Raw genomic sequence first — 222402 nt, 5'->3', positions numbered from 1 at the left:
TCATCAGTACCCCTCTTGAATAATCTGTGTCTTGGCAAAATCTATTCTTCACCAATGACCTAATTCCCTGTTTTGGCAGAATTTCTTGGTGATATCCCCAGAAGCTTATATTTTTTCTTTATTCCTAGAAAGGGTTTCATGAGCTCTTGATAACATTCTCTATCCTGTGTGCATCCAACCCCTGCAGCAGACACTGCATTTAGAGATCACCATGGGAGCTAGAAGTTCTTCACAACGGAATATTCACTTTGGAAGAGAGGGAAAAGAAGTCAAAGAGAAAAAAAGAGCTTTCAATCACAGCAAGGGTAGACTTAGAGTATCCTTTGGGTTCAGTTTCCCAAAGCACCAGCAATGGTTTGATGGAAAGAGCCTGTCACTAGAATAAAAACACTCAGTAGTTCTGCTGCTTTCTACAGGGGGAGATTGTGCAAGTTACTTAATGCTCAAAGACTCACTTTTCTCATCTTTAAATAATAATATCTACAAGTATGAGCAAATGAAATATTTTTTGTGCTTTAAAAGAATATATTTTACAAAAAAAAATACAATCATTATACACAAGCCACTGCATGCTGTCATGAGGACATATACATAGTTTTAGGTAATTATAAAAGAAAGAGTTTACTCGGAAAACCTGATAGATCTGCCTGCACTGTTGAGAACCAGTGTGTCAATGAGCATTAGGAGACATTCTCAGAGATTTGCTGCCCAAGAAAGCACATAGACACATTCAGGAAGAAAAGCTTTCTGGTAATACATTATCAATCTTCTCGTAGAGTTTTGATGTTTTCAGAAACAGTATTGCCTTTTGATCTTTATGAAGAAAAAGGAAAAAAGTGCATTTTGAGTTCTATGTCCCCAAACTCACCATACTTACATAATAAAACAGTTCTCATTTGTAAAAAGCAAAAGGAAACACCTTCTTTGAGCTTAGAAGATATTACTTGTTTTTCCCTAGTTATTTAATGTTAGATATTCTTACATAAACTCTTTTCAGAAAAAAAAAACAGATTGGGTCATTCAAATGTGATATTTAGAATTTTTATAAAATATGTATCAGGGTCTTTGCTTAAACTTGAATACAAACTTTATTTCTAAACTTTACTGATGAAAAACTCAGGACAAATGAAAAATCAAAAGAAATCATAAAATCTAAATCCCAAACAACAGAATTCTAATCTACCATGACTAAATGTCAAAGTGAAAAAATATATATTATTATTGTGTTTTCCTCCATGTTCAGAAGTTCATGAAGGGATATTTTAGTTGAGGTCAGAGAAAGTTTGAAAACTGTGACCTGACCACAGAAAGCCTGTCTTTTCAGTTTCCTGAAATGTGTCAATGGAGCTGATGACTACATAGGGACTGGTCCTCGTTGCTTAGGTACATATGGATGGAAGGAGGGACTTCAGCATAACAAGAGCATCACTCACTTTGAGCAGACCACTATCAACAAAGTCAAAATATAAAATCAGGGTTCATGTTGTTGCAGTAATTGATATTTAGGAGTTGAAGATGTGCTCAAGATTCATAACTGAAACAAAAAAAATTCTTTGGATCACATATACACAATCTTATGGAATCAAGATGATTCAAGGAGATATGAACAGACTGCATTCTTTAAAAACAACGCCTGTTTCATTACAGTTTTACAGAAATGACCCAAATTACTCTGGATGGCAGTTGGAACAGTTGTTACCAACATGGATTATGCATGTAAAAATGTTATAATGGGCTTCCTAAGATATTTTCTTATTCCAAAATTCCCAGGTTCCTTGATTAACAGAAGCTAAAAATGCTAGTCAAAATAATCTAAATTTTCCATTCCCAAAATATATATAATAAACTCTTTTATGTTGCATGAGCGGGGGATAGCTACTAAAAGATGACAAGTTATACAGGTAGAGTAAACGATGATGATGATAGATGATTGATAGATAGATAGAGAGATAGATAAACAGGTATATATCACTCATGAAGTTAAATTTTTTTAAATATATAAACATATCAAGAATCATGTGATGGGATAAGGACATTCATCTTGTTTTTACTGGAAACTTAACTGTTTTAGTTTTTTTCCTATCTACTGCATTAAAAAAATAGAATACAATTATTTCCCCTCACTTTCTGATAGAGTTGGAAGATTTTGCCCTTTTTGACCTCTAGTTTTCATTTGCTAATAATTCAAGCTTAATGGGTCTTCAGTATCTACTAAGAAAAAATAAAAAAAGAATGGAATGATTGTAGTGATGGGGAATTGGGGAAAGAAATAGAGTGATCAAGAAGATGTAAGGAAAAGAATCTGAAAGGAAAAGGAGTAAGTTTGGGGGCTTACTCAATGGGGCACCATAAATCACAGAACTTATCCCAAAGAAGTTGCCTAAAAAGGAAGAAGGCCCACTACCAGAGAAGAGTCTAGTGCACCAAGAAACAGTCACTTACTTCAATTGCTCAGTCCTTACTGACTTTGTACATGACAAGACAGGCTTAAAAAAATGGTGGAATTTGAATTGGGCCTTGAAGAATAGACAGTACCTGAGAAGGTAGAGAGAAGATTATTAACGATTAGGAAATGGAAAGAATAAGGTTGTCTCATCATGAATGTGTATTGCATACACTGGAAAACATCTCTAAATAAAGACTTTGAGTTGTAAGCCAAGTTGTGCATCAGGTGACTTCAAATGATTCTCATGAACTAATTATGAGTCATAATTGATGATCTACTGTGGATAGACATCATAAAGGCCCCTAATTTTTTCCAAGTACTATGTTCATCACTCAGGATTTAACTGTAAGAAAAATAACCATGTTTCCACCTCTGGCATTTAGGGTAACAGACTTTAATCAAAGATACTCTGATTCATATGAGACCAAGAAAAATTAACAACCTGTCATACCATTAGTGAACAGAACAGAGAGCATATTAATTCAGTACTGGGTAACCCAAAGCTCATGTTTACAGTGGAAAAGTGATCATACTTAATGTGGCAGAAGAGGAAAGATTGGTTCCAAGGACTTAAGTAATAGAGACACAAATTTTAGTCCAATAGTTTCTGTAACAATTACAAATGTCCCAAATTAGACAGGCCTGCTTTTCAGGTAAAATTTAAGCAAAGGCTGAATTACTGCCTGCCTCGAGTATTGTAAAGAGAATTCTTGCACTGGATGACCTCTAAATTCCTTTTAACTTTAAGAATCAATTAAATCTTGATTTTCTTCTATACGTAATATGATTACTTAACTAACAATAAATATTGATGATCCCTGCACAAAGATATGTGCAATAAAATAATTCCAAAAGATAACAGATAATATGACCTCTACTCTATAATGATTGGATGTTCAACTAATATTGTTTGTCTTTTCATTGATCACATTATTCCTAAAGTCTTCCTACCAGTTCTTACCTGAAAAGTCCTTTGTTGATTATTTCACGTCGACATTATCAAATCAAGGGGCTATTTGAAACATTTGGCTTTCTTAAACATCTTATAAATGCTCAACATAGTCTATATCAAATTAGTATTCACATCATTTCTTCAAAACCTTACATTAAGACTTGATTTTAATTACGCCTCAGTTACATCTTGCACCACTTTTGTGAATTAGCATTTTTAAAGGAAGGGAAGCTGCTAGGAAGAATTAGATTTTAAAGTGCAATATGACAAGTTTAGACTTAACTTCTGTTGCAGTTATGAAATAATTCTCCAAAACAAGATGCTTTCATATAATTTTTTTAAATTATATACCCCTCACTTGTTGTCTCAGATTTCCACATGTATCTATGTCTTTTTCAAAAACAATATACAGAAAACAATAAAGAAGCACTGGCTGTCAGATATAAGCACTAGAACTAGACAAAGTATGAAGCACAAGGATCTCTGCATTATTTTTTATGCAGAGTTGTGAAGACTGTGAAATATTTCCTAAAAGATTCATATTAACCACTTAGAATGTTATAAATTTATAATTTGGTCACCTCCTTCTTAACTGACTTCAAAAGTTTTCCTAGTGAACAGAGGTTCCTATAAATATTTAAACTTATTTTTAATGAAACAAGCATGCATAACAATAGTGAAAATAACAATGATGATGAGATAAGAGCTACATTTATCAAATACTGATTATGTTCAGGTACAGTTATAAGTACATTATATGTATTAGGTAATTTAATCCCCACAACAATTGTATGACAAAGACTTTTTTTTTTTTTTTTTTTTTTGCGTTACGCGGGCCTGTCACTGTTGTGGCCTCTCCCGTTGTGGAGCACAGGCTCCGGACGCGCAGGCTCAGCGACCATGGCTCACGGGCCTAGCCGCTCCGCGGCCTGTGGGATCTTCCCAGACCGGGGCATGAACCCGTGTCCCCTGAGTTGGCAGGCGGACTCTCAACCACTGTGCCACCAGGGAAGCCCGAGAAAGATTTAAAAAAAAAAAAAATTTTATAGATGAGGAAACTGAGGCACATAGATTTCATAACCAGTGAGAAATAGGACCCCATTTCTAATCCTACTAGTGAGGTCCCAAAACTTACATTAAAGCCATTATGCTAATTATAACATTATTAATTTCTGCTTCTGTCTTAGAAGCAAAAAGATGACTCCCTCACATTAATTCTCCAACCTTGAACAAAGAGGACTAACTGCTTTAAAATACGACACCATGCATTACAGCAATGGATTAATAAATGCAGACAACTAATCATGGTGTCGTATTTATAGAAAATAAAGAAGAGATTTAGATAAGCAAGATCTATAGTGAAAATGAGACTTCTAATTTTAAAATAGTGCTGACCACTTCTCATCTCAGAAATTATCCAAAACAAGGAGGAAGAAAAACCTGAAAAACAACCCCTTATGTCTTAAAGTAGGAGATAACTAGGAGCTAACAGGAACAGAGCACACAGGCTAGCTGTGGGAGCATCTCCAAAATGGCTTGTCCTCAAACAGAAGCTGGCAGCAGAGATGGATGAGGAATCACGCAAGCAGACTGCATTGTCAGGAAGCAGTCTGTTGGTGAGACAGTTTGAAAGAAAGAGACTGAATCATTGATAGCCCTGGAGCTGCCAATCTTAGATGACTGGGAGGAAGTAAACCCTATAAATACCTCACTCACACACATGCTAATGTTATAACGAGAACTTCTACCAGCTTGGAAGACTACCTTGACCTTTTTCTCAAGGAAAACATGTAGTCCAGGTAGAACACACCTCGTCAAAGAAAATGAGTAATAGTATGCAAGGATTTTGTACAAGTCTTTACTAACATATCAAAAGACAATAAAAGGAGTGAAAAAACAGGAGAAATTAGTAACTCACTAGAAAAATATTGATAAAGAAGCATATAAATTTAAATGGTGTATAATCTATAAAAGTATTGAATCACTGTGTTGTGCACCTGAAACTAATATAATATTGTAAAACAAATATACCTCAATAAAAAAGAAGCAAATGAAAATTGTGAACATCAATGTCACCATGAATTTTTTAAATGTAATGAATAAATTTCTCCAAAAAAAATAAAATATCAAAACAAAGAAACATGAGCTCTGGAGAAAAATAGTAGGAAAACAGAATAAGGTAAAACATGGCATGGTTGAACTTAGAAAAGAAGTGGGGGAAAAAATCATGGTGCCATCATAGAAATGATGTCCATGTGGGAAGCAGACTTAGAAAGTAATTATTGCTGAAAACACAGTAAAGGATATGGAAGGCAGGATTGGGAAAAGGAAGAAAATAAGATAAAAATGAGCAAGTTGATTAGAGAAAATCATACATATGGAGGAGAAATGAGATTCCATTATATGCAAAATTGATGTTGATAAAAAAAATCCAACATAGTGTTAGAGAAAAATAAAAAGCTTTGGTTTAATAAAATTATCTCAAAATTTTAAAATACTAAATCTATGGATTCACATGACACATGATATCTCAGGGGAAAAATGCAGACAAAACTTCTGACACCAAGGTATTTCTGAGTTAAGCTCCTATTTTCATATCTCTTGTATCTGGGGTAAGGGAAAGAGGAGTCATTTAAAGCTGATACTTGAAGTCTGAAAATAATAAAAAGGATAAGTGTAAAAACTAAGAAACGTGTTTCTATTAATGAAGATCAGGTACAGAAAGGAAAGATCTAAGGTGATAAAACATTGAAATATAATCATTTTATTATTAAAGACAGTAACTAGTCAATAGACTTTCCATTTAAAAATAAAGAACTAAGTTCTTATATAAATTTACAGTTAGAAATATAATTATTAAGAAAAAATCAAAATAATTACAAATTAGTTATAAACTACACAAAACAAGAAAGCAGCAAAACAAATTCAAACTACATTGTGTTTCAAAAACAAACAGAAATATAAAAATGTAAAAACAAAAAAATTGCAGTAATATGATAAAATACAAAACACCAAACATGTCTTTTATACTAGTGGGCTAAATTCAACCTATTAGCTTGACCATGGAGACTTCTAAAGCAAATCAAAAAGGTAAAAATAAAAGGATGGACATATATATATAAGGCAAATGAAAACAGAAAGGAAACAGATGCCATAACCATTTTTAATTGAAGTACACACATTAAGAAGGATGAACTGGGCTTCCCTGGTGGCACAGTGGTTAGGAATCCGCCTGCCAATGCAGGGGACGCGGGCTCGTGCCCCGGTCTGGGAAGATCCCACATGCCGCAGAGCAGCTGGGCCCGTGAGCCATGGCCGCTGAGCCTGCACGTCCAGAGCCTGTGCTCTGCAACGGGAGAGGCCACAACAGTGAGAGGCCTGCGTACCGCAAAAAAAAAAAAAGAAAGAAAGAAAATGTGTATAATCCGAAATACAGAATTACAATTATGATCAAATAACTTAGCAGTAAAATTCACAAAATTAATGTACTTTGCTACATTTTTTTTTTTAAAGAATGCATTTTTTTTTTTTTTAGATGTTGGGGGTAGGAGTTTATTAATTAATTTATTTTTGCTGTGTTGGGTCTTCATTTCTGTGCGAGGGCTTTCTCTAGTTGTGGCAAGCGGGGGCCACTCTTCATCGTGGTGCACGGGCCTCTCACTATCGCAGCTTCTCTTGTTGCGGAGCATAAGCTCCAGACGCGCAGGTTCAGTAGTTGTGGTTCATGGGCCTAGTTGCTCCGCGGCATGTGGGATCCTCCCAGACCAGGGCTCGAACCCATGTCCCCTGCATTAGCAGGCAGATTCTCAATCACTGCGCCACCAGGGAAGCCCTGTACTTTGCTACATTTTATTGTGCTACATTTTTTACAAATTGAAGGTTTTTGGTAACTGCGTAGACCAAGTTTATCAGTGCCAATTTTCCAACAGCATTTGCTCACTTCCTGTCTCTGTGTCACATTTTGGCAACTCTCACAAGATTTCAAACTTTTTCATTATTATTATTAATATATTTGTAATCTGTGATCAGTGATCTTTGATGTTACTCTTGCAATTGTTTTGGTGTGCCATGAACTGCCCTCATATAAGACAGTAAATTTAATTGATAAATGTTATGTGCATTCTGACTGCTCCACTGACCAGCTGTTCTCCATCTCTTTCCCTCTCCTCAGACCTCCCTATTCCCTGAGATGCAACGATATTGAAATTAGGGCAGTTAATAACCATACAATGGCCTTTAAAAGTTTAAGTGAAAGAAAGAGGCTCTCACTTTGTCAAAAACTATGAATGATTAAGCTTAGTGAGGAAGACATGTCTAAAGCTGAGAAAAGCTGAAAGCTAGGCCTTTTGGACAAAACAGTTAGCCAAGTAGTGAATGTAAAGAAAAAGTTATTGAAGGAAATTAAAAGCGCTACTCCAGTGAACATGCAAATGATAAGAAAGCATAACAGGCTTATTGCTGATATGGAGAAAGTTTTAGTGGTCTGGATAGAAGATCAAATCAGCCACAACATTCCCTTAAACCAAGGCCTAATCCAGAGCGAGGCCCTAACTCTCTTCCATTCTGTGAAGGCTGAGAGAGGTGAGGAAGCAGCGTAAGAAAAGTTGGAAGCTAACAGAGGTTGGTTCATGAGGTTTAAGGAAGAAGCTGTCTTCACAATATAAAAGTGCAAGGTGAAACGTTAAGTGCTAATGCAGAAACGTCAGCAAGCTATCTAGAAGCTCTAGCTAAGATAATTAATGAAGGTGGCTACATAAAACAATAGATTTTCAATGTAGATAAAACAACCGTATATTGTAAGAAGATACCACCTAGGACTTTGTTAGCTAGAGAGAAGTCAATGCTTGGCTTCAGAGCTTCAAAGGACAGGCTGACTTGTTAGGGGCTAATGCAGCTGGTGACTTTAAGTTGAAGCCAGTGCTCATGTACTATTCCAAAAATCCTACAGTCCTTCAGAATTATGTTAAATCTACTCTGCCTGGGCTCTATAAATTGAACAACAAATTATGGTTTACTGAATATTGTAAGCCCACTATTGAGACCTAGTGCTCAGAAAAAAAGATTCTTTTCAAAGTATTACTGCTCATTGATAGTGTGCCTGGTCACCCAAGAACTCTGATGGAGATAACAATGAGATTAATGTTGTTTTTATGCCTGTTAGCACAACATCCATTCTGCAGCCCATGGATTAAGGAGGAATTATGACTTATTATTTAAGAAATATATTTTATAAGGCTACAGCTACCATAGATAGTGATTCCTCTGATGGATCTGGGCAAAGTAAATTGAAAAGCTTCTGGAAATGATTCACCATTCTAAATGCCATTAAGAGCATTTGTGATTCATGAGAGAAATTCAAAATATCAATGTTAACATGAGTTTGGAAGAAGCGGATTCCAAACCTCATGAATGATTTTGAGGGGCTCAAGATTTCAGTGGAGGAAATAACTACAGATGTGGTGGAAACAGCAAGATAGATAGAAGTGGAGCCTAAAGATATGACTGAATTGCTACAATCTCATAATAAAATGTTAATGGATGAGGAGTTATTTCTTATGGATGAGCAAAGAAAGTGGTTTCTTGAGATGGAACCTACTACTGGTGAGGATGCTGTGAAGATTGCTGAAATGACAACACAGGATTTAGAATATTATATAAACTCTATTGATAAAACAGAGGCAGGGTGTAAGAGGATTGACTCCTGTTTTGAAAGAAGTTCTACTGTGGGTAAAATGCTATCAAACAGCATTGCATGCTACAGAGAAACCATTCATGAAAGGAAGAGTTTTTCGATACAGCAAGCTTTACTGTCGTCTTGTTTTAAGAAATTGCCACAGTCACCCCACCCTTCAGCAACCACCACCCTGATCAGTCAGCAGTCATCAGCATCAGGCAAGACACTCCACCAGCAAAATGTCTACTTGCTGAAAGTTCAGAGGATGGTTAGAATTTTTTAGCAATAATGTGTTATTTAATTAAGGTATATACAATTTTTAGATATAATGCTAGTGCACACCTAATAAGATACAGTATAGTATAAACATAACCTTTTTATGGACTGGGGAACCAAAAGATTCGTCTGACTCTATATTGAGATATGCACTTTATTGTGGTGGTCTAGAAATGAACCCACAATATCTTCGAGGTATGCCTATATAGGATATACAAGGAGAAACAGCCAAATGCATTAGTAGTAAGGAATATTAATTTACCTCTCTCATCCCTGACATATCAAGTAGAGAAATAATAAGTAAAAATGTAGGAATCCTAAAGAGCATAATTAATAATGTGGCATGTAATCACTGTGCTTTGAACCCTTACATCACAAAAAGAAAAACTATACCTATTTCTTACATGTCCATGGAACATTAACAAAATTTGTCCACTTAGTAGGCAAAAAGAACTCAACCAAATTCCAAAAAGTAGAAACAATGAGGGCAACATACTTTGGATCACAAAACAATAAAACTAGAAATTAATAACAAAATGAAAAACGAAAAACATACCACCTGGTTTAAAAAAAACTGTTGATTCAAAATGGAAATAAAAAAATCTACGAAAAGACATCCGGAAAATAATAAGAAAACTAATTTGTGTTGGAAGCAATGTGATAAAGTTGTGCTGAGAGGAGCAGTCACAACCTCAAATATTGATACTTACATTTGAAAAAAGAAAACAAAAATAAATAAGCATCCAATTCAAGAAGCTGAAAAAAATAAAGAAAACCAATACAATGATAGCAGAAAAAATAACTGATAAAAATTAAAATATAAATTAATGAAAATGATTGCAAGAAATAATTTTTTGAAAAAAAAGGTTTTAGCAGACAGGTCATTAGATAAACTAATCAAGGGTAAAGGAGAAAAGAAAAGGAGCACACAAAAGCACAAAATGAGGAGTCATTAATTGGAAAAGACTAAAAGACAAGATTAGAGGTTACTTCCCTCATATGTATTCAAAAGCCTGTATGAAATAGATGATGTTCTAGGACAACATAAATTAAGGAAACTCAGCTCAGTGTGTTACCCTCAGGATATTGGCAGTTGAATCCATTCAACACCAAGTCACTAACATGCTTAACTTTAAAAAAATCCAAAAAGTTACTACAACACATTTTGCAAAGGCCCCATCCTGGAAATTTAGAAAGTAACCAGTCCCCAAGCCCTAGGCAATTATCTCAGGCAGAATATGTCCAATATACAGTCATTACTTTTGCCAAAGGCCATAGCAGACACAGCAGCATGCCAGTCAGTTTAAGCCAATCATACAGAATCTAAGGACTGTGAACTTAAATTCAATTGGAAAAAGCTCTCAGCAGAAGTTTAATTTAGACTTTAAATATTTACCATGCTATATTTACTATGCATCCTGTCACTTTTCTCAAAGACTAGTATTTGAAACATTGACATCTTCTCACAGCATTTTAGAGTATTTACAGTGGTGGCAGAGTCCGTCAACTGCTCTTATTTGAAGTTCCTTTCTTTCACATCCAGTATATCCAAAACTTTATAAATTCTATTGCTCCTGGCAATAGAATTGTCAGGCACTGACTGTTAAAACCTACAATCTCACTAGTGCTTCGGTGGGGTATGAAAAACTCAGCTGCCTTATAGGTTTCCCGTTGAGCATTTGTTATTTTTCCTTTGCTGTCGTCTGCATGTGCCTTCCTGAACATTAGCAGAAATGTAGGGAGCTTACACTATGGCAACCTGAATGACTGAAGAGTAAAGACTAAACGTTTCTGTTCTTAACAAGGAAACAAAACGACACCCTTCAGTCACTTCTACCTACCTACTCAATCTCCAGCATTCTACCAATTGCTTGCCATTTCTCATCTCTTTTTCTTCCCAGCTCTCTCTTACTCCTAAATTCCTAAAGAGGTTTTTAATTGTGAGGTGTGTTCAGGGAACAAAGTTAACACTGGAAAGAAGGGATCCACGGGGAAAGGAAAGAATGTAAGCTTCAGGAAGGTAGAGATTGTTGTCTGTTTTGTTTGCTGAATTGTCACAATGCCTAGAACATATCCAGTATATAGCAGGACTTCGGTAAATATTTATCAAATTAAAGAGTAAAGATTGGGGACATCAGAAAGGGGTAGATGGCAGAAATAAGGCTGAAATTAAGGTGATTTCCAGTTATAATCAAGCTGCTCCCTAAATCCAAAATCCTCAATGATTATCTCTTGCTAAGACTGTAAAATCTAAATGATTTCTTCCACCCTGATCAGGCTTCAGCTTCCATTTTCGATGTTATCTTGCAATCCTTTATGTTGTCTGTGCCTGCAGCAAACTGGTTCACCATCCTACATCATGCCCACGTTACCTCAACTGTCTAAGTCCTATCAATATTTAAGATGCATCTTGAATTTTTTCCTCTTTTCCTTTCCTAAAGCTCTTCTGGATTCTCTCTACTCTCCCATTACTCAACACAATGTCATTGCTTTTTTATAAGAATTTCCATTTTCCTCTGTTCTTACATCACTCCTGACCCCTGAAACATTTAGCCTTAAATTATACCCATCTATGGTTTTGTCTTCTCTCATTGTCACAGTGGGTTATCACCATTTTATTCCTTAGCAATTATAAAGAGATGATGTTCACATGTGCAATACTATGTCATTGGGCTCTGTCATTCTATTTCTTTCTCTCCCACTCAAGAAAACAAATTGAGATCAGGGAAAAAAGGTAGAGAATTGAATGGAATTAAGTTTAATTTACCCTGATATTTTAAGTAATTTGAGATTTCATTAGTCTAAGTAATATCAATCACAAGCCACTGGTAAATTATCTCACAACTTGATAGTTGACATCCGATACTCTTTAGGATATTTAAAGGCATTTTTATATTCTTATATTTTTTTCTGTATCACCTAACATAGTACCATAAATAGATAAGCCAGTGAACCTCACTTTTTAGGAGACATATCAGAATCACTGGAGTAGGTGTCGCATACCTATAACTCAGGCAATAGGCCCCTTATCTTTGCCCATAACAAGTCCTGTAACCCTCTCTGGTGGAAAGAAAGAACATCAGTTAGCTTTCTTCAATCAAGGGGTCTCAGGTAATGGGTGAATATTGGATCTCTTCCTCTCCTGGTACTGTAGAGGTCTAAGTTGTCTGACATTATGGGTTTCAACTTAAGTGGGGAAAGTAGTCTGATACAAAGTACATAACTTGATATATGCTCCTATCTCTTCCCATTGAGTACTAATGAAATAATTTTTATTAATGGAAATGGACAGTATACTTCAAGAATGATAAGAAAGGGAAAAAGGTTGAGAACCAACATGCAGGTACCCAAAATAAATTACTTAAATTAAATTAAATTAAGTTAAATTAGGAAGACATTTCTGGTTATAAGAGCTGCCTGAAGATGAAACTATTATACAGTGAAGTGGCCTCTCCATCACCAGAAGCATGGGTATTAGGTAACTTTCTAAATGCTATCATAATACCCTAAAACTAATGTTATCATTGTTCTCTGCACATTTTATTATATATGCAAGTATATCCGTCCTCCCACTTGACTGTAAACCCGTTGAGGACCAGATCATATCTTAACTGGTTCACAAGTGCCTGGGTCAGAAGAGGTATTTAATAAATATTTTTGAATGACTATATGAATTAAAGTGAACATTTGAAGAGGATTTATATATTTGATGACTAGCACAGTAGTACTTCTGCATCCGATTCTAAAAATTTATGTATCTGTGATTTCCTATGAAGATTATTATAGAGTTATTTTGCCTCTGATGAATCTCTGAAGGAAAATAAGACCAAAACTATGAAGGATGGTAACTAGAGTTTAGGGGGTGATCACTTTGTAGTGTATGCAGATATCAAATTATAATGCTTTACACCTGAAACTTACACAATAAAAAAAGACCAAAACTAATCTTTAGAGGTAAAGTGACAGATCAAAAGTAAGAAAAATATTACAACCACAATGTGAAAAAAATACACACTCAATGTTCTCCATTAACAAAATAGAGCAACTTGCTTTTTTAAATTCATAATGGGAAACAACAAATTTCTCCACTACAAATTAATCAAACAGGGAAAGGAAAGGAAATCAAAGATTTTACATTCTAGATGTGCTATTATTAAAGATGTTTACATTTACTGTATAATTCTTTGGTTTGATATTTCACAGTGTCCTTGTAAGATTAGCAGAGAAAATTCAGGAAATATCCCACAGTAACCATTGTAACAAAAATATATTTAGAAGTTATTGAAAATTTGTCTTCACATTTTATGAAAATTCACCTTTAATCCCCTTGTAAATAACCACAATTATTGATGACCATATACATTCCTTTAACTTACTCTTTATTTTCCGCTCAAGAAAATATTCTTTTTCTGTTTCTCCATGGTGAAGATAAATCAAGAAGGAAATCAACATTGGTAACAACATAACTATATTCTGCTTATATAGTTTTTCTTGAGTTTTTAATAGAATATAGCATCTTCATAGTTTCTTCTTTAGCACAATGTTGAGCATTTAAAACACATCAGCTAATATGTTACTGACTATAATTTCAGTCTTTCATTCATTGTCTTTGATTACTACCAGGGAAAATTTTGTTGAGCTTATATATGAGTTTAATTTTTCTAGCCATCTTCATAGGCAACTTTAAAAAAAACTTATTAAACATCTTGCTAGCTATATACACATTTAGATATAGAAATGATTTATCTTGATAAATATTAGATGGAGTCTTGATAGAAAAGTTCCATTGTTCCATATTAATTTTAGTTGTGAATTAACTTCTTTTTATGTACCTTTTCAGGATTGACTTAGAATTTTTTATTTTTTAATGAAGATTTAAACCTTGAGCACAAACCCACCAAAATCTACAACATAAGAAATGTCCCGCTCTTTTTTTTCTTTTTCCCACAGCATCCCCTCTGGTATCCATACATTTTTTCTCTACGTCTGTGTCTCTGTTTCTGATTTGTAAATAAGATCGTCTATACTAATTTTTTCAGATTCCACATATATGCGTTAATATACAATATTTGTTTTTCCCTTTCTTACTTACTTCATTCAGTATGACAGTCTCTGGGTCCATCCATGTCTCTACAAATGACCCAATTTCATTCCTTTTTATGGCTGAGTAATTCCATTGTATATATGTACCACATCTTGTTTATCCATTCCTCTGTTGATGAACATTTATGTTGCTTCCATGTCCTGGCTACTGTAAATAGTGCTGCAGTGAACATTAGGATGCATGTGTCTTTTTGAACTATGGTTTTCTCTGAGTATATGCCCAGTAGTGGGATTGCTGGGTCATATGGTAGTTCTATTTTTAGTTTTTTAAGGAACCTCCATTCTGTTCTCCATAGTGGCTGTATCAATTTTCATTACCACCAACAATGCATAAGGGTTCCTTTTTCTCCACACCCTCTCCAGCATTTATTGTTTGTAGATATTTTTTCACACACACACACACAGACACACACACACACATTGTATTTTATTTTTACAAGAGATAAATAAACTGACACCAAGTATTGTAAATGGATGACCACAACACAACAAAAGCAACAATGATTGCAATTACAAAACACGAAACACACTCATACTATGTCATAATACTGACAGTCAGTCCAGTAATCCTCCACTGTAACAGCTCCTTTACTTTGCAGTGAAAATTGATTTGTATATTTTTTGCTTCTGAGTCTTTGTGGGATTTATTTATTTATTTATTTATTTTTATTCAAACAGAAAGTCACAAAAATTATAATCATCCTCATCAGTTGACTCAGTACCATGTAATTATTTTTTTTTTCATTTTGATCTTTTGTTAGCACTTTTATGAATTCATCAGTTTCCCATTAGAGTTCTGAAAATGCTTATTCATTCAGTTCAGCAGTATAGTCAGTTACCAGAAACCTGTACTTGTCAGAGTCTTTTCCATGAATTCCTTGAAGATGAAACCCTTTTATAGGAACGTTTTTGCAAAAGCATCAGAGTACACCAAGAACTGTCTGTAAATGACAAAAGACTTAAAAATGACCACAAAGATTTGATGGAAGTTCATAATAATGCAATTAACAAGGAAATTTAGCTATTTCTGAGATATACATTTTAAAGTAATAACTAGAATTATGACTTATAACATTATACCAGAATATATAATATTTTTAGAAATTTCATGTAATGTCTGAAACATTTATATTAACATATTTCCACACAAATAACCCAAAGAAAGTTTAGTATCAGTTGCTTTTTTTGTTTCTTTGTTTGTCTTTTTATACTGCAGGTTCTTATTAGTCATCAATTTATGCACATCAGTGTATACATGTCAATCCTAATCGCCCAATTCAGCACACCACCATCCACACCCCACCGTGGTTTTCCCCCCTTGGTGTCCATACGTTTGTTCTCTACATCTGTGTCTCAACTTCTGCCCTGCAAACCGGTTCAACTGTACCATTTTTCTAGGTTCCACATACATGTGTTAATACACAATATTTATTTCTCACTTTCTGACTTACTTCACTCTATATGGCACTCTCTATATCCATCCACATCTCAACAAATGACTCAATTTCGTTCCTTTTTATGGCTGAGTGATACTCCACTGTATATATGTACCCCATCTTCTTTATCCATTCGTCTGTTGATGGACATTTAGCTGGCTTCCATGACCTGTCTATTGTAAATAGTGCTGCAATGAACATTGCGGTGCATGTGTCTTTTTGAATTATGGTTTCCTCTAGGTATATGCCCAATAGTGGGATTGCTGGATCATATGGTAATTCTATTTTTAGTTTTTTAAGGAACCACCATACTGTTCTCCATAGTGGCTGTATCAATTTACATTCCCACCAACAATGCATCAGTGTTCCCTTTTCTCCACACCCTCTCCAGCACTTGTTGTTTGTAGATTTTCTGATGATGCGTAGTCTAACTGGTGTGAGGTGATACCTCATTGTAGTTTTGATTTGCATTTCTCTAATAATTAGTGATGTTGAGCAGCTTTTCATATGATTCTTGGCCATGAGTCTGTCTTCTTTGGAGAAATGTCTGTTTAGGCCTTCTGCCCATTTTTGGATTGGGTTTTTTGTTTTTGTGATATTGAGCTGCATGAGCTGTTTATATATTTTGGAGATTAATCCTTTGTCCGTTGATTTGTTTGTGAATATTTTCTCCCATTCTGAGGGTTTTCTTTTCATCTTGTTTATGGTTTCCTTTGCTGTGCAAAAGCTTTGAAGTTTCATTAGGTCCCATTTGTTTATTTTTGTTTTTATTTCCATTACTCTAGGAGGTGGATCAAAAAAGATCTTGCTGTGATTTATGTCAAAGAGTGTTCTTCCTATGTTTTCCTCTGAGAGTTTTATAGTGTCTGGTCTTACATTTAGGTCTTGAATTCATTTTGAGTTTATTTTTGTGTACGGTGTTAGGGAGTGCTCTAATTTCATTCTTTTACATGTAGCTGTCCAGTTTTCCCAACACAACTTATTGAAGAGACTGTCCTTTCTCCATTGTATATCTTTGCCTCCTTTGTCATAGATTAGTTGACCATAGGTGCGTGGGTTTATCTCTGCCCTTTCTATCTTGTTCCATTGATCTATGTTTCTGTTTTTGTGCCAGTACCATATTGTCTTGATTACTGTAGCTTTGTAGCACAGTCTGAAGTCAGGGAGTCTGATTCCTCCAGCTCCGTTTTTTTTTGCCTCAAGACTGCTTTGGCTATTTGGGGTCTTTTGTGTCTCCATACAAATTTTAAGATAGTTTGTTCTACTTCTGTAAAAAATGCCATTGGTTATTTGATAGGGGTTGCATTGAATCTGTAGATTGCTTTGGGTAGTATAGTCATTTTCACAATATTGAGTCTTCCAATCCAAGAACATGGTATATCTCTCCATCTGTTGGTATCATCTTTAATTTCTTTCATCAGTGTCTTATAGTTTTCTGCATGCAGGTCTTTTGTTTACCTAGGTAGGCTTATTCCTAGGTATTTTATTCTTTTTGTTGCAATGGTAAATGGGAGTGTTTCCATAATTTCCCTTTCAGATTTTTCATCATTAGTGTATAGGAATGCAAGAGATTTCTGTGCATTAGTTTTGTATCCTGCAACTTTACCAAATTCATTGATTAGCTCTAGTAGTTTTCTGGTGGCATTTTTAGGATTCTCTATGTATAGTATCATGTCATCTGCAAACAGTGAGGGTTTTACTTCTTTTCCAATTTTTGTTCCTTTTATTTCTTCTTCTTCTCTGATTGCCGTGGCTAGGACTTCCAAAACTATATTGAATAATAATGGTGAGAGTGGACATCCTTGCCTCACTCCTGATCTTAGGGGAAATGCTTTCAGTTTTTCACCATTGAGAAAGATGTTTGCTGTGGGTTTGTCATATATGGCCTTTATTATGTTGAGGTAGGTTCCCTCTATGCCCACTTTCTGGAGAGTTTTTATCATAAATTGGTGTTGAATTTTGTCAAATGCTTTTTCTGCATCTATTGAGATGATCATATGGTTTTTATTCTTCAATTTGTTAATATGGTATCACATTGATTGATTTGCATATATTGAAGAATCCTTGCATCTCGGGGATAAATCCCACTTGATCATGGTGTATGATCCTTTTAATGTGTTGTTGGACTCTGTTTGCTAGTATTTTGTTGAGGATTTTTGCTTCTATATTCATCAGTGATATTGGTCTGTAATTTTCTTTTTTTGTAGTATCTTTGTCTGATTTTGGTATCAGGGTGATGGTGGCCTCATAGAATGAGTTTGGGAGTGTTCTTTCCTCTGCAAATTTTTGGAAGAGTTTGAGAAGGATGGGTGTTAGCTCTTCTCTAAATGTTTGGTAGAATTCACATGTGAAGCCATCTGGTCCTAGACTTTTCTTTGTTGGAAAATTTTTAATCACAGTTTCAATTTCATTACTTGTGATTGGTCTGTTCATATTTTCTGTTTCTTCCTGGTTCAGTCTTGGAAGCTTATACCTTTCTAAGAATTTGTCCATTTCTTCCAGATTGTCCATTTTATTGGCATAGAGTTGCTTGTAGTAGTCTCTTAGGATGCTTTGTATTTCTGCGGTGTCTGTTTTAACTTCTCCTTTTTCATTTCTAATTTTATTGATTTGAGTCCTCTTCCTCTTTTTCTTGATGAGTCTGGTTAATGGTTTATCAATTTTGTTTATCTTCTCAAAGAACCAGCTTTTAGGTTTTTTGACCTTTGCTATTTTCTTTCTTTCTATTTCATTTATTTCTCCTCTGATCTTTATGATTTCTTTCCTTCTGCTAACTTTGGGTTTTGTTTGTTCTTCTTCTCTAGTTCCTTTAGGTGTAAGGTTAGGTTGTTAACTTGAGATTTTTCTTGTTTCTTGAGGTAGGCTTGTATAGCTATAAACTTCCTTCTTAGAACTGCTTTTGCTGTATCCCATAGTTTTTGGATCGTCGTGTTTTCATTGTCATTTTTCTCTAGGTATTTTTTGATTTTCTCTTTGATTTCTTCAGTGATCTCTTGGTTATTTAGTAACATATCATTTAGCCTCCATGTGTTTGTGTTTTTTACGGTTTTTTCCCTGTAATTCATTTCTAACCTCATAGCATTTTGGTCAGGAAAGATGCTTGATATGATTTCAATTTTCTTAAATTTACTGAGGCTTGATTTGTGACCCAAGATATGATCTATCCTGGAGAATGCTCTGTGCACACTTGAGAAGAAAGTGTAATCTGCTGTTTGGGGAGGAATGTCCTATAAATATCAACTAAATCTATCTGATCTATTGTGTCATTTAAAGTTTCTGTTTCCTTATTTATTTTCATTTTTGATGATCTGTCCATTGGTGTAAGTGAGGTGTTAAATTTCCCGCTATTATTGTGTCACTGTCGATTTCCTCTTTTATAGCTGTTAGCAGTTGCCTTATATATTGAAGTGCTCCTATGTTGGGTTCATATATGTTTATAATTGTTATATCTTCTTCTTGGATTGATCCCTTGACCATTATATAGTGTTTTCCTTGTTGCTTGTAACATCCTTTATTTTAAAGTCTATTTTATCTGATATGAGTATTGCTACTCCAATTTTCTTTTGATTTCCATTTGCATGGAATATCTTTTTCCATACCCTCACTTTCAGTCTGTATGTTTCCCTAGGTCTGAAGTGGGTCTCTTGTAGACAGCATATAGATGGGTCTTGTTTTTGTATCCATTCAGTCAACCTGTGTCTTTTGGTTGGAGCATTTAATCCTTTCACCTTTAAGGTAATTATCAATATGTATGTTTCTATGACCATTTTCTTAATTATTTTGGGTTTGTTTTTGTAGATCCTTTTCTTCTCTTGTGTTTCCCACTTAGAGAAGTTCCTTTAGCATTTGTTGTATAGCTGGTTTGGTGGTGCTGAATTCTCTTAGCTTTTGCTTTTCTGTAAAGCTTTTGATTTCTCCATTGAATTTGAATTAGATCCTTTCTGGGTAGAGTAATCTTGGTTGTAGGTTCTTCCCTTTCATCTCTTTAAGTATATCATGCCACTCCTTTCTGGCTTGTAGAGTTTCTGTTGAGAAATCAGCGTTAACCTTATGGGAGTTCCCTTGTATGTTATTTTTCATTTTTCCCTTCCTGCTTTCAATAACTTTTCTTTGTGTTTAATTTTTACCAATTTGATTACTATGTGTCTCAGTGTGTTTCTCCTTGGGTTTATCTTGTATGGGACTCACTGTGCTTCCTGGACTTGGGTGGCTATTTCCTTTCCCATGTTTGGGAAGTTTTCGACTATAATCTCTTCAAATATTTTTTCTTGTCCTTTCTCTCTCTCCTCTCCTTCTGGGACCCCTATAATGCAAATTTTGTTGCATTTAATATTGTCCCAGAGGTCTCTTAGGCTGTCTTCATTTCTTTTCATTCTTTATTCTGTATTCTGTTCCTCAGCAGTGAATTCCACCATTCTGTCTTCCAGGTCACTTATCTGTTCTTCTGCCCCAGTTATTCTGCTATTGATTCCTTCCAGTGTAGTTTTAATTTCAGTTATTGTATTGTTCATCTCTGTTTGTTTGTTCTTTATTGTTCTAGGTCTTTGTTAAACATTTCTTGTATCTTCTCAATCTTTGCCTCTATTGTTTTTCCACGGTCCTGGATCATCTTCACTATCATTATTCTGAATTATTTTTCTAAAAAGTTGCCTATATCCGCTTCACTTACTTGTTTTTCTGGGGTTTTATCTTGTTTCTTCATCTGGTACATAGCCCTCTACCTTTTCATCTTCTCTATCTTTATGTGAATGTGTTTTTTGTTCCACAGGCTGCAGGACTGTAGTTCTTCTTGCTTTGCTCTCTGCCCTCTGGTAGATGAGGCTATCTAAGAGGCTTGATGGAAGGGGCTGGTGGTGGGTAGAGCTGACTGTTGCTCTGGTAGGCAGAGCTCAGTAAAACTTTAATCCACTTGACTGTTGATGGGTGGGACTGGGTTCTCTCCCTGTTAGTTGTTTGGCCTCAGGCAACCCAACACTGGAGCCTACCTGGGCTCTTTGGTGGGGCTAATAGTCTCTGGGAGGGCTAACACCAGGGAGTATTTCCCAGAACTTCTGCTGTCAGTGTCTTTGCCCCCACGGTGAGCCACAGACCCCCCCCTCCTGCCTCTGCAGAAGACCCTCCAACACTAGCTGGTAGGTCTGGTTCAGTCTCCCCTGGGGTCACTACTCCTATCCTTGGGTACTGATGCGCACACTACTTTGTGTGTGCCCTCCAAGAGTGGAGTCTCTGTTTCCCCCAGTCCTGTTGAAGTCCTGCAGTCAATTCCCACTAGACTTCAATGTCTGATTCTCTAGGAATTCCGACTCCCATTGCCGGACCCCCAGGTTGGGAAGCCTGACGTGGGGCTCAGAACCTTCACTCCAGTGGGTGGACTTCTGTGGTATAAGTGTTCTCCAGTCTGTGAATCACCAACCCACTAGTTATGGGATTAGATTTTATTGTAATTGCTCCCCTCCTACCGTCTCATTGTGGCTTCTCCTTTGTCTTTGGATGTGGGGTTATCTTTTTTGGTGAGTTGCAGTGTCTTCCTTTCAATGATTGTCCAGAAGCTAGTTGTGATTCTGGTGTTCTCACAAGAGGGAGTGAGAACACATCCTTCTACTCTGTCATCTTGGTTCCCCCTTCCTGTTCTTTTTTAATGGACTTGGGAACTGTATGGTTTTTGTCATTTAGGAAAAGAAAAAGAAATTCCTCTTGTTAATATTTGTCCTCATCTCCTTTCTAAAAACTTAACACAGAATATTTACTTACACTTACATAATGCTCTATGAATGATAGAATTAAAATGTTTCTTTAATTTTAAAACATCAAACGTCTTGAACATGTAAAGTCCATGATTTCTTTACCAACATAATAAAGGTTGTTTTCATTTTTTTTGGTTTTTCTTTTTCCTAATATTTTTATTTTTTATTTAACATCTTTATTGGAGAATAATTGCTTTATCATGGTGTGTTAGTTTTTGCTTTATAACAAAGAGAATCAGCTATACATATACATATATCCCCTCCCTCTTGCATCTCCCTAGTCCACCTCTCTAGGTGGTCACAAAGTGCCAAGCTGATCTCCCTGTGCTATGCAGTCCTTTTCTTTCATTACATACCTTTTCTCAAACTAAGTTTACTAAGTTATAGTTGCATCAAACTAAGGCAGAAACATTTGATTTTTGTGATTGCCATTATAATAAAACACATGAGGAACAATAGAAAATTTAAAAGGCCACCAGTGTTCTTATACCTGGTAATGCTCATTCATCTCAAAAAGCTGAAATCTAACCCACAGCATAAACATTTTTCCTTAAAATAAATGTTCAATTAAAATATCTTTAATTGCTATTAATTTTCTATTTTTTCAGTATCCTTTATTTCCAAATTTTCTACAATGAATGTGTATTATTTTAATGAAGAAAAGTTGTAAAATAAATAAAATTAATGCTACATGATTCATCTAATATGAATTAAAATAGATGTTGTTAAATGTAACTAAGCATTAAATTAAAGTGGTTTTACAATTTTAATTTCATGTGAAATAAAATGAAAAATAAGATAATTGGGATTAACTAAAAGGTTTCAAATGGTTGCTAAGTTCTTCTCAAACAATTATTTAGAAACTAAAATTTCTTCCTCAAAGGATGTGATAAAACAATTCATCTTTAAAGTGCCTATGCTTACAAATTTGGTTTGCAATATCTTCAAGATTTGGCCTTTGTAAATATCATAAATTTTAGAAAATGCTCATATAGTTTGGTAAGTAGTCTTAAAGTGTCTGAAATTGGGAAAACAAACAAACATTTCTAGAAACAAAACAAGTAATGAATAGAGGTTTAGAAAAGCTTTTGCACACACAAACTGATTTATATCCAAATAAGAAAAAAATATTGTACAACACAGTCTCTGAAAATCAGACTCTTGTGATTATTTCTAATTTTTCATCAATAGGCACATAAGGAGAAAATATTTTTGTAACTTCTTTGTATTGCTGTAAGTATATAAATTATGGAAGGACTTAGAAAAAAGGTAGAACCAAAATTCTCAAACTGAATCTACTTTTGCACAGACAAAACTGAAGAGATATGCAAGAGATTTTTTTAAACAATCTAACTAGAAGTAAATCTTGAGCTGAATTATTTTAGAAAAGTTCTTCAAATTGGATCTTTTCCTTTATAGAAATAAATAGACCTTCACAGTGATGTTACAATATAATCCTGACATGCAAAATAACTGCCTATTTAACATGTAGTTAAAATATATACTTGCAAAAAACAGTGTACTAGAGCTAAATAAATATTTCCTGATTTTTAATAGATTATGATATAAAATATACAGCAGTATATTATTGAAGTGATCAATACTTTAGAAATATACACAGCAAATAATATTCAATTAACCCCTGGTGAAAAATATCTCATATAGAAATATTCTTCCAATCACAAGAAACCAGCAAACCAGAAATCCAAGCTTTCCAAAACTGTAACAATCAGAAGGAAACATATTATTATAACACCCTATAATACTACATAGCTAGGATGTTAATAAATTAGATAAAATTAAGAGAAGATCTACTAAGACCTTCAAGTCAATAATAAAAATTACTCCATAAAAATTATGTTTCCCCAAAGAATGAGTACTTTGAATTTGGACAAATGGAGACCAAAAAGTTAATTTTAATAATTAAAGATTTTTAAAAGTGTGATCAAAATCTGTAAAATCATAAAGAGAGTAGGTAGGGTAATTGTTAACTTTTTCACCAAATTCTGATGTACTCCAGCCTCAGTAAATTCTGCTCCACCAACCTCCACTGCAAGACTGAAAGAAAAAGCTTTTAAAAAATTGTTAATCAAGTGTCATATTGATGAACCCATTTCCACCAAAATTTGATCTAAAATTTGATCAACATGAATCTAAAGGCCAAATCTTAGCGGATGTTAAGCAGAATGAAGAGTATCTGGAGCAAAATTCTTACCTTCCTACTGAAAAAAGCAAAATCCTCTCAACAAAGTGTCTTTGGTGACAAATATCTCTCTCCTTTCAACAATATATTTTCTCCTTTTCTAAGTCAGACTTTATCAAAGATGAAATCAAAATATATCACTAGCCACTGAATAACCTTATCCAGGACTGTTAAGTAGGTTCATAATTTAGAAAATATCATTTAAAATAAACATTTCAAACAGAAGTATTTAAAGGTTAGGGAGCATTTACAAAGAGCTGAAGTTTGATTACAAAAGATCTTACAAACCCAGAGTTTCATTTCCCTATCCAAAACATCTAGACTCAAAATAATTTCTGCACAACATTTATATATTATAAATTATTCTAAGTCAGTATTTTAAAATATCTTTTATCTGGGGCTCAAAATATTTTTATGTAAGTCTATCTCTTTTTTAGTGTGCTAAAAGAGAAATCTGATTCTGTTTACTTGAATTCTCTTAGAATCTGTCTTTCAAGAAGGGTATCCCTACACAAAATAATTTTTTCCCATCATCAAAGGTAAGTAGGCAAAGTATTATAATATTTACTTCCTGTTTATGCATACACAGTTTTTTCTAATCAACCACTGGCAGCAGGGTGTAGGTACAATACATTATAGATCATTTTTGTTTCCACATGATCCTCTTAACAAATGGAGCTCCTACTATTTAAAAGTCCCTTATTAATCCATGCTGGGGTTTATTTTGTTTGTTTGTTTGTTTTTTTTTTGTGGTACGTGGGCCTCTCACTGTTGTGGCCTCTCGCGTTGCGGAGCACAGGCTCCGGATGCGCAGGCTCAGCGGCCATGGCTCACGGGCGCAGCCGCTCCGCGGCATGTGGGATCTTCCCGGACTGGGGCACGAACCTGTGTCCCCTGCATCGGCAGGCGGACTCTCAACTACTGCGCCACCAGGGAAGCCCTAATCCATGCTCTTTTATCTGAGCTAATGTGTCTCTAGAACAAATAAATTCAACTTTGGTTTGAAGAGTTAAATCCAGATTTTTCCTGCTGTTTCTAAAAACTAAACAACTAAAGATTATTGTCATTTTCACTCACAACTTTTCAACCATGGAATTTCTGTGCCAATCATGAAAAGGCTGAACTCTTTTTTTTTAAGATAATATTTACTAATGGTAATCTCTAGAAAAAGATAGCAATTCACAAATTCTACTTCTTGGGACTCCTCTGACAATGAATAGAGCTAGTGTTCCTTCCATCTATTATCCTCTCATTACTACTTTAACCATTAGTGAATCCACTCTAAAAATAGTGCTTTTTAATTTAATTAGAATTTAAAACTTCTTTCTTTCCTCCATTTATTTTTTTCTCTTTCCTATATCTTTTTTTCTTCCCTGTTCCCTCACTGACCTTCTTTGCAATATGACATATTGGTACGAAGTGATCAAGGCAAATTGCAAAAGGCCACAGACTTTGGTTTATGGAGGAGTTAATCATCACCCTTTTCCTCTCTCTTCTTCTCTGAAATTCACCTACATAATCACACACAAACAATATATCAGTCAGGTTCCACAGATGACACATTCAGAGAGTATAAATAGACCTCAAAGGGACTGTTTGCCAGAGTGTAGGCAAGGTTAAGGGAACCCAGGGACCAGCAACAGAAGAAAGGCATTATCTGCAGAGTCCTGAAGGGGCAAAAGGAGAATTCGGGTTATTTGAACTTGGTGAGATCTATCGCCATAGGAATGGAGCTTAACAAGAGTGGTGTCCATAGGTAAAGGAAGAGAGGCCCTGACAAACAGAGACTCTGCAAGAAGAGAACGGGGTGGGGAGAACATCAATACTTCAACCTCGTTCTCACCCGCTCTTCCATCTCCTGCCAGTAGGTGACCACTGGTTGAACCAAATAAAAGCTAAAGGGCAAAGGAGGTCAGGCAATGTGGTGCTTAGAGTTCAGTCTACAAGGATTGCAGGTCCAACAGAGAAGAGCAGAAAATCACAGGGGAGAGGGGAAAGGCCAAATGGAGAAATACTAATGTTCACAGACACACATAAACTCACACACTCCTTCCTAGTCATACAGTTCATACATTCAATTCATAAATTACCACAGATTGGTGGATGCACTGAAATGGCTGGGTATTTTAGGAAGAGAAAAGAAAGAAAGTTCCAGTTGTAGTTTCAATAGCATGCTCTCATCAAATTCCATTTCCATTGTTCATAATCCAGAGATGTGACATATCTTCCTTTTTGCACACAGAGATTACCTGCTTTTCGAAAAGATTTCCTTTGCTTAGCAGTGTTCTGTTTTGTTTTTTCTTAGACAAAGTGTATTAATTTTACAACTTAACTGAGGTATGATTGAACTACAGTGAAGTGCACATATGTAAATTGTACAGTTTTATCATTTTGACAAATGTATACACCCATGAAACTATCACCATAATCAAGTTCACAATTATTTCTCTCTCTCTAAATTTTCTTCCATCTCTTTTGTAATCCAGCTCTCCCTCTACCCAGGTCCAATTAGCAGTTTTTAACAAATGATTCCATACTGATGCATCCCAACGTCCAGGAAAATGGCAAAACTTTACCAGTTATTCTTTATATCATTCATATCACATCATTGCTGTGTTAATAACCATGGTTTATTGACTCTCTTCTTCCCTAACAACATATTTGTAAATTTGTATGTGTTAACTGATACAGCATTTAAAACAGCCTCCTGAGAGAGAGAGAGAGAGTAAGAATTTTTAGGACACTTTTTTTTAGGAAAAGAATTTTTAGGAAAGAATTAACATTCAGAGGTTAAGTAACTCTTTCAATCTCACTCTGCTAGTAATGGTGCAGCAGGGGATTCAAACTCCATTCTTTCCAATACCAAAGCCTGTTAGTTTCTTACTATATTATACTGCCGTTCCTTGGATACCAAGTTATCTTCTCAGTTTATGTCTTGAGTTCAGAGAACTTGCACCTAAGCAACATTCAAAGCACTCTCTTAATATTGAAGCTCTTGTTCAGAGTAATCTCAATTTATACATTTTTACATGTATATACCAACTTGCACAGAAAGTCATTCATTCTAAACCCCTCATTAGTATATTAGCATAACAGTATTTAACTTATTTTTACTAAAGCTATAATTTATACAAGTCAGTTCACATTATTAATGTTATATATTTTTATCATATTATTGAAAGTCCTATTAATAGTTATGATAATCATCTACTGATATTAATGGCAAATGACAAATGGTATCTATGATGGAGAGAAGAAACTAATATGTTGGTAAGAAAGACCATCTGGAAGTTTATTTCAAAGGCCTGTGTAGGAGAGATACTGGTAATAGCAATAGAAAGGAAAGAATGGAGATGAACAGGGTTGGGGGGTCTCAGTGATAAATGAAAATGTGGGGTCACGTGTCCAAAAAAGCAGGGGAAAAGTGTCATTAAAGGTACTGAAACATAAACCTTTTTCTTTCTTCCATAGTTTCTCTCCTGGTCTGTCATGGTGGTTTTATTTGCTATGTGCCATCACTTCACATGCATTTAACCCTCCAATAACTCCACAAGTTAGGTAAACTATTATTATTCCAAGTTTATATCTGGCATACTTTACCTTTTGCAAAAGAAAACTGACTGAAACTTTCATCTGATGCAGAAGTCAATACTGTTTGCAGCAACCGCTTCCAGTAGCCATATGGAAACTCTTGCCTTTTTTCAGGAAAATTCTCTTTTAAAATATATTTCCTTTATTTAGTATTGCTATCTTAGTATTGCTATCTTTAGAAGGATAGATATATTCAAAGAAAGATAGATAGGTAAGGCAGGGCTTGCATACATATGGGTTTTAAATACAAACTTGGTACATTTTACTTTTCTTACAAAGTACTTCTTAATAAATGAGAATTCCACAAGTGTGTCTCATGAGCGAAATGAATTAGAAGAAATCCACACTTCACAGTTGAAGAAATCAGCTTATCTAACTGCACACTCCAGTGAAGCTGATTTGAGTGGGGAGTTGTTTTGAAGTTCATGGAAATATTCAGGGCAGCATGCCAAGTATAAAATCTGTCCTCAGTTTAGTCATTGCAGTCTAGACAATCAAACTGAAAATACTGGTAATTAATTACTTATTTATAAAGTACTATTAAGCTTTCTATATCCATGATTACAGATCTTGAGCCCAATTTCCCAAACCATTGGTAAAGAGTCGATTTGGGTTTTTTTTTATGGCATATGGATTGAGGCAGCCGTGGGTTTGGGATAAAAGTGTTTCCCTCTCATGCAGTGATTTTCTAAAACTTCTTCAATGAATACAGTAAAAATAATTGAGCAGGGAGAGGTTCATAGCAACAACTGTAATGTTTCTGCCCAGATGTTTTCCCAGTTACACAGCTCTAAGATCACCTCCAATCAACATCAGTTGCAACCTAAGCCGTTCTAAAAGCTGGATAAAACCAAAAGGATATAGACAGAATGCTGGAAGACTTATCATCACCTTTAGTTTATATTTTTATTTTTCTAATAATAATAGTGATGATGATGATAAAAGTGATCATTTACTTAGCACCTATTAGGTGCTGAAGACCAAGCTAGGTGTTTTATTGTCTCATTTAATTTACATAACAATCTTAAAATATGTTATCATTCTGCAATGAAGATAGGGACACTGAGTCTTAGAAAGATTAAGTAAAATTTCCCAAAGTTACGAAATGGAAGAGAAAGAAGGAAGAGAGTCACCAAAGTAAATCTTTGCAAACTGGGAGCCATATTGACAAATTCTGGTCCCCTCTTTCTAGCTGCTGGAATTTTATACTGGCTGATCCCTTGGCCTAAAATATTCTCCAGCAAGCTTTTCCCACAGATGCATCTTTCTCATTATTGAGAACTGTCTTTTCAGAGAGAGTTTTTTCTTGGCCTATGTTGTCCTCTCCTATTGTATCTCATCACCTTGCTTATTGCCTACAATGTACTTACCAGTGTCTGTGAGTATCTTAAGGTTTTTTTACTTGTTAAATGTCTATATCTCCCTCTTGAATGAAAGCTCCATGAAGATTGGGACCTCACCTTTCTTTTTCTCTATTGTATTTCCAAAACTGAGCCTACTTCTTCATACATATGAAAAGTGTCTAAGAGTATGGATGGCCCTTAAGGCCAAGACAATGAGACCCCATATCCAGGATATCAACTCATGGGGTATTCAAACACAAGTTCAAACACACAAAGTAAATAGGATGGCTGAACAAAAAGCTAGGTTTTCTTGAGCTACCTGACTGATGAGCTTGATATTTATGGAAGTCAGTCTCCTCTTTGTGGGACTATCCAACCACAAAACATGAGATGAGCAGCCCTTGAAGTTTCATACCACAAGGAAGACTTGCTCATTGCATGAGCACATAGTCTCCAAAATCTTGCCCCAGTGTCAGGATGCATAGAAGTTGACCAGCCGAGTAGATAAGGAGCAGAAATTCTCTTGCTCTCTTAGGCCCACTCCTGTCCATGTGTGGTCTTCCAATTATAAACCTCACATACTCATAAAACTTGTTTGAGCCATAACCCCTGTGGTTCAATTCAGGGTCAATATTACATTTAAAGAAGTACAGTCCAAAGATGCAAATAATAACATTACTAATATCAATAATTAATAAAGCAGAATTTCAGTCTCCCTCGTGTCTCTCCAAAGGCATTAAAGGAACACAGGTCATGTGGCTCACTAATCCTTTTTGTTCCAACATTTTTCACCCTCCCCACACACGCTCCAGAGACTCCTGTTTGTCAATTCCTCTCTCTCCCAAACACTTCCCTACTCTGTCTTCTACCTAGACTCCCTATGTTTACAAATATCTTCTCCCTATCCTGGTACTGACAATTTCAGGGTCAGCAAAGCTAATAAACTATGATCGGTACAACATCAACAAATTTTAGCCTATCACACTCACAAAAGTACAATTTTCCCTCCAAGAACAATAGTGGGAAGATCTATTTATAGATAACTATTATTCATACAAGTATTCTATCATCTTTTTTTGTGACTCTCTTTCTAAATCCATTAGGAAATAATATTTTCTCTGGGAAATAAAATATATTTAACTTCCATATGTTGATAGCTTTGACAAGTGTAAATTATTAAATATTTGTAAATTATTAAATATTTAAATAATGGTCAGTGGCAGGAAAATAGTATTTTTTTCTACAAAAGGAACTTTATTATCCCCCAAGTATCAGCAGTTCTGTATGTTACCATGAAAGTTCTTGAGGTATGTGTCATACTTGGAAAACCATCATTGGTACAAGCAAAGAAGAATCATATGCCTGTAAGTAACACTAGTAAGTTATTTCAATGTTCTGATCCCAAAGTTATAGTCTCTCCCCAAAGCAAAAGGAATAGTTTTAAAAATGATTTGCATTCATCATACTTTGCTTTCAAAACTAAAACTCTTTCAAGCCAAAATATTTCCCTGAGGTGAGTGTTTGTCAGAGTACAGCCACACCATTTTATTCATTTGAAGAATTCTTTCAATGGCCCAAATATCATGTTCTCTCCTACAGGACAGTCTAATGAATAATTACTCAAACTACTGTTCTTGGTAAAATCAGAACTGTATTATGCATAGATGAGTTACATACTCAAATCACCAGATGAATAAAATACCCGGGAGGATTTTTTTTAATTAATGCAATCTAAAATAATTGGTGAAAGCAAAGGAATTAAAAGCTGTGGAAATTGTTATGTATTAGATTGTCGTTAGACTCCTGGCACCATTTCTACCCACCTGCCCCACGCTCTCCTTGGTGTTGCAAAGCTAGAAGCCCGGAAGCTACATTTCTCAAAATTCCTGTGAGCAGGATCACAAGCTAGAGAGTGCCAGCCAGGATCACTTGCATAAAATTTGAGAGGCAAAAGAAAAGCAGAAACCATGTTATTGTTTATCCACTGGAGGCAAACAAAGCCGCAGAGCTTCAGTAGATGGGATACTTTACATCTGCCTTTGGGTGTTTTCCTGGGAATCACCGAGTCAGCTGTGGAAGCAGCTGTGAATATAACCTGTAGTTTCCTGTAATTCCAGAGGTTTTCTGAAAACTACAACACCTGGGAGTAAATGGTCCTATTCTGGCTTTCACTCTTCCAGCTCTGCTAATGGTTTTGTAAGCATCTAATTACCTTCATTATCTAGCCTAATCTATTAAATTAAATTTATCTAATTTAATTCAATTTATCATCTGATTTGTTGAATCTTTTTCTGATTGAGATATCTTGAGTGGTTTTTGTTTTCATGACCAAACTTTGGACAACGTATGCTATACTTTTCTGAGATGACATATGGCTTGTTAGCAGATTTTATAAGTTCAAAAAAGAATTAATGGAAATGTGTCCTTAGCCTTATATCATTCATATCACATTTGGTTATGTCACAAAGCTTTGGTACTGAGCTTGTGGGTGGTGTTATGTGTTCTTCTGCTGCTTTGATTAAAGTACCACTTAAATACATATGTATTGACACTTGCTATGTTTGTTGGGCTCTTCTTTTTCTGCCAAATAACAGAAAAATGAGAAAATGCTGAGGCCCTTGCCCTCCAGATGCACAAAACCTAGTAGGGGAAGTAATAGTAGTATTCATTAAAAATATTGATCAAAACAAGACAGAACATTCAGAGAATGTCAAGGAAAAGATAGAATGTCTTTTTACTCATCCATACCATTTCATCCCATCCCATCATATCAACAAATTAACTAGATGGCAGTCTCAAAGGTAAGCCTTTAATGGCATAGCAGATTTTTTAAAGGCAAAGAGGAACAAGACAAAGCACAAGGAACAGAGTAAGAAAGTGGACTGGGAAAAAGGTCACAGGGAGAGATACTGTGGGCAGAGACACATTTCCTAATTGATAATCTTGCTTGGAGGAAAAGTCAGATGTGGGAATTGAAATGCTTATCCCTGAAGTCTAAGAAAGCCCAAAAATTGCAAAACATCAGAAATGGCATTAAACAGGTTCTCTGGAAGCCTGGATTTTGATCTCATTTCTCACTAAATCTGACTTTTTACCTCTTCAACTCATTATCACTAAAATTATGGCCTGGACTGGATTATTCCTAGAGTCAATTCCAGCTCTCACATTTAAGCATTGGAACAACAGTTTATCCAGGGTGTGTGGGATCTTCCAGTATTTACCAGGTAGTCACAGAATTCCCCTGGGCACCAGGCAATATTCTATTCACTCTATGTGGATATTTTAAAAATAGATATGTCAAATTTCAAAATTCAGATAGTCAATATTTGAAGCATTATGTGCAATCAAAAGGAATAAGAGAATAAATTATTTTTGTGCATTTAAGGCCAAAGCATCATGATCCATTCCATTTGACTCAGGAGAAAAACTCCCTCACTGACCCTCACTACCTTTAAATGTACAGAAAGCAAGAAAGACATATTCCATAGCTCTCCCAGAGCTCCACCATGGGGAAAAGGATTAACTATTCCCTTTATAAGAAATGTAAACATACCTTATCTTTAAATACAGCCATCTAAATTCAGAGACATTTTCTCATGAATATTTAATTAATCAATAATAGTGGTAATCATTCTCATTTTATAATTAAAGTAGATGAGTCTTATTTTTAATTTAGGTTAGTGTTTTTTCCCTCACTGTTAGGCAATCACAGTAATTCTTGATGAACGTGTGCTTTATCTGGTAAGAAATGTCTACCAAAATAAAAAGTCACTCTGCTTTGGGAAAAAAAAAAAATTAGTGGATTAAATCATGTGAAATCTTTTGGCTATAATTAAGATGATGTATAATTTTTAAAATTTCCTACTATGGATATACAATCCAAAATACGTAACATTAGTATACACACCTGCAAGAATTCAATTCAGTGCAAAATAGAACTGTGAAATTACCTTGCATTCATGAAGGAACCCCATTCCTTAATCTAAGTCCACTTTCACTTTAACTACATTTCCCACTCACTCCAAAGCCTATTCTTGGGCACTATTCCTTCAAATTAAACATTTAAATGAAGATACACAGTTTTTATATGACTTCACCCTGACCTGCAAGAAGGAGAAAAGACTTACATTAATTTCTCTTTTCCTTTAAAAGTAGTTGGGTAAGTTCTCTTTTCCTTAAAAAGTAGTAGTAAAAGCATTAGCAATTATTTAATTTTTTTCTGTGCTTGGAACACTTTGTTCCCAACCAATTGTTCTAAAACAAGGCAATGGCCTCTAGGGTAGACTGTACTTTATACTTGGAAGCAGGTGATTGGTAGAGGTAATATCAGTCCTTCCTACTCCTTGATTCTGTGTCTGTTGACTTGGCATCAAGTGGATACTTCTTCCAGCATAATCCGAGTGTGAAGAGCATCCTTTAATATAAAGTCCCATCATAAAGTCTTCTACTCAGCACTTGTCACACTTTATTTTACCTGTTGAATACCTGGCACTTCCACAAGGTGTTACGCTCCTTGAGGATAGACACCATGCCTAACACATGTTCTTCTCCTAAGCACTTGTATAACTCTTTGCATATAGTAGTGTTCCAGAATGAATAACTCTTCATCAACATAAAGATTGCCTAAAACTTGGCTCAAAATAAACCTCCCCATCTGTCACTGCTTTTTCTCTGCTTCCCTGAATTTCTCAGACATTGAAGCATTTGTCAAGTTTTCTAGGCACATAACGTGAATTATTTTTGTTAACCATCTCCCTGTCATTCACAGCTATTGGATGGCATGGAATATTTATGTTGCAGGGATCAGGGAGACATATGTGAAAAGGCAAATTGGGGTTAATACAAGTTAAAAATAACAATAAAGCCAAATACCACTTTCTCTTTTTATAGTAGTTTCCTTGAAATATGTTGTGAGGTTTTTTGTTCAATTATTTTACCAGTTTATTTGGTATCATAAATATACTCTGAATGAGAAGTAAAGTGACATTATATAAAGGTCATGGATTTCAGAATCCAAAATGCCTTGGATCAACTCAAACTCAGCCTCTTTCATCCATCCACTAAATATACCTCCTCTGAGTATCTGCTCAGAGGTTGGCCCCGGGCTAATCATCAGGCACACATTGATCATTAGCACATGATTTCTGTTCTCAAAATGTTTGAAATACAGAGATAGTGAAAGAGGCATAAAAGTGTAAATGCAATACATTTGTGGAAACATAGAGGAAGTGAGCTTAAACATGTGGGGATCCAATGTTATCATATATGGAATATGCTTTGTAAACTAAAAGCCCTGTATAAAGATGAGTCATTTTATTTCTGTCCTTAGTTTAATGACATAGAACATGGTTGAAAGTAGGAGTGGCCAGAAGAATCAAGAGATAGTGCAAATATCTTCCTTTGAAGAAGAGATTAGTTGCATCCAAATAATTTTAAACAGTATTTGAAAAGCTCTTCCACTTCTTTGTATTGAAAATCTGCCAGTGCTTACTTACCAAGGAAATCTCCAACTACTTTATTGTAAAAACTGTAAGAGTACTAAAAAAGTTATAAATATTATATAAGTATAAATTATTGAATAACTGGTTTGACTTACCCATTTTAATGACCCAAATGAAACATTTTAAGGCAGTAATTGACACTAATGTCTTCATTCATTTTCTAACCATTAAATATCTTGTGGAAGGAAACAAATTATAAAACCCATATCAAATAAAATATTCTTCCTGAGAAAATGTGTGTAGAGCAATTAGGAGTCAGGTCAGAAAACCAGAAGCCAGTCTAAAGTAGTTCATGCAGAAATAAATTTAATAAAATGAGGTTTACAAAACAATTAGAGGGTTGGGGCAGTGCAGGTCAGGAAAAGCCTCTGCTGATTTTCAGGAGATGAGGAAGTGCAGACTTACCACCACCAGTGAGCTCAACTGCCCACAACCTCAAAGTGGGTGATTCACAGGAGGATGCTGGGAAGCGGCTGGCAGGGTTTCACATATGTCCCTCTGCTGAAGCCCATGAACTTGCCTGCAGGAGCATTAATGGCTTCTGCTGCTCTTCTACCTTCCAAATCTTGCACAAGATCCTCTCATCAGTGGAATCTAATCCAGAACCCTGTTGGCATAGATTTGGGAAAATGTTATTACCAAGAATTCAGGAGAAAGCGTAGGAGGGGAAGAATGGTGTTGAGTTTCCATCAGACCATCTGGCACACATTTCTTAAATGTCAACACTCTTGCTTATTAAGAATAATTTTCCCAAGTTCATATTTTTAGAAATTTATAAAACTAGCCTTTATCCTATTTCTCATTCTGTGCCACCCTAGGAAGCTTATCCACATGAGAGTTACTCCCTTCTTTTCTCTCATTCTGGACTTACTGGAAAAAAAAGAATAATCAAGTTAAAAATGAATATTCTTTCCTAATGAATGCACCAGAAAGGAAACAATATTTAACTTCTCTAACAACCTGACCTAGATGAATTAATAAATGCTCAGTAAATTTTCCCTCTCCCATAATTTAATCCATAAACTCCTAATAAAACTTTCAATAATATTAAAGTTCATTTAAGTAAACAATTTATTATCATGTTTAGAGTAGTAGTAAATTTTAAAAGTTAATAGCATACTATAGTGTATAGTAATTTTCAACATCCTTCAGTAAGCATAAAAAAATAAAAATACAATGTGAGCTTAAACGTGGGTGAGTGTCAGCTTCTGAAGCCACGTTATCTAGATTCAGACCAGTTCTGATGCTACTAGTTGTGTGAGTTTGTCAAGTTACCTGGCCTCTCCCTGCCTCAGTTTTCTCATCTGCAAATATAGAGAGGATGAAATGAGTTAAAATACTTAGAGTTTTTAGAATAATGTCCGGCTCATAGAAAGTATTTGATCAGTGTTTACTGTGTGACTCAGAAGAAAATTTGCCAAGTCTTTCCTAAGATCCTCTCATTTAACAAGTGTATATTGAGCATCTTTGATATGCCAGACACTTCTACACCTGGTGATAAATGGTATTGAAGTTAAAGACTCTGCCATTCTAGCAGAAAAAGTAGAAAACAAATGAACAATGATGTGATGTCAAGAGTGATAAGTACTAGGAGGAAAAAATAAAACAGTAAAGGGTAAGAAGGGGATAAAAAATGATGGAGGCTGATATTTCATCTAGGATCATCAGGAAGCCTGTTCAGAGAGGGTGACATTTGACCAGAGATTTAATGAAGTGAGGAATTAGGCCATTCCAATATCTAGATGAAGAATGTTCCAGAGCTATGAAACAATAGCAAGTACAAAGGCATTAAAGCAGGATTGTGCCTGGCATGCTCAAGAATCAACAGATTGGCCAGTGTGGCTGGAGTGGAGTGAGCACAAGGGAAAGACACAGAAGATGAGGCTGGAGACACAGTCTGGCAAGCCAGGTCTGGGATAAGGCTAGTGAGGTATCAGGTGCAGGAACCTAACACTGAGTGACTCCTTAAATTATACTCCCTTTGAAGTTCAAGTTCAAAGCCCTTACCAGACCTACAATTTACTGCTTGATCTGGATACTCCTCCAAATGTATCTCCTACCGCTCTCCTTCACTCACTCTATTCCAGTAACCCTGGCCTCCTTCGGCACCTTCAAACACACCAAGCACACTCCTACCCACACTTGCTATTCCTCCTTCTTGTCGAGAGCTGCAGACTTCACTCCGTCACTTCACTCAGGTATCAATTCAAATGTTACCTTCAGAGGAGTCTTCTGCTATGCCATCTAAACTAGCGGCCTCCTACTCTACCCTCATCCCCATCCTCTGATCTGCTCTATTTCTCTTCATGACAGTTACCACTATTGGATATTACATTGTATTTTTAATTTATTGCCTGACTTCCCCAACAATGCCCCACATAACTACTTAAATGTTGACACTTGGTCTGTTTTGTTCCCTGCAATATCCCCAGTGTCCAGTGACTCCCTGGCACTCAGCAAGTGCAGAATATTTGTTCAATGAATGAATGTGAAAGAGATAAGTGACTATTTTGAAGCATTAAAAACTAACCAAACTGGCTAGAGTCACAAGAAGACATATTTGTTAGGATTAGAGACATAGCCATGATTTGTTGAGGTACCAAATCTATTCAATTGACAACAGATTATAGGTTTCAAGTAAGAATTAATCTCAGACTTTCAGGATAAGTATAGAAAATGTCACTCTACAAAGCTAAAGTCAATAATGAACAAATACTGGGCACATATCTACATACTAGACTATACATATACATATGTTAGACATATATAGAAGCAAGGCATGGCCCCACCTCACCCTTACCCACTCCCTAAAATGGCGTGTGCAGGCCTTGCTCTTTGTACTGGAAAACAAAAACATACTGGAGAGGCCAATCTTTGCAGTTGAAAGTTCTAGATTAGAACTTGCACTCTGCCATTTCCTACTTGTGTGGTCTGCTGGGAGAGCCTCCCTTCCTTCCTCCTTTCCTTTCTGTCCCTTCCCTTTCCTCATTTGACTGTATTTATGGAATGCTTTCTTTGAACCAGGAGTTTGCCTGGGAGCAGGAGGAGAGTGCACAGAGTGGGGAAGGGAAGGTCATAAAGCAGAGGGTTTGAAGAGAAAGGCAGTCCAGTCTGAGAGAGGATAAGCAATATCAGGAAGGCGAGAAAGAGTGGACCCTGTGAGAAGTATAACTACCAGATCTCTATATCTATCCAGACAGCTAGTAGTTGAGGAGAATATGTTCAAATCCAAGAGGAGAGTATGAAAAGTGTGAAAAGAATGCAAACAGTTAAGGTGAAGGAATAGCAAGGGACACAAATAAGCAGCACTCAGAGAGCTCTGAGGACAAGTAGATCCTGGCCTAAAGAAGTAAGCAATTAGAGGGAAAAAACATAAAGAGTGCAAATATACCCAGTAACGATTAGGCTGAAAAATACACACCAGACAAGGCAACTAAGAACTGCAGGAGAATAAAGGAAGCAGAAATCAGATTGCACTAGGTGAGGAGGGAGAAAGACACAAGATTTCCCTGAGCAACAGTTAGTCATCTATTAAATGCTGGAAAAGAATACTTACCAAATAGGGACACTGTGCCACCTAAAGTTGAAATAAAGATGATAGATGATAGAGAGAGAGATGATAGATTAATAGATAGATAGATGATAGATAGATAGATAGGTAGATAGATAGATAGATGATAGATAGATAGATATGATGGAAGGGAGGGAAGAAGGAAGGAAGGAAGGGAGGGAGGAAGAAACTTTGCAGAGATGTACAGGCTTGGCACAGATACCTAATACATGGAAATGATGACAAAAGTATTATCCCTTCTATAGAGAGTGAAATTCCCTTAAATATGCCATTGTTCTGACTCTATGCCCTCAAAGTAATTTATTTTAAGCCTTAGTTTATTTACACATCTGTCTGAACAATGTCCCTTTTCATTCATTTGTGTATTTATTGCCTTTCTCAATCCTATTTCCCTAACTTCGCGTAAGTATCCAATCTAATATGCTTAATTAATGCATACATTTTTATTTGTATGTGTAAAATATAAAATGTCCCTTCTTTTTTCTCTGACAATTAGTTTTCCTATTCCTAGATCTCTATTCTTCCACATAAATTTTAGAATTAGTTTATCATGTTCCTCAAAAAAAACTAGATGAATTTTTATTATGATTGTATTGAATTTATACTTTAATGAGAAAATACATGCCTTTTTAATGTTAAGCCACCCTATTAAGGATACGGAAATCTTTCTTTTTATTCTGATCTTTTTCACATACTTTTAAAGAACATTTAAGTTTCCTTCTTAGATGTCTTGTGTATTCTTTGATATATTTATTTCAATAAGCTTCATGAATTTTGTTGCTATTGTGAATATTTTATCTCTGATTGTATTTTCTAGATACAGTGTAGAGGAATGTCATTGATTGTTAAATATTGATTTTGTGTCTGACAATGTTGCTGAAATTTTATATTCATTCTAAATTCATGTTTTGATTCTGTTGGATTTTTTATTCTATTCAGATGTACTGAATTAGTGTTCTCAAAAAATTCATATTCACTTAGAACGTCAGAATGTGACCTCATTTAGAAATAATGTCAGTGCATATGTAATTAGTTGAGATGAGGTCATACTGAATTAAAGTGTGCCCAAAATCCAATGATTCTTGTCCTTCTATAAAAGCCATGTGAAGACACACAGATGAAGAAAAGGTCATGTGATGATGGAGGCAGATTTTGGAGCAATGCAGCTATAAGCCGAGGGATGTCAAGGCAACCAACAGAAGCTTGGAGAGGGGCATGGAACAGATTCACCATTAAAATGTCCAGAGAGAATCAACCCTGCTGATTCTGGACCTTGATTTTGGACTTCTGGCCTGCTGAACTGTGAAAGAATAAGTTTTTGTTGCTTTAAGCCAACCAGCTTGTGTTGATTTGTAATGCCAGCTCCAGGAAAATAATATAATAGATAATCATATATCTGTAATATATAATATATATGACATGAATTTCTCTCCTACCAATGCTTACAACTCATTCCTTTTTTTTTTCTTTATTTATGGTATTGGTCAGAACATCAAATATTGTGTAAAACAGTGACAGTGAGAGGAGAAATTCTCATCTTATTCCTGATCTTCAAAAGAATATGTTTATTTTTTCCATCAGGTGTGCTTGCAATAAGAATTTATATATAACCTCTCCAAATTAAGGACTTTCTCTTCTATTCCTTGTTTCCTAAGGGTATTATAATATATAGAATTTATCAAATGTATCTTTCTGCAATTTTAAGATAACTATGATTTTTTACCTTTGGTCAATTAATGGATAAATTAAATTCTTAGATGTTTTAATATATTCAGACATCCATGCATTTCTAGATAAAATCTGTTTCATAATGTATTATTTTTATACACTTTTGAGTTGAGTTGGCTAATGCTTTTTTATTAAGGAATTTCACATCTGTGTTAGTAAGTAAAGTGGGCATCTTTTCTTGTGCTATCATTCCCAGTTTTAGAATCAAGCTTAAGCTAACTATATAAAATAGGCTTGGCATCTTTTTCTACTTTTTATGTTTTGGAAAACTTTTATAAGTTTGGAATTAACAGCTTCTTGAAAGTTTGGTAGAATTTTGGCCCAGATTTCAGAAAGAGGAGTCTTTGATTACCATTTCAATTTATTTACATGTTTATTAGTCTATTCGATTTTCCATTTCTTCCAATTTTGTGCCCTTTTATATTTTTTCGAGTATGTATATATTTCACATTGAATTTTAAAGTAGCTAGAGTATAGTTGTTTTAATTTTCTTTTAGTTTCAATCTCTGTGTGATTATAAATTTTCCCTTTTTCATTCTGTATTTTGTCTATTTGCATGTCATTTTCTTTTTTCTTTTTTTCTTTATCAATCTTGCCAGAGATCTCCATATCTTATTAATCATTTCAAAGATCCATTTTGAAAGCTTCTTTATTGTTTTTTCTGGTGTTATTTTTGTACTGTACTTCACGGATGTCTGCCCCTTATTACTTCTTTCCTTCTTGCTTATTTGGGTTTGCTCTATTGCTCTATTTCTAACTTCATGAGCTGAATGCTTAGCTGGTTTGTTTTCAAGCTTTCTCATTTTCTGATAAAATTTTTAAAGTTATAAATCACCCACTCCCTAGAGCTGCTTTAACTATTTAACATAGGGGGAAGAATGGTATAATGTGACTCCATGTGGAGCTTGCCTCTGGTTAGAGAATGTGCCAGTCAGGGGCTGAAATTGCAGGATACCCAGACAGCTCATCATTAACAGTCAAATATCATTAATGTAAGGTATGGAAAAACATGAAGTAGAGAATGGAAAAGCATGAACTGCTTAGGTTAACCCATCCATGTTGGTGGCTAAGTGGGGAGAGAAGCAAGCTGGAGGCAAGATAGATTCTGACTTTGAGATATTATTAGAATTTTGGTGAGTAGGGCCACTAGCTTTCATAGGATAGTTCTTCTTACAATAGGCTCAATAAAATATTTCACTGGTCTATCTACTTTCTTTTCCTTCCATTCTTACCAAGTGTCTTCTGATCCCCAATGAGATTCAATGAGCCCTTACTATATGCCAGACACCATGCTAAGAACTGGGGAAATAATAGTGTAAAGGATCAGCAGAGTCCTTGCTCTCTAAGTGTTAAATCCATAACATCTTAGCAAAAGCACCAGCTATCTTTTCTTAAATATCTTATTTCTAAGAAAACTTTTGAATTCTTGTTAATTTTCCTGTATTCACCAAATATGCTCTTAGTTCATATAAATATCCCCATAATGTTTTGAAGCTACATTGATTCTGTCTCTCATAACCACAGTGAATAGACAGATGTTTTTCTGGGGTGAGAAATGGTAATCTTCTGACTTGGGCAGTAGGTAGAGGAGGGTTCCAGTCCCTCCAATAGAAAATATATAGAAGGAGTAATTTGGGGAAAGAAAACTAGTTCAAGTTTTTATGATTGAGTTTGTGTTTTCTTTATGAAATCCAAATAGAGATATGTAAGAGTAGATAAGTAGATATATAGGTCTAGACCTCAAGAAAATGACTTAAACTGGGGGAAAAGGTTTAAGTCTGGAAGTTAAGTGTGGAAGTTCAGAAAGAAAGAGAGGTCAACTATATTTCAATTAAGAAAATGAAAAAAAGCATTTCACCATCTACTTATGGTATATCGTTTGCCTAAACTAGTTCTAGTTCACGAACTAGTTCTAGTTCATGAATGGTATGAACTACTTACTTGTCAACAACTCCATATGATTATATAGACTCAAGATTAAACAACTTTCAAAATCTGATCTTTATTCTTTTGTCCTTACACAATCTTTTTGAGTCTAAATTTCTCTAGAATTATTAATATCTCCAGATTCCCAAAAGGCAGAAAGATACACAGTGGGTATGTTTCAGAGTCTTGCCTAAGAACAAGTCGGTGACAAGGGTCCTTGGGGTTCTTTTCCTTAAATCTGTATGAGTGGTGAAGAAAACTGTATTCCATTATATATTATTACCATCTTCATTCTTTAACCTGAAAGTTGAGCACACTTTATTTTCTAGTATATCTTGCATATAAGCAACATATAATTAACCCCTGAAACTTTTCTTTCTCCACACATTTTAATTCTCTGTTTGTGTAAACAAAGTCTAATAATCAAAGTTCAAGGTAACTAGGACCTGTTTTAGTAAGTTTTCATTTCATTGTAAATTGTTCAACATTAAGGAATTTAATTAATTTGTTAAATTCATACAATTATTACAACATTGGAAATAAGGTTGTAGTGTAATATTTACTGACACAATGATGTTCATGATATATTATTACTAAATAAAAAAGTATAAAGTATGTACTATACAATCCCAAATATTACATCTATTTATCAATTGATATGTTTATTCATATCTACCCATATGAAGAGAGATCGATAACTAAGATTTTTATAGGAATTAGCTCTGATGAGTAGAAGCCTGAGTTAGTTATAGCCCTTTCTACTTGCTTGTGTTTCTAATATTCACATGTATTTAAGCACTAAACATGCTTTCGAATTCACTTTAAATGCTATTTATTTAAGAAGACATATTGCAAAGCTGCCTGCTTTATACATTGTAAAAAACTCTCAAATTTTTGTGTTAATTTAGTTCCAAAATACAGCAATGAAATGGAATTAAAAGTATATTATTGGCCTTTTGCTAAAATCTCAAAAAGACCTGCTTTCCTGTAACCTTGTAATTATACAACAGACAAGCTTCACAGACAACTTTCAAGAGAACCAGTTGAATGCACTAGTGTAACATTACACATTAAGGTAAGCAAATAATATCCAAGTAGGGTCCCAGTTGATGCACAGATAAGTTTCCATCCAAATGTTTCAAAAAGATAATGATTTGGGCTAAAATAAAGCTGCCTAACTCTTTAATAATGTAATTACAATAAATCCACATTGTTTTCAATTTTTGAATTTCATATGTAAACGATCACCTGATTGTTTTGTTTTGTTTTGTTTTGTTTTGCCTCTCTCTCGCTTTGTCACAGCTTACCCTTTCCCCTCCCCATATCCTCAAGTCCATTCTCTAGTAGTAGAGAATGGACTACTTTAATTTTTTTTAATTTTACCTATTCCCAGTTCCACCCTTTGACAACCAAGTACCACCTATAACTAGCTAATGTGATTTTTATAGTGACAAGCTTTAAATATTCACGATGAAAGAACTGGAGTCAGTGTCAATGCAGAATAAAAAAGTATTGGTGAAGTGCAGACAACGAGAGAGCATTAAGGAATACATCTCTTTGATAATGTGGCACATTTTAGCTACCCAGGGAGCTACAGGTTACTAAAGGTCGATGCAAACAACGGGTCTCCTATTTTCATTCTCTACAGAAAGAAAAATACATTATTTTTCTTTCTTTGATGTGTAAGAGCCCTGAGGCTTACAGGACCCTGTCCACAAAATGGATATGTATTTTTCCCCCAGTAACAGCTGACTCTAAATATAAAAATATCTGAAGAGAAAAGTAAATTAACAAGGATTTTCCAGTCAATTTGAGAAAATTAAATCTAGTAAATATTATATGGGTTACCTTTCAGCACAAATATTATCCTAAAGATGTTGAAAGACATAGTAAAGTTCAGAAGGATACATTTTTCATCAATGCATGACTTACAGGTCAAATTTGCCCAGAAATGTTACAGAATTTCAATGAGCAAGACATTTGGTAACACAAAAGGGGAAAAATGATTGCATGAAAATTAAAGAGGCATTTAAGATCTAGAAGCTTTCATGTGGATGAACTTGAATTTTCCTATGCTCAATATTCCAACTTTTTAGTGCTTTGACTTTACTGTAGCCACAGACCACTTGAGAATCTGCCCAGAAAAAAATATGAGGTAAGCAATCCAACAGCTCTACACTAAGCTGAATCCACATCCCTGTTTTACTTCAGCCAAATTAATTTGATGAGGTTTTTATCTCTGGCCTTAGACCCTGAACCACTCTGTGGGACTAGTAACTGACTCTACCTGATGGCATTGATGGCAGTGCAAATATTAAATGTAAGAAGCCCATCCAAAAAGCCATGGAGATTCTGGAAAAGTGAGACCTATGACTCCAAGAGAGTAGGGGAAATTGTTATTGCTGTGTTGAGAATGAATGTTGAAAGAAAATTATTTTCACAAACTGGCTCTGAAGACATAGGCTTGATCTGCCATCCTGAAGTCTTCTCCAGTCTTCCCTATTCCTATCTCTGCAGAGTGCAAGAACTCTCATCTTCTAAACATAACACTAAACTTATAATCTCAACTCCACTGTCATCTCCTTTCTTTCAGGATAGAAGAGTGAAAAAGCAAAGGGTAGGAAAAACCTAGAATTTAATGAAATAATTACCATATTTCATTAACCTTAATGCACACACATTTTGTTCATATTTTAACATTCTGAAAGTGAGTTACATCATTTTTAAATCACTCTAGGCCAGAAATCATAAACATAATTGTGCATATTGTTATTGTTTCAAATGAATTATGTGCACTATTAGTACTACGAGTGAAATTTAAAACGTCTTAGACTGGGGCTCATGGAAGACTCCCAGAAGGCTCACACCAAGAAGTACTTCCCAGAACTTCTGCTGTCAGTGTCCCTGTACCCACAGTGAGCCACAGCCACCTCCCACCTCTGCAGGAGATCCTCCAGCACTAGCAGCTGTATGGCTCATGGGGTCTTGCTGCTCTGGCTGGCTGTCAAGCCTGAGCCTCGCAGGTGGGAGAGCTGAGTTCAGGACATTGGGCCACCAGAGACCTCCCAGAACCACATAATACCAATCAGCAAGAGCTGTTCCAGAGATCTCCGTCTCACTCAGATGCAGCTCCATGCAATGACCATCAAGCTCCAGTACTGGACACCCTATGCCAAACAACTAACAAGACAGGAACACAACCCAAAGCATTAGCAGAGAGGCTGCATAAAATAATGCTAAGTTCAAAGACACCCCAAAACACATCACTGGACACAATCCTGCCCACCAGAAAGACAACATTCAGCCTCATCCACAAGAACAGAGGCACCAGTACCATCCAACAGGAAACCTACACAGCCCATTGAACCAACCTTACCCACTGGGGGCAGACACCAAAAACAATGGGAAGTACAAACTTGCCGCCTGCAAAAAGGAGACCCCAAACACAGTAAGTTAAGCAAAATGAGAAGACAGAGAAATATGCAGTGGATGAAGGAGCAAGGTAAAAACACACCAGACCAAACAAATAAAAATGAAATAGGCAGTCTACCTGAAAAAGAATTCAGAGTAATGATAGTAAACATGATAAAAAATCTTGGAAATAGAATGGAGAAAATAGAAGAAACATTTAAAAAGAACCTAGAAGAACTAAAGACTAAACAAACAATCATGAACAACACAATAAATGAAATTAAAAATTCTGTAGAAGGAATCAATAGCAGAATAATTGACGCAGAAGAACAGAGAAGTAACCTGGAAGATAAAGTACTACAAATAACTACCACAGAGCAGAATAAAGAAAAAAGAATGAAAAGAATTGAGGACAGTCTAAGAGACATCTAGGACAATATTAAATGCAACAACACTCAAATTATAGGGTCCCAGAAGAAGAAGAGAAAAGGAAAGGGACTGAGAATATATTTGAAGAGATTATAGTTGAAAACTTCCCTAATATGGGAAAAGAAATAGTCAATCAAGTCCAGGAAACACAGAGAGCCCCACACAGGATAAATCCAAGGAGAAACACAGCAAGACACATACTAATCAAACTGTCAAAAATTACATACAAAGAAAAAATATTAAAAGTGCAAGGGAAAAGCAACAAATAACAAAAAAGGGAATCCCCATAAGGGTAACAGTGGATCTTTTAGAAGAAACTCTGCAAGCCAGAAATGAGTGGCAGGATATATTTAAAGTGATAAAAGTGAAAAAGCTGCAACCAAGATGACTACACAGCAAGGACCTCATTCAGATTTGACAGAGAAATTAAAACCTTTACACACAAGCAAAAGCTAAGAGAATTCAGAACCACCAAAGCAGCTTTACAACAAATGGGAAAGGAACTTCTCTAAGCAGGAAACATAAGAGAAGGAAAAGACCTACAATAACAAACCCAAGATAATTAAGAAAATGGTAATAGGAACATACATATTGATAATTACCTTAAATGTAAATGGATTAAATGCTTCAATGAAGAGACATAGACTGGCTTAATGGATACAGAAACAAGTCCTGTATATACACTGTCCACAAGAGACCCATTTCAACCTAGGGACACATGCAGACTGAAAGTGAGGGGATGGAAAAAGATATTCCATGCAAATGGAAATCAAAAGAAAGCTGGAGTAGCAATACTTATATCAGACAAAATAGACTTTAAAATAAAGACTATTACAAGAGACAAAGAATGACACTCCATAATGATCAAGGAATCAATCCAAGAAGAAGATATAACAATTGTAAATATTTATGCAATCAATATAGGAGCACCTCAATACATAAGGCAAATGCTAATAGCCATAAAAGGAGATATCGACAGTAACACAATCATAGTAGGGGACTTTAACACCCCACTTTCACCAATGGACAGATCATCCAAGATGAAAATAAGGAAACACAAGCTTTAAATGATACATTAAACAAGATGGACTTAATTGATATTTATAGGACATTCCATCCAGAAACAACAGAATACACTTTCTTCTCAAGTGCTCATGCAACATTCTCCAGGATAGATCATATTTTCAATCACAAATCAAGCCTTGGTAAATTGAAGAAAATTGAAGTCTTATCAAGTATCTTTTCAGACCACAACACTATGAGAATAGATATCAATTACAGGAAAAAATCTGTAAAAAATACAAACACATGGAGGCTAAACAGTACACTACTTAATAACCAAGAGATCACTGAGAAAATCAAAGAGGAAATCAAAAAATACATAGAAACAAATGACAATGAAAGCACAATGACCTAAAGCCTGTGGGATGCAGCAAAAGCAGTTCTAAGAGGGAAGTTTATAGCAAAACAATCCTACCACAAGAAACAAGAAACATCTCAAATTAACAACCTAACCTTACACGTAAACCAATTAGAGAAAGAAGAGCCAAAAAAGTCCAAAGTTAGCAGAAGGAGACAAATCATAAAGATCAGATCAGAAATAAATGAAAAAGAAATGAAGGAAACAATAGCAAAGATCAATAAAACCAAAAGCTGATTCTTTGAGAAGATAAACAAAATTGATAAAATATTATCTAGACTCATCAAGAAAAAAACAGAGAAGACTCAGGTCAGTAGAATTATAAATGAAAAAGGAGAAGTTACAACTGACACTGCAGAAACACAAAGGCTCATGAGAGATTACTACAAGCAAATATATGCCGATAAAATGGAAAACCTGGAAGGAATTCTTAGAAAGGCACATTCTTAGAAAGGCATAACCTTCCAAGACTGAACCAGGAAGAAATAAAAAATATGAACAGACCAATCATGAGCACTGAAATTGAGACTGGGATTAAAAATCTTCCAACAAACAAAAGCCCAGGACCAGATGGCTTCAGAGGCAAATTCTATCAAACATTTAGAGAAGAGCTAACACCTATCCTTCTCACACTCTTTCAAAATATAGCAGAGAGAGGAACACTTCCAAACTCATTTTACGAGGTCACTATCACCCTGATATCAAAACCAGACAAAGATGTCACAAAGAAAGAAAACTACAGGCCAATATCACTGATGAACATAGATGCCAAAATCCTAAACAAAATACTAGCAAACAGAATCCAACAGCACATTAAAATGATCATACACCATGATTAAGTGAAGTTTATCCCAGGAATGCAAGGATTCTTCAATATATGCAAATCAATCAATGTAATACACCATATTAACAAATTGAAGAAGAAAAACCATATGATCATCTCAATAGACGCAGAGAAAATTTTTGACAAAATTCAATACCGATTTATGATTGAAACCCTCCAGAAAGTAGGCATACAGGCAACTTTCCTCAACATAATAGAGGCCATATATGGCAAACCCACAGCCAACATTGTCCTCAATGGTGAAAAACTGAAACCATTTCCACTAAGATCAGGAACAAACCAAGGTTGCCAACTCTCACCACTATTATTCAACATAGTTTTTGAAGTTTTACCCACAGCAATTAGAGAAGAAAAAGAAATAAAAGGAATCCAAATGAGGAAAGAAGAATAAAGCTGTCACTGTTTGCCGATGACATGATAGTATACATAGAGAATCCAAAGATGCTACCAGAAAACAACTAGAGCTCAATGAATTTAGTAAAGTAGAAGGTTCCAAAATTAAGGCTGAAATCCCTTGCATTCCTATACACTAATGATGAAAAATCTAAATGTGAAATTAAGAAACCACTCCCATTTACCATTGCAACAAAAAGAATAAAATATCTAGGAATAGGGCTTCCCTGGTGGCGCAGTGGTTGAGAGTCTGCCTGCCAGTGCAGGGGACACGGACTCATACCCCGGTCTGGGAAGATCCCACATGCCATGGAGCAGCTGGGCCCGTGAGTCATGGTTGCTGAGCCTGCGCGTCCGGAGCCTGTGGTCTGCAACGGGAGAGGCCACAACAGTGAGAGGCCCGAGTACTGCAAAAAACAAACAAAACAAACAAACAAAAAAATATATCTAGGAATAAACCTAATTAAGGCGAAAAAAGACTGGTATGCAGAAAATTATAAGACACTGATAAAAGAAATTAAATATGATACAAATAGATAGAGAGATATACCATGTTTTTGGATTGGAAGAATCAACATCGTGAAATGACTATACTACCCAAAGCAATCTACAGATTCATTGCAATCCCTATCAAAATACCACTGGCAATTTTCACAGAACTAGAACAAAATATTTCACAATTTGTATGGAAACATAAAAACCCTGAATACCCAAAACAATCTTGAGAAAGAAAAACAGAGCTGGAGGAATCAGGCTTCCTGACTTCAGACTATATCGCAAAGCTACAGTAATCAGGACCATATAGTACTGGCACAAAAACAGAAAAATAGATCAATGGAACAGGATAGAAAACCCAGAGATAAACCCATGCACATATGGTCACCTTATCTTTGATAAAGGAGGCAAGATTTTGCAATGGAGAAAAGACAGCCTCTTCAATAAGTGGTGCTAGGAAAAGTGGACAGCTACATATAAAGGAATGAAATTAGAACACTTCATAATACCATACACAAAAATAAACTCAAAATGTATTAAAGACCTAAATGTAAGGCCAGAAACTATCAAACTCTTAGAGGAAAACATAGGCAGAACACTCTATGACATAAATCACAGCAAGATCCTTTTTGACCCACTTCCTAGGGAAATCGGAATAAAAACAAAAATAAACAAGTGGGACCTAATGAAACATAAAAGCAAAGGAAAGCAAAGCAAAGGAAATCATAAACAAGACAAAAACGCAACCCTCAGAATGGGATAAAATTTTTGCAAATGAGGCAACTGACAAAGGAGTAATCTCCAAAATTTACAAGCAGCCCATGCATCTCAATATCAAAAAATCAAACAAACCAATCCAAAAATGGGCACAAGACCTAAATAGACATTTCTCCAAAGAAGATATACATATTGCCACAAACTCATGAACGAATGTTCAACATCATTAATCTCTACAGAAATGCAAATCAAAACTACAATGAGATATCATCTCACACCAGTCAGAATGGCCATCATCAAAAAATCTACAAGCAATAAATGCTCTAGAGGGTGTAGAGAAAAGGGAACCCTCTTGCACTGTTGGTGGGAATATAAATTGAAATAGCCACTATGGAGAACAGTATGCAGATTCCTTAAAAAACTAAAAATAGAATTACCATGCAACACAGCATTCGTGCTACTGGGCAATACCCTGAGAAAAACATTATTCAAAAAGAGTCATGCACCAAAATGTTCACTGCAGCTCTATTTACAATAGCCAGGACATGGAAGCAACCCAAGTGTCCATCAACAGATGAATGGATAAAGAAGATGTGGCACATATATACAATGGAATATTACTCAGCCATAAAAAGTAACGAAATTGAGTTATTTGTAATGAGGTGGATAGACCTAGAGTCTGTCATACAGAGTGAAGTAAGTCAGAAAGAGAGAAACAAATACTGTATGCTAAAACATATATATGGAATCTGGGAAAAAAAAAAAAAGGTCATGAGGAACCTAGGGGCAAGATGGGAATAAAGACCCCAACCTACTAGAGAATGGACTTGAGGATACGGGGAGGGGAAAGAGTGAGCTAGGACAAAGTGAGAGAGTGGCATGAACATATATACGTTACCAAACATAAAATAGATAGCTAGTGGGAAGCAGCCAAATAGCACAGGGAGATCAGCTCTGTGCTTTGTGACCACCTAGAGGGGTGGGATAGTGAGGGAGGGAGATGCAAGAGGAAAGCAATATGGGGGCATAAGTATATGTATAATTGATTCACTTTGTTATAAATCAGAAACTAACACAGCATTGTAAAGCAATTATACTCCAATAAAGATGTTTACAAACAATAAAATAAAATAAAACAAACAACAAGGTCCTACTCTATAGCACAGGGAACTATATTCAATATCCTGTAAATAATTATAATGGAAAAACATATTAAAATTATATACATGTGTATAAAAAAACACAAAGAACACTCCCTAACACCATACACAAAAATAAACTCAAAATGGATTAAGGACCTAAATGTAAGGCAGACACTATCAAACTCTTAGTGGAAAATATAGGCAGAACACTCTATGACATAAATTACAGCAAGATCCTTTTTGACCTACCTCCTAGAGAAATGGAAATAAAAACAAGAATAAATAAATGGGACCTAGTGAAACTTAAAAGCCTTTGCACAGCAAAGGAAACCATAAATGAGATGAAAAGACAACCCTCAGAATGGTATAAAATTTTTGCAAAAAAAGCAACTGACAAAGGATTAATATCCAAAATTTACAAGCAGCTCATGCAGCTCAATATAAAAAAATGAACAACCCATTCCAAAAATGGACAGAAGACCTAAATAGACGTTTCTCCAAGGCAGATATACAGATTGCCAACAAACACATGAAAGGATGCTCAACATCACTAATCATTAGAGAAATACAGGTCAAAATTACAATGAGGTATCACAAAAGACCCCAAATAGCCAAAGCAATCTTGAGAAAGAAAACTGGAGCTGGAGGAATCAGGCTCCCAGACTTCAGACTATACTACAAAGCTACAGTTATCTATACAGTATGGTACTGGCACAAAAACAGAAATATAGATCAATGGAACAGGATAGAAAGCCCAGAGATAAACCCGTGCACACTGGTCAGAATGGCCATCAGCCAAAAATCTACAAACAATAAATGTTGCAGAGGATGTGGAGAAAAGGGAGCCCTCTTGCACTGTTTGTAGGAATGAAAATTGATAGAACCACGATGGAAAACAGTATGGAGTTTCCTCAAAAAAATACAAATAGAACTACCATATGACCCAGCAATCCCACTACTGGGCATATACCCTGAGAAAACTATAATTCAAAAAAAGTCATGTACCACAATGTATATTGCAGCACTATTTACAATAGCCAACACATGGAAGCCACCTAATTGTCCACTGACAGTTGAATGGATAAAGAAGCTGTGGCACATATATACAATGAAATATTACTCAGCCATAAAAAGAAACGAAATTGAGTTATTTGTAGTGAGGTGGATGGATCTAGAGACTATCATAAAGAGTGAAGTAAGTCAGAAAGAGAAAAACAAATACGGTAAGCTAACACTTATATACGGAATCTAAAAAAAAAAAAATGGTTCTGAAAAACCTAGGGGCAGCACATGATTAAAGACACAAACCTTGAAAATGGACTTGAGCACATGGGCAGGGGGAAGGGTAAGCTGGGACGAAGTGAGAGAGAGTAGCATGGACATATATGCACTACCAAATGTAAAATAGAAATCTAGTGGGAAGCAGCCGCATAGCACAGGGAGATGAGCTCCATGCTTTGTGACCACCTAGAGGGGTGGGATGTCGGGGGCCGTGGGGGAGACACAAGAGGTTGGGGATACTGTGGTATATGTATATGTATAGCTGATTCACTTTGTTATACAGCAGAAACTAATACAACAATGTAAAGTGATTATACTCCAATAAAGATGTTAAAAAATAAATTAAATTAACTGTCTTAAAAAGAATAGACTATGATTTATCACTAAAACTAACTTATTACGTGTGTGAAAGACATAGAAATAGAGGAGTGGGTGAAATGATTAAGTAAATAATAATCATTGTTGGAGGGATTACTGCAAATCCATATTTTCTTGCAAAGGAGCAATCAAGAACATTACAGAAATTAAGAAAAGAAGAGTCCCACAAATGGATAAAGTTGTAATGCATTGCAATGCATGGCTAACTTGAAGCATCTAGGGATCTTGTTAAACATGGAGGTTCTGATTCAGTGAGTCTGGGTGGGGCCAGAGATCCTACATTGCTAATGAGCTCACAGGTGACGCTAATGTTGAAAAGTCCTATATTCCCTCTCTCCATACCATGCAGTGCAACTGAAGGTGGGGTAAATCGCCAGTTCCCTCCAAGTAAACGGAAAAAATTCAAAGCAATGAAAGAAAGGTGGTGTGATCAATTTATATGTTGTATAAGACTATCATTAGTCAAAAACTTCCTGCTGAGACAAAGACAAATACTGTATGATTTCAACTATATGTGGAATCAAAAAACAAAACAAATGAACAAACATAATAAAACAGAGTTATAGATACAAAGAACAAACAGATTCTTCCCAGTGGGAAGGGGTTGGGGAAAGGAAAGAAATAGGTGAGAAAGATTAAGAGGTATAAACTTCCAGTTGCAAAATAAATGTCATGGGCATAAAATGTACAGTGTGTAGTATAGTTATTAACTATGTAACATCTTTGTATGGTGACATATGGTAACTAGACTTATCATGGGGATCACTTTGAAATGTATAGAAATATCAAATCACTATGTTGTTTAACAGGAACTAACATAGTGTTGTAGTTAATTATACTTCAAAAACAAATAAACAAACATAGCAAAAGAGATCAGATTTGTCCTACCAGAGGTGGGGGCTAAAGGGAGGGAGAATTAGATGAAGGCAGTGAAAAGGTACCAATTTCCAGTTATAAGACAAATAAGTGCTAGGAATGTAATGTACAACATAATAAATATAATCAATACTGCTGTACATTGTATATGAAAGTTATTAAGAGAGTAAATCTTGAGTTCTAATCACAAGGAAAGTTTTGTTTCTATTTCTTTAATTTTTTATCCATATGAGATGATGCATGTAAACGTACTATAGTAATTTCATGATGTATGTAAGTCAAATCATTTTGCTATACACCTTAAACTTATACAGTGCTACATGTCAATTATATGTTAATAAAACTGGAAGAAAAACAAAACTTCCTGCTGTCTTTGACGATAAGCCCTTACCTTCCAGCTACTTGTGATTCAGTGGAGGAAAAAAAGTATAATTATGAGTAGTCAGATAGAAAAAGACCAGCATCAAAACTTATAAAATGAACAACAGAGTCCTACTGTATATCACAGGGAATTATATTCAATATCCCATAATAAACCATAATTAAACAGAATATGAAAAAATATGTATAACTGAATCACTTTCTTGTACAGCAGAAACTAATGAAACATTGCAAATCAATTAGACTTCAACAAAATAAATTTTTTAAAAAAACATAAACTGACTACCAATGGAGCACCTTTTAAATAAACACTGCATTATCAATGTTTTTGATGGCACTGAAGATGATATTGTATTGAAAACACACCTGTCAATGGCTCTAAGTTGAAAAATGATTCAGAAGAATAGGATTCTATTATTGAGCTCATTTTAAAATATTTTAATCAATTTATGTTTTATATTATTTCAAGTACAGAAAGGAGTTATATATGATATTTTTCAATTATGTTTAAATGAATCTAAAAGTGCTCTTTCTATAAATATAAAATAAAGGGTCTAAGTGCTAAAGCATTGTGTCATGACTGGCAGAGTTTTTTTCCTTAGTACTACAGTACATTTTTTCTCGATAACAGTGTCCTAAATTTGATAAAGTACAGCATAATGACAGTCAAATATCTTATTCACCTCCATTTCCACAAGCAAGCGTGCACACACACATGCACATTCAAAGTATACTTTGAACATAAAATGAAAGTATAGAAAATCAACATGAAATAAATTAGAATAGTTTTCTGTAAAAATCATCATCATCATCATCCACCCTAAAAAACAGCCTATAAACTGGTGACTGGGGAGTTAGATAAATTTCAGATTGTATTCATTGAGATTAGTATATAGCCTCAGCAGACAAGGACTATTAGAACATATAATAAAACAAATTTCATTGTCTCCATTAAGAAGAGAAAATATATTAATAAAAAGTGAATGATCAAAAGGCAGAATAGGATGGGGACTCTAAAGAGAAAGCAACCAGGATGATCCAGAGAAGGGCATATCCTGATTTTAGAAATAAGTACCAGTTCCCCTCATAAACATACCCCAAGTGAAAGAAAGATATAATAGACATTTATCATTCAATTCTTTCCCTCTGGACTGGCTCCTTGCTCACCAAACATCCTTCTAATTACAATTTGTCTTTTCTTGTAGCTTTGCTGAGAGGAAGAATTCACTCTACCCTACCTGAAAGTTAAATATTTAAAATGATAAGTTAATAAGTTAGAACTCTGGACAACGCACTAGTCTCTTAGAAGTTTCGTGTAGTAAGAATGCCCAGAGGATGTCACCAAAGGGCAGGCTTGAAAAATTAATTTCTCAGCCTGCAGAGCTAAGAACCAGACCTGGTAATGTGGTGACTTTATCAAATAATGATTCCAACCTTGTCTAAGCCACGAGCTAACTTCCCAAGTGTTTATCTTCCTAACTGCAACAATTACTATAATTCACATAACAAAAAAAGTCAGAAAAGTAACAGGAGACTAGATTTTATATACTAGTTTTTACCTCCTGACTTATTCCCCAGAGGTATTTTCTTAATCAAAAGCTATCCTGTTTTCCTACATTTTAGGTTAATTAACTAAAATATTATCAGCCTATTGGTAGATGATTAATTATTCATAATTCCCATGTGTGTCTCATCAAGGGAAAATGCAGTATAACACTTAAGATGATGCAGTCTTGTCCAAAACCAAATCTATTAGCATGAATTTACAAGGGACATATTGAGAACTTATCTAATAATGTAGAAAATTAGATGGGTAAAATACAGAAATAAATACAAAATGTAACCTAACAATACTACTTTTCAAAAAAGGGGGAAAATCATTTGGGCAATCTAATATTTAACATCAATGACTTCAAAATAAAACTTATATACAAATGAGTTTTGGTAATTGCCTAAGATCAGTGGTTCTCAAACTATAACATGCCTCAGAATTACCAATTGAAACACAGATTACTGGACCCCATTCAGGAGTTTCTGATTTAGTAAGCCTGGGTAGTGTCAAAGTATTTCCATTTCTAGCAAGTTTCCAGTACTGCTGATGCAGTCAGTGGTCCATACTTTGAGAACCACTGACTTAATCATTCAAGGTGTATTTAACTTAGTGGAAAAAGTCTTGTTAAGGCAGCAATTGTGAACACTGACTGCAAATTGGAATCCTCTGTGGAAATTTTGAAAAATAGATCTCCTGGGAAGTACCCCAAACTAATTAAATCATGATTTCTGAGGGGCGGAGCCCCATCTTTCATATTTTTTTTAAAATTTATTTTTGGCTGCATTGGGTCTTAGCTGCAGCACCTTTCCATGCAGCACGTGGGCTTCACTCTAGTTACGGTGTGTGGGCTTCTCTCTAGTTGTACCATGTTGCCCCGCAGCATGTGGGATCTTAGTTCCCTGACCAGGGATCAAACCCTTGTCCCCTGCATTGGAAGACAGATTCTTAGCCACTGGATCACAAGGGAAGTCCCATCTTTCATACTTTTTAAGATTTTTTAAACCTTTTTTTAATAAAAGTTCAGTTTGCAGAGTTTGGGCAACAGTGATGGACCTAGCTCAATACCTGAATGTAGTCCATCACTGGATGCTGCATTGATAAATGACTTTGAGGTTCCTGAGTTCTTTATGTGAATTCATGAATCTCACTGCAGTGTGGTGGTTAACAGCATAGACTCAGACCTCACTTCAGCCTCCCTTTGCCTCATAAATGCCTCATCTGTAAAATAACACCTACCTCATAAAGTGGCGTGGAGATTATATGGGTTCAAATACATATAAAGCATCTAGGGCAGCCCCTCGCATGTGGCAAATGCCACATAAACATTTGCTATTAGTAGTATGTCAACTCTATAACACTCAAGTGCCCCCTCTAGTGTCACAGCAGCATCTCAGCCCCCCTCAAAGGCCTTTCCTTGATCTCTGATTGTCCCAAAAGTGGTACATCATAATCAAGACTGTCAAGAGAAGTAATTCAGCCTACTCCTTATAAGTTATCTCCTGCTCTGGCTTGCCCTTTCCTCTATGCACTGTTACAAAAACTGCCTATTTCTTCTTATTGCTTCACTCTGCCATTGCATTTCATGACAACTGCATTGTCCATGCCTCAGATGTGGATGGACTCTGGATTCTCAAAGTGAGAGAGCTCATATGTGGAATCAAGCAGACTTTGTTCCCTGGGCCCCAGCATAGCCCTCTTTGTGCCGGTCCCACAGAACCTCCTGCACAGAGCAGGTTCTGTCCCTCCCAGCCAACAACAGATGATCATCTCCGCTGGGCCTGTGCATCCGGAGTCTGTGCTCCGCAGCGGGAGAGGCCACAACAGTGAGAGGCCCGTGTACTGCAAAAAAAAAAAAAAAAAAAGATATTTACAGAAAAAAAGGATATATAACAAGTGACCTAGCATACTTGAAAATAGAATAATATAAAACTTCTAAAATTAAAATTTAATAAGCAAAATTAATATTTTGATCATTCAGTTTAAAAACAGATGAAACACAGCCAAAAATGGAATTTGTGAACTTAATGTTGACATACTTTATTTTTTTAATGGAGTTATGTTTTTTTTTTATTGAAGTGTTGTATTTATTTCTGCTGTACATCAAAGTGATTCAGTTATACATACATGATATTTGTCTTTCTCTTTCTGACTTACTTCACTTAGTATTATAATCTCTAGTTGCATCCATGTTGCTGCAAATGACATTATTTCATTCTTTTTTATGGCTGAGTAGTATTCCATTTTATATATGTACCATTAATCTGTCAATGGACATTTAGGCTGTTTCCATGTCTTGACTATTATGAATAGTGCTTCTATGAACATAGGGATGCATGTAACTTTTTGGATTGTAGTTTTGTCCAGATATATGCAGGGGAGTGGAATTGCTTGATCATATAGTAATTCTATTTTTAGTTTTTTGAGGAACCCCATAGTGAGAATGGGCACTTTTGTTCCAAATTTTAGCAGAAAGGCTTTCAGCTTTTCACCATTGAGTATTATATTGGCTGTAGGTTTGTCATAAATTAGCTTTTATTATGTTGAGTTATGTTCCCTTTGTACCCATTTTCATAAAAGTTTTTATCATGAATGGATATTGAATTTTTCAAATGCTTTTTCTGCATTTGACAAAATTTCTGCATTTGACAAAATTGAGGTGATCATGTGGTTTTTGTCTTTTGTTGATGTCGTTTATCACATTGATTGATTTGCATATGTTGAACCATCCTTGTGAACTTGGGATGAATCACCCTTGGTCATGGTGTATGATCTTTTTTATGTGTTGTTGGATTTGGTTTGCTAATATTTTGTTGAGAATTTTGCAGTATATTCATCAAAAAAGAAAATTATAGGCTAATTTTAAAATAAATACTTTCCACTTCAATATCTTTGAAACTGTATATACATTTCATCAATGTGATAAGAAAACATTTTGTCAGACTTTCTTTTAAAATCAATGGTGTCAGATTTCATGAGGTACGGTAAGTCAGAAGAAATTATCTAGAATGCAGCACGAGACAAAACAAAATGGAAAATAAAGAGGGAAAGAAACAGATTTTTAAATGAGAGGATCAAAAGAGGCAAAAGAACAGAGCAAAACAGGAATATTAGAAGAGATATGGTTGGGAATTTTCCAGAAATTATGAAAAACACTGTACTAGTTATCTATTGCTGTATAACAAATCACTCCAAAATTTGGTGGCTTAAACAACAAACATTTACTATGTCACAAAGACAAGATCAGGAATCCAAAAGTGTCTTAGATGGATAGTTCTGGCTCACATGTCATGAGGTTATAATCAAGGTGTCTGTTGGAGCTGCAGGCATCTGAAAGCTTGATTGGGGTGGAGACTCTGCTTCCAAGATCATCAGCATGGCTGTTGATGAAAGGCTTCAATTCTTCATCACATGGATCTATCAGGAGGACTACTCACAATATGGTAGCTGACTTCCCCAGAGAAGATGATCCAAGAGTGAGAAAGAATGATATGGAGAGAGGGGCTAAGGCATAATCTCAGAAGTAACATACCATCACTTCTGCCATATTCTGTTGGCCAGCACAAGCCAACCTGGTAAATGTGGTAGAGGACTAAATAAGTGCATGAATATGAGGAGGCAGGGGCCACTGGGAGTCATCTTGGAGGTTGTCTGTCATAGACACTAATCCATAGATTCAAGATGCCCAAACAATCTCATAAAAATAAATAAAAAGGTGCACCTAGATAGCACATGGTGAAGCTGCAGAATAACAATATGAGATAGAAGATCTTTAAAGATTATCTTCAAAGGGCAAGATTTAGAGTAAGAGTTTACTTCTCAGAAGCAATACTGGAAGCCAGGGCATAATAACCTGTCAATATGCTGAAAGAATATATCTAGAAATTTTTTTTCTCAAAAGTGAAGGTGAAATAAAGACATTTTCAAATAAAGAAATGAGAGAATTTGCCTTTAGCAAACTCTCATGAAAGAAACTTCAATAAATGTACTTCAGAAAAAAAGAAAATTATGTCAGATGAAAAGTCTAAGATGTAGGAAAACTTGAAGGGCCAAACATGATAAATAATGTGTGTAAATTAAAAAGAACTTTGACTATGCAAAATAATAACATGAATAATGTTTCATGGGGTTTTAATAAAAAGATGAGAGCTAAAACAACAATAACATTTATGTCATGAAGAGAGTAATTGTAGTTAAATATTCTAAGGTCGTTGTATTGTCTTAGAGAGGAGTGAAAGCATTGTGTAACAAAGTTTGGTAGATTGAGGATAAATGCAGGAATGTTTAGGGTAACCATAAAATGAATAGAAACAGAGTGAATATCATCCACACCATTAGTGGAAAAAAAAGAAAGAAGGAGAAGAATGTAATTTAAAAATAGTACTAAAAAATATTACAAGGTAAATGGATGTATCAAGGAGGAAGGGGTGATACAAGTTGACAATCTCTTATGGGAACAAGAGGGCTGTATTGTCTTTAGATAATTAAATAATAATAATTTTATTTTTATCATATACTGACAATGTTAAATAATAATCTATAATAAAATAAGGTCCTCACCAGCAGAGCAAACTGCTCCTGCTACTCTCCTTCTCCTTGGCAAAGAAATAGGTAAATAAACAAAATAGAAGGCACAAAATAAGATGGTGCATTTCAAACTAGTATGTTGCTAATTTACATTAAATATAAATACACTAAATGGTTCAGATAAAAATTGTTAAGACTGGATAAAAAATAATATCCAGCTACTGTATATGCTGTTTATGGGAGACACATCTAAAACATAATGATTCAGATAGTTGGATGTATATGAAAGGAAAATATATATTATACAAAGCAAAAAAAAGAAAGAAAGAGGGTAAGAGAGGAGAGGAGATCAAGATGGCAGAATAGGAAGATGCTGAGCTCACCGACACACACACACACCCCCACCATGAACACATCAAACAGACATCTCCATATGGATCAATTCTCACTGAAAACAAATGGTAGACTGGCAGAAAGACTCTTAACAACCAAGGCTATAAGAAGATCCACACAGAGTCAGGTAGGAAGAGAAGAGAAATGATCAGGTCAGGACCTGTGTCCCTAGAAGGGGACACAGAAGAGGAGGGGGATTACATGGGCTCAGAGATTCCCTGGGAGCGAGCAGTTCGAACCATATGTTGGGTTGGGGACCTGGGGTCCAACACCAGGAGGATGAGTCCTCTTAGCTGGTTTAAAAACCAGTGGGACTGACAGTGGGGTTTTAGAAAACTTAGGCTACACTCATGAAAAGTACACACGTGCTGGTTTACTCCCCTAAAAAACGTAGAGGAAACAGACTAAAACTGCTCTGTGGCCCTGGGCAGTTTCCTGCAATTGCCCTAGCACCCACCGTAGCCCAAGGCAAGCATCTAGTCTGGCCCCTCCACAATGCAACTCCACACTAGGGTAAAGGCTACCATGGACAAAGAGAGTGCACGGTTGTGAGGGACGGAGCCATCTTGGACCTGGCATAGCATCCAAATGGTACAAGGACAGACATCATTGGTGCTCATGGAAGCAGCAGACAGGGGGCAGCCTGGAATTCTGACTGGTGTTCTAGGAATACCCCAACATGCACTGCAGCCTGTACAGGGCACCTGCTCTGGCCTCTCTTGTTCCAGCACTACTCTACACTGGGGCAAATGTGCCAATGCTCAAAGCGGGGAAATACACACCTTAGAGGGAACAAAGTCAGCTCAGACTCAAACTTCAGGGCTTCTGCTCCAGCAACTTGGGACCTGACCTCACCCCTGACAGAATGGTATTGCCACTGAGCAAAGGAGAAGCCCAGGCTCATACCCGGCTCTGGCTCTAGCCACTCTATCTCTAGCCACATCGCCTGCCTAGAAGATAGCTGGCAGCACACCCTGGGAGAAGACACGACTCATGCTCACATCAGATCCAGCTCTCCCAACAAGGCCAATGGGCACATGCAGAATGCATAAGGATGCTCCCAAACAAGGACAATCCTCCAAGACCAGGATAGGTAATGGTTTCACCTAATTTCACCAAAACAGAAAAAATTAAGAAAAATGAGAAGACAGGAGTTTGTTTCAAAACAACAAAAAACACCTGGGAAAAAAACTAATGAAACAAGAGATAAATAATTTACCATATAAAGAGTTCAAAGCCTTAGTAACAAGAATACTAACTGAACTAGGGAAAACAATAGATGAATGCATTGAGAATTTTAACAAGGAAATAGAAAATACAAAATAGAACCAGTCAGAGCTGAAGAATAAGATAGCTGAAATGAAAAACATGCTAGAAAGAATTAATAGCAGACTAGGTGATATAGAATGCATAAGTGATCTGGAAGATGGAAGAATGGAAACCACCCAATCAGAACAGCAAAAAGAAAAACAAATTTTTAAAAATGAGAACAGTTTAAGGGACTTCTGGAACAACATCAAGCATACCAACATTAATATTATAGGGGTCCCAGAAGGAGAAGAGAGATAAAAAGGGGTCAAAATGTACAATATTTGATGAAATTATGGCTGAAAAATTCTTGAACCTGAATAAGGAAACAAATACCGAGGTGCAGGAAGCACAGAGGGTCCCACACAAGATGAACCCCAAAAGACCCACATGAAGACATATCATAATCATAATTGCAAAATTTAAATATAAAGAAAGGATTCTAAAGGCAGAAAGAGAAAAACAGTCACATACAAAGGAAGCCCTATAAGGCTATCAGCTGATTTTTCTGCACAAACTTTGCAGGCCAGAAAGGATTGGCATCATATATATGACATGCTGAAAGTGAAAAATCTACCAACTAGGATACTCTACCCAGGAGGATCATCATTCAGAATTGAAGGAGAGATCAATAATTTCACAGGCAAGCAAAAACAAGGAGTTCATCAATTAAACTGACCCTAAAAGAAATGTTAGAGTTTCTCTAAGAAAAGAAAAGGATACAACCAGAAGTAAGAATCTATAGGAAAGGAAAAATCCTACTAGTAAAGGCAAATATATAGTAAAGGTTGTTAATCAACCACTTAAATAAAATAGTACAAAGATTAAAAGACAAAAGAATATAAAATCAAATATAACTACAATAAACAATTAAGGGATAAATATGAAGATGTGAAATATGACATCAAAAACACAAAATGTGGGAGAGGGAAGTAAAATATGTAGATCTCTTAGAATGTGTTTAAACTTAAATGACTCTTAATTTTAAATGAGTAGATATAGTTATAAGTCAACTTAGATGAACCCCATGGTAACAACAAATCAAAAACCTACAACAAATAAACAAAAATTAGACAGAAAGAAACATAAGCATATCACTAAAGAAAATCATCAAACCGTAAGGGAAGAAACTAAAAGAAGAATAAAAAGAGAAGAACTACAAAAGCACCAGAAAACAAATAACAAAATGTCAGTAAATACATACCTATCAATAATCACTTTAAATATCAATGAACTAAATGATCCAGTCAAAAGACATATAGTGGCTGACTGCATGAAAAAACAAGTCCTAACTATATGCTGCTTACAAGAAACTCACTCCAGAGCTAAAGACACACACAGAGTGAAAGTGGAGAATGACAGGGCACATGCAAGAGAATCAAGGGAGCCTGATCAACATCCTACCAACCATCAGACTAAATCCACCAGCTGCCAGGGCCAGCTGACCACCTGCTGACCATAGATGCATGAAAGAGCCCAGAGATCAGTCAAACCAGCCCACAGAATTGTGAGATAATTAAATGATTGTGGTTTTAAGGCACTAAGTGCTAAAGTGATTTTTGTATCACCTTAAAAAGGTAACTAATTCAGAGATTTAATCTGCTTTCCTTAATAGGACCAAAAAACAAATAGGAAATTTAGCCCAGAAACACAAATTCTAGAGGGTAGCTTGGTCTAATCTTCATTTGTATTCAGCTCAGTCCCTCACAATTCATAATCATCCCTCTTCTGCCTGGAATGCTCCCCCTCAATACCTCCATACAATAGAACTCTCTCTTTACGTCTCTTCCTTGCCCCTACTTGACCTCCCCACAAGTTTTTATTCAGTCATCTAGAATCAGCTTCTGGGAAACCTTCTGAAAACATCATGCAACAAATAAGTAAATCGTTCCATCCTTGTGCTGTCCCTGTACAGTATACATCCCACCATTGAAGGATTAGTATAATTGAATATCTACAGCTGCTTCTTCACTCTCCACCTCCACTGGGATGTGACCAGAGTGCAGGAGTTTATCTGATTAATCCAGAGAGAAATGTTGCCTCAAAGAAAAAAGCACTCAATATAGATATAAATGTAGCTCATAGTACTTTATTGAACTATAATTAATATATAATAAAATGCATAAATATTAAAAGTAGACTGCTAAATTTTGACAAATACAATAGCCCCATGTAAACATCACCCGGATCAAGATACAGAACATTTCTGTCACCCCAGAAAACTCCCTCCTGCTCCTTTCCAGTCAACTTCCCCCCAACCCCCAATCCCACCCCACCAACTAAAGGCAACAGCTCTTCTAAGTTGTATCAGCATAGATTAGCTTTGTCTCTTCTTTCACTTCATATAAATGAAATCATTAATTACGCTATTATTTTGAATACAATGGTTTTAAGATACATTCGTGTTATTGTATATATCAGTTGTCTGTTCTTTTTGACTGCTTTGAGATTTTTTTTTTGTATGACTAGGCCACAATTTTAACTATTTTCTCAATAATCGACATTTAAGTTATTTCCAGTTTTGAGCTAATTATGAATAAAGGGACTCTGAACGTTACCACACAAGTCTTTATGTGGACACTAGCACTCACTTCTCTTGGGTGTGTTCCTAGGAGTAAACTTGCTGAGGCACAGAGTAGATATGTAACTCAGTTTTCTAAAGTGGCTGTAACATTTACACTCTCATCAGTAATATATGAGTGTCCACAGCTTCACAGCAATTCTGGTGAATATGTAGTGGTAACTCACTGTGGTCTCAATATGTATTTGTAGAATAAGCTATTGTTCTTCAATAAATACTGAGCAAATCTTGGTGAAAATTATGTTAAAGTAATTATCTTGATGTACTATAATAACAAGGGTTAACAAGATTATCCATTAATCAGTATATATATATATATATATATATATATATATATATATATATATATATATATATATACCAGAATAACTTATTTTTAGTGTTCCTGATATAAGGTGCTCAATATTGTGCTAATTTTTATTTTTAACCTATTGTTTACAATTACCATTAAAACTTCTATTGTCAAGCATTTTCAAAGTTGCAGATTACTATCACAAACATTTAATTAAATATCAAAATATTTAATTATGGATGGAAATATTATGAAGGAGGCACACTTATGTACTTTATACAGAGGAGAAAATTACAGTTCATATAAGCTGTGAGTTGCCAAAATCCACACAGTAACTGCTCGAACTGGCTCTTTAATCCACGTTCTCTAATTTCAAATACTCTTATTTTTCCTGCTAGGTCAGGTTGCCTCTTTCTAATGATTCACGATGGTGTTTCAACTTTATGAAAATAATATGTACTGAATATCAAAATGTTAAGAGAAAGCGAGATAGATTTACAGATTTCCACAATAATACAGACAAGTTTCTTTTGGGATGCAGCCTAGGAAGAAAGGAATAGACTAATTGACATTCATAAACCCTTTAGTTACACCTATTCTGTGAAATCAGAAATGGGTATAACAGAAACTTTACATAAATTTACATAACTGAAATTACATAGCTGGTATTACTGTATAGAAATAGAGTGAGGAGTAGAATTTGGAAAGTATTTTATGAATTAAATGCAATAATTTAACACAATATAGACTCCCACAAGAGGATTCATTTAATAATTTATTATACAAATTTACTAGTAATAACCAAAATTCTCTACATTTGTCTGCCTGTGTAGAAACAGTTTGCAACTACTCATAAAAGCATCAATTGTTTCAAAATTACATACAGTTTTAAATGTAGGCTATTTTCACTGAATATTGAAATTAAAATATACTTCAAGTTAAAATGGATTTGCAAATCTTAGGTATAATTAAGTAACTAAGCAGGGTGGTTTTTTAACCTCTTCCCATTAATGCATTTATTTATTTACCTGGGTATACTGGATGCCTTCATATTAGAAAGTACTGCCAGGGCTCAAAAATGGATGAATTATATTCCCCACATCTAAATACTTACATTATTCATCTGCATGCCTGTGTCCTCCACTAAGCTGCAAGATTTTGGAGAAAGTGTGTCTCAATTTCTACAGCTCCAATGCTCAGTAAATACGTTTTTGAAAGCATTATAGCTTTGGCATCAGAGTCCCAGCTTTACTGTTTATTAACTATATGACTTTGGGCAATTTACCTGATTCTTGTAAGTTTCATTTTTTATTTTTTTATCTGATTATTGGGGCCAATAATAAAACCTATCTGATAAGGTATCCTAAACATTAAGTAAAATAACACATGTAAAGTGACTGGCCTTCAATGTCTCTATTGCGTTTACTGAATCATTTAATGACTGAATAAATGAATCCATATATCAGCAAGTGGATGAAAACAAGCATAATTTGTGGTGATATCTAATAAATGACATGAGTTACAAAAGCAACATTTGGAAACTCCTTGACCTCCAAACTCAACTGTAAGCATAAGAGAGGCAGTGTTTGGATTTGGACTGGTATTATCTGAGAGATTTGATTAAACTTTTTAGAAATACTAATTGGACAGTGTTGTATAAAATGGATGGTGCCATTCTATGGAAAGACAAGCTGGTACTTCTGTAAATTGTCAAGGCCATGAAAGACAGAGAACTCATTCCAGATATAAAGAGACTAAAGAGGCATGACAATTTTTTTAAATAAACTTATTTATTTATTTTGGCTGCATAGGGTTTTTTTTTAACATTTTTATTGGAGTATAATTGCTTTACAATGGTGTGTTAGTTTCTGCTTTATAACAAAGTGAATCACTTATACATATACATATATACCCATATCTCTTCCCTCTTGCTTCTCCCTCCCTCCCAATCTCCCTATCCCACTCTTTTGGCTGGTCACAAAGCAGTTAGCTGATCTCCCTGTGCTATGCGCCTGCTTCCCACTAGCTATCTATTTTACATTTGGTAGTATACATATGTCCACATATACACTACCACTCTCTCACTTTGTCCGAGCTTACCCTTCCCCAACCCAGTGTCCTCAAGTCCATTCTCTAGTAGGTGTGTGTATTTATTCCTGACTTGCTCCTAAGTTCTTCATGAACACTTTTTTCTTTTTTTTTTTTTTTTAGATTCCATATATATGTGTTAGCATACGGTATTTGTTATCCTCTTTCTGACTTACTTCACTCGGTATGACAGACTCTAGGTCTATCCACCTCATTAAAAATGACTCAATTTCATTTATTTTTATGTCTGGGTAATATTCCATTGTATATATGTGCTGCATCTTCTTTATCCAGTCATCTGTCGATGGACACTTAGGCTGCTTCCAAGTCCTGGCTACTGTAAATAGAGCTGCAGTGAACATTGTGGTACATGACTCCTTTTGAATTACGGTTTTCTCAGGGTATATGTCCAGTAATGGTATTGCTGTGTTGTGTGGTAGTTCTATTTGTAGATTTTTAAGGAACCTCTGTACTGTTCTCTATAGTGGTGGTATCAATTTACATTCCGACCAACAGTGCAAGAGGGCTCCCTTTTTGCCCCAACCTCTCCAGCATTTATTGTTTGTAGATTTTTTGATGATGGCTTTTATGACCAGTGTGAGATGATATTAAATTGTAGTTTTGATTTGCATTTCTCTAATGATTAATGATGTTGAGCATTCTTTCTTGTGTTTGTTGGCAATCTGTATAATTTCTTTGGAGAAATGTTTATTTAGGTCTTCTGCCCATTTTTGGATTAGGTTGTTTGTTTTTTTGATATTGAGTCGCATGAGCTGCTTATAAATTTTTGAGATTGATCCTTTGTCAGTTGTTTCATTTGCAAATATTTTCTCCCATTCTGAGGGTTGTCATTTCATCTTGTTTATGGCTTCCTTTGTTGTGCAAAAGCTTTGAAGTTTCATTAGGTCCCATTTGTTTACTTTTGTTTTTATTTCCATTTCTCTAGGAGGTGGGTCAAAAAGGATCTTGTTGTGATTTAAGTCATAGAGTGTTCTGCCTAGGTTTTCTTCTAAGAGCTTGATAGTGTCTGGCCTTACATTTAGGTCTTTAATCCATTTCGAGTTTATTTTTGTGTATGGTGTTAGGGAGCATTCTAATTTCATTCTTTTATGTGTAGCTGTCCAGTTTTCCCAGCATAACTTATTAAAGAGGCTTTCTTTTCTCCATTGTATATTCTTGCCTCCTTTATCAAAGATAAGGTGACAATATGTGCGTGGGTTTACCTCTGGGCTTTCTATCCTGTTCCATTGATCTATATTTCTTCTTCTGTGCCAGTCCCATACTGTCTTTATTACTGTAGCTTTGTAGTATAGTCTGAAGTCAGGGAGCCTGATTCCTCCAGCTCCATTTTTCTTTCTCAAGATTGATTTGGCTATTCCGGGTCTTTTGTGTTTCCATACAAATTGTGAAATTTTTTGTTCTAGTTCTGTGAAAAATGCCAGTGGTACTTTGATAGGGATTGCATTGAATCTGTAGATTGCTTTGGGTAGTCGAGTCATTTTCACAATGTTGATACTTCCAATCCAAGAATATGGTATATCTCTCCAACTATTTGTATCATCTTTAATTTCATTCATCAGTGTCTTATAATTTTCCGCATACAGGTCTTTTATCTCCTTAGGTAGGTTTATTCCTAGATATTTTATTCATTTTGTTGCAATGGTAAATGGGAGTGTTTTTGTAATTTCACTTTCAGATTTTTCATCATTAGTGTATAGGAATGCAAGAGATTTCTGTGCATTAATTTTTTATCCTGCTACTTTACCAAATTCATTGATTAGCTCTAGTAGTTTTCTGGTAGCATCTTTAGGATTCTCTATGCATAGTATCATGTCATCTGCAAACAGTGACAGCTTTACTTCTTCTTTTCCTACTTGGATTCCTTTTATTTCTTTTTCTTCTCTGATTGCTGTGGCTAAAACTTCAAAAACTATATTGAATAATAGTGATAGTGGGCAACCTTGCCTTGTTCCTGATCTTAGTGGAAATGCTTTCAGTTTCTCACCATTGAGGATGATGTTGGCTGTGGGTTTGTAATATATGGCGTTTATCATGTTGGTAAGTCCCCTCTCTGCCTACTTTCTGGAGGGTTTTTATCATAAATGGGTGTTGAATTTTGTCAAAAGCTTTCTCTGCATCTATTGAGATGATCATATGGTTTTTCTCCTTCAATTTGTTAATATGGTGTATCACATTGATTGATTTGCGTATATTGAAGAATCCTTGCATTTCTGGGATAAACCTCACTTGATCATGGTGTATGATCCTTTTAATGTGCTGTTGGATTCTGTTTGCTAGTATTTTGTTGAGGATTTTTGCACCTATATTTATCAGTGATATTGGCCTGTAGTTTTCTTTCTTTGTGACATCTTTGTCTGGTTTTGGCATCAGGGCGATGGTGGCCTCGTAGAATGAGTTTGGGAGTGTTCCTCCCTCTGCTATACTTTGGAAGAGTTTGAGAAGAATAGGTGTTAACTCTTCTCTAAATATTTGACCGAATTTCCTGTGAAGCCATCTGGTCCTGGGCTTTTGTTTGTTGGAAGATTTTTAATCACAGTTTCAATTTCAGTGCCTGTGATTGGTCTGTTCATGTTTTCTATTTTTTCCTGGTTCAGTCTCGGAGGGTTGTGCATTTCTAAGAATTTGTCCATTTCTTCCAGGTTGTCCATTTTATTGGCATATAGTTGCTTGGAGTAATCTCTCATGATCCTTTGTGTTTCTGCAGTGTCAGTTGTTACTTCTCCTTTTTGACTTCTAATTCTATTGATTTGAGTCTTCTCCGTTTTTTTCTTCATGATTCTGGCTAATGGTTTATCAAGTTTGTTTATCTTCTCAAAGAACCAGCTTTTAGTTTTATTGATCTTTGCTATCATTTCCTTCATTTCTTTTTCATTATTTCTGATCTGGTCTTTATGATTTCTTTCCTTCTGCTAACTTTGGGGGTATTTTTGTTCTTCTTTCTCTAATTTCTTTCAGTGTTAGGTTAGTTTGTTTATTTGAGATGTTTCTTGTTTCTCAAAGTAGGATTGTATTCCTATACACTTCCCTCTTAGAACTGCTTTTGCTACGTTCCATAGGTTTGGGGTCATCATGTTTTCATTGTAATTTGTTTCTAGGTAGTTTTTGATTTCCTGTCTGATTTTTTCAGTGATCTCGTGGTTAGTTAGTAGTGTATTGTTTAGTCTCCATGTGTTTGTTTTTTTTACAGTTTTGTTTCTGTAATTGATATTTACTCTCAGAGCATTGTGGTCAGAGAAGATACTTGATATGATTTCAATTTTCTTAAATTTACCAAGGCTTGATTTGTGACCAAGATATGATCTATCCTGGGGAATGTTGCATGAACACTTGAGAAGAAAGTGTATTCTGTTGTTTTGGGATGGAATGTCCTATAAATATCAATTAAGTCCATCTTGTTTAATGTATCATTTAAAGCTTGTGTTTCCTTATTTATTTTCATTTTGGGTGATCTGTCCATTGGTGAAAGTGGGGTGTTAAAATCCCCTACTATGTTTGTGTTATTTTCGATTTCCCCTTTTATGGATGTTAGTATTTGCCTTATGTATTGAGGTGCTCCTCTGTTGGGTGCTTAAATATTTACAATTGTTATATCTTCTTCTTGGATTGATCCCTTGATCATTATGTAGTGTCCTTCCTTTTCTCTTGTAATAGTCTTTGTTTTAAAGTCTATTTTGTCTGATATGAGTATTGATACTCCAGCTTTCTTTTGATTTCCATTTGCATGGAATATCTTGTTCCATCCCTTCACTTTCAGTCTGCATGTGTCCCTAGGTCTGAAGTGGGTTTCTTGTAGACAGCATATATATGGGTCTTGTTTTTGTATACATTCAGCCAGACTATGTCTTTTGGTTGGAGCATTTAATCCCTTTACATTTAAGGTAATTATCAATATATATGTTTCTATTACCATTTTATTAACTGTTTTGGGTTTGTGATTGTAGGTCTTTTCTTTCTCTTGCATTTCCTGCCTAGAGAAGTTCCTTTAGCATTTGTTGTAAAGCTGGTTTGGTTGTGCTCTATTCTCTTAACTTTTGCTTGTCTGTAAAGATTTTAATTTCTCCGTGAAATCTGAATGAAATCCTTGTTGGATAGAGTAATCTTGGTTGTAGGTTTTCCCCCTTCATCACTTTAAATATGTCCTGCCATGCCCTTCTGGCTTGCAGTGTTTCTGCTGAAAGATCAGCTGTTAACTGTATGGGGATTCCCTTATATGTTACTTGTTGTTTCTCCTTTGTTGCTTTTAATATTTTTCTTGGTATTTAATTTTTGATTGTTTGAATATTATATGTCTTGGTGTATTTCTCTTGCATTTATTCTGTATGCGACTCTCTGTGCTTCCTGGACTTGACTAAATATTTCCTTTCCCATATTAGGGAAGTTTTCAACTATAATCTCTACAAATATTTTCTCAGTCCCTTTCTTTTTCTCATCTTCTTCCTGGACCCCTATAATTCAAATGTTGGTGTGTTTAATATTGTCCCAGAGATCTCTTAGGCTGTCCTCAGTTCTTTTCATTTTTCTTTCTTTATTCTGCTCTGCAGTAGTTATTTCCACTATTTTATCTTCCAGGTCACTTATCCGTTCTTATGCCTCAGTTATTCTGCTATTGATCCCTTCTAGAGAATTTTTAACTTAATTTGTGTGTTGTTCATCATTGTTTGTTTGCTCTTTAGTTCTTCTAGGTCCTTTTAAACGTTTCTTGTATTTTTTCCATTCTATTTCCCAGAATTTGGATCATCTTTACTATCATTATTCTGAATTCTTTTTCAGGTAGACTGCCTATTTCCTCTTCATTTTTTAGGTCTGGTGGGTTTTTGCCTTGCTCCTTCATCTGCTGTGTGTTTTTTGTCTTCTCATTTTGCTTAACTTGCTGTTTTCAGGGTCTCCTTTTCACAGGCTGCAGGTTCATAGTTCCCGTTGTTTTTGGTGTCTGCCCCCAGTGGCTAAGATTTGTTTAGTGGGTTGTGTAGGTTTCCTGGTGGAGGGGACTAGTGCCTGTGTTCTGGTGGATGAGACTGGATCTTTTCTTTCTGGTGGGCAGGTCCACGTCTGGTTGTGTGTTTTGGGGTGCTTCTGACCTTATTATGACTTTAGGTAGCCTCTCTGTTAATGAATGGGGTTGTGTTCCTGTCTTGCACATAGGGTGTCCAGCACTGGAGCTTGCTGGTTTTTGAGTGGAGCTGGGTCTTGGTGTTGAGATGGAAATCTCTGGGAGATTTTCACCATTTGATATTACATGGAACTGGGAGGTCTCTGGTGGACCAATGTCCTGAACTTGGCTCTCCCTCCCCAGAGGCACAGTCCTGAAGCCTGGCTGGAGCATCAAGAGCCTGTCATCCACACGACTCAGAATAAAAGGGAGAAAGGAAGAAAGGAAGAAAGGAAGAAAGGAAGAAAGGAAGAAAGAAAGAAAGAAAGAAAGAAAGGAAGGAAGGAAGGAAGGAAGAAAAGGAAGGAAGGAAGGAAGGAAGGAAGGAAGGGAGACAAGGAAATGAAGTTATTAAACTAAAAAACAAAAATTATTTTAAAAATATTTTTAGGGCTTCCCTGGTGTTGCAGTGGTTGAGAGTCTGCCTGCTGATGCGGGGGACACGGGTTCGTGCCCCGGTCTGGGAAGATCCCACATGCCGCGGAGCGGCTGGGCCCGTGGGCCATAGCCGCTGGGCCTGCGCGTCCGGAGCCTGTGTTCCACAACGGGAGAGGTCACGGCAGTGACAGGCCCGCATACCGGAAAAAAAAAAAAAATATATATATATATATATATTTTTTTTTTTTTTTTAAGTAATTTTGAAAGAAAGAACAACCAAACCAAAAAACAATTCACCAATCATAACAAGCGCTGAAAACTACACTAAAAAAAAAAAAACCAAAAACGGACAGACAGAACCCTTGGACAAATGGTAAAAGCAAAGCTATACAGACAAAATCACACACAGAAGCATACACATACACACTCACAAAAAGAGAAAAAAGGAAGAAAATATATATATATATTGTTGCTCCCTAAGTCCACGTCCTCAATTTGGGATGATTCGTTGTCTATTCAGGTATTCCACAGATGCAGGGTACATCAAGTTGATTGTTGAGATTTAATCCACTGCTTCTGAGGTTGCTGGGAGAGATTTCCTTTTCTCTTCTTTGTTCGCACAGCTCCTGGGATTCAGCTTTGGATTTGGCCCTGCCTCTGCATTTAGGTCACCTGAGGGAGTCTGTTCTTCGCTCAGACAGGACAGAGTTAAAGGAGCAGCTGATTTGGGGGCTCTGGCTCACTCAGGCCGGGAGGAGGGAGGGGCACGGAGTGCTGGGCGAGCCTGCGGCGGCAGAGGCCAGCGTGACGTTGCACCAGCCTGAGGCGCACCGTGCGTTCTCCCGGGGAAGTTGTCCCTGGATCCCGGGACCCTGGCAGTGGCGGTATGCACAGGCTCCCGGGAGGGGCGGTGTGGATAGTGACCTGTGCTCGCACACAGGCTTCTTGGTGGCGGCAGCAGCAGCCTTAGCGTCTCATGCCTGTCTCTGGGGCCTGCGCTGTTAGCCACGGCTCGTGCCCATCTCTGGAGCTCCTTTAAGCAGCGCTCTTAATCTCCTCTCCTCGCTCACCAGGAAACAAAAAGGAAAGAAAAAGCCTCTTGCCTCTTTGGCAGGTCCAGACTTTTTCCCAGACTCCCTCCCGGCTAGCCGTGGTGCACTAGTCCCTTCAGGCTGTGTTCACACCTCCAACTCCAGTCCTCTCCCTGCGATCCAACCGAAGCCCGAGCCTCAGCTCCCGGCCCCCGCCCGACCCGGCTGGTGAGCAGACAAGCCTCTCGGGCTGGTGAGTGCCAGTCGGCACCTATCCTCTGTGCGGGAATCTCTCCGCTTTGCCCTCCGCACCCCTGTTGCTGTGCTCTCCTCCGCAGCCCCGAAGCTCCTCTCCTCCGCCATGCGCACTCTCCTCCCGCGAAGGGGCTTCCTAGTGTGTGGAAACCTTTCCTCCTTCACAGCTCCCTCCCACTGGTGCAGGTCCCGTCCCTATTCTTTGGTCACTGTTTTTTTCTGTTTTCTTTTGCCCTACCCAGGTACGTGGGGGGTTTCTTGCCTTTTGAGAGGTCTGAGGTCTTCTGCCAGTGTTCAATAGGTGTTTTGTAGGAGTTGTTCCACCTGTACATGCATTTCTGATGTATTTGTGGGGAGGAAGGTGATCTCCACGTCTTACTCGTCTGTCATCTTGAAGCCCCTCCGAGGTATGACAATTAATTGCAACACATTATCCTGTATGGACCCTGGACCAGGAAGGGAAGGGGAAATGGTTGAGACAGTTGCCAAAATTTAAATAGTCTGTGGATCAGATGGCAATGTTATATCAATGTCGAATCCCTGATCTGGAGGTCTGAACTGTGGTCATGTAGGGGAGAATCTCTGGGAAACATGCATTGAAGACTGAGGAGTGATAAGGTATCATGTTTGCAGCTTTCACTCAAATGGTTTAGGAAAAGAATGTGATAATTAGTATATATACAGAGAAACACTGAGACAGAGAGGGAACAAATGCAGTAAAATATATTCCAGTTGGGGAATGTTAATGAGGCAGATACTGATTTACCTGTAGTGTCCCTGTAACTTTTCTGTAAATTTTAAATTATTTCAAAATAAGTTCATTTTTAAATTTCTACTGATTGCATTGGGAGATTCAATGAGATATATTTATAAATCAATTTTAGAACTTATATTCAAAGAAACCAGTGACTTCTTTGAAATTACAGAAAAATATGGACAACATTGCTCCAATAACTGCTCTGCGGGACTCCTCATTACCTTTCAGCGGTGAGATTCTCCCTCCTCCACATACACAAGCTAACCATCTGGATTCCAAATGCATTACTCATAGCTTCCACTGGCCAACCCAGAAGTCATTACAATAATAAAGCAATCTCTAAGTGCTTAGATAGAATGGTGAAAATGGGAATGAAGTAGAAAGGATAAGAGCAGAAATTGTAAAGGAGGAATTAAAGAAACAAATAAATAATTCACATAATTAGGATAAGGGAGGAACTAAAATAATGATACTGCCTTTAATAAAACAGGAAATCAGAAGAAGCTTTGGTGGTAAAGAAGATAAATTCGTTTTTTAAGTTGGTTGATCATGAAGTGCGTATAGGCATTTCAAATTAAACATCCAGCAGACTGTAGGAACCATAAGGCTAAGACCCAAGCGTGAAATGGATTCTGGCTTCTAAATTAAGAACTAATAATCATTCTCAGAAGATTTTCAAATTGCTATATATTACATTCATCCCTCACACCTAAGCAATCAATAAAGTTTTCACTGTCGGTAAGTTCGAGTGTTGAAAAGTAATAACATCTTCATGTTGGGTCAAGGATTAATATATTTGCTTTTATTATTGAGGTAATCAACAGCTATTATTCATAAACCAACCCCCACCTCACTAGTAGCTGGATGTATTTTTTATTAGAATTAAGAACATCCTAGTACAGCTTGAAAATTCCTAAAACATTCGGTTTAGATCACCAATAAATTTAGAACATAAAAAAAACAAAAAATCCAGTTAAAACCAGCTTAGCTAGGGAGCTAATTGTATATAGACAATCTTCTTTACGAAATGCACTATTAATCTCCTTACATAACAGTAGATCATTATGTTCAATCAACTGAAGTGCTTTCAGTTAGCTCACTTGATGATAAAAAATAAATAAGTAAGCAATGATAGTCCATAATTAGAACCAAATACTGAAACAAGCTAATCAACTTTGTAAAAGAATGAGGAAACTTCACATAGTTACCCCATCCATATCCAAATAACAAATCCATCATGACCTGATTACTGTTTATAAAATACTAACAATAAGGATTTTTTTCAAAATATTTATTCTATTAGTCACAGTCTAAACCAATATAGCATTCAATAGTCACAGATGCCACTAGTTATTAACAATTTCCTGAAGGTATTTTTACCCTTAATATTTGTTACATTTGGTGCGCATGCATTTTAATTATAAATTAGAAGCAATGAAAATACTATAATCAGAGAAACAGAGAGCATTTCTACTCACTGAAATACTATATTTAAAATCACTTAAGTTGGAGAAATTCTTCATGTCAGCTGAGTCGCATTAAACCCACAGGTGATCAAGAAAAATACCTACTCTAAATTTGTCATCACATAAAATCACACTGGCAAATATTTCTAAATAGTGTTATATATATTTTTTATGATGGAAAATTTTCTCTAAATTAAGTTGTTATAAATCTACTTTGTAAGATCATTAAATAGTCAATGTCATCAACTCAAGAAAAGACATTTGGAAGTTTTCTTTGGATATTTATTTTTTTAACTTAACGTTTTGCCAACCCTACAAAAATGAAAAGAACATAAAATCAGTGTCTTTGGTCCCCCTTGGAAATAATATGGACTATGGCTAATATTTAATGTAAAAAAATTGTGTATACTGTCATATTTATTGTTAATATTCACCAGTAGTTTAATAAAGCTTTGTTACGTGTCTACTAAGAGCAATGTGCTGGCCACATTAGCTGCCATTTACTGTAAACCTTCATTAATTGATGCTGTCTCTATGTCTGGAGTGTCTCATCTTTCCACTTCTAGTCAGTGAATTCCTCCTCCTTTAAACCCATTGTGAGCATTAACTCCTCTGAAAAGATTTACTCTCCAGTTTATTGCCCACTTACACCTAGTCAGACTTGGTCACCTGCTATTCTGTGTTACTATAACATGACTCACATTCGTCCATTAGAGAAGGCAAATGGAGATTGTTCATATATCTCTCAAGAATCTCTGTGTGTCACAGGGTATATGTGAGTCATCTCTATATACCCCACAACAGCTAGCAGAGTACCTGAAACACAGAAAGAACTCAAATGTTTATTGCACAGTAAAATTATATACTTTAGTAAGCAGAGCATTTTAAATCTTAGTGCTCTCCAGAAACACGATTTGTTGTATTCAATTAACAAATATTTGTTGAGCACTTTAATTTTTACCAGGTACCTTTTATATGTCATCATATTCATTATCTTTTGTAATCTTCCTCAAATCCTTAAGAGCTTGTTGTTCTATCTTCTGTTTTGTGGATGAGGGCCAAAACCGGCTTCACAGGTGACCTGACAATGTGCCCAATACTTTTTCCTCTAAAGTCTTATAAGTGAAAAAAATGCTCATAACTTATCTACTTCCCTGCCTTACAAAATATGATGTATTCAGTGCAGTGAATTTTTCAGGACTTAGTCAAAGTTCAGACTTATTATCAATTTATGATCCTATCCTAAAAATAGAACAGCCCCCAAAACCTGGAAAGAAAAAATTTATTGTTGTTTCCATTCAAGTTATTGCTTGAGGTTATCTACTGTAAACCAGTCATTCCCTTTATAACTTAGTGGCTACTATTCTCCTATTGCAATAATACTCAGATTATTTAAATTTAATTCAGAATGATCTCAGAAAAATATCTAAATGTTACTTTTTTTGGTAGACATAATGGAAAATATAACCTTAGCTGTTTTGGGGTTTTTTTAATGTTTTTTTTTATATTGGAGTGTATCTGATAAACAATGTTGTGATAGTTTCAGGTGCACAACAAAGGGACTCAACCATACAACCTTAGCTGATTTTGTAGTTTATTTCCAATAGTCTGCCGAAAGAAAGGAAGGAAGGAAGGAAGGAAGGAAGGAAGGGAGGGAAGGAGGGAGGAAGGAAGGTCCAACCCATCCCCCTCTCAGGAGCAGAGGAAGCTGTGACCTTAGAACTACTAGGAATGCCTCCTCATTCAAAATCACTCTTCAGTGGGAATGTCTGAAATCTGATCAATAAAGATTCCAAAGAAAGTTAGAACTCAAACTTGATATCTATTAAGTGGAAACTTTATTATGGATGCTCCATCGCTTATTTGGATAATTTTATAGGAATAAGATGTAAATATGTTCAAACCTGGAACTAGATATAGACTCCATTTGCCTGTATATTTTCTATAACCATAAAGCTAAAACCTATTTGTAAACTTAACATAAAACTCAAAAATCAGTAAGATTAATGCAAACAACATTGCTATGATGGATAATGTTCTGCTGAAACTAAACAGACCGGGACACGAACCCGTGTCCCCTGCATCGGCAGGCGGACTCTCAATCACTGCGCCACCAGGGAAGCCCCTGATGATTCTTTTTATTTTAGTATGGCTTTGTTACCATCTGGGTGCATGTTTATAATTACATATATTTGTATAGATATATACAAATATACATGTGCAGAACAACACAAAACCATAGAAGTTAAAGTTATATATAAAATATTACTGTGTGCCACTTATAAACCATATTCATCGAATCTAAAACACCATTTATTGTAAAATCTACCATTATTTTATGCATGCTTCTCTTAACCCACCCCATTCTCAGCCTAAAACGAAGTCTTGCATACAATGACTACTGATAAAAGTTAACAAGACCATAACATCTCTGTCCTCCAGAGAAGTTTTCTCCACTTCTTACATGCTGCCTCTGCCACAGAGAATCTCTTTATTATTAATCCTGAACTAAAAGTTTGTCTAAACCATCATTCTCTCATCATTAATTCAACCAACATGCATGGAGTACCTAGAACCAGACAAAGGGGATATGAAGGTGACCAAAGCATAGTCTCAGCCTGAAGAAGCTTACTCTCTGATAGGAAAAAGAGATCTGGAAATGGTCTAAAAATGAGAATTGATAAAATTCAGGTGTGCATATGGCACAAGCTACAATCAGGACAACAAAGAAGGGATTAAATACACACCTGTTGAGAGGAAAGGGGGAAAAGGTGGGAGAAGAAAATACCCAGCTTAAGCTAGATACACAAGGAGTGGAACAGCATTTTAGGCAGGAGAAGTACTTATGAGCAAAGACATAGATAGAGGTAAGACAAAGTAGAGTAATTCAAGTTACCACAAGTTAATTTCATTATGGTAAGAGCTGAGAGTGGGAAGAAGTGGGGGTTATAAATGAAAACAGAGAGTTAGGCAAGGATCAATTATAAAGGGCCTGAAATTTCATGGTAGGAGTTTGGACATGATGCCAAAAGCAAGAGGAGTACTGAGGGCCTTCATCTAGACACATGATCAGATTTATATTGGAGAATGATTGCTTTTATTCATGTTGGCAGTCACTACTGCAGCAATACAGTAACTTTGCACAAAAACTTAGAGTGCGATTGGTGAAATTCTAGTAGCCACTTCACCCAGCAAAGAGACCCTCTCCTTTCCCTTGTCTTCTTCTTGCTCACTGGAAAGCCTCTCTGTAGAACACAGAATCACAGAATTTAGAGTTAGAAGGAAGCTTAAATATTATTTTGCCCACCTTATATCCAGGTTAAGGCAAGAGATTCGATTTAGCTCACACATCCATCCAGTAAAAAAGAATGAGCCAAAATTCACATCTCTCATTCTAGAATTCTTTCCAGTTGCCCATTTTCTGAACTTTCAGGCCCTTGATCTAGACAATGTGAAAGTATTCATCTGTAATTTTAATGCCCATGTTGATACCAATCTACTGACAAAAATCAAGATGTTGGAAGTATTTTAAGTCATTGATAAAGATGATTGAATTAATATCTGTATCATTTTTCTTATGACCTGTGATAAATCCTAAGGGATGAGTTGTCAAAGCAGACTCCCCCAAAATCATAGAGCTTACCTCACACCAAACTTCATTAATGATTCAATTGATACAGGCCACTGTCAGACAGAGATAAAATATCCTTTTTGGGAAAAACCCAAAACCATCAGACACAGCATTTAAAACTGTCCACCTTCTCCTGCATTTTGGCACACTTTGATTTCAGATGTACAAGGAGTTTTTGAGCATAGTAGGCAAAGGTATTTCTCACAAAAGGAAAGCAGTTTGGATTGAGGACATCTCCATTTTACATGTCCTTGCAAAGCTTACATACTATTTCCTTCACCCATCTCCAGCCACCATGCCACATAAATAAGTAAATTACAGGCTTATTTGCAATAACCAATCTAGACAGACCAAAAATGTCCCACTGAACACATTTCATATGTAGGGACTCCCTGGTATCTTTCCATGAGTAAATACCATGATCAGATTTACAAAGAGGTCTGATGAGGCCTTTTATTCCTCTGAGGGTCCCAGGAAGGGAGAGAATCAGTCACAATCCTGCTGCTAACTTTTCCTTTGATGTTTATATCCTAAATTTGAAAATATAATCAACTATAGGCTTAGAGGATTATCTGAGAAGTTCCTAAAATGACCCCATACATATCTGATAATTCATTCAGAATTATTTCTGAAGCAACAATGTAACAAAAAAGAAAACTTTGCCTTTTAAAACAATGAACACCCATATTTTAACAAAAGTAATTTTGTATTTTCAAGACATACAAATTAAGTCATATTCATAATCAATCAAGTTATTTATTATATGTTTCTTTTTGATGAAAGGATTGAATCTAAAATTAAAACTTCTAATTTCTTTTAAAAATCAGTAAAGGACTTATGATTTTGGTAATATGAAAAACTAAATTAAAATTCTTCCTTAAAATTTTTTCCTCTGTATTTTTTTCTACAACAAATATACTTTAAAATGCATAATTATTTTTTAAATTTTATTGAAATATAGTTGATTTACAATGTTGTGTTAATTTCTGCTGTACAGCAAAGAGATTCAGTTATATACATATATATTCTTTTTTGTATTCTTTTCCTAAAATGCATAACTATTATCTTAAGGAAATCCCCAGGTTGCAGAAATACAGAGGGAAGAAGTATTAGATGAGTTAACTCAGGCTGCCCTGGTGTGGAGGGTGGTCTTGGTGCTGAAAGTCTTTAGTTTTACTTGGAAAGTGCACAAGAGAAGAGGTCCCATTAAAAAAACAAACAAAAACAAAGACAAGACCCTCTTAAAAAAGTGCATCCTTGTTGGACTGAAAAAGAAACTCTGTCCAATGTCACAAAGCATCAAGGAAGTTTGTCCAGGCTCTGGGTAGGAAAATAAAGTTATCCTTAACAAATCTTAATGTTGAACTTGTGCCTCACACAGGTTTGGGGTCTAAATTTACACACACAAAAAGAGTAGAATAAGCAGAGTTTTTTAACAATGTAGAAAGAACCACCAAAAGTAACTATAGTTAACAATACTGTATTGTTAAGCTGCTACGAGAGTAGGGCTTAAACGTTCACACCATATAACACAACAAAATGATAATTATGTGAGGTGAAGGATGTGTTGTCTAAGTTTATTGTGATAGTCATTTTGCAGTATATATGTGTATCAAATCATCATATTGCACACCTTAAACTTACACAATGGTGCATGTCAATTATATCTCAATAAAGTTGGGGAAAAACAGGAGTAATTCAAGTCAATTTTACTTTTTAAAATAAGGCAAGTTAAGGAGTAAGATTCCACCAATTAATAGGGCCAAACATTGACAATTCTTGTCAAAATATGCAAGTATTTTTATGCCCCCAACTGGAAGCCTGGATTTTTTTTTAAGTAACTTTTTTACATTTCTATAAAATATTTATTATCCATAAAAACAGGTAAGATGTAGTTAATTCATTAGTATTTTAATGTCCTTGGAACTCCATGTAGTAAGCAAGATCTCACTTTAAAAAATTTTCATTTCATGGAAAGAGCATTTTCTATTATGTAAATTGCTTCAATTATTTTTTAAAAGAGCAGAATAAATTTCTACAAATGAAATACTCATTTTATCTTTTTTTTTTTTTTTTTTTTTTTTTTTTTTTGCGGTACGCGGGCCTCTCACTGTTGTGGCCTCTCCTGTTGCAGAGCACAGGCTCCGGACGCGCAGGCTCAGCGGCCGTGGCTCACGGGTCCAGCCGCTCCGCGGCATGTGGGATCCTCCCGGACTGGGGCACGAACCCGTGTCCCCAGCATCGGCAGGTGGACTCTCAACCACTGTGCCACCAGGAAAGCCCCTGATAACTGTATTTTAATAATCAAAATGCTGTTAAGGTCTCACACTGGGGTCTCCTTGCATCTAGTAGATATGTCACTACCAGGATGGAAATGAGAGCTCCATGGCTCTCTTAGAGACTGTGATCCTACCTTCCTCTACTCCTCCCTTGATCTTGAGCTTCCAAAAAGAAAAAGAAGAGTTCTTCACTGCAATTTCATAGACTTCTGCTGTAGACTCTGGTGACTTGGACCTTTTACAAGATTTTGAGTTTCTCAGAACTCTAATATTTTTTTCAAAAACAGCTAAATGTTAGCCAGTCAAATTGTGAAAGAAGTATTAGAATATTCTGCATACCTGTTTAAAATGATACAGATACAATGAAAGGATACTATAGTAGATGACAAGGTGATACTAAGAGAAATGACAGAACAAAGTTCTGATGGTAATGATCTTTCCATCTATTTAGGGAGAAGACACAGATATAGGAAAACATTAGTGAAAGAAATGGCATATTGTGGTGCCAAGTATTAAGAAATGCATAAACTTAAATGCTGCAAGTGTAATATATTTAATTAGTTTTGAATTAAAGCAGAGATATAAGTGAGGACTAGAGTTGTCAGATCTCTTAAAGCGCTTTCAACTAAATTCTATTCAGAAGAGGCTTGAGTTTCTACTCCGTATAAAGGATCTGTGGTGGTAAAATAAGTGATGCATGGTGTCCTCCTTCAAGGAGTTTAGGCTTATTGGTTAAAGTGTGAATCGGAGAAAAAAATTCATCCTGGAGAAAGATACATATTTTTTTTACAATTTATGAAATTAATAATCCAACAGAATTATCTAGACTTAGAAAACTAGTAATCACATAGATAGCTTTCATAATATTTCAGCAATTTGTAAGAAAATAGTAAACTTGTAAGAAATTTTGGAACAAATTGCTTCTGAGCAATGAATTACATTTCCTCAAAGTGATATTCATCAAACATACTGTCTCTCTGTTATGGTCTGAATAGTATCTCCTCAAAAATTCACGTTGAAGTTCTGATCCCCCTACCTCAAAATGTGACCTTATTTGGAGATAGAGTCTTTAAAGAGGTAAGTTAAAACAAGATCACTGAGGTGGGCCTTAATCTAATATAACTGGTGTCCTTACAAGAAGAGGAAATTTGGACACAAACATGAACAGAGTAAAGACACTGTGAAGACACAGGAAGAGGAAGACCATCCACAAGCCAAGAAGAGAGACTGTTCCTTTACGCACAGCTTACAGAAGAAACTACCCTTGCTGGCATCTTGATATCAGACATCTAGCCTCCAGTATAAATTTATGTTGTTTAAGTCACCCAGTCTGTGGTACTTTGTTATGGCAGCCCTAGCAAACTAATATACTCTCTCTGCTTAATTCTAATGTATTTATCATTATGAATCTGAGGTGGATGTTTAGGCTATTGGGAATGCAAAGCATTATGTCTCATTTTTCACTATATTTTCCAAGAACATCATTAATCTAATCAAATAGTAAAATACTAATTAAAAAAAGAATCACCAGAAGAACAGAAAAAGGAAAAAGTAGTTACTTCACAGTACAGAACTACATGTGAGGACTTTGGGAGAGTTGCTTTATATTATAAGCCTTTATGCACATTTTGTTTTTTCATCATTTGCCTGTAGTACTTTGACAAATGTTAGATAGAAGAGATAGGTGGGTGGGTAATCAGAAAGAAAGAAAAATAAACAAACCAATGGGTAATGTGATCACATTTAAACAATCATTTAAACAATTTAAATCAACAATGAAGTTTTGTTTAATTCTCACTTATAAGTTATTCACAGGGGTATTTTGACTCTCTAAAGTTCATAAACAGAATTCAAATCATCCAAGCAGAAGTAATTTGCTGCTTTTAAGCCAAAGCCCTGACTAGCTAGAGAGTTGCCTCTAGGAATTAACCAGAACGAAATCCTGATTAAGCAACTAATTGGCTTGTCTACTAATGAAAAGAAAAACAAAGTACATTTCTCTACCTCCAGACACAGAGTCATAAAAACAGAAGTTTTCAGAACCACCTTAAAGATGTTTAAATCCCTGACAATAAGATTCAACAAGGTGAAGCCTAGTGATGGGAGCGATGAGAATAAACAAGGTTCTGATCCAAGCAGCAAGTCACAGCAACCCACGAGACAGGTATGCTCCCCACATCCCTAAATCAGTCTTGATTCTCATCATTTCTTGTCTGGGGAGGAATTTGAATAAACACTATGATGTGTGATTTCTCTGCAGTTTTACTTGCTACCATCTGGGTCATGGACTCTTTGTCTTTGGGGTTTATCCTTATCATTTTATACATACTGCATATATTGGCTTTAGAATGGAATAATAAATGTTTAGAAGACCCTATTATGATTTGGAAAAGCAAAGTAAGACTTCTCCTTGCTGATTTTCACTTCTACCATCATCCAAAATGAAATCATTTCTCAAATATTAAACTGGTTATATGATCTAGTTCCAACAGAGAATGTCAAACATCCTGGTCTTAAGAAACTGCATTTTAACAGTAATTTCTCTAGACCAGGAGTTCTCAATAGGGAGTAGTTTGCACTCAGGACAATCAGCAACGTCTGAAGATATTTTTGGTTGTCACAGCCCAGGGGTAGGGAAGTTACTGTCATCTAAAGGGGAAAGGCCAGAAATGCTGTTAAATGTCCTAGAATGAACAGGAGAGCCCTTTACAACATAGAATTATCCAGTTCAAACTTTTAATATTGCCAAAGTGGAGGAACCCTTCTCTGGACAAATATTTGCACAAGTTCTAAGTCTGTTCATCTATAAAATGAGGATGATACCTGCTTTGTAGCCTTGGTATACAAACTAGAGACAGTATAGATAAAGCATATAGTAGGGAATTCCTAAGTGGTAATTATTATCATCATCATTATTAATAATTTGTGTTCTTATGACAGATTTAAGTCCAAATGGTAATTATATGATCAATATTCACTTACAGCTATTTATAGAACAATTTTCATGAATTGCTCACTAGATTTACCTAAAAGCACTATGTAAGATTTTTAGAGCAAGAATTATTTTCACATCTAGGAGAACTGGATGAGAGATGTCAAATACAAACAGGAAGGTACCTCAGGGACTAGCATAGCATGGTCTAATGATTCAGGTTTAAATGAGCCTAGAGTATAAAAAATACCGAGATTACCTAATGTTGGCCCTAGAAAATTTGCCTTCCTTTTCTGATTAACATTGACTGTTTCTGCAGTGGAAAGAAGTGGAGAATGTTCTTTATGAGAGTGCCCTTGACTTTTCTAATACTTGTGTCAAAATAAATAATCTCATACTTTAAAAGTTACTTATATGTTTAAAAACTTATAGACTATCACAAATGTTGAGCTGGGTACTTCCCTTCAACTAGCCTTGTGTTTTTCTCTGGGAAAGTCATTACAGTGATGTATGCCAACTTACCATCATGATTATTTTCCTGCAGAGCACATAAAAATAGCTAATACATTATTCTCTTGGAGAACATAGTAGCTAACAGCAATTACTATGTACCAAGCAAGGTGCTATCCCTTTCCAAGCACTGCTGTATTGAATTCTCATGGGCCCTGTTATAATTTGCTACTTACGCACAACTTACAAATCGCAGAGTCTGGATCAGAACCCTGTTCTATCTGACTTTAGTTCCTGAGAGCTAAATCACTAGGTTATATTGATACAAAACAGAAGGCAAAATGAGCAGAAACTCCTTAGAGAGTTGTCTTTCCTTCAGAAACATTAATATTGGAGAGCTACTCAGACTAGACACAAGTAGGGCAGCTCTTAGACACATCCTGTGCCATTCCTGACAGCCATAATTTGTGGATGTTAATCTGGAAGTCTGCTGGCATCACATATCTTAAAAGTCATACTGGGGAATTATTTGCAACTACTCTTTCCAGTAACATGTTGGTAAAAGAAAAATAGTTTTTCTCCAGTTTCAAATATGCTAAATGTTAAAAATGACACAAAGTTAAAACCCTCTTTTCATCTACAGAATATAACCTTTTAAAATGACATTTAAACAACATATTTCTGAAATACAAATCGATTATTTGAGTCCTATAAAAATCTATGAATGAATAAATCAATTTACATTGTATTTTAAGTGTCATTTAAATAGTTAATTCTCAAACCAAAATATCATATGTAATTCAAATTTGTCAATAACCATGAAATCAAAAACTGCAAACTCAGACTAGTACAAACTCTCTCTCATACTCCAGAATAAGACACTATTCACATAAAACTACATTTATGTACAATAAAACTATGATGGAAATGTTTCTGAATAACATGATGTAAAAGTATTTGATTGAAGTCAGAAGGCTTTATCACTACTTCATAATCTATCCAGGGATCCATACTTTTCTAACCACTTAATCAATTTCCTATTCAATAATATAAGAATAATAATACCTGCCTTGCCTAACACATATGAGTCTTAAATTAAATCATCTGATCAATTTGCTTTCCAGTTTAAAATGTTTCTGACATACAGTGTCTGAAAATAATGTCAAACTTCACATCAAGGCTTAAAAGACTCTCAAAATCCCTTCCTACTTCACTAGCCTCATCTTCTCACCCTTTTTCCCTTCCAAGCACTTCTGTAGTCTCCCTTCACCTACATACATCTTAGGCTTTTGCTAAACATACGTCCACTGCCTGTAATATTTCCCATGCCTTGTCCATCTGGAAAACAAAAATCTCATCTTGATTTGTAAATTCAGAAGTCACTTCCTTTTGAATAGTGTCCTTCCTTTACCTTCAACTCCAGAAGAACTGACCACTCCCCTTTATGCCCCACCCCTAGCATCTACTAACATTGTGTCATCACTGATAACATTTCATGTCAGTTGCACTGGTGTGTGTTTGTTCCCCCTATGCAGCTGTGAGCAGCTTGGGAGCCAAACTTTCTATGCTCTAACCTTATATCTTATTTTACCCTGTCCCCATGGGAAAATCTTCAGGTATACACTGGCCACATCCAGTGAGATATACTTACATTTCAAAGGAAAGCTTAAATGTTAAGATAAATGATGAGATAGATGCAAATGAAATCATGGAATGTAAAAGGAAGAGAGCTATGAGTAAAGACACCAAGGTACTTTCTTCTTTCCATCATTTTACATTCTACCTCTAAAGACCTAGACTGGGACCAATGCTATGGCTGTAGGAAGTTAGAACCAGGCTGTAGGAAGTTAGAACCAGAACTGGGAGAAACATGTGCCTGGGAGATGCAGCAACCACAGTGAAAAAAACAGACTGTGGTCAACAAACTGTGGAGATTGAAGTTGATTATTCAATAATAGAGCCAAGAACATTCATTTAAGTGCAAGAATTATCATTTTTAGTATATCATAAACAAATGATCAATGTTAATGACTGGCTTGATTATGGAATGAAAAACTCTTATATTTTACATTCAACTTCATTTTATGTAAAATCACATGTCCTATCTCTATTTTTTTCTCAAAGGGAGAAAACAAAAATGAAAAGAAATCTCTCAAAACCAAGATGCCTCCAGTTTCAGCTGAAGAGTCATACACCAAAATTCAAGGTAAGAACCCAAATCTGCAGAAAAAAAACCTAAAAAGTAAAATGTATATTTCTCTGAAATGTATTGTCTGATGAAACACCTGTCCTTGACTAGGTAAATTATGTAGGGTCACACTTGAGATTATTTGAAGATCTGGATATTTATAAAAATTATTTCTTCATTCAGTCAGTTATTCAATAGACGCTTTTTTGTCACCTACCACATGCGAGGCCCTGTTCTGTGGGTTGGAGATACAGTGGTAAAGAATATGGGCCAAATTTGTGTTAACATAAGTGTATAGCGAACAATGAAATTTCAGGTAAGTGTTATAAAAACATTAAAATAGATGTGGGTTATACATGTTTAAAGGTTCTGTTCTCTTCGCCCTTGAAACTCCATTAGAAATCTTATCTACTCCTAGGGCTACCACATTCACTTCTACATTGATGATTCCAAATTCATATCAGACCAATTTCTTTTTTAAGACCCTGTCCAATATTTTCCAAGTAACCACTGGACAAATATACCTGTATGTTCTGCTGCCATCCTAAAGAAAGCATGTCCAAAATTTAATTCCTTATCTTCCCCTTCAACTAAGCGCCCTCTCCTGATTTATTTCTATTCCTGGTTCTATTATTTTTTCAGTCTCTCAAAACCTAATTCATGTTTATTCCTCTATCTAGGCTGTTCTATAAAGGAAATTAGTCACCAGATCTCCTTTCATAATGGCCCTCAAACCCACTTCATTCGTTTCCAATTCCACCATTAATGCCATCCTTATTAGTAACTCATGCTTACATGACTCCCAGGCTCTAAGTGATCTCTTCTGATTAGGACTCTTTCACCCAATCTCTCCCCTTTTCATCCAGCCCCAACAGTATTAGCAGATTAGTTTCCATTAATCATTATTTTGATCTCACGTCTCTGTTAGTCTCTTCTAAAGAGCCTTAAGTGCCCAATATTGCCTGCAGGACAAAATCTAAATTACTTCATCTGATTTGGTAGGATCTAATGAAATCTATTACCAGCTCCTCTCCTATTTCTCCTGAGTATTAACACTACATTATCACCAATAAAACATAAAAATGATAGAAGAATCACTAGAACAGAATATGCTACTGTTAAATAATGAAAACATACAATTATTGTTACAAAACTAGAGTAAATGTTTTTGCTTTTCATCTATTAGACAAAGGTAGATGTATGATAATTTTTACTAGAACAAATTTTGGAGCTGAAGCACAATTGAGTTTTTGCTAGCCAGAATTTCTATCTCTAAGGAGGAAAAATAAGAAACACGTGAAAATTACAGGCAAGATTGTAAATAAAGAAGCAAATCACAAGAAAGGTTGTAAGTAAACAAATTCCTCTATAGGAATATCCCTACGATCAAATGCTGAAGAAATGGTCCCATTGTCATTATACTTGACTGCTCTTATTTAAAAGAAAAACAAAGAATCTATGTGAAGAAAATAACAATTTAACAGAGAAATGTAGAATAATCTTGAATAACTGGAGGAAATTAATATGTTCCCAGTTTGGAGGGTAACATTATAAAGATACAGATATAGTTTTGTAAATAATTCATACTTCTATTTTCATGATCTCCTCTCTACCCGCTTTCAACAATATATTTTTAAAAACAAGGGAAGAAAATTCACTTTAGTTTTCTTGATTTTATTTATTTATTTATTTACTTATTTATTTGGAAGTACAAATCTAGGTTTTTATTGTTCTGATTAGAATGTAGAGAATACTTACTGTGTCTATAGAGATCAGCTGGGTTTTTTCACTTTCTTTTGCATTTTCATCTCAGCCAAGAAGACAGCAAAATAGTGTCTTCTAAACAGTCATCATTTACTTACTTGAGGAGAAAGAAAAACAAAGTAAATGTTCTGCAATGTTTTTCAACATGAATGCAGTTTAATACTACCTCCTAACTGATTACTAAAGCTAGGCTCTTCAATTGTTAGATTATCTGATTTAAAATGTTTACAATGATGTATCACTGAAAGAGAAGCATTTAATAATCATAAAGCCTCCATTTCTGATAAAAGTTCACACACAGAACTGTTACTTCCACAGATAGTAAGACTCCTATACCAAGAGGATATAATAAAAAAAATGTGTTCTTGACATTTTTTTCCCTCCCACTTCAACAAAAACAAAACATCAACCAAAAGACACCTCCCTTGATTCCACTTCCTCTTTGGCTATTGCCTCATTCCCATATTCTCCTTTAGAGTAAGACTGCTTGAAATAGCTATCTATACTTGTAGTCTCTGATTCCTGTTGTCTCTTTCTCTTTTTTATTTTTTTATTGGAGTATAGTTGATTTACAATGTTGTGTTAATTACTGCTGTACGGCAAAGTGACTCAGAGAGATATATATATATATACATGTATATATATATATACATGTATATACATATATATATACATTCTTTTTCATATTATTTTCCTTTATGGTTTATAAGATATTGAATATAGTTCCCCGTGCTATGCAGTAGGACCTTGTTTATCCATTCTATATATACCAGTTTGCATCTGCTAATCCCAAACTCCCAATCCATCCCTCTCCCATTCCCTCCCCATTGGCAACCACCAGTCTATTCTCTATGTCTCTGATTCTGTTTCTGTTTCATAGATAGGCTCATTTGTGTCATACTTTAGATTTCACATATAAGTGATATCATATGCTATTTGTCTTTCTCTTTCTGACTTACTTCACTTAGTAAGATAATGTCTAGGTCCCTCCATGTTGCTATAAATGGCATTATTTGGTTCTTTTTATGGCTGAGTAGTATTCCATTGTATATATGTACCACATCTTCCTTATCCATTCATCTGTCAATGGACATTTAGGTTTTTTTCATGTCTTGGCTATTGTGAATAATGCTATAAACATAGGGGTGCATATATATTTTTGAATTATAGTTTTGTCTGGATATATGCCCAGGAGTGGGATTGCTGAATCAAATGGTAATTCTATTTTTAGTTTGCTGAGGAATCTCCATACTGTTTTGTACAGTGGCTGCACCAACTGACATTCCCACCAACAGTGTAGGAGGTTCCCTTTTCTCCACACCCTCTCCAGCTCTTGACATCTTTTTATCAATAGCATTATTTAATCTTCAAATTTTTCAAAAGGAGTAGAAGGTTCTTCTGTAGATCATATAAGAATTTTCATTGCATACAATGAACTGTTGGTTAACAAATGGAGGTATTGAGGAAGAGAGAAACACCCTACAGTAGAAATCAACTCTGCATATCCAAAGGAAGAAAAAAGCACAGAATTGTCAAGATAATTCAAACTATAATTCTGTTTTATTTTGAGTTATTTTAATTTTTTTATTGACATATAGTCGATTTACAATGTAGTGTTAGTTGCTAGTGTACAGAAAAGTGATACAGTTATACATATTTATACAAAAATAAAGAATATTTCATATTCTTTTCCATTATGGTTTATCACAGGATATTGAATATAGTTCCCTGTGTTATACAGTAGGACCTTGTTATATATCAATTTTATATACAGTATTTTATATCTGCTAATCCTGAACACCTAATTTATCCCTCCCACAGCCCTTTACCCCTTTGGTAACCATAAGTTTGTTTTCTGAGTCTGTAAGTCTGTTTCTGTTTTGTAAGTAAGTTTATTTATGTCATATTTTAGATTCCACATATAAGTGATACCATACGGTATTTGTCTTTCTCTTTCTGACTTACTTCACTTAATATGGTAATCTCTAGGTCCCTCCATATTGCTGCAAATGACATTATTTCATTCTTTTTTATGGCTGAGCTGTATTCCATTGTGTATATATACCACATCTTCTTTATCCATTCATCTGTAGACATTTAAGTTGCTTCCATGTCTTGGCTACTGTTAAAAGTGCTGCTGTGAACATTAGGGCGTGCATGTATCTTTTTGAATTAGTGTTTTCATTATTTCCAAAATTGCTGGATCATATGGTGATTCTATTTTTAGTTTTCTAAGGAACCTCCATACTGGTCTCGATAGTGGCTGCATCAATTTACATTCCCACCAACAGTGTAGGAGGGTTTTCCCTTTTCTCTACACCCTCTCCAGCATTTGTTATTTGTAGACCTTTAAATGGTGGCCATTCTAACTTGTGTGAGGTGATACCTCATTGTATTTTGATTTGCATTTCTCTAATAATTAACAATGTTGAGCATCTTTCTGTGTGTCTATTGGCTATCTGTATGCCTTCTTTGGTGAAATGTCTATTTAGGTCTTCTGCCTATTTTTTGATTGGGTTGTTTGTTTTTTCATTATTGAGTTGTATGAGCTGTTTGTATATTTTTGAAATTAAGCCCTTGTCAGTCACATTGTTTACAAGTATTTTCTCCCAGTCTTGTAGGTTGTCTTTTTGTTTTGTTTATGGTTTCCTTTGCTGTATAAAAGTTTGATTTGGTTCCATTTGTTTATTTTTGTTATTTCTATTGCCTTGGGAGCCTGACCGAAGAAAACATTGGTACGATTTTTGTCAGAGAATGTTTTGCCTATGTTCTATTCTAGGAGTTTTAAAGTGTTGTGTCTATATTTAACTCTTTAAACCATTTTGAGTTTATTTTTGTTCATGGTGTGATGTTACGTTCTAACTTCACTGATTTACATACAGCTGTCCAATTTTCCCAATATTACTAGCTGAAGAGACTGTCTTTTCTCCAGTGTATATTCTTGTCTCCTTTGTGGATGATTAATTGATTGTAGGTGTGTGGGTTTATTTCTGGGCTCTCTTCTGTTCCATTGATTCATATGTCTGTTTTTGTACCAATACCACACTGTTTTGATTACTGTAGCTTTGTAGTATTGTCTAAAGTCTGGGAGGGTTATGCCTCCTGCTTTGTTCTTTTTCCTCAAGATTGCTTTGGCTCTTCTGGGTCTTTTATGGTTCCATATAAATTTTAGGATTATTTGTTCTAGTTCTGTGAAAAATGTCATGAGTAATTTGATAGTGATCACACTAAATCTGTAGGTTGCTTTGGGTAATATGGCCATTTTAACAATGTTAATTCTTCCAGTCCAAGAGGATGATATATCTTTCCATTTCTTTAAATCACTTTCAATTTCATTTATCAATGTTTTATAGTTCTCAGCATATAAGTCTTTCACCCCCTTGATCAGGTTCATTCCTAAGTACTTTATTTTTTGATGGGATTTTAATATTATGAGTTATTTTATAATAGTGATGGTTTCAAATCTGTAGTTCTCACATAAAAATACAACCTTGACGACATGAAACCAAGAATCACATCTTTGGGATTACAAGTTTATTCTTATTCTTGTTATACTCTATTCAAAGTGTGTTTGTAATCTTAATATTTCCTGGCTGGTAATAAAAGCTCTTTCATGGAAACTTCATTTAATAGAGGAGCTATTTGAGTGGGAAGGAAAAAAAAAATAGTTTCATTTAAATTTGCAGACTTAGCATGTCTTCAGAAACTTTAATAGGAATAACAGTTATATTTGAGATATTTTGTTTTGAAAAAGCAAAATTATTACTGTTTAAATATAGCCTCTTATACATGGTTGGTATTTCTGTGTTCTTCACTTCAAAACATGCAGGTGCAATGTCATAATATCTGCAGATGTTGATTTCTGATTATAGAACTCTTATCTTCTGCAGAGCCTGGTTTAATTTATATCTGCCATAGAAATGAAGAGCGCAACATATTTTTGATTCAAATAAAGATAACTTACTAAAGTCCTCTTTTGATTACAATCATTTTTCTTAGGCTTCCACTTCACTTATATTACATTAAATGTTTCTTTAAATTAATGTTTTGGTACCAGCATAGGATATGTAAATGACTTACCTAGTGATTTATGATGCCATAAAGTGACTCTATTTGTGTGGAAGTGGATCAAAGTTTGGTGCCCATAACTTGTATGGCTTGGTAAGCTCAATAATGCCCCTCAAGGTATCCATACCCCAACTCCCCAAACCTATGAATTTGTTACCTTACATGGGAAAAAATTGCTGATGTGATTATATTAAAGATCTCGAGATGGTAAGATTATTCTGCATTATCCAGGGGCCCTCAATGTAGTCAAAGGGTCTTTATAAGAAGAAGACAAAAGGGCCAAAGGCAGAAGAAGGAGATGGGATGATGGAAGCAGAGGTTGGATTGATGCATTCTGAAGATGGGGGAAGGGACCATGAACCAAGGAATTCAGGCAGCCTCTACAAGCTGGAAAAGATGAGGAAACAGATTCTCTCCTAAAGCCTCCAGAAGGAATGCAGCCTGTCTTAGACTTCTGACTTACAGAACTGTAAGTGAATAAATCTGTGTTGCTTTAAGCCATTAAATTTGTGGTAATTTGCTACAGAAATAGAAAACTAACATATATGGCTTTAAAATACTCCACACTTTCAAAGTCACAATTAAGAAAATGACATTTTCAGTCCAAACAATCATACAATTAATACTAAAGGCAGTATTTTGTACTAGAGAAAACAGAGTTTGACACCCCTGAATTCAAATTATTACTCTGCTACTTAACTAGTTTTGTGTGACCTTAGTTGGTCAAGATATTTAACATCTCTGACTCTTAGCTTGCTTGTGTATAAAATAAGGATAATACTGTCATCACTAGGTTGTGGGTATGAATTTAATTAATATACATAAAGCATTTAGCATCGAGGTTGGTAAATTCCAATGTTGATAGAAATCAGATAGCTTAAACGAGGATCACGTATGCCCTGTCTAAAGAGCCAGAGGTCACTCGGCTCCGACCAATAGCTGTCATGCGGGGAAGAGGGTTAAGTGCTGCCAGACATTTCATCTTCAGTCTAGAGAGACTGCAAATACAAATCTTAACTTGAAATTTCCCAGTTTTTAAACATTGACTTTTTAGTGTTTAAATATTCCCTTATTTTACATCATTGAAAGAAAACTGAATTCTTGTCAAATTTAGCCCATCCTACCATTCTGTGGCCTCTAACCTACCACATGTAGGTACTCCATGTAGTTAAAACCTGTGGACATTGACAACACTCGACAAGATGTTTTTAGTTATCCTCTTAGTCTTCCCTTCTTTTCCAGTCATGCTCTCCAGCCCAGACTTTATGTTGCAAACAGACTACAAGTGTGGGGTCCTCCCTGCACCTTCTGAGCCAAATCGCTCTCCACAACCAAGATCCCAGCGTGCCAGTTTCAGCACAGTTCCAGGTCTGCAGAGGCATCCCAGGCCTTGCCAGCCCCCCACCATCTATCCAAACTGACCTAGCCTGCATCTCAGCCAACTCAGTTTGAACAGACATCCAGAGAGCTAAAAAACAAACAAACAAAAAACGGCTCTAGGGCTTCCCTGGTGGCGCAGTGGTTGAGAGTCTGCCTGCCGATGCAGGAGACACGGGTTCGTGACCCGGTCTGGGAAGATCCCACATGCTGCGGAGCGGCTGGGCCTGTGAAACATGGCCGCTGAGCCTGTGCGTCCGGAGCCTGTGCTCCGCAACGGGAGAGGCCACAACAGTGAGAGGCCCGCTTACCGCAAAAAAAACAAAAACAAATAAACCAAAAAAAAAAAAAAAAAGGCTCTAGAACTAAAACTGCTCTAAAAAATAAATTATATTATATTTTAAAATATAGAGAGAAAAAAGGAGGGAAAATCCTAGCTTGTTTAAACAAGAGACCACTCTTTAGTCCTTGGTAGTAACAATTAACTTATTCAACTTAACTTGTCTTATGTAGAATAGGAAAATAGGCAGACTGTCTACTGAAATTTAATTTACAAGTATCAGTAAAGGCTTCCCTATATAAACAGACTGGCAGGCATGAGAGGAACTACTAAGGCTAATTTTAGCAGTATAGTCCACTTTGTGACTATTGGTCCTATTCACCAGCCAAGGGCTAAGGTGGGAATATAGAAACTACATCAGCAAAAAAAAGAATGAAACTTTTTATCAAAATTACTCAAGCATGTTTCTCTGCTTCATCCCAAAAGAAAGTCTTATACAGTATACAATTAGAATTATAGAACTCAATAAGAAATATTCATTCAAAACTAATACCTAATATGATGATGAACAAAAGAAATGAGAAATGAATAAACTTGGCATGTGAAATTTCTGAAAACTTAGTCTAGAAAAAAGATAAGTAACATGGGCTTTGCAGTTTGAAACGATGAAGAAAATTCCCAACCATGCTGAGGACATGCTGGGACATAGGCATAATCAGGGCACCTTGGGTGGCAAGGGCTCATCGTAAGAAAACTTGTGGATAACTGGAACTGAAAAAGTGTTCAGGGGATGGAAGCAGCTGTAGGAACTAATTACTGTCTCTGACTCTTGTTCACAGTCAACATGGCTTCGTTTCTCAAGACTGTTGTGTTTCTCTGTATATATCTACTCTGGACTGCTCTCTTTCCATCTACTCTTTTCCCAGTCCATATTCCAGAGAGAGCAGTCTACCTGACTTAGATAACGACCATTGTTCCCATGGGGCAGAGCCTTCAAGGTGACCATATATATGGGTCACCAGCCAGCATGGATCGCTACCTTCTTCAGGTCAGGTGCCCAGCTGTGTGCACAATCAGGAACCATTCCTGCATGTGATACAGCAGAGATGGAGAGAGCAATAACAGCTAAAAGGAGAAGTTAGGCAGAGAAATCATACACTGTTTTAAATATCAAACAGAAGAGGAGACTATGATAAAATACCTCAGTGTCCACTTATTTTTTAAACTAAAAACTTGAGACTCACCAAAGTGGGTGTTTTCACTTTTTTTTCTTTTTTCTTTTTTTTTGGATAAAATGCCATTTTTTTTTTGCAGTTTTCATGATTTAAATATATTTGCATAATTCAATTACATCAAACTCTGTGTTTTTAGTCTTCTTTCTGCTAAAGAATATATCTGATTTGTAGGAAATTGCATTCTGCTTTCCTGATCCCTGGAACTCTTTTAAGTAAATAGAAGTTCCTGTATGCCCCACATACATCAATACTGTGTAGACCTGAAGGAGTTAATGTATATTTTTTGAAAAAAAGATCATTTTAATTTACCCTAGTCTGGCTGGTGGAATACTTTGTATTTATGTTGCATTTTTCTCGAACGGAGTCTTTATCTACTCCTCACAGAAATCCCCATGACAAAAGTATTCCTCATTTTATGGATGAGGAAACTGTTACAGAAAAGCGACTTATCCAGAGTCCCCCAGAGAATTAGCGATGTTAGGATTAGAGCTCTCTCTTCCGTACCCAGTACCAGTAACTCACCACATTCCTTAATACCTGTATGTAAAATGCATTTTCTAGATGAATTAATCCCAACAAAAGGTCTCTGAAAACAAGCATGCCATTGAGAGAGGACAGGATTCCTTGATCCTGACACAGTACCAAAGTTACCTTAAATGGATCTGTATTCTTTTTGCTTTGCAGTTATTCATTTCTTTACTTGTGATGATGTACCTTAAAGCAAAATCTGCCTAAATGTAAAAATTCCTTCAGGACGTTTTAGCATGTTAAGGCTGCCTGGAGGAACTCTAACCTCTGAGTAGGTTCAAGGATCCCATCCTAGCTCTCTTGGCATAGGCTTCTGCCTGTACACCTCCAGCAATGGGATTTTTGCTGCCTCACAAAAATGTATGTTTCACTGTTAGACAAGTTGCGTTGTTAGAATGTTTGGGGTTTTGTTTGTTTTTCCGTTTTGTAAATCCCATTGATGGATCCCTCTTATGCCTTCTGGAATACATGAAATAATTTTGTTTTCCTGTCTACGTAACAGCCCTTCAAAGAATTGCAAATAACTGCTAGGTCACTAGCTAGTCTTCAATACCTTAGCTAAAGAATATAAGTTCTTCAACCATTCTTCTAATAGGATAGTTTCCAGAACTCTCACCTACTCTGATTCCTTCTAGATTTTTATAGATTGCATGAGCACTTCTTAGTATAAAGTACTCCATTTTTCTATGCTATGGCATTTAAGGCACTCCATCAGATTCCATTGTGTATGCACTGCTACAATATTTGTCAACTTCCTCCATGTCATTTGACAATCTACAAAGATGTAATAAAATTTCAAGTGTGATCAAGGTGCTGTAATTAAAATTATTCTAAGAAAACATATATTCTAGCAACTACAAAATTAATCACAAGCTGAGACAAAAATACAATCTTGGGTGCCAGAAAATAATCATTAATCATACACTTCTTAAAACTGTGTTATTCATTTTTAACTCCAAATGTTCATTCATTAAGATGAAAATAATAGTATCATTTATGCATCTAATGAAAGTACTCAGACTTAGTCTTTAATAATTCATCTAACATCTAGCACTCAGGTATTGTTGGTGTCTAATAAAAGGAGATTTGTTTCTGAGACAGAGCCCACAATGTATTTGGTGTTTTAAGAATTAGAAATTTAACTAAGTGCTATTATCACCTGCACGAGGTATTCCAACCAATGAAAGCATTTTTAGGTCTTCTTTTTACATTCATCCAAAAAAGGGCCAATTGAACCAATGCATAATTAACAACCTTATTCCCAAATTAATTTCTTTCTTTGAATCCCTCCTTTTTCAGCAATTATTTAGTGACAGTGATAAAATGTGGAAGGTTAATGGCTTTCTGTATCAATTATTTCCTCTCTTAAAGAGGAAAGCATGCGTTTCACACCTGTGCAGACCTCCACCATGCGCAGTACCAGGGGGTCAAACAGTCTGAAAGTGTATTACAGAGGCCCAGAGTGAGATGCTGCCAGGCTGGAGACAGAATCAGCCAGGTGTGTGGAGAGCAAACTCAGTACTCACTCTTGCACATTCAATAAAAGCAACCATATCAGAACCCTTTGATATCTGCCACGGGCACACAGTCCAGGGAAGAATTTGACCAAGTGCACTGATGTGATCTGGCAATTGCTACACAATGTGCAAAGAGTACAGTTGGCAGAAAGACTTATTCTATTCATTTGGGCAGCTGCAAAAAAGGGAATCCTGCTGTCCATGTGTGAAGCTGGGGAGTACCATGCGTAGTTCACAAAACTTTACCCCGATACCAAAGCAAGATTTGCCACGTATTTTAGATTTCTCTTTCATGATGAGGATGATGCAAACAATCTGACCATCTGTTCCCACAAACAAATAACATGCTGCATGGATAAAAAGACACCCATACTGACTATAGTTCATGGAGATCCTTTTGTTTTAGGTCCTCATGGGTATTTTTTCAGGTTGTTCTGCCTTGAATCCAAGAATGGAAATAACTGGTTTCTCATCTTCATGGGAGTTTTTAACTTCATGGGAGAATCACAGATTGGAATCTGCCTACCAGAATCACCTAATTCTGAAAGTGTTAGTGTTCAACTTTTTAAATTGCTTTGCCTCACTCTTCTACATTGCCTTTGTCCTGAGGGATATGAAGCTTTTGCGTCAGAGCTTGGCTACTCTCCTGATTACCCCTCAAATCCTTAACCAAATTGTAGAATCTCTTCTTTCTTACTGGTTCCAAAAGAAGCAGCATGTGCAGGTGAAGAGGAAGGTGCAGGCTTTAAAGGCAGACATAGATGCTACATTATATGAACAGGTCCTTCTGGAAAAGGAAATGGGAACTTACTCGGGCACCTTTGATGATTACTTGGAGTTATTCCTGCAGTTTGGTTATGTGAGCCTTTTCTCCTGTGTTTACCCACTGGCAGCTGCCTTCGCTGTGCTAAATAATCTCACTGAAGTTAATTCAGTTGCCTTAAAAATGTGCAGGGTCTTCAAACGCCCATTCTCAGAACCTTCAGCCAGTATTGGTGTATGGCAGGTAATTATTTGAGAAAAAATTATTTCTTTAAAAAAAAACAGAATGAGGCATTGTGATTTTTTTTAAAAAGCTATGATAGAAGATTTATTTTATAATAAAATGCTTATCCACAAAGCAAATTAGGCTATAATTAACTTCTAAAATAGCCTAGATTTGTCATAATAGAGCATCATTTTAGAAGGGCTTGGTAATGTCTAGAAGAGACCTGGTAAGGTGTGAAGATCTACTCAAAGTTAGTTTAATCCAAATGTTATGAGAATAAACAAAGATTACTTATTAGAATGGAAGAAAAGAACTATTGCAAAACAATTGGTCATGTAATTGGTACTAGCAGAAAAGTAACAGCAAATGTAATACCTATGCTGTGGCTTGAATGAGCGATGGAAGAGGACGATGCAGCTTATGCTCATATGCCTCTATAAGAAACAGTCACTAAAAGCCTCTTAAGGAATACTCTGTTTTACAGATTCTGCCTGTTTTATATTCAGGAGGGTTTTTTCTGAATTATTTTACTCATTTTTTCATGCTCTATTTAAATCCTAATATTCTTTGGAGGACAGGTGTCCCTAGAAATGTATACATGCACAAAATGGCTCATAACCTTTTTTTTGGTCAGACTCCTTTAAGGAGCTCATGTTAACCCTAGATCTTCTCCATGGAAAAAAATGCATATACAACATACAGTCTCAAAGGTTCCAATCCATGATTGTACAGGACATCCATGGCCAGAGGTTAAGAACTCTCTGCTTTAAAATATCGTACAGTGATTGCCCCCAATATTTGTAGATATAGGAAAAAGATTTGGCTATCACTTTCTTCGGCAGCAATACATGGAACAATGTCAAAAATCTGAAAAGTGATTGGGGGGTAGATAAAAAGAAATGGAAAAATATAGTTTGATCCAAATAAACAGGGAAAATTCTCTCGTTTCTATCAAAAGCCTCTTAGTAAAAAATGACATATGGAAAGTGTGTGTTTCCTATCTTCCAGCCAAAATTAGTATAATTCCAAAATAAAGGTAGATAAGAGATGCAAAATGAAGAAAACTGTCTTGGGAAATTCAGGGGTTTATTCTTTCTTATTCATAAATTTTTTTTAATGGTAAGTAATGGCTTGACTTTATGATTCATTTTATTCTTGAAACATGTTCCTGAACAGTTCAGTATATTGAAAACTTTTAGATGGATCATAGAAATTTTCATATTAAAGGACTTGTACGGTGAAAACTTTTGTAAAGTAAGGGATCATACCCTGATTTATCAGTTTTGTAAGCCCAGACTTTCGATACTGTGTGGGCTTAAGTTTTAAAAATTATAATGTACTACAATAAAATAAGAATTATGATTTGGGCCTTCATTTCAACTTTCTAAGCACAGTACATCCAATTAAAAATAAATTAGAAACTGTGGATAATGGATTAAATTGTGTTCATTGTATTTCTTTGCTCCCTCTATATTTTCTTTTTATATTAATTTATTTATTTTCATTAAAATCTTCTCTAAAATCCAAATATTTAGCAGTGAATTGATTATTCTCTGGGTACATTATAATTTAAACTATATTAATTGGAAATTGTATTTGTAGGTTTGAAGGAAAAAATTTAATCCTTGTACTGAAAATGAAGCTAGTACATACTAGTTTGCATTGTTTTTTCAGAAAAGATGTCACAGCTGAAGATGATCAAAGGAAAAATAAAGATTTTTATCAAAAAACAAAATTAGAATGCAAAATTTGAAAATAATGTCAATAACATCATTTCTGCCTATTTTATTTTTCTGAATTTTATGATGCATCAATTTCAGCCATAAATTATACTTTAGCAGAATCAAAAATGCCTTATGAATAATGGCTCCTTATTAATCTCAGCCTTGCTAATGTCAAAAAGAAATATACCACGTGAGACTTCTGTTGCACAATACACCAAATTTAAGCATATTTTTTCATCAGTGTGAAGGTGTCTGCAGGTTAACTCCTCCTGCATAAGGTCATACTTTGTTTAGAGGAATCCTAGGGGAGGTGTTCCTGCGAAAACTATTCTGGAAAAACAAGCAGCATCTCTGTAACTTATGTTGTCCAATATAGCTGTATTAAGAGTGGCATATAGGGATTTCCCTGGTGGCACCGTGGTTGGGAATCCGCCTGCCAATGCAGGAGACAGGAGTTCTATCCCTGGTCCACGAAGCTCCCACATGCCGCGGAGCAGCTAACCCCATGTGCCACAACTACTGAAGCCCGCGCACCTAGAGCCCGTACTCTGTAACAAGAGAAGCCACCGCAATGAGAAGCCTGCGCAGGGCAACAGAGAGTAGCCCTCGCTTGTACAACTAGAGAAAGCCCGCTCACAGCAATGAGGCCACAATGCAGCCAAAAATAAATTAATTAATTATTTTTTTAAGTGGCATATATTCTTCTATCTATATGTTGTTTCTTTCCCATAGATAAAATCTGTGAGAAAAATACACTTGAAGACAAGACCACAAACCCTGACTCTCAAAATCCAGCAGAATCAACTGGAACAAAGCCAGAGCAGAAGGAAATGGGGACTGGGAAAGAAGCCCTGGTCAGGTGAGAACTCAATAAAACACATAATACTGCACTCAAAAATTCAAACACCTATCCCCCACTTTAGCTGAGCAAAGGTCAGGAGAACTACAATAGTCACATAACACAAGGGACCTGGGCCGGAACTAAAAGGTTGTTTCTGTCCAGTTCATTGTTCCTTACCAGCCTGCCATGGCCACTAACCAGGATCTCTAGGCAGCCATTTGTCCATAGGCCATAGCACACCAACAAAAACATTGTAGTCACATGTCTGAGTCATTAGTATCAGCTTGAAAACAGCTTACATATTTACTAGGCATGAATTTTTTAAAAAGGACTTGAAGAGAATGTATGATTCTTCTCTGAATTCATAAAGAAATGGCTATTCCAAGTCTGTAAACATTTTATTGTTCCAGAAGATTGATTATTATTTCCTTTCATCTGCTAAAGAAAGTGTGGTATGATAACCAAGAATAATTACAGAAGCAGACAATCTTTTTGCCACTGAAGGAATACAGTTATATAAATACTTCCTACAAAATTACTGGAAATACCACAAAGGAGATGGCAATGTCAGTGTGAATCAGTGAATCCACAATAAAGCCCAACGAGAAGCTCCTTCATCTGGCCACTTCTTAGCATGTTTATGTGCCTGCTGATCCAATTTGAATTGCTTGACTATAGTTAACGTAATTGCAATAAGTGTACCCTTCTTATTTAACAGGCAAGAAGAGTTGTCATTTATAAAGAAGTTAAAAGTACTTATTCCTCCCCCTGACCCCCCATTCCCACTTCTCTCTCAGCAGCTCTACTGTATTAAACTGTGTGCTGCCAATAGGTGTCACCATGATAATCTAGGACCCGGTGTATTAGGTTGAACAATAGGCATCAGAAAGAGTGCATTTTCAATAAACATATATTTGACTATATATGAAAATAAACACAAGCTCACTCTACCACACATACAAAAAAAAAAGTTTGACAAAAATTAAGCCTGACATATTATTTAGGCAGAGGGAAGTTACTTAAACTCTGAAGCAAAGATTAGACTCTCACAACTGGGATAAGTAATTATATTATTTCTATAACTGTTGGTGTTTACAGATGATTTACGGTCCTGTTAGTGAGTCATTGTTATCTTTACTCCACAGATAAGCAGCCAAGGCACAAAAAGGTTAATTAGTTTGCCTGTAATCATAGGTCAGCTCTGCCAAGATCAGACTGCAAAAGACTCAGATCCCTGAGTGGAACTTTTTCCTCGCTCCCACCAATACACTCATTTTTAATCAACATCTTAACCTTCTGAACTGATCTCTCTTTCTAGCGTTTATTTTAGTATATTTAATTTTTTGTAACAACCAGGGTGATACATAAGTTTTCAAAGGACTGAAGTGGAAGCCATAACTAACATTTTTAGGGATGTATTCTTCTTAACCCAGTATAGTACTTTCACTCTTCTGAAATACGAAAATGCAAACATTTCAATTACACAGAAAATGGGTCATATCTCAAAAACACAAAACTCCTTGACACAGCCTTGTATACTTCCCACCTGTTTTACTTTGTCTTCCCCAACACACAGTTCCTTCCCTGTTGTCCCATCTCCCTGTTCCAGTCATACCTGTCCTATTTCAGACTCTTGTACTCAGGAATTGATTATTCTGTGGAATGTTTGATTATTCATTTTGCAATATAGTTAGCAAAGTCGCTTGAGAATTATTGACAAACTGAGTAGACCCAAGTTAGTTTAAAGCTCTGGCTTTATGGCTGGCCACACTTCTCCTCAAGATTGAGGGAGAACCAGCTGTATTGAAGGAGCAACTTAAAAGGGTCACTGGGAGTTCCAGTGTCACTTTTGACTAATATTACTGGGAATCTTAATTTCCAATACCATGGAGGACTTACCAAAGCCTTTCTGTTTTGATTTCATGGGTATCAGTGGTACCACATCTTGAATCCTAGAGAGCAGAGTTTCTATACATAGCTAGAAAATATCAATGATAAAATAACTTTCTATTAAAAGTGTTATTTCACAATACTCTCAATGAGTAAAGATGATTTTGGTATTTGCAGTTATTAAAAATAAACAGTTTTAAACTTGGGCAAGGCCAGGTTTTAAAAAGCTCTTTCTCCTTGAAAAACATTAAGGATTTGATTGATTACAGGCACTAAATACAGATGCTGTGTGAGCGACTGATTCTCACTTCAACTTTTTGAAGTAACAAAAAAAGTTAATTATTAATAAATAAAATTTAAAGGTAGATTTTTTATTCTAAGTGCATTTACATTATCCTCTGACCTGAGCCATGGCTTGAATAGGAATTATGTGTTTAGGATGATCAATATCAGCCTATTGTATTGGGGAGAATGCATGCTGTGGATTTTGCAGTCTCTGTGTGTGAAGTGCAGTGTGATATTATTGATTATGCCTTTAGTTTCTGTCTCAACAGAAGACAGGCAGAGGTAGACACCAGGAGAACCAACAGGATATAGATATAGATAGATATAGATATAGATATAGATATCACAACAGGATATATTTTTTTAACAACAAGATTATATATATAAAGAGATTTATTATAAGGAATTGGCTCACATGATTGTGGAGGCTGGGAAGTTCCTAAGATCTCCAGTCAGCGAGGTAGAAACCCAAGAGAGCCAATGATATAGTTCCAGTCTGAGGCTGCAAGTCTCAGAATCAGGAGGACTGATGGTATTAATTCCAGTGTGAAAGCTGCAAGCTGAAGACCGAAGAAGAGGCAATGTTTCAGTTCAAGTTTGAAAGCAGGAAGAGCTCATGTCCCTGCCCAGTCAGGCAGGAGGAACCCCTCTCGTTCATGGGAGGGTCAGCCTTTTGGTTCTATTCAGGCAGGCTTTCAACTGATTGGGTGACGACCACTTACATTAGAGAGGGCAATCGGTTTTACTTAGTGTACAGGTTCAAATGTTAATGTCATCCAAAAGCACCCTCACAGACACACACCTAGAATAGTTGGGTTTTGGGGTTTTTTTTTTTTGTTTTTTTTTAATATATATCTGTTGTATTTTATTGCTTTGGCACAAAGACCATTGCAAAGTGCACAAGGAAAGATTAGCTATGATGTAATTTTCAGTTAAAATGAGTTTCTGCTTATAACATAGACAATTTCTAGAGGATGTTAAAAAAAAACAATTATCTGAGTCATGTAAAAGCATTTAACTTTTTTTAAAATATCTTTATTGGAGTATAATTGCTTTACAATGTTGTGTTAGTTTCTGTTGTACAACAAAGTGAATCAGCTATAAGTATACATATATCCCCAAATCCCCTCCCTCTTGAGCCTCCCTCCCATCCTCCCTATCCCCTCCCTCTAGGTCGTCACAAAGTACTGAGCTGATCTCCCTATACTATGCAGCAGCTTCCCACTAGCCATCCATTTTACATTTGGTAGTGTATATATGTCAGTGCTACTCTCTCACTTCATCCCAACTTCCCTTTCCTCCCTTGTGCCCTCAAGTCCATTCTCTACAACTGTGTCTTTATCCCTGCCCTGTCACTAGGTTCATCAGTACCGTTTTTTTAGATTCCATATATGTGCTTTAGCATACGGTATTTGTTTTTCTCTTTCAGACTTACTTCACTCTGTATGACAGACTCTAGGTCCATCCACCTCATTACAAATAACTCAATTTTGTTCCTTTTTATGGCTGAGTAATATTCCATTATATATATGTGCCATCTCTTCTTTATCCATTCATCTGTCAATGGACACTTAGGTTGCTTCCATGTCCTGGTTATTATAAATAGTGCTGCAATGAATATTGTGGTTCATGTACCTTTTTGAATTATGGTTTTCTCAGGGTATATGCCCAGTAGTGGGATTGCTGGGTCATGTGGTAGTTCTATTTGTAGTTTTTTAAGGAACCTCCATACTGTTCTCCATAGTGGCTGTATCAATTTACATTCCCACCAACAGTGCAAGAGGGTTCCCTTTTCTCCACAGCCTCTCCAGAATTTAGTGTTTGTAGATTTTTTGATGATGGCCATTCTGACCAGTGTGAGGTGATACCTCACTGTGGTTTTGATTTGCATTTCTCTAATGATTAGTGATGTTGAGCATCCTTTCATGTGTTTGTTGGCAATCTGTATGTCTTCTTTGGAAAAATGTGTATTTAGGTCTTCTGCCCATTTTTGGATTGGGTTGTTTGTTTTTCTGATATTGAGCTGCATGAGCCCAGAATAGCTTTTGACCAAATACCTGGGGACCCTGTGGCCCAGTCAAGTTGACACATAAAATCAATTACCACACCACCTCCATTACTCACATAAAGGAACTGAAAGTTTTTCTGATGCTAAAATGCAGTCTTTTCTCACCATTTCACAGTCCTCTCATCTCACCTGCAATGGACTGAATGTTTGTGTTCCCTCAAAATTCACGTTTTGAAGCCCTAATCCCCAATGTGGCATTATCAGAAGATGGGATCTTTAGGAGGTGGACCCCATCATGCATGGAGTTCGTGCCCTTATAAAGAGAACCTAGAGAACTCTCTTGTCCTCTTTCCACCATGTGAGAATACAGCAAGAATCCTGCAAAACAGAAGACAGTTCTCACCAGAACCCAGCTCTGCTGGCACAGTGATCTCAGACTTCCAACTTCCAGAATGATGAGAAATGAATTTCTGTTGTTTATATGCCACCAGTCCATTGTATTTGTTATAGCAGTCTGAACAAGTAAGACATCACCCAACCCAGCCTTACCCAAAACTCTAACATAGAGCCTCAGTACCCTTGGGCATACATAATAATGACCTTCCTCTTCATCATGCCACATAACAGAAATTCTAATGTTAACTATTTACAAAGTTGGGCATCCTGTTTATAAAATAGTCCCTTGTCTCAAATATTGTTTTGTAAGGATACAAGAGTACGGTTATATGCCTAAGCCAAATTCACATGTTATGTCTATTTAGCTCTTTATATAAACACAAAAAGAAGGGGTCAGTAAAGTTGACATTATTATTATAAAGATGTGAATTTCATAAAACAAAATCACTTCTGTGATTCTGTGATTTTTTTTCATCCAACTCTCAATAAGATTCTAAATAGAACCTAAAACTAATTTTCTGGCCACAGTAATAATACTTATCTCAAATACATGTCAGCCCAGGAGGAGATTTCTTTTCAAGATATCCAAGTATTACATATCCACATTTCTGACTGGAATCCATTTGTGTTAAACTAGATTATTTATTTATATATTTATTTATTCTTTTTTTATATCCTTTCAGAATGTTCTCTAAGTTGTTTATCCAGGGGAAAAATATTCTTTGCACATCTTCCCAGAAAATAGCAACCAATTCATTATCTTGTCAGATGAATCATTTAGCTTCTGAAAGACATGGGGTTCACCCCTGGAAAGTCCCGTTGATGCCATTTGTCCATTACTGAGAAAAACAGCCTGTTTCTGGCATTCCATCTCAGCACATTCTTATTTTTTAATATAAAAAAGTGCATTTTGATGGACACTAATGAATAGCAAGCAAAAGATGTGTTTTGCCTGGAAATGTCAAATAGCTGTGTCTGAAAAGGAGACAGAGTTGAACGCCTGATAGGTTAAGTGGTTAAATGATGAACAAGCGAGTGAAAAGTTCAATGCCCATGACTGGGGTGCACTGCAAGACTGACTTTTACAGTTATAGTATATGGCTTTTCATCACCGTTGCTACCCATAATGCCAAGAAGGAAGGTTATTTCTATGAATAGCCTTCTTTGTTCATAATAGCAATCAGTCTCTATTTGGGTGGTTTTAAAATAGGCAGTCATATCACAGCAGGAACAATGAGAGCAGAATAGAATTCAGAATCTTATCAGCACTCATAAACACAGACGTGTATTGTCTTGTAGCTAGAAAAATCCATATGTGACTTTATAGTTGAAATAGAAAAGGAATGTCAGCTATCAAGTTTATAAAAATAAAATACTATTTATACTATAATAACTTATAAGCATGTAAAAAAATAAAATCAGCTACACATGTGCTAATTCTGTGGGATGCATAATAAAAAAAATGAAGCACTATTATTTTTAGCCCCAAATTAGAATCTTCCTCTATGGTAAGCAATGCTTTTATAATTAGGCATTGCAAACAATTTTAACAACAGATTGGCATCTCATTTTAATAATGATTGCTAACTTATATTTCTAGCAATATGGCAGACTAAACATTTGTAGAAAACTCTTTGGGGAGAATGTAATTAAAACTACTAGGTAAAATATAAAACCTACATTTGAATGCATGCCTGAGCTAGTGAAAAATAAATTCTACTGAGAGAAAGTTTCAAGAACTGGTGTTTGCCCCGAGGATTTTTCCAAACTCTACAGCCTAGATCTGAGTTGAAATGTGTCATTAGTGAAACAAAACCTGGGATTAAACTGGATGCAAAACACAGGTTGGAAACTCTTTCATAAAACTAGGATTCCACAGGGTAACCCACTGGAGGGTAAACTACTTCTCAGAGGGAAAGAGCTTGAGTAATATTTGCCTTTGTCCTGGCTTTGAGTGGGAAAAATGGAAGAAATTTAAAATTGGGGGCGAGGCAGGGGGTGTGGAATGAAGGACGAGAGGACAGAGGAGGGAAGGGGCAGAGAAGAAAGGGAAGGGGAGAAGAGGAAGGGGAAGAAAAACAATTCTTAGCCATAAGCCAATATTCAAACAGACCTAGAACCAGAATTCTTATACTATCTATCTATATTCTGAATAAAAAATGAGGCTAAAAAAATTTTAAACAATTAAAACAATTAAATTTAAAACAGACATCTGCCAAAAACCAACACAATCTGGAAGAAAACAAACTTTAAAACCACATCTCAAAATATCCCTATTGATAAAGTTTCGATTAACATGAACTCACAGTCAAAAATTACTAAACACATGAGGAAATAAATCGCTGTGAACAAGACAACAGAAACCAAAAACTGCAGACTCTTGAAAACCTACAGATGATGAATTTATCAAAAACAGTATTCTGTATAAGTATGTGATGTATATTAAAAGAAATAAAAGAGAAGATTGAAAATAAGATAAGAAACAACAAACCAGAAATCGTCAGAATTAACAAGGTATTTCTGCAAGTTAACTGAGAAGAACATCTAGAAATGAAAAGTATAATCTCTAAAATTAGAAAGTCAGTGAGTTAGACAGCAGATTAGACAGAGTTGAAGAGTTAGCAAAGTGGATGACAAATCTGAAGAAATCACCCCAACTTCCACCATAAAGAAAAAAGATGGAAAATATAAGAGATTAAAATTAAGAAGTGTGGAGGAAAGTATGAAAAGGTACAAAATGCAGATAATCAGAATTCCAGAAAAAGATAATAAATAGAATGGTGGAGAATCAATATTCAAAGAGATAATGCAATTGATAAAACGTAGTAGCCCTCAAATTCAGTAAGGCAAATAAATCCAAATCAGCATAAATAAAATGAATTAACCCTAAATATATTCTAATAAAACTTAAAAGTACAAAAGAAAAAGATTTTTTAATTAGCCAGAAAGTAAATACAGACCACATAAAATACGAGAAGTAAACTAACAAACATCTGAGTTCTCAACAGCAACAATGGAAACCAGTAAACAGTAGAATGGCATTATCAAGATTCTAAAAGTAATAGTCAACCTGGAATTCTATACCAGGTGAAATTATTGTTCAAAAAAGAGGGTAAAGTGTAGATATTTTCAGTCAAGCAAAACTGAAGGGAGCTTAGAAGTTTTTTAACGTATACTTCAGGAAAAGAAAAATTATCTGAGGAGGAAAGACTCAAATTGGGGTAGTCAGGGATCAGTTAGGAAAAAAGAATTTATTCTAAATATTTCAATGAGAAGTAATTAAATACAAGGGATTCTGTAGTTTAAAAATTTTTGTAAGAGGTAGGAGAGCAAAGTTCAAGGGTGGAGACTGCAACACAGAAATTAGAAAAGTGCAGAAAGTAGCTGCCAAAGCCACAGCTGACCCTTAATTTCAAAGCTGGAGACAGGCAGTAGAATATAAAGTCTGAAGAAGGTTCAGAAGATCTGCTGCTTCTAAGGAAGTATGCTCTGGTCTTTTGCCAGATGACAACTGAACTGTGCCTTCCTTTTAACTTTCAAATCACCTACAAATGTGTCTCATTGGTGGAATTTAAATCAGAACCTCCTGGCAAGGGATTCTTAAAAATAAGGTTCCCAGGCTTTCAGCCACTGCAATAACATGGGAAAGTATAAAAAGGAACAGAAATGCCACTGATTGCAAATAGACAATCCAGCACAGAGATTCAAGAAGAAATGAGTGGAGAAAATGGCAAGCATGTGGATAAATACAAATATACATTAACACCATGAAATAATTATAATAATGTCTAAATTGAGGGTAAAAAGTGAGATGGAACTAAACTATTCCCTCTACAGTAGGGTGATTGGCATAAAAAAGAATTAAGAATTTGATCAATTTTAGAACTTCTTAATTAAACATGCATGTTAAAATATATTTGAAGAACACTAATTTAATTAAAATAGAGTATTTAACCTCCATACACTAAACATATATGATTTTAATATTATAAGACGATAGATGAGAGACAGAGAGAGCACGGAGCAATTCTGTCAATTACAAAATGAAACTGATGATTCCATGCTCCTAGATGGGTGATTTTAAAATGCTTCTTTTTGTTTTTTCATAGACTTAACATTTAAAAATTCATTAAGGATATATTATATTTGAACAACACAACTGACAATTTAAATCTGTAAGAAACTTAGAGAATCCTTATATCCAGTAACTGAAGAATAAACAGTTATTTCAAGTTTACTTAGAACGTTACAAAAATTAGAACATTACAAGAGCTTAATACATTTTACTATGTAAAACAAAAAAAGCGAACAAACAAGGTACACTGTAAAATCTCCCAGGAGCTCTTTAAAAATACAAATGTTTGTGTTCTAACCCCAGTGATACTGATTTCATTGGTCTGGGGTGGGTTCTAGGCCTTAGTGTGTCTGAAAATCACTCCTCAAGTGATTCCAAGGTCCATCCAGGACAGAGAACCATTTCACTAGGAGTGACCATTTCATAAATTGAGACCTAAAGTAGGTGTTAATAAATTTTAAAGATTTCACATTGAATATATTTCTAATCACTATGCAATAAAGTTAGAAGTTAATTTTTTTAAAACTAAATTTTTGAAAAATCTCACATAATTAAAATTTAAATCACACTTTTAAGTGGCCCTTGGGTCAACAAATACATCATTAGTGAAATTAGAAAATATTCAGAAAGGAAACACAATGAAAATATTGCACACCAAACTTATAGAATAATAAAGATACTAACAGGTATTTGGGTTTTTCCCTTTTATTTTTTTTCTTTTCCTTTTTTGTTTTTAACTAGAAAAGTTGGTTATAAAATTTCTTGGAAGAACAAACAAGCAAACATAGCAAGGAAAACGCTGAAAATAGAGTTTTTAGAGTAATGTAGGTGGTATAAGTCCTACCAAATATTAAAACCTATTTAAAGACCTTTGTAATAAAAAAAAATAGTGTGGCATTGGCACATGAATAGCTAAACCAATAGTATAGAGAATACAGAAATAGACCTAACTGCATATAAAAATGTAGTGTATGATAAAGTTGGCATCTAAAATCAGTACAAAAAATGTAGATTTAAATAAGTGGTATTAGAGTAACTGGATAGCCATATAGAAAAAAAGTAAAATTGGATCTGTCCCTCATGCAGCACACAAGGATAAATTCCCAATGAATCAGAGATTTAAATGTAAAATAGTGAAACAGCACAAGTACTAGGAAAAGAGGTTCAAACGCCTTCATAACCTGGAAAGGTACATTAATCCCCAAATTCAAAATTCAGAAGCAAAAAAGCAAGAGCTTAATACATTTTACTATGTAAAACAAAAGCAAAGCAAACAAACAAAAAACTTTTCATTACAAAAAAATTATAAGCAAAAAAAAAAAAGAGACAAAATAAGCAAAATATCCAGGTATGAAAATTCTCACTGCTATTTTCTTTGGGGATTGATTATTTTATTTGGGGATTAACAGACATTTAAATTTTTTCATTAAGATACTTTACAACTATTAATGACTCAATCAAGTTGATATCTTTGTGATATGTTACTACCACAATTTTATTTTCCTCTTTTTAAAATCTAATACCAGAAGTACAATGTACTTACCTAATAGCATAGAGCAAAACCACTATGTCATGTAATCCCAGGAGTAAAATAATAATCCTGACACTCAATACAGCGCAATCTGAAAGTCCATCTTGACCTCAAAAAAAAGTAATTATTAGTAGTGTATATATATGCATATATTATATATAATATAATATTCATACCTTATGTATACATTATTCATATATATATAATATATGAGTATATTTGGTGACAAATTACCTGCTAAAGTCTCCACCTGTGCTTTCTACTCTTAAAAGTCATTAATATTGTGCCAGAAATTATATGTGGCACATGAAGATGAAACAGACCAGTATCAGAAACATCAAGAGTGATTTACTAGTAGGCAGTTAGACATGAGTCAGCAGACAGAAGACAAAAATTTTATGAATATGCGTAGTTGCCTTGAGAGAGGAATGAGCCTACAGACACAGTTTGTGACCCTATTTAAATCACTTCTGACATGTCAGTTGCCTGTTGCCATAGAAAACCAGAGCAGACAGAATTCGTGTCTACTTTCTTTTTTTTTGCGGGGTGGGGCATAGAGAGAAGGAAAACAGACAAATTTTGTATTATTTTATGGCACCTAAATTGTGACTTCTAAAAAAAATCGATCTACTTATTTACCTTGTACAGTGAAGGGAACCATAGAATAATTGGTGGATTTTTTGAAAGTTTTTAAAAATTATGCAAGTGGACAAATTCAGATTACTATGAGGCAGGCAAATAATACCCATGTATAAAGCACACGGGATATGGAAACAACAGAGCGAGCAAGATGATAAGAGACAGGAGAAGAGGGGATACTGAGGTGAACTGGAGTGCACCCAGGGATTCCTCCTTTCCTTAAACAGCCAATCCAGCTGAGAGATGCCATAGGGAAAAATGAGTCCAGTGATGCCAATATTATCTGATTCTTTCAAGAAAACCCCATGAATACTACTAAAATAATTTGAAATTCTTTTAAACTATAGGCCAAACAAAACACAGCTACCATCTCTGCCTTAAAAGGGTAGGCTAGGGCTTCCCTGGTGGCGCAGTGGTTGAGAGTCCGCCTGCCGATGCAGGGGACATGGGTTCGTGCCCCGGTCCGGGAAGACCCCACATGCTGCGGAGCGCCTGGGCCTGTGAGCCATGGCCGCTGAGCCTGTGCTCCGCAACGGGAGAGGCCACAACAGTGAGAGGCCCGCGTACCGTGAAAAAAAAAAAAGGGTAGGCTAGTTCTAAACAAGTTGACTGTTAAAAAATATAATTCCATTATAAAATTAGAGATGTGGTCCACAGGAAAAATATTCATTATTGCTGCTCCCAATGTGAAGCACATATAGAGAACAAAATCAAAACTATAAGAATATTTTGTGGATTATAATTAATAACTGTACATTTCCCTTCAGTATTTTTGTTATTTTTAGGATTTGGGTTTATACTATATTATTTTTTTAGATATTATATTTTAGTTATTTTAGATATCTTTTGTCTGATATTATTTAATAAGCAGTCTTCCATTTGAACAGCATGTTTTTATAGCCAGTCTCTTTAATGCATTCATAATAGTCCAAATAGCATAAATAGCAAGAGCCTAGAAAAGAGGTTTTGTTGATTCTATTTGAAAGTTCATTGACTGATGGAAGTTGGAAGATTTGGTTAAAAAAAAAAAAAGGTAAAATGGAAGCTCCCTAATGTGAGAGAATAACTAGATGAGTCATTGTGTTTTTTTAAATCTTTATCTCCTTGGGAAGAGGAAAATGATGGGTCTGCCTAGGACTGGCATTAGCAGGAGACAAGAGCATGATGAGACAAAGGAGTAGAGATGAAGGAGGGGGTACCTCCCTACCTGGTGACAGCAGCTGACAAAAGAGCTGAATCACCTGAGAAAGGGAAAAAAAAGAGTTTCCCACCTAGTGAGAGACAATTTCAGCCATGGGGAACAGCAAAACTAGCACAGTGATTTGCAGCATATCGGTTCTAAAAAGCAGCAAAAATGCTATGCAGATAAGCTGAGGGGAGCAACCCCATAAGCAACCTAAAAGTAAGCTGGCCTGTGGGAATCAGGATGGGAAATGGAAGCTTATCAGACACCCCCACATTCTCTCCACCCTTCTTGAGGAAGGAAGGTGCTTGAATGTTTCAGCAAGTCAGCAAAGTTATGGGGAATTGCTCATTTACTAGAGTGGGGCAATTGCCAGAGAGGTTGACAATTTTATCTCAAATGTTTAGCACAGGGTCTGGCACTTATTATATGCAGCTGAAGATAATTGCTTTGTGAATAAAACATTGTATATTTTACTCTGCTCCAAGTAGATTTCAAGAAGAGGGATCACAAAGTGAAACATATATATATATTTTTTAAATTTCTGATAGAAATTTTATGAGTACATATAGTTTAATGCCTGAAAACTGTTCTCATTTCAAATATAGGAATCTTTTCAAATATGGCTGTTTTCACTAATCATAATATGTCTTGCCAGTTTTTCCTTTATCTTTATATGAAAGGTAATGTTTTCGTTTATTGTTACCCTTTTCCAGCATCCCATAATATCCAGTTTCTTATATAATGTGGTAAAAAATGCAACGGAGAGCTTAAATGTCTAATAATTCTATTCCAATAAATGTTCACCCTAATTCTGCTGAAGCAAGGAACAGTTTCACAACTAGTTTATGTGCCAACCATCAACTAGGTAAATCGCTTCTACCTAGCCTAATGATTCATTTTATTCTAACTTTTTTTATGCAACTGTTTACCAGAGCCCTTATCTGGGCATCCAGCTCACAAAAACAGGCCTGTTTTGAGCCCTCCCAAACGCTGGTCATGGTAAGGCATTGACAGACAGTAGAAAAACAACTGTGCCAGAAGGAAAAAGCAGCAAGAGGACAAGCCAACAAAACAGAAGCCATCATAAGTTCCACATGCTTCCACCACCAAGTGTAATGTGTGTCTGGATCTGTACACTTTACTTGGGCCTCTCACTGTTCAGCACCTCTCACTGTTCAGCAATACCTCCTATGTTGCCAAAGCCAATGGTCGGGCCTCAGTTCTGCTTTTTTCCACCCATCAGAAGCAATTCAGGGTTGATCCCTCACTCCCTTCTTGAAATACTATCTTCATTTGGTTTGCCAGATGCCTCTCTCTCTGATTTATGCCCTATCTCAGTGGACATTCTCCTCACCATTCATTGATGGCTCCATCTCATCTCCCCAACCTCTAAACTTGGAAAGCTCCAAGCACAATCTTCAGACCCCTCCTCTGCTCTTCCTACATTCTCTTAGTATGTGATTTTATCTAGTCCTATGGTTTTAAGCAACATTGACACCCTGATGATTCCCAAATTTATATCTCCAGTCCAGATCTCTCCCCAGAACCTAAGTTTCACATACCAATTGCCTACTTAATATTTCCACTGTGGTGTCTATTTGACATGTCCCTTAATTCCCTCACTTCTTCCAAATCTGTTCCTCCTACGTCTTCCCCTTCTCAGTAGAAGGCACCTTCATTCTTCCATTTGCTCAAAAATTCACCTTCTTTTTTCTCTCATTCAGTACAGCCAATCCAATAGCAAATTCTGTTGGCTGTTCCTTTGGGACATATTCAGAATCTGACCACATCTCAGCATCTCACACACAGCTACAACAATGTCTCCTCACTGGTCACCTAGCTTCCACTGTTTGCCCCCTATAATCTGTGTTCAACAGAACAGCCTGGGTGATTGTGTTGAAATGCAAATCATCCCTTTCTCCTCCAGATTCTCCAGTGGCTTCCCATTTCATTCTGAGTGAAAGCTGAAGTCCTCATAATGGCCCACAGGGCCCTACATTATCTCCCCTGCCACCAACCTCTCCACTGCTCCTCTGACCTTAGCTCTCACCACTTTCACTCTCTCACTCTGACCCAGCCACACCCGAACAGGCTTCCCTCAGATCTCCACATAACTTCCTCCCTCACTTCTTTCAAAGTCTCTGCTTAAATTTCACCTTATTGGAGGGACCTTCCCTGACCACCCGATAGAAAATAGCAGTGTCTTTCACTCCTCCAACTCCATTACCCTGATTTTTTTTTCTTTGTTGCGTTTACCATCACCTGACATAGTCTGTATTTTTTAAGTGTCTATGTTGTCTGTCTCTCCCTACCAGAAAGTAAGGACTTCATTATGTTTAATTCTATATTCCCAATGTCCAGAAGACTCCTGGCGTATAGTAGACATACAATAAGTGAATGAATGAATAATTGAATGATTGAGATCCACAAATTATATAATTTTGGAGGGAAGATAATGCTTTTCCCATAAATATTTACTTCACTCTTAAAATTCTTAAATCTAAACTATTGTCAAGTTAATTTCTCTTAAGTAACTGCACATCTTCCTCCATGAATATATTTGATCAAGCTCCATGTCTGATTTCACAAAATTTTTATCACAAAATACCACCAAGTTTTTTACAATGTCTCATAGCAAATTCACAATTTAATGTGCTTTTAAGCTATTTGGGGTCAAAAACAAAATTGGACCCTCATGCTTTAACTGATTCCATAAGTATAAAAAGTAGAAGTTATGCATTTGATTTCCTCTCTACAATTGTTGGTTTCAACTGCAATCATTCTAATGACTCATGTGACAACCAGATTTTGAGAAGGCACGGTAATCGAGAGGTGATTGCACTCGGTAGTCACCTCCAGAGTCTAGGACATGAGTTAAGACTCAAATGAAAGGAAAACAATGGTTGAAGTCTGGACTTCGGTAGGCATCTCTCTGTGTAACAAAAGCACCGGGCTATGGGACACAGTGAGCTTTCTACTCAGGGCAAAACTAATTGGAGAAAGGTGTGCTTCTCGCAGGATTAAGATACAAATGGTGGCCACATGAAAGAGCTCTCAAGGCTGTTACACTTTTCCCCACTTGGAGCTCAATGCAGTGTTTTTCTCCCACTAATGAGCAATGCATTTACTCACATGCTTTTAAAATTAGAATCAGGGGATATTTTTTAAAGTAATGAATGTTTTGCTTAAACCGTACCAACATGTGTTTTGAAAGGAACTGGAAATGTAACATATGGTTCATGTAGACTGAAACAGGCCTTGTTCAGACATTAATCTGAGGGGAAGAGGGGCTGTTTGCCTAGTTGGCCCCCTTAGGCACAGCAATCATTACTCGATCATCAATGTATTCTTCTTAGATCAAATATTTGGTTTTAATGGAACCTGACAAAGTACTTCACTCCTGACTTAGAAAGACAATTTTGAAAAGATTCACTGAGGAATATAAACTACAATATGGAAGGAACTGTGTTCTGATTAACAGGCCATTTATGCAGGCAGCTACAATTAAATTACCGTACTTAGCTCACTATTAATAGAGGGCTTCAATAAAGTTCTGAAGTTAACAACTCTTGCTCATCAATAACTTGGTGAAATTTTAGCTAGGTTTAACAACCAGCTTCTGTTTTGATTTCTTCAGATCAGCTCATCAATAACTTGGTGCTCATCAATAACTTGGTGAAAATTTAGCCGGGTTGAACAGCCAGCTTCTGTTTGGTTTCTTCAGGTCAGCATCTGGTTCTGCATCTGCCTGTTCCTATTCCATGTCTCACTATGTCCACAGCATTTGGATCAACTCCATGCATTGGGACAAATACAAATTTAGCAGGCCTAGCATTTCACCATCTCACTGCCCACTGGAGGCCAAAATCTTTGGTACCATATGTAAACCATCTGCAGCTTCATCCCAGAAACTCAGGCTGTAATTTTTCTCTGAATCCTCATACGCTCATGTCAGGTATGTCCCTGATATCAACGCAGCCCTCAGTATTTGGATTTGACAGTCTCTTCTGCTTGCAATCAGAGAAGTTTTTCTGCTTTAAGGGCTTATGTGATTAGACTGGGCCCACCCAAATAATCTCCCATTTTAAAATCTGTAAGCTGCCAAATTCCTTTTGCCATTAACATAACATATTCCCAGGTTCCAAAGATGAGAGCACGGACACCTTTGGAAGGGCCACCTTTTCTTTTATTCACACCTGATGTTTATCCACTCTGGAGAATTCAAAAAGTTTACAGACCCTCAGCATAATTTTGGCGGGCAAATAGAGTAAAAAACTGAACAAAAATTAAACAATGACAATGAAATCTTTCCAAGACCTGAGTTTTAATTGGCCAAAGAAAAAAGCTGCCTACTCACTGACAGAAATACATATGAGAATTCTACTCAAAGCAAAATACTGGCAAACAACTTCAGATAATTAGAATTCCTAGGCAATTTGCTTCTTCCAAGATGCTTTTCGAGAGGTATGGGGAGGAGTTTATCGTCTGTGGCTTTAAATGCTTAGACATGGGCTAGTTTAAATTAATTCCAAATCTAATTTTAAATCTAATATGTCCTTAAATGTAGCTGCTGATACCATATTTCTAGTTCCTGGAATGCTAGTGACCTCTGAATTAAGGAGACTTATTACCCTTGTCATTTGCTCATACAAATGATCCCCCAAATTTAAAAAAAAAAGATGGTGTTTTGAAAGTCCTAATGCATTTTTCCATTGTAACAATGTTAAAAGTAACACATGGAAGGTAGACCTACAGAATTCAATTTAGATCATCATTTATTTAAGACCAGTGCTACTTGAAAAGGACTGTAGAGCTAATCATGAGAAATTGTATTCTGAGTTCCAACTTGGAACACATCACTGATAGGGTGCCCCCGACACAGAGCTCCTGTCTCAACTCCCCGCAGTGGATCAAATCACCTAGAGAGTAGCCTCCAGGTCCCTGATGTGGTTCCAAAGCCTGGGCAGAAAGTCCTTCAGAGCAATATCTTCAAGGAAGTGGCAAAAGCAACAAAGCTTTCGTCTTTTGGCGGAAGGCAGAACTTCCCACCTGGGCAGCTTCAAATAAGCCTAATTTCCAGTGATTTACATTTTTCTTTTCTTTCTACCAACACTTTCCTTGGCTCAGTGCCTGAGCCAAGTTTTCAGTATCCCTGCTTAACAATATAGGAAAATACAGCTTGATTGACGATGTTTTCCCCTCTCTCTATCATTAAAGCACAATCTTTTAATAACTGACAGTAAGTTTTCACTGCTAGAAACAGTAAGGCGTCTTAATTTTTATAACATTTATTCTTTCTCATATTTTATACATTTCCACTGCTGGAAATCTGAAAAATAGCACAAACTAAAAGTAAAAACCACTCATAATCACAAGAGTCAGATATAACACCAGAACTACTCACTCTTTGTTGAAAAATACAAATGAATGAATGAACAAGTTCATAGTGTAAGACCAAAAGGAGGTTTTACTCCATTATACAAGCTCCATGGCAGTCGGCAATAGTCTGCCTAGCACTGGCTCCTACTGTACTGTGGGCTGCTGGACCAAAGCATGGATTGTTAAGAAAAAGAGGCACAGCAGCAATCAATCACAACAAAGCTTGAACTTTCCTCAGAACTGCCTTTGAGCAGCATCAAGGTTTGCACCCAAAAACATGCACATACACTGCCCTCTAGTGCCCATCCACCAGATGTAATGCAGCAACATGCGTTATTGGAATAATTGCAAAGCTGAAAAAAGATCAAAGTAAAGCAATGACTAAGGGGTAGAAGAAAATGATTAGAAAAGAAATTAAATCGTGTGCACTCAGCGAACTTCTATTATGGAAAAATAAATGATCAAAAGCTCTCGTTTTTCTCCTCCTCCTCTCCACCCCATCCCCACCCCCATCTCTCTTTACCAACCCAATACACACATACACACTGTTTTTCATTCTGACCATGGCTGTAAGTAGAAGGAAAAGGATCCTGCAATAAAGCTATGAATTAAGAATTATATTTTATTTATACATATTTGATGTATGTGAAGGATTAAGTAGCCTTGCTTAAAATAGAAATCTGATTAATAGAAAAAAATGACACATTAATGGAAAATGAAGATGACATCATAAATCACAAGAAAAATGAAAGATTATTCAAAGAATTGTGGTAGGTGGTGTGCTATTCTGAAGAAAGGGAGGTGTATTTAGATCCTCACGTCAGTCCAAGGAGCCAACTAGATTTCAGATGCATGAAATTTAAACCAAAATCAATTTTCAAAAATTATGAGAAAATTAAAGAGAACTTTCATCAAATACATGGAGAACTTTCTATGCTGGAAGAAATGACAAAGGAAAATGTGGATAATTTAACTATCAAAATTAAAACTTCATTGTTTAAAAAAACTAGCAGGGGGGCTTCCCTGGTGGCGCAGTGGTTGAGAGTCCGCCTGCCGATGCAGGGGACATGGGTTCGTGCCCCGGTCCTGAAAGATCCCACATGCCGCGGAGCGGTTGGGCCCGTGAGCCATGGCCGCTGAGCCTGCGCGTCCGGAGCCTGTGCTCTGCAACGGGAGAGGCCACAACAGTGAGAGGCCCGTGTACCACAAAAAAAAAAAAAAAAAAAAAAAAAAAAATGCACATGTATTAATTTTCAAAGAAGGGTATGATGTAGAATGTGGAAGCTATAGACCACACAGTTCTATGTTGGTCCCTGGCAGAACTCTAGAATGGATTGTTAAATATGAGTTTTAGCACTTAGAAAATAAATGACGCTCCTTAGATAGCAAATGTGGGTTGCTAAAACTCAAGTCCCATTAACCTCATTTTAAAAAAGAATTTGACAGTCTCTTTTTATATCTTCTCAAGCAAGATAGGGAAATGTGTTCAGTGAATTCATAGTTCTCTGAAAAAGTATACCTGCTAAATTTTAATAAATGAGCCAGTATAAATCTGATCTCTAATGACATAACTACAGACTCCATGTGTTATATTGTGCTGCTCAACATTTTTTTTCAGTGATTAGGAAAAAGCCATAAATGATACAAGTCCCAAATCTATAAATGAAACAAAATAAGACAGGATGGCAGATACAATTGTGATTGGGTTAAAAAAAATAAATAACAGATTGGAATAATAGATTAAAACAAATGAAACTAAAGGAACTTGATTCTTCTCTTCAAATTTACACTTACTGTTCTTACAGACTTGGACAAACCTCTTAGTTTGCTAGAACCTCAGTTTCCTCATCTGAAAAGGAGGATAATCACAAGTAGCTTCATTCATGGGGTTGTTGTGAGATTCAAATGAGGAAAAACTCATAAAAACCATTTTAAAATCATGAACTGCAATTCAAATATTCTTTTGAAATATACCAGAAAGAAATGTAGAGTTCCTAGTAGAAGTTTTAAACATTCAACTGCTTGAACACAGATTGAGGGAGAGCCCCTTAGGGTGGGAGGAGAGGCAAGACAGGTGAAAAAGATTAAGAGGTACAAACTATTAGTTAGAAAATACATAAGTTACAAGGATGTAATCTACAGCACAGGGAATATAGTCAACACTTTATAATAATTTTATATGGAGTATAATCTATAAAAATATTAAGTCACTATTATGTACACCTGAAACTAATATTATATTAAGTCAACTATGCTTTAATAAAAAAAACTCAACAATAACAGAACAACCAACTCAATTATAAAAAAACAATGGGCAAAAGATCTAGACAGACACCTCATCAAAGATAAACAGATGGAAAGTACTCGACATCATTTGTCATTAGGGAAATACAAATTAAAACAAAGAGATACCACTACACGCCTATTAGAATGGCTAGAATTCAAAATATTGGCAACACCAAATGCTGACAATGAGGTGGAACAATAAGAACTCTCGTTCACTGCTAGTGGGAATGAAAAATGGTTCAGTCACTACGGAAGACAGTTCAGCAGTTTCTTACAAAGCTAATCATAGTCTGAATATATGATCCAGCAAACACACTTCTTACCCAAATTTACCTGAATGAGTTGAAAACGTATGTCCACACAAAAACCTGCATACAGGGGTTTATGGCAGCTTTATTTATTCATAATTGCCAAATTTTGGAAGCAAACAAGATGTCTTTCATTAGATAAATGGATAAACTGTGTATATCCACACAATAGAATATTATTCAGTGATAAAGAGAAATGTGTAGTCACTAAAAGTCATAGAGGACACTTTAATGAATATTGCTAAGTAAAAGAAGCCAGTCTGAAAAGCTACATACTGTATGATTCCAACTATACAACATTCTTCAAGGCAAACTATAGAGACATAAAAAGATCAGTGTTTTCCAAGGATTTGTGGGAGGGATGTAGGGATAAACAGGTATAGTACAGGGGAGTTATAGGACAATGAAATTACTCTATATGATATCGTGATGATAGATTCATATCATTATGCATTTGTCAAAACCCACATAACTGTATAGCACAAAGAGTAAATCTTAATGTAAAATATAGACTTTAGTTCATAATAATATTTATTCATCATTGTAACAGATGTACCGCACTAATGCAAGATGTTAATAATAGGGGAAACGGAGGGTGGAGGGTGGGGGAGAGGGATAGAAGGCAGGAGCTCTTTGTACTTTCTGCTCAATTTTTCCGTAAACCTAAAACTGCTCTAAAATATGGAGTCTTTATTGAAAAATAATGATAATAAAATCTACTAATTAAAAAATCTTCCCTTTTTGTTGTAGATAAAACTACAGTAAACTTAACCCCAGTAAGCCAGAACTTCTGGCTCTATGAAGAACAAGAGTTCCTAACGTGTGAAAAGAAGAATAGTGTTTGCTAGCAATTTTTTTAGCAACATGTGAACTTTGCTAAATCCTAACAGTTGAGGTGCTACCCTTTGAAAATCTACTAAAAATATATAGACATTTTCTCCAGAAAAGTATGTATGCACATTTTTAAATTGTATGCAATTTCAGGGCTTCAAGGAATTTCTGAAACCAAAAGAAGAACCTTTAAATAATCAGTGAAGACTAAGTTAAGAACTTTTACAGGAGTATACTGAGCACATAACTCCATAGTTCCCACCTCCATACTTTTTCTCATGCTATTTCTTCCACTAAAATGCCCTCACCACCTCCCTTCTTCTAGGTCAACAATTCTATTATCTAACCCCATAGTAACTAACAAACGTTACACACAAGTGCCACCCAAAACATTTCTCTGCTGGTCTTCTCTTTAGCTCCCAAGAGACCCACACTCATTCATATCTTCATGCTTCTGCTCACTCTTTTACCCCCTTAGTTTCCTCCATTACTTAAACCACATACTCTTTAAAATCATCTCAAGCCTATCTGCTTTCAAAGCCTTGTCTAATCATTTCTTTATCACACATTGTTAATGTCACACAATTCTGTAAATATGTTAACAATTATAGTTTTTTTTAATTTTTATACTAACTTATTTAAGAACAAGTAATGTGACTTACTTTTTAGCATATCACAATACCTATTTCATAATAGGGACCCCATGAACATTCAATCAGTTCTCCTTGGAGCTTAGCACACTGTAATAGAAGGTAATATTGTAATGTTACAACACTAGTAACAATTAGTTACTGAGTCATTGAATGAATTGTGGACTTTTTTAAAAAAATGATTGTGGTGAAATTCATACAACATAAAATTAACCATTTTAAAGTGAACAACTGAGTAGTATTTAGTACATTCACAATGTTGTTCAACCTCGACCTCTATCTAGTTTCAAAATATTCTCATCACTTTAAAGTAAATTTTTTACCCATTAAACAGTTTCTCTCCATTTTTTTTTTCTCCCTCAAGTTCCTAGCATCCACCAGTCTGTGTTCTGTCTCCATGGATTTATCTGTTCTGGATATTTTGTCTAAATGGAGTCACATAATATGTGACCTTTTGTTCCCGGCTTCTTTCACTTAGCATAATGTTCTCAAGGTTCATCCTTGTTGTGGCATGTATCAGTACTTCACTGTTTTTCATGGCCAAATAATATTCCATTGTATGTATATATACTATAATTTGTTTATCCACTCATTCACTGATGGACATTTGGGCTATTTCCATCTTTTGGCTCTTGTGAATAGGGCTATTATACAGGCTTGTACATGTATTTGTTTAACTGTTTTCCACTATTTGAGGCATATACTGAAGTGTGGAGTTATGAGCTCATGTAAAAATTCTGTGATTAACTTTTTGAGGAACTGTCAAACTACTTTCCACAGCAACTGAACCATCCTATATGCCCAATAACGTATGAGGTACAAGGGTTCCAATTTCTCCATAACCTTGCCAACACTTATTTTTCATTTTTTTAATTAAAACCACTCTACTGGATTTGAAGTGGTACCTCTGGATGGTGACTTTAAAACATTGGACGGTTTTGAACACATTTTTAACATCTGTAGAGGTAAATTTACTGTGAAGCTAATAAATCTTACGTTTCAGTGTCCCTCACTGAAGATTGTGTTGAAATTAGAATTCAATTTTCTATTCTTTTTCATTAAAAGGGGCCTATAAATTATATGTTTACAGCCCCACAAAACTTGAATTCTCCCTGCACGCAAGCAAATAAGAATATCTACTGTTCAAGAGTATAACAGAAATATCCCTATCTCCAGCTATGGTGGTGTATTCCTTTGCTTTCAAAGTCACCGTGCTTGACTTAAACCTTTTTGACAAATAATCTTACCACCTGAGAAAGATGTTTAAGAACCTAGTATTACAGGTAGCATGACAGGAATCATAATAATCCCAGCCACTTATCAATTGCAGGACACCCTGAGTCCAGCTTATTGCTAGAAAACCAAACATAAATTTCTGTTTCCAAAAGGATACATACACAGTTCTGCTGACAATTACCTCTTCTTCTCAAATATCAAATTAAAAAGAACAGAGCCATAGGGAGTCTGCAATATTTTAAAGCCATAATCTCTTTTACATTACTTCTGCATTTTGCTTGTAGCCAATAAGGTGATTCTGTCACATTCACTAAGAGGAATCAAATTTATATGACTATTGATGTCCCTGATTTACATAAAAATCTGTGATGCACATCCAAGATCTGTACTGACTACAAATAGATCAAATGGCGAGCTCCCTCAACCATGCACATATGATTTATGAGTAAGATTTTCTGCTGTGTGCTGTTATACCCTTCAGAAACTAGGTTATTTGAATTGAATATTCAGTGTAGTACAGTATGTGACAGACTATGCAAATTATTTGCACAAGACATGCCATGGTAAGTAATTTTGACTGTAAAGCTTGATTACAATGTTCATCAGGAGAGTGGGCTGCCTCTCCAAAAAGCCTTGGAAATTTATGTTATTGTCCCATATGGTCTTCTTTGTTTTCCACATTTTCCTCTTAAAGATCCAAATGTATTCCCATAGTTTATCATTTATTCTCCCCTGTAAAATTGTCCCTTTACCTTACATATAAGCGAACTAACTTTAAGTTAGTGTCATTCAATTTTAACAAGTTCACCTTCCAGTTCATTTTGCTAAAATAGGACCAAATGACTAGATTCTTACTCAGTTGTGTTGATGTACTCTGAATATTCTCCACTTTTTAAGAGAAGTAACTCACTATAAGACTAGTTTGGCTTCTTAAAATCAAAATACTTACCTTTCACAGATCACCAAACATTGAGTTCTAATTATTTCCTTTTTTCTTCTACAGTTCTGTCAAAATTTGTTAAGAACCTTCTATCCCTTATTTTCATACATGGTTTTTTAATCATATAGGCTGGGCCTCAGTTAGTTCATCAGGAAAGGGATATAATAAAGTCCATCTCATTGAATTTTGTGAGAAACATGTGTGATATTGACACAGCTAGCATTCAAGAAAAGTTAGGACTTTTCCCCCTTCCCTTCAAGAAGAGAAAATGGGTGCTTAAGCAAAAGAAAAAGTGTGACTTCTGCCAACATTTACAGATTTAAGCTTGAAAGACTACTCTCATGGAACAATATTTCTCAAACTTTACTGTGCATACAAATTATCTGAGGAGCTAGTCAAAATGCAGATTCTTTTTCAATAGATCTGGGGTGGGGCTTGATATTATGGGTTTCTGAAAAATTCTCAGGGGATGCCAATACTACAGGTCCGCAGACCACCCTTTGAGTGACAAGATTATAAAACTCCATGTTTCTACCTAAGTATGCTAAATGTAACTGAGCAGGTAACTTGCTGTTTTTTTATTTAATGAATCTTTTAATTTGGGATAACAGTAGATTTATATACAGTTATAAGAAATAATATAAAAACCTCCCATACACCTTTCACCCAATGATAACATCTTGCAAGCTATAGAACAATAGCACAACTGGCATATTAACATTGAGAACCCACTGATCTTACTCAGATTTCCCCGGTATTACTTGTACTCATTTGTGTGTGTGCGTGTGTGTTTTATGTAATTTTATCACATGTGTAAGTTCACGTATCCATCATGAATGAAGATACAAAAGAGTTCTATCAAGGATCTCTCCTGTTGCCCTTTATAACCACAAGCATCTCTCTCCCTACCCAGCACCCTCTCCCTTCCCTGCCCCCTGACAATCACTAATCTGTTTTCCAACTCTATAATTTTGTCATTTCAAGAATGTTATATAAATGGAACTGTCAACATCTAACCTTTGGAGACTGGTTTTTAATCAGTATAATTCCTAGAGATTCATGCAAGTTATTGTGTGCATCAATAATGCATTCCTCAGGGTATATTGCACCACTATTTACAATAGCCAGGACATGGAAACAACCTAAACATCCAATGACAGATGAATGGATAAAGAGGATGCGGCACATATATACAATGGAATATTACTCAGCTAAAAATGAATGAAATTGGGTCATTTGTTGAGACGTGGATGGATCTAGAGTCTGTCATACAGAGTGAAGTAAGCCAGAAAGAGAAAAACAAATACTATATATTAACGCATATATGTGTAATCTAGAAAACTGGTACAGATGAACTTATTTGCAGGGCAGGAATAGCGACGAAGACATAGAGAATGGAGATGTGGACACGGGGGGGATGGGGAGGGTGGGACGAAGTGGGAGATTAGGTTTGACATAAATACACTACCATGTGTAAAATAGCTAGTGGGAACCTGCTGTATAGCACAGGGAGCTCAGCTTAGTGCTCTGTGATGACCTAGATGGGTGAGATGTAGGGTGGGAGAGAGGTGCAAGAGGGAGGAGATATAGGTATACATATAGCTGATTCACTTCATTGTACAGCAGAAACTAATACAGCATTGTAAAGCAATTTTACTCCAATCAAAAAAAAAGAAATTAAAAAAAATAATGCATTCCTTTTTTTACCCATTATATGGCTGTACCATAGTTTAATCATTCAGTCACTGAAGAACATCTAAGTTCTTTTCTGTTTGGGCTTATGACCCCAAAAAATCTGCTATTGAACATCTGTGTACAGGCTTTTGTGTGAACACAAGTTTTTAGTTCTCTGGGATAAATGCTCAAGTGTGCAATTGTTGGTCCATATGATAATCACGTTTAGTTTTATAAGAAATGATGCAGTTTCTCCATATTATTGCCAACATTTGGCGATGTTACTTTTTTTATTTTAGCCATTTTGATAGATGTGTAGTGATAGATCACAGCAGTTTTAATTTGTATTTCATAATGGTCAGTGATGTTCTAGATGTTTCATGTGCTTATTTGCCATCTGTATATCTTATTTTGTGAAATGTCTGTTCATGTCTTTTGCTCAATGTATACTTGGATTCTTTTGATTTTTTGCTAGTAAGTTTTGAGAGTTTTTTATATACTCTAGGTACTAGACCTCTGTCAGATATGTAGCTTGCAAGTATTTTCTCCCACTCTGTTGTTTGCCTTTCATCCTTCTAACAGGATCTTCCACAGAGCAAAAGTTTTTAATTTCAATCAGGTACAATTTATCCATTTGTTTCTTTTATGGACTATGCTTTTGGTGTCAAAGTTAAGAATTCTTTGCCTAGTCCTAGACACAGAAGAATTTCTCCTTTTATTTCTAAGAGTTTTATAGTTTTATATTCAACACACAGTTTATGATCCATTTTGAGTTAATTTTTATATAAAGTATGAGGTTTAGGATTAAGTTCATTTTTTTTGTCTTGGATGTCCCGTTGTGGCAGAATGTTGTGTTGAAAGGGCTGTTCCTCCTCCTCTGAATTGCTTTCATACCTTTGTCAAAAATCAGTTGGTGTATTTTTAATGGTAGCATTAATGTTTTGTCCCCAAACATGAAGGTCTGTCCCCTGCAATACATAACTGATAGCAATCAAGACTAGGGCAGTGGGAATTTCCTGGCAGTCTAGTGGTTAAGACTCAGTGCTTTCATTGCCATGGGCCCAGGTTCAATCCCTGGTCAGAAAACTAAGATCCCACAAGCCGCGCAGCATGGCCAAAATAAATAAATAAATAAATAAGATTATGGCAGTGAAACAGTCAGTACAAATTTCCTTATGAAAATATAATTACTAGAAGAGAAGGAAAATCATTATGGCCTGCTTTCATCCTAAGGAAAGTTTCAATATAGAGCCAGACTACTGGCACAGTTCTTTCACTGGGTTTCAGCAGTTAACTGCAACTTGTTTAGTTTCGTCTTGCTCTTTATTAATCTACTTCTAATAGCCACTTTATCTTTTCATTTAGTGGTTTAAAGGTCAAAAATTATTTAAGTTTTAGCCACATGCTAAAATTATTTAAGTTAAAGCCTCCTGCTTTAACATGTTTAGTTTGGTTTTTTAGTGCTTCAGTTCAACTTGATGTCTCTTTTAGCATTTAGAAGAAGAAGGTGAAGAAGAAACAATGAATTGGACATTCGGAGTATCTCTTAAATACATGCACCACTCTCTCCTTTATTTCAACATTAAACTAAATACTCATTTTTTACTCTTTCATTATTAGATACTATTAATTATATACCTGGGATATAATTGATGTATCTCTATACTTTCAGAGAAAAGAAGCTGGGCAAATATTTTCCAATTAAGGAAATGTATCTCTGCTAACATTTACTACTCAATCACTCTTAAGGAAGAATCTATCCCAGAAGTTTGCCCAGCCAGACACTGAACTGCCAAACTTCTAAATGGGCAGGGATGGGTAACCTGGTGCTCCAGGGCTTTAAAGGCTGACCACAGGACAGGGATCAAGATAGCAGAGTAAAAAGATCCTGAGCTCACCTCCTCAAATGGACACACCAAAACTATAACTACACATAGAATAGCTATCCTCTGAGAATGACCTGAAAACTAACAGAACAGCTCTTCTACAACTATGGATATAAAGAAAAAACAACATTGAGATGGTTAGGAGTCAGGACTCACACCTCCAGGGTGGTGACCCACAAGCAGGAGGGGTATCACAAACGTGAAGGTCCTCCTTCAGGAGTGAGAGGTCTGAGCCCCACCTTGGGCACCCCAGCTCTGGGGACCTTCACCAAGTAGACAAGCTCCCATAATATCTGGCTTTGAAAACCAGCAGGGCTTTCATCTAGAAGAGCCAGTGGGCTATGGAAAACCAAGAATCTGCTCTTGAAGGGCTCACATGCAAACTCACTACAAATCTGAGCATAGAGGCAGCAGTTTGAAAAGCACCTGACCATAAGTGAAGATTTATTGACTAACTTTAGGGCAAGTGCCAAAAAGGCAAGGGTCTGCTGGAAATTTATCTGGGGACCAAAGTGTTGGTGGATGCCATTTTTATTCTCCTCTACCTAGCTGGCCTGGCACTGGCATGCTCCATTTCTGACATTCACCATCTATATTGCTAGCACCCCTTGCCCCACCTTGGCATTCCCCTCCTGACCTGCCCTACCCAACCAGCCTGCCCTAGTCAGCACCTTTCCAATGCAGCTCCCACCTTGCCACATTTTGTTGGTGGCCCAGAACCAGACTAGCACCCCTCAAATTAGCTACTCCCTCTCCACACTCAGCCAGTGGCCTCTGCCAGGATAGGTGCCCCTCCTAGAGTGGCTTCCAACTTACCACACCCAGTTAGCATCCTTGTATCAGACAGGCACCTCTCCAAAGTGGCTCCCAACCCAGGGGCAACCCTACCCACCAGTGCACCCCCAACAATCATGGCACCACCAAAATAAAGGCCACATACAGGCTACATGGGGGACACATCTGGAACACCAGGATCTACTAACAAGAAGGGATTGCTTTTCTAGGCCCCAACTTTCTACATAAGGCCACTCCTTCAAGACCAGGAGACACAGATGATCTACCTAACACGTAAGCACAGAGAGGTAGGATAAATGAGGAAACAGAGAAATATGGTCAAAACAAAAGAACAAGACAAAACCTCAGAAAAAGGATGAAACGAAATTGAGATTATCTATCTAATAAAGAGTTAAAAGTTATGGTCATAAAGATGCTCACCAAAATCAGGAGAAAACTGAATTAACACAGTGAGAATTTCAACAATGTAATAGAAAATATAAAAAAGAACCACTTAGAGGTGAAGAATACTATAACTAGAATGAAAGAAAAATACACTAACTTAACAGCAGATAAGCTGATGCAGAAGGACAGATCAGTGAACTGGAAGACAGAGTAGTGAAAATCCCCTAATCAGAACAGCAAATTAATTAATTAATTAATTAATTAATTTAAAAAGAATTTTAAAAAGACAGGGTAGTTTAAGAAATCTCTGGGACAACTTCAAGCATACTAACATCCACATTATATGGGTCCCAGCAGGAGAAGAGGGACAGAAAGGGACAGAAAATTTATACGAAGAAATAATGGCTGAAAACTTTCCTAACCTGAAGAAAGAAACAGATGTCCAGGTACAGGAAGCAGAGTCCCAAATAAGATGAACCAAAGAGACACACTCCAAGACACATTATAATGAAAATGTCAAAAGTTAAACACACAATCTTAAAGGCAATAAGAAGAAAACAACTAGTAATGTATAAGGAAATTTTCTGCAGGAACATTATAGGCCATAAAGAACTGGAACAATATATTTAAAGTATTGAAAAGAAAAAACTTACAAGAATATGCTAACTGCAATGTTATTATTCTGATTTGGAGAGATAAAGGGTTTCCCAGAGAGGCAAAAGCTAAAGGTGTTCATCACCACTAACCTGCCTGTAGAAGAAAGGTTAAAAGAACTTTCAGCAAAAAAGAAAATGCCATAACTACCAATAAGAAAATACATGAAACAAACAATTTCACTGGTAAACACAAAAATATAGTGCAGATAGTGGATCAATGACTTACAAATTTAGTATGAATGTTAAAAAACAAAGGTAGTAAAATCAACTATGTCTACAATAATTAGTTAAGGGATACACAAAATAAAAAGATGTAAGATATGCTATCAAAACTCAGAAACCTATAAGAGATACACAAAAAATAAAGAGAAAAGAATCCAAGTGTAACACTAAAGATAGTCATAAAATCACAATGGGAGAAAACAAGAGAAGAAGAAAGGAACAGAGAGGAATTATAAAAACAAGAAAACAACAAAATGGCAATAAGTACATATGTATCATTACTTTAAATGAACTAAATGCTCTAATAAAAATACATAGGGCTTCCCTGGTAGCGCAGTAGTTGAGAGTCTGCCTGCCAATGCAGGGGACATGGGTTGATGCCCCGGTCCGGGAAGATCCCACATGCCACGGAGCGGCTGCGTCCGTGAGCCATGGCCGCTGAGACTGCGCGTCCAGAGCCTGTGCTCCGCAGTGGGAGAGGCCACAACAGTGAGAGGTCCATGTACTGCAAAAAAAAAAAAAAAAAAAAAAAAAAAAAAAAACACATAGAGTTGCTGAGTGAACACAAAAACAAGACCCATCTATATAATGCCTGCAGGAGACACACTTCAGATCTGAAGATACACAAAGTCTGAAAGTGAGGGAAAGGAAAAGGTATTATACGCAAATGGAAACAAAAAGAAAGCTGGGGTAGCAATACTTATGTCAGACAAAACAGACATAAAAACAAGTTTCTAAAAGAGATTTTTAAAAGGATATTGCATAATGATACAGGGATCAATCCAACAAGAGGATATAACACTTTAAAATACTAATGCACCCAAAATAGCAGACCTAAATATATAAAAGAATATTAACAGACATAGAAAGAGAAATTGACAATAAAACAATATAGTAAGGGACTCTAATACACCACTTATAGCAAAGGATAAATCATTCAGACAGAAAATCAATAAGGAAACACTGGCCTTGAATGATATATTAGACCAGTAAACTTAATAGATATATAGAGAACATTCCATCCAAAACAGCAAAGTACACATTGTTTTCAAGTGTATATGGAATATTCTCCAGGATACAACACATGTTAGACCACAAAACAAATCTCAATAATTTGAAGAAGATTTAAATCATGTGAAACATCACTTCTAACCACAACAGTATGAGACTAGAAATCAACTACAATTATTTTTAAAACTGAAAAAAAAAAAAAAAACAGATGGAGTCTAAACAATATGCTACACAACAACCAATGGGTCACTAAAAATATCAAAGTGGCAATAAAAAAAATACCTGGGGACAAATGAAAATGGAAACATAACATTACAAAATCAATGTGAGGCAGCAAAAGCAGTTCTAAGAGGGAAGTTTATACTACAAACTACAAAAAGAAAAAGAAGAAACAAAGCTCAAAGTTAGAAGGAAAGAAATAAAAAAGATCAGAGAAGAAATAAATGAAACAGAGACAAAAAAAACAATAAAAATGATCAATGAAACTAAGAGCTGGCTCTTTGAAAAGATAAACAAAATTGATAAACCTTTAGCCAGACTCATCAAGAGATAGAACCCAAATAAATAAAATCAGAAATGAAAGAGAAGTTGCCTCTGACACCACAGAAATACAAACGATCATAAGAAATTACCAAAATGGACAATCTGGATGAAATGGATAAATTCCTAGAAATGTACAATCTTCCAAGACTGAATCAGGAAGAAATAGATAATATGAACAGACCAATTATCAGTAAAGAAAGTGAATCAGTGCTAAAAAAAAAAAAAACTCTCAACAAACAAAAGTCCAGAACAAGACAGCTGTGCACATAAATTTTACCAATCATTTAAAGAAAAGTTAACACTTAACCTTCTCAAACTATTCCAAAAAATTGAAGAAGAAGGAACGCTTCCAAACTCTTTCAACAAGGTCGGCATCATCCTGATACCAAAACCAGATAAAAACATCACACACAAAAAGAAAATTACAGTCTAATATACTTGATGAACATAGATGCAAAAATCCTCAATGAAATATGAGCAAACCAAAGTCAACAATACATTAAAAGGATCATACACTATGATCAAGTGGGATTTCTTCCAGGGACTCAAGGAGGGTTCAGAAAGGCTATCATCAAAAAGACAAAATATAACAGGTGTTGGTGAGAATGTGGAGAAAAGGAAACCCTTGTTCACTGTTGGTAGGAGTATAAACTGGTACAGCCACTATGGAAAACAGTATGGAAATTTCTCAAAAAATTAGAAATAGAACTACCATATGATCCAGGAACTCCACTTCTGGGTATTCACCCAAAGAAAATAAAAACACTAATTGGAAAAGATATATGCACCTCAATGTGTATTGCAGCACTATTTACAGTAGCCAAGATATGGAAGCGACCTAAGTGTCTATTGATAGATGAATAGATAAAGAAGATGTAATATACATGTATATCACATATATACAGTGGAATATTGCTCAGCCATAAGAAATAATGAAATCTTGCCATTTGGGACAAACTGGGTGAGCCTAGAGGGTTTTATGCTAACTGGATTAAGTCAGATAGAGAAAGACAAATACCTTATGATTTCACTTACAAAACTAACTAAACTAAACTAAAACAGACTCATAGATACAGAGAACAAATGGATGGTTGCCAGAGAGAAGAGGAGTAAGGGGATAGGCGAAATAATTGAAGGGGATTAAGAGGTACAAACTTTCTGTTATAAAATAGATAAGTCATGGGGATGTAATACACAGAATAAGGAATATATTGTATTAAAAATATACAATAGGGCTTCCCTGGTGGCGCAGTGGTTGAGAGTCCGCCTGCCGATGCAGGGGACGCGGGTTTGTGCCCCAATCCGGGAAGATCTCACATGCCGCGGAGCGGCTGGGCCCGTGAGCCATGGCCACTGAGCCTGCGCATCTGGAGCCTGTGCTCCGCAACAGGAGAGGCCACAACAGTGAGAGGCCTGCGTACCGCAAAAAAAATAAATAAATAAAAATATAAAATAAAAATATAAAAATATACAATAATATTGTATTAATTTTAAATGGTGACATCTGGTAACTAGACTTATCATGGTGATCATCTCATAATATATGTAAATGTTGAATCACTATGTTGTACACCTGAAACTAATATAATATTGTATGTCAATTACACTTTAATTTTTAAAAAGCTGATCAAAACTACACACAAGCCACCAGAGTTCAGACTTCTGTTCAACAGTCCTGTACCCCAGTGTGCAGAATCATAACCTAACTCCACTTATTTGATGATCTGCACCCTGAATTCTCCTCCCTAGTCTGCCTAGTCTGATTTATTTCTGTGCTATTTTCAGTTTCTCTGAGGCTCTCTTGTGATTTTGCTTCATTGACTCAGACAGTCTTGGTTTCTCTCTTTCTATAAATTACCTTTCTTCACACTTAAATTATTGAATTGCTCCAAAGGGAAGCCCTTCCTGCCAGGAGCTCTCCACTGGCATCCTTATGGAGGAAATCAACCTCTGCATCATGAGCTTCTGTTCCATCCTCAGGCCACAGCAACATGTACTGCTGCTAAAACAATTACAAATATGCCTCAAGGTAATTGACATTTTTGAGGGGGGAGTTGAAATTGTTCTACACTATCTTTGTCACACCTGCCTCTTGCTATCCACGGTCTCATTCCCAATTTACTCATAGCAGAAGAAGTCAGAACCCAAAACATTCATCTTCCATTGTTTAGTAATGATTGGAATTACTGTGCCTTAAGGAAAGGAAACCAAGCCTTGTCCTTTCTCTAGATTTTGTCCTCTCTGATGCAGTAAAACTAACTGGGTGCAGATTTCTACTTAGGGAATATTTTCACTTAAGATTAGTAGGTGGATGAGTAGATCCACAGTCTGCCCTGAAGAAATAGCATATCTCTCTTCAGCATGTGGCTTCAATTTAGATTCAGGGAAAAGTTGGAGAATGTACTTTAGTCTCAAGGCCTGAACTGAATTTCTCAACATAGTTTTTATCGGAGCTCTATATTCTCCACCAGGAAAAAATCCCAACTCCTTCATCTGCTTCCTCTTTTTAAACTATTTTACCTTTTAAATTATATTCCTAGCATCAGAGGAAGAAGCCTCCATACAACACCTGATATGAATATTGAATTTACTGCTTTATAAGCAAGTCAGAGCTATGCTTGGAAGGTTAAGTCTTCCTGAGCAAAGCAAAGAGCTGGTCTTACATAAGGTTTGACACCATGGAGTTCAAGAAAAATTCATTTTCCCTTAGAAATTGCTAAGTCTTCTAATATTTTCTAGAAATTTCTAGTATCCAGTAGTGCCAATAAGAAATCTCATGCCAATCTAATGCTTCTTTATTTATAGGTAATTTTTTCCACCTCTGGAAGCTTTTAGTATTTTTCTCTTTAATCTTAATGTTCTGAGATTTAAACAGTTTGCTAGGTTTGGGTTTTCTCTTACTTATCTCACTCACATTTGGTGACCTTTTTAAATCTAAAGACTTGTGCATTTCTTCAGCTCTATAAAAAAGGTTTCTCTATAGTTTTAATTAATTTATCTCCTTCTTTTTCTCTATTTTCTCCTTTGGGAACTTAACTAGCTTTTGTTAGAACTTCTAGATCTATCTTTCATGCCTTACTTACCTTTTTTACCATCAATCCTCTTACCACGTCTTGCATGCTTTTATATTTCCTGTCCTTCTGTGTTATATTCTGGGAGAATTCTTCAGCTTACTAATTCTCTCTTCAGTTTTGTCCATTCTGTAATTTAGCTAATATCATAAATTTTTTTGTTTTTATTGTTGTTGTTATTTTATTTTTGATTTTTGGATGGTTAAAATTTTTATCTCCAAGTCTCTAGTTGATTGTCTTTCACAATTAACATTCTAAGTAACATAAAATAGATTCCCTCTCTTATCTCCATGAAGATATAAATCTTTTATAAAAATTATTGTCTGTTTTGTTCATTTCCTCAGGTATTAGTTTTTGTTTTCTTTAATGCTTCTCATAGTGCTGATTTTGCACAATTGTTTGACAATCTTTGGCTTGTGTGATCATCATTGTATTGAAATTCTCTATAACTTCAGTAGATCAGCTATATACAAAGGGAGATAATAGATGTGGTCTACCTTAGGGATGGAAGTATTTTATAATCAACATTGTTTACTATCAGCACATAGTGACAATAAAAAGACTGACTTTTAGTTACGTATATTTTTTTTAATTCTCTGCAGACATTGCCCCCCTTAATTGCTGTCACCTGGGGAAGATCAGTCCCACTAAACCCTCTCTCACTCTACCTCCTCAATTCATCCCACCACGTGATAAGCCATTGCTATGGATTCTGTTCCATTTACTGTCTTCTTTCTACAGTGATTGTGGGGGAAAACATTGCTAAGAAAAAAATAGATAAGCAACAAGGATTACAGTAAAACACTATGAATTATACCCAATATCTTGTAATAACCTATAATGGAATATCTGAAATTACATCAGCCAAAAACCTGTATCACTATGCTGTACACCTGAAGCTAACACAATTTTGTAAATAAACTATACTTTAATTTAAAAATTGCTAAGGGTATAACACTAACTCATTGTCTGGGCATATAGTCCCCTATTCCCTCTGAGTTTTGCCAAACACCTGGGATACAGCTCTGCTTCTCCAGTCCAAAGCCCATATTACTGCCCCACCCTAGAGACAATTGCTTCTGCTTTCATCCACTCCATGCAGACTTGGTGAGAAAGAAGTCAACCTACTTCACTTACTGTGAACATTGTTTCTCATATAATCACCCTAATGGTAGACTGTGGCTCTTGAACCACCCTCTTCAAGGGTAGAGTACTTCCAGAACCCTTCTCACTTTGCAAGAAACATCTGTGAGTGTTTTAGGTAGTGGTTTTCTTCATTAATAATAACAACAGTGGCCTGTTCTAAGAGCTTCACAATTTGTGAGAATTTTTGAGAATTAAATGAGTTAATGAGTACATGAAGCCATGTACCTTCTGTCACTAAGAAACTTCTCACATTTCCTATTTTCCAGCTAACAATTTCCTGTTTTCCATCACTGTAGATTTTCTTAATTATCTTTTCTGTCATTTATAGAGATTTATGGCATTCAGCCTATTTTCTTGATCTAATTTTTTATCTGCTTTTTAAAATAGCTTTACCCTTTTTTTTTCTAGACATGTAAGCATTCTGTAATAGTCTGCTCAGGCTGTCATAACAAAATACCACAGACTGGGCAGCTTAAACAACAGACATTTATTTTCTTACAGTTCTGGAAGCCAGAAGTCCAGATCAAAGGACTGTCGTAGTTTGTAAAGACTTCTTTTCTTGGATTGTAGACAGCTACCTTCTTATTATGTCCTCACTTGGCCTTTCTTCTGTAAATGTACAGAGAGAGAGAGAGAGATCTCTCTGGTGTCTCTTCCTCTTCTTATAAGGACACCAATCCTGTTGGATTAGGATCTCACTCTTATGACCCTATTTAACTTTAATTACCTTCCTAAAGGTCCCATCTCCAAATAGTCACATTGGGGGTTATGATATCAACATATGAATTTGGGGGGGGACAATATTCAGTCCATAGCACATTCTAACAGATCAATTCTTAAAGAAAAGAGCAATTTACTCAGAGGAAGCTAATAAGTAAGAACAAATGTAAGGGCACATGTAAAATGAAAGAGAGGGCTATTAACTAAAGAATCTTCAAAGTGAATACAGAGTATGGTATCTTTCCTGATGAAAACTAGTGTGCAAAAATATCTGTAGCATAAATGAATGTGACATTCAAAATGCATCTCAACTTCCCCAAGACACCAATTTTCAGGAACATTTGTGAACATATTCTTTGACTCATTCAGTCTGGTATTGTATAAAATAAATTATACAGTTGTTGCTTACTTTACTCTCAAACCTGAAATTCTTTAGGGAATTTAAGATGTTTATTAAAATGAAATGTATTAGTATTAAGACTATTTCATGTTGATATTGATATGCTATGAAAGAAACCCAAATTCTCTCTCCAATTGGGTAAAGATTTGGAAAGGGTTACTCTTCTTATGTTGTTGATGTGTTTGTATGTGTATATGTGTGCATATACGTGTACATATGGGATTTACGGATATAAATTTAAAATCTATGTGGCAATATTTTTGTAACTTTTTGGTGACTTTAGTCTTAAGTAGTCACTTAACTTTTAACAAACTTAGGCACCACCACACTTATTATGGACCATTAGAATGTGGTTCATAACAATAAAAATAAGTGTTATGTACACAACCTCCAGCACTTACAGATTAACAGAAGAAGAGATCTAGAGAGTAGACTGCTGGAAGAGGTTTGCAAACAAGATTTGTAGACATAAATGTATCATAGGCTGTCCTACACAGATCAAGAATAATTTAGGTTAGGAACTTGTGGATCGTAATATCCATATGTACATTATCATATGTACAAATTAATGTTTACAAACTATACCATATGTAGAAATGAAATGTGACAAGCAACTCAAAGTTTTCACAGTATTTAGAGGTAAATGTGAGAAGACAGCAAAGTGAGAATTGGTTAAGTTATATATTAATGACCCAAGTTTTTGCTTAAAATTTGTAGGTTTTATGATAGAGCACAAGATACATTGATAAAAATCAGAATTTTGTGCAAATTTCAAGTATTTTTGTTCAGAAATTTAATCCTACAAAAATTTTCACTTATTCAAATCAGATTTCTTTTCTTCAAATGTAACTTTTGAGGACATCTCTCTGAATTTATCATTAATTAATACAAATACAAGACTGAAAAAACTGACCTGCTCCTCTCCCCATCCCAAACTTCCCAAATTAGAAAATAATATTCTTTTTTATTGAAATATAGTTGATGTACAATATTATGTTATTTTTAAGTATACTACATGGAGATTTGACATTTTCATAAATTATGAAATGATCACCACCATAAGTCTGGTAGCCATCTGTCCCCTGATAAAGTTATTAAATATTATTGACCATATTTATTATGATGTATATTACATCATGTGTCTTATTTACATTATAACTGGAAGTCTGTACCTCTTAATCCCTTTCATCAGTTTTACCTACCCCTACCTTTTCCCTTCTGGCAACCACCCATTTGTTCTATGTATCTATAGCCTGTTATACTTTTGTTTTATTTATTTGTTTTTAGAATCCACATATAATTGGGATCATACATTATTTGTCTTCTTCTAGCTGATTTATCTCACTTAGGGTAATGCTCTAGATCCATCCATGTTGTAAAAAATGCCAATATTTTATTATTTTTAAGGCTGAATAATATATTTTATATATATATGCCACATCTTCTTTATCCATTTGTCTACCAATGGACACTTAGGTTGCTTCAATATCTTGGCTACTGTAAATAGTGCTACAATATACATTGCTGTGCATATACCTTTTCCAATTAGTGTTTTATTTTCTTTGGGCAAATACCCAGAAGTGGATTCTCTTGATCATATGGTAGTTCTATTTTTAACTTTTTGAGAAACCTCTTACTGTTTTCCATAGTGGCTGCATCAATTTACACTTTCATGAACAGTGCATGAGGTTTCCCTTTTCTCCACATCCTCACATACTCCTGTAATTTTTTAATAGCCATTGTGATGGGTGTGAGGTGATATCTCATTGTGGATTTGATTTGGAGTTCCCTGATGATTACTAACGTTGAGCAACTTTTCATGTGTCTTTTAGTTATCTGTATGTCTTCTTTAGAAAAATGTCTATTCAGATCCTACACCCATTTCTTAATCAGGTTTTTTTGTTTTTATGATGTTGAGCTGTATGACTTCATTGTATAGTTTGGATATTAATCCCTTATTGCATATATTGTTTGCAAATATATTCTCCCCGTCAGTAAGCTGAATTTTTATTTTGTTGCTAGTTTCCTTTCCTGTGCAAAAGCTTTATAGTTCAATGTAATCGCATCTGTTTATTTTTGCTTTTGTTCTCCTTGCCTGAGGAGGCAGATCCAAAAAATATTGCTAAAACGAATGTCAAAGGGCATGCTGCTTATGTTTTCTTCCAGGAGTTTTGTGGTTTCAGGTCTTACATTTAATTCTTTAATACGTTATGAGTTTATTTTTGTATATGGTGTGGGGAAGTAGTGCAGTTTGATTCTTTTGCATGTAGCTGTCCAGTTTTCCCGACACCATTTATGGAAGAGTTTTCCACTGTATAGTCTTGTTTCCATTGTCATATTTAATTGACCATATACGTGTGGGTTTATTTCTGGGGTCTTTATTTCGTTCCATTGTTCTATGTGTGTGTTTTTGGTTAGTACCATAATGTTTTTATTACACTAGCTTTGTTACAAAGTTTGAAATCAGAAAGCATGATAAATTCATCATTTCTCTTTTTCAGGATTGCTTTGGCTGTTAGAGATCTTTTGTGTTTCCATACAAATTTTAGAATGATTTCTTCTAGTTCTGTGAAAAATGACATTGATATTTTGAGTACCAGATTTTTGCCTCCTTGGTAGGATTTTTTTCATGGGTATTTTTTTTTTTTTTTGGATGCAGTAGTGACTGGGATTATTTTCTTAACTCTCTTTCTGATAGTTCATTATTAGTGTTTGGAAATGCAACAGATTTTTGTATATTAATTATGTATCCTACAACTTTACTGAATTCATTCATTAGTTCTAATAGCTTTTTGCTGGTGTCAAAGATTTTCTATATATATTACCATGTCATTTTCAAATAGTGACAGTTTTACTTCTTCCTTTCAAATTTGAAAGCTTTTAATTTATTTCTTGTCTGATTGCTGTGACTAAGACTTCCAATACTATGTTGAATAAAAGTAGCAAGAGTATACTTATCGTGTTCCTGAACTTAGAGGAAAGGCTTTCAGCTTTTCACCATTGAGTAAGATGTTGGCTGTGGATTTGTCGTACATGGCTTTTTTCATGTTGAGGTATGTTCCTTCTTTACCCACTTTGTTGAGAGTTTTTATCATAAATATCTTGTCCTGGACAAGATGGGATCATTGGGATTTTTTAGTACAGACTCACTTTCATTATTGATAATTGGTCTGTTCATATTTATCTATTTCTTCTTGATTCACTCTTGGAAGATCGTACATTTCTAGGAATTTATCCATTTCTTCCAGATTTTTTATTTTATTGGTGTATAATTGCTCATGTTATGATCCTTTGTATTTCTGCAGTATCAAAGGAAACTTCTTTCATTTCTGATTTTATTTATTTTATTTTATTTTATTTATTTATTTATTTCTCTTTATTTCTTGATGAGTCTGGCTAAAGGTTTGTCAATTTTGTTTATTTTTTCAAAGAACCAGCTCTTAGTTTCATTGATCTTTTCTATTTTATTTATTTATTTATTTATTTATTTATTTATTTATTTATTTATTTTTGGTCTCTCATTTATTTCTGCTCGGAACTTTATTACTCCCTTCATTCTAACTTTGAGTTTTGGTTGTTCTTGTTTTTTCTAGTTCTTTAGATTTAAGGATAGAGTGTTATTTGAGATTTTCCTTGCTTTCTGAGGTAGGTCTGTATCTCTATAAACTTCCCTCTTAGAACTTGCTTTTGCTGCCTCCCATTAATTTTGGAATGTTGTGTTTTCATTTACATTTGTCTTCAGGTATTTTTTTATTTTCTCTTGGATATTTTTATTGACCCATTGGTTGTTTAGTAGCATATTGTTTCGACTACAAGTGTTTGTGTGTTTTGCATTTTTTAAAATTGTAGTTGATTTCTAGTCTCATACTGTTGTGGTCACCAGAGATATATGCTCTAAGCGTGCCCCATGTGGGCTGTGAGCCCCCGTCCGTTGTGGTAGGTCTGACTTCTGTGGGCACGCTGTTAAGCAAGGCTTTCCCCAGCCCACTTGACTGCAAGGCCTTGCTTCATGCAGTGACTGTGGCCCAGTGGTAGGTGGGGTGCGTCCCCACATGCCTGGCTGCTAAGCCTGGGGTCATGGGGCCACAAGACTAGTACCAGCCTGCCAGTGGTCACAGCCAGATCCGTTCATGGATAAGAGGCAGTGGGTCTGGTGCCAGTCCACTGGTAGGCAGGTAAGCCCCCAGTGCTAATATGCTAGAGGGAGGATTCCTAAATGACACTTTCCAGCACCAGTGTCCACACAGTGCAACAAGCTCCCAAAACTGGCTGCAGCCAGCATTTCCATCCCCAGGGGGAGGCCCAGTTGCCTCCTGCCTCTCCAGGAGGCTTTTCAAGATGAGCAAGGGGATCTGACCCACGTTCTTCTTAAACTATTGCCTCTGTGCTAAGACATGTAGAGAGTGAGATTTTACATGCACCTGTTTAGAGCAGAGTCATTGTTTCCTGTAGTCTTCTGGCTCTCCCAAACATAAGCCCCACTGGTTTTCAAAGCTGGACACTACAGGGGTTCATCTCCCCAACGCAGGACCACCAGTCTGAAGAGCCCAATTTGGGGTTCAGATCCCTCACTCCTTGGGGAGGACCTCTGTGACTGTGATATTCCTCCCATTTGTGGATCACTGACCCAGGAATGTGGGTCCTGAATATACCATGTCTCCACCCCTCCTACCCATCTTGTTGTGGTCCCATCTTTATATCTTTAATTGGAAAATTATTTCTGCTAGTCTTCAGGTCTTTCTCATACATAGTTGCTCTGTTAGATAGTTGTTCATAGATAGTTGTAATTTGGATGTACCTGTGGGAGGAGGTGAATTCAGGGTCTCCCTACTACTCCATTTTGGTCACACCTTTCCTGGAGTATAATTTTCTTTACCTAATTCCTGTCTGTTATTCAAGAAAGAAATAGCAGGTTTTAAAGACTTTGACCAACTGGAATTTTTTAAATGAGTTGTCATTGAAAAATGAATTAATTCTTAATTAGGCATTAATTAAGAAGAATCTAGCAAAGTTTGCAAAAGCCAAAAATTATTCAAGAAGATCTTATTATAAGAAATAAATACTTCTTTTAAATGAATTTAGGAACTAATGAATGGAAATCTAAAATATTATTTAGAGAACAAAGGCAGGTTCTAAGTACTTCTTTTACAAAATACTTGTTAAGACAAATGAAGAGAAAAATGACAAAATTTGATGACATTACACTTTTCCCCAACCAATTTTCTTAAAAATGAAATCTTACTTGCTAAATTAAAGTCTTCCCCTAGTCCCCATCTTACTCACTTTGTGTACTGACTTCTTTTGTCAAACTCTTACCTTCCCCAACTTCTGCGATATTTTTCTCTCTCAGCTTTACCTCTCTCACTGCTACTTCTCGGTTCCTTTACTTGTGCTACTCCTTAAATGTCAGCAAATTCCAAGGTTGTGGCCTTGGAACACAGTATATAATATTGGATTATTGTTACTTTTCCAAAACTTCTATCTGCTCGTATCCCTCATTTGCTTAATATTCTCTATTGGTTCCCTTTAGCCCATAGGTCAATGTTTAAACTCCTAAGCAGATCATACAGGAACCATCATAAGCTGACCCCACTCACCTTTCCAGACCTAACCACCATCACTTCTGACACACCCCACCACCTGGTGCCCTCCACATACACACTGTCTTCCAGTCACGCCAAAATACTTGCTGAACATGTCATATTTTTTTCACATCTTTGAATATATTGTTCTCAAGGCCTGGAAGGCCCTTATTTCATTTTTCTGTCAAAGACCTTCTAATCCTTCCAGACTTAGGATGCTTTCTCTGTGAAGCCACTCCTTGATACCCCAGGCCAAGTTCAGTGTGAGCATAGCATTTTGTACATATTTTTATTACTTATTATTAGCTACTTATTTACATCCTTGCCTCCCCCATTAAACTATGAACATCCATAGAGCTAGTATCTGTTTAACTTATCTTTCTATTTCCAGTACAAAAAGTAGAAACTCAATAACTGTTTGATGGATGAATAAACTTCTAAGCAGACTAAGGTTTTTAAGCAGAAATTTATTAAATGATATAAATGACAACACATCTTACTCAGAAAAAAAAGTTTTCTTGGTTTTGTAGACTGAATGTCCTCCTATTTCTGTATTGTGTACGATGTATCAGACTTTCTTCCACTGCAGCTCCACCTTCTCCATTCTTGAATGGTTTATAGAGGTCTTAGTGGGACACACTTGAAGAATCTTGATGCTGAAGCAGGGCTTTAGACATTTGAAAGAGGTATAAGTTATACTATGATAATTATAAGGAGAGAGAGAAAGACACCAATGGTTGGGGAATTTGTAAACAACTAGATTTATGATATATTTGTGGACCTGGTGGAAAATGGATATTAGTGGAGAGCGGCTCTTTAAATGGAATCCACAGGTTACCCATTTCCAATGTGAACCGCATGGGTTCCAGTTTGGAAGTGAGATGGAAAGGGCAAATATGGATTTGAGGAGGTGAGAACGTATAGAACTTATGGGAGCCCGTGTAGACCCAGTGTCATACTCAGAAGGAAGGTAGAGAGTGAGTTAGAGATTTGAGGAAAAGCTGTGAGGAAACTTAGATCATTATGAAGTATACTAGTTTATACAGTAAGTCCCCTACCTATGAACTTTCAAGTTGCAAACTTTCAAAGACATGAACATACATTCACATGTCCAATCATTTAAGTTAGTTCATGTGTCTGGCGTACATTATCACATGCATGCATTCTCTACAAGTGGTTGTGCTTTTGTGTATTTTAGTATACAGTATTATATAGAGTACAGTAGTACAGTATCTTTGTTTCAAGCCCAGGATGTCTGGAAGCAAACGTAAAAGCAGCAGTGATGTAGCTGTTACTGCTAAGAAGTACCAAGCAATAATGATGGAAACAAAAGTGAAAATAACTGAGAGAGGAGAGTGAGGTGAAAAGATGGTAGACATCGCTCACTTTTATAACATAAATAATTCAACCATCGGCATGATTCTAAAGAACAAGGACAAGGTCATGGAACATGTGAAGTCTGCTGTGCCAATGATGCTGACAATAATATTGAAGAATCGTGGAAAAGTGATGGAGGAGATGGAGAAACTTCTCCATCCTGTGGACGCAGGATCAGCATCAGCATTGAGTCCTGCTCAGCTTAATGCTGTTTTGAGACAAAGCTAAAAGCCTTTATGAAGACTTGAAGAAGAAACACAGTGAAGTATCAGAGGGCACATCTTTTAATGCCAGCCATGGCTGGTTTTATCGATTCAAGACTAGAGCCAACATTCACAACATAAAAGTAAGTGGCAAAAAAAAAAAAAAAAAGTAAGTGGCAAGGCAGTGAGTGCAGATACGGTAGCTGCCCAGGAATTTCCTGAAATGCTTCAAGAAATTATTGATGAAGGCACGTATTTGCCCAAGCAGGTTTTTAATGTGAATGTGGCAGGACTGTGCCAGAAGGGGATACCAGACCAAAGTTACATCAATAAGGAGGAAAAGTTGATGCCACCCTATAAAGCAGCAAAGGATAGGCTAATTCTGTTGTTTGGTGGCAATACTTCTGGTGATATGAAGCTGAAGCCTCTCTTAGTTTATCATTCAGAGAACCCAGGAGCCCTTAAAAACATAGCCAAGGGCTCTCTTCCTGTTGTGTGGAAGAGTAACTCCAAAGTCCAGGTTGCACAGGCCATTTTCCAGGATTAGTTTTTCCACCCTTTATCCCGGAGGTAGAGTAATATTGCTTGGAGAAGGATGTCCCATTCAAAATTCTTTTGCTGCTGGACAATGCTCCGGGCCACCTCCCATTCATGGACGACTTTCATCCAAGCATCAAAGTAGTGAATCTGCCACTGAATATTTCATCGTTCATCCAACCCATGGACCAGGGAGTTATAGGGACTTTCAAGAAATATTTATGTCACACTTTTCATCAGGCAGTAAAGGTGAGTGACAAATCAGGAACAATCTTGTGACAATTTTGGAAGGACAATAACATCTACGAGGCCATAAAAAAAAAAATTGACTTTGCTTGGCATGAGGTTACAGCCGTCACCATGAATGGGGTTTGGAAGAACCTTTGCCCGCAGTTTGGTCGTGATTTTTGTGGATTTGAGAAGGTGGATGCGGAATCCAAAGAGGTCTTCAGCAACTTAGTGACTCTCAGTGAGAAGCTGGAGCTAGATCTGCAAGAGGACAATTTCACTGAGCTCCTTGCTGTGCAACACAAGGAGCTTACTAATGAAGACCTGGTGGAATTGGAGGCCCAGAGGAAGGACAAAGAGAGACAAGAGGAAGAAGTAACTGAAGAACGAAAGAGATTCACGATGCAGGGAATGGCAAGGGGATTTTCTTTATTTGAGGAGTCACTGTTAGTTTTTGAGGCACAGGACCAAAACATAGAACGGTACATGAAGGTTGCAGCAGCCATTCAGAATGCAATCCAGTGCTACCGTGTCATTTATGATGAGAAAAAGAGCTACTACCCAGACATCACTGGATAATTTTTTCAAAAGGGTAGTAGATAGAATTGAATCCAGCGAGGAACCAGAACATGTGCCATCAATGGCAGGCATGAGTGAAACTGCAGCTTGCCCTCTGTCTCCTGTTGCTGATGATCCTTCAGCTCTACCATCTCCCACCTCCTCTCCCTCCTCCAGTCAGTAACTCTTCTTGCCTGTTCACTCGATGCCAGCCCCTGGATGCCAGCTGATGTACTGTACTACTGTACTTTTCAAGGTACTGTACTGTAAAACTGTAAATGTTTTCTTTATTTTTTGTTTGTTTTTAATGTATTATTTGTGTGAAAAAAAAGTATTATAAACCTAATACAGGACAGTACTATATAGCCAATTGTGTTAGTTGAGTACCTAGGCTAACTTTGTTGGACTTATGAACAAATTGGACTTACGAACATGCTCTTGGACTGGAACTCGTTCGTATGTAGGTGACTTACTTTATGTTATGCTTTATGTGTTTTCTTAGAAGGGAAGTTCATTAAAGCACACTAGATATATTAGTTTTCTACTGCTGAATAACAAATTATGGCAATTTTAGAGACCTAAAACAACACCCATTTACAAGCTCACAGTTCCATAGATCAGAAGTCTGGGTGGGCTTGGCTGGGTTCCCTGCTTAAGGTCTTACACAGCTGATATCAAGGTGTCAGCCAGGCCTGGCTGGGTTCTTACCTGGAGGCACCAAAGAAGAATCTCCTTCTAATCTCATTCAAATTATTGGCAAAATGCAGTTTTTTTATGGTTGCAGGACTGAGGTCCTTGTTTCCTTGTTAACTAGCCAGGGATCACTCTCAGCTCCTAGAGGCCTCATGCAATTCTTATCAGGGGACCCTTTTCTCCTTCAAAGCCCAAAATGGAGAATTTCTCTTAAGTAAAGTTCCGCTTGTGCTTCAAATCTCTGACTTTTTCTTCTGTCACCATCTGGAGAAACTCTCTGCTTTTAAAGGGCTCATTTGGTTACATCAGGCCCAGCTATATAATTTCCTTATCTTAAAATCAACTGAGCCACATAACACAACTAATTATGGAGTAAAATCCACCATATTGATTTTCCCTGGGATCATGCAGGACATGTACACAAAGGAGCCATCTTAGAACTCTGCCTATTTTGTCAACTATAGCTTTTTTTCTTCTCACTATACAGTCTAATGGCAGAACCACAGTCAAGAATACTCCTTTGTTATTTCTGGATTCTAATTTTTCAATGGAAAATCTTATTGCATGAGCACTATTTCCATCAAATTTAATGCTTAAGTTGTTCTATCCAATTGCAGAAAGGAGCAGTTAATAATCTTGGGTATATAAGGAAGATGAAGAGACTTAATCCCTTCCCTGTATGTTTCTCCTCATGGGTCCAACTCGGTCACCTTTTTTTTCTTCTCATTTAGTCCAAAAAGCAAACCACTTGGAGCCCCTGTTATTAATGAGTATGCCGATGCCCAGCTACACAACCTAGTGAGGAGATTGCGTCAAAGAACAGATTTCTACAAGAGAAAGTTGGTGGAAGGTGATATGTCCTCACCTGAAGGCAGCCCCCAAACTGGTGAGCAGTGTGAACTCAAAGTACCACGAAGAAGGAGGTTATGAGTGGACATGTATTTTGCAAATGTTTTAGTTTGGGGTTCCCCAAAAGCCAACCCCAAGACAATGATTTAGCTATAAATATTTTATATTGAGGGTGCTCCAGGAGGTGAGGGTGGGCAAGAGAGACAGAGAAGGGAGTTAAGACAATAAAGGTGTGTTAATAAAGCGTTACTGCTGTGGGCCACTGGGGCTTGAGCCAGCTGAAAATCTGTGTGGATGACACATCAGAATTATCCTGAAGGAAGAGGAAGCTGGGGTATCAACCCATCAACTCCTGTCCTTCGTTGGCTGAGGGTTGCTGCTGGGGAATGTTGCTAATACTCCAGCATTTTAAGCAAGGCAGCTGGGAGAAATCCCCAAGGCAGAGAGATGCAGGAGCCTTCTGCACATGACCTCTGGCCCACAGAATATGCACAGGCCAACAACAATATCTGTTATAGAAAGTTTTATTGTAAATATTAATTAATAATACCCATAATAAACAAAGCACTTATAATAAGAATACAAGAATACTACCTGAGTACACAACACAGCAAAGGACATCAGTGAACTAGTCACATAAGGAGAGAGACAATTATCAGTCTATCTAATAATTACAGAAATGTGCTTATGAAAAATTAATAAGTACAATAAAGTAGAGCACAAAAGTGATATATACATCATATATACATAGATACATGGTGTATATATGTATATATAGTATATATACATATATATACCATAATTACATCTATATAAAATGTTTATAGCCCGCGCACCGCGATGAAGAGTGGCCCCCACTCGCCACAACTAGAGAAAGCCCTTGCACAGAAACGAAGACCCTACACAGCCAAAAATAAATTAATTAATTAATTAATTTGTAAAAAATCTTTAATAAAATGTTTATAAATGTATAGAAAAAGTAGAGAAGAAAGTGTGTTGTTTAATAACAGATAAATAAAAACAAAATTGTTAATTACATAGGATGGAGTTGAAGATTTCCTTATAATTCTGTAGGAAGAAAGTTGGATTTTCAAAATAAACTATGTATTATATATAGTTTCTTTTTAAAGAGAAGGGTCTAACATATAGTCATTATAGCTTGATAAAGATTTGTTGAAAAGAATATTTTGAGCTTTACTTACCCATAACTGGAAGGATATAAATGAAGCTAAAGAAGCAAGAAACTAGGGGACTTCCCTGGTGGTCCAGTGGTTAAGGCTCTGCCTTCCAATGCAGGGGGTGCCGGTTCAATCCCTGGTCAGGAAGCTGAGTCCCACATGCTTTGCGGCCAAAAAACCAAAACATAAAACAGAAGCAATATTGTAACAAATTCAATAAAGACTTAAAATAAAAAGAATCATGAAACTGAAACCTGTAGAATGGTGCACATTTGTAATGTTTCTGTTCAATGTAAATCCAAAGCACTAACTATTTATGTTCCAAAATATGTGGGAATGAAACTTGTATTTAAAATATCCTATTTGTAACATCTTTAGGACACTTAATTTAAACTTTAACCTGCTATTTATTTCCAACTTTTGATGTTTTCATTACTTGGATATTTTCACAAATGGCAATATTTTAAATGTCATGAAATGCCTCATCTGCCTGTATTGAGAGGGGAAGATTTTGGAATGTTTTGATTCCAAGAAATCCAAGCTTTTTTCTCATTAAGCTAACCTAACCTCTTAAAAATGTTTTCATCTCTTTTTTCCTATAAAGCAAAGCCCACAGTTGTATCATCAACACAAGAAAGCAGTGCTAAGCTAAAAGAAGAACATTATCAGAAGGTGCCTCTAACAGAGTACCTAAAGCGAATCAGACTTCCAAAAAGCATAGATTCGTACACAGGTACCATCAAATGGTGGATTATCTCAGTGGGAGGGCTGGCTGTTACCAAGAACCCCCGAAACCCAAAGTCACAGACAGCTTCCATTTTCTCTAACCAGTGATCTGAACCTATCTAGAAAGCAGAATTTAAACTGTATTATCTGCAATGGGTTGTTTTCCCCTTTCCAGTGAAGATAAGAGATAAAAATATTCTTGTGTGTTTTTAAAATAGTCCAGGGCCTGTCCTGTCCCTAATTAACTTCTAAAAGAAGTCCCAAAGCATTAAGTAATATGTTCACTTAACACCCCCCAAAAAAAATCATTATAAAATGGTTGTCTTCTTCCATGGCTTCACATTGTTAATTAATCCAATTGAACAAATCCCCTCCTACAGCTTCCCTTGGGCAGAGGAAAGCTCTGTGTACAGGGTCATAGACTGCCTTCACTGGCTGATTTGCCCCCTCCCCACTTCAGTCATACCCCTGTGGGCAAGGATGTGGCCTTTGGCTCACAAGCCCTGGGTGACCCTGCAGCTTAATTACCAACCAGCATAAAGCCCTTTGAGTCAGTTCTCCTGGACACGGTACCTCTGACTTTTCCCTGGGTTCCCCTTTCCTCATCTAAATAGTACAGTCACTCATGGGGACAGACTCAGTGGCCATTCTCTGGGAGACAGGAAGAACACTCTTTAATGTCAGAAAAGCTGATAAGGTGACTTATCCCTCGTAAACCCCAGTGCCTCGGCTCTAGGGGCAGAATTGTGCTGAATGTTTTAAACAGAGTCTCTTATACAAATTGCTTATCTCCAGTAGGTAGTGCCCCAACTTTACCAAACTAAGCAACAGAATTATTTTAATGTTTTTTACCTACCATGTGGATTACTCCAGTCTCTATTTTTCTAGATCGATTCTATCTCCTGTGGCTCTTGCTTGTCACCATTGCCTTTAACTGGAACTGCTGGCTTATACCGTTGCGCATCATCTTCCCATATCAAACACCAAACAACGCACGCTACTGGCTTATTACGGACATCATATGTGATGCCATCTACCTTTTCGATTTGCTGTTAATCCAGCCCAGACTCCAGTTTATTAGAAGAGGAGACATAATAGTAAGTAGGGTTTGGGAGAAGCACAAACTGACAAAGGAATATCAGATTGAACTACAAAAAAACAAATTAACAGCATTGTGTTACTTAATGTCTGACTGATTGTCTGCATGTATGAGTCTCTAACCACTGGAACCACCAGTATAATAACAATAATAATAACAACAACAATAACAAAACAACCACTGAGCACTCACCACGTGCTGGGGACCATTCATCTCCCTGTACCTTAGTTTCCTCATTTTAAAAATGGGAATAACAATAGTACCTTCATAATACTGATGAGAAGGCTGAATGAATTAATGCAGGTAGGGTGCCTAGAACTGTGTCTGGTGCCTATCTTCTTTTCACTCTTCACTTTCCAGATTCATCACACCTCATTCCTCATCATCAAATGCAGTGTTTGGTCCACTTCAGAAATATCATTCTTACCCTTAGGAGAAATCATCTTCCCCTGGATTTATTCTCACTGTTGAGGGAATTTCAGAGCCAATCCAATCAATCTAAGACAGAAAGAGAAGACTATGTTTTCACAAGTACACATCCAAATCATACAGCCTCTTATACCCTGCACCCCACCCCCGGGCCCTTCCCCAGCTAACTAGAACAATGCTTCCTTTCCAACTGATGTCCACTGTGATATCTTCATCACAGTCGCAGTGAGGGCTGCATGGAACAGTTCCTCCAATGTCAAAGTAGGAAGACCAGAGCAACCAAGTGTATGGCACCTTGGGTTCATATATGTTTTTGAAGAAGAGAGGTAGTCTCCTTAATCTCCTGAATATTTTCTTTTGAATTTCCAGATGATTTTAAGTTATCAAAAAGCTAAAAGGAGTTTGGGTTATTTTTTTCTTTAAAAAATACTATTTGTGGGCTTCCCTGCTGGCGCAGTGGTTGAGAGTCCGCCTGCCGATGCAGGGGACACGGGTTCGTGCCCCGGTTCAGGAAGATCCCACATGCCATGGAGCGGCTGGGCCCGTGAGGCATGGCCGCTGAGCCTGTGCATCCAGAGCCTGTGCTCCACAACGGGAGAGACCACAACAGTGAGAGGCCCGCGTACCACAAAAAAAAAAAAAAATATGTATATATATATATATATATATATATATATATATATATATATATATATATATATATATATATATATATATAATTTGTTGAGGAATGCCCCCTATATTTGAAATCTTTTCTAGGAAGAAATTCTAAAGGCAAGAGCTAAAGCTATAGCAAAAATCTATTCAAAATATTCCTTGTGTGGACTTCAGAGCATTAGTTAACTCACCAGCATGATCCCCTAAGTTCACTGGCAGTTTGATGAATGAAGATGATGTGTACAAATAAGAAATAACACCCAAAAAAGGGGGCACTAATTTCAACCTCCATTAGATGCACAAAGGAGGGAGAAAATCAATATTTGACAAATGGAAAATGACAAAATCAGTAAGGAGAGACTTTTATTTTCAATTTTATAAGAGGTCTTTGCACACATGGAGTGTTAAAACCAAGAAAAATAACCAATAAAAACACACTCAATGGTCTCTATTTAAAATGCATTATCACAAGCTACAAATATAGAGCAGGAACTAATTGCTTTGTTTGTTCAAATGAAGTTTAATGGTTTCTTTAATGTAGAGTAGATAGTTTTAGCCTTTAAACTTGATTACATTTTGCTAAAAGGACTATGCAAGTTGAGTATCCAACCTGAAAGTCTCACTACATTTAGCTATCTATGCAAACTTTGTTTTACACCATCAACTTATTCATTCATTCATTCATTCAACAAACATTTATTAAATACCTATAGTTGACAGATATTCCAGAACTGGAGGATGGAAATATCAATTCCCCAAGGGCTTGAGGGAAAACAGATACCAGATCGAGGTACTAGAGGCCACAACAGAGGGAATTGGGAGGGTTTACAAGTTTTCCACAGCATTTATGTGCAGTATCTTTCTTCTGAGAACGGTGCTGCACAGAGAACAGAACTTTGATTCAAGGGCCAACAAAAGGAGTCTCTTATTTAAAATGTCCTTTATAGACAGCAGGAATAGAGCTGGGAATGACACCATGGACGTTATGTAGATATGAGACTTGCACCCACAACACTTTGCTAAGACTTCCAATCACAATGATCCATGGAAACGCTCAGAGCCTTCTAGTGACCACGTCTATCAGGCCTGTCATTATAGTCAACTGCTTTTGGTCCTTTAGCTACTATTTATAAACTGATCTAGAGAAAATTAACAACTCCCTTCTCTGTGCTCTGCACATTTTACTCACACTTCTGTTATTTAATTGTTAAATAACAATTAAGTTCACTATGATGTAGCAGAAACAAATAGCCCAGGGTCAAATTTCGCCTCTGAAATTAACTTACAGCAATACTTGAGAAAAAAAATTTACCCTTTCATTGTGTACTATCTTTGTCATCCGTAAAATAGAACTAGTACCACCCACCTCATAAACTTATTGTGAAGATTAAGTAAGACAATGTGAACACCTAGCCTAGGGTCTGGCTTCTAGAAGATGAGCAGTGAATTGCTGACTGAATCAAATGAATGAATGTCCACACACTAACTTCCTCTTGTCTCCTATTTGCATAGGTAGCTCACTTTGCTACCTGATAGTAAGTTTCTTGAGAGTAGGGACAGTATTCAATTTATTTCCCTATTCATCCTAGGAATTCAGAGGGTGCACTAAAGAATGTTTAAAGGAGTGAATGAATGGCAGTCTTGGTTCAAGGATTTTCTTCCCTTGAATAACAGTTTAGTTTACCTTGTAGTAGTATTATATATTATTATTATTTTGAAACATTTTTATCTGTTCTATGTGAAATTATGGATTTTCTATGAATTATTTAAAAGAAGAGGTAAACAATAAATAAATATAATAATACCTTAGATGAGGGTCTTCAAAGACTATCTGTTTGAAAAAGATTTAAGTGCAATTATCATACCCTTTCTAAAGTAAACTTCCTCAGAATAAGTGTTGCCTGCATAATAATGAGACTTAAAAGAGACAGAGAGAATTAAATAGGGTTACATACTAAAAATAAGTGCCTACAGAGAGACCTTCAAGATGGCGGAGGAGTAAGAAGTGGAGACCACCTTCCTCCCCACAAATACATCAGAAATACATCTACATGTGGAACAACTCCTACAGAACACCTACTGAACTCTGGCATAAGACCTCAGACCTCCCAAAAGGCAAGAAACTCCCCACATACCTGGGTAGGGCAAAAGAAAAAAGAAAAAACACAGACAAAAGAATAGGGACGGGGGCTTCCCTGGTGGCGCAGTGGTTGAGAGACAGCCTGCCGGTGCAGGGGACACAGGTTCATGCCCCAGTCCGGGAAGATCCCACATGCCGCGGAGTGGCTGGGCCCGTGAGCCATGGCCACTGAGCCTGCGCGTCCGGAACCTGTGCTCCGCAACGGGAGAGGCCACAACAGTGAGAGGCCCGCGTACCACACACAAAAAAAAAAGAATAGGGACGGGACCTGCACCAGTGGGAGGGAGCTGTGAAGGAGGAAAGGTTTCCACACACTAGGAAGCCCCTTCACCGGCAGAGACAGGGAGTGGAAGATGGGGGAAGCTTCAGAGCCACGGAGGAAAGCACAGCAACAGGGGTGCGGGGGGCAAAGCGGAGAGATTCCCGCACAGAGGATCGGTGCTGACCAGCACTCACCAGCCCAAGAGGCTTGTCTGCTCACCTGCTGGGGTGGGTGGGGGCTGGGAGCTGAGGCTCAGGCTTCAGAGGTCAGATCCCAGGGAGAGGACTGGGGTTGCCTGCGTGAACACAGCCTGAAGGGGGCTAGTGTGCCACAGCTAGCTGGGAGGGGAGTCCAGGAAAGAGACCATTGTTTCGGGGTGCGTGAGGAGAGGGGATTCAGAACACTGTCTAAACAAGCTCCAGAGATGGGCACAAGCTGCAGCTATCAGCGCGGACACCAGAGACGGGCATGAAAAGCTAAGGCTGCTGCTGCAGCCACCAAGAAGTGCAAGCACGAGTCACTATCGACACCTCCCCTCCTGGGAGCCTGTGCAGCCCGCCACTGCCAGGGTCCTGTGGTCCAGGGACAACTTCCCCGGGAGAACACACTGCGTGCCTCAGGCTGTTGCAATGTCATGCCGGCCTCTGCCACCACAGACTCACCCCGCATTCCATATCCCTCCCTCCTCCCAGCCTCAGTGCTCCAGAGTCCCCTAATCAGCTTCTACTTTAACCCCGTCCTGTCTTAGTGAAGAACAGATGCCCTCAGACAACCTACAGTCAGAGGCAGGGCCAAATCCAAAGCTGAACCCCAGGAGCTGTGCAAACAAAGAAGAGAAAGGGAAATTTCTCCCAGCAGCCTCAGGAGCAGCGGATTAAATCTTCACAGTCAACTTGATGTACCCTGCATCTCTGGAATAACTGAATAGATGATGAATCATCCCAAAATTGAGGCAGTGGACTTCGGGAGCAATTGTAGACTTGGGGTTTGCTGTCTGCATCTAATTTGTTTCTGGTTTTATGTGTATCTTAGTTTAGTATTTACAGTTTGTTATCATTGGTAGATTTGTTTATTCATTTGGTTGCTCTCTTCCTTTTTTTACATATACTTTTTTTTTTCCTTTTTCTGTTTTTCTGAGTGTGTATGTGTATGCTTTTTGTGTGTTCGTCTGTATGGCTTTGCTTCCACCATTTTTCCTAGGGTTCTGTTGGTCCATTTTTGTTTTTTGGGGTTTTCTTTTTTTTATTTTAGTATAGTTTTTAGCACTTGTTATCATTGGTGGATTTGTTTTTTGGTTTCATTGCTCATTCTTTTTCTCTTTTTTATTAATTTTTAAATTTTTTATTTTTACTAACTTTTTTATTCTTCTTTTAATACCTTTATTTTATTTTATTTTTTCTTTCTTTCTTTCTTTTTCACTCCATTTTCTTCTGAGCTGTGTGGCTGACAGGGTCTTGGTGGTCCAGCCAGGTGTCAGGCCTGTGCCTCTGAGGTGGGAAAGCCAAGTTCAGGACACTGGTCCACAAGAAACCTCCCAGCTCCACGTAATATCAAGTGGCAAAAGCTCTCCCAGAGATCTCCATCTCAATGCTAATACCCAGCTCCACTCAAGGGATAAATATGCTAAGAACATTCTTCCAGAGTTGGAGGATGGGGTCATACTTCAACTTAACTTCTTAGCACTTGATACGTCTGTCTGTTCCATATGTCTGTTCCATATAAGCTTTGAAGGAGCACTTGATATGTGCACTTGATATGTCTGTCTGTTCCATATAAGCTTTGAAGGAGCTGACTCATTATACTCAAGCTTGGTGCATGATTCAGCGTAAACTTGTACATATACCTATATCTGCCTGTGGCTCAGTAAGACATTTTGTTTAAGGGAAAAGAATCATTAAATAAGCATGTCATATATATTCTAATGTATTTCTGTAAAATTTAGTATGTGCACGTGGGTAGAAATTATAGCCAAAAAAATGGGGTGGTGGGGCAGGAATTGGGAACTTGGCTAATAAATCTTAAACATTGTTCAACAGCAATTTAAAATTTTTGAACATGGACAGCCTGGATAATAATTATTAGAAGATGCTGCTTCCATGTTTCCAAGTTATAATACTTTGGTCAAATAATTAATAGTACACAGACAATTTCCTCCTACCTATAAGTGAAATAGAAAAGTATAATCCCAATATTAGCATTAATTCTGAATGTTAACAAATACCTTCCTATTCCTCTATCTCTTACCACACATTTACTGAGCACATGTTGTGTGTTAGACATTGTGTTAGGAACTGAGAAACACAGGATAAATATATTGTCCCTACCCTTTTAAGTAGCTCAGAGTATGAAGCATGGACAGACAAAAGAAAAATGGTGCAATTTTGTGATGTAAGTCATGACAGAGGTAAGCCCTTGGTGCTATTTGATGCAGAGAAAACCAGATAAAGGAGGGAACACCTGGTCCAAATTTTGATGGATTAATTTAAATTATCTGCACACTTTTGTCCCCATAAAAAAGGGAAAAATATGTCCTAAATTCTGGGAACAGCATAGGTAAAGGCATCAAGGTAAGAAACTCTGCTATGCACTGCTAAACAGAATAAGTATAAGATGCTTCAGGAGGTGAGTGAGACAGAGAAAATAGAGCTTTGTATATCATGAAAGGGAGCTTGGATTTTTTTTCTTTAAGTCATGTGAAGTCATAGAATTTGACATAAATAGAATTGTTAATGATCTGATCTAGAGAGACCATCTCACTGCCATTGTAGAACTGATCAAGGAAAGCAAGAATAAAGGCAAGGAAACCAAAGCCAAAAGGAGAAAATAAGCATGAGAAAATTTTAGAAAGGAGAATCAGTAGAACTTGGTTGCTGGTTGGATGAAGGCTAAGGGAGAGTGAGTGGTGTAGGATCACTGACTAGTGTAGATGAGGATCCTCATATGATACTCAATAAGAGGAGGAGCATGGATGGCTTTAGGGGAAATGGAGAATGATGATGAATTCAGGTTTGTTGTAGGTTAAATTTGAGATGAGCAGAACTGCTAAGTGAGGGAGACAATAATCAGTTGTTGGACAGGTCAACAGCTCCAGATACTAATATTAAGTGGAGGTAGAGGTTTGGTAGCATCCACATACATGGTGATCTTTGAAATAATGAAAGTGAATGAAATTTCCCAGGAAGTAAATATGAAGAGAAAAGAGAAGAGGGCTGAATCCTGGGAAATATTGATTTTAAATGGCTAGCCATAGGATGCAAGAAGGACCCTGAGGGGCTTCCCTAGTGGCGCAGTGGTTGAGAGTCCGCCTGCTGATGCAGGGGACACGGGTTCGTGCCCCGGTCTGGGAAGATCCCACATGCCATGGAGCGGCTGGGCCCGTGAGGCATGGCCACTGAGCCTGCTCATCCGGAGCCTGTGCTCCACAAAAGGAGAGGCCACAACAGTGAGAGGCCCGCGTACCACAAAAAAAAAAAAAAAAAAAAAAAGAAGGACCCTGAAAACTGGAACTGAAGAAGTAAAGTAAACCAAGAATGGCATTACAGATTCTTTGGAAAGAGAAAGTTCCAAGGACAAAATTGTCCCCCAAAAGTCAAATGCTTCAAAAGTTTTACTCATCTCTTCATGCCTTTACCTATTCATCCACTCAAATATTTATTGGGCTTTTAATATATTATAGTCACTAGTTATATACAGTTGCTAAACAAAATCAACCCTGTCCTGAGATAGATTACCATTTCATGGAATAGACTGATCTTAAATAAATGGGGCAAGACATATATGTATGATTTCAAAATGTGGTGAGTGCCATAAAAGAATGTTAGTATATAAAGGATTCCCTGGGTATGATCATTAGGAGGTTATTGGTGGCTTTCACAATGGTAGTCTTGATGGAATAAGAGAAGTGAGCAAAAGTCAAATCACCACCAAAATTGCCATGAGTTGAAGAATAAATATGAAGAAAGGATGTGGAGCAAAGCAAGGTAGATAACTCTCTTAAGAAGCGTTAGTGTGACAATTAGAGCAATACAAAAAGAAAACAAAGCCAAGGAAGGTTTTTAAATTTATGATATGGGAAGATAGAGCATATTTATAGGCTGATGTTAGAAGGAACTAATAGAAAGGAATAGCTATAAATATTTTTAAAGTGAGAAAATGTTTAATGAAATTGGCTAAAATTAATATGAATTATAAATATAACATATTTCAGGTGGATTCAAATGAACTAAAGAGATACTACTGGAGTTCTACAAAATTTCAGGTAGGTGACTTACAATTCCAAAATTGTTCAACTAATCCATTACAATTTTGACTTTAAGTTCCATCTATAAATTTCTACCAAAAAAAATCTATTTCCTTTAAAAATTGTAGCCCTTGTAACAAAGTTTATACAGGTGAAGTTTTATTAGGCAGAGTTTTTCTTCTCAATAATTATACAATATACTTCCTAGTATGTGCAAATGTGTAATTCAATATATGGGTCTTCACTAGGCAGAACAAAATCTTAGCGCCCACATTTAAATTCCAATTTAAATGTCAACAAAGGAGTATGGGGTGTACTTTGTCTTGTCCATATATAATTCTAGCCTCCAATTCATGTAGCATGATGATGTAAAAGTCTACAAAATTGTTTCTACTCCTATTTCTTTCTTGTTCATATAAGCAAAATATATGCTATGGTATAGCACAGGGAACTCTGCTAAATATTCTGTAATAACCTAAATGGGAAAAGAATTAGAAAAAGAATAGACACATGTATATGTATAACTGAATCACTTGGCTATACACCTGAAACTAACACAACATTGTTAATCAACTATACTCCAATATGTAATTTTTTTAAAATTTTTAATAAAATAATTTTAAAAATAAATTGTTAGAATGGCATACAGCAAAAAAAAAAAAAAGAAGCAATTATTTAGATAACATGGCATCTTCCTTTTCTCAAATAACAGTATAATATTATTTTTTCACCCATGTGTAGTTTTTTCACCCATAATTATTTGCAAAGTACTTTATTATCTTTTATTGTTCCTCCTAACCCCGAGAAATAGGCAGAGATTTGAGGGTGTTCCAAGGTTACCTAATCTGTATGAGTGAACTCCAACCTCACATTTCAAGGACAACACTTTAGTGGCCTCAAATTTTGTTAAAAATACAAATCTCGGTTTAGGTGCCAAATTGTCCCTACTGGCGATCTATGGTGATTAAAATTTCTTTCAATTCGTTTTTATCTCCAATTAATTTTCTCTGTAAAAAACTACCACATACTTAGACATATTCATAAAAGATCTAAACTACTTTGATGAACTCTACAAAGAGGATGAATAGTTTTGTAAGTGCCACAGACCTTATTCCAAACACTTAATCACTTTCTTGAATTTGAATAAGGGCAACTTAACTCATATATTTAATTTGGGTTCATAAATGTAAACTTTTAAATTTATTTAATTGAAGTCATGCCTTTTGAATTTCCTTAGCACATCCTGTATGTCTTATGGCATTGTATTACACTATTTCTGCGCTTGGTTATTCCACCATTAGATTGTTAACTTCTTGTGGACAGAAACAATATCTTACTGCTATTTCAACCCCAACATGCCTTTGCAAAGTTCCTTGTACAGAGTACAGTGTTGGTCAGTACTTAATTCAATTTTCTACAATTCATTGAGAAATAAATCATCTCTATACAAATCCACATTAATGTATTAATATCACACATGATTAATAACTCTCTGCATAGAAAAGTCAAGTGAGTATGTGAGCAACTGGATCCTGAAATAGCACTAGACAAATCAACAGTTCTGTGCTCCTGCTTTCTTATTTATAAGACATTATTTTAGTAACTGCTCTGTGTACCTCTCAACTTGTTATGTGGCTCAATATCTGTAGGGTAAAATCAATGAGGTTTGATGATATTATGCAATTTTTAAGCCAATTATTTTAGTAAGTAATTTGTTTATAGTAGCCAATGTGTGTTCATTCAAACTGAAAGTCCCATTCCTTTTCAATAGCACTAGGCTTTGAAATTGTAGTACACAATTAATTATTTCAACTTTCCATTTCATACTTATGGCCTTACACAAAACTCTTAACTCCTCTTAATTGTCTTAAATAAATTAAACGTTTTTTTAATGTACCCTGTTTTTCAAGATGACGTAAAAAATAATGAAAATGAATAATTGTCTTATGTAAAAGAATTTTTTATTGTTATCATTGCAATCAGGAAAGTATGCAAATGTTATGTGTCATTTCACAATTACCAGGTTAATGGAAGGCCAGAATAATTTAAATACATCACAAATTTAAGATATATTATCTTTAGCTATAATAGTACTTTCAATACCTTCTCCCATCGGAACTGATAACTGTAAATGGGACTGACTTCTTTCCTCTCTTCTCTGTTAGCCTGTACAGTCTCTGATAGATATGTTCACAGAAGTTTATTGTTAGCAATATGATACAAAGTAGACAGTAGTAGAAAGAACTGAAGAGTCTGGATGAACCACCAACAATATAATTAGCCCTCCACACTGGAGAATTGCCTGAAACATAAAAATATATCACTACAATGAATGCCCAATTGTTTCACATAAAATCAAGAATGGGCTTGAGTTTCAGTCCAAAAGCCCCAAGTTTAAAACACTATTAAAATGTATTTTAACAGTAGCAACCATGCCATCTCTTAAATATATGTGACAGCTCAACAAAATCCCAGAAAATGCAGTGCTGAACCCAAGATCAGATGAATGAAGCTGGAAATGAAATTCATTGGAAGTAGGCTATGAAGTAGTGTTCTTGTTTTCAGGACGCTAATACACCTTTCAGTGACACCATGCATATGAAACTGAAGGCAATTTTGTATTAAGCAACAAATAAATCATGGTGACTGGTCAGCCTTTACATACATTGGTATAAATAAATTTATGTCCTAAAAAGCATGTAAACACAACATAATTGTGAATGTGTTCTTCCAACAGTTGGATGTGGCATCAATAATGCCATTTGATGTTTTCTACCTCTTCTTTGGGTTTAATCCAATATTTAGGACAAATAGGATGTTAAAGGTAAGATAACTATACTTAACTGTCTTCTTATAATAATGGAAATCTCAAAGTACTTTAAAATATCCTAAAAGTATCATATTCTTAATTTTTCGTAAACTATCCTCCATTTTTATGCCCTCATCAATGCTAAGAATTTTAAAAGCTGAATGAAGGAAAAATATCCCTATTTCTACTAATGGAAGTTGCTTTTGGTTGTTTTGAGTCTATATCTCATAATAGCTATTTTTATAACTTAAAATAGGAATGCTTTTATATTTTGAAATACAGCTATAATTACAAATGAATATTTTATAATTTTATTCTATTCCACTTGTCACTATTTATTACATAGTCACTGAATGCCTGCAATACTGGCTGTAAAATGAGGGTATTAGTTTAGCTGACCTCTAAGTTATCTCACTCATCAAAAATTCTATAATTATAGAAAAATGTAAGCACAGTTTTGCATAACAAAATTATTTATATACTTAGATACAACTCAAATGTCCATCAAGAGGGAAATAGTTAAATACATTGCAGTATATCTATAGAGTACTTTGTAATGCAAAAATAAAGAGGAAGTTTTCTATGAAAGACCTCCAAGACAAACTGCTCAGTTAAAAAAAAAAAGCTAGTTACAGAACAGTTTATAGAACAATACTAACTTTTGTAACAGAAAGGGGAAAATATTCTATTTTTCTATATTACATAAACAGTGGAAGACTACCCAAAAAATCTAATAAAAATGGTTAACTGAGGTAAGGATGGGAAGCTGGAGGGAAAAGCAGGATGGGTAAGGGCAGGAATAGGAGAAAAGGCTATGAAGGTATATATTTCCTATTGTTTTTGAACTATGTGAATGTATTACCTATTCAAAAAGGTTCTAAGACATAAATATTTTATAACTCATAGCTTTATCAGATACCTAAGAGGAATCTGAGGAGAGTCAGGATGTGAAATTTCATATAAATTTTTAATAATAGCAACGATAGCTTGTATTTCCAAAGACAGCCTTCTTAAAAGGAACACCAAAGATTTTATCAGTTTTAGGTGGTTATCACTTTGACACCTTGGGTAAACAAGATGACATAATCTGGAGACTCAGGTGGATTCTAACACAGCTGCAGCTGATATCTGTTGAATACATACTTGTAGCTACATACTTTGTTAAACCTCGTATTCATTATCTCATTTATTCCTCCAAACAACCTCATTTTAGAGATGAGGGAAATGAGAATTAGCAGAGTAAAAAAATCTGTCCAGACACACTCTGGTGAGTGGCAGTATCTGGATTCTATCACATATTTTTTCTGACTCCAAATTCCTTACTATAATCAGAAGGGCAAATAAACTTCAGGCTGAAGGAGCTTTCCTTCCACACCCATGATTTTTCCAAGTCAAGAGGGACCTTACTCTATATTCTCGTCCATCCAAGACAGCTCTAGAGACTTCTGTTTTGACCACAGAATGTAGGTCTAGACTGAGCAGAACTTAACGTTCCCAGCAGCTTGGTGGGCTGGCCATCCATCATCAAATTTCTAGTGCAGAATGGATGTTTCTGGAGGCCACTGCTCAGAGGTAACCAACTTTGAGAGAGACTCAGGTTCCTATGGATTTGAGTGTTTGTCTGGCATTATAATAAAAATTTATAAAATGCTAACTCTTCAAACCCCATCTCTGTGTCCCTTCAGTGTCCAAAAACCTACTCACTATATTAGGTAGTTTTTTTTATAACATAGGAGATCCTGAAAGCCAACATTAATCTTCTTTACATAACCCCACAGTCCAGTCATCTTCACATAAGTGTGTCATTTTAATGTGCAGTTCTCTAGGGAAAATATCATTTACCTATCTCCAAATTATATATGAGAAAACAAATTAAGAATATAAATTTTCTCTACAGTGAACACTTAAGCTAACTTTTAAAATGTGCCTTTGTGAAAACTTCTGTTAAGAGCACAATAAACAAGTTACCACAAATTGAAATTATCTTAATCTGAATGCTTAATGGATGTTTCCTACTCAGGAATTCTGGATAAAGAAATCATTTGTGTATATTTCTAGTTAAATAGTCATTGCTATTATAGCTGTTTTCTAATTCCAAATGTTCTATTACAGTCTTATCTACATTGGATGAAATTTTGAACTAAATAATCTTTGAACTAAATAATCTCTAACAGCCCTTCCTATCTGTAAGATCCTATGAGTCTAAGTACATTTTCTTATTGTCCCCAATTTACAGATGAGGAAACCAAAGTACAGAAATATTAAGTGACTTTTCCAAGGTCGCACAGTTAATAAATGGCAGAGAGGAAATTGGTGTTTGGCTCTGGATTTCATGCTCTTGCTCTTGCATTTTACAGCCTATAGATTAAAAAGAGAAAGTAGAGGGTAAGAGTGCATGTAGGGAGTATCTGTTGCTATAGAAGTGGGTGTAAGCAGAAGAAAACCTTGAGGCAAATAACAACTGTTTGGATTAAATGCATATAAACTCTCTATGTCTTTGAACAATGTCAAGAATAGATAACAAATGTTAATATTAATTGAACTTCAAATTTTGTTGAAATAAATACACATTTAATGCAACTTGCTTAAAAACAATGCTAGTGTTGAGCAACAGGCCTTAACACCTATTTATGATTTCAGTGTATTTTATTATGCTTTTACTATCTTACTTATGTTTTGGGGGGAGGTATGATTTTTAATTATTGTAAAATAAAGTTCTACCACATGCTTTAAAAAAGAAAAAAAAGGAAAGAAATGTTTTTAAGCTTGATTTTCAACAAGCATTACAAACAAGACTGTAACTAGAGGGTAGAAATGAAATAAAGCAAGAAGCTCTGAAAGTTTGGCACCTTGTTAAAATGCACTACCTGGAGGAAAATACCACTGACAGACCTTAGTTTTTTTAAGACATGAATAGAATTATTTTCAGTAACAAATAAAGTCTATTTTATATTGTTTTATTTAAATATAATAGATGTATTTAAGACTAATGCACTTTTGGATTTCTTTTGCTTGTTTTCTACATAGTACACTTCATTTTTTGAGTTTAATCATCACCTAGAGTCTATAATGAACAAGGCATATATCTACAGGTAAAGTATAACTCAATGTACTTCAGGGCTGGGAGAGAGAGCAATGGTGAAATATTTTAGACAGGACTTGGGAAGAATATGGCCTCCCTGCAAAAGAGAAGGGAATAATCTCAGATTTGGGGCTATGTAAAATATTGGGCTGTGTTCTAAAGTAGATTTGAACATTTTGAAGTAAGATAAAAGTATGAAAATTATATTAGATTTTAGAAGAATACAAGACTGAAAAAGAGGATATATTACCTGCTTCAGTCAGAACAAAGACAGAGAAATGTGCTCTTTCACAAGTTTTTACATCTCTCTCATGACAATTCATTCTAGTCTGAATTTTCATTCATTTGCTGTTCTGAACTTAACTTGCCCAGAGACCTCTAGTCAGTTAATCGTAGCATAAAATCCCATGAGCTTTTCAGAGATATCCAGTGAAATCAGCATGCTGTATTTTACGGGACTCAAAGTGGAGAGGTGACCCTGGAGGCATATCTTTCAGGGAGCTGACTCATACCATTTGTGAAAAGAGAGGATTTTTTTTTTTTTCTACTCTTGTCAGTCCCAGTCAAGACACTGCAGTCAGAAAACATGTGAAGGCACCATGATTTTATATTGTACTAATGAGAGTTAACAGTTCACAAATTTAAAGCAAGGAGATTCAGCAGAGACTTTAAGGAAAATAAAATGTTAAAATAGGCTGTATTCCAGAAACAACATGAGTCTTACTTTGCATTTATTCTCCTTGCCAGAGGCATTCGAACAACTGGATACTTGCTCTTTACTCTGCACATTAATGCCTGTATGTATTATTGGGCTTCAAACTATGAAGGAATTGGAACTACCAGATGGGTGTATGATGGTGAAGGAAACAAGTAAGTTTTAATTTTGAAGGAAATGTTTATTGATTATTCTTAATTTTATGTTTCAGTTTGAGCTTTCTTAAGCTAGTGTTTTTTGAAACTGTAAATCACAATCCATTAACTCTTTATTAGTAGGTCAGTATGTTTTTAAGTGAAAGAGGATAGAATAGAGGAGGACAGAATAGAAATTATCCTAGTCTGTCATACCGAGTAGGGTGCGTGGGTGTGGGTGTGGGGGTGTGTGTGTGTGTGTGTGTGTGCCCTGGATTAACCTGTAGAATGCATTTCTTACTCAGGATCATGAACAAAAAAGTTTGAAAGTCTGTGTTTAGACAGCTGAGTGGTAAGGTAACTTTTAATAACTCCTATGATGATTGTTAGTAATGAAGAATGTTAATTATTTGGAGGGCAGATGCAGTGGCTAATTAGTTTACCACTGAAGAGCTTTATGGGTTTATGAGTCAGCTATAACCACTAACTCAATTAAACACAAAGTAACAAGGATCATATACTAAACTTGGCAATTAGATATGCAAGTACCCTGAGAATAAGAGATTGTCTGAAAATTTGGGTACAGTAGAATCAGGGCTCAATAATGGCAACTGAGTTATTTAATAGTGAAATTTCCTTTTGGTAGATACAAAGGCCTGGCATAAAGTAGATTCCACTAACTTTCTGCTCCAGTGAAATGACATTGAGCCTATTATAAAGCAATGTCCTTACTGGAAAATAACAGGTCCCAGCATGACTTTGAAGGGCAACTCACAGCAGCCTTGGGAAGGAAAGCAATTATAGGATAGAGCAAAAACAGTAAAGATACCTCACAAAATTACACCCTAGCTAGAGTGAGCAGGATCTGAATGAGGGATTATAACATTTTTTGAACTTTTAACCAGAACTAATTTTAAAAATTTAAAGTCAGAAGGCCCACTGATCGGGGAAATACACACACACACACACACACACACAAACACAAACACACACACACACACACACACACGAACACACACAACAAGAAGAAAGTGTATAACCAAATCTATAAGTAATTCCCTTTAGAATGTGAATTAAATATGTATTTAGTTTAATATAAGTAACTACAAAGAAAACTGAGTAAGATACCAACTATATTAAATATTGCCTAGAAGTATGTAATTCAACATCATTAGACCCATAGGTCTGATAAGTGTTTTTATCAAATTAGCAAAATAATATACGGTTGCCATCCAGAAAAAGTGGAGCTATTTCTCTTTTCGTACCTGGATGCCTTTCTGCAGCATTTCTAGAGAATATATCTTGTTCCCAGTGCCTAGAACATTGTTAAGTATATAACATACATTCAGTATATGTTAGGTACTTAAAGAAGGCAAGAAGGAAGTTTCTTTACTCTCTCTTCCTACTTGTCTTCTTTAAATACTTAACATATAGTGAGTGTGTGAGAGAGAGTAAAGAAAAAAGGAAGGAATGACCAAATCCATATTATAACAAGAAGAAAGAAACCTCAGTTTCAACCCATAAGAAATTGAAGCTACATTGTTCTAATATTTTAGACGTCTAATTCCAGCTACAGTGTAGACCAGATATTCAAAGCCCTCTCACTAAAATACAAGAAGATAAACTACTTGAAATTTTTGTTGTATTAGTTATTGCAATTACTTGTTATAAGATACATTTCTACATAAATTATAATCACAACAGTTTTCAATGATTGCTAAACTCTCTAGAAAGTAAAAGGAATCTCCAAAGTCTAAAAAACAAATGTGCGTACTGAAGCTGGAGTAGAGTGGTAAGATAATCACTAAGGAACAGGAATAGAGAAGATAACTTCTGAATCAGTAGAATAAAAAAAAGATAAGATTGTAGAAACAACTTAAAATATATCAGTAAGCAGAATAAGTTAATATGAATTAAATTCACCACCTAAAAGAGACTGTCAAATAATATTAGTCAAAATAGACTTTAAAACAAAAATTATTTTAGGGATAAATAAGGTTATCATATAATGGTAAAAGTTTCAATTCACTATCAATATTTACCAGTTCTAAATGTGCATGCACCTAATGCAAAGTACTTATGATGAATCAAAGAAATTCATAAAGCAAAAATTATTAGAAGGAAGAGAAATTTGCAAATACACCATCAAAGTGTGAGACATCAACACACAACTATTGACTGATCAAGCAACCACAGACAATCAGTAAAGATATAAAAGATTTGAGAACCCATTAAAAAGCTTGATTTAACAAATATAAATGGAACTTTGTACCCAAGAATTAGAAACCACTCATTAATTTTTTAAATTTTTTTATTGAGTTATTGTTGCTGTACAATATTATATGTTACAGCTGTACAATATGAGTCACAATTTTTAAAGGTTATGCTCCATTTATAGTTATTGTAAAATATTGGCTATATTCCCTGTGTTGTACAATATATCCTTGTAGCTTATTTTACACATAATAGTTTGTACCTCTCAATTCCTATCCCTATAACATCCCTCCCTCCTCCCCTCTCCCCACTGGTAACCACTAGTTTGCTCTCTATATTTGTGAGTCTGCTTCTTTTTTGTTGTATTTACTAGTTTGTTGTATTTTTTAGATTTCACATATCATACAGTATTTGTCTTTCTCTGTCTGACTTATTTCACTTAGCATAATGCCCTCCAAGTCCATCTATGTTGTTGCAAATGGCAAGATTTCATTCTTTATAATGGCTTAGTATTCCAGTGTGTGTTAATGGACACTTAGTCTGCTTTCATATCGTGGCAATTGTAAACAACACTACTATGAACATTGGGGTGCAGGTATCTTTTTGAATTAGTGTTTTCGTTTTTGTTTTTGATATATGTCCAAGAGTGGAACTGCTGAGTCATATGGTAGTTCTATTTTTAACTTTTTGAGAAACCTCCATACTGTTTTCCACAATGGCTATACCAACTTACTTTACTACCAACAGTGTACAAGTGTTCCCTTTTCTCCACATCCTCGCCAACATTTGTTATTTGTGCTCTTTTTGATGATAGCCATTCTGACAGGTGTGAGGTGATATCTCATTGTGGTTTTGATTTACATTTCCCTGATGATTAGCAATGTTGTGCATCTTTTCATATATCTATAGGCCATCTGCATTTTCTCCTTGGAAAAAGAAACCACTCATTCTTCTTAATTACTCATGGAAAGATTACAAAAAGTAGTCATTTTCTAGGCCAAAAAGCAAGCCTCAATACATTTCACAGCACTGGAATGATACAGCCCCCATTCTCTGCTGCTTTAGACAGGAGGGTTCTCACCCAAAACCAAAGGTCCAATAATCCTGTTACCAGCTGTCAGGGACACATCCTTACAAATAAAATGTCTTTAAAAGCAGCATTTATATGTATTTTAAGATAATTTGCAAATGGCAGTTATTAACATACTTACATTTTCCCACAGTTTTTAAGCATCACCTGCCCCTTCTATTATTCCATATTACCCTTTGACCATGTAAGCTTAAAGCATTTTTTTAGTTAACCCTCGTGATGGTTTCTGATGACCTATAAATTGAAGGTTGCTTATGAAGTCACTGGACTTGTAAACTTTCTCCTAGTTAGAATTATGCAGCAACTGTGGGGCATAAGTGGAGCATTGTGAGCATTTAAAATGAGTCATTTATTACTATTTTATTAATCCTCATCAGAATAACAATGTCTGTTCATTTCAATAGAAGACAAGAAGTCATTTTCATTTATACTAAGTAGATGGCATCCTTCATTTGACTGTGGAATTTGACAAAGTAGGAAATGGCTTACTTAGCTCAAAAGGAAAACATAAGTAGTTAAGGTTATTTGGTACCCAGAAATGTTCCCAATGTCCCTTAATCCATATATACCCCAATTTATTTATTTTCTGACATAAATTTCCCAGCGTGCACAAACCTCTTAGCAAATACCTAGCACATAGACCGTCAAAAGAAAGAGTAAAAATAGCAAGCAAGTTTGTCATGGGAATCATGACTTTAGATGGGATGGAGAAAGAGTCAGAATCTCCATATCTTAGTGTTAGGGAAAATTAGGATAACTTACTCCCTTCTTTTTACACAGGAGGAAGATGAGACCAGGGTAGATGAAGGTATTAACTCAGGGTCCCCTAGATACTTCAGTTCAGACACTGACAAAAAAAAAAAAAAAAAAAAAAAAAAAAGAATGGTCTTTACACTAGACACTTAGAAAAATGTAACAAAACCTCCAGAACAGCAGAATTCAGTTGACCAGAAGGGAGATGAAAGGCAGCTGGCAGCATGTATAGAAGGGGATTGCATAGATGTGCTCACAGATACAGCCTTCCTATGTTCTTAAGTCTAAGTATGCATAACCTTTCACTTATTCTTTCAGGTCATTTAACAAATATATTACAGTCCTATTGTGTAATACCTGTCTTTGAGGAGTTTATCTTCTAATGAGACCGTCCTCCTCCATATACGATGCCTTCAGTGATAAATTTACAGAAACCTAGAACTAAGATGGATTGGGGTAGTTTAAAAGTCCAGTCATAAAGTATCAAATTGGGTACTTTTAAAAGTTGCATGTCCCACTACACATCCACCACAATGGCTAAAATTAAAACGACTGACAGTACCAAGTCTTGGGGTAAGAATATGAAGGAACTGGAACTCATACATTGTTGGAGGGATAAAATCTGACAGTTTCTTTTACAACTAAATATAACACCTACCTTAAAAACAAAAATTGCAAGCCTAAATATTTACCCAAGAGAACTGAAAATATATGTCTAAAAAAATTATATAAGTATATTCATAGAATGTCTATTCACAAGAACCAAAAACTTGAAACAGCCTAGGTGTTCATCCACAGGAAGATGGATAAACATACTGTGCCATAGTCATTCAAGGGATAGTGCTTAGCAATAAAAAGGAATAAAGTACTGATACACACAAAAACACACCTAATCTCAAAAACATTATTTTGAGTGAAAGACATCTTACACAACAGTGTATATACTGTGTAATTTCATTGTGTGAAATTCTACAGCAGGCAAAACTCATCTGAGACAGAAAAAAATTAGAACAGTAGTTGCCTGTGCGGGCAGGGATTGACTGGGAAAAGAGAGCTTTTTGGAGTGATGGAAATGTTCTCTGTCTTGATAGGTTTCTGGGTTACACAGGTATACGGGTTGGTCAAAATTCATCAAATAGTATCAGATAGTATACTTAAGATTTGTGCTTTCAATGTATGTTCAAAATTTTAAAATAACTCTTTACCAATACTTAACTCTAGTACATATATTTTTTTCTGAAGTATATTCTAACATATATATATATTCTGAAGTATATTCTGAGTTTTATATATATATAAATATTCTGAAGTACTGTATTTAGGAGGAAGTGTCTACTGTCTGCAAATTACTTTGAAATGCATCCAAAAAATAAGATGGATTGATGGATGGAAAATGGAGGAATATGTGACAAAGAAGGTAGAGTAAAATGTTCATAATAGAGTCTAGGTCATGGATATACGGTGCTCACTGTGAAATTCTTTCAGTTTTTCTGTTTGTTTGAAATATTTCAAAACAAAATGTTGGGGGAAAAGTTTAATGCTGCATTTGTTTCACAGAGGAAGAATTTCTATTTTCGCACTAAATTTTTTTTATGGTTTTATGTCAAGTTCTGCCTTAGTGCTTTAACTTGGGGCTGTATATATAGAGCCTGTAAGACAGCTCATGTATTAAATCAGCCAGATAGAATCTCCTTGAAAAGATCTATCTGCCCAGGATGTAAATATTAGAGGTGGATACACTTGACTAATTAAGCTAATCCTAGAAAATCAATAAGATGCCATCTAATTAAATTACAAATCTTACCTTTGGTTGTGCATGTCTGGCTGTAAGACATGACTGAGAAAAGAATCCCAAAATAAACCTCAAAGCATCCGGGCAGAAAACTTCCAATTAACATAGCAGACTGTTTCAGTATGAAAAAATAGTTTGAGGCTAACCCTTCAGATTTGGAAAATCAATGCCTAAGTTCTACATTTAATTGCTATTTTCTAACATCCATAAATAAGAAAATGAGAGAAAGTAATTCATGTGTTTGCTCCTCTTAACACTGGAGGGACTTTGTAGGGTATAGTAATCTCAACACTTGAAATGGAATTGCCATGTAGGGAGAGAATCTGGTCCCTGTCTCACTCTTGGGCTGTATTGGGGTCAATAAATTTCCTTAATTCAAAGAGACCCACAGGTCCAGGACCTGTGATAACACTAAATCAGGTAACAGGAAATTATAAATTGGAATTGAAAAGTTAAAATGCAATCCATAAAATTCATTCCATACTTCTTCAAGGTGGTTCTCTTTGACATCAAGTTCACTATAATATTTGTAAGTCTAAGGAAGCCTGCTAGAAAAACTATTGCAGAGTAGTAATATTTTTATTCTCTTGGCACAGAGGTTTCAAACCTTACCAAAGAGTTAATTCTTTGTCTGTTCCTATATCTACCAGGTAAAACAAACAGACAAACAAAAACTCAGGTCCTTCGAAAGGTGTTGAATATCAAAACAAGTGATTTCTTTCTAGATCTGTTTTTATTTGAATACTGACTTTAGCTGCAGTTTGATTCTTTCTTTGTAAACCTCAAATTCTTAGTATTTGAAGATCTGAAAATTGTAATCTATTTTCACAAGAAAAAGACCATCCTTGTTCAAAGACAAATGTACCATTACTTAAATTGCAAATGTTTATGTCGCACACCCAGACAAGAAATAAAAGCCTGACTAGGGCAGGATTCTGTAAAAAGTGCTGCTTTTCTGTGTTTACTCTGGAAACTAGAGTAAACCCACTAAATCCAAATGTCTCTCTGTAACAACATCTGAAGATGGTCTCTATATATGGGATATTTTTCTTCAAGGATTCAGTGGAAATGTCTGATCCAGACCATGTTAACAGAGCTGTATGGAATATACCCAGTAGTATACCTAATTGTGTACCAAAATTACAATATATATATATATACAATGGGGGTTGTAATACTAACTTCTATTCCCACCTCACTCTGGATACATGAAACCCTTGATCAAATATAGCTAAGTGAATCTTATATGTTCTGTCCTAATCTTTATCATATTCTTTTCTGTTGCCCTGGTTCATGACGTTCTTCCCATCTGGGTTATTATGATCTGTCTCTCCATTTGCAACTGCACGAGTTAGGTACAGAATCTTTACCAAGTATATTTCTGAGCATAATTGGTTATCTTCAATACTAAATTTCTAGATAAGTTACCTATTACACCCAAGAGTAATTCCCCTTTTAAGATATAACTCAGTTTTCCTCTGTCTCTGCCACGGTTTATATATTCAATAACATAATAAGATATGAGTAGAAAATAGAGAAGTATATACCTACTTGCTCTACTTCCCATAAGTAAAAAATAACTGGTTCTAAACTGTAAAGGGCTCTCCCATCTCCATAAACACATTTGTTGTCTATGATATTCCTCACTAATCACTAGTGGGGTAGTTTAAAGGTAGCATCACATCCTTTACTGTTCCTCTTATTGAGAGGTATATTCAAATATCCCTTCCCTTGAATCTGGGCTGGTCTTAGGGACTTGCTTGGCAAATATACATGGCAAGAGATTAAGACATTGCAGGGCTTCTGAGTTATAAGAAGCCTTATAGCTACTGCCTGGGCTGCTATCACTCTGGGGGAAACCAGCCACCAGACAAAAAGTCCATCTACCCTAAAACTTCCATGCTGTAAGGAAGCCCAAGCTAGACATAAGGAGAGACCGAATGACAATACCCAGCCAGCCCCAGCTGTTCCAACCATTCCAGCCCAGGCTCAGACCGTGAGAGAAGATACCCTGGGCATTCCAAACAGATATAACATGGAGAACAGAGGAACCCCGTCAACAGTTAGAACCAAGGCCTCAGAACTTTGGCCTCAATCAAGTCCTCCCAGTCTTCTCTAACTATTCAAGTCACCTGAGGGTCCACTCATCATACAGCATGGATGAGCCATCTCTGGGGGGCCTTTTACAAAATACCTGACCCACAATATGATAAGCCTAGTAAAATAGTTGTTGTTTTATACCACTAAACTTTAGGGTGATTTGCTTTGCAGCGAGAAATAAGTGGAACAGCTAGTAAATACCATCCTTGGGTTTGTTTAGTCATTTCACAATGTTTATCAAGAAGTTTACTTTAAAAAAGAAGTTTACATTAGTATACATGGTATTTGCTAATGCTGCCTACAGAAAGAAAATCCCGATTAGCAGGAAATATGTTAAAATCTAGTAGTAATCTATATTCCCAAGCATAGTGGCATTTTACCGTTATAGTAAAGAGCAAAATGTATATCTTCTCTTTTCACAGGTATCTGAGATGTTATTATTGGGCAGTTCGAACTTTAATTACCATTGGGGGCCTTCCAGAACCACAAACTTCATTTGAAATTGTTTTTCAACTGTTGAATTTTTTTTCTGGAGTTTTTGTGTTCTCCAGCTTAATTGGTCAGGTAAACTGAGATGTGAATCCCTGGATATACAATGCTGTCATTTTTGAAAGTCTAACAAGTCTTTATAAACTTTACAGAGAAAAAATCAAAATCTATCTGGTGGGTTTTTTTTTTTACTAATTTCCATCTATTTTGATGAATTGAATGGGGAGGTAAATAGATCAACATTGTCTTTCAATTTTTAAACCATCAAATTTTTCAGAAGACTTGTACACAATGAGTGTTGCGTTAGACTCTCAGAGGGTCACGTTTCTAAGTTAACTTCTTATTTGATGTTTCCTGAAAACTTTAGAAGCTCTCTTTTTTTACTTAAACTTCAAATATTGTCATAAAATCCCTGGCTTAAAATCAACTTCAAAAGTCATTTAAACCAGAGGCTACCAAATGCTGTCTAAATTAATTTAATTAAAAAATCATTGGTTCATAAACGTTTATGATATCTCCTTGCCTTATTCTCAAGGAATCACAGTCTAGTAAGAAAGTAAAACAAATACCCAAATAACTCTATTGCAAGGTAGATGCCATTTGCAAGGGATAGAGCCCAACACCTTTGTAAATTCCCAGATTCACAAGAAATAAAAAGCTCGCAGCATAGCATCTTTAGACGTTATACTTCCTTGTAAGGTACTTTACATATTATATGTCTGAGAGCAAAAGCCATGTTGAGATTTGTGTATGGGGTAAATAGTTAGACAAAATCACAAAATGATTATTACCACTAGATAAATTATTGGTTCCCACTCACCACACTGACAGTGGTAAGAATAAAACTCATGTTTTAACAAAATTTAGCAATGAAAACTATTCATTATAATATTTGAAGCTGATAACAAATATAACTCAAATCCTACATCCGTGAATGTCAAGGGGCTGCTATCCTTGGTAAGTTCCAGAGGAGAGTTTGAAAGCTCTGTATTAGGTCAGAAAAGGGAAGCTTCCCAGGAGGTTTCATAGAGGAGAATGTATTTAAAAAACCAGATAGGATTCAGTAGTTATAGACAGATAGTTCAATCAATCAGAAACAGTGTGTGAAAGATAATGATAAAGCACAAGATACGTTTGAGAAAATAGAAGAAGTACCAGAACGATGGGAGTGAAGGACACCTATAAATAAGGTTAGAGATGTATGTAAGGACAAGATATTTTAAGGGCTCTGAATGTTAAATTAAAGATGTTGAACTTTATCCTAAGGGCAATGGGAAATCAGCCAGGGAAGGATTTTTAACAAATAAGAGATTTAAGGAAGATTAATCAAATATAATATAAATTGGAAGGGTCATACAGTTTTAAAATGTAGGTTTTATTATCATTTATGGATGGTGAGGCCAACAGATCAGGAGACCATTTACATTGAAAAGACAGTCTGTTATACAAACAGATCCAAGAAGAGGGGGTCACACCTTGCCAATAGGGCTACATAGGGAGGCACAAGGAAAGGAACTGATCAAGCAGGGTAAGGGGGTTTAAGATTGGTGAGTTCGGATAATTTCAGCAGGTGCTGGGGTGTAGGGACTGTCTCTAGTTGTCTGGTACCTGGCCCTGGAGTAATTGGGGCAGGTGGATAGTAGCCTAGAATATGAGAGCCCAATAAAGAAGGCTGTTGGGAGTATGGGCTCAGGGTTGGCTATTTTGCATATGAAAGGCACACTCCCAGTAGCTTGCTATCTTTAGGAATCAGCTAACTCTGGGAGGGATAGTCCCAGAAATCAAAGAGTCAAAATACAGAAAATAAAAAAACATGGTGCTCAGGGATATGGCAACTTCAGCCTGAACATGGTAATCGAATAGAGAGAGAGACTGTAAAGGAAACTCTATTTAGAAAATGTTTAGGTTTGGAAAATGAACACCAAGCAGTTAAAAACTACAAGCACAAATTATAATCTTACTGCCTGGGGAGATTACATTAACAGTGATTGAAAATAGGAAGCTTGCGGAGACTTCCCTGGTGGTGCAGTGGATAAGACTCCATGCTCCCAATGCAGGGGGCCTGGGTTTGATTCCCCCCACATGCATGCCACAACTAAGGAGCCTGCCTGCCTGCCTGCCGCAACTAAGACCCAGTGCAACCAAATGAATAAATAAATATTAAAAAGAAAATAGGAAGCTTGTTTATAGAAAAATGCAATTAATTTGAATATAAATGGCAAAAATCATATTATTTAATAAATTTTTATAAAATATATGTGAGGTAGCCAGACCCCCTTCAATGTTTTCTCAGTTTTGCAGTTGAGTCAACCCCAGTTTAAAGAGATTAAGAGGCAACCCTAATTCATACATGTAATTCATAGTCATATGATAAGGCCATATCATATTGATAAAAATAGTAAAATCTAACATGTATTTAGCACTTACTATGTCCAAGGAAATTTTTACAAGATTAAAAACTATGTCCAGCTCCAGTTAAAATTCTGTTCAAAGTGGTCTTTGGACTAACAGTAGAAGCATCACCTGGGAAATTCAAAATTCAGGCCTCACCCCTTACCTACTGAGTCAGAATTTGCATTTTAATAGGATCTTCAGGTGATTTATATGCACATGAAAGTTTGAAAGGGCAGCTTTATACCCCACACTGCACCTGCCTTTACAGTGACTTTTTTTTTTTTTTTTTGCGGTAGGTGGGCCTCTCACTGTTGCGGCCTCTCCCGTTGCGGAGCACAGGCTCCTGACGCGCAGGCTCAGCGGCCATGGCTCACGGACGCAGCCGCTCCGCGGCATGTGGGATCTTCCCGGACCGGGGAACGAACCCGTGTCCCCTGCATCGGCAGGCGGACTCTCAACCACTGCGCCACCAGGGAAGCCCTACAGTGATTTTGAGGACCCAAGGAACAAGAAGAAATATCAAGCCGCTAAACATGTAGGACTAGAGCCAAAAAGAAAGATTGAGGCAGGAGATAGAGATTTGTGCCTTAACTCTCACAGTGAATTAAATAAAGGTGCTGAGAAGGAGAACAGTTAGAAATGAAAGTAAGAAAGCCCTGGACAAAACCTCCACTTGTTCAAAATTCCCGTATATAACCACGCCAAGAACTACACCCTGGATGTGATCATCTCATTTTAACTGCAATATTCTATTCTCACATACAACTCAGAGAGAGTGACCTTTTCTTCCTCTAATCTGGAACACACATCATAGAATATATGTCTTCTTCATCTGCACCATCAAAATTCAGCATTGCACATAAAACATTCAGATTACTGTCACTGCAAATTATCTGCCCCCAACACTGATCAATAATGCTTTTAATTGTCCTTGGATCCCAATTTAAAACTCTATTAACTTTCCCAACCCAATCTCTGATCTCCCAGTTCTCAAGGCCTTAGGTGACTGGGTAATGTTCATCATCTGTCAGAAATGGCTTGGAAAAAGGAGATCTAGGAACTGAGGTTGTTGAAGAACAGCCCTCGAGGAGTAGGTTAGAAACTGAAAAAGTATCCAGTTTGACTCTCTGCATAGCTACTCGGCAGACACTTTTGACAAGCAGAAGAACCTATTAACTCTGAAATGGAAACCGAGGAAGGCATCACAATAAAAGAGCCATTTGATCTAGATCTCAAAAAATGAGTAGTTTTTCCATAAGCAGAAAAGGCTCAGCTACTAGAATGAATGAGCGAAAGTGACGCCCAGGTTTTCCTCTGTATTATAAACCCATAGTCAAAGTAAATTTACAACCACTTGCTTCCCTCTATGTGAGATGAAGAGTCAAGCTATATATCTTTTCTGTGCTGAGGCCTTAAAGATCAGCTTTTAACCTAGAGTGGGTTTTCATGGCTGAGTTATAAACATCCGAGAACTAAAACCTGACAGTTCCTTAAGTATTGTCACAGCAGTAGATGATGCTTCAGTAATTTCAGCACATTTCAACTTCTGCTGAATACTATGCCTTAAGCATAATGAGATTTGATTCTATCTGTCTAAGCAACACAAAGGGAAGTATAGAGGTTGCAATTTCATGATGAATTGAGTCTATATAGCCAGCCACACTGCAAAATCTATGAAGGATGCTTTCTAAGCGAGACTCACCAAAATGGACTAGCCGTTCTGCCAGGTAATTGCTCAACTTTCTTTGCACATTTCTTGCATAAGCACAGCTATATAATTTTTAAAATATCAACTAACATCTTTGCAGTAATATACAAGTTTGCAAAGAAGATTGTGTGCAGTCACATGCATTATGTGACTGAATCCTCACAGAAACCTCACATGGTAGGTAAAACAGGTTCTATTGTCCTTACTGGGTCAGAAAGAGGATACGATTTGCCCAATATTTTATAGGTAAACGGCTGAAAGTAGGACCCAATATCAGTGTGTTAAAAATCAAGTAGTCAGGGATTAGAATAGAATGTATCATGTGAGAACTTTTAATTCAACTGGGCTTATAGTAACTCTGCCACTTCCTCTGCTGGGTGTGGAGTGACCATGTTTGTGGTTTTAGATGCAAGATGTAATTGGGGCAGCTACAGCCAATCAGAGCAACTTCCGCACCTGCATGGATCATACCATTGCCTACATGAACACTTATTCCATTCCTAAGATTGTGCAGAATCGGGTCAGGACTTGGTATAAATATACATGGGACTCTCAAAGAATGCTAGGTAAGCACGGCAAATTACTGACTAAAACCCTGTAAAACGTGTCCTATAATGAAAATCCTATAAGGCAGCAATGGCAACTAACTGGGTTTGAAAAAGATTGGGAAACAACCAAATAATCTTTAAAGCATTAATTTAATACCATGGGCTTTTTTTCCTTAAATATTCAGACATAACTTATGGGTTATGCAAATCCTTCAAGAGCAAAGGCTAAATTTTATTCAGTGCCCACCAGATGCTAGATATTACACACATTAGCTCATATAATCGTCATCAAAAAAAAAAATGGGGAAAATTTGGTGTCATCAACCCCCTCTTAGGAGACAAGGAAATGGCAGCTCCTAACTGAAAAAATTGGCCAAGGACACAGAGTCCTTAGACAAATGGCCTAAACGGAACTGAGACATGCACCTGTTCTCCTCCAAACCCTTGCTCTCTCTGTGATATCATCCTCTTCCCAGAGCACAGTGAGTACTCAGAACAGCAATCTTTCAAGCCATTTTCAACCTGCTACAGGTCTCCTCTAATAGTCCCTTAATCATTCATGGTGTCTACTATTAGGACTATAACACTGGAGTTAAAAATAATGTTTACTAAAGATGTAAAGTAAGTTAATGTGCTAGTTGACAATAATCAGATTCAACTTTTAGTTTGCTCCTCACCATATAAAACTAGGAATTAGTGCTACTGAGAAGCCAATAAAGCTACTGCCCTCAGAATGCAAATTACAATGCGATTCCCAAATTGGAAGAATCAATATTGTGAAAATGACTATACTATCCAAAGCAATCTACAGATTCAATGCAATCCCTATCAAATTATCAATGGCATTTTTTACAGAACTAGATCAAAAAATTTCACAATTTGTATGGAAACACAAAAGACTCCAAATGCCAAAGCAATTTTGAGAAAGAAAAAGTGAACTGGAGGAATCAGACTCCCTGACTTCACACTATACTACAAAGCTGCAGTAATCAAGACAATACGGTACTGGCACAAAAACAGAAATATAGATCAATGGAACAGGATAGAAAGCCCAGAGATAAACCCACGCACATATGGTCAATTAATCTATGAGAAAGGAGGCAAGCATATATGATGGAGAAAAGACAGCCTCTTCAATAAGTGGTGCTGGGAAAACTGGACAGCTACATGTAAAAGAATGAAATTAGAACACTCCCTAATACCATACACAAAAATAAACTCAAAATGGATTAGAGACCTAAATGTAAGACTGGACACTATAAAACTCTTAGAGGAAAACATAGGAAGAACACTTTTTGACATAAATCACAGCAAGATCTTTTTTGATCCACCTCCTAGCGTAATGGAAATAAAAACAAAAATAAACAAATGGGACCTAATGAAACTTCAAAGCTTTTGCACAGCAAAGGAAACTACAAACAAGACAAAAAGACAACCCTCAGAATGGGAGAAAATATTTGCAAACGAATCAATAGACAAAGGATTAATCTCCAGAATATATAAACAGCTCATGTAGCTCAATATTAAAAAAACAAACAACCCAATCCAAAAATGGGCAGAAAACCTAAATAGACATTTCTCCAAAGAAGACATACAGATGGCCAAGAAGCACATGAAAAGCTGCTCAACATCACTAATTATTAGAGAAATTCAAATCAAAACTTCAATGAGGTATCACCTCATACCAGTTAGAATGGGCATCATCAGAAAATTTACAAACAACAAATGCTGGAGAAGGTGTGGAGAAAAGGGAACCCTCTTGCACTGTTAGTGGGAACGTAAACTGATACAGCCACTACGGAGAACAGTATGGAGGTTCCTTAAAAAACTAAAAAAAGAACTACCATATGACCCAGAATCCCACTACTGGGCATACACCCAGAGAAAAACATAATTCAAAAAGACACATGCACCCCAATGTTCATTGCAGCACTATTTACAATAGTCAGGATATGGAAGCAACCTAAATGCCCACCAACAGATGAATGGATAAAGAAGATGTGGCATATATATACAATGGAATATTACTCAGCCATAAAAAGGAATGAAATTGAGTCATTTGTAGAGACATGGATGGATATAGAGACTGTCATACAGAATGAAATAAGTCAGAAAGAGAAAAATAAATATCGTATATTAATGCATATATGTGGAACCTAGAAAAATGGTACAGATGAACCAGTTTGCAGGGCAGAAATTGAGACACAGATGTAGAGAACAAACATATGGACACCAAGGGGGGAAAGTAGCAGGGCGCTGGTGGTGGTGGTGTGATGAATTGGGAGATTGGGATTGACATATATACACTAATATGTATAAAATGGATAACTAATAAGAACCTGCTGTATAAAATCTAAGTAAAATAAAATTCAAAAAACAAAAACAAAACAAAGTTTCTTAGAAGCAGGTAAGAATCACTGGTTGTTGACGGTAGGACCTTATCTTCTCCTTTCTGCCAGTCTTAAGAGGTTCCAACCACAGGTTTAGAACCTCTTCCTGAATCTAAATGACAAAAACAGCAAACTTTTTTCTTAAACATCACAGCTATTCCTGCGGGCATCTCAAGCAGGGAGGAAGAGGGGCAGTAACAGGCTCCTTCCCTCTGTCCCTGTGGACACTGCTCCAACTCCTTCATTTAGGAAGGAACTAGAGAAAAAAAACCCTTGGAAACAAGGAGCTGTGTTTTTATAGAAAAGATTTTCATATTTAGAACCCATGTTGGAATCAAAATAAGGATATAGTATAGAAATTTTTTTTCTTTTCTAAAATGGATGCAAGAAAACATCAAAAGTAATCAGCTCTCAGAAACCCATAATATACTGCAGACTAAAAATGGGCAGTTTTATTCATGGACCATTTTATCAGCCTGAAGGCCCATCATTTAATTCACGTGTAGAAAAATCTTTAATGTATTCACATACTTCATTGAGTTAATAAGCAAGTAAATAACAATAATTTGAGTTTACTCACTTAACAGATTTCTTCTTTAGATTCCACTCCCAGCTCAGCCACCCACCACTTGTGCACAGATGAGTAAATCACTTACAGCCTCTCTGAGTTTCAGTTCCCCTTTTGTTTCTTCTTTCCAGAAAGTAGGAGTAAGAATACTTATCCTTAGGGTTGTCATGAGGGTCCAATAAGATCATGACAGGACTCTGTAAGCTACACAGTATTCATTATTCTTTGCCATCCTTAGGATGTTAGGGCTGGTCTGCAGAATCAGAAGATAGGAACTAGATCCTTTTCCCATCCCAGTTTGTTCGCTAGCCTTTGTCCCATCATCACTAAGCTTTAAAATTTCAGCAAACACAAAATTCTGGAATTATTCAGAACTATTATGTCACCAATATTGAAAATACTTCTTTTCTTTCATGCAAGTAATAGTGCTATTATGATAAGTATGTATGTCCAATAGAAGCAATGAAAATATAGACTGTGATGCAGCTGTTTATAAAAAGAGTTGATATTTTGTTTCCTTTATTTTTTTAATTGTCCTTGAACTTTGATGTTTTTTCCTTAATTATTCTCCTTTATGGATTGATGTGTTTATCTTTATGAAGATGAATCTGACCTACTTGAGACACTGCCAACTACAATGCAGTTAGCCCTCACCATTGATGTGAACTTCAGCATCATCAGCAAAGTCGACTTGTTCAAGGCAAGTGTTTTTCCAATTCATAGGAAGGCACTGTATCAATTACTCTGTAAAAATCAAAGCTCTTGCTGAATTCTTGGTTGATAATTTGTTCTTTGAGCATTTACACTATATTGTCTCCCTGTCATCTGTCCTCCATTGTTCTGATATAAAATAAACTATTATTCTTATTGGAAAAAAACCCCAAACAAACAAAAAAGCTCTTGCTGAATACAGCATTTATGGTTTTTTTGCCTTTATGTTTACAACATCAAAATAATCTAGAGAATTTATGTGAAATTAGAATCAAATAAACTACGGATCTCTCTTCAGCAGATGACTTGTTTAGAAGCCTCTCTCTCCTAACTGGTGTCAAAGAAGAAGAGTTCTTCAACGTCTTCTTGCATTAATTTAAATATAATTAAATTCTACAGCTCTATATCTTTGCTACTACACATGTCATCTCCCATTTACGAATATGCCTTGGCAATGCATGGCAAATCAGGCCCCAGATTAGCTCTGGTTTGGCCTGACAGTCGGAGAATCATGCCTAATCATGTCTCCAATACAAATGCTTAGGATTTAGATTTTTTACATGGCCAAATTCAAATTTAGAGGGTTTTTTTTAAAAGAAAAAATGTATAGCAAAGAAAATTTTAATGTTTTGAATGTTTTTAATTTTCTGCCCTCTCTTCAATGCATTATACTATATGGAAGTTTTTCTCACCTAACACTTATTCTGTGTGTGGCATTTACTGATTCGTCTATTTAATTAATTCATTCAACGAACATTTATTAAGTTCCTACTATGTTCCAGGCACCATATTAGCCACTAGGAATTCAACTTCTAAAAACAAATACTTGCACACATGGGGCTTAAATTCCAAAAGAGAGGAATGAAAAAAATATATATAATATGTGAGAAGGTGATAATGCTATGAACAAAATTAAACAGATTAAAGAGGATGAGGGAGGTACTGGGCATGAAATGTCTGTTCTAATGAAGTGCAATTGAGCATCTGGGCAGAGGACTTCAGGATGCAAGGGAGTGAGCTATGCAGATATTGGGAGTGGGAGAGGAGGGATGGACAGAGAGGGAATATTACAGGAGGATGGACAAGATGAAGCCCTGATCTGGGAGGCTGGAGCAAAGGCAGAGTGATGTAAAGCAAGAGTAGTCAGAGGAAAGTAAAAACAGGAAGGATGAGTCAGGGGGCAAGTTAATGGAGGGCTTTGGAGGCTGTAGCATAAAATTTGGATTGTACTCTGAGATGCAAAACCCACTAAAGATCTTGAGCAGAAGATGATCTACTTGAGATCTGTTTGAAAGGGATTTTTTCCTGCTCTGTGGAGCAAATATGGAAGTCAGGGAGGCCAAAGAGGGATAACATCTTTAGACGTCTATAGGGATGATGGTGATCAGACCCAGCATAGTAGGAGCAGAGTTAAAAAGTGGCCAAATATTGGATGTATTCAAAGGAAGAGCCCACAGTTTTTGCTGTTTGATTTTGTGAAGGGAGAGAGAGACAGAAATGAAGGATGATTCAGGATTTAAGCTGAGGAACAAAGATACCATTTGCAAAATAGGAAATTTTAGAGTAAGTGTAGGGTGACGAGGGTAGAAATAGACTGTTTCTGGATGTGTTGGTTTGAGGTGAGAGTTAGACTTTAGATGGAATGTCATGTAGGCAGTTTGATAAATAAATCTGAGTTTAGAGGAGAGGTCCAAGCTGGAGCCATAAATTTGGGCAAATCAACATATTGATGGATTTTAAGCTAGGGACTAGATATTATCCCCTATTATGTAACCCAGACAGAAAGATATGCCTTGAAAATACATAATCGATACCATTTTGGGCAAGATGAAGAAGCAGACTCTGTATGGTAAAATGGTTAGGCAGAGTCACCCTCGATGTTAGGTTACCGTACAGTGTCCTAAACGGCCTTAGGAAGGAAGAGAGGGGATGGGAGGGAGGATGCCCTGGGGTCAATTCCTGGAGATTATAGGAAAGGAGTTTCCTAATTGGAAAGTGGTTCCCAATTTCTAGTGCGAGTGCCACAGTGGAAGCTCTGGTGAGGTAGAAGCACCACGGAATGTATTCAAACAGTTTTCTGATCTTCTACCAGGGAGACTGGGAAAGGAATTTCTACCTTGGTTAACAGGCTCATCTAGGTAAATGGTTTTCAAGCTGCAGCTTGCAATTCATTTAGGGATCATGAATTCAATTAAATGGGTCACAAACAGCATATAAAGTAGACAAGAAAATATCAGAGTGCCTCACACATAAGTAAGGGTAAGCACTGTATTACAAAATTTTTGTTTCAGTTATTTATTTTTGTAATACACATATACATATCTATATGTGTACTGGGCACAATGTAAATGTCTTTGTTACTACAAGTTACGGTCAAAAAAGGTATGAAAGCCACAAGGCTAAATTAACAGTATTTTTAAATGCTATAAAATTTTTTACAACTTAAGGACTAGCTTAATTGAGAATAAATGAGAATAAGTGAGAACCAGCTACATTTTAAAGAAAATAAAAGCTTTAAATTATATACCAGTGACTTGTATGGGGTTATCTCTGATCTGGGAAGTTATCAGTTTTCAACCTCAGAGTTTTTTCCTTTGTTTTTACATATATTTTTGGAAATCCATAAAATCAGCAACATCTGATTGAGAAAAAAATGTTAAATCTTCACATGTTGCTAACGTACATAAATATAGATTCATTCTTTCCTGACATTTCCATTAAAGATGTAGCTCCTTCCAGAAAGAAACCATTTCCATTTATATTTCTGTTAAATGAAAAAATTATTTTTTTACCTAAAGCCAAATGAAGTAGAAAATAAGCAGGTATGGAAGCTTTCTAAATTTATTTCTTTTCTAAATCTTGCTAAGACAGTCTTAGTGGTTTGTACAAATTTGTTATTTTCTTAGGGAGGAAATATGCTGACTAGGGATCTTATATGCTTACCTCATAAATTATACCCAGTTGACTCGTGTTGCTTCTGATTCAGTCACCGTTCACTGAGAGCCACCTATGGCCTCAAGGGGCTGAGGCACAAAGGAGGAAACCTTTGGAGCGTGTGTGCCCAGAGGATGCTCAGGAAGCTTCAGAGTGAAAAGGGGGAGGCTCCCGGGCAGGAGCCTCATTATCACTCATTAGGACCAAAACATGGGGTGACAACAAAAGATGAATCTAGAAAGGTCAACTGAAGCCAGGCTATAGTGTGTGGGCCCAATCCTATAGGCCAAGGAAGCTGGAAAGGAGGAAACCGACAGCACAGATTTCAGTTTTATAAAGACAAAAAATGGGGACACTTTGAATAAATCAGAATATCCAGGGATAATAAAGAAGGGTGACTCAACTGCTGAAAGCCTCCATATCTTGAATTCTCCCTGAAAATGAATCTTCCAGATCTTTAAAAGGCAGGCAGGCAGGAAGAGAGAGAGAAAGAGACAGAAAAAAGAGACAGAGAGAGAGACAGAGAAAGAGACAGAGAGATCTGACACCAAGATTGGAGGCTAGCAGGCATGCTTTGTGTCTTCCCAATCTTCAGGATTAGGATAAGTTAAAGGTACTTGAAAATCATTTAACTCACAAATACCTAGTTTAAGATGTCCTAAAGAATATTTTAAGTTTGTATCTTGGACCTTCAGTCAAAAATTTCACAAGGACTTTTCTCCATTTTGTAAATTTGTGAAGGGATATAGATGTAGTAGAATTTGTTTGCAATGCAGCACCAGATAATAATTCTATGCTAAATAAACTTGCTTCAGTTTTTCCAGAAATATGTCTGTAACTTTAATTGTGCATTGTATTCCATTTTTAATACTCCAAAAAGGACAATGTGCTTATATTTCTTTCCTTTTAGCCTTGTGAAACTTGTTTATATATTAGTGGAACAGTGAGTATCCTAATGCTTTAACAAAAGTAATATAAGTAATGCTGGAGTATCACAAATTATAATATGGACAATGTTACATGAAGGAGGTCCATACTGTCCATGATCCTTCATTCCCAGTACTGTCACCATATACCTTGCTATACCCAATACTCACATGGCCCCTGTATTAGTCAGGGTACTCCAGAGAAACAGAATCAGTGAGATATGTGTGTGTGTGTGTGTGTGTGTGTGTGTATATATATATATATAGAGAGAGAGAGAGAGAGAGAGAGAGAGAGAGGGAAGGTGGGGGAGAGAGAGACAGGGAAAGAGATTTATTTTAAAAACTGGCTCATGCAATCATGAGGACTGACAGTTCTAAAACCTTCAGGACAGGTCAGCATGTTGGAGAACCTGGGAAGTGTTAATGTTGCAGCTCAAGTCCAAAGACAGTCTAGAAGCAGAATTCCCTCTTCCTCAGGGAACTTCAGACTTTTTTCTCTTAAGGCCTTCAACTGATTGGATGAGGCTGACCCACATAACGGAGTGTACCCTGCTTTACTGAAAGTTTACTGATTTAAATGTTAATCTTAACTAAAAAATACCTTCACGGGCTTCCCTGCTGGCACAGTGGTCGAGAGTCAGCCTGCCGATGCAGGGGACACGGGTTCGTGCCCCAATCCGGGAGGATCCCACATGCCGCAGAGCGGCTGGGCCCGTGAGCCATGGCCGCTGAGCCTGTGCGTCCAGAGTCTGTGCTCCGCAGCGGGAGAGGCCACAACAGTGAGAGGCCTGTGTACCGCAAAAAAAAAAAAAAAAAAAAAAAAAAACAACCACCTTCACAATGACATTTAGACTTGTATTTGACCAAATATCTGAGTACCATGGCCTAGCCAAGTTGACACAAAGTTAACCGTCACAGCCCCCCAAACACTGTCAAGCTGTATGGAATATAATTGTCAAAGAAACCAAGCTGTTGCTAAGACCAATTTTTTTTTCCTTTTTTTTTTTTTTTGGCCGCACTCTATGACTTTTAGGATCTTAATTCCCTGACCAGGGATTGAACGCAGGGCCACGGCAGTGAAAGTGCCAAGTCCTAACCACTGGACCACCAAGGAAGTCCCCCCAATTTTAAAATTGATACTTGTATCTTCTCAAACCTAATAGCTGCTATTTACTGAGTTCTCATTGTGTGCTACACTGTGTTTTCTTCTTTGTTACCTTCTCTCAATTAATTCTCACAGCAAGCCTCTGAGAAAAGGTTTATGACCACCCCACCCCCACCCCAACCCCAACCCCATTTTACAGAAAGTACAAACTACTTACCTGACTGAGGCCAAAGAGCTAGAAGCAACGGGACAGGGTTTGAGCACTGATTTTTCTTATGCTACAGTCTACAGTCTTAACCCTTCAATGAAGCCACCTTTCAGTTCTCCACCAGCCCTGTCTGGATAAGTGATAAGACGCTGAGAATTTTCCCTAGAGTCAAAAAGCAATGTAATGTTAAAAAAAAAAAAAAAAAAAAAAGCAATGTAAGCTCAAGGCCATCCTTTGGTGATTTTCACAGACTTAGACTTGGCATGCCAGTTAGTTTCACACCAGATACCTAATTTCACACACACTGTGCTATTCTCCTACTAAGAAAAGACCTTGAATCTCATGTGTTTTTTTTTTCTCCCTCTTAATCAAAGCAGGTAGAATTAAAGTCACAGAATTTCACCAAAACTTTGCTTCAATCAACTATGGTTAATTAGTAAGATCTGCTACTTCTACATGGGGTGATCAGAGTTTCTAAAGAGCTTAGAGATGAATAGTCATTTTTTAAAAATTGTTCACAAAAATAATTCTCTTCCTTTCAGATTGCATGTTTTTCCAGCCCAAGCTCAAGTATTAACCTAACAAGGAGTGATTCATTTCTATGAGGTTGGGCAATTTCCCCTCATTTCTGATGATTTATTATTTTTATATTGATTTTTAAATACGTTTTATCAAATTAAATGCTAGGGAAATCACATTTTGCCTCTACCACTAAATTACCAGAAATAAGAGAAAATTTAATAAAAGTTCTGTTGCGCCACCTAGTGTCTAGAATTTAAATTGCATCCTTTAGAAACTGAAAAAGAGCACCCTGCTTAATGGAAAGGAAAGACACCAAAATGGGAATGTTGGTACCACCAATCTGTCAAGGAAAGCACAATACGCTGCTTTGGTAAAAATGGAGAACCCATCCCAAACAGGACACCTCACTGGGATCTGTGACTCATTGTCATTATATGGCAAGTAGAGCCTGGAAAGGCTTTGACTTCAGTGATAGGAAATATGTGGAGAAAGAATTTTGTATGTGAGTGGCAGACTGAGCCAGGAATGAAATGGGAATGGCAAAATTATTTCTTCCCCTCACACAAGGGTCCCCTGTCAGTGACATCCTAATCACATATTTCCTTCCAAGGGCCTGAAATCAGAGCATTACAGGGAGGGTTACTACATTTCATTTTTAACTTTATTTTTAACCCTGGTGGTAAACGTAATAAGGTATTGTGTCTAGACTTTTTAAAGTATTTTGAACAATAAGCTTATAACCCAGATGAACTCCATTCAACTACACATGCTGAGCAGTTACTCTGTCCAAAGCACTAGTGGGGTACCCCAGATACTGCACGCATATAGTCCCTGCTCTCTACTGCCTCCCAGAAGTGTGGGGAAATTCTATATAAATAAGATGACATCCTTAGCTGTTCTGTGATAATTCAGTGACTCAAAACATATAAAGTGTTTATCTCAATACCTTGGATATAGTAAGTTATATTGTTATTATTGCTATTATTACTGAGAAATAAAACTGATTCAGTCACAGGGGAGTTTTCACACAGGTAAAATCAGTGTGTAGCTGTGCTTGATCATAGGAAGATGGATTAGATTCATCCTCAGGGTTTCATCCAACTTGTGACTTCTCACTTTGACTATGTGATACTGAGGCTCCTAGAAAAATAGAATTATTGTCAGTTCTCAGGAAAGCTTGATGGAGATGACTTTACTTGTGTTTGCAAATGTTAAGCATAAGGTTGGGTCTGATATCACTTAGAATTCAATAAGTTATGACATCATAGTACCTTGCAAATTATTTATCACATTTGACTTTAGCATGGGTAACTGGATTCAGAATTCCTGCCCTAGACATATTACCCATCATTTGCTTAGTGGGAATGGAGTTTAAGATGTGACAAAGCATGTCCTTTTATAATAAACAAGGCTGAGCTGAGAAGAGCCCTGAAGACTGTTTATACTTGAGGGTGACTTAAAGTTACAGTGAGTTATATATTACTGATAATATCTTAAGTTCTTTTCCGAAGAACTTAAGGAGGAATGAGCCTAGAAGTGAAGGAATCCTTCAGGACTGAGAAAGTAAACATCCAAAGGTAAATTTTACCAACTTTACAATTGCATTCAGAGCTTGCAAGTATTAAAAGAAGAACTTCCTGGGTATAGGCCCATCATCTAAAGTATAGGTTATGTTTTGAATAAAAATAAAATTTCTCCCAACTTCATTCAAATCTCCAAAAGCCTTATTCAAATCTGTAACACAGTTTTTATACAGCACTGAATTTCCCATTGTTGAAAAAGGCATAATTTCTAATAACTTCATTCTATACATCAGGCCATATTTATTTAGTGCCTGGCATGCCCCATGCCCTGGCAGGACCGTGGGCATATGGAAGCGACTAATATACAAATCTTGCCCTTGAGTTGCTCAGAATGTAGATCAAACACACACACACACACACACACACACACACACACACAGACACACACACACGAGTCTCTTCCTCTGACATCTCTTGCATGTGTGACCTTAGTGAAATAGTCAATAGACTGCCTGAGCCTCTGTTACCTCATCTAAAAACCAAGAGTGTTAACAATATATTAATTAATGCCAAGCATCACAGAAAGGATGAAAGAATTAAATAGATGAAAATAAGAAAATAAAATGTAATACAAATGTTGTGTTAATACAATGTTAATATTGACATTTACACAGGTACTCTCACTTTACAAAAAAAAGGAACATTTATGAAACAATGACTGGGCTCTTTCTGTGAATCAGAAGTCTTCCTAATTACTTCTATAAAGGAAATGGAGCTGCATTATAAAGAAAAAAATGCTAGCCCTGGGATGTAATTCTTTTTTATCATACGATAATGGAGCACACTGTATCTCAAGAAAATAGTCATTTTGTGGGGGAGGGAGGAGATAACTGTTCTCAAATACATCATAAAACATAATGACTTCATAAGGCAAACTTGATTTCACTAAGCCAAAATACAGAAAGGAAGGATCTAGTCATAAATCACAGTTGCCCCAAGGCTGGTGGCACCTATCCACAAAGCAATCATTAGGGGAAAGAATCACTTAGTTGGTGAAGCTTAAATTGTAATTTTTTTATTACATACAACTGCTATGTTCTGTTTACATAGCTAATACATATTCTATGCAAGTACATTGATAAAAACTCACATTTATAATGGTTTAAATGCTTTTCTCTGAGGAAATCCAAGCCATAAGCTAACAGCTCTCCATTTAAGTATTTGGGCATTTCTACTGATGAAAGTACTAATTGTTTGTCAATCTATTTTAAGACTTATCTCCTAATTTGTTCCAACACTTCCATTAATTGGGTCTCTTTAGAGTGCTTTCTGCCAGTGAGCTAACCTGAAAGAAGAGAAAAGATGAAATGTGTTCCTTCTCAAAGAGGATTTTGTTCCTACAAACAATCTTGGGATGCATGTTTTACTTTACTTTTATTAATTTTAATAAAAGTTAAAGTCTCATCAATTCTTCTTGCCAGTTCTATTCTCCTTTCTCCCTCCTCAGAGGTTGCCACTAAAATGATTTTAAGGATGTCCTTCCAATACTCATTTTTATTTTACTTTTTATCTATATAAACATCAATTACAGGTAGTATTTTTTTTTTTTTTTTTTTTGAGGTACGCGGGCCTGTCACCGCTGCGGCCTCTCCCGTTGCGGAGCACAGGCTCCGGACGCGCAGGCTCAGCGGCCATGGCTCACAGGCGTAGCTCCACTGCATGTGGGATCTTCCAGGACCGGGGCATGAACCCGTGTCCCCTGCATCGGCAGGTGGACTCTCAGCCACTGCACCACCAGGGAAGCCCGGTAGTATTATTTTGTACAGATTTTTTCATAGTTGGAGTCATAATGAATATATTCTATAGCTTGCTTTTGTGCAGACCACATTATTTGTTGAATTCAATCACATCTAGAGAGAGAGAGAACTGATTTATTGATTTTAACCACTTTATGGTATTGCAACCTACAAATCTTCAATATTTTTACCTGTCCACAGATTGCCATTTTGTTGTTTCCAGTTTTTTCAGTACTGAAAATAATACTGCCACTCACATCTTTGTACATTTATGGAATTATTGCCATAGGAAAACAGCATTTAAAATCATTAGTAATTCCTATGAATACAATTTAATACAGTTGGGAATTTTCATCAAAGTTCATTCCAGCAGGAATTGTTCAAGGAATGAAAACTTTACTTTGGCCTACAAATTATAACTAAAAGTTAATGCTGAAAACATCAAACTGTGCTTGTGAAAGTAAATGTAAGTGGGCTTTTTAAAAATATCTTCTCTTTCTGATCATTTATAATGCTATTATTCTCCATGGATATGAATGATTGAGAGTTACCTTCATTGCAATGATATTCTAGACATGTTTAAGCTTAAGAACTTCCAAATATATTTCTAATGAATTTTCTCTAAAATATCAAGGACACTAACTTTCTTTAGTGGGCAGAATCTTAAAATCAAGCCAGTTTGTTTTTTTTCCTAAGAGAGTTCTGAGTGATCAGAACACCAGTTTCTGAAATGAAATTACTGTGAATCAATGACAGCATTAAAAGAAGTAGGGCACATGAGCCATATAGTTAGAGAATTTTTACTAAAAACAAAATAATTTTTAGAAGGAAATTAATCTTTGTCATTTGCCTTAGCAAATATGATAACCTATGAGACATGGTAGGGATAAAATAAATATAAATAACAATTATATACTTTGCACAAAACAAATACATGACAAGGAAAGAAAATGTACATTTCACTATGCCTAAAAGGACCTTTGTGCATCTTGGCAGATAAAAATCATACTCATCTTCAAATGACTCAAATTGTGTCACCCACACGAGCACCTTCTTGATGCTTCCCCTCTCTCTCATCCCCACTCCAAGACAGAAGTAATAGCCCCACCTCTTGAAAGTTGTATGGATACCTACCTGGGATATCTTATGATATGATTAACTTTTACCACAAATTACAGCTTTTTTGTATACTTAAAACCTTATCCCAATTAGACTTACTCTCTGTCATCTCTGATTGCACCAAGGGCATTGTTCAAAGCCTTGCTCATAGCAGCTTTCATGAATATTTGTTGGACTGTATTAAGAAGGTATTCCTGTTGGCTTTTGCCTTTCTTTCTATCCGAGAGAACCAAAAGCTATAGTTTCTCAAATAAATTTTTAAAATTCTAACTTCAATTTCATCTGAATGCTTCTTACCCATGGCTACTTGAAAATACTTCAATCATAAATCATTAACTCTCCTTATCAGTCAAGCAACCCCAAGGTTTAAATTTCATATGGATCTAGGTCAAGTGTTTGCTACCAAAATCATTATGGAAACCTGTGATTGCTAAAGGAATGATTAGCCAATCCACAAACTGGGGGTAGGTCCTTTACTTTTCCGCCTCCTTCCTCTGCTACTGATTAGGATTAGTTCTCTGCAAAATAATAATTTCCCCTAAGGGACAGACAAAAGGAAAGCTGCTACATGTTAACAGCTCTGAGAGGAAAAAATAAAAATATTTGACGAAAGCAGAAGATTCAAAATCGCTATGTAAAGTGAGAGTTTTGAAGCATCTACAGATTTTTCTTTAGCCTATCATATAGATAAATTACAATTATTTAGACAGAAAACAAATATAGACACATTTTCTAATAAATCAAATTTGTTTCTTACACTATTGAAGTGGAGATGAACAGTCATTTGTTTAACAGATATTGTTTTTGTATCTCTCATGTACAGTTACTCTGCCTTAAGAAGATGACAATTAAGTTCGGGAAGAAAAACATACAAGCTTGCAAAGTTAAATAATAATATCTAACAATAGTGTGAAAGATGTTATTAAAAAGAAAAATATTCAGCAAAGATTTTTATCTGTCAGTGTTAATATATTAATAATCAATCGTTCACTATATTACCGTAATCTTTAATACCTATCATTTACTAAGCATTATGTTAAGTTTTATATGAGTAAAATTTTACCATTATGAGATTAGTAACATTTTCACCCCCATTTAACAGATTAAGAAAATGAGGACATGAGATACATAGATACATAGCAATAAGTAGTGGAAACAGGATTCAAACCTGAATATATCTAACCAGGATCTAAATTCTAGCCATCATATCATAGGTATTTTTTTCTAAATTTTGGGTCAAGACAAGTCCATATCCACCGGCAACTAATATTTTAATGTTAACACAGACAACATCTATTACTGTTTATTTCCATTGCATTTTAAAATCAATTGGAATATTGGCCTTTTAGCTGTGTCTATGAGAATTATTTTTCTCTGTTTTTTCTTTAGGGTTGTGATACACAGATGATTTATGACATGTTGCTAAGATTGAAATCCATTGTCTATTTACCTGGTGACTTTGTCTGCAAAAAGGTGAGTTCATGCTATTTTTCTAATGCATGACTAATAAATACATCTGAGGAGTTCAGATATAAGGCAAGAGAATAGTTTAAACAAAACTTGTCCAGGGTGAATTCCATAGTATGGAAATAATCATGATATACAATTCTGTAAAACTATAATGTGCTCTCAGAGTTCAAAATGGAACAAGACAATATGGATTTCATTACTTATAGGATATAAGTGTGGGTGGTCTGAAAAGTTGCTTTGTGTAAATGTAAATCATCAATTGTCACACCCCATTAACTCCAAATACTTAAGGTGGAGGGAAAAGTTACAGAAGTGAAAGGTGGTTCTGCCCTTTTTATGTCTTCAGCAAGGTATCAGTTACCTCCATTTAGCTCACCCAGTTAGTAAATAATCAATGCCATTTTTTTTTAATTTTACTGTGCTTTTTATGATTACAAAGTAATACACGTTCATTATTTTTAAAATGGGAAACACATAAAAGCACAAAGACAAAAACTCCACCACCCAGAAATAACCACTATTAATATATTTCAACCTATCTTTTTATATCGACTGATGGATAGTTAGAGCTTGTTTTATAAAATTGGCACCATACCTCGCTTATGTTTGAAACTTGTTTTGTCATGTCACAATATATCATGGGGACATTTTACATATTATTAAGTAATCTACAACATCCTTTTTAAAGCTGCATAATCTTCCAGTCTATGAATATATCATAATCAATTCCAAGTGTTTGCTATTACAAATAACTCTAAAATAAACAATTTTGCACATCTCTGATTACTAACTCAAAGGGGGAGAGAAGGAATGATGACCTTGGGACCTTGAGATACATCTTGAGATATTAAATCAATAGTGAAGGCAATAATCAAAATAAAAAGTAGAGAAAGATGAACAGTTCAAAGAAATGAGAGATGATCCAAAACCCTGGGGAGTTCACACATGAGTGAGGGTAAGAAGTACTTATATCATTCCAAAATAATGTGCTAGATGGTAGAAGTAAGCACAAGCTGTGGTAGGACACAGAGTAAGGACACTTCTGCACTGGGGTACTGGCAAGATTTCCTGGAGAAGATGCTGGTCAAGCTAAGTCTTGAAAAATGAATCAGCATGAACCAGGAGAAAGAAGAAGCAGGCATTCCAGGTAGAGGAAAGAATTCACATGAGTCAAGGCAGAAAGGAAGGGACTCTGTCTTCGGAGGGAGTGTATGGAACTACAATAAGTCAAAAGCTAGAAAATTTTAGTATCATTTATTCAGTGAAACTCAATAAATAATTTTGAAATACTATGGTCCAGGCACTGTGCTGGGTACTGGATATATTCAGCAGTGAGCATAAAAAGGTGGTTCTTGTCCTTCAAGGGCTTACAGTCTAGTGCCAGGGTATTCAATTCACAGTGTACATCAGAATCACCTGAATTTAGAAATCTGGGCTCCATCTCCAGTAACTTAATTGGTCTGGGTGGAGACCACATATCAATATTTTTAAAGCTCCCAGATGATTATAAATTGAGCCAAAGTTGAGTATCACTGGCCTGGTGGAAGAAACAAACAATAAACAAATAAAATTACTGTGTAACTCCAAAATGTGCTAAGTTTCTATGCAGCAAAAACAATTTGCCAGGAGAGCGCGTGGTGGCAAAGGCACTTACTTTAGATTGGGGGACTCAGACAGGGAGAGATTGTCAAGCTCTCAGGCATGAACTTTGTGAAAATCTGAAGAGAAATAGTTCTCTAGTTTAAAAAAAAAAAAAAAAACTGGAGAGGACACTATTTTAGATGAAGACTTGGGACCATGAGGCAGGACAGAACTTGACTTGTTTAAGGAATGGAAGCAAATGATCAACTAGGATAATGGTGAAAGACAAAGTCAAATAGAGTGAAGGTACTTTAAGGCATCCAGGTAGAGATACCTAGTGCACAGGTGGAAATCAGTCTAGCCCGTGAGAGAGGACAGAACTGGAGGTAAATCTTTGGAAACTGGCATATGATGGAAACTGATATCATAAGAAGCTCAAGAAAAGGTAAATAAAGAAGACCAAGGCTGTAACTTTGAAGAATACCAGTATTTATGGAAGAGGTCAATGAAGAAGAATCACAGAGGGCAACTGAGTAGGAGCTGTCAGAGGTAAAGAGGAAAAATAGAGATTGTGATATTAATGAAACCAGGAATCTAGAATCCCACACAAATTAGTCCAGAATAAATGTGGGCATACTGATGATATAAAATCATTTTCATTAAAATGGGAAATACAAACCACAGCTCAGTTTAAGGACCCCTTTCGGGCAGTGATGCATTTAGGATAACATGACCTTAATGCATCAAAATGGCCTTTCAATTTGTTCCAATAGCAGCAGGGACTGAAAATTGAGATAACTCATAGAAACTTTAGCATCTGGGCCCACAATCAGTGAAAATTTGTTTAACAAAGTGTGAAATGCAGAGTAGATGCAGCGTTCTCATTTCTAATTTCTTCCTCACATCGCATCCATCACTCAATAATAAAAACAGATCAGTGAACACAAATGAAGGAAGGAAAAAATAAGCAGGGGGAAGAGCAGAAATGAAAAGACATGAGACTCCAAGCCACATTTCTTTGTTTCTGTTTTTAAGAAGGGATTTAATTAAGAGTAGACATAGACAGAGGTGAAAAGTTGTTACTTGTCCAGATTTTATACAGCCAAGTTCAGCTTTGTTTTTTATCATTTCCCCAAATCATTGTAGGAAAATGGAAGAAGAAAAAAAAAAAAAAACGAAAGAAAACATGTTCCATTAGCAGTTGTTTAAATAATTGAAGAAATGGCAGGGCTCAGGACTGAGTTTGCTGACCTATCTAATCCTCAGGATGGCTCCTAAACTTACCAAGTGGGTAGTTTGGACTGCTTCAAAGAGTACTTAGGAATTTTCCCAGGATTAATTTGCAAGAATTAATTTGAGCATCATAATGCCCGTCAACCTTGGAAATAGCCTTCTACACAGGAACCCCGAAAATTTGAAGTGCTCTCTCACTAAGGGTTACATGAAGCGCTTGCAGTTCTACACTTTCTCCAAATTAGTACATAAACCGACCAGAAGAGCTTGGTTTGATCTTATTTTGCACATGCTGTCAGACGTTGCTCTCTAAGGAATGTCTACTTCATTTGAATGCCAATTAAACTTGCAGGAAAGTTTTAAATTAGCCTAGAAATATGCAAGAAATAGTGGAAGTTTTGGTTCGTTGATTATGCCAGATCTCCTTGGAAAATTATTGAAATGACCATTAAAAAATAATTAAAAGTGCTGAACTATATTTAAGTACCCATTATGTACTTCTACCTCCAGTCATTTGTAATAACTGCCTTTGAAAAATCATTCCAGTTCCTTGAGAATTACTTCATGCAGAGAATTAAGGAAGATGACTCTGTCCTAATCATTACTTCTTGGAGTATCTCTTGAAAAGCTAATTTTTAGACACTTTCGCTCATTTTTAAAATAATTCATAGATATTGTGTTGGTTTTAAAGAGATCAGTCTTGATATTGGATTCATTAGATATGATCTGTACATATAATATAATCAGGTGACATAGGTGTTGCTAGTTCTAATGCTATCATCTGCCAGCCTCGTACGTTTGCCCAAGACACTTAACTTTTCAAGTCTCTACTACCAATTTTTAAATAAGAATAATGATATCTTTCCTATTTGACCTCACTGGGATTTTTGCAAGAAATAAGTGAGTTAATATCTATGAAAATACCTTGCAGCTATAAAGTAGCATGTTCCTTTATTTTTTTAATTTATTTATTTTATTTATTTTATTTTTGGCTGTGTTGGGTCTTCGCTTCTGTGCGTGGGCTTTCTCTAGTTGCAGTGAGCAGGGTCTACTCTGCTGTGCGCGGGCTTCTCATTGCAGTGGCCTCTGTTGTTGTGGAGCACAGGATTTAGGTGCGTGGGCTTCAGTAGTCGTGGTATGTGGGCTCAGTAGTTGTGGCTTGCGGCCTCTAGAGCGCAGGTTCAATAGTTGTGGCGCACGAGCTTAGTTGCTCCGCGGCATGCGGGATCTTCCCAGATCAGGGATCGAACCCGCGTCCCCTGAATTGGCAGGCTGATTCTTAAACACTGCACCACCAGGGAAGCCTCAAAGTAGCATGTTCTGGTAAAACAAACACAGGCATTAAAATAAGGAGCAATGTAAAATCTGATATTATGATTTTAAAAGTACTTTGCAAATGCAAGATGTATTATTAGCACTGATAATGTGGAAATAACTATAATTAGATCTATCTGTATTGGAATTTCTACTTAAATCTACATTTGGGAATAAATATATCTATTTATAGAAGGTATAAATACACAATGCAAAATTTAAGTATACTTTTTGCATTGCTTAGTTAGGAGATGTGCATTCTAGGCTTCCTTTTGCTTCTATTTACTATCATGGAGCAACGGTTACTCAGCCAAATATTAGCCAGTAAGCCAATCTGTGCCTTTATTTTCTTTCTGTAAAATGGAAATAATAATACCTACTCTAGCTTCCTCATAAAAGTCATGGGGAGATAAAATGAGAATTTCAGTGTCACAGATGTTAACTAAGAGGTACAGTCTGAAAACTTTAAACTTAACCTAACAATTATAATATGACAATAAGTAATGTTCAGGAGAATAACCTTTGGTATTAAAGAATTTCAAAACTTCCCAGAGAATAGCTGAATTATAAATTATTCATAAATGAGTGCCTATGTCATAATTCCTATGCTCAGCAGTGGAACAAAGTAGACATTGTCTCAGCCATTGCAGAGCATAAACTATAATCACATTGTTTAATCCTAAATTAATTTTAGTGTATTCTACTCCTTTGAAAATATGGTTGACAAGAATGTTTTATGAACTCAAATAATCCAGCCCCCTCCTGAACCAAATATAAGAGAATTTATTGTATTTATGCTATTTTTAATAGCTCAGGGTGATCAAGACTCAACTCACTAAGACATATATAGGTACTGTTATCCAAATAGTTTGCCTAGTATTATGAGAACTGGCTTATTTAAAGTTTAAAAGCTTTTCTTCACCCAAGTGCCATTTAGATCTCTTGTAAAACATAGTTATGTTTTTTGGATCCTGGAGTGAGATGTGTTCCAAGGGTCCCACAACCACCCACTAGTTTAGTAATTTGCATGACTCAACATAAAGTTATATTTATCACTTAAGATTTATTAAGGCAGAGTATACAATGCAGGGACAGCAAGAAAAAGATATGCATAGGCAAAGACTAGAGAAATCAGGTGCAGATTTCCTAGATCCTATTTCTGAGAGGCTCACATGAATGCATTTTTATCTCCTACTGTGGACCATAGAGACAAGAGAAAAATATCTCTGCCTAGGAAAGCTCGTCTAAGTCTTGGAGTCCAGAGTTTTTAAATGGGGCTGGTCACATAGCTACATGACCAGTCATTGTGCAGACTCCAAACTAGATACAAATCACACACCATAAATCTTTGTGTTTACATTAAACAGTGTTGACAGCCTGGTACATCCTGCCACACTGCCTGAGGCATACAGAATAACATTAACCAGTGTCTATGAGAACGTTCCAGGAGTTTAGTTCTCAAGGCATTGAACAAATGTCATTGCCCTGGCTCCAGAGTCCCCAGAGATAAACAAGAACTGAATAAAAGAACCTGCTGGGGCTTCCCTGGTGGCACGGTGGTTGGGAGTCCACCTGCCGATGTAGGGGACGTGGGTTTGTGCCCCAGTCTGGGAGGATCCCACTAGCCGCGGAGCGGCTGTGCCCGTGAGCCATGGCCGCTGGGCCTGCGCGTCCAGAGCCTGTTGCTCCGCGACGGGAGAGGCCACAACAGTGACAGGCCCATGTACCGCAAAAAAAAAAAAAAAAAAAAGAACCTGCTGAAGGGAGGAACACTCCCAAACTCATTCTATGAGGCATCACCCTGATGCCAAAACCAGAAAAAGATGTCACAAAAAAAGAAAATTACAGACCAATATCACTGATGAACATAGATGCAATAATCCTCAACAAAATACTAGCAAACAGAATCCAACAGCACATTAAAAGGATCATACACCATGATCAAGTGGTGTTTATCTTCAATATATGCAAATCAATCAGTGCAATACACCATATTAACAAACTGAAGGATAAAAACCATATGATAATCTCAATAGCTGCAGAAAAAGCTTTTGACAAAATTCAATACCCAGTTATGATAAAAACTCTCCAGAAAGTGGGCATAGAGGGAACCTACCTCAACATAATAAAAGCCATATATGACAAACACACAGCCAGCACCATTCTCAATGGTGAAAAACTGGAAGCATTTCCTCTACAATCAGGAACAAGACAAGGGTGCCCACTCTCACCACTATTATTCAACATAGTTTTGGAAGTTTTAGCCACGGCAATCAGAGAAGAAAAAGAAATAAAAGGAATCTAAATTGGAAAAGAAGAAGTAAAACTGTCACTGTTTGCAGATAACATGATACTATACATAGAGAAGCCTAAAGATGCTACCAGAAAACTACTAGAGCTCATCAATGAATATGGTAAAGCAGCAGGATACAAAATTAATGCACAGAAATCTCTTGCATTCCTATACACTAAAAATGAAAAATCAGAAAGGGAAATCAAGGAAACACTCCCATTTTCCATTGCAAAGAAAAGAATAAAATACCTAGGAATAAACCTACCTAAGGAGGCAAAAGACCTGTATGCAGAAAACTATAAGACACTGATGAAAGAAATCAAAGATGATACAAACAGACGGAAAGATATACCATGTTCTTGGGTAGGAAGAATCAACATTGTGAAAATGACTATACTACCCAAAGCAATCTACAGATTCAATGCAACCCGTATCAAATTGCCAATGGCATTTTTCATAGAACTAGAACAAAAAATTTTACAATTTGTATGGAAACACAAAAGACCCCAAATAGCCAAAGCAATTTGAGAAAGAAAAACGGAGCTAGAGGAATCAGGCTTCAGACTATACTACAAAGCTACAGTAATCAGGACAGTATGGTACTGGCATAAAAACAGAAATATAGATCAATGGAACAGGATAGAGAGCCCATAGGTAAACCCACACACTTAAGATCACCTTACCTTTGACAAAAGAGGCAAGAATATACAATGGAGAAAAGACAGCTTCTTCAACAAGTGGAGCTGGGAAAACTGGACAGTTACAGGTAAAAGAATGAAATTAGAACACTTCCTAACACCATACACAAAAATAAACTCAAAATGGATTAAAGACCTAAATGTAAGGCCAGACACTATAAAACTCTTCGAGGAAAACATAGGCAGAACACTCTATGACATAAATCACAGCAAGATCCTTTTTGACCCACTTCCTAGAGTTAGGGAAATAAAAACAAAAATAAACAAATAGGACCTAATGAAACTGAAAAGCTTTTGCACAGCAAAGGAAACCATAAATAAGATGAAAAGACAACCCTCAGAATGGGAGGAAATATTTGCAAGCGAAGCAACAGACAAAGGATTAATCTCCAAAATACAAAAGCAGCTCATGCTGTTCAATATCAAAAAAACAAACAACCCAATCCAAAAATGGGCAGAAGACCTAAACAGACATTTATCGAAAGAAGACATACAGATTGCCAACAAACACATGAAAGAATGCTCAACAGCACTAATTAGTAGAGAAATGCAAATCAAAACTACAATGAGGTATCACTTCACACCCGTCAGAATGGCCACCATCAAAAAATCTACAAACAGTAAATGCTGGAGAGGGTGCAGAGAAAAGGGAACACTCCTGCACTGTTGGTGGGAATGTAAATTGAAACAGCCACTATGGAGAACAGTATGGAGGTTCCTTAAAAAACTAAAAATAGAATTACCATATGACCCAGCAATTCCACTACTGGGCATATCCCTGAGGAAACCATAATTCAAAAAGATACATGTACCACAATGTTCATTGCAGTGCTATTTACAATTGCCAGGACATGAAAGCAACCTAAATGTCCATCGACAGATGATTGGATAAAGAAGCTGTGGCACATATATACAATGGAATATTACTCGGCCAAAAAAGGAGAGAAATTGAGTTATTTGTAATGAGGTGGATGGACCTCGAGTCTGTCATACAGAGTGAAGTAAGTCAGAAAGAGAAAAACAAATACCATATGCTAATGCACTTATATGGAATCTAAAAAAATGGTACTGATGAACCTAGTGGCAGGGCAGGGATAAAGACACAGACATAGAGAATGGACTTGAGGGCACGGGGTGGGTAGGGGAAGCTGGGACAAAGTGAGAGAGTAGCGTTGACATACATACACTACCAAGTGTAAAATGGATGGCTAGTGAGAAGCTGCTGCATAGCACAGGGAGATCAGCTCCATGCTTTGTGAGGACCTAGAGGGCTGGGATAGGAAGGATGGGAGGGAGTCTCAAGAGGGAAGGGATATGGGGATATATGTATGTATCCATATGTATGGATATATGTATGTATGCTTATAGCTAATTCACTTTGTTGTACAGCAGAAACTAACACAACATTGTAAAGCAATTATACTCCAATAAAGATATATATAAACCTGCTGCAGTAACACTTTCTTCTCAACATGGAACAAGAATAATAGCTTAAGGGTCTCATACGCCCCAATTACTAAAATCAGACCTCAGTACTATAGGCAGAAGAGTAGAGTTCACCTTTAGATGACTGTAACCCATGTTCTTTGGATAAACTAAGCAACTTCTTCAAAGCATAGCAGCCGTCACCAAAGCTAAGGTGAATATGCTTACAATCTGTTATTTCCTCTCTCCAATCCCATTCTTAAAACAATGTGCTGACTGAAGTATCTTTGCCTGTCCAGTGATGGCACACAGTGCTCAGGTTCTAGAAGGTATCACTTTCCTTGTAATTTCCTTTCACATGTTATGTCAAACTGATGTCCATAACTACCTCAGGTCTTAAGATAATTATTATTACACTTCTATTCCTTGCTTCCTTCATTTACATTTACTCCTCTAAAAGAGTTTATATCTTTTAATTTGGGGCATAATTGTCAAGAATAAAGTGACTACCATTTCCTCTTTACATTTGGCATATAGGGAGAAATTGGCAAGGAAATGTATATCATTAAGCAAGGAGAAGTCCAAGTTCTTGGAGGAGCTGATGGCGCTCAAGTTCTGGTTACTCTGAAAGCTGGAGCAGTGTTTGGAGAAATCAGGTATCGAAAAGACACCTTGTAATATTGAAGCCTGTCATTTGTTATAAAAGAAAAGTCTTGGGCCATAAAATAAGTAAAGTTCCCATTCAAATTCACCAATGGTTTGATTGTGCTGACAGCATTGATAAAATAAGGATTTTCACATTTCTATTTATCCTTTCCCTTCCCCAAAAGAACTAGCTCATTCAGCCCTTTAGGCCCAGGACTTAGGTCAGTGTCTAGCATGAAGTAGATGCTCAATATATGTTGAATAATGAATGTGTGAATAAATGAATGGATGAATGATGAAAGAGGAGATTGGGAGAGTTAGTCGTCAGATTGTTGGAGAACTTGAATGCCAGGCTAACACAATAGTTTTGAGTAGGTGAGTGATAATGATTATCATTGTGGGACAAAATTGCCTGAGTCCAAACCCCAGTACCACCACTTACAATCTTTGCTCCTTTGTTACTTGACCGCTTTGTCCTTCATCTTAATAATTAGAAGAGAAGGGCTTCCCTGGTGGCGCAGTGGTTGAGAGTCCACCTGCCGATGCAGCGGACACAGGTTCGTGCCCCGGTCCGGGAGGATCCCACATGCCGCGGAGCAGCTGGGCCCATGAGCCATGGCCGCTGAGCCTGCGCTTCCGGAGCCTGTGCTCCGCAATGGGAGAGGCCACAACAGTGAGGGGCCCGCGTACCGCAATAAAATAAAATAAAATAAAATGGCGTAGTAGAGTCAGCCATCTGCATCTGTGGGTCCCTCATCTGAGGGTTCCACACACCAGGACTCAATAAACTGGATTGCACGACCCATATGTGAATGCACAAGCCATGGATACAAAGGTCTAACACTACAGACAGCAAATTCAAGCATTCTGTGGGCTAAACATTCCATATGTATTATTGTATTTAAACATATTCATGTATTCATCCAATAAACACTTATTTTGAGTGCCTAGTACATGCTAGACGGTCAGGTATTGCTCTAAACTCTGGGAATGTACTGTGAAAACAGTAAACAAGAGCTTACAGTCTTGAGGGAGAAAGCTAACAATAAATAAACTAGACGATAAAATCACATTGTGATAACTGCTATAGAGGTAAAAATTGTTAGAGACTGGGGATGCTACTTTACATATAATGGTCAGGGATACCTCTTTGGACAGATAATATTCCAACTGAGACTTGAGAGAGTAAATGGAGCAGCCATCCAGACATGGGGGAAGAGCCTCCCATATGATGGAATAGGAAGGGCAGAGGCCTAGAGGTAGAGCAAGCGTATCTGGTTGAACATCACAGAGGTCAGTATGGCTGGAGTTCAGAGACTAAGGGACACTGTGGCGAGATGAGGCCAAAGAGGTGCTCAAAGACAAGACTGTACAGGCCTTTTAGGCCATGGTAAGGAATTTGTATTTTATTCTAAATACCAATGGATACCAATGGAGGATTTTAGGCAAAAGAATGATACAATTTGAATTATGATGTTAGAAGACCACTCTAACAGCTATGTGCAAAAGAGGCAGTAAAGAAACGAGAATGAAATAGAGATCAATTAGAAGTCAGTTGCGGTGGTTCAAGTGAAAGATGATGGAGTCTTGAACTAGGATGCTGTCTCTTAGGGTAAAGACAAGAGTGCACTGTCAGGCAGTTATTAACATATCCATTTCATGACTGGAAAAATTGCAATTCCAAGGTGTCAATTATCTGGCCCAGGATAACATAGCTAGTAAGTGAAAGGGACAATATTCAAACACGAGCTTCATGGATCAGGGCCTAGTGATCTTTCCACCACACCACAGAAGAAAGGTGGTTCATCCAACCTCTGATTTCATAGCTGCTAAGAAGTTATCTTCAGAGTTCCAGAGATATGAATAATTTCAGATGACTTTATATTAGCATAATTAGGGTTTCCTTAGAATGTTGAATCATGTTAATTCTCTGTTGATAATGTGCCTTCTCTTTTTTATTTTTCCTCCTTGCTTAAAACTGGGTGGGCACTTGTGTGAGGGTCTTGCTCTGGGGCAGTGGTGGAAACACTTCTCAGAATGTCCAGATCTGTGTGTTCTTTGCCTATTTTCTATCGCTTCTTTACTAGGAGTACTTGCAAAAATGATTTAATATTTTAGTGACTTAATAATCACTGTAATCTTCAAGGTCATAAAACAAGCAACAGTCTAATCTCAAACATTGCAGAAATTAATTAGCTGACCTCTCCCAAGGGTTGAGTACTCCCTGAAGAATAAAGCTTTATAAATACAAATATGTTAATTGCTGATATTATCATCACAGTAGGAAATATTCTAAGAATACAATCCAGGTGCTGCTGAGTTGCAATTGAAAGGAATCTTAAATTCTTGACAGCAGCTTCTCAAATAAATCTCCTATTACCCACTGGGTTTCTAAGGCCAAATTGAAACCAGTAGACCAGACAAGCTCTAAATTCGCTCAGTAATCTGGCTGATTCAAGCAAAAGGGAGGTTTTTGCCTTGATTCTCTTCTTGGCTGTGGTTGAGGAGAAATACGATACATCTGCCTCTTCCCAGATACCCTCAGGCTTCACAGGCCCACAGCTGTCATATGCCCCTGGAGCTCTAGTTATTTATTCCAGCAATGGAGGCATGCCTGCCAAACATCTAGATACTGGAAAGATCTAGTAATTGTGTTTACTACTCAAAAAACCTGTGACCTTTTTTAAAATGAGCTAAATCCAGCACTATCATGTAGCTTTTTAACGAAGGTTCTTTTTTCTTAGGAAAAAATAAGAAAGAAAAGAACTGAGGGCTTTCAAGGACATTATATACTAATCCAAAAGAGCAAAGCACTGACTAAAATATAGATTTACAGCCTGTCATGGAGAAAACGCAGACCACATTTCCAATTAACATCTGAGGAGTTCAGACACCCCATTTTTAATAGAGAGACTCAGGGTCTGCCGGGGGATAGCCTTGTAGCAGTACTGACTCCACTGTTTGTTTTCACAATTACAATTATTGCCAAGTCTTATTCACCAAATGTATTTAACCACTTCCTATCCTCCTTCTTCATCTGTTAAAATCTCACTTTTCCTGAAATGCATCTGAATTTTTATCCTTGCTAGTGCTATTATGATTTCAATAGAAATCCCTACTGGTTTCATCTCCCTTTGGAATGTCCTCCCCCTGGAAAATACCTATTCACCTTTCAAGACTTCAATTCAGATGTCATCTCTCTGAAGCCATCTCTAACCAACCCCCCCCAAACAACTAGTTGCTCCTTGTTCTATGCTTTCATAGTATTTCATTAGTGACTTTACTACAGGAATTACCACTAATTTATAATCAATTCATTCAAATGGATCTCCTCAACAGACTAAGCTATTAAAATGTAAGAACTAAAACTTTCCATCTGTATGTCACCAGCAGCTATATAAAAACTGTACAATGTGTTGATTTTCATTGATATTCTGCCTCCATTCAAAATAATTTGCAGGTGCTATTCAGAAATTTCTGATTAATTAAGTAGTTAATTGTGATTTGATAAAAAAAAAAGCAGAAAATTATATTCATTACGCCTTACAGTATAATGTGAAGTGCCTCAAAGAAGGCCATGCCTGGCATGGTGAACAAGAATGGTGAGCAAGAAACAATCACTTCCCTCAAGGGCCTTATAAACAAAAGACAAGGAAACAAAAAGATTCCAATACTAGGTGGTGAAATGTATGGGTTGCATTCAATGATGGAGCATACGCAGGATGTTATGGAGTACAAAGCCTTCACAAGGACCAATCCTTCAGATTGAGCAACTGCTTGAGGTTATTTGAGAACTGAAGGCAGACCTTTCAGTGCTTCTCAAATGACATGTGGAGAAAAAAATGTGTGCAGACAATATGTGTGCACAAAGGTCAGTCCTGATAGCCTGTACAAGGGTGTATGTAAAGGAGTATTCACATAATGCCTGTAGTAGGTTGAATGTTGGCCCCCACAAAGATATATCCATGCCCGAACTCCTGGAACCTGTGAATGTGAACTTATTAGAAAAAAAGAAGAAAAAAAAAAGTCTTTGCAGATATAATTAAGCTAAGGATCTTAAGGTGAGCTCATTCTTGATTTTTTTGGATGGGCCCTAAATCCAATGACAAGTGTCTTCACATGAGACAGAAGAGGAGAAGACACACAAACACAGGGAGAAGAGGGGAAGGCCGTGTGAAGACCGAGGCAGAAATTGGAGTTACGTAGCCACAGCCAAGGAACTCCTGGAGCCACCAGAAGCTGGAAGAGGCAAGAAAGCCTTCTCTCCTAGAGTCCCTGGAGGGAGCACAGCCCTGCCAACAACTTGATTTTTGACTTCTGGCCTCCAAAACTGTGATAGAATAAATTTCTGTTGTTGGTAGTCACTGGTTTTACAGTAATTTGTTACAGCAGCCTCAGGAAACTAATATAATACTAACCTTTTTACATTGTTAACTTTTGAAATTTACTGGGGAAAAAGAAAAGGTCTGCTTGACACTCCTTCAGCTCACCCTACATGGCCAGTCCACCTCAAAGACCTATCAATTTCACGTCCAAAGTGTGTCTCCAATTGTTTGCACCTTACCTTCTCCACTGACCCCACTTCCGTCCACACCACCTCCCTCTCTCACTGGACAACTGCAGGGCTGCTCCAAGTCTCCCACTCCAACCACCACACCCTCTGTAATCCAGGCCCCACTAGCAGCCAGAGGGATCCTTCACGAACAGGTATGATCATGTCATTGCCCTCCTGCTTAAAACCACTCAATGTTTTCACATGTTCTTTTTTATCTAAAAGTCCTTGCCTGACCTACAAGATCCTGCAGGGTCTAGCCCCTGCCTACCTCTCTACTGTAGGGTGTAGCCCACTCCCCTTGCTCTCCTTAATCCAGACTTTAGTTCCTTGAATGTGCCACATGCCATCCAGCCATGGAGAGTTGGTTTATTTTTTCCTAATTTTGGAATTTAAAGACTGTTTTATTCAGGTAATAATGGTTTATAATATTATATGTATCATGTATACATTACATTTTGACTTCTGCATATACTGCAGTGTGCTCACCACCAAAAGTTTAGCTTCCATCTGTCACCGTATAGTTGACCTCCTTTACCCATTTTGCCTTCCCTCAACCCTCCTTCCCCTCTGGTAACTACTACTCTGTTCTCTGTATCTATGTTTTTGTTTTGTTTTGGTTTGGTTTGTTCATTTATTTTGTTTTGTTTGTGCTTTTTATATTCCGCCTATGAGTGAAAACATGCAGTATTTGTCTTTCTCTCTCTGACTTATTTCACTTAGCATAAAACCCTCAAGGTCCATCCACGTTGTCACAAATGGCAGGATTTCATCTTTTTATGGCTGAGTAGTATTGCATTGTGTATATACACTACATCTTTATCCATTCATTCACTGATGGATACCTAGGCTGTTTCCATATCTTGGCTATTGTAAATAAAGCTGCAATGAACATAGGAGTGCATATATCCTTTAAAATTAGTTTTTGTGTTCTTTGGATGAACATACAGAAGTGGAATAGCTGGATCATATGGCGGTTCTAATTTTTTGATGAATCTCCATACTGTTTTCCATAGCAGCCATGGGGAGTTTTTACCTCTGCCCATATAGGTTTCCCACCCCTTTAACCTAATCTCACCTACTTTCAGGACTTCTTTTTCTCCATTATAGGGACCACCCAGGTCTCCTTGCTATATTCTCTAGTTGGACTACATTCCTATTTTTCAGAACACTTACCTTTGTAATCACGCACTTGCTGGTGCATTTATTTCTTCAGTGTCTTTCTTCCTTCCTCACTAACTCATAAGCACCAGGACTACAATGTATGGCTGTGCCAGGTGTGCTCTGCATCAGGATGTCCAGGCAGGGCCTGAGAGAACTGGAATGCAGCCTGCACTCCACTCCTGAGCATGAGCCCCGCTGTTACACTCCCCCTCATGCACAGGTGCCCTTTACTTTGCAAAAGGGGGTATTTTTCTGGCCAAACTTTACACCTATAGGACTGCATTTGCCAGAGAGGCTGTATTTTTCCATTTTGTACACAGACACAGTCCCTAGCAGACGCCACACCCGATCTGCTCTTGATCCCCAGCCCTCAGGGGAGTGCCTGGCGCACATAAGTGCCTAATAAATAGTCATTGTTATAAATAAATTAACGTAATTATCTTCTATCTTTGCAAATGTACTAATACACATTCATTTTTGTCATGAATATGCATATTCAGCCTCGTACCCTTTTTGTCAGTTTTTATTATTAAGAATAGGACTGCAGGCTTCCCTGGTGGCCCAGTGGTTGAGAGTCCGCCTGCCGATGCAGGGGACATAGGTTCGTGCCCCGGTCCGGGAAGATCCCACATGCCGCGGAGCAGCTAGGCCTGTGAGCCATGGCTGCTGAGCCTGCGTGTCTGAAGCCTGTGCTCTGCAACGGGAGAGGCCACAACAGTGAGGGCCGGCGTACCGCAAAAAAAAAAAAAAAAAAAAAAAAAAAAATAGGACTGCTACGTTTATCTTTGTAAGATCATTTTGCTTTTCTTTTATTTCTTTGAAGTTTATTCCCCAAAATGAAATAACTAGGTCAAAAGGTAGAAACATTTCTATAACTCTTGGAATATATGGGCAGATGATTTTCTAGAAAAATTGAACCAATTTAAGATACAACATGCAATGTATAGCTATTTTTCTCTAGTATCAGTGATATTACCTCATTATTCTCAGTTGGTTTTGCACTTTAATAGTTGTTTTAATTTGCATTTCTCTAAATAGTGCTTAGAAAATAATAGGTCCTCAATAAATATTTGATAAATCAATTAATTTTCTCTGGGCCTATTTATTTTCACAAACGTGATCATATTTATTTTCTGCGTTTCTTTCATTGTACAATATCCTTTTTTCATCATATATAACAAGTTATTGGGCAGAATTTAGGCAGTGATATATGTTTTAGATAGTCTGGCTTTTATTTAAAGTATTTAAGTTCTGACTTTTCACCAGCTATATTGGTCAAATCACCCATCCTGCATATTTAACAAATATTTTCTCTATACCATTGTGAAAAGGCCAAATATTTTGAAGAATAATTTTAAACCTCTTTGTTCCCTCCAAGCAATGTTTGCCTATTTTCCCTGAGTACTCAGTTTTCAAAATGAGAGTACCAAGGTAGACTTTTAGTTTTTTGGACTATTTTAATTCCATATTCTTATTCTTCATCAGAATAATTCTGTTATTCCTTCACCCACTACCCTGCCTTTCCTAAAAGACAGAAATAGTAGATACATTGGAAGTATGAGCAGTGGTAAGAAGATTGATAAATATTGAGGGAGAAAACTTTTCATTTCCATTTTTTTCTGGCTCAATCCTGTGCATACTACCTGCGTTAAAATATGTGTTTATATTTTTCACTACCTTCTTTAATATACAGTCTCTGTTTGTGTAGCATTTTTTGCTTAGAGCAGAAAGCAAACCTCACCTAAGTTTCACAATATTCCTCTGAACCACTACATTATCAGTACCATTGTTTAAACATGTATTCAAATATTCTCAGGACTCCTCCTAAACTGACTTCATCTAGTGACTCTAATTCTATGAAAATCAAGGCTCTTTACCACCATTTGGAATAGCAGAGAGGGAGTAAAGAATCTGATTTTCAGACATTGGTAGAGCTTATCACGACCAGCCCAACTGGCTTCCTCCTTGATTTTTCTAATATCCATGTGCAAATCTCTATCATTAGAACAATAACAATGGCTTCATTAGCAGCATTAGAGTTTAGGGTGTAAAGAAAAGACTCCATGACTTGAAGTCAGCTCTGGTCTTGGATTTGAATTTCTGCAATGAAACTCGTAAGTATTTGTTCTGGAATAAGTCACTTCACTAGATTCTGGACCTCAATTTCCATGTCAGTAAGTGTAGGTAAGAACCTACCTCACCAGTTTCATGTGGTCATTAATATATGACATCGTTAGCTATTTTGACCCCAAAGAAACACATAGTTAAGCTAGAATATTAGTTTGTTTGATACAGTAATTTCCAGCCAGAGTATCATATATCCTCCTGGGTACTTGATATAAATAAAGAGGGCAAGGAATAAACTGTGCATGTTATTCCTTTTTTCCCCTCTTCTTTAGAATTTTTACCTAGATTCTTCATCGATCATCCACTTTTTTTTAAAAATAAATTTATTTATTTTTGGCCACGTTGGGTCTTCATTGCTGCTTGTGGGCTTTCTCTAGTTGTGGAGAGCGGGGGCTACTCTTGGTTGCGGTGCACAGGATTCTCATTGTGGTGGCTTCTGTTGTTACACGGGCTCAGTAGTTGTGGCGCACGGGCTCAGTTGCTCCGCGGCATGTGGGATCTTCCCGCACCAGGGCTCGAACCCATGTCCCCTGCACTGGCAGGCGGATTCTTAACCACTGCGCCACCAGGGAAATCCTGATTATCCACTTTTTCTAAGGCCAATTCAACTCTGAAATCAAGACTTCCTGGGGGAAAGAGGACTGTTTTGTATCTGTGAAATCTGAACTCTTTAACTCCGATAAAAATCCATACATAGAGATTTTTCTCAAAAATCTAGGTTAACATGTGTTGCCTTGCAGTGGTTTTATGACTATCAAAGTATCTGTGAAGAGCGAGCAGTCTGGGCAGAGGTGACACGAGAACATCCTCTGATATTTGCTCACCCACAAAAGTTTTGTTAGGATTTATATTTAGTGAAGTGGTAAAAATTTTCAAGCAACAAAGTGTTTTCCAATAACACTGAAAAGAGTAAAAGAATATCTCATAGAAGTCTACACAGGTGACCTAACCTCCTGCACTCCAAATATAATCCAGTTGGAAATTTGCTTAATGAGAACAGATATATGAAGTTGTAATCTCTCACTCAGCATTGGATGTGATTGATCTTCTTTCCATAGATAGTATTCATAGTTTTATTTCTATTATAGGAAACGATTCTACATGAGAGTATGCTTTTAGACAAGAAACTTCTTCATTTTAGGAAACATTCTCATTTTTTTACAGTTATCAAAGCATTAATCATTCTGAATTGTGTTTATCTGTTTAAGAAGTCTGTCTAGGTTTGCATCCAACTCCACAACAATGAGCTGTGTGGCTCTGGGTGAGGTCCTCAACTGAGGTTTCATTTCTTCATCAATTAAAACAGAGTAATAATGATACACAATTACCTCATAGGATTGAAAAGCATTATACGTGTTGATACAAAAGAGAACTTAGAAAAATACCTGGCTCATGGTAAGCACTTAAAAATATTAGCTAGTAATACTACTATTACTAATGTTATTATCAATATTTGCTAGTCGACTAGACAACCCTCGCCCACGCTTATCCCACTCCTAGATTACAAACAGCTTGAGGGCAGATTTTTTTTTTATTGAAATATAGTCGATTTACAAATATTGTGTTAGTTTCAGGTATACAGCAAAGTGATTCAGTTATACATATATGTGTATATCTATATTCTTTCTTCGATCCTTTCCTGTTATAGTTTACTACAAGATATTGAATATAGTTCCCTATGCTATACAGTAAATCCTTTTGTTTATTTTATATATGGTAGTATGCGTCTGTTAATCTCATACTCCCCATTTGTCTCTCCCCCCTTTCTCCTTTGGTAACCATAAGTTTGTGTATTATGTCTGTGAGTCTGTTTCTGTTTTGCAAATAAGTTTATTTGTACTAATTTTTAGATCCTACATATAAGTGATATAATATTTGTCTTTGTCTGACTTAACTTCATTTAAAATGATAATCTCTAGGTCCATCATGTTGCTGCAAATGGCATTATTTCATTCTTTTTTATGGCTGAGTAATATTTCATTTTATACATCTATATCTATATCTCATCTTCTTTATCCATTCATCTGTTAATGGACACTGAGTTTGCTTCTATGTCTTTGCTATTGTAAATAGTGCTGCTATAAACACTGGGGTGAATATATCTTTTCAAATTAGATCTTTTCTCTTTCCCAGATATATGCCCAGGAGTGGGATTACTGGATCATATGGTAGCTCTATTTTTAGTTTTTTTAAGGAAACTCCATACTGTTTTCCACAGTGGCTGTACTAATTTACATTCCCACCAACAGTGTAGGAGGGTTCCCTTTTGGCTTGAGGACATATGTTAATCATCTTTATAGCCCCAGAACTTGGCATCGTATCTAGGTCATTATGGAGTATGTTATTGCCACACACTTCTAATTTATCACTAATTTCTTTTTTTCCTTTTCTTTTCAATTTATACAGTGAATTCCTTATATGCTTCTGCATGATTGGCCTCCAAAGTAAAATGGTCTGTACAATCTCAAACTCATAGAAAAAAACTATTTATCAAAAGTCCAGCTGAGGAAGGTAATGTTTAAGAGGATGATTTTTCTCTAGATATTCTAGATACCACTGAAAACAAAAAGAGAGATGAGTATCTGATATGCACTGTACTGACTGCCCTTCCCACCCGCAGCATTGCTCCTATGGAACTGGACTTTGGAGTGACACACAGCCTTTACTGAGGACCACATCACAAACAGTGCTGGCAAACTTAGTTTTGCATCTATAATAGAATATGAACATGTTGTCCACCAGGTTACATGGTGGCCTCTCTACTAAAGCCCTTCAGCATATATTTCTGTCTTAAAACTAAGAATCCATCGATTTTTATGGTATAAGAGACAAAGCCAAATTCGAAGCCCTCTTGTAACAAAGTTTGCATTTTTGCATGAACCCCATTTTATGTTTCCATTCTTGTTTTTCTTCTGCTCTTCCTTTCAACTTATGCTCTTTTGTATTCTACTTATCCTTGTGAGTGCTTTCTGGATAAACTAGCTCTGTGAAAAAGGGCTGTGCACATTGTGTTCCAGTCACATTATAGTCTGTGTATGCAGTGCACAATTTATGATGCTGTATGTGGCAGCCCTGGAAAAAAGCTGGAAATGAATGACTGACTAGGGACTATCTGAATATTCTAGCTCTTTCTGATATATACACACAGAAATGTATATGTATATGTAAATACATATACATTTGTTTATATGTATATATACATTTGTTTATATGTATATGTGCACATGTACATATTATATTTATATGTATGTACTATATGTATACTATATGCAGTAGGGATCACCCAATCCACTGATGGTCTGAATAGAACAAAAATGTGAAGAAAGGGCAAATTCACTCTCTCAGCTTGAGCTGGCACATCTATCTTCTCCTGCCCTCAGACATCAGACATCAGGGCTCTTGGTTCTGGACTTTCAGACCCAGACCTCGACTTACACCAGAGACTCCTCTTTCTCCCCTTCTCAGGCCTTTGGACTCAGACTGAATTACAGCACCAGCTTCCTGGGCCTCCAGCTTGTAGATGGCAGACTGTGGGACTTCTCAGACTCCATAACCACCACAACCACATGAGCCAATTCCCATAATAAATCTCCTTTTATATATATCTGTATATGTCCTATTTTTTCTGTTTCTCTGGAGAACCCTGTGTAATAAAATTTATTATACTTATTGTTAGTTGTTACAGTTACATACCCCAAATTAGGGTTTAAAACTTCTCAGCCAGGAGTTTTACCTAATTACACCTTCATAATTGAATGTCAGGGGTCTATAAACACTTATCTCTCGGCTTCCCTGGTGGCGCAGTGGTTGAGAGTCCGCCTGCCGATGCAGGGGACACGGGCTCGTGCCCCGGTCCGGGAAGATCCCACATGCCGCGGAGCGGCTGGGCCCGTGAGCCATGGCCGCTGAGCCTGCGCATCCAGAGCCTGTGCTCTGCGGCGCGGGAGGCCACAGCAGTGAGAGGCCCACGTACAGAAAAAAAAAAAAAAAAACACACACCTATCTCTCCCTAAAGATAATCAGATACCTATAGTACAGAAGGTACTAAAAGGTGGTCTTGTTAATCCAAAAGAGAGATGAAGTATCTTGCTCAGAAATACACTTAATAAATGGTAGATTTCAACTATAGTTCAATTTAAATTCTTTTAAATTAAACATTATAAATAAAATCGTAGAGTTATCTGGTTCCAAAATCTGTACTCTTTCCACAAACCATACCATGCTTTACTATTTTTCCTTTTGCACTACTTTACCTGCTGAATACATGATAGGCACTTAATAAATACATGATTGGAGTAAAAATCTAAAAGGTCCTTAAGTTCTTTTTTAAGGTCACAGCAAACAAAGGTGGACCTAGAATTAGAATCCATTCCCTTGTTTCCTGGGCCATTGCTCTGTTCAGTATTTTTGACCTGGGGACACTTACCATTAACCTCGGCTGTTTGTCCTCCAGCACGTGCTCTTTCAGAAACTATGTGGGCTTGGGAATATTTAGGGATCTTCTTACTAAGCTATTTAATGAGTGAAACTTTCCATTGGTGGAATGCTGGAGAAGCATTTTGTGGACAGGAGGGAAAAAAACGATGCTATTTTAAACACTGCTGAGAGTTTGGGCAAAATCCATCTGGCAGACAGACTATTTCTTCCGTTCAAAAACTCATCAAGCACTCCAAATGTGTAACCTGTAGGCAAGTTTAATTAAAGCTTGAGAAATCTCAAAATAACTTGACATTTAAATATGTTATTTCCGTTCTGCTCTCATAGTCTGACACACACAGAGACAGTCTCAGGTCCAAATTAAGCTCCCCAGTGCCATCCAGCCCTGCCTAACTACTGGATTGCCCTATGTCCAAGGCGACAGGAATGTGAATGAAATAGGCTCATCCAATCATTATCCTTCAAATATTAACATCCATTTCATAGATAGATAGGCAGGAAGATAGGTAGGTAGATAGATAGGTAGATGGATGGATGGATGAATGACAGAGTAAAATTTACTTCTCTTACTTAAAAAAAAGGGCAAAGGCAGAGCTTGTCTTGGGGAGAAGCTCAGGAAAGGAGATTCCATTTTCTCTTTTCTCTTAGTTTATCAACTATAATTCTTTTCAAAAAACTTCAGTGTTTGCCATACACATTTTAAACTAAGTTTACCTTCACATTAACACTATACCACTTCACACATAGTGCAGGAACATTATAACAGCCCTTCCCTACCAGCCCTTAAGACACTGATATCATTCATTTCACTTATCCATATGCTACAATCACCCAATGCAGTGTTACTTTATTATTTAAAGTCATATTTTAGATCAATTAAGAATAAGGAAAGTAAAAGACTTTCGTTTTACCTCTGCTTATTCCTTCTCCCATGTCTTTCACTCTTTATGTAGACCTAAATTTTTAATCTGTATCATTTTCCTTCTTCCTGAAGAATTTGTCTCAATATCTTTAAGGGTATGTCTGCTAATGTTAAAGTCCCTCAGTTTTTGGTTTTCTGAGAAAATCTTCATCTCCCCTTCACTTTTGATGGATAACTTCACTATACATAGGATTCTAGGTTGGTGATTTTGTTTTTCTCAACACTTGGTATTTCACTCCACTCTCTTCTTATTTGCAGTGTTTCTGATGAAAAGACCACTATAAGTCTTATTCCTGTTCCTTTATATGTATGGCTTTTTTCCCCCCTCAGCTCTTTTCAAGATTTTCTTTGTCTTTAGTTTATTACACTTTGAATATGATGGGCCTAGGAATGGGGGTGGGGGAGTATTTACTCTGCTTGGTATTCTCTGAGCTTCCCGGATCTGTGATTTGTTGTCTGTCATTAATTTGGAAAAGTTCTTGGCCATTATTACTTCAGCTGGTTCTTCTAATACTAGAGAATGATGTATGTTTATGTATATATCATATATATAAAATACCTTTTGAAAATGTCCTGTGGTTCTTGATGTTCTGTTCTGGTTGGATTTTTGGTTTTCTTTTTTTCCATTCCTTTTTTTTCTTTTTGCATTCAATTTGGGAACTTTCTACTACCTATCTTTAAGCTCATCTATTCTTTTCTTCGCCATGCCCAGTCTACTGATGAGCCCATTAAAGTCAGTATTCATTTCTGTTATAGTATTTTTTTTTTTTTTGAGGTACGCGGGCCTCTCACTGTCGTGGCCTCTCCCGTTGCGGAGCACAGGCTCCAGACACGCAGGCTCAGCGGCCATGGCTCACGGGCCCAGCCGCTCCGCGGCATGTGGGATCTTCCCGGACCGGGGCACGAACCCGTGTCCCCTGCATCGGCAGGCAGACTCTCAAACACTGCGCCACAAGGGAAGCCCTGTTATAGTATTTTTTATTTCTAACATTTCCTTTTGAATCTTAGAATTTCTATCTCTCTGCTTACATTACCCATCTGTTCTTGTATGATGCCTACCTTTTCCAATAGATCTTTTAACATATTAATCATAGTTATTTTAAATTCTCTGTCTGATAATTCCAACATCTGTGTCATATCTCAGTCTGGTTCTAATGCTTTCTTTAGCTCTTCAGGCTGTATTTTACTTGCTTTTTAGTGTACTTTGTAATTTTTGTTGAAAGCTGTACATGACGTAATAGGTAGTAGGAACTGAGGTAAACAGGTCTTTAGAATGAGGTTTTATATTAATCTGGCTAGGAGTTGGGCTGTGTTTAATGTTTGCTGTAGCTGTAGGTGCTAGAGCTTCTAAATTTCTCTAGTGACCTTGTTTCTATCTCCTCTGTTGACTTTGGCCTTCCCTCAGTACTGCTCTTCAGAGAAAGTCTGCATTTTGCAGTTATAACCCAATGTTACCATACAGAAGCCCCTTTGGTATAGTGCTCAGGTATGGGGAAAAGCTCTAACTTTATGATTAAATCTAAGTCTTTTAATGGATATATGTCCCTGGGGTGTGATCTTCACAGGTGTTTCTTATCCCCTTAGGCAGGAAGGCCAGAGGTGCCTGGGATGAGAGAAATGCCCTTCCTCCAGCTAGGATAAGACTCTGGTAATATTTTCCCCTGGATAGTAGACCTTTGTAATGGAGAACAAATATATTCTGGGTGTATTTTACAATGATTAATTATCCCCTTCTACTGCCCGAGCAACAGGCAGATCTTTCTTGGCTCTCAATCATGAGAATCTGCTGAAGTTTCTCAAGGTAAAACCTATAAAAGTATCAGTTTCCCCATAATTGTGGCCCTCAGAGTTTCTCCCTCTCTTGATAGTTCACTCTCAACGTACAGCAATTTGTCGAAATTACCATTTAGGTATTCCTACCAGTTACAGCTCCAAGGGCTTCTGTTCCAGGTAAGCAGGTTTGGCTGTGGCTTTCTGCATTCACCTGTCTCCCCAGATTTGGATGGGAGTTGACCCTGCAACTTCAGTTCTTTGACAGTTCTGAGAAAAGTCATTGGTTTTCAGTTTGTTCAACTTTTTCGTGTTGTAAGGACAGGAGTGACAACTTCCAAGCTCTTTACATGTCAGAGCTGAAACCTTATGTTAGTTTTTTAATGATTAACAGCCAGCGAAAATGTTCCCTTTTCTGCAACAACGGCTGGAGAAATACACATGGTCTGATATCAATCTTCAGGCACAGCACTCACGTAGCTTCTCACATCTCATTGCCCCCAAAGGCAGGGCTGTGAAAACGTGAACATTCCTATTGCCAGAATGCTTTCTCGGTCCCTTCCACCTCTGGAGATTGTTTTTTATTAATGTGAGCCTTCTTTCTCCATTTCTAAATGGTTGACTCTGAGAGACTGAATCTCGTGTTACCATCTCACTGCAGAGCCTGTAGTGTTTTTTTTACACATTTGAAATGTGTTTTTTCTTGTCTTGCTTTCAAAGACCAACCCTTATTTTCCGGATTATTGGTGAATGACAGAAGTTATATTCATTTGTTTTATTCACTCGAGTGTTCATTTATTTTATAACTATTTATTGGTTACTTCCCAAACACAAAATGCCCCAGCTATGTCCGTGAGAGATATAAAGTCCAGAATTCTCTAACATTCCAAGTGGGAAGTTGTATGAGAATGACTATACTACAGAGCAATTTATGATACTGAGAAAATATTTGATCTGGGAGTTACATATAGGAAGAGATTAAATTCACCTAATGTAACCAGGGTATCATTAAGATTTGATGTCAGAGCTTGATCTGTCAGAGTCCAGACAAAAAACTGAAGGTACACTTAAGTAAGTTAACTAAGAAGACTTTAATAAAGGAATTACTGACAGAAGCCAATCAAAGGAAATTAGAAGGAAAATCTAAGACTACCCAACAAGAGATGGTGATATATCTCGAAGCTAGCTACAAGGGAGCTGTTTCCACAGCCAGGCCTCAAGGGGACAAGGGCAGGGCACATTACCAGAGCCCAGAAAGAAATCTGTGGGAGTTGTACTTCCAGGAGATGGCCAGGAGCTGTGGATTTTGGTAGAAACTGCAGCCATTGCTAACTTAAGACCTGGCAGGGAAGTATGGGGGAAGAAACGTGCCAACTCCACTCTCTTCCTGCTTTCTGACTTCCTACTGGTATTTCCCATTGGCTGAACCCAAATGAAAATCAGAGATCAAGCCCACAGAGGTCAGCTTCCTGGAGTGCAAAGAGGATCGGGAAGGATGAAAAGTTAGTCTGAAAGAGCAAATGGAGGATACCCAGTCCAAAGAGAGTCTGCACTTCTGGAATCTGGGAGGAAGAATCTCCCAGGGCTCTGATGGCTACAAGGCCTTGATTTGAGGTGGGAGTTAGATGCAAAATGCATTGAAATCTGTTGCCACTTCTATTGCCACCACATCTTGACTCTCTCTGCACACTCATCTGAACTCTCACATCCAGGGAATGATCTCTGAAGCAGTATAAATGGTTCTAATATTTGATTTTTTTTTTTTTTTAAGATTTTGGTGGAGGAAGATTGAAACTGGTGGCAAAGATTCATTTTTCTCTCTTACAGCCTTCTAGCAGCAAGAGGAGGAAACCGTAGAACTGCCAACGTGGTGGCCCACGGCTTTGCCAATCTTTTAACTCTGGACAAAAGGACCCTCCAAGAAATTCTAGTGCATTATCCAGATTCTGAAAAGCTCCTCATGAAGAAAGCCAGGTATAACCTTTAAAACCCCATTAGAGAGGAGTTGGTTTTACTTCGTAAAATCTAAGATGAGAACTGTGCTATGGTGGGTACAATCAACTTTACCCATGAGATACACTTAACAAACAACTGTTTATGCAGTTATACACTGAAAACTTCACAGATTAGGAGAAATGATAGTATTTCTGGTAAGTTTTTCCATAACTCTCACAGTGCTATCTGAAATGGCCTTTCTGTCTTGTCCACAGAGTGCTTCTAAAGAACAAGGCTCCAGGCACAGAGACAACTTGTCCAAATAAAGGACTTGCCTTTCTCTTCCCACCAAAACAAGAGACACCCAAAAAGTTTAAAGCTCTCCTGGGAGGCTCAGGAAAAGCAGGTCTTGCAAGACTACTCGCACTGAAGAGAGAACAAACCGTTCTGGTAATAAGGCAGAGGGAAAGGAGGGCTGTAACAGAGACCACTGGACTAAAGACCAGACAAGCTCCTACTTTAATTCCATCTCAGACACTGGGATAATCTGGGTTCATCTAATGCAAATAATTAATACTTTATATACAGCACTTATTATTAGTTTACTGTATGCCTACATAACATCACATTTAATCCTCACAGGTTTATTATGGATAGTTTTAATGTATATATACATAAATACAGTCGACCCTCATTTTTGTGGATTCTGTGTTTGTGAATCTGCCTACTCACTAAAATGTGTTTGTAACCTCAAAATCAATAATTACGGTGTTTTGGGGGTCATTCACAGACATACATGTGCAGAGCAGCAAAAAATTTAAGTTGCTGGAGGCACATGTTCCCAGCTGAGGTTGAACAAGGAGACACTCTGCCTTCTTGTTTCAACTCTCACACTGTAAACAAGTGATCTTTTCATGGTCTATTTATTGCCATGTTTTTTGCATTTTTGTGCCTCTCCCCCCACAACACTGTTAAAAATGGCCCCCATGGGGCTTCCCTGGTGGCGCAGTGGCTAAGAATCCACCTGCCATTGCAGGGGACACGGGTTCGAGCCCTGGTCCGGGAAGATCCCACATGCCGCGGAGCAACTAAGTCCGTGTGCCACATCTACTGAGCCTGCACTCTAGAGTCCGGGAGCCACAACTACTGAGCCTGTGCACCTAGAGCCGGTGCTCCGCAACAAGAGAAGCCACCGCAATGAGAAGCCTGCACACCACAACAAAGAGTTGCCCCCGTTCGCTGCCATTAGAGAAAGCCCATGCAGCAACAAAGACCCAACACGGCCAAAAATAAAAACAAATAAATAAATTAATTAAAAAAAAATGGCCCCCAAGCATATCGTCAAAGCACCACCTAGTGTTCCTAAGCACAAAAATGCTCTGATGTGCCATACAGAGAAACATGTGTGTTAGATAAGCTTCATTCAGGCATGAGTCATAGTACTATTGGCTGTGAGTTCAGTGTAATGAATAAACAATATATATCAAATAAGGTGTCTCTAAACAGAAATGCACATAACACAAGGCTATGTATTGAGCAGCTGACAAAAATGTTGTAGCCAGAGGCTTGTAGGAACCTAAACCTGCATTACCCCTAGGAGAGATAGGTCAGGGTTTGCTAACAGTGTTTGTGGCAGCTTTACAGAACAAAACTACCATGAATAATGAGGATCAACTGTATATGTATAGACATACATATATACCTATAAATATATGACATTTTACCAGTAAGCCAATAAACATTTTCACTAATATTCATTCAATTACTATCACTAATGTAAAGTCAGAAATAACCACATAGATTGCATCCAAGCTTTTATATTATAGATGAAGAAACTAAGATCCAGATTAATGTATTTGGATAAGATCACAATCAATGATAGAGCAAAAGCTATTACTCGGGTATTCAGACTTCCACACCTACACTAAGCTGTCTCCCAATTCCTAGAAATGTCAAGAAACTCAAATGTTATTGCTTTTCTTTTTTTTTTCATATTTCTTTGATTCTCATGATAAGCTTATGAGGGCAGATACGGAAAAACAGCAGGAATTCAGGTTTTCTGAATCTAGTCCTTATGCTATCTCTAAAACTGTAGGAAATGGGAGTCTGTGGTTCTTTCAGGAAATTGGTAAAGCAAATATTATAAAAGTCAGTCACACTCAAGAGACTAAAACTTGCCTCATCCTTTGCCACACACACAACACTGCAATGAAAATCAGTGTATACCAAATGCCTTATTTAATCGGCACGGAAATAATACTTTGTGTAAAAGGCTTATGGGGTTAAAGAACTATGTAAGTCAGTATGTTAAGTAAGGCTCTCAACTTTATATGTACACATTCATACCTGGTACAAGCTTCTCTCAAACTGATCTCAAGCATCACCAGTAAAGAGCATAGTATATTTTTTACTATGAAATTTCTACAGATGACACTAAATACAATAGGTTCTAAAGCCATATCAAATGCCCATTGGACAAATGGAGAAGACTGTACTAGGAAAGAGATATGAATTTCTCCCTGAAGTTCTCCCATGAACTTATGCAGGAGGAACACCAGAGATTCTAGAGTATTTATATGGTATTTGGTTAATACTTTTTTATTAAAAGATAAATATTTAAAATTTCATCTTCATTAAATAAGTAAATATTTAAAAAGCAAAGAGTCTTGAGCACTAAGTCTAATAATTCAGAGACCATGAGGGTCAATAGGAAGTGAATTCCTTGGTAGGGACAAAAACGTGACGTAGACTAACACCGAATTCAAATGTGATAGCTCAGCCCCATTCTCCAGCACATCAGAAAACTTAGTTAAATGATAGTCAATGGCAGACATGATTCCCTTATTAACTTAATTCAGACAGTCTTTGTCTTAGTGGTGATCCTTAGCTATTGCATATTAATCAAAAGACTCCAATGTCCTTGATTATGATTTCAATACCAATTCTTTTCAATAACTGTTGCTTCTAGAAAAAAAGTGAAAACTCTGAAGGAGAAGAGGATAAAGGAAAAAAATATGAAGATAAAGGAAGACAGCCAGCAGAGAAACCACTTGAAACATCCAAATGTCGAACAAGTTCTATTACAGCAGAGGAAGCGCACCAGTCAATTAGAAGGGCAGTTTTACCCAGAGGAACTACCCGTCAATCACTCATCATCAGCATGGCTCCTTCTGCGGAGGCTGGGGAAGAGGTTCTGCTGATTGAAGTCAAAGAAAAGGCTAAGCCATAAATGTTTGATTATCTTTAGATACAATCTAGTTAGTTCCCAAAGAGATTGTAGTCAGGATGGTAGCTTAAACTAATGAGAGGAAAAGACCTTGCCGGGACCCTTGAGAAACCATAGGCAAATCCCTAGCTTAGTTTCTAGGATTTACCCTAGAGAGTGTGATCTTTTGCCTTGGCAATAAGAAGATTATTAAAAAAACCATCCCTATTCTCCATT

At 36.4% G+C, this 222402-nt stretch overlaps 1 protein-coding gene across 1 annotated transcript; it reads left to right on the top strand.

The window, feature by feature from the left end:
- Positions 1-83019: 83019 nt before the first annotated feature.
- Positions 83020-222189, top strand: CNGB3 (cyclic nucleotide gated channel subunit beta 3). The gene is made up of 18 exons (XM_060035259.1): positions 83020-83130; positions 86473-86554; positions 100750-100876; positions 146925-147070; positions 148816-148944; positions 149826-150034; positions 157732-157782; positions 160502-160588; positions 163601-163665; positions 164403-164525; positions 172876-173017; positions 177451-177610; positions 181153-181250; positions 192784-192867; positions 201946-202064; positions 218853-218999; positions 219236-219410; positions 221929-222189. Exons 1-18 carry the CDS (start codon positions 83020-83022, stop codon positions 222187-222189), a joined length of 2316 nt encoding a protein of 771 aa, XP_059891242.1.
- Positions 222190-222402: the final 213 nt, after the last annotated feature.

Source organism: Delphinus delphis, chromosome 17 (assembly GCF_949987515.2).
Source record: "Delphinus delphis chromosome 17, mDelDel1.2, whole genome shotgun sequence".
Classification (NCBI taxonomy): domain Eukaryota; kingdom Metazoa; phylum Chordata; class Mammalia; order Artiodactyla; family Delphinidae; genus Delphinus; species Delphinus delphis.
The sequence above is the reverse complement of the archived record's forward strand: the minus strand, read 5'-3'. Positions and strand labels throughout refer to the sequence as shown.

Excerpts from the sequence above, each read along its gene's own strand:
- CNGB3 (XM_060035259.1), top strand. The coding sequence starts at position 83,020 with ATGTTTAAATCCCTGACAATAAGATTCAACAAGGTGAAGCCTAGTGAT. Across the intron at positions 100,877-146,924 it reads GGGAAAGAAGCCCTGGTCAG|CAAACCACTTGGAGCCCCTG; the intron begins GTGAGAACTCAA and ends TAGTCCAAAAAG. Across the intron at positions 219,000-219,235 it reads CTCCTCATGAAGAAAGCCAG|AGTGCTTCTAAAGAACAAGG; the intron begins GTATAACCTTTA and ends TCTTGTCCACAG.